The 288,358-nt window shown below is 34.0% G+C and overlaps 10 protein-coding genes and 1 long non-coding RNA gene across 26 annotated transcripts in view; 6 read left to right on the plus strand and 5 right to left on the minus strand.

The window, feature by feature from the left end:
- The window catches only part of LOC111056164, a 15,537-nt gene extending 1,314 nt beyond the window's left edge, over positions 1 to 14,223 (plus strand). Inside the window, exon 2 of the mRNA XM_022343497.2 lies at positions 10,697 to 14,223. Coding sequence (XP_022199189.1) covers positions 10,697 to 10,854 — 158 coding nt within the window. The 3' untranslated portion in view covers positions 10,855 to 14,223. The remainder of the gene's footprint in view (positions 1 to 10,696) is intronic.
- A 21,520-nt stretch (positions 14,224 to 35,743) lies between these two features.
- LOC111056170 (eukaryotic initiation factor 4A-I) lies at positions 35,744 to 51,804 on the minus strand. Of its 3 annotated transcripts, none has more exons than XM_039424037.1 (11): positions 51,408 to 51,804; positions 49,902 to 50,013; positions 47,710 to 47,857; positions 47,060 to 47,169; positions 45,646 to 45,811; positions 42,002 to 42,111; positions 41,564 to 41,672; positions 40,784 to 40,956; positions 38,233 to 38,402; positions 37,381 to 37,540; positions 36,150 to 36,606 (listed from the first exon to the last, which is right to left on the minus strand). In XM_039424037.1, the coding sequence occupies exons 1-10, from the start codon at positions 51,431 to 51,433 to the stop codon at positions 37,396 to 37,398; spliced, it is 1,269 nt and encodes a 422-aa protein (XP_039279971.1). In that variant the 5' UTR covers positions 51,434 to 51,804; the 3' UTR covers positions 36,150 to 36,606; positions 37,381 to 37,395. The 3 variants fall into 3 exon arrangements, with proteins under 3 accessions (XP_039279972.1, XP_039279971.1, XP_039279973.1); XM_039424039.1 differs by lacking the exon at positions 51,408 to 51,804 and adding an exon at positions 50,843 to 51,244 and having other exon boundaries at positions 36,351 to 36,606; XM_039424038.1 differs by having other exon boundaries at positions 35,744 to 37,540; positions 51,408 to 51,762.
- Positions 51,805 to 55,972: 4,168 nt separating this feature from the next.
- Positions 55,973 to 124,022, plus strand: LOC111056165 (activating signal cointegrator 1 complex subunit 1). Of its 8 annotated transcripts, XR_005570804.1 has the most exons (11): positions 55,973 to 56,117; positions 58,697 to 58,857; positions 63,642 to 63,805; positions 65,024 to 65,187; positions 73,898 to 74,028; positions 74,629 to 74,908; positions 78,238 to 78,362; positions 112,486 to 112,775; positions 113,192 to 113,260; positions 113,597 to 113,692; positions 123,851 to 124,022. XR_005570804.1 is itself a non-coding variant. In XM_039424045.1 (6 exons), the coding sequence occupies exons 1-6, from the start codon at positions 56,105 to 56,107 to the stop codon at positions 74,773 to 74,775; spliced, it is 780 nt and encodes a 259-aa protein (XP_039279979.1). In that variant the 5' UTR covers positions 55,973 to 56,104; the 3' UTR covers positions 74,776 to 75,274. The 8 variants fall into 8 exon arrangements, 2 of the variants coding, with proteins under 2 accessions (XP_039279979.1, XP_039279978.1); XR_005570805.1 differs by lacking the exon at positions 113,597 to 113,692; XR_005570807.1 differs by lacking the exons at positions 113,597 to 113,692; positions 123,851 to 124,022 and adding an exon at positions 105,630 to 105,808 and having other exon boundaries at positions 113,192 to 113,243.
- Positions 75,715 to 78,874, minus strand: LOC120350492 (putative gustatory receptor 28b). Its single transcript, XM_039424048.1, has 4 exons — positions 78,747 to 78,874; positions 77,731 to 77,799; positions 76,671 to 76,760; positions 75,715 to 75,981 (listed from the first exon to the last, which is right to left on the minus strand). The coding sequence occupies exons 1-4, from the start codon at positions 78,777 to 78,779 to the stop codon at positions 75,841 to 75,843; spliced, it is 333 nt and encodes a 110-aa protein (XP_039279982.1). The 5' UTR covers positions 78,780 to 78,874; the 3' UTR covers positions 75,715 to 75,840.
- LOC111056171 (putative gustatory receptor 28b) lies at positions 80,994 to 85,100 on the minus strand. The gene is made up of 4 exons (XM_039424047.1): positions 84,952 to 85,100; positions 83,679 to 83,747; positions 83,226 to 83,315; positions 80,994 to 81,129 (listed from the first exon to the last, which is right to left on the minus strand). Exons 1-4 carry the CDS (start codon positions 85,072 to 85,074, stop codon positions 81,061 to 81,063), a joined length of 351 nt encoding a protein of 116 aa, XP_039279981.1. The 5' UTR covers positions 85,075 to 85,100; the 3' UTR covers positions 80,994 to 81,060.
- LOC120350491 (putative gustatory receptor 28b) lies at positions 101,815 to 125,004 on the minus strand. Its single transcript, XM_039424046.1, has 7 exons — positions 124,928 to 125,004; positions 121,417 to 121,532; positions 105,616 to 105,914; positions 104,625 to 104,693; positions 102,679 to 102,768; positions 102,263 to 102,371; positions 101,815 to 101,905 (listed from the first exon to the last, which is right to left on the minus strand). The coding sequence occupies exons 2-6, from the start codon at positions 121,505 to 121,507 to the stop codon at positions 102,300 to 102,302; spliced, it is 621 nt and encodes a 206-aa protein (XP_039279980.1). The 5' UTR covers positions 121,508 to 121,532; positions 124,928 to 125,004; the 3' UTR covers positions 101,815 to 101,905; positions 102,263 to 102,299.
- Positions 125,005 to 126,275: 1,271 nt separating this feature from the next.
- On the plus strand, positions 126,276 to 154,933 carry LOC111053806 (gustatory receptor for sugar taste 43a). 4 transcript variants are annotated; one of them, XM_039424041.1, is made up of 5 exons: positions 126,276 to 126,423; positions 137,985 to 138,274; positions 138,772 to 138,840; positions 148,933 to 149,022; positions 149,885 to 150,126. In XM_039424041.1, exons 1-5 carry the CDS (start codon positions 126,279 to 126,281, stop codon positions 149,966 to 149,968), a joined length of 678 nt encoding a protein of 225 aa, XP_039279975.1. In that variant the 5' UTR covers positions 126,276 to 126,278; the 3' UTR covers positions 149,969 to 150,126. The 4 variants fall into 4 exon arrangements, with proteins under 4 accessions (XP_039279975.1, XP_039279976.1, XP_039279977.1 ...); XM_039424043.1 differs by lacking the exon at positions 126,276 to 126,423 and adding an exon at positions 131,378 to 131,530; XM_039424042.1 differs by lacking the exon at positions 138,772 to 138,840.
- Positions 154,934 to 158,087: 3,154 nt separating this feature from the next.
- On the plus strand, positions 158,088 to 209,589 carry LOC111053803 (long-chain-fatty-acid--CoA ligase 4). 4 transcript variants are annotated; one of them, XM_039424050.1, is made up of 14 exons: positions 158,130 to 158,392; positions 173,091 to 173,115; positions 185,962 to 186,116; positions 187,608 to 187,823; positions 189,075 to 189,252; positions 190,016 to 190,267; positions 191,475 to 191,681; positions 193,367 to 193,503; positions 194,320 to 194,459; positions 197,160 to 197,332; positions 204,743 to 204,868; positions 205,231 to 205,368; positions 206,067 to 206,345; positions 207,245 to 209,589. In XM_039424050.1, the coding sequence occupies exons 3-14, from the start codon at positions 185,970 to 185,972 to the stop codon at positions 207,400 to 207,402; spliced, it is 2,151 nt and encodes a 716-aa protein (XP_039279984.1). In that variant the 5' UTR covers positions 158,130 to 158,392; positions 173,091 to 173,115; positions 185,962 to 185,969; the 3' UTR covers positions 207,403 to 209,589. The 4 variants fall into 4 exon arrangements, with proteins under 4 accessions (XP_039279986.1, XP_039279984.1, XP_039279983.1 ...); XM_039424052.1 differs by lacking the exon at positions 173,091 to 173,115 and having other exon boundaries at positions 158,088 to 158,392; XM_039424049.1 differs by lacking the exons at positions 158,130 to 158,392; positions 173,091 to 173,115 and adding an exon at positions 179,643 to 179,828.
- A 10,486-nt stretch (positions 209,590 to 220,075) lies between these two features.
- On the plus strand, positions 220,076 to 226,907 carry LOC111053805 (Krueppel-like factor 10). Its single transcript, XM_022340731.2, has 4 exons — positions 220,076 to 220,330; positions 221,693 to 221,872; positions 222,236 to 223,163; positions 224,492 to 226,907. Exons 1-4 carry the CDS (start codon positions 220,091 to 220,093, stop codon positions 224,725 to 224,727), a joined length of 1,584 nt encoding a protein of 527 aa, XP_022196423.1. The 5' UTR covers positions 220,076 to 220,090; the 3' UTR covers positions 224,728 to 226,907.
- A 16,245-nt stretch (positions 226,908 to 243,152) lies between these two features.
- On the minus strand, positions 243,153 to 265,235 carry LOC120350493. Its single transcript, XM_039424053.1, has 3 exons — positions 265,183 to 265,235; positions 258,574 to 258,764; positions 243,153 to 246,509 (listed from the first exon to the last, which is right to left on the minus strand). The coding sequence occupies exons 2-3, from the start codon at positions 258,732 to 258,734 to the stop codon at positions 246,356 to 246,358; spliced, it is 315 nt and encodes a 104-aa protein (XP_039279987.1). The 5' UTR covers positions 258,735 to 258,764; positions 265,183 to 265,235; the 3' UTR covers positions 243,153 to 246,355.
- A 9,194-nt stretch (positions 265,236 to 274,429) lies between these two features.
- On the plus strand, positions 274,430 to 283,870 carry LOC111058050. The gene is made up of 2 exons (XR_002606530.2): positions 274,430 to 274,636; positions 283,723 to 283,870. It is a non-coding gene; the product is annotated as an uncharacterized LOC111058050 (long non-coding RNA).
- The last annotated feature ends 4,488 nt before the right edge of the window (positions 283,871 to 288,358 follow it).

Raw genomic sequence — 288,358 nt, forward strand, 5'->3', positions numbered from 1 at the left:
AAGGTCTCTTAATTTTTTCACATTTTACTTCGGCTAGTTTCGGCTTAGGGAAACCCAAATGCGCTGCTGCACCATTTCCATTAAATCCACATCAATAATTTGTAGATCATTGAACAATTTCTAGTAATCACAGAAACAAGCACAGTACAATTGCTTGGCACGGAACCTTACTAAATTTGAGAGTTTATCCTTGAACTAGTTAATTGTAATGATTTTCTCGATGTATCTTAACTGTTAACTGAATTATTTTGGATGAATAGGTCTTTCGGTTGTAGGCCTACTATGGTGGTGGCTATTGTTAGATGCAAGTTGTAAGCTATTTAGGCAATGCCGGTGAGAATGAGTGTAATGATGGCAGTTGCTCAGGCATGCAGAGATCGCGGAAGAGTATTGCAAGCAATACTATTATTAGAGAAAGCCAAAATCAAACGCGTTGATATAGCTTACAAATATATAAGAATAAGTTATCTAATTAACAATATTGTCAGTATGGATGGCCTACATTGTGTGTCTGGAGAACTGACACTGCCCAAGAAAACGTAAACATGTTTTCGCTCTGAGCTCCTAGTGTAGTACGGTATCCTATGAAGAAACATTCTGAATGGAAATTTCACGCTATCTACTGCGTTTCAAATAAAAACAACGTAATAACGTGCACCTGATACAAATCAAGGACATTCGATTAATTCATGAAAACAGTCTCGGTCGAGTTGAAATTCAATTATGGACCATGAAGAAATCACTTTAACATAGTACATTATGATCTAATAAAAAGATTTATCGAGAGAGAACTGCTAGAGACAAACTCTTTTTTTCAAAGCTTTGCGTGTCTGTGTGCGTGAAACTTACTCGTTTTTTTTTCACTGTTATATTCTTTGGAAACAAGAATATAGATCTTTTCTTCAGTAAATCATAAATGTCCGTCCATCATACCATTATACAATATAAGTTTTTAGTTCTTTTTATTGTATGTGGACATTCTTTATATTATATAGAGCTTGAAAAGCAAAATAACATTTGAATTGATATATTCTTCCCATTAATTATCCGATGTTTTATAGTTGAAATGCTTCTTCCTGCTGGTGGCAGATTTCCAATTCTCCTTACCGCAAAAATGTGAATATCGTTACGATTTTCCTTATGTTGTTGAATTGAGTGTTGATAGTCGTACTCCATACGTACTCCAGATTTTGGCGGATTCTTCTTATTTTTTTTATATTTATTAATTTACAATGCAAATGACACTAATGCAAGAACATTGAAAGATAAAATAATAAGGTAGTCCGTGTGCTATTTTTCTTCCATATTTATAGGTGATAAAGTTCAAGATAAGGTTAGAATTTCACGAGTACAATTTTTATATAATTTTGGTCCAAAATAAACATTAAAACTATAAATTTTTAATTTAGATGGCTTAAATTGATAAATTAATCAGAAATATTTTACTCAATTACCACTTTTAACGAATAATATTGAGTTATTTAAGAAAATTTGGAACTTTTCAAGAAACACAAACTTGTAAACACTAAAGCTCAGCTGACACTGTATAATTTATATAATCTTATAATATTTATGTAACCGTCTATATTATTGAAATATAACTCCTTTCATTTCAAACATTCAAACTACTTCTTTTTCCAGTAGGCTAGCTTTTTTCTTATTGATTCTATAATAATCCCACTAACTTTCTAACGCCGTTTATTCTGTACCCTCTAGATCTAGACTACTCAAATTTGTATCGTTTTTGTCACTTGTATTGTGTAATTGAGGAAACGTTTTGATTCTAAGATTCTAATTAAAATCATTCGATTTCATTCAGTTTTCTTTTTTGAATTGAGCGATATTCTATTCTTTTGAAATTTCTCCTAAATACTTGCACAGAATATCGTTTCAGATTCTGCATAAACTGTCAGCCTATCAATTTCCAGTTTAATAATTTATTATTTGTTAATCAAGCTGTTACTTCAATTTTATTATTTGAAGCAGACCATATCAACCAGCATTGTTTGAAATCATCGTATGGATCCATGGAATTGCTATCTTTACAATATTTTATAAGTTGACTATTATAGGTAAACATATCTAGTCCTTGGCCATTAAACTAACAATTTTTGTTATTAGACGTAGCCTTGTAAATATCTGATAGTAATTTTCCAATCTTCTTTTTTTTATTGCAGACGATAAAGAAGATGATTATTGTAAATAACAACAGTTATCAATTTTGAAAACCTCAAACATTATTGTTTCTTTGTAGAAGAAGAAATCGTTGCATTTTATCTTTTAATTGCATGCAATGCTTGAAAGCAATTATTATTATCTCAGGTAATAACAGTAGTGAAGGATAGAGCAGTCAGTTTATGGAAGTCAATAACATTTTCATAGACCTACCTGCGACAATAGGTAGGCCTCTATACCTTATCTGTCATACTAGTGCAGATAACAGTGTTCTAATTATCCTCTAACAAAATTGTTTCAAGAATCAGTAAGTTATCTTTTTGAGATATGCTTCAGAAAAATAGCAAAGACTCCTTCTTATCTATTGTTGATGGATAATAAACTTAAATTTTCATACTTTGTCTCTCAACTTAGTTTTTAACCTTGGTAAAGAAGCAGCCATCAACCAAATCTAAACATTATCACTAAAAAAAATACTGCATTCATAATACTATCTCACTTAGCCTCATCTTATTATTTAAAAAAATATAAGCTCATCTATTGAAATATTGAAACCCAGATTTTAAACGTTGCCAGTTTTAATCTTCTAGAAGGCTTGAGAAGACTGAAAATATTTATTTGTTTACGACTTAACGTTTCCTCTCATTTGAGATAGCTGCTCTCCTAAAAGGCTAAACCCCTTTCTTGTAATAAACAACAAATTGAATTGCGCATGAAGAGAGAACCGGTCCTTGGCCGAACTCAAACTCGCTTTCATTGCTTATATCTATATACGTAGCATGGCATAAAACACACAACTTTCTTCATCATACCATCATCAATTTAAGCATCTTATACATAGATCTTACCTATGTAATTGCTAAAAATATTATTTTTAAATCATATTCATTATAGAATTTGTATTAACCGGAGGATTATTTAAAAAAATAAAAATTATATTCTAATATATTACATAAATGTTGAAATATCTGTAATAAAGAGCAAATGCAATAGGTTTAATAATAATTTATTCCTAAGAGTTTAATCAATAGAAAACTAACTAACGTCCAGATTAACGTAACCCCGCTTCGGCCATTTTTTATTGAACTAAATTTAGGAACGAATTAAAGTTTTGGGCTAAAGTATGTTTCTTCTTTCCGTTATTGTAATTGTCATTCAAAGAATAAATAAATAAATGACTATTGGATATAGTGAATGATTTCAGTAGGTAATGAATTCATTAAATTTTATACATTCTGAGATTTTATATGTGTCCTAGAAGCCGGGTCTTCGAATCATAAAATTAATTTTAATGAATGTAAAATTAAGTTATACTAGGATGAAATAAGTTATCACTTCCAGAAATGTAATGAGAGAGAGATATAGCCTATAAATATGAAATGTATTGTGAAATGGAAATGTTTCATATACCTTGCCTATTCTCTGCATGGAGGGGTTGTGAATCTTTTGAATTTGATGGGTATGAAGAACACAAGATTTCTAAAATTTAGATTCCTTTTTTACATCATATTAATACTTATTCAACAACTATTTGAAACTCGTGGTTTTAACAAATTTGCTATATTTGGCTTGTTGATCATATCCAATTATGGTTAATTTTATAAATTTATAAAGGTACACGTTTCCTATTGATTATGCTCAAACTCAATATATAATTATTACATCTATTGTACTCTTTATTTTACGTGAACTCATGTCAATGGATATAAAAATCTCTTTTTTAATTTCCTTCTAAACCTCTGGTCACCCCACCTCAGCCACACACCTTTTATTTATCTGTTCACGTATTTATCCACTAAGATGGAACACGATAAACTAGCGTAAAAAGTGTTGAAATGTAAGCTGCAATTTGAGAATTCAAAGAAAAAAACAGCGATGAAACAGAAATTTGGGGAGACGAGGATTTTTAGTGATTTTATTTTCTCGTAGAGAATATAATGCAATGATTCGACCATAAGACAAGGTGGTGTCCCTTGTCATTTGTCAGAAAAAGGGGAATCCAAGCGGGCAAGAAGCCGAGAATCCATTACACTAACTTCAAACTGTCTGTCAGCATTGGTTGAATGGGAAGCATTCGAATAATTTAAAAGGAATTCTGACAGTTTGAAGTGAATGTGAGTATAGCACAGCTAGTGCTCACAGAAGAACGGAAAGACGAAAAACGTGAGGCAAGGTCGACGACCGGCTATCCTACCCTATCCTATCCTATCCTGCCTGCTGCCTGCCTGCCACGATCACTGATCACTAGGAAGTGGACTGACTGACGGCTAAACAACACTGCCATCCGTCTCACACAGTCGTTATACGAGACTAGCTTATAACAACGATCCGCATCTCTCAGCAGTCAGCTTCTATTGTTTATTGTTATACTTTTAAAATAGACGCTACCAAAAAATCAAACTTTCAATTGACAGGAAATCGCTTAAAAAATGTTCATTTTCCAATTCTATTTTTTTCTGAGGATAAGACTTGTGCGTGGGTAGTGGAAAGGACGATGATGAGAGACGATTATCATAATTATTTATTATTAAAATTGCAAATGGCTTTATTGGATTGCCCAGTCTTCCATTAGTCTTCCAAATAAACTTGATAAAATATCTTCAATGGTGATCTGTGCATGTTGAAATATATTTTTTCTGATTTGGATGGGTTTATAGGAGAAGTTGATAAATTTATTTATTTTGTTTACGGTAAACTGTGCGTCATTACTTTATTTACTATGCGTCGGCAACGACAATATTAGCCTTCTTGAACTGATTAATTTTATCAGTTTATTGTTCTATAATAATCAGTTCAATAATGGAATTATCAGCTTTATGCTGTTTAACGTTGACTGTTTACACTTCCAATTTGAACAAAAAGTGATGATTATCATAAAATTCTATGAATTGACAATAATTAGAAATCTTGTATTGTCAATGAAATAGTATTTCAATAATGAATCTATAGGCCTACTGTTTTGTGTAATAAAATGATGAGTCAATGACCAATCCCCCAAATAACTGGAAGTTGAAACTAAGCAAAACTGACGCTGTCGTATTTTGAAAATGTCCATTTTTATGTATTTTGTTATTGTTATGTTATTGAACCTAATAACCTTGTTGATTATTCATGCTTAAGGCTAGAGTTTCCTTTTCTATCTGTAAACCGATAATATTCAGTGTTTTCCACCAAATTACACTTGAACTGTAGTGAGATTTACTTAAAGCTGTCTGAATGAGAAGCTTGGAACCATATCAATGGTTGAATGGAAAGCATCAAGCATGTTATTCTTCAGGAACACTAAAGTTTGAAATGAATATCAAACTATATTGGAATTTTCCTGAGATTATGTTATCATAATTATAATATAAATACAAGAGTTATGACAATATCATCATCGTGATAAAATCTATGCTTGAACTAAAATTTTGTTATCATCATTGATTTGTAATCATTTGAGCTCTCTCTCATTATTGATTACCTTATTAAATCTTAAATACTTGATGTATGGTTATATGAATGCAATACGTACAATAGTATTAGTGCCTATTCATTATAATTAATAAAATGTTATATAAATAAATAGAAGATTATAATGAATAAAATTGAAAGAAACCGACAAGGAAATTAACTCTAACAAGGAAAATGTGCTTGTGTATGTTTTTTTGAAATTGATAAGTCAATTTTAAATAATTATTCTATTGGCATTATAAGCAGTATCTTACATTGAACCCCTTTATAAATTTAATGACCATTAAGTTGATTTTCTATTGAAATGCAAGATTAAAAATCGCCCTTTGGTCTGGAATTAGATAGCAAATAGATAACACTGTAAATCAATAATTTTAAAATAATGTCAATGAGTGATTAAAAACTAGAACTGCAAATTGTTGTCAGCTCGCCAAAACTCTAATCACATATTTGAGTCATAAAAACATCCATGAAGTAATGTCATGTATTATTTATAAATACACAGCAATAGATCGGGCAAGCCTATATTATTGCGGTTCAGTAAGAAAAAAGTGTTTCTTATCATACAGCCAAACATTACAAACAGAGAACAAAACAATTTTTGTTTCTATTTCAATTCTTATCAATGAACATTCGATAAAGGTGTACACAGTAGTCTTATTTTGAATTACATTGTACAATTCAATATTCTTTTTATATCTCGCACAAGTACAATAGCAAAGTATGTCTCGTTATTTGAATTGGAGCATGCTCCTATGTGCTTAGCTGCTTGGGGTTTTCTTCACTTGCTTAGCTTATCCACGAAGCCCTGACCGCATTATTTCTGCTGCGCTGTAGGACCACCTCTCCCCCACCATGTCGTCCTAGGCCTACGTGACTGTCGACACGCCAAGCCATGCATTTCCCCCCCCCCCAGTCCCTCACCTGTATTCGACCCTCTCTGTATTCATCCTCCCTCTGTCTCACTCTTAGTTGTAAAACTAATTTAGGATACCACGCTGTCTCCAGGAAACTTTCCAGAGCTAAATTTGTCTGTGGCGAGATTCACTTTAAAACTGTCAGCATTCCTTATGGAAATAACACCAACGCTTCCCATTCAACCAACGCTGACAGTGAATATCACTTTACCGCTCCAGTCATGTTACGATTCAAGAACAGGCTTTTGCTGTGATATCATTATGTCCTATTTCAATTGAGTTAATCACTACCTCACTGATGAACATATTATTGGATTCGGTCTGAATACAAAACATGCTTGATATCTCTATATAAGACCATTCTACTCTCATTCACTAAGCTTCTCAAAAGCATGGGTAAATTTATTTTCAATAAAAAGTAGACTACAATATAATGCAATACCTAGTGCAAAATTCAATACAATATTTTATTGTGTAAAATTCTTATACAGTTGGCTTTGCTCTATCGATCTTTAACTACATTATATGTAGTTTAAACACGCTTAGGGCCGTTTGCACAGTATAGATTGCTAAACTCGATTAAGTTAATCCAGTTTAAGTTAATCTAAAAGTTTAAACTTGAATCGGTTTTCTCAGTGCATTTAATAATTCAGTTTAAGTTAAACCAGTTTAGCGTTAAGTTGGTAATAGAATGTCATCGTTTATAATATAAAAGTCATCGTTTATAATAGGAAATTTGTTATTTGTTTACAAAACATCAGTAAATTTATGTTATGTAGCTACTATTTTTTCGTTCAAAATCCACAGAGCTGTAATCTGTACAGTAATAAAAGTGAAAAGCGATCAAGAAATTCTTCAAAAAATGATGAAATGCTATATTACTATCAGAAACAAACTTATATTTAGTTGGCACCAAAAAATATATTCTAGAATGTAAGATAAAAACCTTATTTGGTTATGAAAATCTACTTAAATCTACTATACGGTCTTCCTTGTTTATTAGAAATCTCTCAAAAGCAAAATATCTCAGTTATGTGTTATTAAAAACATGTTTTCTAATCAAAGACCACTGATAAAAACTGTCTTATTTTCTATCAAGTGGTTTATTTAATCAAATACTAAATTGGCACTTGCTTTACTCAAGCAAAACCGTTAAAAAAATTCGGTATCATCCCAGAAATTTAAATGATTCGTTTTTCGCCCAATTTTTCTCAGTTCCAAAATTTCCTCGCAGTCATCTTTATCAATCGCATTAAAAACTTCTATCAATTCCTCTATTATAATATTTTTACATTCAAATAATGATTCATTATAACCCAAATAATTATTATCGTTTACAGAAGCATTAAAAACAACCGTCGAAAAATGATTTACTATTAGCTGTTTCCCCATCAAATCTTACAGATGTCGAGTTAATCCAAATTATTTGGTTTAAACCTCCTATTTTGGAGGTTTAAACTTTCCCAGAGTTTAAACTAATAGGTACTGCGCAAACGGAATTTTAGTTTAAACCAAAAAAAAATCCAGATTTCGTTTAAACTTTATTTAGCTTAAACTTACACTGTGCAAACGGCCCTTACACATTCACAGATAACCTATACATTTTTTCGTACGGTATTTTGTCAATTATTAATGAGTATGGTTATCGTGGAATTGTTATGTATTTAATAGAATAACATGAAATATAACCTATATAATAATATAGCATTATTATTATTTAATTATTATTAAATAAACCTATATCTTCTACGGAATAGATTTTTTGCAGTCAACAGTATATTATTAAGATAGTTTATCGCTATAATTCTAAGGGCCGTTTTCCGAGCTCGGGATTTAGCTAAGTTCTAGACTTGAAACAACTGGAGTCAGAAAATTAGCTTTCCAAAACGGGGCGTAGTGACAGTTTTTATAACAGTAGTCGCAGTTTTTATTTTCTCATTTCTATAATTAGAAACGTTTTTCCTTGACGAAATTAAAATATATTTCTAAATAATTCAGAATAGCTGAAACTTTACACTATTTTCTCTTTATTTTATTTTGTGTTTAATTTTCTAGTTTTTTGAAATTTAATTCAAACGTAACTTTGACAACGAATGCGACTACGCCCCGTTCGAAAAGCTAATTTTCTTACTCCAGCTGTTTAAAGTCTAAAACTTAGCCAAATCCCGAGCTCGGAAACCGGCCCTTAGAGATAGATGATAATTATTTTATTTTATTGTATGAGGTCAATTGACTGACTCACTCAAATTATCAATATTTTCAAGCAATTGGAGCAAAAAATTTTCTTCAAAGATAATTGGCAACTCGTTAATAGGATAAAAACTTTATCAGGGAAAAGAAATTGTTAAGTATTAGCAAACTGTATCTTTTTGTAATTTAAAGTGGAATATATGATAAAATAAGCTCTCTCAATAAGTTGAGGGAATCTTTTCCCTGAACCCAGTTATAAAAAGCACGGTTCGCCTCAATGTTTGAGCGGTATTGGGCTTTTATGATGCCTCTTCACTTCCATTACAGCACTCAACTCAACCCAATGCTTCAGTGCACTTCATGTTACTTTTGACAATATGTTATTTGGTGCTAAATTGTTTGAGTAAAATAGAATAGCATCTTCATGAGTCTTTTTTCAATCTCTCATTAATGTACCTGACAAGCTAAATTTATTACGGTGTTGAAGTGTCCAAATCAGCTTAGAAGGAACCGCATTTTCATAATCGAAAATCGAATGCCTTTGTACAGAAAAAATAGTTTTTTTCGTTCATATCAGATTCAACAAATCTGATATTTTTATATTGTATTTCTTGTGATATTTTTTGTTATTGTATATAGCTAACATTGCTAGGAGAATAAATATGAATTTAATGCATTGCTCTACTGATTTCTGAACTTCACTTGGTGATAAATTAAAAAGTTTCAATTTCATTTACTCATTCATCGCTTCTGGTTGATAGTTGAGCTCTGGGTCGCCTATAAAATCATGTTTTTTTGTTAACAAAAGATGACGTTAGTTTTGACTTTTACAGAACACATCCTGTTTTATTTATTATATTATTTTATATAGGGACTTCTAGCATTTTTAAAAATTGGTATCACCAAAAATTGTAGAACATAATTTATTATTTCCATGTTTGTTATAAGAAAATTATATAAGGAATAGATAGGAAATATGAATGATTGTAGCAATTTATCCCAATGATTTGTAGTGATGAAAGCATGCTTTCTTAGTGCAATTCATAGGTAAATTGATTCGCCCTCAAAAGGACCCAATGTTGGAGAACATATTATCATTCGTTCACTCAGCACATCAGCAGTTGGAATGATATCGCCTAGCCTATCTGATTGCTCAGTTCAGATGAGTGACTTGCTCTCGGTAATTCTCTTTGTATAGAATCACTGATTATGGTCACTTTTGCAAATTGACAATAATTTTTAGATTCAAAACAACTTCTTGGTAAGAAGTAAATGACTTGTCATGTGGAGAACATCATCCTCAAAAAACATTATTACCATTTTCATTAAACATATACGCTACAATAAATAAAAAATAAACTTAATACGTCTCTTAAAATATTGAATCAACAACATTGAGAATCAAAAGATGATGATACGGTACCGAAATTTTGAATATGATTTGGAAATTATTCTACCCTCCTACTTTGTGCAAAACAATGTGTTTTTCTTTTTTTTCTTGTAATTTGTAATGAATTTCATGTATATTGAGTATAAACATTTGTTAAATTTCCAGCCTATTTATTCGTGATATGTTCATATTAAACCAACTATTGCTTGACATATATTTCAGTTCATGGATAATTATTTGTTCAGGAACAGAATTGATTTCGAGCTAGAACTTTTTTTTCATTCCATTATAGTAATGCTTGTGATTCAATGGGTGGATGGGAAAAACTAGAATCTAGTGACTAGCAGCTAGTCATTGGTTCTAGCTACAGTAACTATATATAACCATTGGTTGTTATATGGTTACTGTAGCTCTAGCTATACAGGTAAGATTATACAGATAACTCGAATCCTAGCATTTGCTTGAAAATTACTTTGAACTAGCAATTTCTGGCTTTTATTCAATCGACCTAATGGATAGAAATTATAGTGATTTGATAAATAATGAAAATGATATATTTTTCATTTTGCAGTGAAGAGCCGAACATCAGAGCATGGCAAGGACGGCTGTCCTATCTGCAAGGAGCAGCGCAAGAGGCGCTCTCTGCAGACGTACATCAGAAGCAAGTCGCACAGAGACAGCAGCAGTTGTCGTCTGAGGGAGGAGGATGAGGAGGTGGATGCGCGCTAGCATGTCTCCTCATTCCTCGCTGGGCGTCCGTCGGCCTTAGAACACATGCGCGGCCTGTGCTTGTGGTGAGCACATGCCTTCAACCCACCCCAGAAACAGAACAGCCAAATGGATTGCTTCTGGAAGCAGCACAACACAACAGGCACTCACTTTTGCCTAAAATGTAAGCTGGGATCAACTATTTGGATTACATCGAAAGATAAAAGTATTTAAATTTTTGATGGTCAAATAAAATCGGTTTCATGAAAAATAATTTTGGAAGGAACAAATGAGTTTATCTTCTCATAAATTGACTGATAACTAGTCAAATTGAAGTGCATAGAAACTGTCTTCATCAGATTATAGCCTGAAATTAACAAAAATTAGCAGTTTATTCTTTATATATTGCTCACTTAAACAACAAGAAGTTTCGGTGGTAACACCAGGATTGCCTTCTCATCATTTAATTAATCAAATGTTGAGTTTTTCAAAAAGACGGCTATAGTTCGAGCTCAGCTCTGGATATAATGCTATCTAATAAAAGCCAGGGCTAATCTCGTCGCTATTTACCTATAGTCGTCGAATAGAATAGTCGATGAAATTAAAATTGATGAATAATGTTCCAATTAATTGCTCGTTGGAAGGTGAAAGCAATTAGCCAGGTATTCACCTGCCTTGTGGTGATAAGCATCACAATAAAATCCAAAGAACGTAACAAAGCAGTGTTTTTTGTGCAATCCTGTTTTTCACTATAGAACTAAAACCAAATCAGTTTCATTTCTTGAATGAGTTTAGTTGATCTTCAAGTTTCTTTTACTGTATCAATATCAGCAAAAAGATCACTGCACTTTCTTAGCAATCAAAGAGTAGTCAATTTCAATATTTCAGTCAGTGTCATAAATTTCAATATCTATAATTTGAGCTAAAATTACTTATTTAAACTAATCTGTTAGTTGTTAGTTGAAGTAAACTACTGGTACTGCGTATAAAATGTGAAAGAAAAATTTAGGACAAATGTTGCCAATGTGTTATTTTCAAGATTCACAACACATATAATTATGAAATAAAACAAATAAGCCATTGTCGTTGTATGTTGATCTGCTGGAATATGAGTCTTTGTAGTTTAGAATGACATACTTTAGAATTATTTCAATGGAAGATTTTAGATGAAAAATATCAGCTTATTTTCAAATTTCGCATTTTTAGAAAATTAAAAAAATGAGTATTATAAATATAACAATTCAAATGTTTACGAAGAAGTTGTGCTTGTAAAAATATATAAGATTTTTTAATTTTGATTATTTTAAATTGTGTATGTATTATTAATTACCAATTGGTCTTCAGTTGGTAAAAGCCGATGGAATCGCCTGGATTTGTAAGAAAAGTATTTATGTAGAAGTTTTAAGGCTACTAAGATGATAAAAGGTTTTGGATATTGAATAATATTTTTTAATGGTGATTTATTATAGGTTTACTTGTTCTTTAATATTATTTACTTATTTTTGAATACTATTCACTTTATGAAGATATTTTATTCTAATGTATCCTTCATAGTTTGTTTGAGTGCAGTAGTTATTAGGTTGATAAGAGTAGTCTTTATATACCCTGTTCCTAGGTTGATGAGTCTTGTCTAAAATCTTTGTGCAATTTGAAAAGAAAATATTATTGATCTATTCAAACTATATGAATTGAATAGTGAATAGACCTATTATCATATTTTGTTGATTTCTATTTTTCCGAGCTCCATCTATGTACTAAATGATCAAATTTTTAATTTGTTGTGTGTTTCATACTGGAAAAATTGCATATAGTCGCATGTATAGTCGAAGTCGAACGGTTTCCTCCTTCCCTGCCCTGGCAGGTTGAAGATTCTCTCATTGTGACGTGAATAGGAATGAAAAGACATTTTAGGAAACTAAATTCTTTCAAGAAATTATATAAACTTCTTTTAAACACAACAAAATACCTCACAAGATTACATAATTCTTTTAAAATACTAATTTGTATAGTAGCATAGAGAAAAGATAGCATAATAATTACTTATTCTTTACTACTATTTTACTTTATGAAGATTTTTCTATTCTCAAAACAAGGATAGCATAATGCTATATTTGTCTATATGGTAATGGCGATAATAATATTTGCTCCTATCATGCTTGGAAAGCAAACTGTAAGTAGAATTTTGTGTATCCTCTATCGCACCATTTCAACTTCTCAAATAAAATGCATATCTGTAATTATAGTGATGTCCACTTTATAATACGTGTATTTGATTAACATTATTATTGCTATCCTTGTCTATCATTCAACATAGCGAATAGAGCTAACCTTTTCGTGCTCCAATACGTTGCCAAATCGTTTTCAACAATTTAGAAATATAATTAATCAGCAAAATTAATTTAATCTCAATTATGAAAATTTATTAATCATTTAAGAATATTTTTGTTTGACAAATAAAATATAATTAATTATTTCTATCAAGAATGATCAGTTTAATTACATCAGATTTATAGTTATCAGCTATCTTCTATAGAAGGTAGTTGCGAGGCAAGAGAATCGGCAACGCTGTTCCTCAACTGACATTATAACGTGAACCTCACTATAAGACAAAGAGCCAGGATTGATTGATTGGTTCACTATTATTTATACACTAGCTCTCTTATAGCCTATCCTTCTGCACTACCCCATTCATATTTTTAATTATTTCTGAATTTATTTTGGTGTTCTGAAAAGAGAGTATTGGAACAATTTAATTCGCATTTTTATAATTATCATTAGTAATCAAGACCCAGTACAATTTTTCTTCGGGCTATAAGCCTATAAACGAATTCACACAATGGTAAAGTGAAACTGTAGTATTTCAACATCTTGGCTGTATGTAGTTTGTAAATTATCATTAGGAAAGTTATTGATTGCTATCTACGGTTAAATTCATAAATAAAGTTTTATTTATCAATTATATACTTTCAAAAATAGGCTACATATTACACATCTATCAAACTCTTTACTATTCTTGAACTTGAACATATATCATAATATATGTAATAAAATCCCTTTTCTTTATTTCTTTCTATAAACCTTTGTTTACTAATCATTCGTGAAACTTAAATACGGTAACTCATATCATGAATGTTGTCTAATATTATTTATTTCACATCATCTTGCTGTATTAATAATTCAATTCAGTTTTGTAAATTGGTAGGCAAAATATTTATTAGAGATTGCTTCAATATAAACTGTATATTTGATTGTATTCTTATCAATCAAATTGCTGAATCGCTGAGTCACTAAACATATTTTTTGGGAGGGCTCTATTATAGTCTTCTACATATATACAGTATAACATGCAAATACAGCTACAATTCTTCAAAAAAAAAAAAAAAAAATATATATATATATATATGTTGATAGGAAATAAATAATAAAGCTTTCACAATTTGAATTCAATAAGAATAACGTATTAGCAATATTAAAAAAACACTTTTAAAATAATTATTTATAGACCAATGAATGCTCAAAAACGGGTATAGAGGGAAATGTTTGGAAGACAATTTTTGACCCAGCAGTTCTGTTTAGGGTAGTAAGGAGGTAAACATATCAAAAGTCCCCACCCCTAACCTCTGTGCTAAGGGGGTGGGGGTGATTTAAAGGTGCCATTTTTTGGGTTTTCGCATAAAACTCAAAAACTATGTATCTTAAGGAGTTGACTGTCATATAACAAATTAAAGCTTAGATTATTTCCTACAATATTCATCCTACAACTTTTTTTATATATCCTCTAGTTTTCGAGATATCTGCTCTTGAAGGTGTGACATTTTTGAAAAAAAACACGTTTGCCACCAATTTTTTTCTATTTTTGCTCTCATAACTTTTTAAAAATCGATGGGAAAAATCCATATTGATTATGAGCTTTTAGAGCATTGAATTCTCTTCAATTTGATGTATAATTTTACACTTTCACGAATTTCCCTACACCTTTTGCAGCAGCTTTAGTGATGAGTGTGAAATCTCCATTATTGCAACAATAGACCAATTATTGACAAAAAAACTTGGAGGGAACGTTTTAAACAAAATTTTTGACTTTTGATGAATATTGTAGGAACTAATCTAAGCTTTAATTTGTTATATGACAGTCAACTCCTTAAGATACATAGTTTTTGAGTTTTATGCGAAAACCAAAAAAATGGTACCTTTAAACCACCCCCACCCCCTTAGCACAGAGGTTAGGGGTGGGGACTTTTGATATGTTTACCTCCTTACTACCCTAAACAGAACTGCTGGGTCAAAAATTGTCTTCTCAACTTTTACCTCTATAACCTTTCCTTGACTGGACTATTATTAAAAAACGTGTAGCTTAAACATGCAATTCCTTAGCGAAGACTCGAGACGCGTGGTTAGAGCCGCCGCGGCTAGAGCAAATAACCTATAAATTCATTAGACTCCATTATTCAAATCAAATCTTTATTATTGTCATGAACAAAAATTGATTGCATGGACAAAAGTCAATTGAACATATACATATAGTACATATACAAAAGAAAATATACATAAATTCACACAGCCGCATAATCTGAAAACAGACCAGAGTTAAAGCAATTGAGAACAATAATATTATGGATAGGCATTGCAGTTCAACATTTATTCAACCGAGTAAAATGCTCTCTCCTTCAACCATTTCGTTACTATAGACTTAAATCTTCTACTTTTCATCTAACTTCAGATGATAGAACATTGAACATTTTTACACCTAAATAGTTGTACATTCTCTGCGTCCTAGCAGCCTGACCCGACTCGAACCTATCCGACCACCAGATCTCGTAATATATTCATGAATTTCCCTTCTTAAATACTAAGGTTATCTTTCACAAACATCAAACATTCCAAAATGAAAATACAAGGAAGAGTCAGCACACCACTAGCTGAAAACACAGGATTACAAGATTCCCTCATGCCCAAATTAAAAACTGTGCGTAGTGCTCTTTTCTGACAAAGAAAAACATCTTTCGCACCACAAGAATTACCCCATAACAAAGTTCCATATTGCAGATGGGAGTGAAAAAAGCATAATATACAGTATGAGCAAAATTAGAACTTGTACAATATTTTAACTCTTCAATAAAAATAGCACTCTACTTAGTCTGCTACAGAGAGAATCAGTATGGCTAGACCAAGTTAAATATGAATCGTAGAAGCAATATAGAAGCCAACACTTCGAATTATTCATCTGTCGACATAATGTTCATGCAACACAGGAATCCAATGAGTCATCGAATCTGAAGTATTTATAGGTTAATGTGCTCTAGACGTGCGTCTCGAGTCGTCGCTAAGGAATCGCCTCTTAAGATTGTATTTTTTAAAGGAAATAAATGTATATATTATTATTATTATACACACTTGCACTCAGATTGCAATCAGACCATATTAAGAAGGCCAATGAGAATCTTCAAGTTGTGTCTGTGTCTTCAACACTCACAGACACTGTTCAAACAAATTTTATGAGTATGATTATTAAGAAGAGTAGCTTGTTGCCATATCTATCACTGCGGGCAAATATTGAAGGAAAGAAATTATTTCTCAAATTCCTGGGCATATTATAGTAAATAAGTGGCAATGAGAGTAAATATGAGATAGAAATTGAAGCTCACTCACAAAGACATGATGTTGAAAATATCTTATTATATCAAAATTAGGAATCTTAATGCCTTTCCATATAGAACTTGATAGTTTGGCTTCATTTTCCAACTTTCAAATGAAGAGCCAGCTGGAATGGTGATTTCTTGTGGAGTGGAGTTGAGGGTTGCCGTGACCATAGACGACTACTTGTCGACTTTGAAACTCCTGAGAGGTCAAAATACGTTTGACAATTGAAAAAACAATTTCAATTATTTCTGAGAAACTTTCTCACTTTCACCACCCACTTGTCTTTCAAAACAAAAAAGTTTCCAGCAATGTCGAAAATTTCATGTTTTCTGCTCGAAATGTCTCGACATTGACGAACATAATTATTAATTAAAAAATATCTATGGGTCGGATAAAAATGATCCAGACACCAATAGAAAGGAGACAGTCTCCTCGTTGATTTGATATAAAATTATTACGCATTACAACGCTACATGATTTTGAGAGAAGTGATATTCAAAACAAAAACAAATCTTTGCAATGTTTCCAATTCTATCATAAAAATTAAATTTCCTTTTAATCGTTGAACCCTGAAACCTTTTGACCACTACTAGGATATCGGGGATGATATTATACATCCGATTATGACGTTGAATTGGAAATTTGAGAAAGTTGCAATTTTACATGATTTGGCAACCCTGTAATTTCTTCCAATGGAGGGCCAAGTCTCAACTTGTTTTACACAAATTATAGTCCTGACTGTAAACGACAACTTGACACCTTTCACCCTCGTGACAGGGTGTCCCCCCGACTAGTTGTCACCTCCTCAGAAAGGAGACAAGTAGACGGGTATGGCTCACGTCTACTTGTCCCCTAAAAACCGGTCTTAAAAGGGGACAAGTAGTCAGGGTGTCAAGTAGTCGGGGTGGCACCTTGTCACATACCCTCTATACTTGCATATTTAGCACTTACATGAGCTATAAAAACAAAGTAAGGCCACAAAGGCAAATCAGCTGATGAAAAATCTTTAAAATATGTGAGCATTTGCTGTTGGAATATAATAATTCATGTAAAACAATATTTTGTATTATTTCTATTGTAATGTCAAAATTATTTATGTGTTTGAACAACTATGCTGGCAGCACTGTCATGGTGATTAAAACGCAGTTGGTATGTAAAATCGTTTTCTTTGTGAGTTTCCCTTGTCAACTCTTTATTCTTTAAAAGTAAAACTAAAACTTTATCAGATTATGGGCCCAGATAATGGCCAAAAACGTAAAAACAAGTAAAAAGTTTATTCTTAAAACAAGTAAAACATGAAAAGTGATTATTGGTTTTTCTCTTAAAATTATAGTAAAAGCAGAGAAAACTCCTATAATTACTCCAGTAATTCTGTGGTAAAAGGTAACCTCAAAATGGTGACGATGGACGGGGAAAATTATGTGCATAAGCTGAAGGATGCAGATTCATTCACTATGTAGAAATTTGAAATTAAAATATTACTTAAAGCTAAAGATCTGATGGATGTGGTAGATGGAACTGAAACTTCAGAACAACAGGGTGAAAGTGCTGATAAGATTAAGATGTTCAAAAACAAAGATGCAAAAGCTCAACATTACATCTTGATGACGCTGAAAAATACATAATATATCGTGCAATAGTGCCAAGGAAATGTATGACACATTGAAAAATTTATTTAAACATGACACAACTCAACAAAAATGTGCTCTTCTTCAAGACTTTTATACATGCAAGTTCTCTACAGATAAAGACATGATGGGTAACCTAACATACATTCAAAACATTGCATACAAATTGAACAGACTTGACCAGAAAATCGATGAAACAATGGTGATTACTAAAATACTGAGTGTACTCCCAGAACAGTGTATAAACATTTTTCAAGTGCGTGGGATTCTACACTAAACACGGAAAAGACTTTGGATAATCTAAAGGCTAGACTTCTCCAAGAAGAAATGAAATGGTCAGGTGAGAGCGAATCTCTGGCGTTTAAAACAGTAAGACAAGAACGAGGTAAGATCAAGGCTTCTACTTCCAATAGTAGAACAACAAAATGTTACTCCTGTAATGAATATGGACACATTTGTAATAACTGCCCAAATAACAGGTCTAAACAAAAATTATGTACTTGTTGCAAAAAGTCAAATCATTATGAAAAGGATTGTATTTTGAAAAACAATAGGTCTAGTGATAACAAAGTCATGTAAAATCTGTAAAAAAACTAATCACAATGAAAAAGACTGTTACTTTTGTAATAAGGCTTAAAGTAAAACATCTTTTCTAACTCAAGTAAATAGTTCAATAAGTCATAGCCTAAAAGCAAGTGAGGGTCAGGATGTCTCCAATAAAGTATTATTTATCATAGATTGTGGTTGTACACCAAACCACATGACTAATGATGTCAGTATTTTAGATAATGTAAAAACATGTAAACAAACGATATCTGTTGCCAAGAAAGATCAAAGTATGGTAGCATTAGCTTCAGGAGTTGTAAACTCAGAACAGTGTATACCATACTTGAAAATGTTACATATGTCCCAGATCTCACTAATAATTTAATGTCAGTAAATGCAATTACCGAAAATGGTGGAAAAGTTTTGTTTACTAAAAGTAAAGCCCAAATCATGAAAAACGAAATTGTTATTTTGGAAGGGAATAAAAATAAGTAAGGTTTATATGAAGTTCAATTAAAAGAAGAATTAAAAATAATGTAACTATTGCAGAATATGCCAGTAAAATAGGTAATCATGACAAGGCTATAGTGAATCATATTTCTAAGAAGATTGACAAAGATTCTGAATCCAGTTTCTCAAATCATTCAGAAGCAATGAATTGGCATAGGAAATTAGGTCATATTAGTTTCAAGAATCTTGAAAAATTATCCAAAATTTCAGTAGGAATTCCATCAAATGTATTGAATATTTGTGAAGAGGAATTTTGTAATATTTGTCCAAAAGCCAAACAAGTAAGAAAACCTTTCAATTCTATAAGAAATAGAGCATCAAATTTTTGCAAGTAATTCATTCAGATTTATGTGGTCCTATTGATCCACAAACTCATGATGGTAAAAATTATTTTTTGACATGGGTTGATGATTTCAGTCATTTTTGTAAAGTCTATTTGTTAAGATCTAAGAATGAAACTGCTACCTACTTATTTGAAAGAATATGTATATGAAGCTGAAGCTCATTTCAATGTCAAAGATGTTAAAATCAGGTGTGATAATGGTGGGGAATATGTATCTAATTGCTTGAAAAATTGGTCTAAATCACGGGGAATTGTGCTAGATTATACTATACCCTATTCACCCCAACTAAATGGAACTGCTGAAGGAATGAACAGAACATTAATGGAAAAAGCAAGAGCATTAATTTTTTATTCAAATTTACCCACAAGTATGTGGGGAGAGGCTGTATTAACATCTGCCTATCTTATAAATCGTAGTCCAACTGTTAGTATTGATACAACACCTGCTGAAAAATGGTATGGTAGAAAACCGGATTTGAGTAAATTAAACATATTTGGTTCTAAAGTACATTCAAAAGTATTAGGTCCACTTAAAAAACTTTACAGCTGTAGCAAAGAGGAAATTTTTGTAGGATATGCTCCAAATGGTTATAGATTATGGGATCCAGTAAAAAGAAAGATTTTTATCTCGAGAGATGTTTTGTTTAATGAAAAAGAAGAAATGTTCTATTCAAATGAAACTGTAAAAGACCAAAATGAAATGCTTGTAAAATGTAGACAAAATAGAAATGATTTAGAAAATCAGAGAGAACAAGAAAATGTACAAGAAGCAGAGATGATGAATGAAAGAGAACAAGAAGCAGAGATGATGAATGGAAGAGAACAAGAAGTAGAGATGATGAATGAAAGAGAACAAGAAGCAGAGATCAGGAATGAGATGAATGAAAGAGAACAAGAAGCAGAGATGGTGAATGAGGATCAATTAGAAGAAGTGAATCAACATTATAGTTTGAGACCAAGAAATAATATAAGACTACCTGCTAGATACAATAATGGACAAGTAATGTTAACATTTATGGAATGCATGGAGAGTGAGGACAGAGAAAAATGGAAGGAAGCAATAAATAAAGAGAAAGTATCTTTGGAAAAGAATAATACTTAAGAATAATACAGGAAAGGAAATTTTAACAAGTAGGTGGGTATTCAAAGTAAAAGATAATGGGATATACAAGGCTAGGTTAGTTGTTAGAGGATGTCAACAGAAAGAAGGTTAAATCGATTTTAAAGATACTTTTAGTCCTGTTGTAGACAATGCATCATTAAGAATTTTGTTTTCAATTGCAGCGCAGGATAATTTGAAAATCCAAACATTTGATGTAAAAACTGCTTTTTTGTATGGGGAATTAGATGATGAAATTTTCATGAGAATTCCAGAAGGATTTGGTGATGAAGGAAAGGTATGTAGATTGAAGAAAGCCCTTTATGGATTAAAACAAGCCCCTTCTCAATGGAATAAAAAACTAACATCTTTTCTAAAGCAAGAAGGTTTACATCAACTAAAATCTGATCAATGCATTTTCAAAGACAGTTCAAATGAACTTTATTTAGCCATAAATGTAGATGATGGAATTTTGATGAGCAAGGATGAAACTAAAATGAATAATCTATTGGAAAAATTAATGAAAAATTTTGAAATGACAGCAAATGAGAATCCAGCTAGTTATTTAGGTTTGGAAATAAGACAAAACAAAGAAGGCATTTTTGTAACACAGACAAGCTATTCTAAGAAAGTTCTTGAAAATTTTAGTATGACTGGCAGTAAATATCAAAATACACCCATAGTAAAAAATGACCAAATTGAAAAGCTTAGATAGATTTTCCCTATAGAGAGGTGGTAGGTAGTTTGCTATACTTAACTAACAAAACAAGACCTGACATGTCTTTTGCAGTCAACTATGGAAGCCGGTACTTAGATAACCCTAGTGCTAAAGATGTACAAAATGTTGAGAGAACCCTAAGATATCTAAATGGATCAAAAGATGTTGGTTTATTTTTTCCCAGTTGTAAGTCAAATGTATTGAAAGTTGAAGCATATTGTGATTCAGATTATGCTGGTGATCTAAATGATAGAAAAAGCACAAGTGGGTATGTTATATTGTTGGGAGGAGCACCAATTATTTGGAGCTCTAGAAAGCAACCAATTATTGCCTTATCCACAGCAGAAGCTGAGTATATTTCTGCTGCAGAGTGTTGTAAAGAATTAAAATATTTGAAGACTATTAATTCTTTCAGAATTGACTAACAAAACTATAAATACAGTATGGTACTTAATGTGGACAATCAAAGTGCTATCAAGCTAATTAATTCAGGTCAAATGAACAGGAAAAGTAAAATGTCAGGTACCATTTTGTAAGCGAACAATTTCATAATGGCATGTTTGAAATAAAATATTGTTGTTCAGAAAAACAGCTAGCTGACATATTTACTAAACCATTATTGAGTAACAAATTTTCGAAGTTTAAAGATATGTTGGTGACTATGTAAAACAAGTAATACAAGTGATGACTTTCTAACAAGTAATTCTGATTAAAATCTTTATTATCATTTGAGAAATAACATTTTAGATGTAAACTAATTTTTTGTTAAAACATTTTGACATCAAGGAGGAGTGTTGGAATATAATAATTCATGTAAAACTATATTTTGTATTATTTCTATTGTAATGTCAAAATTATTTATGTGTTTGAACAACTATGGTGGCAGCACTGTCATGGTGAATAAAACGCAGTTGGTATGTAAAATCGTTTTCTTTGTGAGTTTCCCTCGTCAACTCTTTATTCTTTAAAAGTAAAACTAAAACTTTATCATTTGCTCCAGAGTTCAGGAGCATTAGGTAAGAGTATAAGGTAAAGCTTATTCATATAAAAATGAGCAAATGCTTATGCTTCTACCTAATGCTCATGAGCATATGCTCTGATTTTATTCATATGGGCCATTAATTCGGCTCATAATATTACATTCAGCCACCATGCAGTGAGTTGCCAGAGATCAGCCATTTTTGGCCCAAAGTAAAGCAAACTGGGGCACCAGTGAGAACAAAAGGGCTGGTGTCTTAATATTATTATGGTATTAGAGCAAATACCCCGTGACTTATTGGAGATACACTGGTGGACTAATGTAGGTCTATCACACTAAGATAAATAGTTGACACCAGAGTATAACGTGAGATGAGTAAGTATAAATAACAAGGATGCATAGGCTGCTCTGTCTATTTGTAAAAAACAAAAAACCAGGAGTCTTCTTGTGATGTGCTAGGAATAGCAAGCCTGTTGAGTCTGTATATTTATTGACCTCGAATTGGTCCAATCATCAAAATTTTCTGAAATAACTGTATGCAGCTCGGTTGAAATGGAGAAATTCCAGTTTAATCTCAGTTCGTTTAAACTCTTAATGAAACACATTATGATAAATTCAATCACATCTACAAGTAAACGTCGTTTAGCATTTAACCTACATATGCCGCATATGACCCTTATTCAACTTACCATCAGAACGAATTACTGGCTGGTCGTCAAACACCAAATTTTGGCCAGCTGGGATCTTCAAGATCATAAGTGAGACCACAGGCTGTGTCCCTTGTCTATTAGGTGCAATAGGAACTATAATATTATAATACCCCATGGCTCACTCCGTATTAGGCTCGCCGCAAAGTAGACCCACGCTAATACACAAAAAGCAACCCATGCCGTGGGATGTTTTGTAAACCATTGCTATAGAATTATTCATAATCAATCAGCTGACAAGTGGATTATTCATTGCATGTATTATTATAATCACACAGATGTCTGGAGATGCCAAGCAATGGTTTACAAAACATCCCATGGCGTGGGTTGCTTTATTTGTGGATTAGCGTGGGTCTACTTTGACACCGTCACAGAGAAGAAGAAATAATTTTTATTTATAGAATACATAAAAAGAAGAAAGAAGGCACAGCAAAATAAAGGATTCCTTCTACTTTGTGACAACGGTGACCAAGTGGGTCACATGGCTTTAGCTCTTATTTATCATCTATTACACAAGGACAGCATGAATGAGTAAAATGTTTATCTTTTCTTTTTTCTTTCTATATAAGAGAGAGAAGGGTTGTGTTTGTTTGCATCAAAACATGTCAACTTGTGGATTGCATACCGGAAAAACGGGAATGATTTAGATTTCCAAATTTTGCACATAGATTCTAAAAATATCAATCTCGTGCACCTGGAAGCCAAATTTCAATTTTCCTTCTAGATTTTTCAGAATTAATGTCCAAATTTCATTAATGGTACATGAAATTTCATAAAAAATCATGATATCACATGATCAAAATTGAAAAAGGAACATCTGTTTCTGTTATTGCTTTCTACCTGATACCACTTAACCTCAATAATATTGTTTTGATAATTGATGAATATTTTCAATAATGATGATATTTTTATTATAAATATAATAATAGTATTGTTTTGGTAATTGATAAATATTTTCATTTTAACAAACTCTGTATAATAGTATGGTGAATGTGAAACAGCTGCATCAAAGAAATTATCACAAAAACATCTGTTTAGAAAAAAACATAGTTTTGAAACTTCGTTTTCCTGATGCAATAATGTTTAGGCCTACACATGGCATGGATTATTAATTTTTCAGCTATAGTGAGGTCCACTTTATAATGACAGTATTTGATCAACTTTGGTTTTGCTATCCTTGTCTATCATTCGACAAAGCCGGTGGTACTATCCTTTTCTAGGTCCTCAACGATGCCAATTATGTTTTTGACAATGTAGAAATATAATTAATAATTAATTATTAATGCAGACAATCGGCATCGCTATTCTTCTATCTTTATCCACTTCCATTATAACGTGGACCTCACTATATAGAACAGTTTTTTGAGACAAAGTGCTAAATAAACATCTACAGTTTCATCAATGCTGTATCAGCAATATGAAAACGCATGCAGTTAATATGTCTTTGAATAAAGGTGTTGATATTTACATAAAGAAATTATTCTCTTCCATTTTTATTTAATTAAAATTCCAAAATTATTCGAGCCCTGATAGAATGAATGACTGACTCACTGTACATAGTCAGTCAAAAATTTTAATATTTGAATGAGGGGTATTTTGGCAAGCTGAGCAGAAAAAATAAGGTCATATGCTGCCCCTTTTCGTTATATCTTCAAATGAAAAATGAGTTTTGTGGGTTGTCAAAACTCCCTCTGAAAGGGAAACTGCTCAACTTATTCTAATTTTTAGTAAAATAACAATGATCATCCATTCATCTATCATCTTAAAGTAAATAAGAACTGGATTATACACGTATACAGGTGTAAAGTGTAGGAAAATTTTGTTTGATTCATCATCACGTGGTCATGGTTATAGACCTATTATAAATTCTTCAAGATTTGTGACAGAATCCAAAGTCAGGCCAGTGGACTGTGAATGATAGTTGGTATTAATACCTACAAATAAATCTCTGAATTCTGTGCAATAATGATTTTAAAAAGAATAATAGCAAATGACAATGAGATATAGATAATGCTCTATATATTGAAATAGTTGAATGTCTCGATTGACACTAGTACAAATAACCTTAGAGTAATCGACATTAATACCAATAAGTAATTCCAGGAATGAGAATATCTTGGTTGACATTAATACAAGTAAGTTCAAGAATGAAAATGTCTTGGTTGACATTAAAATAAGCAAGTTCCAAAATCAATGTCATACATATTGAAATAGTCGACAGTGTCCTTAAAATAACGCTTGTGAGCTAAGGGTAGCTGTCAAATACAATGAAATAATTGTCAATGTTGAGTCCATTAATATAGGCGACATAGGCCTTCAATGATTTGAATGTCAAGTTAGACATCAATAGAACAATTAATATTCCTCGGTGGCCTTAAAATATCACTTGCAAGCCAAGGGTAGCTGTCAAATATAATGAAATAATTATTAATGTTGAATGCATTAATATAGGCGACATAGGCCTTCAATGATTTGAATGTCAAGTTAGACATCAATAGAACAATTCAGATATGAAAATATGCTTGTAAGCCAAGGGTAGCTATCAAATACAATGAAAGAATTATTAATGTTGAATGGATTAATATAGGCGACATAGGCCTTTAATGATTTGAATGTCAAGTTAGACATCAATACAACAATTCAGATATGAAAATACACTTGTAAGCCAAGGGTAGCTATCAAATACAATGAAATAATTATTAATGTTGAATACATTAATATAGGCGACATAGGCCTTCAATGATTTGAATTTCAAGTTAGAGATCAATAGAACAATTAATAGGCGTCGGTGGCCTTAAAATATCACTTGCAAGCCAAGGGTAGCTGTCAAATATAATGAAATAATTATTAATGTTGAATGCATTAGTATAGGCGACATAGGCCTTCAATGAAAACACTTGTAAGCCAAGGGTAGCTGTCAAAATTGAATGTCTCGGTCAACATTAATACACTTGTAAGCTAGCTATCAAATAATATCTAAGCTAGCTAGGGTAGCTATCAAATACAATGAATACATATTATAACCTTGAAATAACAAAGGACAGTGCTCTCAATGAGACATACACTGTAACATATTGAATTCATGTACATAGGCTCGATTGCCGAAAGTATGGACAATTAAATGTTTTTAATTGCCGTAAAAGCTGAATAATAGCTACAAAAATAATATGAATACACATTGAAATGTTTGAATTAGAAATAGAGAACAACGTGGTTCAGTTTTGACACGCTTATTAGTATTTTCATGAACAATTATGCAATACATGAGTGAAAAATGAAAATTGAATAAAACGATTTACATAACCTGAATTAAATTTTTGAGGAAGAGATGCAGCCAGGCAGATAGGCAAGGAATCCACGGTACCCCAAGGAACAGGACGTTCAGCAAGCGCCGATATGATGGCCACGTGATGACAAGAATGGAAGCATCAAACACAGAAGACAATTCCCCCAATGGGAATGTGAGCAGGAACATGTAGAATTCCAAACAAATAATCCGAATTTCAAGTTGTGGAATTTTCAGAACGATTTCCAAATGGTAGAGATGATGAAATTGAAGGTCTGAGTCTCAAGTGGTGAAGCCAGTTGTTAGAAGAGTGGCGATAGACGCCAACACGAGATTGTGAAATCTTGACAAATTATCAGCATAAATATATGAAGAAATTGATAAATAATTGCATCACAGTTGATGAATACATTTGAAGAATTAATTTGAAGGAATAATTCACATTTAAAATATTCAGTAAACCAGATGAATTTGGATGAAGAAAAGTAGACCAGGAGCAAATGTGCACTCACTGACTAGACGTGATCAAAAGACGAGAAAGCAAGCTAAGGCTCGACTAACAAAGGACAAGCCGGAAATGCTCGATACGTGAGCAAAACGTTCGCAAACGTTTGATGAAAAAGTAGCAAATATCTAGAAAGTAAGATGCATAAAAGACGAAATAAAATTCCAAAAATTGAATAATAAAAATATTAAAATTGAAACGACAAATAATACGACGAATAATATTAGAAAACAATCTTGAGTATGACAGTGACGTGTAACCGTGACTGTGACGTCACTGGACAGTGCAAATGGACAAAATAACGTCTACGTAGTAACGGAACGAGTATCGAAGTGGACTGTTCCAATAAATGCTTTGTCAGATTTTACATAAACTGGGCCCCTTGTGTCATACAAGGGTATGGCACAATAAGAAAAGGTAAAAAATATGTCAAATCTGGCAAAGCAATTGGAACTGAAAACTGGGCCCCATGTGAGAACCAGGGGAAAAAACAATGAAACCTGAAAATACGGAATGAACCATAAGAAAAAGGGAATCAACTAGAATCCTCATCAATGGGAAGAGGTGCTAAACTCGAAATAGCTCTCTTAAAAGTGCCGGAGGGAGTGAGAACAGTGACAACTCAAACCTTGTCATCCTTACCGGGATGAACTTCAGTAATGCGCGCCAATTTCCAAGTGGACTGTGCAGAACCAGGATATCCTTCAAGATGACAACCGTACCGACCTTCAAATTTTCACAATTGTTTAACCATTTGCCTTTTTTCTGAAGAGTGGTTAAATATTCACGAGACCACCTATCCCAAAACTCCTGGATAGAAACAGCAAGTTGATACCAACGTGAACGATGATCAATGTGTTTGGTGTTAGGCGGTAAGAAGGGTAATGACGTAAGTGGACATCCAATCAAAAAATGACCTGGAGACAAGTAAGCAAGATCATGCGGATCTTCCGACAAGGGGTCAAGAGGGTGCTAATTCAAGATGGCTTTGACCTGAGCAGCAAGAGTACAGATTTCTTCAAAGTTAAATACCTTGTTGAATGTAACTACACGGAATATGTGTTTGAAGTTTTTTACAGCATTCTCCCAGAGTCCACCAAAGTGCGGAGCCCGAGGGGGAATGAAGTGCCATTGGATGTTGAGTACAGACAAAGTGTCATGAGTACCTATCTGATTTGAGACGATCAGAAGACAAAAATTCGTGGAGCTCACGTAGCTCATTGTTGGCACCAATGAAAGTTGTGGCGTTGTCTGAAAAAATGGAATGTGGAATGCCGCGACAAGCAGAAATCCAAATCAGAGCAGCAATAAATGCCTTGGAAGTAAGTTCCAAGACAGTTTCAATATGAACGACACGAGTTACCATACACACAAAAAGCGACAAGTATGCTTTAGAAAAAGTACAAGATTTGGGGCCACCTACACGAATGGAAATAGGACCGGCATAATCCAAACCACAATTGTAAAAGGGAAAATTAGCCTGAATGCGGGCCGCTGGTAAACTACCCATGATTTGCTCAGAACGAAGAGCAGAAAAGCGAAAACACATTATGCAATGCCGCAATACACTTTTGATGGTGCGACGGGTGGAGGGAAACCAAAATCGTTGTCTTACACTGGCCATGGTGGCCTGCACACCAGCATGACTTAGACGACGATGATGAGCAACAATCAATGCACAAGTGAATTTGTGATTGCTAGGCAACAATATTTGATGTTTATAGTCAAAGGAAGCATTTGCATTCTGCAAACGTCCACCAACTCTGAGCAGTGAATCGAGTGAATGAATGGTGACAAGGCTTTAATAGAGCTATTAGGCAATAGCTCCTGATTTTGATGCAATGCCTTAAGTTCAGCAGAGAAAGCTTCTTCTTGAATGGATTTGAAAATACAATTTTCAGCTTCTAATATTTCAGAGACAGCTAATTGACCAAAGCGCGGAGCGACTGAATTTTGTTTCCTACAATTATGAATGAACCGTAGAACATATGCCGTTGTACAAACTATTTTGTGATAAGTGGAGCAACTATTAATTATGCCTGAGACAATATCATTATGAGAAGAAGTAGTAGCTAATACCTGAACAGATTGAGAAATAGCAACATTGCTAGAGAAAGAATCCCAAGAACTATTCGGCATGGATAGCCATGAAGGACCATTCCACCACAGACTACTAGAGGCCAGCTGATTGGGTGTACAACCTCGAGATATCAAATCAGCAGGATTGTTACTAGTATGACCATGATTCCAATGAAAGTTAAAAGTTGAATTCTGAATTTCTGAAATGCGTACCGCTACAAAAATATTTGAACGATCAGGAGGGGCTCTTAACCAGTCACAGACTGTTTTCGAGTCAGTCCACAAATACACGTTAGAGAAAGTAAGATTTTAAGCCTTTAAAACCTTATTCACAAGACGTGAAAGTAGCAGAGCTGCCTGTAGCTCTAATCTAGGAACAGAAAGAACTGGATTCAAAGAGGCAATGCGGGACTTGGAAGTGAACAACCTAGCTTGACTGCTACCGAGAGAGGTGCTTCTGACGTAAATACAGGCGCCGTAAGCAGTGAGACTAGCATCGGCGAAGCCATGCAATTCAAATGAGGCATCAGAGTCCTTTGATAACACACAACGCGGAAGTGATATGAAATTCAGCATGGAAATAATAATCACATGTCCACTTTTCCATTGGAAGAAGTCAAGATTGATACAAAATGATGGACTAAATTTTGAAGCGACAGAAAAGTAGTTTTTAAATAGGATCCCAATTGAACTCACTGTCAAAAATCAACTTAAAGTTCAGTCAAAGAAAGGTTATAGAGGGAAATGTTTGGAAGACAATTTTTGACACTGCAGTTCTGTTTAGGGTAGTAAGGAGGTAAACATATCAAAAGTCCCCACCCCTACCACAGTATACATACAGTATGAAAACTTGGCTAGTACCCTGACGCTAAAATCCGCCATCTTGTTAGGAAGCGCCGCATTGTAATATAGTGAGGTCCACATTATAATGGCAGTGTACGATTGACAATACTGTTGCTGTCCTTCTCTATCATACAACAAAACAGATAGCACTATCTCTCTCTCGCTTTGCAATGTTGTCTTTTGACAGTGACTGTACAAAACTCAACAAACCATATTCTCAGCCGCCATTTTTTTCTTCATTCTATCAAAATACTTGAGTACACAAGTCATATAATTGATTTAAAATGTATTTTTGAAACAATGAGATAATTTTTAAACATTACCTTATGAGAAACACAAATTAAAATACCTGAAATAACATTTTAAAGGTTGATAACTAACCATCCTGGACTTCATTCATGTTAGCCAACCCATATAGGTTAGACCTACTCCTACCGGTATAAATAATAGTCTATTGAAAAGTTATTTCAGAATTAATCAATTGAAATTACTTATTTTTAAATAGGATTCCTATTTTTCTATTATTTTCAAAGGAAATTGGAATAGAATACCTACCAAATAACTCAATAACTGTTGTTTTGAAATTCAGATTGTTGTATCACAGCTTTTTAAATTAGCCGCCGTTTCAGGTTTGTATAAAAATAAAAATCTGATCCTAGTCATGAAAGCAAATTTTCAAATCAAATTATGAAAAAATATTTTTTCTTTTTTTTTTGTGTAGTTGAGAAGTTGATATTGTGGTAATTATTCATATTGAATGAAAAAGACTAAGAAATTGTCAAAAAACCACTGATTTATTGATAATTAGAAAGACTGGTTTCGGTTATTACACCATTGTCAATCTCTGATAAACGTGTTTAATAATCTCTGATAATTAGAAAGACCGGTTTCGGTTATTACACCATTGTCAATCTCTGATAAACACGTTTATCAGAAATTGACAATGGTGTAATAACCGAAACCGGTCTTTCTAATTATCAATAAATCAGTAGTTTTTTGACAATTTCTTAGTCTATTTCATTCAATATGTTTTCTTGATCAATTTATGAAAAAATATTAAATTGATATTGTGGTAATTATTCATATTGAATGTAAAAGACTAAGAAATTGTCAAAAAACCACTGATTTATTGATAATTAGAAAGACCGGTTTCGGTTATTACACCATTGTCAATCTCTGATAAACATGTTTATCAGTCTTTCTAATTATCAATAAATCAGTGGTTTTTTGACAATTTCTTAGTCTTTTTCATTCAATATTTTTTCTTGATCAATTTATGAAAAAATATTTTTTCTTTTTTTTGTGTAGTTGAGAAGTTGATATTGTGGTAATTATTCATATTGAATGAAAAAGACTAAGAAATTGTCAAAAAACCACTGATTTATTGATAATTAGAAAGACTGGTTTCGGTTATTACACCATTGTCAATCTCTGATAAACGTGTTTAATAATCTCTGATAATTAGAAAGACCGGTTTCGGTTATTACACCATTGTCAATCTTTGATAAACACGTTTATCAGAAATTGACAATGGTGTAATAACCGAAACCGGTCTTTCTAATTATCAATAAATCAGTAGTTTTTTGACAATTTCTTAGTCTATTTCATTCAATATGTTTTCTTGATCAATTTTGAAAAAAATATTAAATTGATATTGTGGTAATTATTCATATTGAATGTAAAAGACTAAGAAATTGTCAAAAAACCACTGATTTATTGATAATTAGAAAGACCGGTTTCGGTTATTACACCATTGTCAATCTCTGATAAACGTGTTTATCGGTCTTTCTAATTATCAATAAATCAGTGGTTTTTTGACAATTTCTTAGTCTTTTTCATTCAATATTTTTTCTTGATCAATTTATGAAAAAATATTTTTTCTTTTTTTTGTGTAGTTGAGAAGTTGATATTGTGGTAATCATTCAATATTTTTTCTTGATCAATTTGACATTAAATTGATTATTTTATCAAGGAAATGATAATTATTATTGGATTAAATTCAATAGGATGAATTGAGTAACCGCTGTGTACAGTCAGTGGCAAAATAGAGAGACTTGGCAACGTTTTTCTCCTATTTTTCTTCACTGCCATTATAACGTGGACCTCACTATAGTATTGATGGTAGATCAATAATTGATCTCATTCACTGCCACGAGGCAATCAGAAGACCAGGATTGGAACTTCCCAAGGTCACGTGACGTGTCTAGTATTTGCGTCATGTAAAAAGCATTGGTTAGATAGGCGTTTGATAACAAGTTTTCATTCTGTACCTATTCTGTGACTGTAGCTCCAGTTCACGGTCCAGTAAACATTTGCGCATTCGCGGCTACCGCTATTTACATGTGCATTGTGGTGTTGATGGTTTTTGGTCACATGGTTTGATAACCTATCGTTTCATGAAGTTTACCTCCTTCCAGGATTTGAAAAAATATAGTGATGAAAAATAAAAAAATGAAAGGATGAGCTTGTATATTATGAATTGAAGTATAAATGTACTTATGGTGGTGTAATGAAAAGTAAGTCCAAGTGACATCGACCAAAAAAAGTAAGTTTAAGGGAAAAGATATGCGAAAAGCCTTTAATGAATTATAGACCTAAGCTATTTATAGACTAAACTCCCGATTTTTTTTGTTGTGTTGGAGGGGGGCGTAGGGGGTTCTGTACCCGAAATCCCGAAAGATAGATTAGGAAACAACTTCAGATAAGTGATACTTTCAGTTTCAGTTGGTGTTCAATTTTCAGGTGCTCTAATATAATTATGTTCTATTCAGATACTGTATGCTACACCATACATCCGCATATATATGCACTAAGCTCACCTTTTCTAAATACAGCATTGTAATGCGTATATGGATATATAATATTATTATGGGCATTAAAATGCTGCATTTAGACAAGGTAAGCTCCGGTAATGATTGCTGTGACCATTGATATTATATTCTCTATATCAATGGCTGTGACAAACGAAGTTTGTTGGCACATGCGCAAACGAAGTCATAACTTTACCGGAACGCGAACTGGAGCTACGGTTACCGTAACTGTAGCCACTGCGTTCTAAGTAACCTATCATTTAGAGATGGGAAGTTCGGATCACTTTACTGATTCGGGTCAGTCGTTCACGCACTGCCCGCGACCCGTTCAAAAAGACCCGTTCAATTGAACGGTTTATTTTCTATAGCTCTCCTATAAACAAGCAAAAAAAAAAAAAAAAAAAAAAAGGTGGTCCACCACAGTTGATGTGTAAAGACAATAAAAACATGGGGTTTACCCCAGTTGATGAACGGGTCAAATGAACGGGTTTTTCTAATAAATGTGATCCGGATCACTCGTTCACCTAAATGACCCGTTCAATTCGAACGGGTCATGACCGAACGACACATCTCTACTATCATTTCAATGTTTCAATCATGAAGTTTACATCCTTCCAGGATTTGAAAATAGTGAAAAAGAAAAGAAAGTTGAAAGGATGAGCTTGTATATTATGAATTGAAGTACAAATTAATGTACTCATGGTGGTGTAATGAAAAGTAAGTCCAAGTGACATCAACCGAAAAAAAGTAAGTTTAAGGAAAAAGTATAAAGAAAATAAAAATCTCAGTACGGTACCCTTTTTTTAAAATATTTTGATTTTTAATTAATTCATATCACTTGAAAATGGCATAAATGACCGAAACATGTTGTGATAAAATATTTTAAAAAAGGGTACTGAGATTTTTATTTTCTTTATATTTATATTACAAGTAGCCCTATACAGGAAAGAGATAAATTAAGGAAAAATCTATGCAAAGAGCAATTAAACTAATCATTATAGACCTAAGCTATTTATTATCTAAACTCCCGTTTTTTTTTATTGGAGGGGGGTGTAGGGTGGTTTCTGTACCCGAAACCCCAAAAGATAGATTAGGGAACAACTTCAGAAGTGATACTTTCAGTTTCAGTTGGTGTTCAATTTCCAGCTGATTTAATAATATAATAAATTATGCTCTATTCAGATATGCTACACCATACATCCGCATATACGCACTAAGCTTACCTTGTCTAAATACAGCATTTTATTGTGTATATGGATATATACATATAGGCATTACAATGCTGTATTTAGACAAGGCACAAAGTAGAAGATTACTTCTTCTCTGTGGACAAGGTAAGCTCCGGTAATGAGGGGTACGTGACTAGGTGCCACCCCGACTACTCGCCCCCTTTTAAAACCGGGTTTTAGGGGACAAGTGGACGTGAGCCATACCCGTCTAGTTGTCTCCTTTCTGAGGAGTTGACAACTAGTCGGGGGGACACCCTGTCGTGAGGGTGCGAGGTGTCAAGTTGTCGTTTACGGTCGTGACTAGTTGACACCTCCGGTCCAGTAGGTGTCAAGTAGTCGGGGTGACAACTTGACGGAATTGGTATATTTTTACGAGGGTACAAGTAGTTGTAAGGAACTATAAAGACTATAGGGTATTTATAGTTTCCTAAGTAGTTGTCTATGGTCATGACCACGATACTTGTTGATAACATGCCACACTGCAAAGTTGAAGTGGTTCACACTGTTAGACACAATCAGAAACCAAGGTCACGTGACGTGTTAAGTATTTGCGTCATGGAAAATCATTGGTTAGGCGTTTGATTACAAGTTTCCATTCTACTGTACCTATTCTGTGCCCCTACCCGCTGTGCTGAGGGGGTGGGGGTGGTTCAAAGGTACCTTTTTTTGGTTTCTCGCATGTAATTCGACAACTACGTATCTTACGGACATTGTGATATACAAAATTTCCTACAATATTCATCTCACAAATTTTTCTATATCTTCTCTAGTTTTCGAGATATCTGCTCTTGAAGGTGTGACATTTTTGAAAAAACACGTTTGCCTCCAATTTTTTTTTCAACAATTTTTGACTTTGCAGCTTTGTTAAGATTAGTTAGGAGAACATGTCAAAAGTTCCCATTCTCAAATTATGGCTAAGGGGATGAGGGTGGTTTAAAGGTTGCATTTTTCAGTGTTTTGCTCCCACGCACATATCTTGAGAACAATACGTTCAACCGAAATAGCTAACTATTCAAAAATGAAGCTTGATGAATTCTTTACACTTTTTGTTCAGTTGAATTTTGTGATATTCCCAACAGTTCCCGAGATATTCGCTCTTGAAGGTGTGTAGTTGTTAAAATGACAGGTTTTTATGCAACGTTTTTCTCTTTCAGGGCTTATAACTCTCCAACAATGCATCGTAAAAATTGATGCTTATCGTGAGTTTGTAGAACATTGAATTCTCTTTGAAATTATGTATTATTTCACTATTCCAAGTTTTCGTTTCATTGTTATAGCAGCTTCAATGTAGGGGGTGAAATTTTCATTGCTGCAACAAGTGCCAATATAAGCAGCATAACTTATAATTACTTTAATAACTTAATGTAATGAATTGACATTCACTCAAACTTGCATGAGTGCGTTCTTTTTGAAACAGCCGTTAGTTTCGGCTTACGGTAAGTCAAAGCTTCTATTATTGTTTGGGATTGTATCAGAAACAAAGAAATCTTACAGTATTTTTTATTTATTCTAATATACATTAATGATTAATAATATGCATCAAGATTAGATTAAATGCTACAGAACAGAAAATTCAACAAACTTTTCAAATAGGGTTTCTGCCCAAATTTTACCAATCTCACTCTGCTGTTCGTTATCGTTAATGAATAAATGAAAAATGAAGTAATCTCAAAATTTATAATTTTCCAGCACCTTATTGATAAATTACTATGATCAATTATTACAAGAATAAATTATTCTAAAACAATTTTTTAAATTTAGTGATCGACTCTCATTATCATTATTGGATTATCATCAAAACGATTCTCAGCAAGATAAGAGAATTGAAAAGTTTCATTGTGAAATGAAGGATGTACTCAATGGCTGGTGATAGTACTTAGAATAACCAGATCGTTTGGAGCATGAGACAATGATAATAAGAGTCAAAAATAAGCAATAAAATGCAGCGGAATCTAAACAATCCATCCATGGGGTAATCAAAATGTTAGATCATTTATAGCAAACCTTTTTTTCAAGTAACGATTAAACATTGATTGTGAATCCGTTGGGACAATTCAAATATTGGATTAGAAATTCAATACATTTTTAATCTAAACTGAAACCTTACACTCTTGGATGAGGATGAGTTCAATAAGAACAGCAGAGGAGTAATGGAGGATATTGAAAAATCTGTTCAATGTGCATTTCCCACCTCAAAAAGTCAGCAGTGAATTCATCAAAGCACTGGACTGGCCTGAAGGGTATGTGTACACAACGAGCGGTCAGCGGTCTTAGGATGATATGGATCCTCTAAAGACCGCTGGAACTCAGAACGCCTGACCGTTCTGTGTGTGCACACAACCCATGGGTAATATTTTACTGAAAGCAGAATAAAAATAATCACTTTTGCAAATATTCATGTTCAGGAGAAAATTATATTTGATTGCATGCATACAATTGTAAGTATGATTTTTCGCTTTTTAATTTCAAGTTTAAATGAACGCGATAGAAATGTAATAATGGATACTAGCAGAAATTTGTGACTTGATTAGAAACTATCAGTTGACTAATTGTAGAATTTATAGCGGGGACTGTTATAAATTATGTAGAAATGAACAGAATTCATCATTATTTTTATTTTTGATAAAAAATAAAATAAATTACAAGAGTATAAAAAGTGATCAAAATAGAAAAAAAGTCAAGGTAAATTTTGGTTGTTCAAATAAAAATATAACTGATACTTTAATTGCCTATTAATAGGACAGGGAGTGTAAGGTGTCAAAGGAGTATAGCAATAATCATGTGATGAGCTTGAGTATGGAAGTTTCTTTATTCCAAAACAATCTTCCCCATGAATGGACTGGAAATATTCCTGGAATACAAAAACAAGATAATCAAGTTAGCTAGCAAAAAGATCTCAAATTAACTTATATATTACTTAAATTATTGCAACTAATCGACAAACAACTTAGTTCTTTCCTTTTACATCTTTTGTGATTGAAAAACCCCCTCCACTCACCTACACAACATTTATTTAAATAATGGAATACAAAAGGCGGGGAACATATGCCGCAAAAATGCTTCACTGACAACATAAAAGTAGTAATTTGTTTTAGAAAAGAGCAGTTAACACGAGAACAGCAATAATTTTTTAGTGCTTCGCTTCTTACAAATCTATCAGAATTCCTGTCTGACATATAATACGGCTTGCTGTGCCAAAACCAGTAGTAGCTGGCCATGCTAATATCAAAAACACAAATATAAATTCACAACAGTAAAGAAGCACTTTGAATGCAACACACAAAATAACCAATTACTAGAAAGTGTGCAATAGCAGTATTCCAACAGATGATAAATGATACAATATGATTATTAACTACAGATTAACACCAAATCCGATCGAGCCTAAAAACTAATGTAATAGTCCTTTGAGAGAGGACCGTTGGGTATGGAACCCGAAGGTCCTCAAGACCCCACGGGTCTTGACCTTCTTTCTGTCCAAGTATTAGCGTAAATCTTTTTAAAACGATAAACTGAACATATTTCTGTTCTTTGATGAATGTCAAAAACTCGTGTTTAACGTGGGTAGGAGCAGAGCATCAATAGAACAGAACACTTCACTGCTAGCGGCGGCCACAATACTCACACCAGGTCGCAGCAATTAGATGAGGTCGGCCACGTTCGTAGGCATCTCGGCAATGCTCGTATTATAAAATGTTTCAATGTCGTGCAGAGCGCGCTGGTCATCATTCGTCACAAAGTTGATCGCCACTCCCTTACGACCGAATCTGCCTCCTCTTCCAATCCTGTACAACAAAGTAGCACTCGTTAATTCTTCAATTAATAGTACGATTCCATCAAAATATGGTCAGCCTTCACCAGTCGCAATCAATACAGTTCCAAATTAAAAAACAAATATAGTGTTCCTGTGTAATTGATCCAATTTTTTTCTGCTGATAAAAATAATCCAATTCAAAAAGAATGTGGAAAATCTACCAAGTAGGATTCTTATTACGTAACTCGAGTAGAAAAAATATTGACTCACGACTACTTTGATTATTGTTTACATCTTGGTGAGAATGCTTTTTGGTTAAGACGTCAGTAACACATAACTCAATAATGTAGTATTTACTTTATCAAACTTTTCTAGTATATAATTTTCCAAGTGCAATTAACTACTATGTTTCATCAAGCATATACGAGAAGGCTTTCACGTTGATACCATCATTACCAAAATTTTGTAATATTGCACTAGTCAGATATTTAAACACAAATTTAATTCAATGACAGTGTGATTGTCAAATTGCTGAGAACCCAGCTTCCGTAACACAAAATGTCTAATTCTAAGTGTGTTACAATTAAGTTTCAATAGCATGAATTCATTTCACCAATCCAATGTTTTATTACAAATAAGTTTGAAAAGAAAATAGGCCTACAAAGATGACAAGATAGTTTTGCCTCTGGCAGTTAAGTCATGATGTATTGATAATGCACAAACCTATGAATATAATTTTCTCGGTTTGATGGCAGATCGTAGTTGATGACTAACGAAACCTGCTGGACATCAATACCGCGAGCAAGCAAGTCAGTGGTGATCAGCACTCGGCTCGAACCAGTACGGAACTGACGCATAATCAGGTCTCTTTCTTTTTGATCCATATCACCATGCTGAAATTAAATTATTAACCACATTAATACCAGTGACACTTGATCTTCAATGTATAAATTGATAATGCATCTATTTCTACCTAGAAATAATTACAAATAAAAATTCAATCAACAATTTTTGGCATGGCATTTACATAATATTTTATAGATAAATCAAATAAAATCATTTTATAAACATTCCAGGATAATATTGAAGTAATTGTAGAAGTATTGTGCTCGTACGGACTTTTGCACCACGAACACGCACATTTCGCTTCATCAGCTCAATTGAAATGCTCGTGTTCGTGGGGCGTAAGTCTGTACAAAGCTTATAGTCCAATCACAATTTTATCGTTACTTTTTGCTGGAAAAAGCTCTGAACACACAAACTTTTTATGGAGAATTCTACAGCTTAATACAGAAAGTTGTTGACCTTCTAGCCCCGGAGATTTTTACAAAGTGGCCAAAAACTTCCAGGACTAGGAAACCAAATTTTTGTATTTAGACTGGCCAATACTCCAGAATAATTGCACGAAATATTTAGCATGTTCGGAATCAATTCCCAAACAGCCCTTTTTCGCCAACTCGTGACTGGACTATTACGACATTCAGTAGGATTGAATATCAATCACGAATGGAATAATAGTATCACTAAATTGGATACCAGCTCATATGTGTTGAAAGAAGACTGCACTGATCATAAAACTGACATACCAGAAGCATACCGATGCGAATATATTGCGAAGTTTTGTTGCGGTGCGAATACAATTCGAAGAACTTGCCGTGCGGAAATTTAATACTATTGCAGTGTATGTGCTGGCGCAAACCAATGGCTTGTGAATAGTTCGCAACTTTTGCTACATGCAGCATTTGCAGCGCTTTTTCGCGTTGCGAATTTTGTGGCGAGTTCTGGAACTACACTAGTTTCGTCTGCCTTGTAAACAGTAAGACATTGCACGACACCAAGTAGGAAAATAGCGAACACAGAACAATAATTGATGGAGATTATTTATACCTACCCATCCAATATTGTATGATCTTGTCATGCAGATTATAAAAATATAAGGATAGCTGTCTATTCTTCCTCAATTGTGGTGCAATTAATATGGTATTCTCCAAATTGAAGTCTCTTTTTGTCTTTATTAATGGCATGCACCCACATTTTTTGGCGTTTCATTTTTTTCAGAGTCTGCCGCCACAGCAAGTATTAGTAGGGCTTCTTCTTCATTTAATGAATCATGATGAACTTCAGTAAAATAAGATGAAGTAGTCTACAGTAGTAACGTACTACTTTGTCAGTTAACAAACTTCGTTTGGAAACCGCAGTCTGAATTCTTGAAAATTCTGCAACGAGTTTGTACGCATCGGTGTGCGCATAACTAGATTGCGAATTGTATCCAACATCAAAAACTTTGTGTAAAAACTGTAAGGTGACTAAAATGGCTTAATCGCAGATGATGCACACATAAGCTTTATTTGGGCAAGGGTGATCGATAAGTTGATAAAACGTCCATAACAAAGGTACTGCAAAGCGTAGCAGACTGAATTTGCAAAACCCAGACCACTAAATCACGCAGACTGGCGTGAGCAAACTCACTTTTTTAACAAACACTTCTTAACAAGCAATCACTGAATGCTTTTTTATCAATTATTATGTATATTAATTCATTTCAATTTATATTATACTAGTGGGTAGTCCGTGCTCAGCAAGGGTATGTTTAAAGCACGAATAGATTGAATTTAGTTTTATGCTGATATTGAACATATCAACAACTATGATAATTTGCAATAGAAAAACGAATTAATTGGGATTTTATCTTACGTAAGCTTTGTATCACAAATTGTATAAATTTGTTTTTATTATTAAAATCATCTAGTATTCGATTAACAAAAATGAAAATATGCTTATAATCCTTAGTAAATTAAGAATTTTTATTCAAAATTTCTTGTAGTTGAGATGCGATGATGCATTTCGTATCCCGTAGATGTATAAGCCAATTGCATCCTTTATAGTAAGTAGACTGTATAGATGTAGAAGAAGATACACAGATAGAGCAAGAATAAGATGATAGATGAACCCGTTAACAACAAATACACTATTTTATCCATGACCACTGACTCGCAAGCTAAGTTTAAAAAACTGGAAACTTGAATTGAAAATATGATGAACTAAAAATTTGACGTACTAGAATCTGAAAGAACTGAAAAGAGACCTATAACCATCCTTGATAAATTAAGAATCTACAGGCAAAATTTCAAGTTTATCAGTTCAGTAGTTCAGACGTGATGATGCGACATTCATGTATTCCTTATCCCGTACGTGTATAAGCCGATTCTTTCCTTCATTGTAGATTACAATTTTTTTTTATAATAATGATCGTCTATTCATCATAGTAACTTACCATAGCAGAAACAGTGAAATCACGGTTATGCATCTCCTCTGTGAGCATGTCGACCTTACGACGCGTATTGCAGAAGATCACAGCTTGAGTAATACTCAGAGTGTCATACAAGTCTACCAGAGTATCAAGTTTCCATGATTCCTTTTCCACATTGATGTAGAATTGTTTGATACCTGTAAAGCACATCCAAGATTTTTTTCATTTTATTTACTAACAATATTATTTTCTTGAATTTTTTAAAACAACTTATCGCAGGAAATAAAATTGCATTATAAACATATTATTCAATATAAAAAATACACTTTCAAAAAGCTCAAGAGAAATAATTACATTAAACATTGATGTATTGAATTGAATAGCTGTCTTCCTTTAGATCCTAGGATGGCGAACTTAGGCCGCAGCCGGACCTCTCTTACACTTAACCCTCAATGCCTCAATCTGATGTCTTAAATAGGTGGGGATTATAGAAATTCAATTGCTAAGCTATGAGAAAATTACGGACTGAAGTACACGTCTCTGCCCGATGTCCGTTTTATGTGAATTGAGTCTCTTATGAAAGAACATTTAAAAGTGAGCAACAATTGCAAAGGTGACATCCAATTTGTGCTCTTGAATTGATCATCTACATCAATAGTAAGTTATATATATGATTTGCGAATTAATTTTTATTGGCAATACTACAGCTATCTAGTCTAAGAACTAATTGGCTAATTATTTCTATCCTAATATACTACTGGAGTCTGCACTAAAATCTCGATTTCACCTCGAATCAATACATACCATCTAATGTCAATTCTTCTCTCTTGACAAGAATTCTCACAGGTTGACGCATGAAGAGTGTGCTCACTTCCAACACATCAGGAGGCATTGTAGCTGATAGGAGAATGATCTGAAAAAAATCGATCAATTTTTAAATATGAAAATGCTTGGCATTGATCATGAATCATACCTATACAAAGTAGATACGTTTTGGTTCATAGTTTATCCGTAAATCAATCATTTCCATGCATTTAGGTAGTTGAAGAATGAGCTATAGTTAGCGGTTCAAGAAATTAATAAGTGGTTTATTGATAGGAATAATAAGAAGTGGTTTATTGAAATGAATAATAAGAAAGTATAGCATTTTATAAGAAACACCTGATAAGAAAGTAAAGCAATTATTTGTCTCTTATGAAAACGCCTATGAATAATAAACATTGAAAATAGCTGAATACTAACCTGAACATCACTGGTGAGTGTCTTGAATACATCGTGAATCTGTTCCTTGAAGCCACGAGAAAGCATTTCATCGGCTTCATCGAGGACGAAAATTTTGATGCCGTTGGTTCCTGAAAAAAGAAAAAATGAGCCGTAAGTAACACACTAATTTTAAATAAAACCGACAATGAAATATTCTAGTAGTTCTCATTGAAAATATGGTATAAAGATGTATTTGAAAAATCAGTTTTAGATGTAGCTGAAGAATATTATCAGCTGTGGTCGGCCGTAGTGAATATGTTGAAAGTTCTAGGCTCGACAAAACTCTGGACATTTTCCAAGATCAAGTTATCAATATTTTAGAATACTGCAATATTAGAATACTAGCTTAGTATTCTTATAAATAATTTTTTGGTCTTTCTAACAGTCCATCGAAATTCAATATCAGAATTATATAGAGTATTCCACTGGATATTTATATGAACGTAACCCTATAAAAATTTTACTGGACTAAATTTAGAAACGCAATTTTAGGGCTAGCGCCAGTTTTTCCATTCTGTTATTGGAATAAGTTACTGTAGGTAGCTAAATAAATTGATCTAAAAGCAATGTTCCTACGTATTTACAACACGGGTTCGTCAGTGCTCAATGGACAATATTAATGGATGATTAAAATATTATTCAATAACAGCCGTCTAGAGTGATGAAATCACCGTTATTTTTATAAATATCGTTATTTATAAATCAAATCAGGCATTATTTTTGAAAAAATAATGAAACGTTACCGCAGTGGTTCTCAAACTTTTTACTTCAAGCCCCCCCCCATATAATAGCTGTAAGCCGGACCACCTACATGTATAAACATCTACTATACATGTACATACATACTATATATGTATGTATATACCTACATATTATACACTCAATATTTATTTAGTTGCGTTTTGTACATTCTATACAATCATAACCCAATGTTGCAATAATTTTAATCATAATAAAACAACAAATTCTATTCAAACAGTAAATTATAATTTATTCAGGTACTACAGCGACTATAGTACATAGTTGTTATTTTTGTTTCTCATAGAAATTAACAATACAAAGAGCGTCAGTGTGAAGGATGAGCTTGTTTTTTTTCGCAGAGTTTGTTGAAACGAGGTGTCAGCTCCGATAACGCTACTCCAAGTTCCTGGGTCACATCCAGTCTTGGTCTATATTCACTTTTCATGGCAGCTAGAGCAGAAAACCCAGTTCTACACGGATAAATTGTAGCAAATGGAGTCTATATCTTCAATGCCTTTTTACTCAAAATTGGGTGTTCCTTTTACACACCAATCCAGAAGGATGTAAGAGAATATTCTTCAAACTTCATTTTAAGCGCAGTCACCTTGGAGATCAATGAGGTTTTCTCCTTCTATAATGTTGAGGGAGCACTTATTGATTGAGAATTTGACAAAACGGTTGATATAAATACCGGGTGATTACAAATGAAATAGACAACTTCAATAGCCTGTACAAAATTAAACTGGTGTATTTCAACATAGTAAGTGGTATAGGTTTGTAGGGAATTTCTTAAAGTTAATGTTGGTAGAACTGTTGCTGGCTATTGTTGGCTGCTCCGTGTTACAACAGCCAGTTTAGTTTAGCAATATGGCCGCTACTCAAGTGGAGAAAGCTTATTGTGTTCTTGAATTAGCCAAAACAAACTCTGTTACTGTTGTGCAGCGTCATTTCAGAACGGTAAACCACCACCAACAAGGCAATCAATTTATGACTGGTATGAACGTTTTGAAAGCAGTGGATGTGTGTGTAAGAAGAAGAGTACTGGAAGACCTTCTGTTGATAGTGTTCGTGATGTTTTTGGACGAAGTCCAGGAAAATCGACTAGATCAGCGAGTTTAGAATTGCAAATTCCTCAACCTACTGTGTGGAAAATTCTGCGGAAACGTTTGAAAATGACACCTTATAAATTGCAGTTAGTACAAAGTTTAAATAACAATGATAAAGTTGTACGTAAAAATTTTTGTCAAGAGATGCAACATTGTCTTGAAAATGACGACACATTGTTTAATCGCCTAATTTTCAGTGATGAATGCACTTTTCACATTACTGGAAAAGTTAACAGACATAATGTACGAGTATGGGGAACAGAAAACCCAAGAGAGACTGTACAGCATACACGCGATTCTCCTAAAGTGAACGTGTTTTGCGCTTTATCTTGTGAAAAGGTTTACGGGCCTTTCTTCTTCCAAGAACCATCAGTAACCGGAAGAATTTATCTGGACATGTTAACCGAATGGTTAATGCCTCAACTCCATGAAGATAGTTGTAACTTCATTTTTGTACAAGATGGAGCTCCGCCTCACTGGTACTCAGACGTCAGAGGGTATCTGGATGAACATCTTCCTAGACGATGGATCGGCCGTGCAAGTGAGGAAAACGTTGTGTTTCAGCCGTGGCCACCTCGTAGTCCGGACCTAACGCCCTGCGACTTTTTCTTGTGGGGCTATGTAAAAGACAGAGTTTTCTTACCACCGCTTCCTGTTGATATCGATGATCTTAAACAACGAATCACAAATGCTCTTGCTACAGTTAACCGTGAGATGCTTAGTCGTGTGTGGTCAGAATTTGACTACCGTGTTGATATCTGTCGTGTTGCGAATGGTGCACACATTGAACATCTGTAAATTTTCAATAAAAACTTCAAGAATTCTTCTATGTAATCATGTAAGTAATGATCTAAACTTTTAAATAATAAATTCTCTACAAGCTATTCAAACTGTCTATTTCATTTGTAATCACCCGGTATTTTATGAGTAAAAATTACTCACATGTAATTTTGAAAATAGAAAGATTGCTTATGGGTGTTCCTTTTGCACACCAATCCAGAAGGATGTAAGAGAATATTCTTCAAACTTCATTTTAAGCGCAAAGTCACCTTGGAGATCAATGAGGTTTTCTTTTTCTATCATGTTGAGGGAGCACTTATTGATTGAGAATTTTAATTTGACAAAACGGTTGATATAAATATTTTATGAGTAAAAATTACTCACATGTAATTTTGAAAATAGAAAGATTGCTTATCGTGATTATTTTAGAAGTAAATTAAAAACATTTTCCAACTAAGCTTTGCCCCCCTTCAGAGCATTCATCGCGCCCCCCTTGGGGGTCGCGCCCCACACTTTGAGAACCACTGCGTTACCGTCTTGACCTAATGCTAGTCAACGAGACTAGCATCTAGCATTGTGTAAGCGCGGAATTACTAATTACGGCACTGTTCTTGCAAGTGCTCAAGAGAATGTCTAAAGGTGCGTACAGATATACGCGCCGCGAGCATGAGCAATTCACTTTTAATCAGCTGACTATATATGTATTTTTACAGAAACAGTATAAGATATTGCTTGGCATCAGCTGATTAAAAGTGAATTGCTCATGTTTGCGGCGCGTAAATCTGTACGCACCTTTAGGCGTCGTAATTAAGGTAACAAAGCAGATCCATGATTCTCCTCATGAACTCATCAAAGCAAGAGATGGTGTAGGATGAACACTGAATATTTCAAGTAATAAAGCAAATTCTGTAAACCACAGAAGTGATAGGCTTTTGCCTCAATTCTGGTCCTAAAACATTCTATAATTATGTAGGATAATGAGAAAGTGTGACTTACTAAGAGCTCGTCGGTTGATCATGTCATACACTCGACCAGGAGTGCCGACAACAACGTGAACACCGCTCTCCAACTTCCGCATGTCTTCCCTGACATTAGTTCCTCCAATGCATGCATGACACATAGCATTCATGAAATCTCCCAGGGCAATAACGACCTTCTGAATCTGAAATTAGTAAGCAAAGAATCACAATTAATCCACTTTATTGATGTTCTGCGACAAATCAATCAATCAAACATTTGGATTGTCTGGAAAGCAATAGTCAAGTCCCTACATTGCAAAATGATAGGAGATTGACAGGAGTTATTAGTATTACACAGTTACTTTTCCACGATAATCGGGAGAAAATAGATTATTCTTTTGTCTGTATGTATGTTACGCATTTACGGCCAAAAGCATCCATAGAATTCGATGTGATTTGGCAGGAATATTCCTTTTTCAATCTTCAATTCTTTTTTCAGAATATTAGATTTCTTCATATCTACTTTGATCAAACCCAAATCAAATCTAACTAGCCTAATTCCTAAAAGCCCAGATATAGTGCACCGGAGCTGAAAGTCGTGGAGGTTGTGATCATTTTCAATTGATCCACTATGCTTGTAGAATGACACACAAAGCAAAGACCGAACAGGGTGCCGTCGTCCCATGCGATATTGTTTGGCTAGGTATGTATACCTAAGGTATACTCCTTGAGGTATACTCAAGGATGATTACCGAAAAAAGCTTACGTGTTGTCGAACTTTGTTAGGTTGGTAGTAAATTGAAGACATGAGTGGACTAACAAATTCAAGAAATTGAAAAATCTCCAAAACCAATTCAACAGTCTGAACACACATCAACGTTCATACAAATTGCAACATGGGAAGGGATTGGAAATGAGTAATAAAGCGTACTACCTAACAGTGTATGCGTTATTTGGTATTTGAAAAATCAAGTAGGCTACTAGTTTTAGATTAATTATTGCCAAACTGAAATTGGTGAACTAGTATCATAACTCATAATGAACAAAAACCTTTATGCTAACTGCATCCAGCAATTTCTTATCATAACTCATTATCTCATCTTTTTTATCTTTCAATAATTTCAATTCTTTGATCATTAGTAAGCAGCAGTTATGCTAACTGCATCCAGCAATTTCTTATCATAACTCATTATCTCATCTTTTTTATCTTTCAATAATTTCAATTCTTTGATCATTAGTAAGCAGCAGAGAATTACACTAATAGTAATGTTAGGTTAGTTAGTCACTGGCCAGTTATGTTAGGTAGTAATGTTGTGGCCTAATAATGTTAGGTTAGTTAGTCACTGGCCAGTTGGAGCAATGCAGCACAAGACACCTTTAGAATTTATTGAGTCAAGTAGAATTGTATAGATGGATTGAATTGGCTGATTCAAGATTCAAGTGATAATTACCTGCTGGGCAAGTTCTCGAGTGGGAGCCAAGATGAGAGCTTGACATTCGCGCACATTAGTGTCAATCTGCTGAAGAATCGAGATAGAAAATGTAGCAGTTTTACCAGTTCCTGAAAAACAATGATATATAAATATTTCAAAGAAAATACTTCCAAAAAAATCAGCCTACAATTTTCCAAGTGCGGTTACTTATTAATATCTAGTTCAATTATTTTTCCCAATTGAGTAAACAATACGGTATGAAATAATTTTATTTTCAGCGAAATACACAATTCATTGATCAAAACATGAAACTCCAACTGAGAAAATGTAATAAGAAAACAAGAAATGTCGAGTAAATTTGGTAACCTCTCAGTTAATGCTGATATGAGCACGGTATTTTTCTTACTGGGAATTGAGTTTTGTAAATCAGTCTGTTGCAAGACCTCGCTGAGAGCACAAAGGTTGTTGTAGCTTCATCTAACAATGTTTATAATTTTGTGAAGATTTATTTTTTCAACTCGGTTGGTTATTCCATTTCAAGAATAATAATCGTAACAAAATAAAATTAGCAGCCTGGATAATTTACAATGAGTGTTGAGTTTTTTAAATATTAAGAAGTTTTCATGTTCATTCCGGAATAATAGAAATTGAAATGCATTACCAATTACCTGATTGGGCCTGAGCTATAACATCGTGTCTTTCCACACAGGGAATAATGGCTCGTTGCTGAATAGCTGAAGGCTTCTCAAAACCGTAAGCGTAGATTCCTCTCAGAAGGTCTTCTTTCAAATTCATCGCATCGAAGTTTTCAACAACCTGGAATAATGATTTTAAATTTGTATATTAAATATATTAAAATTTTCTTGTCAATTAATATTCATCAATGTAGACCTATAAACGTCATTGAATCAAGCAATATATTAACTTTTATTGCGAAAAAAATAGCTCAATTCTTTATAAATTTGCCCGCCAACGATTAGAGTTTAAAAAGTTATCAGTCTAAAAGCCTAGTTTACACACCGCCAATTGGCGAGACAGTTGTCATCATGTGGTTGCGGATTGTCGGAGGCCAGGCCAGTTAAACGAGAAGATGTTTATACGCGGCCAACTATTGGCACGTCAGTTGAAAGTTAAACATGGCCGAGTTCTCGTCATCTGTTGTGACTGAACTGGCAAAACCAAGCCAGCGCTACTGGCCTATACCGTTAATACGGCGCCAATTGTAGCGACAACTAAAATTCCGAGTGGTGGGGGGGCTCGCTGGGTCCAATTGACTGTCCATAGTCAACTCCCAGAGACAGTTGAATTTTGGGCCAATTCAAGTGTTTATTCGAAGACAATAATTTCATGCCAGTCAGTTGCCTTATGACAATTGTGACAATGAATGGTGTGCTCCAGTCTCAGCAGCATTGTCTACATACTGAGAAGGCTGATGTCTGAACTACCAATTTCGGTGGTCAGACAGGCCTATTTTGCTTCTTTTCAATCGAGTTATGGTTTGAAATTGTGGGGTCATACACCTAGCACTTCTAAAGTGCTGTTAATTCAGAAGAGAGCGGTCCGGGTTATTTCTGGGGCGGGCTATCTCGATTACTGTAAGCCCCTTCTTTCTAAAAATGGCATTCTACCAGTCTTTAATGAATTCATCTACCAATGTTTGAAAAATATACATCAGATACAGGATAGGTTAGCAAAAAACAATGACATTCACAGTCACTTCATAAGAAACAATGAGAGTGAAGAGTATACAGTGAGAGTATATTTATTCCAAAATGCAGACTTGAAAAGTCTAAGTCGAGCTACCCTGTGATAGGCTAGAAACTCCACAACTTGCTACCAGCTCAAGTTAGATCCTTACCAATTAAACGTTTTCTCCAAGTACTTAGATCCTGGTTGATTGTGAATCCATTTTATCAAGTGGAGGAATTCATTACTGCTGATCACAAGACCCTACTCAATTTAATGTTATTTTCAGTCTATTAATACCCACTAAATTATCTGATCTATTTGTAAATTTGCTTTAACTGATCTGTTTAATTTATTATTGTTTATTGTATTTGTTGTACCTGTGCAACTGTATGTTTCTTCAATGTGAATTGTGACTTGGCTATATGTAACTTCTATGTTTAACTGGCCTAATAAAAGCTTGAAAATTTGAATTGTCTAACCAATTGGCATCGTATAAACTAGGCTTAATAGTACAGGATCATCTACAGTCAATATTTTCAGAACTTTTGATGTGTGGTGCACGGTGCGTACGTCGGACCATTTTTTTAATGTGACTTTAGAACAACCAAAATAATAGAGAATTGGAAGGGATTTCTATGAAAACGGTGAAAAAACAAATTCTACGTTTGGAAACTATTTCCAAAGACCGAGCAATGTGAGTTCTAGACTTCATTTAACATTACGAACTTAAACATTAATAAAAAATCCCTTTTAAAACATCAAGTATCGTCATTGATTTTAAAATTTGAGTATTGAGCTATTGAGTTGAAAAAACCTGTAAGTTGGAAAAATAACTTAAATAATTCATTATTCTTGTTACAAAAATAATGACACTGTTGTAATAACATTGTAGGTAAGGTAATATTTGTGATATTTTGACTTTAATGAAGGTGATGACACAGTTCAAAATAAGTTTAGTTTTCTTAACGCTACAATTTTATTTCAAAACAAACCTACAGACTATTAGTTTTAAATTTAGATTGATAAAAAAATGTATTTCATGCCACTAAGTATACAATTCATTAATTGAATCCATCTATACAATAATTGAGATGTTCAAGTCTTCGACTACGTTATAATCTTCGACTATAATCTCTATCATAAAATGTGTACATGAAGAGAGAAAACTTACAGTGTCCCAGTTGGACTCGATGACACCGCCAGGGTCCATTCCGGTGGGGCCATCATGATGCACTGGCTCATCATTGCTGGGCACCTTATCTTTAGGGTCCCAATCATCATTTCTGCAATTAAAAATACAATATTAGCTTTACTTATTATGCACAGCAATGATTTCAGAACTGCAGCCGACAAAACTTGGTAGTTACCCTTCCCTGACCCATTCAAATGTAAGTTACGTTACAGGAAGGATGCAATTGATGTTTAAAAGTGTTAAAAGATGAGAAAAATACAAAATTATACTCAATGTTACTTAGTCTTGTTTTATAACATCTAAGAGAAATTTTAATGCTAAGAATCTGTAGTTTTTATCATAAAAACGCTCTAAAAAACATAATATGCTTTAAGGTGCAATTCTTCAACAGTGTCTACATAACCTACAAATGATGATTCATTTTTATGAATTATAAAAGGAACATAGAAACAAACACTTCGTCCATAACGTTCATGAAACATAAAAAGTCCAATGAGTCTTCTAATCTGATGACCAGCCGCGACTACGCGTCTCTAAAGGCCGCTAAGGAATTGCACATGTAAACAGTTTTCTTTTTATAAATTAGCCTATATGTAAACATAATTGTTGTGTCATGGAAATAGCGCCCAGCTATTAGGTTAGATTTCTATTCAAGAATTCAAAGCACAACTTAATATGATTTGTAAAAGTTGAATAGCAAAATAGCTATGTGTACATTGTAAATATAAAAGTTACATAAGCTTCTGAAATGATTATCAACATTCTAACCACAGTTGCTCCAAAAAATGATTATCCAGTATTACTCAATTGCTTCTAAAAACGTTCAAACAATAATTGTATAATGCATCAAGTAATATACAAGCTATAATAGTACAAGCACCAACCAGAGCTAAAAAATAATTACATAAAAATGGATTTACATCATAGGCGGCATGGTAATAATTGGCCATTGCTTTTAGGATGCAAGAGAAAGCTGCAGGTTGTTAGGTTAACTGATTTGGTTTTGTTTTGATTTCGTTCTAGCAAGAAAAAATGTGGAAAGATTGCAAAAAACTTTTCAAAGTATGAAGAATAAATAAAATTTGCTATCCACAATGAACATCTCAACACGAGACCTTGATGAAACCCTTGAATTCAGAAAATTACAAAACAAAACTTTGGCTATAGCGTTAGTTAGGATTCATATTGAACAATATTTTTTGAGCAATAAAGAACAAAAAACTTGAACAAAAATGAAATGTTCTAAAAAGGAATATTATTGTAAGCTGTTCACAATAATTATGAAACAACCCAATGATTCACACACCACGCCATGTTGGCAAACTCCTGAAAGGCTACACACGAGACTGGAATTGCATATTTACAAGGTATATAAAACGAAATCACTGAATTTAACATGGAAGTAGCAAGCAAAAACATTAAACTCTATTTTGAAGCATCATTTACACACAAAAAACTAATAAAATAATTGATATTTAGTATTACCTTGTATCTGTTGAATTCATCGACATATTCCACTGGGTATTTGCGGAAGAAAGGACAAGAATAAAATGAAATGCTATGTGTATCACTCCGCGACTAATCAAGTGTCTGATGATGTTTATTATATTTTAACAAATTGAACCAAAATTATTTGAAATCGAGTGTTTGGATGAACAAAAAAATATTGTCGATCGCGGTTGCGTTTTGTATATAATATTTTTTGAGTAATTTATAAACCGCTAAAGTATCTACTTTCTTTGAAGCGGAAGGCTAGAATTTTGGTACGAGGACTCTAGGCTTACTTAATCAGCCACGTGCTTTTCATAAATTTAATTATTTATAATAACTAGAGAAAAGTACTTTAGTCATAGAGCTATAAAATATGAAACATGTGATCATCAATGATTGATGCCAATGCATTAATAATGCTAAAATATCATGAAGATTCCTCCAGCATATTCTGTCTCGATGAAACAAAAGTAAATTGATCGGTTCTACATAGTGAGTATTGACCGTTCATCAATATCTTTGAAAGCAACCCGTGCGGTCCACGTTATAATGACAGTATATGATCAACTTTGGTTTTGCTATCCTAGTTTATCATTTGACAAAATTGATGGTACTATCCTTTTCTAGGTCCACAACGATGCCAATTATGTTTTTGACAGTGTAGAAATATGATTAATTAATGCAGAAAATCGGTATTGCTATTCCTCTATCATCATCCACTGCCATTATAACGTGGACCTCACGTGAGGTCCACGTTATAATGGCAGTGGATAAAGATAGAAGAAAAGCGATGCCGATTCTTTGCATTGATTAATTATATTTTTACACTGTCAAAAACATAATTGTCATTGTTGTGTACCTAGAAAAGGATAGTATCACCGGCTTTGTCGAATGATAGACAAGGATAGCAAAACCAAAGTTGATCAAATACTGTCATTCCAACAAAGGGGTCACAGAGGGGACATTGAAGCTCATCAAGTCTTATCTGACGGATCCCAGCCAGGCAGTTCAGGTGAATGAAGGGTTATCAGGATAAAAAATTATTCTTCATGGGGTTCCCCAAGGATCCATATTGGGCCCCCTACTTTTCATTATCATGATGAATGATCTTCCATCAGTGTTGGGTAACAGGTTGGTTGCATATGCAGATGACACCACATTGTATGATGTGAATAAATCAGTGGTCAATCTGAATGTAGAGATGGGTCAGTCTTTGAGTGCCATCTCAGCTTGGTTCGAGTCCAACTCTCTCAAAATAAATGAGGAAAAGACTCAACAGATAATATTTGGCTTGAGAAATGTCACAGATCAGGCAAGGAGTGTTGGATTTCTGGGTTTTCATCTGGATTCAAAATTGACATGGAACCCTCATATCAACTATACATGTGTACAAAGCTGTCCAGAGTCCTATTTGAGAGATTTTTGAGTAGTTATTTGTAAGTATCATCATTGATTTAAAACACTCCCAAATTATTCTCATTCATCATCATCATCATTATTGGCACTACAGCCCATGTAGAAATCTCTATGTTATGTGCTCTAAGTTATGTGAGAGCCTTACAACCACAGCCTTACAGCCTTCACAACCACATCCTTCCACCCCTCTCGACATTCTGCTGTTCTTCTCCATCTTCTTACACCCAGTCTTCGCAAATCCTCTTCCACATTGTCAACCCACCGCTTTCTTGGTCTTCCTTGTAATCTTCTTCCTCCGGGTTTGCCTTCCAGAACCATTCTTGGCACCCTCCCATCCGGCATTCTGCACACATGACCAGCCCATCTCAGCCTCATACTTTTCACAACAGATAAAATACTGGTCTCCTCGAACAATCTTTCTAGTTCCTCGTTTGTTCTTATCCTCCATATTTCATTTTCCTTGATTGCTCCAAAAATTCTTCTTAAAATCCTTCTTTCCCATCTCTGGATCTATTATAGTTATTTGAGAGATTTTTGAGTAGTTATTTGTAAGTATCATCATTGATTTAAAACACTCCCAAATTATTCTCATTGCCTACATTAAAAGGTGGCAGACATGGACTATCAAGTTTTCAAACTACTTGGCGCGTATCTTTAAAATGTCTTTACATAGTAGTTTGTTGTAGCACAGAGAAAAGTTCCAAAATCCATCAATCCAAATTATTTTTACATTTTCCCATAAAACTCGTGTCACTTGATTTTCTATAGAAGTGTGGAAATTTATTTCATGAATAAACTCCTATATGGATGTGTTGTCCAACGTTCAGAGAAATTATAATTCAGAGGACAAGTATAAACTATATCCATAGATTCATATCATTTCACATCTTTTCCTAAAAATAAAATTATCACGCATCTGAAACAAACTTCTAAAAATCATAATCTTATTCTCACTACTTTAAAATCCATGGTTTTTTGGGCGCTAAACGTTTATTGGTCGCCAATGCCTTTTTTGAAGAACGAAGCTTCGAACAAGGGATTCATAGAGCTACATATTTTGGAAGCAAATTATTCCACCTGGAGCGCTGAGAGCTGCCTACGTCACGGATTATATAGCTATATCTTAGACCAGTTATAGAATAGACAAGCTGGGAAGTCTAGCCTCTGAAGCCAACATCTACTGCCAAAATCACCCATCTTGACGTCACAACAGTGACGTCACGCATCGTATGGAAAACTCAGATTGTGTCTATTTCAGATTTATAGTGTTTTTAGGTTATTTCTAGCTACGGGCAAAAACAATATCGGTTAAGTTATAATGTTTTATGTGATATCGGCTTCAAAGTTATAATGTGTTTTGAAAATAATAAGGTAGGCCTACGGTAGCCTACAATAGTTATTTGTGCAACTAGTGCGCAAAGTGACAGTTTGCTGCACCAAAAGAAATGTTTAATAATTTGCTCGTTGTGCTTTGTTGCACCTCTGCTCACTATAGCAGCCCAGTCACTGTTACCAACTTCATTTTGATTTTGCTGCACTGTTGCTCCATATAACCTACTAAGTATTTTGTGTTGCCATGTTGAAAATCTGGAGTGCAGAAAAATTTTTCCTGCACTAGAGCGGAAAAGTGATTCTTTGTGTTCTGTAATCAGTGCAGCAATGGCCACTTTTCAATGTAACTGTAGGAAAAACTAATTTATTGTTATGCTGCAATGAGTTCACTTACATCATAACCAAGGATAATATTACAGTTACAACTTACAATATTTATGTGTATAAATTTCAACTTATGCATGAAAAGATATTCAACTTTTTTCCTAAAAATTTCAGTGCAATTATATGCTGTGCAGGAGATTTTCATAAATAATAATTACATAAATAAATAATAACAATCTGCTATGGAGAACAAGCTTTGTTTAACGACAATGCATTGTTTAACAACAATGTAATTATTTCTATAAAAACTCTGACACCAGACCTGAGCCAGCCAGGTCACTCAATATTATTAATATTATTTTTATTTCTATACGATGCGTGACATCACTGTTGTGACTTCAAGGTGGGTGGATTTGGCAGTAGATGTTGGCTTCATCGACATTCAGTATGAATCAAAGACCTTAAAGAGATATAGACCCACAATGCCCATGCCTTCCCAATGATAGCTCTTACTTGAAATTGAAGGCCGCCATTGGGGTATTTTAGCATGAGATATATGTGTAATACTATAGATCGCTAAGGCATTGGTGGCATTGGTAATTTGGTATATAATAATCTTATGGGTTGCCCCCTCAATGGCGGATTTCAATTCCAAGTACGACACTAGCGCTGCATGTGAGTCTATGCATCTTTAAGGTCTTTGGTATGAATATACAATGAGCTGTGTCTATTCTATAACTGGTCTAAGAGCTATAATATGGTTTGTCTACAACGTCGACAGAGTGGTAAATGGTTTGTTTACAACGTCAATCGAGCGCTTAGACCAGTTATAGATTAGACATGGCCCATTGTATATTCATACTGAAAGTCGATGAAGCCAAAATTTTCTGCCAAATCCACCCATCCTGACTTCAGCGACTAGACTTCCCAGCGTGTCTATTCTATTCCGAGCAGTGAACTTTATGCTAACAAATAATTTGTTAGTATAGAGTTCACTGATTCCGAGTGGTTGTCTCCCAACTCCCAACTTGGTGCTTTTATTCTTAGACCAGTTATAAAATAGACACGTCTCATTGTATATTCATACTGAAAGTCAATGAAGCAAACATCTACTGCCAAATCCACCCATCTTGACGTCACAACAGTGACGTCACGCATCGTAAAAAAATTATAGAAAACTTTTTGAGTTTGTTGTGAAAGGCCCGGTTGCACAAAACCCGGTTAAATTTTAACCGTGATTAATTTCACGAGAAACAATCAGAGAAGGCTTTTTTGAGAAGACGGCTTCTCTGATTGGCTCTCATGGAATTAATCACAGTTAAAATTTAACCGTCTTTTGTGCAGCCGGCACTAAGTGTTTGTGGTGTTTAACTTACATTGTTGTTATTCAATGCATTGAGTTAGCTTGGTTATGACGTCAAGATGGGTGGATTTGGCAGTAGATTTTGGCTTCAGAGGCTAGACTACCCAACGTGTCTATTCTATAACTGGTCTAAGCTTTTATTACATAAAAAATTGTTGGTTAGGTTTTAGGTTAAATCTACTACACAAAAAACAGGAATATAAAATTATTTTCAAATAAAAAAAAAATATTGTAAAATTGTGATCATCTATCTACAATGAATAAAATACGTAAGTTATAAATTTTAAGCTAAATTTCTTTTATGAATCTCTATCATTACATTTTTTTACTACTGTAATAATTAGTACCGGTACCTAATTACTGTAACTTAGGTACAAAAATAACGCCTTATTTTATTATTGACAAAATTTTGAACTGGGAATTAGTCAAAGTAGCATATCTAAATGACATTAAACTTATACCAAAAGACTATTAGATTATGCCATTAAGCCTTGGAGGAAGCTCGAACAGAAGTAGATGATCTCCTATGATTCCTGCCCAAATGTTTACTGAAAACTGATGTTGTGGAAGATTGGGATTGATGGCATGAGGATTTTCAGCTGCCCAAATATGTTAGTTGTGGACGTTAACGATAGCTGTTCTTGTAAAGTGTGCCTCGTCGGTAAATAAACCGGTTGTTAAAAAGTTTGGGTAAACAAGTTTTACTAAAAATCATCGGCAAATACCAGCACAGGGAATACAGTCTCGTGGCAATAGAGTATGAACTTTCTGGAGGTGGTATGGATGTAATTGTTGCTCTTTTAGTATTCTTCAAATAATAGATTGATTGACATTAAACTGCACTGGCAATTCTCTTGTGTTCTTCTCGGAATGTTCATAAATTTCATTAAGAACTTGTTCTTCTAACTCAACAGTCTTAGTAGATCGGGGTCTGCCTGCATAAATGTGAACTTTGGATATCAAAGAATCTGTCTCAGACAGACGTTGATGAATAGTGGCAAAAAACCTTGAACTTGGACATACTCGGTTAGGAAAGTTCTCTTGATACAAACATCTTGCTTCAGTACTATTACAGTAGTGTCCCATTCCATACATTGAATGCATGTCAGCTAATTCGGAGTATAAATAATGTCTAAAATTACCTGCCATTTTTTAAAAAGTTAACACTTAACACAAAAGCAAAGTGAAATGGTTACAAATAACTGGTTAATAGGTTAAACAAAAAACACAGCGCGGCTACAGTAGACCTAACTTACTGTTTGTTTTTTTTTTGTTCAACAGTGAGCTAAAATATTTCTGAAAATAATTTTCAGCTGATAATTTCTTTTAAATATTTTTTTATTTAAAACAAAATAAATCAGCTGTTTTGGAACAGCAGTTCTTAAAATCAATGTTCTATTTGCAATCAGCTACAACCTATGAGTTATTAGTTCTCTCCTCATAAAACAGCAAATTTTGTGGTGTAATGTACTACATAAGAATACATTTTATCCAACTTTTACTCTAATTTAGTTTACACAGCTTACATCATTTTTTTCAGAATTAAATTCTCTACAATTTTATTGCAAAAAATTATTTGTTTACTGGTCATTAAAGAAAGTTATTGGGCATCAAACGTAGAAGTCTGTGTTTTTCTACTTAGATTTTTTGCATATTTCAACTTTTTTCTCAAAAACTACTCACAGTACAGATTCCAGACTAGTTTTACTCAATTTTTCAGATATTTTTCCATATGAATCCAGCATAAGTTTTTCAAAAACTATTCCCCAAACAATTCAGCATCGGTGTACTTCACCAGAGGAACTGAATTCCGGGCGAAATCTTTCACCCTGTATAGCTCGCTAATGAAGCGTTTATGGATATATGTTTATAGGAACTTTTTTCTCATTTTTACCTCTACCATCACGTATTAAATTATTTTACCATAATTATGAATCACCCTGTATATAGAAGTTTTTTCTGATTAAACTAATCAAATATATGTTAGGCCTACTGTACATGATAATAATTAAGAAGACAGTTTTCTATCATATCCACATTTATAAATTTCCCTAATATCAATAGTTTCTATTCAAATTGTTTATATTTTATAACAAACCAATTATTCAATTGTTAAAAAATTAAAATAAAGTTGATTCACAAGTTTTTCAAGAGTCGGCGAAGTTAAGATCGGGTTACTCAGGTTGTCTATTATTTGAAAGTTCTGATTAATAAAATTAAGCTATTTAGCTGTTTTCAACGTTTTATGAGCCATGGAAGAGTGCAAAATCATTTTTATTTTTCACTTCAAGTACCCCGTTGATAAGAATAAGTGGCAGATGTATAATTAGAAAATATCATATAACTCATCTTCAACTGATTATTGACATGATTCAAACGTTCAATTTCCTTTATTGAACTAAACTGAATAGTGGTTGAAACTGATATTGTTTTATTATTAAAATCAGATAGGTAGGTCTACAGTCATATGTTTGCTCTTACCAGTCTTTTATAGTGCCGACTTATCAATATCATTTGACTGAAAATATGAAATTAAATTACTAAAATAAATTTAACGTTAAATATTGTAATCCAGTGAGGTTTCATTAGGCTATAGGTTCTTCTTGAATTTTTAATAGCAATTTAAAGTGTTTAATGTAATTACAATAGAATCGCAGTTGCAAAGGTATTGAAAGGGTTGGTAATTATATAGATTTTATTGGTATTGCAGCTCAAGTGTTGGTAATTCTGTAATCTTTTTACACTATAAATTATACAGTTTCTCTGTCAAAATTCACAATACTATTTCAGGACTACTGATCACTCAGTTTTGTGGAAAATAATCTTAATTTAACTATTTCATTTTTAGGAATTATCAATTCATCTCGGAAGACTGTGTCAAAGGTTTTAAATCGTTTCAAAATGAGCCGTATTAATAAGGATAACCATTTCAAAAAGCAACAGCCCACTCATTTCATTTCAATTCCATTTTGTTTGGGAGAAGTAAGAGAGAGATATCTTAATTTCAAGGTAAGATACTATTTACAAAAAAATCTTTGTCTAGTTTTAAGACGGTTATAGAACTTTGGTTTATGGCTTCTAGAAATTTACTCAGAAATTTGACTATAGGGAAATTATATCGGTACACATATCATTTCAAAATTATTGTCCAGAAAATAATATTCTTCTTCCTTTAGCACTACAGTCCTATGTGGACCTTGGCTTCCATGACAATTCCTTTCCATCTGTCTCTATCACCAGCAACTCTCTTCCATCCCCTAATTCCCAACACTCGCAGATCTCTCTCCACATCTCCCACCTTCTCCTTGGTCTCTCTCTTCTTCTTGTGCCTTCAATTCTTGTCTCCAATATGGCCTTTGGCAACCTTTCTCTAATCATCCTCTAAACATGTCCAAGCCAGCGTATCCGTTGCGACTTGATGAATCGTACAATATCTTCCCTTCCAAGCATATTATTTATCTCTTCATTACTTCGAATGACCCAACCTTCAGCTGTTCTTATGGGTCCCCATATTCTTCTGATAATTTTTCGTTCGAAGACTCTGAGAGCTTTTACGTCATTCATGAGAAGTGTCCATGCTTCGCATCCGTATGTAGCGATAGGCCGGATAAGAGTTCTATAGAGTTTCAGTTTAATGCTACGGGAGACCAGTCTTGAGCAGAAGATGTGCTTGTAACGGAAGTAAGTTCTATTTGCACTCATTATTCTATCGCGATTTTACTACTCACATCGTTTTTGTTAATAGCTGAGCCCAGATATTTAAACTCAGTTACTCCCTCAAAAATCTGGTGTGGCGCACTCACACAACTTTCCTTGCCGTTATGAAAATTGATCACCTGACGCTAGTGTTCATCTCAAGTCTACTATTCAAAGATTTGAGCCAGCTGGTGACAGGGCAATAACGCTGGAGACACACATGAGGTCTGCTATCTCTTCATAGTGAAGAGTAAATCATAGTGAATGATTTAATAGAATCAACAATACTTTGCAATTGAATAATCACATTTTCTCGAATTTAAAGCTTATTTTCAATTTTAGGTGAAAATGTTACTGAACATTAATTGTAGAGATTTTCATGCTCAATCTACTCCACTTGATTTTTTTTGTTTCAATTGTATCTGAAGCATGATAATTGGGAATCTATCTGCATTGATGGGGCGGAGCTCCTGAAATTTTTACAGATATGGGACTTATGGCAGTTGATAGAGCTTATCGATTACTATTTTAGGTATGAATTTGATCAAAATCGTTGGAGCCGTTTCCGAGAAAATCACGAAAAACCCTGTTTTTGACAACATTTTCGACATTTTAGCCGCCATCTTGAATTGCATTTGATCGGAATTGTTCGTGTCGGATCCGTATAGTGGAAGGACCTTAAGTTCCAAATTTCAAGTCATTCCGTTAATTGGGAGATGAAATATCGTGTACACTGACGCACATACACTCATACACACACACACACACACACACACACACACACACACACACACACACACACACACACACACACACACACACACACACACACACACACACACACACACACACACACACACACACACTTACAGACCAATACCCAAAAACCAGTTTTTTGAACTCAGGGGACCTTGAAACGTATAGAAATTTAGAAATTGGGGTACCTTAATTTTTTTCGGAAAGCAATACTTTCCTTACCTATGGGCAAGGAAAGTAAAAATATAGTTTACACAATGGAAGCTCCGGGTAGTTCTTCTTCCCTCACTAGCAGAGACTTTGAGATATTTTGTCTTGGACTGGTTAATTTTCATGCCCATCTTCTGGGTCTCTTCATCCAATGATAACAAGGTTTTCTGAACTACTCTTGTATTCCTTGCCATTATCAACAAGTCATCAGCATTGGCTCCAATCTGCTTCATTTTATAAGCTATGTTGCCCTGAGGTTGTAACTTTTGAACTGAGCAGTGCAGCGCCAAATTGAAGAGGAACGTTGAGAGAGGGTCACCCTGCTTAACTCCTGAATGAACCTCAAATCCCTCGCTACAACAATTTCCTATAAGAACTTTTGCTTTACAGCTTGCAAGTGTTATATTCACCAACCGGATTAATTTCCCTAGAATACCCAACTACCGCAGAGCAAAAGCTAATTGGCCTCTATCAAGGCTGTCAAATGTCCTCTGGAAATCCAGGAACAGCATGTGTAGGTCCATTCCATGCTCATAACATTTTTCAAGGCTCTGTCTCACTGCAAAGATCTGATCCACCCTTCCTCTGTCTGTCCTAAAACCGCTTTGGTATTCACCAATGATTCCATCTGCATATGGACCTATTCTGTTTGAAGGATACATGAGAATATCTTATACACTACACAAAACAATGTTATTCCTCGGTAGTTCTCACACATGCTTTTGTCCCCTTCTTTAAATGTAGGGCATATAAGACCAATGCTCCATTCCTGTGGTATTTCCTCATTTCCCCATACTTCTCCAATCAGCTGATGAAGCAGTTCTTCCAACATCTTTCCTCCATTTTTATGAGTTCTGCGGTAATTTGATCTTCTCCAGGCGCTTTGCTGTTTTGCAGTTTCCTAATTGCTTCACTCACTTCATGCCTTGAGGGTTTTGCAACTTGAGGCTCCACAAACATGATCTGCTCCTCCCTAGGGCCTATCTCCTCTGGTTCAATATTCAATGTTTCTTCGAAGTGTTCTTTCCAGCGATTCATTGGCCCATATGAATAAAACCAGAGCAAATGCTCATGAGCAAGAGCATGGAGCATAAGGTTTTCCTCATGAGCATTAGGTAGAAGCATAAGCATTTGCTCATTTTTATATGAATAAGCTTTACCTTATACTCTTACCTTATGCTCCTGAACTCTGGAGCAAATAATGCTCACGTATTTTAAAGGGCTTTCATCAGCTGATTCGCCTTTGTGGCCTTACTTTGTTTTTATAGCTCACGTAAGCGCTAAATATGCAAGTAGGGAGACACCGCTTGTGCTTGCGTCGTCAGCTCTGTTTTCTATATATGAATTAATTTTTAGGTTAGTTGAGTTTAGAATTTTGAAATATTAGCGTGAAATAATGGTGATATGATGGTGAAATGATGAAATCATGGTTGAATCTAAAAAGTTTTATAGTTCTCAACTATTGGTTGTGATCGTATCTGGTATAGTTTCTTCTTCCTCATACGAATTAGTTGAGCCATTTTACTATGAGCAAAAGGTGATAAGCTGCTCTAGACTAGACCTACCTTTTTAGAAGCATTTGCTTCAAATGTTGAGCAAATGCTCTAGTTTATTCATACAATTTTGAGTATAAGCTTTTACTTTTGAGCAAATGCTCAAACTATTTTTTTGATAAGCATGAGCAAAAGGTTTTGCTCACGTTTATTCATAGAAAATGAAACAAATGCTCCATATTTTAGAAGTATAAGCAAATGCTCAACTTTATTTATATTGCCCATTATTTCTGCCTGAATTGTAAGAGTCACACCCTCTTTATTTTTACAAATGTTCAGGCCTGATGAAATCCTTTTCCTAGATTTTTTACCCGCATGTATAGACCTCTTGTATCAGACCTTTCATGTAGTTGCTGTATTTCTTCAACCTTTCCTTAATGGCTTCCCTCTTCTTATGCCTGCAAATCTTACTGGCCTGCTTTCTACTAGCCTTACATTGATCTCGTGACCTTCTTGTTTCTCTCTGTAACATTTTCTGCCTGTCCATGTTTTTGACTCTTATCGCCTCCTCACACTCATCATCAAACCATTCCTCATTCCGAATTCGCCCTCTCTCCCCTAACACCTCCTCTGCTGTCGATACAATGGTCTGTCTGACGCGTGTCCAAAGTTCCTCTATGTTAGGTCTCTCACCCCTTTCTTCCAGAGTATCCTCAAGTTTTCTTCTGAAATCTGCTGCCTTCTGGGGGTTTTTAAAAGTTTAACATTCTACTTTCTTCTTTTCTCAGCATTATTGCTTTGTACCTTAGAAAGTCTTTCTCTTACAACGGTCTTGACCAGGAAATGGTCAGTATCGCAATTAGGGCCTCTCTCTCATAATATCTATGATTGAGGATGCATGCCTTTTAGACACCAGAACATGGTCTATCTGATTTACCTGGTCAGTGCCTGGCACTCTCCATGTTCCTTTGTGAACCCTCTTGTGGTCAAAGCATGTGCTTTTTATGAACATGTCTGACATGCAAGCAAATTTAGCTAAGAACTTACCATTGTCATTAGTTTCATCATTAATTGTAAACCCAACCAGCAACATGCATCAGAAAATTCTCTTTGCCAGAAAATAATATTATCCAGGATATTTCAGAAAAAGTTCCTTAATTTCTTCAAATTATTCTAATAACTTTAATTTATCTATTTCTCTATTGCAAGTAGATAAAGGCCGATCAAACAACTCATTTTTTTCATTATTTTATTCTATTTATTCAAACCAAATTCTCTAATTGTGTCAAATTGGAAGATTTATTTCCAATGAACTTCAATGTTGAAGATTTATTTTTAATCAACTTGAAGGTTCATTCCATTGCTGACTTAGCAATAAAGTGGCAATACCAAAATGATGAGTACCCTGTTCACTGTTAATCCTTCACATCATTGTCTATTATGGTGATGAAGTATTTTTTTGAAACCATCAAAATACCTTCTAAATTACCACTATTTTTACTTAGATGATTTAAGCTACTTCAACAAATCAAATCTCATAAACACACCCGCCTCATTATAATGATGCAAGCATTTTCTACTAACAGGTAGCCTACTTTTAGGACTTCGAGTAATGCGTAAGAGTTTCTTCTTTTTCAGAAAGAAATTCTTGAAAAATATCCAGACCAGCCTGACGTCGATGAAGTACTTTTCCAAAATCCTAACAAGCTCCATATGACATTGGGAGTGATGAATCTCTCAAACAAGACAGAACAAGCTAATGCAATAGAGATTCTAAAACAATGCAAAGCTGATGTCATTGAGTAAGTAATATTCTTCTAATTATATAGGAATTTCTTCAATATAAACATATAACAATTTGAACCCTGGAAATTATACTAATCAGAATAGGTGAATACAAATTAGGAATAGCATATCCAAGCATTTTTAAATCCAAGTTTAAAACAATAAATTCTCTTTAATATACGAATTCAATATTAGTATTCTTCCTGCAATGAAGCAAGTATTCTTATGCCATTAAGCAAGAAAGAATTATTCATTCATAGTATCAAGCTAACAAAAGTCATATTTATAAAAGAAGAAAAAGGCAATTACCCAAAACTTGTACTTCTCAATTTTTCTCAAGCTACTTTATTGACTAGTGTATTTTATTTGTTGGTTATAGGATTTATTCAATATTATTCTTAAATTTTTAAGACTGCTTTTGGAGAAAAATAAAAATGTTACATGACTTCTATAGTTCGCTTGAAGTTTTCTAGCACGAAAATTTGACATAATCACTTAATATTGGATTCTCAAAAGTGTATAAATTTGATATGACCTATAATCACATTGTGATTTTGAATCATATAATAAAAATATTGACCTTCTTGCTGTAAAGATTATATTTGTGTGGCATATAAAAAGTAAGTCTCTCGTTGTTGGTTATCCATCTTGTTTTCACTAATATTATTACTATCGTATTTTGATAACTTTAAAGTGAAAAAACACTCACATTCTTTTGGTGTGGCGACCGTTTCGTGCTGGTGTTGCACATTCTCAAGCCAAACAGAAAACAGAGTTTGTTTTCCTATGACAGAGAAAACTCTGTTTCCTGTTTGGCTTGAGAATGTGCAACACCAGCACGAAACGGTCGCCACACCAAAAGAATGTGAGTGTTTTTTCACTTTGAAGTTGTCAAAATACAATAGTAGTAAGTTTTTACTGTTTGAAGAGAAGTTGAATATTTTTATATATAGCCTAGTATTTTAGTATTACAGTTGGGTTATTATATTTATCACGGCAGTAGACAATGTAAAGATAAAAGTTAGACCTTCCCCAAATAAAACTAGAGTTTTCATTCTCAAAATAAAGTTGAGATGGACCTTTGGATAGAATCTTTTAAGCATGTTATAATACTGTTTTATTATTAGGACAAGTTGAATTTGAATAATGTCGATTTTGTCCTCCATGTGAAAAACAATCGTTATCTGTAACATAATTTGAATAATATGTTTTCTGTTGTTCGATTGGGAATTCAGCCGCATTATGGTGAGCCAGTCATTTAAAATGAGAATTTGCGGAGTGGGAGTGCTGAACAATGATCCAATGAAAGCTCGTGTCGTTTACGGCAAAGTGCATGATAGTGAGCAGCAATCGTGGCAGTTACTCTGTGACAACATAGTCGATTATTTCACCAAAGAAGGTGGGTCTGTCAATTTGTATGTATTTCGATTCCAAATTGATGAATTAATTCATTCTCAAGTTGCGAACAATCACATCATCAGATTATTTATTCAATATGACTGTTCAAATGTAAATTGGAAAAAATGAGTTTGTTCGAACCCAATTTAGAATACAGCTTAAATGTCTCATTGAGGCTATTTGATTTTAAAGACTTTCCTGAAGACTATTGTTACTTACAAATTTAGATTTATAATTAAATGTACGGTTTGATTTTCTATGTAATGATATTTATTCAGACAAATTATTAACTAGTAAATTTTATAGTACTGTACCGTAAAATGTTTTCAACTAGAGAATTTATCCACTCACCACGTGCTAACGCTTGTAAGACCTCACAATATTAAGTATAATTCCATCAGAATTTTTTTAATTTCGTGCTATACTTACTTCCAATGTGTTCTGTATAGTAATATGTGTACTGTACCGTATAGTATCAGTTAAAATTCATCTGATGGATGAACGGTAACTGATATATTAGTACAGTCAATATACAGACATAAAATGGGGGTGTGCTTACAATTTATATTGTAGTTTTGATTTTCTAATATGTTATTTGAATACATGAGAGAACTCCGGAACCAATTTTTTCATGCAAAATGTCCTTGTTCTAGATACAGAGTGGCTCAAAAACCTCGTATTTTTTGTTCATTTTCCAGTTTTCAGCTATTCTTGCCAAATCCAGCAATCGGACAGAAAAATTTGCTCTCGTCTTTTTTTTAGATTAGCTTCTTTTTCTTGTTTGGCTTTACAACCCAGTACGGGTCACAGCTTCGCTCAATCTTTCAATGCATCTCCTAGCATCTCTCAATGCAGCACGTTTCCATACCCTGCACTCCAATCTTTGCCGCATCCTGGTCAACCACATCCATTCATTTTGTCCTGGGTCACCCCTCTTCCTCCGTCCATATATTTTCCATTCATCGCCATCTTGGGTGGGTATGTGTCATTTGCTGGTATCAGGTGTCCTGCCCATCTTAATGTGCGCACTCTCATCGCCGTGACTATATCAGCTTGTTGATACAACTGGTACAGCTCTTCATTGTGTCGACCGCGCCACATTCCTGATAAAATTCTATTCTATTCTACTCTATTCTATTCCTGCTTCTTGAACATCTCTAAAGATCCTTCTTAGGACCTTACTTCCAAAGATACCCAACATTTTCTCTTCTTCCATTTTTCGACTGAATTTGACTTATAATGCATGATTTTGAACCGCCTTGATGAGCCGAGAAGAATGAAGTGTAGTACGATGAGATCCGAGCATTGTGTCAAAAGCTATAAGTGTTTGAAATTTTGATCCTTGTGGTGTCCTTATGAGCGCCTCTCCACTAGGAAATACTGAAATGAAGTGCATCTAACGGGTGGTTTACATAGACCATGAACTTATATATCATTGTGCGAAATGTCAATGTAAGGACAATGTAGTTGGTGATGATGATTGAAGCTGAAAATTAGATGTTTTCACAATAAAAGGAGCATTGTTGTCAGATGTGCCTGGAAATCTATATGAGTAGGGCGCTCTACCTGGTCTCAGATTGTTGAGCACAAAATTATGCTGGTAACAATTGGAAGATATTGTTGATCAAAACTAAAACTCATCAAAATTGATTTTTCCTTATGTAACTCATATTTGAAAAATCATAACTCAGTACTCATCATAGATAGAGAATTCCGAATGATCTTATTTTATTCAGAATTTTATAATCTGAAAAAAGGCGAGAGTAAATTTTTCTGTCCGATTACTGGATTTTGGCGAAAATAGCTGAAAACTGGAAAATTAACCGTAAATAGGATGTTTTTGGGCCACTCTGTATTTTGCTCAAGGAGATTTTGTCATAAAAAAATGTGTTCTGGACTTCTCTCAGGTATCAAAATAATCTATTAGAAAATCATAACTACAATATAAATTGCATGCACCAATGTAGCCTATATAGTGACTGGACTATATTCAGTCGTAATTAGACCTCAGAGTGCAGATCGTAGCGAATAATTAGTGTAGAGTAGTATTAGTAGTGAAAGTGGAACAAGTGGTGTCAACACCAACAACCAGCAGTCTACTCAGCAGTTTTTCACAGTGAAAACTACGCAACGTTTTTTTTTCTGAGTGAAAAGTGTTTCACCAAATTTTTCGTTTGAACATTGCTCTCTTTAAATTTAGGTTCTGTTTCTTTAAAAAACAATTATCAAACTATCAATAAATTATGGTGTTTTGGATCTATCAGCCTTAAGATGATCATTCGCCAATAAAACTACCACCATCCGCGCAGCTAGAATACGAGGAAGAGGAGGAAAAGGATGAAATGAATATGCCTCCCGAATTGCCACCGAAAAGTAAAAACGATAGCGGAATACGTTTCTAGGTACGTTCTCTTAAAAATATACAAGAGAAATTTCTAAAATGGGGGAGTGAAATTATCGTGAAAAAAAAGTATCCAGAGAGGACTGTGATTCGTTTTTAAATGTGTGCAATGAACTTAACATCAGTATCGAAAGAATAGACGTTAAGCAAAATATACAAGAAAACAACGCGGAAATGTTTGGAAAAATTCACACTCTGGAGCAGAGTGTGAATAAACTAGCAAGTGAAGCCACAACAAGCCGATCTCATTTGCTGAGGCCGTGCAACTGCCAAAGAAGAGGACCGCACCTTCTACATTATCGAATGCCGCCTCCACTGCTGCAGCCAGGGAGTCTCCGCCCCGGACCAAGAAGCTGACGCCCAAGGAGAATGTGATCATCCTGAAGCCAGCAAAAATAAATGGAACGGAAAAGGAACAAAGCGGAAAAATTCGAGAAACAATAAAGAAGAACATCACCCGGGAACAAAATTTGAACATTAAAAAAGCCGTTGATGTCCGTGGTGGGGGTGTGCTGTTAGTGCTTCACCCAAGGGCCAATAAAGAAAATGTTTTGGGTGATAAAGTCCTGCAACATCCAGACATAAAGGTAAGCGAGCCACAATCCAAATTGCCAAGAATAATTCTGTATCACATCGCTGCAGATATAACTGCTGCTGAATTGGCAAACGATATGTTTGAGAGAAATCTCGAGTCATCGTTATTGAGTAGGGAAAATTTCTTGAAAAACTTCAGGCCGATTTTTAAAATAGGACCGAAAAACAAAAACACCGTGCACTGGGTAGTGGAGTGCACTGGTGAATTAAGAAAAGAATTTATTAACAAATCGCGGATTGGTATTGATTGGAGGGTGTGCCGAGTTGGAGACTATGTTGCCTGCCGTCTCTCGTTGCTTCAAGTGCCAAAAAAATGGACATATCAGTAAGCATTGCACTCAAGCACAAAACACCTGTGCTCACTGTTCCACTACAGGACATGATGTTAAAGAGTTGCCCTAATAGAGACAAAAAGCCCTCATGTTTAAATTGCCGCAATGATAAAAAAGCTTTCGAAGCTGTCACAAAGTAGGTGACAGAGAGTGCCCTTCCTATCAAAAAGCGCTACAACAAATAATTGATAGAACTGATTATGGAATCTGAAAGAAAAATATTTAATATACTGAGGATAAATAAAAATAATAGTGATAGTAAAATCAAGCAATCAACCCAACACAAAATGATTACTTTAAATTCCATCCTTAACAAAATTGATAGTTTCTACGTAACAACTAATACTGATAAAAGTAAGATAAGTCTGGTTTATAATTTTGGTGAGAGGGTTGATGTTATGATATCTTACAAAATTAGGAAATAGTATTAAAACATCCAAAGGTCTCTGTCTGCTTAGAAATAAAAAATATTTCTCTCTTGAAGAATGGAATCACCTGAATGTGTTGGATTCTAATTGTATAAGAGTTTTGTTTTCTGATAAAAATTCCTATTTTCATATTAAATGATGGTGAAAATGGGGTACTTATTGATCTTTTGAATAGAATAAATGATTGGAGTAAATTCAATTACCCTTTGATTATAGGAATTGATTCTTCTAACAATCTGGGTGAAACTTATTTTGATATTCCTGCCACTGAACTCTTGAGTACTGTCATAGGAGCTAGAGATTTGAAGTTTATTTTTCTATTATCGAGGTTATTGTGAAATTAATTTTCTTAATATACCTAAGCTATCTGATAGTCCGGGAGTTGAGTACCCTGTGGGATTCTTTGAAGGTAATAATAAACGTGAAGCTTTCATAAACTCTATGATTGAATTACGGACCTTACTTCAAAACACTGATAACGAAAATGCTAAAATATATAAAAATATTCTTCTTAGGGTCACGCATAGAAACATGTCAATATCAGGTGATGAACTAATAAGCGTCCTGAATAACAATATGAACATCTATGATAATAATTTGAAAAGATTCCTATTCAAAAGAAACTCTAAATACTGAATGGGATATTGCTTGGAGCAGGGTGGAAGTTACGTAGAATTTCAAGAGGATACTTTAAAATTCTCTACTAAAGAACGATATGTTTTAGTCACACGTAATACTACATTTATGCTGAATAGCGAATTAATAAAAACTATAAATAGAATAACTCTTCATGAGTGTAAACTTCCTAAAATAAAATGGTATGACGGTGTTCCCGGCTGTGGTAAATCTTACTTTATAGTCTCGCATCATGAGCCTGGCAAGGATTTAGTACTCACTCAAACACGGGCAGGTATTAAAGCAATCCGTGAAACTGTCATTGAAAGGTATGGTCAAAAACATTGTAATCGTCTTAAGCTTGATTACAGGACAGTTGGCTCATATATAATAAATCATAATCAGAATAAAACATACGATAGAGTTTTTATTGATGAAGCTCTACTTATGCATGCGGGTTACATCGGTTTTATTGCTAACTTAAGTAAGGCCTCAGAAATAATTGTAGTTGGTGACGCAAACCAAATACCCTATATTGAGAGAAGTAATTATGCCACAAGATGGCATAAAATTTCAGAATTCTGCGAACCTTTTACAAAACAAACGGTAACTCGTAGATGTCCTATCGATGTTTGTTTTGTCCTTTCCACTGTCTCTGAAAATATTACGACGCTTAATGAAAGAGCTATCTCAATTCTGCCTTACAGAAATGGGGAATACCATCTGATACAACCCGACACTTTGATATTAACATTCATCCAAGAGGAGAAACTTATGGTGGGTGATACTATAGAGTGGAGAGAGGATGTTACACTTCACACAATCCATGAAGCACAAGGGCTAACTCATACAAATGTTATTCTAATCAGAATTAAGTACAAGGAGAATGAAATCTATAACAGCATGCCCCATGCGATTGTTGCTTTGTCTAGACACACTGAAACTTTCAGGTATTTAACAACCAGTCTAGTAGATGATGCTGTAGACAAACTAATTAAGAAACTTAAATTCATAGATAGTGAGGGGCTTGTTAAATGGAACAAGGAAAAAAGAAGTGGGCCTGATGATATAAGTTTTGAGTGACACTGAAGAAGTTCTGAATATTTTAGAAACAGAAAATGAAACAGATGTAATCGACGATTATTTGAACTATCACTTTCACGAGGACAGAAATAAAGATGCTGAGTGTTTCAATATTATGTCTATGAATATACGTAGTTTGAATGCTAATTTCGATCAGTTTATTTGCTGCTTCAATGAATTGAAAACTGATTTTCACATTATAATATTAACGGAGACCTGGTTGACTGCAGATATGCCGTTCATTTTCAACATTCCTGGATATACGGCAATAAATAAGTACACTAAACAGAATAAATGTGATGGATTATGCATGTACATAAAAGATTGTATAAGATTCAATGAAGTTTCACTCGATATTACTGATGCCAATGTAGTTAGTGCTGACTTAAGAATTGATGATTTTATTGTGAAGGTGATTGGGGTTTATAGATCACCAAATAATCAAAATATTGATCATTTTCTTAATAGTCTGAGTAATGAAATCAGTAAAATTCCTAATGGAATAAATGTATGTGTGGCGGGAGACATGAATATAAATACACATTCAACTAGTGTTCCTGTTCAAGGTGATCTGCATATTTTCAATAGTAATGGCTATAAGTCTTACATAACTGGTGATACCAGAGTAACAGCCACAACAAATTCTTGCATTGACCACATTTTTTATAAAAATTCAGGCAACCATTCTATGTCCATTAAAGGAGCTATATTTAGGACAACCATAACTGACCACTACGCGGTTGTACTGAACTTGGTGAAGGTTCCTATCAATAAGGATAATAGAAACGTATTGATAAACACATTAACTAGAACCAACTATCATGCACTATTGGAACGCATAAGGAATGAAGATTGGGAAGAAATCTATACCGTGAATGGAAGCATTGACACTATTATGGATAAATTTGTCGATCGTTTGACCAGTCTCATCAATCAATGCAAGAAGGTAAAAGTGATACCTAACAGAATTCGTCCCCTGAAGCCCTGGATATCTGAAGGCATCATAAGATCAATAATCACGCGGGCCAAAGTGCATTCTAGACTCAGAAGAGATCCTAATAACAATATCTTGAAGAATGAATATATAAGGCTTATCGTAATGGTTTGAATAAGATCATAAATCATGCAAAGGAAGTCTACTATAAAGGGAAAATTGAAAATTGTAATAACAACAGCATGAAGTTGTGGAAGTGCATAAACGAAGTTATAGGTGAGGACAGTATCAAGGACAAGAGTACTGACCTTGATGCTCACTCCCTCAACAATTATTTCACAAATGTGGGTGAATTACAAGCTCAAACTATCAATATCCCTGATAATACTGGTGATCGATTTCCTGCAATACAGATCGATAACACGTTTTTTATGAGAACAACGTGCCCAGTTGAAGTTGAGGCAACTATTAAAAATCTAAAGAACAACTGCAGTCCTGGTATTGATAGTCTAGGTAATATTACGCTGAAGAAAATAGCCAATTTTATATCTCAACCTCTCGCTTTCTTTTTTAATAGATGCTTTGAGGAGGGATATTTTCCCGAGCACCTCAAATCAGCCAAAATAAAACCTCCATTCAAACAATGTGACCCGACTAATCCCTGTAATTAATTATAGACCGATTAGTCTTATCAGCAACCTTGCTAAAATAATGGAGAAACTAATAAAGTCAAGAGTTGTTTCTTTCTTGAATCTTAACAAAATAATCAACAAGAACCAATTCGGTTTCCAAAATGGTAAAAGTACATCTGACGCTCTAATAAAATTCATCAATACTTTATCTGATAAAATAAACTCCAATAAGAAAACTATTGCGGTCTTCCTGGATATACGCAAAGCTTTTGATACAATACCTCATAATACTTTGTTCAATAAACTGGAGTCCTATGGTTTCAGAGGAGTCTCGCTTAAATTGTTCAAAAGCTATCTGAGTAATAGAACCCAGTCCCTAACCATAAATGATCAATCTAGTGTAACTAACTTAACTTCTTATGGTCTTCCTTAAGGTACTGTACTTTCTCCCATCCTATTCATACTCTATGTAAATGACTTTTTAAATTTAAGACTTCTGAACTCACTGTGATATCCTTTGCAGATGATACTGCAGCTATTTTTCACGGTAATTCATGGAATGAAGTTCATACCATAGCTGAAAATAATATGCTCTTAATTAAGAAGTGGTTAGATAAGAATACCTTAAGTTTAAATATTGAAAAAACTAATTACATAACTTTCTCTGCAAATAGAGTATGGTAGCCTAACGAGAATCAAGATTTGAGACTCCATTCTCAGTGCAATTTAAACTTGGGTAATTGTGATTGTCCCACCATTAAAAAAGTCAATAATACTAAGTATTTGGGAATCATAATTGATGAAAACCTTAAATGGGATGTTTATATTAAATACATATGTAGAAAAATTAGATATTTATCTTTTAAATTTTACCAAGTTAACAGAATTCTTAATAAGAACCACCTGAAAATGATGTATCATGCTCTAGTCAAGTCAATTCTGCAGTATGGCATAGTTGTTTGGGGAGGCTGTTTCAACTGTCATATTGCTGAATTATTTGTAGCACAAAAACTGACAATTGAAATTATATTAAGCAAACCGAGGCTCTATCCAACAGATATGGTTTTTAGTGATTTTGAGGTCATGACTATACGTCAATTATACATAAAACCGTAATTGAGTACTTAATAAAATATAGATCTGATTTTCCTCTCACAATAAACTCTACTCTTAATTATTATAATCTAAGGGCCACTGCTAACAAATATGCAACCTATAACACTAATATTGAATGTATAAGGAGGCAGTTAATTTACATAGGTTCTAAAATAATAAACCTCATTCCAAATCACTTTCTCATGGACAATAAGATCAGCGGAAAAATTAAACTGGATATAAAAAACTGGACATACAGTAATTTCTTCTTCCATTTAGATATATGACTCGAGATTTCTGCTCCAGCATTGTTTTTTCATTAGTTTTTTTCATTTTTCAGTGGACTCGCTTACCTTTATTTTGAGTACCTATTCCTCTGTTTTCTCCCTTCCCTTTTTTTCCTCATTACTTCTCTTCTTTTCCTGCCTATTACATGGAAAACCATAGTTGGCTAGGTATCTTCCTCTCTTTTTTTCTCTTCTCCAACACACCCTAATACAAAGCCCATGGTTTTTTATATTTGTATTAACTGTTTCATAATTATTCCATAACTATTACATTCTCATGATGTAATTCATCTTCACGTAATTTTCCTAGGTGTAATGGAAAAAGAATACGACCAAGTGAAGATGCACATCACTCTCATGAACACAGTATTTCGCAGGAAGTCTTCTGTTGAAACAATTCGGAAAAATAGGAAGCCTATCGATGTTTCTTCTATTATCAAGGTATGTGAGCTGCTCTTAGATTTCTCTTTAAAATTTCTTATTTTATGTTCATATTTTGCAAGTGAAATTGGAGAAATGCTCTTCGAAGATATTATTCCACTAGACATTTTTCCAGATATTTAGGGCAGTTGCTCCAGGTTTCAATAGGACTAGGGATAGCTTGAATCTACGTAGGCCTACTCTTCTGCCTTATTAATAGAGAATATTATAAGGTCACAACATTGTATTATATGTTTTCCTCTTGAATATTTGGATGTTTCAGTGTAGAACTATGCTGAAAAACTCTCACACTGATTGAAGAAAGATGGCAATTTTTTTCCAAGTCATAGAACGATACAATCCGACATTGTAGTTCTTGGAATGCTATTCTGAATAAATTAATACATTCCAACCGAATCATGCTCGACTAATTGTATGATAATAGCTTTTTTATTCAGAGTAGGCTACTCAGTTTTTTGTACTTGGTAATAGAATACTTAACTTGTCACAATGTTTTCATGTTTTATAAAATATGTGTTCAGAACCAATGTTCATCAACTCAGCAATAAAGAACTCTCATTCATTATTTTAAAAATATAATCAATATTAATTGATTCGCAGGAATATGAAAACTACGAGTTTGGAGAAACCACCGTTGATGCTATACATTTGTCTAATATGCGTGCCGTATCTAGTAGTGGATATTACAAACCGGAGATTATTCTGGATTTGAGACAGAACGAATCCGAACTCAAGCATATCGAATGATGGAAATCGCTCATTAAATTTGAGAAGAAACTTGTCTTAATCACCGGATCAGAATAAGATTGAATCAATTATTCTGATTGATAACATTTGCAATAGCTTTTTCAATTCGTCACATTGAAAAGTGATCATTCAGGTAAAGATAATGATGTGCATTTTTATTATCTGAATAATCTATTATTTTTATCAAGATTAAATTAGTCTTAAATTGAAGTATGTATTGTGTTGAACGATTGCGTTCCATTCGAAGCCCTATTAATTGAGGTGCTACTGTTTGTACATAAACCAGTTGTTAAGTAATAAATACTCATAATTTGTTTTAGATTGAGATCAGTTCATTTATTTATTCAATTACTAATTACTGAATTATAAGATGTTTTATGATAGAATATTTAGAAAGCTAAATTAGATCTAATTTATTTGAATTCTAGATCTATTTATTTGTTCCTGTTCAAACATGTTTGAGAAATTTTTCTTAATAAATTCAAATAATTACTCTATATTTTTCTGTTTTTTTATTCTGTTGAGATATAAGGTATTCATAATAATTAATACCTTGATTGATTATTATTCTTGTAAGATATCCTTTACCGTGCATGGTAAGTAGCACAAATTCTGATTTAAGAGAATGTAATATAACCCTAATTACTTCAATTTACAGTAGAAAGCTCGCATTCCATAAATTTGAGCTTTTCTTGATTACTCTTTCAAAATATTCAAGCTTACTGAGTAAAATGAGCTTCCTTTTGATATCTCTAAATATTTTCTAAAAAATTGTCTCATTTTTAAGAGAAAAATGGTTTGGAGATATCAAAAATTGATTTGTTCTGAACCAAGCCAACTTTTAACTATCTGGAAGGCATGTATCTCTCATCTTCTATTAAGGGTTTTATTAGATTTAGTTCTTATTTTGCATAGGTTTTAAAATAAAATGCATATGAATACAAATGATCATTTATTAATTTTCATGAGAACAACAACCCTGTAGAATGAAATTTTAGGAATGAAATACTTTCATTTCAGTTGGACAATCAGTAATTGAATTATATATGTCCTATAAAATGAAATTTATTCAATGCTATTATTGGTAATTGGAAATGATGGTGTAATCGACAGGTTCCCTTTGCTGACAGTTTTTGATTCCCCACTATCGTTTGCTATTAGAAACTGTATCATTACCACTAGATACGTTGTAATAGTTGCCGCCACCTGCAAAAATATAGCTGCTTAGTAAGATTAGTAATAGATATATATTTTTCAAATCTGAGTTATTTTCAAACTATATTGTGTAATTTTAATGATCATTTCATCTTATTACCCACGCACAAGTCAATACTTATATTATGTGGGGGTCATTAAATTAAGTTATTGCATTTAAAGTAATGTGACTCTTACTGTTGGATTCCAGTTCTAGATGGGAACTTTTAGTTGAACTAAAACATCACTTTTTTCACAAACTTGAACAAACTACATCACATTTCTTGAAAATTACATTGACATACAGGAAAAATGATGTATTTTTACTACTATTCCAATAAAATACAGTAGCACATTTGATAATTTCCTAGATTAAATATTTCCTATAATATCAATCTTGTATTCGTGTGTTCAACTTTCTGTATCACAAAATTATTCTGAATTGTGAGATTCATTATTTCTTATAAATATTAATGCTTCCCATTTAGCCAATGCTGGCAGGTTAAAGTGAATGTCACTATAGCTGTTTAATCCTTCAGCTGTTTAATCAATATCAAGTTTTACTCACTTAACATTCATATGACATGTCCAATTATAGTGAAGACATGATTGTATCAGGAAAATGTCACAATAATATAAATTAATTAATGAGATTTGATAAATTGATTGTAATGTATTAGAAGAGTGTTGTTTTGTCTTACCACTAATATGAGTGGCCTGTCCAATGTGAACATGCCGCACGCCGAAAACTCAGCTCTGTGATGAAGCAAGCGTGTCATGAACTCTTCTAGCTGCATACAAACAATTACAAGCAATTTTTAATAAGAGATTCACTTCGAACTTTCATCATTGTTTGAATGGGAATCATTGATGTTATTTATAACGAATGCTGATAGTTTAAAGTAAATCTGAATAAGATATAAAATTGGATGATAAACTGAGATGGAACAGCTCAAAGCCTAATCTAATAATAATGATAATTTCATTGTCAGTCATACAAAATATACTACAATAACTACACAAACACAGTAATTTCAGATTGAAAATAATACACATATACAAAGCTCTTTGAGCTAAAATAATCTGTGATAAAAGCCAATAAATATAAAATTTCTATTCCTATAATAGTTGAACAAACCAACTAGATAGATATTCCTTCATAGTTGAAAAATATAATAACATTCAGTTCCAGGAATTATTCTCAAGAGTGACAATCTACGTGTTTATATATACTGTTCTGTGTTCTGAGTACAACATAATGTGTTCATATATTATAAATTACGTATGAATGTTATACAGTACCTAATCAAAACGTCTCGTTTCTCAAAAATAATTTAAAGTATTCGATTTTATTGTACCGTACTTCTTTCTAATTTTATAGTGTCAATGATTTGTTGTTTTCAAGGAGACCATGTCCAATTCCAGTCATTCTCAATTTATTCCTTTTCCTGTTTTATTTTACATCTGTAGATTAATTGTATGGAAAACGTGATATTTCATAAAACATTAATAAGTTGTTTGATGGTATTGAAAACCGGCAGTGTTCCTTCACACTGTAACCTATTGATCAATTTGTGGAATCAAGGTAGACTTGAAATGAATTCAAGTACAAATACAAGGAACTATATGGAACTTAGAATTTACTAATTAGAATCTCTCAAATTTAAGAAATCCATTTAATAAAACCGAAATTATCAGTATAAATACACAATTTCTGTATTCATCGTTTAAAATTAAATTTAATTCAGCAGATTTACTTACCTCTTCTTCCTCTGCCACACATCCATTTCTATTGATGAGGTAGCTAACAATACGTGAAGTTCTCTTTGCCTAGTACCGTATAAAAAACAACTATAAAAAAGATAAGTTCTTCAAGACAAGTTTTTGCATAATAAAAACGACAAAAATTATCCTGTTTCAAGAAAATAAATATATTTAGTTCACCAGTTTATGTACAATGTATTTCTCTATTATTTGACTATAAAGAATTTATTGACTTGCGAACTTCGGTACAACTCTCATTAATAAAACAGCAATACTTGAAAACAGCAAACAGCAATAATTGAACTAACATTGCCACTGAAATATCTTTTTGCGACTTATAGCTTTCATATTTCTTGGAGTCTTACAATCTATCCATCTCTAGAAAAGAAACTGATTGTTCATCTTTCAATTTGAGAATAATAGTGCTATATCAATTTTTTAAACTAAATACTGTATCAAATTGCAATATTTCTCATGATCTAAAAAATGTTTATCTGTTTTTAGTGACAGAGAACCTCGAACAATGGAATATTGAAAATTGTCTCTGGCATGTGATGCAGTGCCCTGGTTACCACAAGGAGCAAGCCAAGGTGTAGGTAGCTTCCAGGATCCCGTAACACCGAGCAACAGTGAGTTTTACCTGATAGCATATTATCAATCCACAGATATTATTCCCCTATCGTATTCTTCATCCACTTTCTAATGTTTCTTTATCTAATCTATGTTGATACACTTGAACTTGCCTCTCATAAATTGTTCAATAATGCTTCCCTCATTGTCTGCACCTTCATTACACTACACGGCCAAGATAAATAGATTTATATGCAAATCTATAAAATCTTTTGTAATGTGGAACAAATTCAATCCAAGATCCGTGAATATTTGGCTCATTGTCAATTTTATCATATTTAGGAAATCCCTTTACAAATATCATTAATATATTTCAATACTAATACTTTTATTGAGCCATATTAATCTATTAATTTTACGCTAGATGCAACATACTCACTTACCTCACTTGAAGCCTTAGCACATGTTAAATTCATCAAGAAAAAGTGTAGAATATTTATAATTATTATGTAAAGTATGAAAAGTAGAGCCAGCAGATGATGAAATCCAGTTATTCTAGGATATATTAGCTCAGAAAATATCAAAAACGTTGTGAATATGATTCGGTTGAATATGAAGAGCATGGCTGTCAAAATTTGATAGCCATAAGTGTCACAAGATATCTTCACTAGAGCGCTAAGTTCCAAATGGATCCTGCTCAACTCTCTGATGGGGGCATTCAAAAGTTGACTCCCTGTAAACAAGTGTTATAAAAACTTATAAACTATTTTTTCCAACAGCAATAATCAAAAACTAGATTCATTAATCGATTCATCAGATTAACTGTCAATTCCAAAACTGAAAAACCCTTTCTAATTCACTGTGATGGAGAAGATAAGCCCACTTGATCTTTTATCACGTGAAAATACACTGTATAATCGGCCTCTAGTTCAAAAAGCTTTATCAAGAACTCTTCTTTATGACAATTGCTGAGTTCCATTAAATTGGCAAATTTTAAAAACAGTGTCGACTATAGTATTATAATTCAGTGATAAAAGCATCACTTACCTGCCAACCTTTTGCTTATGTCAACCTTGTCTCGTATTCTATTCTCCAGAATTAAGTTCAAATGTTCAAAGGAGTAAAATAGAACGTACGATATTTCAGCAAATGAGAAAACGAAACATGAAAGTGTGAGCTCCAGCGCTATCTGTGTATAAGATGATGCTTTTAAAATGAATATCTCAATCTCGCCAATTTTACTGTAATGAGTGTTGACTATAAAATAGCTAACTATGTACACATCAGTAACGGAACTGATTGCTTTCAATAAGATCATTACATTTATTATTGAATCCTGTAAATCAGATTTTATTCTGTATGAGTAGTTCTTGATATTCTCAATAGATTCCATAAGTATGTTATGATTTTTTCGACGTTCGAGTGAGTTTATAACTGAACTTACAACAAATACATCAATCAGAAAGTGCAAAAGATAGGTGATCATAGAAAACATGGCTGATACACCCGATCCCGTCTCATCTCGTTCAATTGTTTCAAAAAATGTTTTGAATGAGACAAACTTTCTAAAGAACATAACAAGTTGTAGCACTAACACACAAATTATGTATCTGGTTCTCTCATAATGCTTTTGATAATAATCTACTTTTGTTGAAACAATTCCAAGTAGTGAACATATTCCATATAAGAAATATTTTGTGATCCACATTTTGCTGTGAGATTTCGGACTATCAGTACTCTAATGATTAACTCAGTGCAGATTATAGTTACGTTGATTCTGTTGAAGCAATATCAAGAATAAAAGTCGTTAATATTTTTGCAGTAAATGAATGCTTTATACCTATACTAAAGAGAGCTCCGGAAATTCTATTGACAAAGTTTCACACATTGACATCTCGCAACCGAATGGATTGAGTATGGAAGGCTGCTTCATTTTGATTTCTTCGGTCGAATCCACATTCTTCACAGAAATATTATTGTTGTGAGAAACAACAGATGATCAATCAAATCAAAACTTACTTTACAATCAAAGTAATGGTTAGTCATCAATCTAGGAAATATCCTTTCCTACCACTCATAGCTTGAAATCCCATAAACAAAATCCATTATTTCTATAATATTGGAATAGTATATTATTTTATCTCTTGTTTATAATATGTTTTTATATTCTGTTTTTACGGAAGTTTTATTATTAATCTATCTAAATTTAAAATTGTTTGTATTATTCTGATTTGTATATTCAGATAGATGATTTAGTGTTTAAATTGAAATGGACATACGGTAACCTACATGATATTTAAGATGAATGGACATTAAGACAATATTAGAAAATTGAATAAGTTTTAAAAAATATCCTGTTTTTTCTTTTCCGACTACTGTATTGTTTGCTCTATCCAATAAATAAATAAGTTTGATATAAAAAAATGATCAAGTAATAGAGAAAGCCTGAGTATTAAATTAAAGTTGTTATTTTGAAGAAAACTATACTGTATTCGACAATAATTTCCAAGAAGCATTTGCTATGAATAAGTTAGAAATTATTGATGAGCATTACTATAAATCATAAACTAAAAATAAACATTTGCTAAATTTTAAAGTTATTTTTCAACTAATTGAACTGATAAAGATGTACCATGAAAATTGAATATCTAAACATTACAATAATATCATTGACATTGAGGCCAACCATTCACATTCCATATAATTGAGTTCAAATGTTATATTTTCATTCCATCACATCTATTCACTCTTTCGACTTCATTTTTCTATTACACTATCTCGAAACTGAATCAAAATCACAAGGTAAATTGCAATTGTTCCAATTACCTGAAAATAGAAAAAAAAACTCCAGTTACTGATATTATTTTATCTCTTGTTTATAATATTTTATATTGTTTTGTTTGATACGTTTGTGAACATTTTTGAGTTTGAGGCCCGGTTTCACTAACGCCTATTAAATTTTAATCATGATTAAATGCTACAAGAACTCTGATCGGCTCTCATAGCATTCAATTACGATTGTAAATGAAAAGGCTTTTGTGCAACCGGGCCTGAGTTTCTCTTTTTCTCTATGCTCACAACAACTGATTAAGCATTATTTTCATTTAAACTAATGGCATTCAGAGAAGATCAGCTCGAGCTCAGCTCAAGGAACATTTTTGAAACTTTGCCGTAAATATTATTGTTTATGTTTAAAAGTCTTTCATATAAATCTCTATTTCGGTTTAGTTAGAGTATTTTATTGGGTGGGGGGGGGTTTATTACAGCTGAAGTGCTATGATGAAACAACGTGCAGGTATACATTCGTATTACCTGATTAAATTCCCATAATGGTATCTCATTCCAATTACATATGAACGCGTCAACAATTTTGATTAATTACCCTATCCTATAATATTAAGCGAGCAATCTCTGTTTATATGGCAGTATGTCACCGGATCTCGAAAACGGCTCTAACGATTCTCACAAAATTTGGAACACAGTAGGTTTATAATATAAAAATTCGATTGCACTAGGTTTCATCCCTGGCCAACTCACTGAAAGACATCCTTGAAAAAACAGCTGAAAATTTCGTCGTCTGTCGATAATGAAGTGAGTGAGCGAGTGCTTGTGTGGGAGTGAGACAAAATTATGCCTCAGCTGAGCTATTGCATTTAATCCGCTGATCTCACGAGAGATATTAGTCGCGTTCAATCACTACCTCCGTAAACAAAGCCGTAGTGCATTCGTGTGACGTCAGCACAGGTAGGGCTCCTAGACCAATAAAAATTCGTTGATTCAGCTGATCTATATCAGCTAGTGTTTTTATTGGTGTAGGAGCCCTACCTGTGCTGACGTCACACGAATGCACTATGGCTTTGTTTACGGAGGTAGTGGTTCAATGCCACTGATCGGTTAGTGAACGATGAGATCGGTGAGTGAACGTGGCGCTGAACGAAGCACTGTTTGGTTTAAAAGTGGTTCAACTGATCGGGAAAAAATTACGTCATATCCGGTTCGTTCACTGATCAGCTCATCGTACTTTTCTACTGATTACTACTTGCTGAACGTAAACAGACATGGCTGAATACGAAGCCGGTTTATAATTGTAATGGACTCCATTATTCTGTGCATTTGGGAGCAGAGAAATGCATGATAAATTCAATAACATTTAAAATTTTATTAAAATTATCCTCCAAAGCATTTAAAACAACTACAATCACTTGATGGTTTTCCATTTTAATGGAAACATTTTGATTATACAATGAAATAGGTTAGGTTTTAGTTTTGTTTACAAAATTTGCTCATATTTAATATGAGCAGCAGATTTATCAGTCAGCAGAGGAAACATCTGTCAGTTATGAGAAACCGTTCAGCGCGACAGATCTGTGATCAGGCTTTCTACTCAGCGTAAAAAAACTCGATGGAATTGATCAGTGGCGTTGAACGCACACACCCGGCAAGAAATTAATCAACATATATGATCGCTATAAATGTATTATAATTTCCTCTTTCGTTTTATATTTTCTATGCTCTTTTACTCCCGGTCGAAGCTCGGTCCCCGATATTTATATTTAACTTATACTTTTTTTGAGGGTGAATTATGAGATGATCAAACGTCCATGCCTATTCGATGGGATTCTGCGGGATTCGAACCCGCGAAAGGGTAGCACTAGCAGACTGAAGGGTGCAACGCCTTAGTCAATTCGGCTATTTGGCTGGCTAAACTACATTCTGTCCTACTTTTACTTCCCTACCCTATACTTCACTACCTACATGACGTGCAGGCCATACTGAAATGAGTTGATTGTAGAATATTTATATCATAGCATGATAATGATGCTCTTTATTATATAGACAAAATACAATTAGTTTTAATGAAATGTAGATGATATTATAATACAGAAAATAGTTTAAACTATAAGAAATCGTTGTTATCTTACCGACAAAATGAGTGAGTTATCAATATTGAATAATCCATAGACAGAAAACTTGGCATCATGATGTAATAATTGTAAGGAAAACGTTCTCAGCTACAAAAGAAACAATATATTTTAATATATTTGAATATTTTACTAAGGTTATTAACAGTAATAATGTGGAATATGCTAATTAAAAAACGACTTGAATAATGCTTCATATTCTCCAACTAATATATTCAAAATATCCATCAATCAATAAAACTATATTGTTAATAAGGTAACAACAATACAAGTCCTGATTGGTCTGTACTAGTTCATTTGTGCGTTGTACGGTACTTAATTAGAAGTGTTTATTATAAATTTGTGTTTCATTAAAAAATAGGGAAGTGGCATGCTAAATTGTCAGAAAATGAAATTAAACTCATTATCTTGTATTGTAATAATGGATACTGTATATATTTTGAAAACACTAACCTGTCTTCTCTTCGTGCTTGTGAGATCTCTATTGAATAAATGGGAAACAATCTTCGATGTCTGGTTTGCCTTAAATTGCAAATAAGAAAATCATAGCTGATTATTTGAATTGCAACTTTACAAAATTAACTTTAGGATATAAATTATTGTACTTACAATCTACAATAAAACTAGATCAAATTTATAAAATTTTGTAATTATCGCTCTGTTTTATCTCTTACACTACCACTCAATCATCAAAACATGCTGATAGAAATGGAAAATGTATTTTCAGTAATAATAATGGCTTTTTCAATATTAAATTCCTCCCTCATTACCCTCACAAGTGCCGTGCTACCAATTTTGTCCAAAAGGTTTGATAGTTTTCACCTATCACCCAAGGAAAGTTATCGGTTCCATTTATACCAATATCTTGAGAAATCATGAATGGATTTAATGCCCATGAGTTAAGAAGACCAGTTCAGAGCAAATCAAATTATAATTTTCACAAAACTTGGGCAATTGAAAACGCAAAAATATTTAACAGAACCATTTGATACTTAAAACAGAAGATTCTTACAAGCTAAATACTTATCTGTTCATATTAAACTCATTTATTTGGCTACAGACTTTCAATATTAAACAAAACATTTAACACAAATTGAGAAAATAATGAAAATATTCAGATATCAATTAAAACATCTTAAACTTCACTTATATAGAAAAATTTTCAAGAGGACGAAACACATCTACTACAAGCCTTCAGCCATTTTTCTTTGAGAGAGACGCCTGAAGGTTTCGGGAGACACTCTAGACACGTCATCAACTGCCAACCTCCCGAATGGAAAAATACAAGTTTACAATTTACATTTATTATACTCAATAGAACTTTATTTTTAATCTGCTTTGAATTTATTTAACCTTTATATTGTTTATAATTATTTGTTAATTCAGAAAGTGAACTTTATTACAGTAAGTTATTCAACATTAGAATAGCTGATAAATTTCAGGCAGATGTTAAGTCCACATATCGATTTCACCGATATTTTACTATCAAGTTTTATTGATATTTGAATATCGAATCGAAGATTCGATTTTTATTGAGAAAAAATGTAATATTACACAATTTAAGCATTTTTGTCGGCATCATAAAAATAATCTCTCTTGATGTAGAGCTTATTGAAGGTAAGCCTTAAAATTTCTACCTTCTCTACTCATAAAACAATGCAATGTATTTTTTCTATGAAAATTTTCAATATTTTTCCAACCTAATGAATAACAAGTGCTCGCATACCTGGTTTGTCATAGAGGCACATGGTAGAATTATCATCAACATTCCCATCAAGTGTGTGGTAATCCAAAACGCTGTAGTAAGAAGCTCCATAGTATTTATGCAATCACATTTCTCATAGCTCATTACTATCAGAATAGTTAGATATGTAGTCATGATACTATGCATGAATAAAGTTGTCACTCCCAAAAAAATCTGTTCTCGAAAAACTTTGTTCGCATTTTGGACAGTTTGGCAAAGAGTTTGGTATTGAGTACTGAGCAGCGTTATTGAAATTGAGTATGCCCTGCTTTCTACAACATATTGTAACAATTGATAGATTAAACACTGTTGCTAGAGATGTTGTAGAATTGTTCTATAATGGAATAAAAACAAAATATGTCGTCTACTCTTCTGATTGAACGAGCGTTAGGGAGTTCTCACTTTTGACTTACTGAAGGTCAAAGTCGTTATCCGTCTGTTTGTATATCCTATTATATTAAACGAGCAATTACTGTATTTTAATATCTGGTTACTTATCTGGTTATTGATATTTATTTATATCTGGCTATTTATGTTCAACGGATCTCGAAAACGGCTCTAACGATTTTCACGAAATTTGGAACATAGTAGGTTTATGATATAAAAATTTGATTGCACTAGGTCTCATCCTTGGGAAAACTCACTGAACGACATTAAAAGGATAATTCATCCTTCGATGAAACAGCTGTGGATAGTAAAAATGTGAGTGAGCGAGTGAATATGTGAAAAATCAAAATATCGAATCCCCGAAATTCATGAGATGACATATAGCCAGCTGTTTAATATAAACACGATCATTTTAGAGAATTGTGTTTTGTTTATCAATAAATAAAAATAACGAACGAAGCTCGGTTCCCCGATATTTCTATAGTAACTTGAGAAAGAACCAGTTAGCCAATCAGCTTCAAATTTCGAACACATATTCTTTGAACCTTTTTACAGGTCAAGTTCGTTGGACAACAAAATTGACTCACTCCTTCGTCCTTTTTTAGGATATAAAAATAACATTGAAAGTGCATAAGAAAAAAATTGTAATGATTTATAGATGGAATTAAATAGAGAATGCATTTATCAAATGCTAATTAATATGTAATTATTATTTCACGAAAATCCTAAATAAATTCTGTAAATCACCCCGAAGACTTCTGCTACTGCAGACATTGACAACAGGGTTAACAGCTAGATGGAAATTCGATGAGAACTACTATCCAAAAATTATTTGCCAGCCCGGGAATCGAACCCGGTACCTCCCAATTGCTAGTCAGGAATGCTTACAGCATTTATTGAGGATTTTCGTTAAATAATAATTATATATTAATTAGCATTTGAATAAATGCATTCTCTATTTAATTCCATCTGGTTAAACCGGTTGGCCGCTATGGCTTCGTATAAAATGAGAGCTGCTATCCAGAGATTGTCAGTTTGGCGTAAGGGTAAGCATTCCTGACTAGCAATTGGGAGGTACCGGGTTCGAAATAATAAATAATAATTCATAAATAATAATTATGTAATGATTTATCATTGGCCGAGCGAAGTAAGGTCTAAGATTCAAGTCGACGGTTTGGCATTTCTCTTAATGTTTAAATGTTTATATGTTGCGAATTTAAGGCGAAACGCGGTAATAGATTTTCATGAAATTTGACAGGTATGTTCATTTTTAAATTGCCCATCGACGTATATACAAGGTTTTTGGAAATTTTGCATTTCAAGGATAATATAAAAGGAAAAAGGAGCCACCTTCATACGCCAATATTAGAGTAAAAATCTGGTGTGGTACACTCACACAACTTTCCTTGCTCATATTTGAAACTGCGATCAGACTTCTGTATATGTGTATATAAAATTGTTTTCAAAGTACTTTTTCTTTGTGTGAATAATTGTGAAATTCGATGATATTTTTAGTCGTCATTTTTTCAAAGTCGTCAAAACAGCTGTTCTACAGAAGAAATATCTCGACTATGTGTTCTTTTTATGAACTGCGCTACCTACCTATCTCATGCACGAGAAGGAGGTTACTAAGTCCATTTCCCAAGGATGGGGTGGACCCCCCATTGGTTTTCCAGAAAGGAGACTCATGCCAGTTGATAGAGCTGATAAATAACTATACAGGGTATGAATTTGAAAAAAATCGGTCAAGTTATTTTTGAGAAAATCGTGAAAAACATGGTTTTTTAGTAATTATCCGCCATTTTTCTCGAGAATATTACGGAGCTCCTGCAATTTTCCCAGCAAAAAACTCATGTCATGTGATAGGGCTTATCAATAGCTATCCATGGTTTAAATTTGAAGAGAATCGTTAAAGCCGTTTTCGAGAAAACCGTGAAAAACATGGTTTTTTAGTCATTATCCGCCATTTTTCTCAAGAATATTACGGAGCTCATGGAATTTTCCCAGAAATGAGACTCATGCCAGTTGATAGTGCTTATGAATATCTATCCATGGTATGAATTTGAAGGAAATCGTTAGAGCCGTTTTCGAGAAAACCGTGAAAAACATGGATTTTTAGTCATTATCCGCCATTTTTCTCAAGAATATTACGGAGCTCCTGAAATTTTCCCAGAAATGAGACTCATGCCAGTTGATAGGCTTATAAATGGCTATCCATGGTATAAATTTGAAGGAAATCGTTAAAGCCGTTTTCGAGAAAACCGTGAAAAACATGGATTTTTAGTCATTATCCGCCATTTTTCTCAAGAATATTACGGAGCTCATGAAATTTTCCCAGAAATGAGACTCATGTCAGTTGATAGGGCTTATAAATAGCTATCCATGTTATAAATTTGAAGAAAATCGTTAGAGCCGTTTTCGAGAAAAACGTTAAAAACATGGTTTTTTAGTAATTATCCGCCATTTTTTCCGCCATATTGGATTGGATTTTATTGAATTTCTTATTGTCGGATCCTCATGGTATAAGGACCTCAAGTTTAAAATTTCAAGTCAATCGGTTAATTAGGAATGGAGTTATCGTGTTCACAGACCTACACACATACACACACATACACACACACACACAGACCAACACCCAAAAATCATTTTTTTGGACTCAGGGGACCTTGAAACGTATAGAAAACATGAAATTAGGGTACCTTAATTTTTTTTGGAAAGCAATACTTTCCTTACCTATGGTAATAGGGCAAGGAAAGTAAAGATCAGACTATAGAATTATTCATCATAAATCAGCTGTCGAGCTGATTACAAATCACATGCCATGACGCATGCAATTCAATAACTCAATATAACTTGATGAAAAATCCGCAGCTGTGTAGACTATAAATTGCATGCCTCATTGAATGCAATTTTTATACACTATAATAGGATGCAAAGAACTTATAACAGCTTGTCTGGGCGCCTAGATGTTTTCTGGTCTTCTCGCGCTAAATTCCGGAAAGCGTTATTATGATAATAATTAAATCTTGTGTAAGCATGATCTGATCGAATAAATAGTTGGTGTATCAGTGTGGATGTGCATATGGTTTGGGACGTCGTTCAGTTATAAATTATATTTATTCTATTGATAAAATTTTTGTCCATTGTTTGTTATTATATTCTTTAATTTTTATAAGTTTTGGAATTTTGAATTCTCAATTTGTTTTATTTTTACTTTTTTCATAAGTATTAGAAATTTTTGTTTTTTTCATTTTTGAATTAGGTTGTATTTTCGTTGCTTGTATTATTTATTATTGCATAATTTCGTGTTATTTTTCTTTTGTATCTGTACAATTTTCATTGTTAAGGAGACATATTTGGGGAAACCCCTTGTCTCCATTGTGAATAAATAAATTAACTATTGATTACGTGCAATAGCGCATGCAATTAATAACTATAATAACATAGTATTGTCTCTCGAACTTTCTCTGCTTTGAACTCAGGCTGTCCTGTTGACAGTATGTCTTGAAGGATATTAGCTTTTGATGTTATCATTTTTGATACACCAACCCCAACAGCCATTAGCCGTTTTCACACCGATATCTCGCCGACACGACATACAGACAGGATTTACTCTGATGGACAGTATAAGATGAGGCTGCGGTTTATAACTGCGCGAGGTCTACTGTTCACAGAACTACTAGTTGTAAGATACGTGATTAAATTTACTTTAAAAAAATCGTTCCCTGGAGACGCACCTAATCTTGTACCAACTTGTTTGTCGAGTACTACTACTAGTTTAGTCAGCTGAAGAATTTATTGTATGCAATTACTACAGTTTGTCCATTCATTCATAACATCAGCTAAGGCTATTTGGGAGCTATCACTCGCGCTGACACATGATTTTAGCTAGTTAATATACAACATAATTCACAGCTTTCAAATCAACAAAATGATACGGGTTCAAATATAAATATGCGCTCTCCGCCATTTATTACTTTCCTTGCCCTATTACCATAGGTAAGGAAAGTATTGCTTTCCGAAAAAAATTAAGGTACCCAAATTTCTATACATTTCAAGGTCCCCTGAGTTCAAAAAAGTGGTTTTTGAGTATTTGTGTGTGTGTGTGTGGTGTGTGTGTGTGTGTGTGTGTGTGTGTGTGTGTGTGTGTGTGTTTTTGTAATCCAGTAAAGTGAGATCCGAAACATGGAAACACACCCACGTGTGCGCGGATCTCGGTGTGTTCTGACCTCTGATTCATCATCAGCGAGCCAATTGGAGTCGACATGTATTTGTAGCATAGCTTGTTGTTTTTGGATCTCATAGGTCTGCTTTTCACGCTCACCAGGTGTATCAAGCTTTCCAAATTTTCCACCACGTCGCGCTACGGTCTAGGTGTGTTTCCATGTTTCGGATCCCACTTTACTGGATTGCAAAGACACACACACACACACATACACACATAAATACCAGAAATAAAGTAAAGTGAGATCCCATTGGATTGCAAACGTACACACCAGTCCTCCACCGACAAAGTGAGATCCATTCGTTCATCATTATTACTTTGCAATAATTTTGGAGTCTCGCGTCGGCTAGAGATGGGAAGTTACTGATTCACTTTACTGATTTGGGTCAATCGGTCTCATTCACTGCCGCGACCCGTTCAAAAAGAACGGGCCGTTGTCCGTCTGTATGTATTGTTGTAAATGTGCTTTCTTAATGAACACTTTATTCATTAAAAGTTTACATTTATGAACAATATAAAAATAGAATACTACATCAATTTCTTCATCATGAAAGCTATAACTTGTTATCTTTTTATAAACAGTTCGTTGCCAAAACAGTCACCTTGGTAATTGTGTTCACATGATTAGTATCCATGTAGAGCTAGCCTACATCAGTATGTTCGACAATAACTCAAGAAATCAAATCATTGATTAACCCTTTGCGCTCTTTGCGAATTTTTATAACTTTGTCCTTCCACTTTTGTATCCAGCGTTACTGTCTAATACAAATTTCCTCTACAACTGACAAAATGGGAATCGTTTGCTACAGCTCTCATATCCAGCATAACTGGCTCACGCTAAAAAGCTCGAACGCTCTGGTATCCAGCATGTTTGGATATTGCTGTTCATCTACTTATTTATTTTTATTTAAATAAGGACCTGATTGGTGGATGACTTCAGCTGTGAGTTTTGTAAAGAATAACTACATAAATCGAAACAATCACTTCTTCCATTGCAAAATGTTGTTATTATGTTTGAAAAAAGCTTTTTTCCAGCTTGGTCATAATATAACCAATGCTTGACATTGATACAAATAAACGTGATTTTTCAATATTAATTATATTATTTTACTAGCAGGAACCCATGCTGTGCAAGGGTCTATTTAAAACTTAACGTACCGTAATGAAATTTTGAAGAATTTAATATAGGCCTATAACCATCCTTGGTTGATTAAGAATCTAATATCGGGGACCGAGCTTCGCTCTGGAGTACAAAAGCATAAAAAATGTATAACGAAAAAAGAAATTATAATAATATTCATATTTCATACAGGAATGTTCATCAAATCACAGTGAATTGATAATTAATCACAGTCAATTTCCAGAGGAATGCAAAAATTTCCCTCACAAAGAGCCGGTTTCACAAAAGCCCATTAATTTTAATCCTGATTAATTTAACGTGAATCAAATCAGAAAAGACCATTTAAAAAAGATGGTTCTACTGGAATTAATCAAGATTGAAAATAACCCGGCTTTTTTGCAACCGGCACTAAGTATCGCAACTCAGCAGCTGAGTCATAATTGACCGAGCGAAGTGAGGTCTAAGATTCAAATCGACGGTTTGGCATTAATGTTTAAATGTTTGAAAGTTTAAATGTTTAATGCCCGGTTTCACCAACCTCGATCAAATATAGCCTAGCCATGGTCAATTAGACCATAGTCACAATTTATCACTCGTTCAAACATACAACTGTTCCACCAACCTCCGGATTGATCAAAACTCCGTCGGTCAAATTTGAACATGGTCAACACTTGTAGCTGTACTTTTCTGAAGTTGGCTAACATGTTTGCTGGCTTGCTATTGGCTACATCTGATTTTTATGGATAGAAATTACTGAGATATTGCAATTTTTCAAATGCTAATGAATTAATAATTATTATTAAATGAAAATCCAAATTAAATTCTGTAATATATTAAATATAGTAACACCCCATGATACTCAATATCAGTTTTGCTTTACCGTCAGGCCGTCAAAAATTCAGATTACTGGACTTTTTTCTGTAATTACTGTACTGATTTATCTTCATATTCATTATTTTGGGGCAGGCCCCCTTCTCATATAAGCCCAATTCTAATGAGATCCATTGAAAGGTTGATCTAAGGATTAAATGATATAGCCCTACTGTGTAATAAAAGAGTAAAGCAAACCTTTTTTAAAATCTTCCTTTATTTTCTATACTATAATAATTTACTAATTAAAAGATTCCAAGGACAAACCTGATGAATAACTTACTACAACTAAATTCAATCGCACTAGAAACTTTGAAATTTTTTATTGCGTCAGAAACATATGCATGGTAACCTACAAATAAGCAAGGAAATTGATCGAACCAGTCTTTTGACCGTGTTCAAATAATTTGATCGCCCGTTCGGCGGCAGTCAAACTTAACCATTGGTTTGACCGTGGTTAAACTTAACTGGTGTTGGTGGAACGAATTATTTCTGATTTGATCAGCTGATAGACTTTAACTATGTTCAAATGCCTTGACCAAGGTTGGTGAAACGGGGCATAAGTGTTTATATGTTGCGCATTTACGGCGAAACGCGGTAATAGATTTCCATGAAATTTGACAGGTATGTTCCTTTTTTAATTGCGCGTCGACGTATATACAAGGTTTTTGGAAATTTTTCATTTCAAGTATAATATAAAAGGAAAAAGGAGCCTCCTTCATACGCCAATATTAGAGTTAAAATCAGACTATAAAATTATTCATCATAAATCAGCTGGCAAGTGATTACACAGATGTGTGGAGAAGCCAGTCTATTGCTGTATCTACATAAGGTCTATAGTTTCAATCAGGTACTTGTGGATGAGAATACTGTGTGAGGTCTACTGTTCACAGAACTACTAGTTTTGATACAGTACCACACACATGAATTCTCTCACTCACTTCCATCATCAACAGACGACGAAATAATTTATTATCAGCTGTTTTTCCAAGGATGAATAATAATTATCCTTTTAATGTCCTTCAGCGAGTTTTTCCAGGGATTTGACCTAGTGCAATCGATTTTTATATTATAAACCTACTATGTTCTGAATTTCGTGGAAATCGTTAGAGCCGTTTTCGAGATCCGGTGAAATACAAACATATAAACAGAAATTGCTCGTTTAATAGTATTGGATTTATGCAAAATTTCAAGTTAATCAGTCCAGTAGTTCAGACGTGATAATGCGTGAAATATAATTTTCCTATCCCGTACGTCTATAAGCCAGTTTTTTACTTTATTATAGATATAGTTAACGACTGCAAGTTTTAGGAATCTGTGGAACAGAATAGTGGTAAAACTATGATAGCGCCAGAGGTGTCTCAAACACAATAGTAGGTACATTAACTTTTTGAGAGTGAATTCAAACAACAGAACTGTAAGTTGTCAACCTTATCATTTTACCTCCATTTAGAGAGGCTTTTGTTTGAGCCGAATATAAAATATAAATAAAGCTTTATTATTATATAGTCAACGCTGAAAAAAAAGGTTTCATCACCAGGAATACTATAATTCCATGAGGGAGCAGTGAGCCATTAATTTGAGTTGAACATAGTTCAATCACTTCCATTATGATTGTTATAAATCAATACGTATGAAATTATTTTGCTACAGAATAAAAAACCTTTGATTGGAGTGTCCCTGACTACTACAATATATGAATAAACATTTGGATCAAATATAAGGAATTACTCACATCTCTCATCAACTCGTATTTTTTATTTACAAAATATTAACGAAAAAATATATATTGAATGAACTCATGTCTAGTACTCGAGTTTGTCTGGCCGTGCTACAAATAAATGTCGGTATATGTTTGACATTTGGTTTTTCTATAATCTTGTCTATGAAGAAAGATTTTAATGTGATTTTTCATGGCATAAAATTTGAATTTGAAAAAAGAATTATCAACAAAAACCTAACCAAAGAAAATCCCTGTGCTCAGTTCTAATCGGAATGAAGCTTCCTAATGATTCATTGTATTCATTTATACAGTACAATAAGTAAATTATCAAAATGATAGGGAGAGGAAAAATAAGGTAACCTTGTGCCATTCCTCTCTTAAATTTAGATAACACATAGTCCGAAATGGGGAACACTTTTTCATATCAGGATAGTTTACGCTACGTCTGGATTTGACGTCATCGTTCAACAAATACTAATCTATCGAGATGTATATTGACTATACTCGATGTATCGATTTGTTCAATTCCATTATTACAATCAACAACCAATATAACTTATGTTTCTGTATGTATAAGCTTACTAGCTATCTATAACAGCGTTAATAATGCCATTCACCAATACTTTACAAGAATTTGAAGACAAATTAAGGGCACACGAAGTGGAAAAACATGCAAATATAATCAGCTTCAATCTAAACTAACTTTTCTGTGTTTGTCAAACCTTACACTTTCATATTTTTTCTCAAAATATGTGAATTATTCTCTTGCATTTAAATTTAAACAAAATAGGCCTAAATGTTCATCGATATCGAGATGTAGTCGACAGTCAAGCTGGGTTTTTGTTTGTGCATAAATGCCGTCGTCGACCACGACAGGGAGAGAATCTCAGATTGGGTAGGTTTCAATTTGCCTACGTAACCAAAAGATTATGATCAATTATGTTTTAATGGGGCAGGTTGATCTTATACTTTTAAATGGCAATATGTTGATATTATAAGAAATGTTTAATCCTTTAATAATAAAGACAAATAATGAAAAGTTATTTGATCAGCTGTTTTGACCCACTTGAAATTTGGACAATATGAATGTCAACAATGCTTGCCGTCGTCGACTGCGGAAATTGATGCATGAACGAAAATGCACCTTTACTAGCTTGGAGCAGAGGCAGAGATGTAAAATTTGAGGTTAACTTTGCTAAATATTTTTGTAGTTGGCACTGGACGTACACTTACACAGTTTTTGTCTTTGAAAGTTCAGGAGTTCTAAATCAGGACTGAAGTACCTTTTCCTCAAGTAAAAAATGGTCAAATGCAATAAAACAATCTGAACAATTAATTATAATAATACCAAGAACAAATCGATACATCAATAATCAATATACATCTCGATAGATTAACGATGAACGATTCGTTGAACGATGATGTCAATTCCAGACGTAGTGTAAACTACCCTGATATGGAAAACTGCTCACCGTCCAAAATAGGTTAAGTCTCGAAGTTCTTCAATTCACAAAATTTTCAGTTCACAAGTATTTCACAAAGTAGATTTCCAAATTTAGATGCTTCAAAACTAAACATAGGAGAAATATTTCACATTAATATAACTAAAATAGGAAATATTCACAAATTAAAAAATATCAGGGACCGAGCTTCGCTCTGGAGTACAAAAGCATAAACAATTTATTACGAAAGAAGAAATCATAATAACATTTATACAGAAATGTTCTATCCAATCACAATAAATTGAGATTAATTCCCAGAGGAATGCAAAACTTTCCCTCACAAAGCCCAGTTGCACAAAAGCCGGTTAAATTTTAATCCTGATTAACTTCACGTGAACCAAATCAGAAAAGACCATTTCAAAAAGATGGATCTACTGGAATTAATCAGGATTGAAAATAATCCAGCTTTTTTTGCAACCGGCATCGAGTACCTGATTGAATGATTACAAAAGTTCAACTGCTGAGTCATAATTTTGACACAGTCCCACACACATGAACTTCACTCACTTCCATCACCAACAGACGACGAAATAATAATTATCCTTTTCATGTCCTTCAGCGAGTTTTCCCAGGGATGAGACCTAGTGCAATCGAATCTTTATATTATAAACCTACTATGTTATGAATTTTGTGAGAATCGTTAGAGCCGTTTTCGAGATCCGGTGAAATACAAACATATAAACATCTAAACTTTAAACATCTAAACATCCAAACATCTAAACATATAAACAGAAGTTGCTCGTTTAATAGTAAAGGATTTTATTTTGAAGGAATACCGAGAAACAAACTTAACAGAACTAAAAGCACAGCTGATCTTGAATCACAAAAAATATTCTAACATATTACAACATATGTTAGAAAATCATGTGTCAATATTATATCATTTTCATTATGGCGTTCCTTACCATGTTCATGAGCTTACTTAATGGGATCCTTTTTCAACCTTTGAAACCCTTAGAGGCAAAATAAGAAAATATCTCAAAATCCGTTCTTAGTACGCTCCTAGCATGTTTGAAGAATATTTGCGCAAAATTTCAAGTCTGTAGGCCAAGTAGTTTGGGCTGTAGTGTGATTATACATTGACATTTTCGAAAAATGCCCTCTCCTGGACCCCCCTGTGCTCCTGGTCGGAATTTTTCTGCATAGATCTAAGTTATTTTCGTAGCTGAACAAAAAAGTTTCTCATGACTTTGCTGTGCAATGAGCTGTTAAAAATTACAACATTTTTGGGGGGTCCCAGCTCCCTCAGGGGGGAATTAAAAAAAATATGTTGTTAGTGAATGTGTTGAGGCAGGTAACCATAAACAAGTTGTGGAAAAATTAAGGGCCGGTTTCCGAGCGCGGCATTAAGTTAAGTACTAGACTCTAAACAGCTGCAGTCAGAAAATTGGTTTTCAAAACGGGGCGTAGTCGCAGTCATTGTAATTGTCACGTTTGAATTAAATTTCGAAAAACTAGAAAATTGAACACAAAATAGAAAAAAGAGAAAATAGTGTAAAGTTTCAGATATTTTGAATTATTTAGGAATGTCTAATTTCGTCAAGGAAAAACGTTTCCAATTATAGAAATGAGAGAATAAAAACTACGACTACTGTTATAAAAGCTGCAACTACCCCGTTTTGGAAATCTAATTTTCGGACTCCAGCTGTATAGTCTAGGACTTAGCTAAATCCCGAGCTCGTCAAGGAAAAACGTTTCCAATTATAGAAATGAGAGAATAAAAACTACGACTACTGTTATAAAAGCTGCAACTACCCCGTTTTGGAAAGCTAATTTTCGGACTCCAGCTGTCTAGTCTAGGACTTAGCTAAATCCCGACCTCGGAAACCGGTCCTAAGTGGTGTGATTTCAGTACACTAAGTGGTGTTGGGACTTAGGAAGAGGATGAGGAGGAAAGAGGAGGAGGAGGAGGAGGAGGAAGAAGAGGAGGAGGAGGAAGAAGAGGAGGAGGAGGAAGAAGAGGAGGAGGAGGAAGAAGAGGATGAGGAGGAAGAAGAGGAGGAGGAGGAGGAGGAAGAAGAGGAGGAGGAGAAGAAGATGAAGAGAAATAAGAAGAAGAAGAAGAAGAAGAAGAGAAGAAGAAGAGAGAAGAAGAAGAAGAGAAGAAGATAGATTGAATATTGATTTACCGATTAAAAATAAAAGCTGAAAGATGTCTTTATTAAGAAAACATAACGGAGTATTCCGTCTTCCATATTGCTCCATAGAGTCCACCCTATCATTTAACAGTTCTACATCCCTTCTTAGCACTCTGTTCTCGCTCTGTAGACTCAGTATAATAGCCTGTTGAGCCAAAATTAACCCCTCCAGCCTGACTAAAGTCTCTGAATTTATCCAAATTGTTCCAGACATGTTTCTAAGGATTTTTCTAACTTTATCTGTCTCTGACTGATGTTATTTTTAAGATCCATGGTTGTCTTAAAATCGTTCATTGGTTCTACAGACTGAGCCCTATTGGCGGATGTTTAAACAGGAGTTGATTCAGCACTATCATTACGTTGACTGCGTAGATGTTTCAAACATTGATCACAAGACCACGAACTTTTTACAAGTAAATCTAATTCTGCTTCTGAAACGTTTTCCCCTTATACATTGCCCATGAAACTTGAAAGTATAACATTCCAGCTTATCTTTAGCCTGCCGATTAACTGTCAGTTTACAAACGTTGCACACTCTCATGTTCAATCTAATTAGAAAACTTGAGAATACGGAGTCAGTGGACTAATTCACAAATTTAAACCTCGGAAACGAGATAGAATATTCATATACTATCAACGGGCACGGCGAGACAACCAACCACAACTATTTCAGTGGAAGATAAGCAGAGCTTCGAGCGAAAAACTTCTGCTTCTGGCAAGCTCTAATCGACAACTGTTCAATTATAAAAGGTTTGTAACCTGAACACCAAATTGATGAAATTTGTATTTTTCAAGTAATAAAAATCATTTATTCACATTGATTCATCTTTCACTACCCCTGAACTCACTTTGAAAACTAAAATTGAAAGATGGTAACAGTATATTACAATAAAAAAATGCATAGCAGTAAATAAAATGTTTGAATAGCAGTATCTGATACTGAATTTCATTTTCCCAAGATTTGTCTGTATTTTATATGAAATGAAGAAAAACATTGACCATTTGGATTATAGTGATTCATGTTTGAATGAATAACTATATTCAATTCATTCACTCACAATGTTATAGGTTATCCACTATCTAAGTCATTGAAGAACCTATAAATGCCAACATCCTAGCCTCATCGTTACTCATTTTAAAATAACAAATAACGCAGGATTATGTAACGCAGATGTGTGTGTGTGTGTGTGTGTGTGTGTGTGTGTGTGTGTGTGTTTGTGTGTGTGTGCGCGTGTGTATGTGCGTCTATGTACACGATATCTCATCTCCCAATTTATTAACGGGATGACTTGAAATTTTGAACTTAAGGTCCTTACACTATAAGGATCCGACACGAACAATTTCGATCAAATGCGATTCAAGTTGGCGGCTAAAATGGCGAAAATGTTGTCAAAAACAGGGTTTTTCGCGATTTTCTCGAAAACGGCTCCAACGATTTTGATCAAATTTATACCTAAAATAGTCATTGATAAGCTCTATCAACTGCCACAAGTCCCATATCTGTAAAAATTTCAGGAGCTCCGCCCCATCAATGCAGATAGATTCCCAATTATCAGGCTTCAGATACAATTTAAACGAAAAAATCCAAGTGGAAAAGATTGAGCATGAAAATCTCTACAATAATTAATGTTCAGTAACATTTTCACCTAAAATTGAAAATAAGCTTGAAATTCGAGAAAATGTGATTATTCAATATTACAACTGATTGCAACTGTGGATTCTATTAAATCATTCACTATGAAGAGATAGCAGACCCAGCGTTATTGTCCTGTCACCAGCTCTCTCAGATCTTTGAATAGTAGACTTGAGATGCGCGTGAACACTAGCGTCAATTTTCATAACGGCAAGGAAAGTTGTGTGAATGCGCCACACCAGATTTTTTTTCTTGGAACTCTGTATCGAGATCATGTATGACCACCCTCTCATTTGAAAAAATTAATTTGGATTCATATATGGCGGTCAAAGTTGTTGAAGCGATAGAGTAATATTTGAAGAATAATTTTTCATTTCAAATAGGACCCCCAATCAAACCTACTGTCAAATTATTCTCGCAAGAGAAATATTTAGCTATTTTCATAATCTTCATCAACTCTTTATAATATTAAAAGTTGCGGGTTTCAAAGATTACAATACAACTGATCTTGAGCGAGTCCTTCAACCCAGGGGGTTACTTAGTTTAATTAATAATAAATATTGACTTCATTAATCATTAAGTTGAATATATTTTGAAATTTAGTCATATTAAAAATGAAAAATAAAGATTATTTTGACAATTTAATTCAAAATTATTGACTAAAATCAATTAATTACATTGGAATGATTGTTCATTCACTAAAATGAATTCACTAGCTCCACGCTGTATCCTCATTCCGGTGCGAATGGCTATGAAATTACAATTACATGTTAAATGTATAAAATATACAATATATGCATGTAATTCTAAATGAATTGTACCAGATAAAATGAATAGATGAATGTTGAGGGATATGACTGATTCACTTTCTATATTGTACTTTTTGATCAAATAAATCATTAACATATGAATTAAGTGTATAATTACAAATGTATGCGTAAAAGCCCTTTGGCGAAGGTGTATTCGCGCTATTGTGCCATTGCAAAAAGTGCCATACTATCATCAGATATGTCTTTCTCAACACTAACAAGTTTTATTTGCAAAACCTATTTTCAAATGATCTCACAAAGACATTGTGTCTTACATAAGATACTGTAGTTCTCACTAGAACTAATTTTAATTTATCGATCTGATTTGTAGCCGGCAATAAAATTTCATGAAAAGGATTGATATTGAAGTTAAGGTATTGGGTAAGCTCTAACACTCTTAATCTTTATTAGCACACATATAATTCCTCAAGGTACCTTTCTTTGCGAATTATTGTTCACTGCAACGGACGATAGTATTGTGTAGTACAATGTGTTCTACAATATAATATATCATATCAGCTATCATTGGATTAAGGCATAACTATTATAACCTAATATGTATTACTCCAACGATTCCACAACCAGCGGCGTATACGAAAAATATGCTATCATTAGTTCATCCGTCATTGATCAATTCCGTCATTCTTACCTGGAAAATCATTTCCTATGTGTCTCTCCCTTCTGCTGTAGATTAGTGACGTATCCAATGTATGAGGGGTAATTGCATCCAGCTTTTCGTTGATTAATCTGAATCTTCTTTTCACAGCCATTGCGATTTCCATCAGTTGAAAACTTATTGAGAATTGGTGGTAATGTTCAGCGAGGCCAACTATCAAAAAGATGGTCATTGTTGGTGTGTTTAAATGCGTGTAATGTGGTAAATGATGAAAAATGTCGAGTAGTGAAATGTAGATAAAGCAGATCAATATTATTGAAGTCAGCTCGCAACTACTTGTATGAGGCTCTTGTTGTAATACTTTATCAATTTTATGCAGAGTTTTCATGATGGCACAAAGTCTCTTACACTTGAAAGGAGCTGTAAAAAAACTGACCATCAGTGTACTGATTATGCAGACTTTATTGAGGAATGTAGCAATTACTATGGTAGGATCGCTTTGAAAGCTATTGTAGTTAGATGTTTCCCAATGCGTACACTTTACTACTATGATGCTGGCGAAAATAAAAACGCTGTATGCCAGGCTGAAAGGTGAAGTTTTAATAGTTGTTTTTCCGCTTTTCGGGTCTTTCAAAAATGTTATCGGAGCGGCACCAATGAGCTTCCAAAATAAGAACAGACTTTTTCTTGTCCACAATACTACCTCCGTTTCTCGCATCAATGATGAATCTTCAAGACACATTTTTCGAATTATTAAATTAATTTTCATTGAAAATTGATTCAAAATTGTCTTCTTTTATTAAAATCTTAGAAGAGCATAGACCAGAAGTCGCTTTTTAATATTGAGAGTAGTTACAAAACACAATGAAAGTCTTCAATTCTGATGACTCAATTCTCAATAGTCTCAGTTTTAATAACGTACGTAATCACCCATTGGAATCCATCTATGTATAGTGTGGATATCCATGTAAGATTTTGATTTTACGACTTGTAATATTGAAAATAAGGGATGGAGTCGAATTGGGTGTTTATCGCAGAAATTTTCAAACTTTTAACGTGAATTTAGTAGAAATGAATTTCATTGTTTTGAATTGAAATTTATTCGCTTTCGTCTGAGCAATATATCATTTTGTTTTGGAAGTAATTGTCTGAAAGTTTTCCAAGAAAGTGTTCAACACCGCGCCTAAATTTAGAATAGATATGAAAACTTGTTTCTGTAGGCTTTAAATGAGTATGCATCACAAATAATTGATAAAACATAACCTATAATTATTCTCAATTTGAGAAACATAATTCTCGTGAATGTTACTTGGACCTCTCCCTAATCGATGGTCAATCATTCTATTGAACATAAATGGTGGTCGGTTGATGAGTAATAATCATAGTTTATTTACCATATATTTTCGATAAAAGGCACTGTATTTAGTATGAGTGATTTTATTTGAATTAAGGTCTAATAAATTTGTTTACTAATATTCAGATTCAGGTAATTATATGGGTGACTGATGTCATTTCAACTGTGCTTAAAACCACCCTTAAACCAACCCCATTAGTTAAAATTGATTGATCAACAAATTGAATTCTATGTATCTCCTTATTTCATGTGTCAGTAATGATATGGTGCTTTTATACATCTATACCTTGCCACTTTTTATCAGTTAAAAACAGCTCTAAAATCATTCAAATTTGATTAATGAGAAAATCCATATTGTAAGAAGAGTTATTTGCGTGATAAAACCATCTTTGGAGAAAACAGTTTATTATCACTTGAGAATCCATGTACAGTATAATCATTTGATAATTTATCATTTCAGTACTAATTGTCCTTATTGCTCTCCAACTACTTTATTAACTTTATCTGAATTTTTGAACTGAATTAGAATAATAAGATATGTTGTTATAGCTCCAATCATCTGAAAAAATAGATTAATTACAAATTAATTATTGAAAATATGAATCTCATTTATAAGTGATGTCGAATTCCCTATTTACATAATACTGTTCCTATTGATTTTTATTGATAGCTTTCTCAATTTATGATTTAATCATAATTAAATCAATTAAGTTCTTGAATTTCAATTCATGCTCACAGATTACATGCTTCACTCTTGATATTAACTGCGCAGTACTCAAACATTGTTAATGGATCATTATTGACGTTTATCATGTATTATTTGTCATAGCATTATATCACGTTTATTTCAATTTCCTAGCTAATGGAAAATCATAGACAAGATCATTTTTAATCCCAAATATTTTTGTGTTTTTACCATATTGATGTATCCTCAGTAGCTGACATCAGTTGAGCTATTCCAACCTTTCTTTCAAATGCGCTCCTGACTTGAAATTCTCAATGAAGTTTTGTGTCGATGAATTTATCTGTAGATAATTTTTCAATTTTAGTTATTTGCTTTATAGGATTATTCTTTAGTTTGTAAATTCATGATTATGAACTGTTTTCCTTCAATTCACAAAAAAGGCTATTCATTTTAATGTGATTAAATTTCTCTTTATTGACCAGTCTTAAAAACTGAATAATAGAATTTGGTGTACTATTTATTATCAGCTCTTTATGAGAATGTAAAAATTGTAAAATGTCTCCTTGTGAATTGTTTTTGAAATGAAGAACAACAAACTACCTTATTAAAAAGTATTAACACAATTATGAATTTGTATAATATCTTACTCCTGTTAGGACAGAGTAGTTCAAAGTAAATATCCCACAAGCTGTGATGTTGACCTCAGTATGGAGAAGTTGAACAGAAAACACTTCTAGCTGAAATAGTAGAATAAATAATTCAGTTTATTTTCTATAACATATAAAATACAATACTAGTGATTCAAAAACATAAAACATGAAATGCTTCCAATTTAAACAATTCTGACAGTTTTGAAAAATGTCACTGATAAATTAATTTAATGTATCAAATTAATTATTAATATCGGGGTACCGAGCTTCGCTCGTTATTTTTATTTATTGATAAACAGAACACAATTCTCTAAAATGATCGTGTTTATATTTTACAGCTTGCTATACGTCAGCTTATGAATTTCGGGGATGCGATATTTTGATTTTCCACAAAATCACTCGCTCACGTTTTACTATCCACAGACGACGAAAGTCTCAACTGTTTCAGCCAAGGATGAATTATCCTTTTAATGTCGTTCAGCGAGTTTTCCCAAGGATGAGACCTAGTGCAATCAAATTTTTATATCATAAACCTACTACTATATTGCAAATTTCATCAAAATCGTTAGAGCCGTTTTCGAGATCCGTTGGACATAAATATATACCTATATAATCATATAACCACATAACCATATAAATTTATATACAGAAATTGCTCGCTTAATAAAATAGGATTTAATGTATGAATATTGGTTTCATTCATTCTACAAATGAGAAAAAAAACGTTTTTCCAAGGACTATCAAATATTTTTTATTCTCAACTAGAGTTGTTCAAAAATATGATGCAGGGTAGGCCTATATCCTACTGAGAGAAATTAAATGTTTAGGCTCCATTGAAAGAATCAAATCAAGCATTGGCTGAGTGGAAACCATTAATAAGCAATTCTCACAGTTTTAAATGAATCTCACAATTGGTGATTACTTTTTGGAAAGTCTACTTGCTAGAGCATGATGTAGATGATTTCATACATAAGCTATGTTCATCTGGTCTGAATTCACAGTTTTCATCATTAATAACAATTTTTCTATTCCAATTCACTTTGAAAACTAAGTAGGCTGTGCACTAACTTTGCTCTTCCAAGCATGAAATAACGGCAGTTATTAAATGAATGTATTACATTTTGATTCCTGTATGATCATCAATAATATAATAAAGGAAAGAATCGTCTCAAACATGTACATGATAGGAAATTCACGAATGATGAATCATCACGACTGAGCTACTGAACTGAACAACTTGCAATTTTACATGAGGATTCTAAATTTACCGAGGATGGTCATTTCCATTGTTCCAATCAATTCTGATTTAATAATTAAAACAAATTTATTAAATTTGTGATTCAAAGTTTCCGCAACTAAAACGTTCAACCAAACAGGGAATACTCCAAGTGACTCCGTAGCTTGGATGATAGCGTGCACGGCTCATGGTTGCTGGTTCGAGACTATCCCAGGACCAGGATATCATATATTTGAATTATATTCTATATCTTGGAATTTTTCATCTCTTATAATGGTTATCCACGTAATTTTGAACAAAATAATAAATAAATATTTAATTTTAAAATATTAAACTTTTTTATGTGTCCTGGAAACAAGGAGATTGTATTATTTTACAACACCAAATTTTTCCCGGTGCAAAGCACGGGTTACATGCTAGTTCTCTATAAACTGATCCAACTGTGTCTATTGGTGAAGTCAAGATTCTAATTGCTATACGTTAGCTAATTGTCTCCTATCAATGATGCTCTATAGTGAGATTCACTTCAAACTGTCACCATTCATCATCAATATAACTACAACTCTTCCCATACAACTAATGCTGACAGTTTGAAAACTAGAACTATAGTGTTGATAAGTAGTGTAGCTTGCTAACTGTACAAGTGTCAAGTTATTGATAATAATTTATATACACGTAGGTATACTTCAGTTGCATGCATGCTTACTTGTTTTTTCGATTGAGAGTTCAATTTTCGACTGAGTAATCTAGATACAATCAAAGCCGTCTTTCCAGCCTGAAACCAAAATAACTCATTCAGACTCACCGTATGATATGTATGATATTTGATAAGAGTATGATATTTTTGAAGTACTGTATGATATTTTTAGAATATGTATGATATTCTTGTATGATATTTTTATGTTTATGATATTGATATGTATGATATCAATATGATATTTTTAGAAGAGTGGAAAAATACAGTTCACATAATCAATTCAAATTTAAGACATGTATAAGGGCCAATCAACTTCCAAAGATACACTACTTGAACTCTTTTTAACGCCATGGCAATATAATTATAATAATTTTATGCAGATAATAGTATAAACCACTACTCACATGGTGATCTTTCGGACGTTATGTAGCTTACATCTCCAATACTCTGAGTATATACCTACAGAAAACGCTTCAACATGAGATTAAACGTGTAATTGAAGGGGTATCATTTATATTGTCTGGTGTTTTTATTGTGCAAGTATTTCAACTTTTTGTTATTTGCGTTAATTATATAAAATTATCAAACAAATTCATATAATATTAACATTATTGCCATTTAAAAGCCAGCATCTAGCCTTTCCTTTTACTCAAAAACATAATATTTAACAGTACCTTTTATAATGTTCTTCTATTTTTATACACTAGACATTTTGAGAACTGGAAGATCTGAGGATGTCCAAATTGAAGAAAGATGCAAAGATAAATTACCAGATGACAAACTTTTTTTTCTGAATCTTTCAAGTGAAATCGAAAAGAATACTGTCATCTCGTCTGATAAAACCCATTAGAGAAGGTTCAAGGCTTCTTTGTATTGAAAATAACACCCTGATTTATAAAACTCCATTTAATTTGAAAAAAGTTTTTATAAGATCTTAATTCAATTTAGGAAATTTAAAATTTCAATTACTCAAAGAAATGTATTAGAATTTCATTCTCACCTCATTGCTCACAGATGCACTTGCCGAAACTAAGAAGTAAACCTTGAAAATATCTTGGATCAATCTGATTAGGTTGTCACTGAAGTAAATCCATTCAACGTATCCAGATCTGTAAGATTTTGTCTCTCCAGTCAAGTCTGATTCCATGCCATATAATAATGACGTGGTTTTCACAAATACCGAAAACATTATTGTAAGTATCTGTCCTCCATAACAACGATTCATAATTCCTAAAGCTTCACACAAGCTCCAATGAAAGCTCCTCAATTGCTGAATTGGTATGTTTGGTCTCTCAATCACTGTAAAAAAGTCATAACATCACTAATAATATTGACAAAATTAATGAAATTTGTTCTTATATCTTATATTTTTGTATCTTACTATTGTAGTTAATATTTGTATCTTACTTTTAATTTGAGTGATTAAAATTCATCTATAAATTAAGTACGAGAATTTCCAAGAGAAGTTTTTCCTTCAAGTCCTTTTTAGTCTTGGACCATAAAATGTCTTTCGAGCTGCTTTCAAAGTAGGAAACACTTCCAGCAACCAGGTTTTTAGTATGTCGGTGAGAACGGTCGAGGACTTCATTGATTAGGGTAAGGCTGTGCAAAGGCTAAAAATAAACTTTCTATTGGTGATCATTTTCAAAGTTTTTCGATAAGTATAATTATTATCAAACTATCAAAATGGAAAAGTTTTCTCAGGAAAATATTTTTTTCCTATCATTACTTTTTGAGATATGAGCGCCTAAAGTTTAAATTTTTGGGACAGAACATTTCAAATTCGGTAAGAGATAAATCCATTATATTTAGAGGATAAATTCTTCATGGTATTGTTGATTGAATAAAACAGTTTTTTCTAAATATCAATTTTTGAGAAAGTTATTCAATTTACCAAAAATAACTAATAATAAATTATAAAATAACTAATAAATATTGATTTGTTTTATTCAATCTACAATACCCTGAAGAATTCATCCCCTGAATCTCATGGATTTATCTTTTACCGGATTTGAAATGTTCTTGTCCCAAAAATTCTTCTCTTTTCCTTAGAAAACTTTTTCATTTTGATTTTTTCGTGCCCCCCCCCGCACTTGTGTAATGGGAGGCGGGTGAGCGTGCATGTGTTATGTCAGAGAAAACTTCTGCTGTATTCTGTGGTTGTGCATTGGTAGACACGGGACGAGTCGACGAGCGTCGCGTCGGCCTCAAGGAAACCGTGCACATTTCAGCGCTCTGAGTGGGCCGTGGATGCTTCGTCAACAATGATCAAATCTTTTATTATTATTAGCATTAATTTTTTCGATACATCATTGGAGGCCTGAGCAAAAAATGTATAAAAATTGGTGACTTTTGACTAATTAATCAAACAGAAAAGAAGTATGGCGAAGGGTTATGCTAGCCAATAGATGCTATTACGCGCTATCAACTCTGATGAAAAAATGTACTCTTAGTAGAAAGACCAAGCTGCTGCTATACAGAACAATCATCATGCCTGTCTTACTGTATGGTAGTGAAACATGGGCAACTACGGTGGCGGATGAAAGAATGCTGGGCGTCTTTGAAAGAAAGATCCTGAGAAGAGTGTTTGGAGGCATACAGGAAGCAGGAGTCTGGCGTAGGAGGCATAATGACGAGCTTTATAGGCTGTACCAGTATGCAGGATGGATAGACGTAGTGGATAAGGATGCAGCAGTAATTGGGGTGCGACGATGGAAAAGTGCAGCGGTGGACAGAGATGCTTGGAGGCGGAAATTGAGGGAGGCTGTGACCCGCGCTGGGTTTTAATGCCAAATAAGAAGAAGAAGAAGAATCAAACAGAGCTGCAGGGTCAAAAATTGTGTTACAGAAGTTACCCATTACACCTTTTATTAAGTATTCGTTGCTTGCATTGTTGTGAAATTATAAATTTAATTTGAGACTTGAGACATTTTCTTTCTATTTTATTCCAACGATCAATAATAAACTACATGTGAGTTTTTAAAATGCATGTTTGAAATAGGCTTACACTCAGTGATCATGCAATGTGTTCTTCAAAGTCTCTCACCCAATTTGAATTCGAACCTCAATGGATGTATTTATTCAAAAAAGACAAATGCACTTTTAAAACGCGTTTGAGGTGTTTATTTCTTCAACAATTTTCCGGGGGGGGGATTCCCGTTTTATTGTGGGTAGGGTGGTATTTCATACCACCAGAGCCGGGTAGGCTTGTTGGACTGCACCCCTACAAAAATTCATATGGGTGCCCTTGATCATATTGAAAACCATCCAACAAGTTGGTAAATCTCAGTTCCAGTTTGAGAGTTGATATATTCTCTACAACTTATCCAAAAGTGATGCAGTTAATATGAGGCTTATGTAACCAAGGATAATATTTAAAAAAAAAACTCCACTTACAATGTGCGAAGTCCATAGCGTAGTAATGATTCAGTCTAAAATTGCGTTTGGTGTAATGCATATATTCCAACAGCTTCAAGTTTATTATATTGAAACTAGTTTCCAATAACAAAATAATCTCTGCGAATGACACAATGAACGCTATTTGAAGAAAGTTCTCATACGAGTTTATAACCCAAGTGGTCCAAAGAGGCACATTTCCAACACGATAGCAAAGAACAATTTCCAAGCAAATTCCAATCCAGTACAAAACAAATACAATACAGTACCGATATCATATTTTCGAGTCATGTCTGTATTTGTGTGTCAAACATATCTGCACCTTGTAGATGTTCTCCATGAATGAGACGTATTCTCTGCATCTTTCTAGAAACCCACATGAAGAAATCAAATAGAAAACAACACTTGCAATATGCTGTGAGTAAGCGGTTATAATGCTTAGCATTTCTATTCCACCATATTTACTAAAATACATGGAGAACTGAATAAGTTGAAAGTACTCAGCTATTGATGTCAAGAAAATAGCAAATCCTGAGCGGATAAAGTGCCAGATTTTCTGATTTTTATCATTGAAGGGTTTCCCGATCAAACTATTATAAGTTTCAATCGTGGTAATACCAGATGCGAAACAGACATTGTGATATATTCTTTGCATTAATTCCATCACGAACTGTGAAGTCCGTTAAATTTAAAAATCTCAAAATGGTTATTGCAGAATGTTCTTGAGATGTGATGATCCGCTATCTATAACTGTAGAAGCAGTGAACTGAGTACAATATTGACTTTCTTCCATGCCGGTATTTTTTGCAATTATTCTAATCTTGAAATCTCGAAATTTCACCTTTAGAGATAAGTGATTGAAAAAATAAGCAATCTTTACTATCTAGTGAAGCAAATGTAGGCTGGACTGTTTTAAGGAAAACATTCCATCATTATTCAACCTGTTTGTTTCACAAATACCTTTATAGAGTTTTCGAAACAAATTAAATTTCGTGAATTGCTTCAGAAATTTTCAATCTGCATTAGTCCAATCCACATGATATGAAAACAAATACTTGATACCACAACGAAATGATAATAATTTTTCTTGTTATATCAATTCACGGTACAAAAGTTTTAGTTGATGAACCCACAGTGTTAATAATATATCAGACATTGAAAAGCAAAAACGATTCGATATGTCCTTGAGGATTATGTTATTTCTTATCATAAAACTCTGGAAAGGTAATTAACTCTAATGATAGTACATAAGTTCAATAATTCAGTGATTTATAATATCCTAAATTTTATGAGTTTATGAATTGTCAATATTCTATCTAATGAATTCTCAAAACAATAAGATCTAAATTACTTTGTGTGAATGTACGATATTAAATGGGAAAACAATATTTTCTATCGGAACCGAATACATATAAGTGTATTTTGAAAAACTGAACTTGAGATACATGCTGCAAATTAACATTGAATAAAATGTAACAATATTACATTAGTTGAGCTATATTAGTGGGACTGAAATGTGATTGATGAATTTGTTGGTCTGAACAGAGCTCACTCTTCGCGCTCACCTACTGTACAAATAATCGTGAATAGCACATATGTTTAATCCATAAATTTCAAAGGATGTCATTGATTTTCGAGCTGGTTATAAGACAAATATCTTTTATTATGAGTCAAACAGATAATACAAACATCAAAAAATAAACTAACTATATTTTCAAGAAATAAGACATTCCCAATGAGACATTCTACTAACATGGCACATTTTGGAACGATTGTTTTTTCCAATCAATCTAATCTAAAGTTCTATTGTCAAGACGATTCTCTTTTGTATTCTAAATAAATAATTGAATAAAAAAACCAATCCTAGTAATGTCTAATTTTTTTTGTAGATCAACATGATTTGGTAATTTACAATGAAGATTGCTGGGTTTATTTAGAGTTTTCCATATATGATGAAAGTTTTGAACTCTCAGAAGCAATCTGACTTCCACAGTATTGTGGATAAATATTGGCATTTGGATAAAAATTCTAAGTAAATTTATGATACCGTATGTCCAATATGACTTGATGAATGAATCGGGAAATCATGTTCAATCTACTTCAATAGCTGAGCCGATTTTCCCCTATTTATATTGGTGTACAAATAATATTTATTTTCCTTTTCTGTGAAATGGAATGATACCTACACAACGTGCTGATTGGTAGATATTGACGAAGATTGGCATTTCCATTGATTTTTGTAGTAACTTACAATCCCATAGCAATGAAGTACTTGAATTTCGTCTCTGATCAGGTTTGCTGAGACATTTAGCGAAAGTTCCAACTATTCCAACTTTTTCTTGTAGAAGTTCTATCAATTGATTGAATTTTGAAATAATTTAAATCTTTAATTAATATAGATAGTTGATTTTTGTATGAAATTGAATAACTTTTATCCATTATTGTTAATCTTAACCTTAAATAATCAATAATTATTATAAACAATCATATATTTTATTCAGTATTAAATTTTGAAATTTTCAGAAATATTTTTTTCTATTGAGTACTGTATGATCAGCTCTCTCTACAGAACAAACATTAACTGAAATATTTATCCTTTTGGAAAACAGCTACCGTATTGAAACTATTGAAAACTTACATCTTCATGTCAGTATTGTCAGTCATTGCACCAATAATTTATTATCTATGCAGTTTGAGTGGTGTGATTACAAGGCGCGATGACGATGTTCTTGGGGAGAAAGAGCCAAGCCTCTGTTACCAAGTGACCAGATTTTTTTTCTGCTTAACTTTCAATTTACTTATTTTAATTATTACTGAATTCATAGTTTACCTAAACTTCTACATATCTTTTAGAGAAAATACCACTGATGTAAAAAATGTGAATATGATGTATTTTATGAGCGATGCATTTTTACATAATTCAAAAATAGTATTCATCGTAATTTCATCGCTGACATCTTTTTGGCGATGGCGAGAATACTACAGTCTAATTAACAAACTCGCAGTCATCAGATCAAGTTTGATGTTCACAACTAAGTACAGAGGCAAAGTTTTCTTTTTCCTAATGTATGTATTTGTATTATTAACGTTTTTCTGTAGTAGAATGAGAGTGGGGTACTTGAGTACAATAATAACAAATTGTTTAGTAATACCCAACATAATTATACAAATAACTTTGATCCAATTCATTTACACCTTCTACGAAATAAACATGATCCTCATGAATGCTCTAATGAAGATTAATATGAACCTTGAAGAAATTCATGCTAAAATCAAGAATGACAACTTGAATGATATCAATCTCCTTGTAGGTGAGTCAAGTTAGCTAATGAGTAATGCGATATAACAACGAATTTTATTTGTATATGAAAACTCAAATCTTCTATGTGGAATCAATCACCAATTCCCACTACGAATCGGGCTCATGCCTAGGGTTGTCCAATTTTTTTCAAAGTTTTTTCTTTGTTATTATGTATTATGTTCGTTTGTCAAATGAATGAATTCAATGATTGAAAAATTTATCATTTTTTTCATTTATGAAAACATGTAGATAAATTACAAGAAAATCACAATATAAAATTTACTAAGGGTATACATGAAGTAATATCAAATTATAGAAGGTGACTTGCATGCTCAACTGTATTAGAACACATTTATCTAAGGATAACTAAATTATTAATACAAAAATAAAGCTTGTTAAAACATATTACTCTACAGTACCTAACAAATTTTTAATTATTTCTTAGGCAAACAATTACAAAGAAAGAAGGTTAAAATAATTGGAGAAAATGAACAAATAAAAATAGAATCATTATTATCTAAGCCCTCGAGGATCAGTGAACACCAACTCAACAGACAAGCGACACACAAAAACCGGACAGTCACACTCGCAGAAGTCGTCTACAATCTCTACGGAAGCGACTGTAACCAAATAACAAGACAACATGCACCGAGAAGGAATTGAAAATGAATGATGCTCTCTCTATATGTGGGAGAATTCTGATGAATTGAAGTGTGCTAAAATTAGGTATGTGCTACAATTTAAAACTAGAACGGTGAAGCACTGCAGAAATATCAAATCAAAAACATTGAACTCATTCTACTATTGAATACATTGAACGATAACATTAGCATACGGTACTAAAATCATGTCTCAATTTCAATTATTAAATTTTAACACACTCCAAAGGATACTCTAGAACGTTACGAATAACTTGAATGCCTAGAACAGATAGCAGAGAGTTCGTATGATGTTGAAATGCGAGCATGTTCTTATTATGAATCCAAGCTGCTGATATTATCTTGGATACTTCATTAGTAAGGTATTTACCAATACCAATTTAGTTCAAATACAGTGCAAAATCAAACTTATGTATCTTTTTGAAAATATATTCATCATTGAAAGATAGCACAACATTTTGATTTGGAATGATAATTCAAATAATAATAATAATATTGCCTTATCTTGTTTCAGATGGACAGTGTGATCTACAACTAGTTGACTCTCTGAGGAACTTGAGTGAAGAGCTTCGATCAGCAATGGAGTTGACCAACCACATTTTTGGACTACAAATACTAGCCGCTACCTTCGACTTATTCCTTAACATTGTCATCACTCCCTATTTCTTATACATAGATATAAAAACAACTTCGAGCTCTGGTCATGTATTTATGATGACGAAAGAGGGAAAAGTATTTTGGACCATAGCAAATATATTGAAGCTTGTTTTCTTGTTTCTTCCATGCGCTTCTACCACTGATGAGGTAAGCACGGATCACATCATAATCAAAAGTAATTATTTTATTTAGATTTATTTATCGTGTATCAATTTGATGATACGTGGTATATTATTTTTGAATTGCCCTCTCCCCGAGCGAGTAGAACTTATTAGCATCTAGTAGAAATAACTTGGCATCTTATAAAAATATTTATGATTGCCAATTTTATATGGACATTCAATTCTTTCCAACTAAACTAGATCAAGATTCAAAATTATCTTTACATTTAGATTGGTAATCTGAAATTCGTTGATTCAATAAGTTCACATATCCACTCTCAATAATTTTCACTTTCATCGATTAATATTATTTTACAGCTATTCATGGATTATTCATGAGCTATTCAATTTTGTTATCAATACTTGTCTTTAGAAAGATTGATGAATTATAATTTATTTCAGGCTAATAAAACATCATTCATCGTTTGCAGGCTGCTAAATGAGGATCTGCAGCCAGGCATGAAGAAAGAGGTAAATTGCGCTTTCATTAGTATTTTTAGATACCACATTACTGGAAATAATATTTGTTATGATTGAAATAATTTTATATTTGTTAAGGTTGAGGAGCAATATCCTCTCATAACCGTGTCTGAGAGGCTGGGCATGGAAGGTATCTCCCATTAAAACTGTTAAGATTATACCTCTTCAACCAAATCTCCTTCTTTCGTGGTGTCAAAGCTAAAAAGCTATAATTTTATTATTCTCATCAACAACTGCAATGTCGTTTCCATTTTGTAAACATTTTAGAAATGTACGACGTGCGTCAATATTTAGTTGATGCTTTCTGATACAGTATATTTGTTACAGCTGAAAACCTTCTTGTTGCAATTACTGTCATCTCATAAGATAATGGGCTTCTCTGCTAGTGGAATGTTTGAATTGAATCTGTCATCTATCATTTCCGTAAGTTTATTACAGAATTTTATCGAATAGTTTCCTTTTCCCTGTAAAATTATTTGTCATTTATTTTCTAGTAGCAGGTAACCCGTGCTCCGCAAGGATCTAATTGAAAACTTGACGAACTGAAAACTTAACGTAATGAAAACTTGAAGAATTGAAAATAGGCCTATAACCATCCTCGGTAAATTAAAAATCTACATGCAACATTCCAAGTTGATCAGTCTAGTATTCATACGTGATCATGCGTCATCCGTGAATTTCCCATCCCGGACGTGTATAAGCCAGTTCTTTCCTTTATTATAATAGTAGATTTTTGATTTTCGTACAGTAGATAGATGATTTATTAGAATCTATGAATTTGAATAACGTTTGAACGGATTGAGATATCGATGTGCGGTTTTCACCATTAATTTTGTCTTGGAATTCTGTTTCAAAATCATGTATCATATGACCACCTTCCAATTTAAAAAATAAAGTTGTATTCAAAATGGCGGTTCCAAGATGGCGGATAAAAATTTTGATGTGCGAAAGTAGTTATTTCCATTCGAATAGGATCCCCAATCAGACCTATCGTCAATTTTCCATTTGAAAGAAATATTCATCTGTTCTCATGCTTTTCACGAACTCTGTATATAGTGTAGATATGGAAGAAGAGGATATACAGTAATATAATATGTAGTAGAAGAAATAGAAGATAGGGAACATAACCATTGAATTGATAGGGACCATAACCATTTAATCACAACGAGTAGTAAACATCGTTGTTTAGAGCTGCGGAACATAATAACAATTGTGTTGTGATTATTGCAAAAGTGAGTTATAGCTGATAGACTAGTGAATCCATCCGTTACGTTACGTATGAGATCACCGGTCAGGGCGCCATATGGATTAATTCCGGAATTCGAGGAAGTGGGAGAAGAGCAGGAGCAATCATCATCTTCAGGACAGGTCCAGGAGTCCCCTACAATGGAGAAACCAGCAGAGCAATCTACATCAAAGGTAATCAGCAATGAATTTTCAAAGGATTATGAACTTTTAAAGCAGATAAAGCACGAACTTAATCTATGGGCGGAAGCGGAATTGAAAAAAGAAAAGTTCTGAGGGCTGATTTCGACAGATTTATTTCAATAACTAATGAATTGTCGGAAACAATCGTCAAACTAGAAACAAGGTCAGTGACAATTTCACAGCTAGCGGCAGGGCTCGGAAACACTAATAAGGGTATTCAGGAGTCCCTTAAAAATATAAATAAGGCGGTAGACACTATGAAACAAAGTGAAAGTAGGCCTATGTTAAGCTATGCTGATATGGTGCAGTTGCCAGGAAAATTGAAGGACAATAAAGTTGCAGGGAACAATGTTAGGAAACTACAACCACAGGAGCATATAGTTATGTTGCAGCCAGTCAAACCAGTCCTGAACGAAGTGGAAAACAGTAGAATTATTAAAAATGTATTGCGGGAGAATATCAAAAACAAAGACGATATTAGAGTTAAAAAGACCGTGAATGTTAGAGGAGGTGGCCTCATGATTTTTCTGAATTCGGAAGAGGACAAGAAGAAAATCATTGAAAATGAGGCGTTGAAGACTGGAAATATGAAAAATTTGAAAATAGTTGAACCACAGAATAGGAAGCCACGTTTAATAATTTACGATGTCCCTAGTGATTTAAGCAAAGAGGAACTAGCCGAGAGTATTTTCAACAAAAACTTTGCTATCTCTGAACTAGGAAAAGAATCATTTTTAAACGGATGTAAGCCTCTCTACAAGGTTGGACCAAAGAACAAGGAAGTAGTTCATTGGATCATTGAATGTGAGCCCGAGATAAGAAGAATTCTAATAAATAGGAAACGAGTCTTTGTCGACATGACTTCTTGCAGGTTAAATGACTTTATTTCGGTTCAACTTTTTTTTCGGTTCTTTGGTCACGTTTCAAAGTATTGCAAAAAAGAGAGTGAAGTCTGCGGTCACTGTGCTGAAGATCATAGTACTAAAGATTGTCCAAATACCGCCAAGGAAGCAATATGTAGCAATTGTAAGAAGAACAAAAAGCCATCAAATCATAAAGTTCACGATCCACAATGTCCTAGCCACCAGAAATCATTGCAGCAATTGATTGAAAAGACTAATTATGGGATTGTTTAAAAATATATATTGTTCTCAAAAAATAATAAATCAGACTGGAAATATTGTGATGGATATTAATGAAATTTTAGGTAATTTGAATTATACATATAGAGTTCAACAAAGATCAAAAAGTAGGACATCACTCGTATTTAATTTTGGAGGTTACACTGACCTGAATATTTCCTTCACCAGCGTAAAAAACGGAAAAGTAAATATTTCCAAGGGCATTGCTACCGTAGTAAATAGGAAATGTATGAGCATTGATTACTTCAATAGTCTAACTACTATATTTTCACAAACAAAGCAAATTGATGCGTCGGTGAAACTCGACGAGACATTGAAAATACTCAATTTGTTTTTATTGACAGATAATAGTAACTTGCTTTCCAATCTAGAAATATTACTATCTATGATCGATGAATGGGCTTCAGATAAACAAGCTCTGACAGTTGGAATTGATTTTTTTGGAACCATGGCTGATGTATCTTGTATTGATCTCTTAAGTACTGTCTTGGCAACAAAACACATTAAATATGTGTTTTACTACAAGGGTATAAATAATCTTACATTTTTAAATATTCCAGAAGAGAAAAACAATGAGAAACCATGTCCAACGGGATACTTACCTGAAAAACCACCCAAATATGAATTTATAAATAGTATGCTGGAGCTCAGAAATCTTCTGAGTCAACATGATCAGATAAATTCTATTATTTACTATGAAATTCTGACTAACATTACAAAAAAAAACTTATTGAGCTCTTATTCGTACCTAATAGAGATAAAGCGTAAAGAGATGAATATTTATGATAATAATCTAAGAACATTTCTATGGCCAACTAGGAAAAGTTATAGAATGGGCTTCTGCTTGGATAACGAAGGAACCTACGTGGAATTCAACGAGAGTAATAAAAGATTCTTAACAAAAGAAAAATACATTCTTGTTAGTAGAGATACACAACTCATGTTAAACGGTGAGCTGTATCAGAAAATATCATCAATTGACATTTCTGCTTCAAGTCTTCCTAATATTACGTGGATAGATGGTGTGCCAGGGTGTGGAAAGACGTTTGAAATACTGAACCAGCATAAACCAGGAATAGATTTAGTTCTCAGTCAAACAAGAGCAGGAATCAAAGACATCAGAGAGGCTGTCATTCATAAGTACGGTAAGGATTACTGTAGAAAGATAATAAGATCAGATTACAGAACCGTTTCATCTTTCATTATAAATGGAGTGGGCAAGAAATATCATCGTGTCTTTATAGATGAGGCTGTACTGATGCATGCTGGCTACATTGGTTTCATTGCGAAATTATCAGGATGCTCCGAAGTTTTCCTACTTGGTGATTCTAAACAGATTCCTTACATCGAAAGGAGTGGACTGAAAGTTAGATGGTCTCATCCTTCAGTTTTTTGTGAGTCCACACGGAAAGTGACTTTAACTAGAAGATGTCCGATCGATGTATGCTGCGCACTATCCAAATTCTATGGTAAAATTGAAACAACTAGTGAACTCTTCGCTCAATTAGGAAGACCATCTTTAACGGCGGTCTTCCACAGAAACACTTGTATTAACATACACGCAGAATGAGAAAAAAATTATTCAAGAGTTACTAGGTGACAGGATTGATAAAACAATAAAAATTCACACGATACACGAAGCACAAGGTCTTACTTATAGAAATGTTATTCTAGTGAGGACAAATTCAAAGGATCTAGAGATCTATAACAGTGAAAGTCATGTGATTGTAGCACTCAGTAGGCACACTCATAGTTTCAACTATCTAACAACAGCGGAGAATGATCTCATATCATTGCTTATAAAAAACACATTAAGCTTTGATGATAAATATATAATGAGATGGCAGAGGAAAATAGAGGAGAACACGCATGGAGGGGTGCGTATGAATAAGCATGATGATGAGTAATAATAACGTGCTGGATGTGGCAAATGAACTTGATTCCGTGGATGAGATAGAGGACAGTGTGATTGAGGATAAACAACAACTCCACGTTGCTCTTCAACACTCTAATATAACTGTATTTTCTCTCAATATCAGAAGTATTAGGAAGAACTTCGATGACCTGATGATTCAACTACAGGATATGTCCCATGATTTCGATATAATAATACTAACAGAATGCTGGATCAAAAGAGATTATACACAGAAGCAACTGAAGGACTACAATATTTTTCACTCTTTGAATAATCGTACTCAAAATGATGGAGTAATTGTATATGCAAAGGAAAATCTCAATGTACAATCGGTAGAACTAAATATCAGACAGGCCAACGTTCTTCATCTACGACTTCAAACATCAAAGGAGAGATATAATATATTAGCAGTGTACAGATCACCTTCCTACGCCAGCATAACAGAGTTTTTAGAGGACTTTGAAACAGTGCTTGGTAGACTGAGAGGTCAACTTATTATTTGCGCAGGAGACTTCAACATTAATACGCTACAGCCACATCAGCATTATCAACTTGATGATTATTACGACTTATTGAGTGAACACGGTTTGAAGAACTGCATTAAAAAGGCTACCAGAGTAACAGCGGGAACGTCTTCTTGTTTGGATCATATGTTGACCAACTGTAAAAGTAAAATCCATCCAATCGTGTATCACTCGAGTATCACAGACCACTTCATTACAATTCTTGGACTGGAAGAACATCAGTTAGACAGAACAAATGGGGATGAACAGAGCTCAACTAACTGTCAACTCTCAACTAACTGTAAATCTGTCAACTTGAACGGCTTGAGGAGAGGACTGCGAGTGGAACAATGGACGGAGGTTTTTGAGTCAAATAACACAGACTCAGCTTACGAAAAGTTCCTAGAAATTCTACAAAAACATATGGAGAGCAATACACATCATTACAGACAAAAGAAGAGGATCAAGAGCATAAAACCATGGATAACACGAGGACTTATCTCAGCTATAAGAACAAGGGATTCTCTAAATAGAAGAAGGAAGCTGGACCCAGAGAACGGAGAACTCGCTAACTACTACCGAAGATACAGAAATACACTGACGTCACTCATCCAAACTACAAAAGAAAATTATTTCAAGATGCAACTAAATGAAGCAAACAATGATGTAAGGAAGACATGGAAAATAATCAAGGATGCTACAGATTCAGATCAGAAAAAGGATATACAACTGAATGCTTTGAAAATTAATGGTGACATAGTCACACTGAAAGATAATCCTAGAGAACTATTGAGTCATGTAAATAATTTCTTTGTTAATATTGGAGAGAGTATGGCTAACAAAATATCTGAGAGTCTGAATAAAAATATTAACGAAATTATAGCAGATAATGTACCAGAATTGCATGTACAGAGTAATATGTTTCTTTTCCCCATAGATGAAAAGGAAATAATAAACACAATTGATTCTTTACACATCAATAGTGCACCAGGCCTAGATGGATTAGATAACAGGACCTTGAAAGGAATAAAAGATTTAATTTCTAAGCCTTTAACTCATATTTTTAATCTGAGCTTGTTATATGGTACTTTTCCAAGAGCAATGAAGCAAATCTGTGTCAGACCTATACATAAAGCAGGCGATAAACTAATTATTAGTAATTAACTAGTTAAATCAAGATTAATAAGCTTTTTAGAAATTAATAATATTCTTTCTCCTAACCAATTTGGCTTCCGCAAAGGTATAAGTACAGAATTAGCTGTACTAGAATTATCAAAATTTGTAACTAGCAATTTAGAGGAAAAGAATAAATGTCTAGCAGTATTTTTAGATTTAGCAAAGGCCTTCGACTCTGTTTCCCATGACTTATTAATAAAAAAGCTTGAGGCAATAGGTATAAGAGGAGTGCCACTTGAATGGTTCAGATCCTACCTCAGCAATCGACAGCAAAAAACAAAGGTTGAGAACCATGTGAGTGCAGAGGGTTCCATGAAGTTTGGAATACCTCAAGGAACAGTTTTAGGACCAATTTTGTATTCGATCTTTGCAAATGAGTTGTGCTCCATTCAAATTCAAGGTAGAGTTATAGCCTTTGCTGACGATACAGCACTCCTTTTTCAAGGAAAAAACTGGGTAGAAGTGTTCCAAACAGCAGAGATAGAACTCACAAAAATCACTAGTTGGTTAAGAAATAACTTATTGTCATTGAATTCAGAAAAAACAAAATTTTTAGCTTTTTCTTTAACAAATAGCACAAAACCACACATGACAACAATGAAGCTCCATAATTGTGATAGAAATTGTAACAATAATTGTAATTGCCCACTAATAGAACGCTCTGACAATATAAAGTATTTAGGAATAATAGTAGATGATTCATTGAAATGGAACAAACACATAACATATACAACTGCCAAAATAAGGAAGCTTATATACAAATTCTATCAATTAAGGCGTATCATAGACAAAGAAATGTTAAAAACTGTATACTTAACATTAGTTGAATCTCTTTTAAGGTACGGTCTGTTAGTTTGGGGTGCAGCTAACTTCAGTTTTATAGATCCATTATTTAAAACTCAAAAACGCATTTTGAAAATAATGGGAAACAGGGAAATCCAGTTTTCAACTGTAGAATTATTTATAGAAAATAGAGTACTCAGCGTTAGGCAATTGTATATATTGTTGTTATTAGGGTATATGAAAAAACATCAAAATAGGAACCATATCATAAATCATAGCCATAATACTAGAATAAGAGAACGTTACAATCAAGAAGTACCAAGAATGAATACAGCGTTTGGGCAAAGATCACTAGGATATTTAGGGCCTACAATATCTAATAGAATACCATTAGAAATCAAAGGAGAGGAAAATTTCAATAGGTTCAAAAGAAAAATTAGACATTGGTTATTCAGTATTGGGATACAAAGTAGTGAGGAACTAATAGTAAGTAGGATTTAGATTTAAGCAGTATTCTTTTTAAATAAGGTAATTTATATGTAGAAAATAGTACCTCGGTTTAGTATCTTTGTACTAGGTGATGCTTAGGGTAATAGATATAGTTTTAGATTTTTGGAATTTTTGTATTATCTGTTGTAGCATAAAATAGTATTAATTTGATGATAACCTCGACACATATATTATATAGTGAGGTATCATTTTTGTAAACACTGAATATTGTTATATTATTGAAAATATATGAAAAAAAAAATATGTAATGTATGAATTTATGAATTCACTATTTTATCTATGACCATTCTCAAGAAAAGTAGCCTATAACAAACTGGAAGCATGACGAATTGAAAACTTGACATAATGAAATCATGAAGAATTGAAAATAGGCCTTCAACCAACCTCGGTAAATTGAGAATCTATATATGCAAAATTTCAAGTTGATCAGTCTAGTAGTTCAGACATGATGATGCGTCATTCATGAATTTCCTATCCCTAATGTTATCCTATAACATTATGTTATAATGTTATGGAAAAACATTATGTTATAATGTTATGGAAAAACTTGTTATTTTATGCAAAATTTCAAGTTGATCAGTCTAGTAGTTCAGACATGATGATGCGTCATTCATGAATTTCCCATCCCTAATGTTATTTTATAACATTATGTTATAGATAAAATCAGTACACTTGCTTTTTATTTCTTACTATCTGGCCCGGCGAACCTCGTACCGCCAAATAGTTTAATGCATCTCATGACAAGCTTTGGATGCACACCTGAGGAGGCGCGATGCGGCATTTTATTTATATAGATAATTTTCCAACTGCAAAATAAATAATTTACTAAAAATCAATTAGTTCTAAACACCGAAGACAGCACAATTATCCAAAACAAAGCAATGTCTTTAGAGCATGTAAGTCTATAATAATAATATTTTATTCTCAACAAAAGTATAACAAAAACAATGTAATACAGTTGAAAAACGTCACAGATTAATAACATAATAACATAAAATATCAATCTTAAAATAAAACTCTAATAACACTTAACAATTCATTAAATTTGCAAAATTTAGATAATATTTTTTTTCACTCTAACAAGAATTCGTCAATCTCATAGAAAGCCTTCTCACTGAGAAAAGAATATAGTTTTGTTTTGAATTGTTTTTCTTCAACAATACTTCTCAAATCAGCCGGAAGTCTCGCAAAAAACTTTTATCCCCTATAAGTAGGTGTTTTCTCAAATACACTCAGCCTATGTCTCTCAACTGAAATGTTATTCCTTCCTCTAGTGTTATAGCCATGAATATCTGAGTTAACTTGGAATGAATTCAACCTATCCTTCACATGTAATATTGATTTGAAAATGTACAATGATGGAACAGTTAAAATACTTAGGCTACTGAACGACTCCCGACATGTCTGTGGAAATTTGAGCCCCTCCAGGTATCTTATTGTGGACTTTTGCAAAACAAAAATTCTTTGAATGTTTTGCTTCGAGGTACTCCCCCATAATTCAATGCCATAAGCAATGTGGGATTCAATCAGTGCAACGATGACGATTGCTCCAGTCTCCTCAGATCGTTGTACTTATGATAGTGCTCATCCTTGCATTCATAGTACTGTACTATGTGCTATGTGCGTGTTGGTGTGTGTGTTGTGTGAGTGTGCTGTGTTTGTGTGTGTATGTGTGAGTGCTTGTGCCCCTCTGTGTGTATGTGATGGTATGAGTGCCCTGTTTATTATTGTTTCATTTTTTTCTCTATAAACAATCACATAATTTCAATATGTCTTTTAAACTGTAATTCTTCTTTTAATAATTATTTTCTACTATAAGATGTTTTATTTTGTTTATAGTCGGCTAAAAATTCAGAACTCCTTTCTTTCATTTCAATATTTAATTTATAATTCAACTCACGACTCACGAACAAACCTTTAGGTTCATGTTAGCGTGGTTTCTATTATTTTATTTTTTAACTTTGTGTACATGTGTTTTTTACATTTGTATGCTACATTGTATTTTTTCGGAAACAATAAAATTCAATTCAATTCAATAGTAGACACTATTTGCTGTTGTTTTAGGCACCCGTTTAACAATATTTCTAAATGCAAAAAGTGACCTACTCAATTTCAATGATAGCTTGTTCACATGATCCCCCCAATTAAGCTTGGAATCCATCGACAAACCTAACATGTTCACAACAGTACAACTTTCAATGTTCGTTTCACCAAGTGTTATGGTGGGGTGAAAAGGACGATACTTATAATCAAAGCTGATGACATGACTTTTGTTTGAATTTATAGTGAGGTCTGAATCATTAAAAAACTGCACAACCTCATTTGCCATGTTATTTGCCTCAATCTCCAAGTCTATGAGATCTGATCTCTTAAATAGCAAGGTACAATCATCGGCATAGAGAGTAATTTTATCAGTGACAGGAACATTAAATTGAATATCATTTATATATAATATGAAGAGTAATGGAGCCTTGTGGTACGCCTCGTGTCAATGGTAACTTGGCTGAGTTTACTAACCCATTAGGAGTATATATACATGTGTACTGGAACCTGTTGCTCATGTATGATGCTATCAATCTATTCGCCACGCCTCTAATTCCGAGCTTTGATAACTTTCATAAAAGAATATCGATATTGACACTATTAAAGGCTCTTGACAGGTCCAATAGGAGCGCAGTTACATAATCACCAGCATCAGCAGGTCTTTAACCTGAGGCCGCACTGCTGGATGGTTACACACAGAACAGTCATTTTGCTTTTAGTCGGGGCGTTTAGAATAAAATACATGAATGGGCGGCTATGGAGCAGCACACACACTTGTCTACTATCTACTGATGGCTGTTGTATGAAGCAATTATTATAATAGATGATTTTTATTTCTGTGTGTGGCCAGCTCACAAATCTCCCATAAGGATTACATGTAAACTTTGAAGGACCGTAGGAAAGAGTCCTGAAGTCGGATCATAAATTTGATAGGCCATAAACCTGATACTGAACATAACTAACACAACTAAAAAAATCATCAAATTCGGTGCACACAAAAAAGGTTATTGTCAAAATTTGAGGCTCGATTTTTATTTATATAGATAAGAATAATTTATTTAGTTTTATTTTATTTTGTCAGGTTGCTGGAGCTGTAACTACATACCTGGTTGTTCTAATTCAATTTCAAAGTGCTTGAATGACCGAGTGCTCTCTAGTCTCTACGATGGTTGCTGCTTCAACCAACTAAATTTAAAATCAGCCACGAGAGAGTAGCCAGGAAAACAGTCAGCAATATAGTCTCATTTTTGATGGTGATTTCAAAACTATAATAATTATAATATATTGATTTGTTAGATAATCATTTTGCAGAAATGAAAGTGCTTCTTTATTGACTGGTTGAGATTTAAGACATTATTGATTGATTACCGTTCTCGTGATCTCTGATCCCAGAGATACGGTTCTAGACCGTCTTTGAATTACTTGGTTAATGGATTAATATAAAAATCATTGTTATTTATTTAGTCTCAGTTTCATTATTGGTAAAAAATTCAACATCATTATCTTTCTGTTATGGAGAAACAACTTATATTCATACAATGTTGGTATCTTTGTCATTCAACTTTCTCTATTTTGAAAACAAACTGTAGCGGGAAAAACTGTTAAAAATATCACTAGTAATTTATCTTATTGCAATATCTTCATCATAGACACTTTATTTTAGTAAATTAAAACACTTCGAGTAATTCTTCTTTTTCATTCCTATAATTTATTTATTTTTCTATAAAGAAACTGGTGTTTAGAGATTTGAAGCTGCCACTACTCTGTTTATCTAATATGAAAACTGTCATGATTAGAATGTTTATTTGTTAGTTCATGTCAAAAATATTTTTCAATTGAAATGAAAGTATGTCATATGAAAAGTTGATAGGCAACAATTATTTTGATGGCCGTAATTACATTTTTCCAGTAGCTTCACCATGAAACACAAATTTCTGAAAGCTCAGTACTTTGAAAGAGTAAGTTAATCGCTTACAAAATTGTCAATATTGATGCCTTTCGTCCTTTTAATGATTTTTATGAAGAAAAAGCTTACCAGATTATCAATACTTTGCTCCAATTATGTTTATATGGCCAACATAATATGTTTACTTAGCTTGTTGACTTTGTAGAGTAAGAGTAATATAATTAGTAGTTAGTAAACCAAATATTTACTTACAGGGCTTGGTTTTCTTCAATAGACAGGCTATATATTGAGCTCAAATATTATCAAACATCTTATCGATTTCTTCGAACAACTTCACAGTTTGTTATTGTTAATTGGTGAGCTTATATCAAGGGCGACATGGGTGTTAAAATGAATTAATGTCGGAAAAGAATTGAGAAGCTGTGGATCGAAATCATAGATTTATTGGTGGTGGACTTCTACTTTATGTGATTACATTTTTTACCATTAACATTTATGTTTTTATAATTTCGATTTTGATAATATAACTGATATTGAATGATACAACTAATATTAAGATTTCAAAAGTTCTAAAACCATATTTAAGATTTAAAAAATATGTACCGTAGCAAAATTTTTCCAATTGAGTACCTTACCCAACTATTAAATAATAAAATTTATTGATTGGTTTACTAAAAATCAATTATTTTGAAAATTCATTAGTGTGTAGGCCTAGGTCAAGATAAAAATGACTAATCACAAAGCTAGGAACCGTGAATTGTCATTGAGAAATATTTGAACCAATGTTTTACACTGGCATAAATAACAATCAGAGTGAAAAATAAATTTAAATTAGAAATCTAAGTTCCCTTTTAAAATTTCAATTTTGACTTGAATGGCATTATATAGCCGAAACATGTCGTGATTGAACAATTTTGAAAGGGTACTTAGATTTCTAATTTCTATTTATATTTAAGAGTAGCCCTAAAGAAAAAAAGAGTTAAAAATGTATAGACAAGTAGCTGTTAGGCAAATTACTTTCAAAAATTATCCCCAGCAATTCTCTCGATCGAAGAAGAAGAAGAAAAGGGTCTTCTCTGAGGGTGAAGATGTACACTGGACTGCGAAAGTTATGTATATATTTTGGAGAATCATCGGTGTCTCATCTATAACGACACAGAAATCTGCTGGAGGCAGAACTACTAGTGAAATCTCCAAATTAGGCTTGATATACAGTGGATCAGTTTTCCTTATCTATTTGAGCCTGAGCTGTCTAAGTATCAAAGTGAATTGTATGGAGTTCAAGAAATCGGACTTGGCAGGCTCTGTAGCGCTGGTTTTTGACGTGGTTTCCCTAGCTTTTATAGGGGTGATGGTGTTTCTCAGTGCGCCCAACAAATGTAAAAATATAAGTTTCATTGTCTCTAAAATGATCTACATAGATCAGATGTTGCAAACCAGAATCAGGGAAAACCGAGCATCAAGAATAGCATTTGCATGGATTATCTACCTCACAATACTTATAGCTTGTGACAGAATGGTATCAATTATCAATGATAACAGATATTTCCTTTTTCCTCTATTCGTTTCCTACTACCACATATCGTCTGTTGGACTGCAGTTCATGGAAATGTCCATGTGTATCAAAGAGAGGTTCAAAACGTTGAACAGAGAATTGGAATCGATTGTGAGAAGGGTGAACTCTAAGTCACGCATTCCAAGTACTTTTCTGGTGGGTCTTCCGACTGTGGAAACGAGTCGCATCTCAGGTGAGAAATACAGAGTATCTTAATCTGCGTACACATACTCGTGCTTCCAACCCGCACCGAGCACGCTCCTCCCTCGTACCGCCCACGTACCACCATCGCACAGCAATCGCTCCGCCTCCGCTCTCTACTCGCACCGATCATGAACGTTACGGAAGATCTTCTCGCGTTCCCCGGTCGAACCATTGTTGCTCGCCGGTCGATCATCAATCGCTCTGCTGGAGTGACGTTCGATCTTGGAGCGGAACGAAAGTCTGTACGCACCTTTACGCTATGTTTTTTATATATACTGATATTCACTTTAAACTCTCAGAATTTCTTATAAATTGATAACATCAACCAATGCTGGTAGTTTGAAGTGAATCTCACTTTATGATTTAGTATTCTATATTCCACTATCACCTCAATCACTTCGGTGATTTACACTTTTAGCCGATCCAAGAAATAATTGTACGAATCTTCTTATGATTTAAACAGTTTATTCTAACATTTTAAGATCATTCTATGATCTTAACAGTTTTTCTACAGTTTCCACTAATTTATCAACATGCCAACAAAATTAATTTGAAACGAAATAGATTACAGTCAATTTTGTTCTGCATGCCACGTGACAGTGAATCTTTGGTAACAGTATATAAGAAGAATACAGTTAGATCGCAGTTCCTTATCAAAAATATAACATCGCTTTTATCAAGTAGCAAATACTCATTTTAGTGACAGAGCTCATTTCCACTCTGATTTAATCTTTTCCTCTTGATATTATTTCAATTAGCTTTAATGACCGGCACACACATAACCGCACCAAGCCCGCGCCGCGGTACGGCTGAGTGTCGGACGTACTACGGCGAGTGAGAAAGCAAATGCTTTCAAACGTGTAGGGACACATACTACCGCACCGCGTCAACACCGTCACCGTGTTTATTGCCCGAGCCGTACCCGCGTCGTCACCGTCTAGTTCAGTTTACTTTTTGACGATGACGGTGCGGCCTCGTTTAAGGCCAGCAGTCTTTCCTATATTCTGCAATGTTAACATATGTACCTTTTTTCTCAGAAACCATTCTAGCTGCAGACACCAATTTTGGTACACTGTTTCATATCGGGGCACCGAGCTTCGCTCGTTATTTTTATTTATTGATAAACATAACTATAGCCTACTATAGATAAAGTAAGCCATGACAGAACACAATTCTCTAAAATGATCGTATTTATATTTTACAGCTGGCTATAAGTCAGCTTATGAATTTCGGGGATGCGATATTTTGATTTTCCACAGAATAACTCGCTCACTTTTTACTATCCACAGACGACGAAAGTCTCAACTGTTTCAGCCAAGGATGAATTATCCTTTTAGGGCCGGTTTCCGAGCTCGGGATTTAGCTAAGTCCTAGACTTTAAACAGCTGGAGTCAGAATTTTGGCTTTCCAAAACGGGGCGTAGTCGCAGTTTTTATAACAGTAGTAGCAGTTTTTATTTTCTCATTTCTATAATTGGAAACGTTTTTGCTGGACGAAATTGAACATTCCTAAATAATTCAAAATAGTTGAAACTTTACACTATTTTCTCTTTATTTTATTTTGTGACCAATTTTCTAGTTTATCAAAATTTAATTCAAACATGACTATAACAATGACTACGACTCCGCCCCGTTTCGGAAAGCCAATTTTATGACTCCAGCTGTTTAAAGTCTAGAACTAAGCTAAATCCCGAGCTCGGAAACCGGCCCTATATGTCGTTCAGCGAGTTTTCCAGACTAGAATGAGACCTAGAATGAGTTTAGAATGAGACCTAGTGCAATAGAATTTTTATATCATAAACCTACTATGTTCCAAATTTCGTGAAAATCGTTTGAGCCGTTTCCGAGATCCATTGAACATAAATAACCAGAATCGATATAAAAATATAAACAGATATACAGAAATTGCTCGCTTAATATAATAGGATAATATCGGGGACCGAGCTTTGCTCTGGAGTACAAAAGCATAAAAAATGTATTACGAAAGAAGGAATTATAATAAAATTCATAGTTCATACAGAAATGTTCTATCTAATCACAGTAAATTGAGATTAATTCCCAGACGAATGCAAAAATTTCCCTCACAAAGGCCCGGTTGCGCAAAAGTCAGTTAAATTTTAATCCTGATTAATTTCACGTGAACCAGATCAGAGAAGACCATTTCAAAAAGATGGATCTACTGGAATTAATCAGGATTGAAAATAGCCCGGCTTTTTTTGCAACCGGCACTAAGTACCTGATTGAATTATTACAAAAGTTCAACAGCTGAGTCATAATTTTGACACAGTCCACCACACATGAACTCGCTCACTCACTTCCAACACCAACAGACGACGAAATAATTATTATCAGCTGTTTTTTTTTTTCAAGGATGGATAATAATTATCCTTTTAATGTCCTTCAGCGAGTTTTCCCAGGGATAAGACCTAGTGCAATCGAATCTTTATATTATAATTCTACTATGTTCTGAATTTTGTGAGAATCGTTAGAGCCGTTTTCGAAATCCGGCGAATACAAACATATAAACATCCATACATCTAAACATATAAACAGAAGTTGCTCGTTTAATTTGATTGACAGTTGGAGTAAGGAAAATAAGTTAGCTATTAATGATAACAAACCACTACTCTAAGTTTCAGTCTAGCCAACAGCCCAAACATTGAATCTACCCAGTTCCTCGGAGTTTTTTTGCAATCTAATCTTAAATGGAATACCCATATAGGAAATATATATAATAGAGTACTAAGAGGGCTTTTTATGTTGAGAAGGTTGGCTGGAAGTGTGACAATAGAGGTCTTGAAAACAGTTTACTTTGCGATTATACACATTTACCTAGCCTATGGTATAATTTTGTGGGGAAATAGTCCTTTGGCTGGTAAACTTTTCCTGCTACAGAAGAGAGCCATTAGAATATTAACCAATGAAGAGCCACGTAGTCATTGTAGACCATTGTTTATTGAGAATAAAATTCTGACTCTTCCTTCTATGTATTGTCACGGCATATTTTCCAATAAAAATAGAAACAGCCTACATCAAAAGAATTTTTGAAAGTAGGCGCCAATCTCTGAGTTCATTATCTCCTATTTCTGATAACAAAAAATATTTCTGTGGTAGAAAAACGACTAGACTATAATTTATGTTTAGAGAATTGATAAATTTATATTGTGCGGTATAAGGTTTAAAGATTTAGGAAATTGAAAAGATTAAGATATTTGTTAGAAATGGCTACAAACCAAGAATCTCCTTCAGTCATTGATCTGGATGAATCAAGTATGCAAGATAGAAATTTAGGCAGTATATCTTCCTCAAACTTTTGTCTGGAAAATCTAAATCAAATGTCTTCAACCCAGATCGAATCTCCTAAACTTGATTTAGATAGAATTCAAGAGCCTGATATTTTTTCAGAACCTAATTCTGATGCTGAACCAGAAGTAGTCAAAGTACCTGATGATTCTGAATCTGAAAATATTTTTAAAATAGAAAAAAATAAATATAATTTCCCTCAAGTTGAGAATAACTCTCCCACTACTATGGCTGCTATGTACAATCTGATACAGACCATGAGTAAGAGAATGGATGCACTTACAACGGGTATTAATCAAGTTGTTTCTAGGGTTGAAACTGTTTCCAAAGAAACTAAACAACAAATAAATACTGTCGGTTCTCAAGTAAGTGTAGAATTTAATAATAAATTAAACCAAACAACCACATAGATTTCAACTCGAGTTGATGAGTTAGGAAAATGTTTTGAGGAAGAAGTAAAAGAAGGTTTCAAAAATATGAGTCTGGAATTAGAAAATAAGCATATAAAGTTTTCGTCCAACAACAGACCAAAGAGTGGAAATCATTTCATTCAAGTCTCACAACAGAATGGAAAGAGCATCAGGCCCAAATTCAAAATAAATTTGAGAGCATTGATTCTATTGTAGTAGAGAAAGTAGATTCTTTAGCGGCAAATATTAATCAAAAAGTCGATACTTTACAGGAGAAACAAGAGGGTACTGTAACGACTCTAGAGAGGTTAGGAAATAAACAGGCTAACCTAATAGGTAAATTAGAACTTGTTTCACAGAAAAATGAACAGTGTACAGTCAGATTGCAAGAAACTAATGATAAATTAGAAGCACATATGACTGGTACAACTACTGAGTCTATTAAGAGATTGAACCTAAGAGTAGATAAAATGAATATTACTAGTTCTGGTAACCTAGAACAGCGTAGGCTTAGCCAAATAACACCCACCTTAGGTGTGTTTGACCCCCAGAATAAATCCTTGAATGCCATTGAATTTATTCGCCAAATACAAACTGTACAAGAGCTAAATGGTATGTCTTGGTTTGAATGGAAATCACAACTTTGTTCTCTTCTAAAATCAGATGCATTACTTTCTTTTCTATCAGAAAAAGATGAATTCCAGTCGTTGGACGAATTTCTGGCTATCTTCAAACAGAGATACTGGTCAACCGAATTACAACAAGAATGTTTATTTGACATTCTTAATAGTAAATTTCAACCAAAAAACCACATAACCTTCCCAGCTTATGCTGCTAGCTTAAGATACAAAAATACTTTTTTGGACGAACCATTATCCTAGTCTAGCCTAATCTCTATTATTTTGAAAGGATTACCTGAACAAATTCAATTAATAATTGCCACTGAAAATTCACAGAATTTCAAGGAATTAGAAAGATCAAAAGAATTTTGAAAGTAGGCGCCAATCTCTGAGTTCATTATTTCCTATTTCTGATAACAGAGAGCACTCCTTCCATACAGCTGATAGATTGATCAGCCAAAAACAAAAATATTCTACAGATGATAATATTTTCCAAATTATTAAAAAATTAAAGTAATTCGAAATAAAATATCAAAATCCATTCACCACCTATCCTGTTTCCTTCCTTAATTTGGCAATTGAGTGTGACGTCACATCTCGGAAGTGCGGTGAAGAAAATCTTATCATTTGTCGGGTGTGTGTCGGGTCGTGCCATATGATGATGTGCTGAGAACTGAACGTGCTTCATATGTGAAGGAGAGATAACACATATATGTTGCTGTCGTATCATGTTGACCGGTTCAATGAGGACTATATTTATATTGGTGAGTTGTTCAATAACATATATATATTGTGCCGTGCTACCAATTTATCCTAAATAGGTTGGATAGCATTTCTCACCTATTAACCTAAAGGAAGTTATCAGCTCCAAAATGGTAGATTCTTGATAAATTATGAATGGATCTATTGCTTATGAATAAGAAATCCAGTTTTCAGAGCAAATCAAATTATAATCTTCATAAGAATTTTGGCAATATACAACACAAATCCACAAAACAATGCCTTACACACTTAAACATCTAGCATCATTACAAGCTAAAATACTTATCCATTTATATAATTGAAAACAATGGCTATAGGCTTGTAGACACACAAATCAAATTATACGGTACAACTTAGAACACCATAAAACTGTTCAAATCTCAAATTAAAAGATTATAAACCCAACAGTATGTCCTGGAATGTCTGTGTTATGTCAAAAAGAACATGGATAAATTTAGCCTCAACTCTGATAGGCATACATACAATACAAGAGGAGCAAGTAATATAGGTGTCGAATGGTGCTCTTCAGTGCATCATTGAGAAGTTTCAGGGCCCAATCTCTCAGATTTTATAATGCCCTTCCGTCATTGGTAAGAGACCTAGATGCCACCAATATAAAAATAGAGTTAGGAAAGGCCTAATAAGAGGTGGACTTTACAAGGTACCTGAATTTTATAAAATTTCACAGTCTATGTAAATCTGTACTATTGTGTATGATTTAGGCTGTGTAAACTTAGTTTGTAATCTTGTTTAATAAGTAAATTTTAGATTTAATTGTATTTTAGCTGTGTAGACTTTTGTATTGTTAATTATTTTGTATACTTGTGACGATGACCAATGTCTATTGTAAACCAAATGGTAATAAATATATTATTATTATATTACCTATAGGATTATGGAGACTTTAACAAGTTTATATCACCTTATATCACTTTATAAAAAAGTTATGATTTTTTAAAGAAGATCCTTATAAAAAGTGAATAATTTTACTCAAAATTGACCATAAAATGTGAATCAATTAGTATATTACAATAATCTCTGGTTAAAATTCTCATCAAAATCATATTGATTTCTGTGAAATTTCATCACTGTGACATGGATGGTTTTTCAAAAATAAGTTAAACCAAAATTAAAAGTAGAACCAAATAAGTTAAGCCAAAGGTATAATAGACATAATATAATAAATTATAAAATAAACAACAAAAAGTATAAAAGAAAGAACCCGTGACTGTGTCTTGAATTTAAAATTTAAAACTACTTACGTTTAGATACATAAGGCGGAAGATAACAATTTTATTGCTGATATATATTTCCGATACATGACTGATTGTGGTATTGTTATGCACCGAAATATATACCAGCACCATGATTCTCATCTTCTGTGTCTACAGGCAATTAGTTTAAAATTGAAATAGTTATTTGTATATCAAGAGTGAAAAGTATGACTTTTTCTCCCTGAGGGAAAAAGTTTGAAGCCTGAGGCGAAGCCGAGGGCAACAATTTTCCTGAGAGAGAAAAAGTATTTTTCGCTCTTGATGTACACAACATTTTTCCTCCATCTACATTTTTTTATATAAACTGCAAATAAAATCATTTTAAAAACTTACGTATTTGTGACAATGTTTCCTAACAACATAACCTAAAATCTAAAACTTAAAAACCAGTTGGCTGATTGGCACTGCCGATTGCGCTATCTATCAGCAAAAGTTGTAACAATTATATCAGCTGAGCAGCTACCAAAAATGACTGACTCCAGATCACGCGTTTCAGATTTGAATTGCAGATCAAAAATATTGTTGGCTGGTATTTTGAATAGAATAAAATATTTTAAAATTGTTTAAATTTTATTGTCTACAAAATAAGAATATAATAGTCTATCATACAAACATATATTTCATGAGTTGTTCAAATTTCTTGTTGTGGTATTGAATTCAGTTGACTCAATGACAGACACCTCTATTATGCTTCTCATCTGAGCTTAGACCTTCTAACCTATTACATGTGAGTTTTGAATTAGAGATGCTTCCTATGTTATTTAAATGGAGTCACTTTTACTCCCTAGGGAGTTTTCAGTTTTTACTACCGAGAGCGAAAAAGTGACACTTTAGTATTATGTTTCAGGGAGTAAAGTAAGTACTTTAGACAGTAGCTGGAGGAAAAATTTAAATAGGATGTAACAAGCTTTAATAGTGTTATATTATTAAGAATAGTTTTACACATTCAGAAATCAGACCACAGTAGCACTACAGAACTGATACACTGATGCCGCTCGGCTGTCGCACGGATATGTGTGCTCTCCTACCACCATCACCTTGTTGCGGGCTTAGCTCGTCCGCACGTCGGCGCGGGCTCGGTGCGGTTATATGTATCCTTGCCTTTATTCAACTGAGAAAAAATCAACATTAAATCAAAACATTAGTTATTCAGCAAGGTTTTTCAGTGAGTCTCAGTATTAGTGGGGTTTAACACCAAAACTGGGCCGGGCCGAGTGGAGCGGAATCCGCGTGAGCGTTAACTATGCAGGATTTAGTCGGGAGCATTCAAATCAACGCCGAGCCGAGCCGAGCGGATTTGTGCAGTCGGCTTGACTCCCAACTTGAGCGTTTTCTGCCTTCTTTCAGTTTAGTTCGATCTTCCCACGTAGTGAGTTGCGCAGTATTTTGTATTTTTAACTTGAAAAATATCTTAAAAAGCGAATCGGCAATCGGCTTCAGTGCGCAGGGGTGCCCACAAGGGGGGGGCATGGCGCAATTTGCGCCATCAACATTTTTTGGGGGGGACATGATTTTTTGTATATTTTATGTCAACATTTTGAATTTTGATTAAAAAATCAAGGTATTAAATAGAGATATCCTAATGTAGTTAATTTTTCCCACCTTTACAATGTTATATTTTGCTAAGTGTAACTCAATATAAAGCATAAGCACAATTGATAATATTTTGTATGCAGGAATTTTAGTAATTTTAAGCCTATGAGTTTGAAGGTAAATCTTTGACAAGAATAAATTATAACTTCATTATGGTCCACTATTATTCTGATTTCCTTTGCTTCATTTCAATTTTTAATGGTCCTGTGTTCGAGTTTCCTTGCTGTTGCAAGAAATATGCGATATTTTTCTCATTTTCACAGTCTGGACAGTTTTTCGATATAAACAGTAATGCAAGATCAATTTAGGGCAACTCAGCTTCTAGAGCATAAAATTTTCTCTCATTTAAGACCAATCGCAAGTTTCGATCATGCATTGTACTCATTTTGAGACTCTTTAATAACAGTAAAATCGCAAGAAAAATGAGAAAATAAAGATCATCATTCAATTGGCTGTAACTTTTGAACGGTATTGAAAACAGAAGTATATTTCATGGGAGTGAAAAGAGGAGAAAATTCATCACAACCTCGACCACTTTTTGGATTTTGCATCTGAAGTGTTCCACAAGATACGCAACGTTGCATATGCCAGACTGTGAGATGGGGAAAATATCACAAATTCTCGCACATTCAAAGTTGCGTATCTTGTGGAACACTTCAGATATAAAATCCAAAAAGTAGTCCTGCGCGACCACTCAATTCATTGGAAATTTATTATCTTTAATATCATATAGAGAATGCTTTTTCTCGAAAATTCAAGGTTCTCGAGATTAAATGGAAAACTTAAAAAAATCCAAAATTTTGGGGTGAAGTCGCCTTCTGGTGTGTCAGCAAATTTCAGATTAGAATTCAGCGCCCCAAAATAATATAGAACCATCGAAAAAAAATATTCGGGGCTGTTTCCTGAAAAACGACCATTTGACTGGACTATAAGTTGTTATCCTATTATAATAGCGAGCAATTTATGTATATCTGTTTATATTTTTTTATTTATATATCTGGTTATCTGGCTATCTGGTTATTTATGTTCAACGGATCTCGGAAACGGCTCTAACGATTTTCACGAAATTCGGAATATAGTAGGTTTATGATATCAAAATTCGATTGCGCTAGGTCTCATCCCTGAGAAAACTCCCTGAAGGACATGAAAAGGATAATTCATCCTTGGAAAAACAGATGATTTCCTCTGTGAATAAATCACAGACGAAATATATTTTTCGTAGTGAATAAATCAAAATTCGGGTAAGTAACAGTTTTGGGTTGTGCCTGTTAGTACTTCCCAATCATTTTAAAGAAATGATTATCAATGAAATAAATCTGTTTATCAATGAATAAATAACGAGCAAAGCTCGGTGCCCCGATATTTGGTATTAATAGATAGAATTTACAAAATGTACTTGTTCAGATGATATCTTATTCCAAAAAACCAAACCATTTAAAGATACATTTTGTTGGACTTGTGTTATTTACTCCTGTAATGTTAAAAAGTAAATACTACCAACAACACAACATCAGTGACAATCTATTCCAATTCATCGTATCACCATAAATATCGGGGCACCAAGCTCCGCTCTAGAGTACCTACAAAAGCATATAAAAATTATTACGAAAGAAGAAATTATAATAAATATTCATAGTTCATACAGAAAGGTCTATCTAATCACAGTGGATTGAGATTAATTCGCAGAGGAATGCGAAAATTTCTCTCACAAAAGCATGTTAAATTTTAATCCTGATTCATGTCACGTGAACCAAATCACAGAAGACCATCTCAAAAAGATAGCTTATCTGCTTGGTTCTACTGGAATTAATCAGGATTAAAATTTAACCGGCTTTTGTACAACTGTCACTAAGTACCTGATTGAATTATGTACAAAAGTTCAACTGCTGAGTCATAATTTTGTCTCAGTCCCACACACATGCACTCGCTCACTCACTTCCATCATCAACAGACGCCGAAATTATCAGCTGTTTTTCCAAGGATGAATAAATTCTTTTAATGTCCTTCAGCGAGTTCCCCAGGGATGAGACCTGGTGTAATCGAATTTTCATATTATAAACCTACTATGTTCTGAATATCGTGAGAATCGTTAGAGCCGTTTTCGAGATCCGGTGAAATACAAACATATAAACATCTAACAATTTAAACATCAAAACATCTAAACAGAAATTGCTCGTTTAATATAGTATAGGATTTAGAATACCTAAACTTGCCGACATTATATATTGTATGAATAAAATCGATCCAATTTGTATGAATGTTACCAATATTGCTATGCAATATTCTTTTGCAATAAAGAATTATCAATGATATTATTATTCAACTTTTTATAAGTAACCTTAACATTAAAAAGCAAAGCCTCCCTTACTTATCTTTTAATATCCTATTAAAATATGTGTCATGTAGTTTTCCTGATGTAATGAAGTTCTTTCTAGTCCTCCCGAACAAGAACGGGTGCACTGCTAGTCTCAAAAAAATATCAAAAAAAATACTTTATTTCTATTTTAAAGAGATGAGAGACGATGCTATAGAATATTTTTACAATATTATGAAAACAGAATGAATTCCTCACAAGACCAAAGGTAAATAATGTCCTTTGGAAGATTAGAATGTAGAGGTGCGTACAGATATACGCGCCGCGAACATGAGCAATTCACTTTCAATCAGCTGATTATATCTGTATTTTCACAGAAACGGTAAAATACAGATATAAAAAGCTTGGCATCAGCTGATTAAAAGTGAATTGCTCATGTTCGCGGCGCGTATATCTGTAAGCACCTTAAGATGTGAATTTTATTGTCATACACTGACTAATGTTAAAAACTAAAGAGTTGGGAGTTGGGGTACTTTGGGGGGGGGTCATTACACATGGATTGGGGGGGCATTACACTTGAATTGGGGGGGGGGGGCATGCGCCATTGGCCTTGGGGGGGCTGGGCACCCCTGTCAGTGCGAACGCAGGCAGATTCCGCTCGGCTCGGCATCGCATCGATCCGCACGGCTCAGCTCGGCTCGGCCCGGCTCAGCTTTGGTGTGATTATAATAATTATGATTTTTAAAGTAATCAAAGTTTAGTGTATTGTAATAAATATAGTGTATTATATGAACACTTTCTCTTCGAAATCATAATAGATTATAGCATTCCTTTGTTTAATTTGAGTGCCACAGCCGTTATGAAGTAAGAGATCAATTTAGAAATAAATATTCTGAAAATAATGTTGTAACACACCTGAAAAATGACAGTTCTATCCATTTTTTAACATACTGCCATTATACTTCATCAAATTTATCTCATCTCATTACTGAACTGGCACTTTTATAAAAATGTCTCAACTTCCCCTCATATTCTTTCCATGGCATTCATCGTGATCTTCTCATTCATACTTCCTTTTTTATCATCTCCTTTTCCCACTTCATGATTATCCTCATCTTCACTTATCTCATAATTAATTGTATTTTTTCTCAAAGTTAGTTTTAGTAACTTTTGTTTAGAATGTAGTTTAGTATTTGAGTTTTATTATTGTTAAGGAAGAAAATTTTGGGTTTTACCTGTTGTTTGAGCTCTGAAATGGTGAATTTCGCATTACAGATGTGAGTGACCAGCAAGCGACAATTGCAATGATGAGTGACATTCATTGGTTGCTGTGCGATATGGTTGAAAAGGCAAATGACCTGTTTGGTGCCCAGGTTCTTGCTTTGATGATCTGCATTTTCATCCACAACATTGTGACTCCGTACTTTTTCTTCTTGAACCTGATGTATCCCAAAGACTCTAGCATCATGAGCACGTTGCAACTAGTCTCTCAGTTCTTCTGGATCATAACACATGTGTTGGAGCTGTTAGTCATCGTATTGCCGTGTGCAGCCACTTCAAGTGAGGTACGCTATAATAGATTCCAAATTTAAAAATTTGGTAATTTATCATTGATGTTTGAAAGTTGAGATTCCGCGCTAACAAGTTTGCTCATTTTCATGTATTTATTGCATCTACGGTTGAAAAATGAGAAAAATTCGTGCTATTAGTGGTGAGCAGAATTGGGAATATAGCTTAAAGCTTCAAATATGAACTTTCCTAGATTTTGTAGTAGCAAAAATTAATAAATCATTCACAAGTACCATTATACGATTACAAAGAGTATTTAATTTTACCTGCAAAAAATATTGTACAAATAAGAAATTGTCAACCACTATTCATTATAAACTATTTATAATCACCTCCAAACAAAATTATATTCATTTTCGGTAGCATGGAATAAATTCATTAAATCAGTAAAATTTATTTCAATAAGTTATTGAAATCAGATTTTTAGTTTTGTGGCCATTATGATACAGAAGTTGAATTTCATGCTAAATTATTTACTTTTGTGATGTTTCAGGCAAATAACACATCAAAAATTGTTTGTAAACTACTGAACAGAAATTTTACACAAGGAACTAGACAACAGGTACCTAGTGAGCTATATTCATCTATATTTTTCATGTATATATTTTATTGTTGATTATTAATTACTGATAAGAACTGTTTTGGCCTGATTGACCGGGAGTCATAATGTGTACGGTCAGCAAGAATGAGCTTCAAGAGGTATTCCCCAACATCCACTCATAAAACCTTATGCGCAATCTGTCAAAGGGCATAACCACATAAAATGATGCAATCATCGGTAACTTAATCACAAATACCAACACACCCGCCCAGCAGACTCACAGAGGAGGCCATCATCACAAGAATTACATCCCTCCCACCTTGGATCTCTCTAAATATGATGGATCTCTCGTCCGCCATGGCAACCCTTTGATTCGATTCAGGTCTCCATCCTGATTTAGTTATCCAGGCGCACCCAGCTTAGATTTTCAAGGTGTTATTTTGGAGAATTTACTTCAGAGCTGGGACGAATCAATTGCGCCCAGAGAGTTTGGCATTTGACCTCCCAAAAATGAAGAAAACCCGACGAGACATATTTATGTTGAACATTATAAACTCTATATGTACGTTTTATCATAGAGAAACATAAGTAGAGCGTAAGTGGATATCCCATATGGTATAGGGAATTTATGTCGCAACTTTTACTGTTATCTCAAGCCGATTACTGTCAATTTTTACTGTTTTGTTGGGGTGAGAGTGTATGAACGGCACAATTTGAGAGACTACCAGCGTCACACAGCTGCATGGGAAAGAACTACGTGAACTATCGGCTTGGGATAACAGCAAAAGTTGCGACATAAACGCCCTATACCATGGGATATCTACTTATGCTATCGTTTCTCTATGGTTTTATTCATTAGTTTGTCCATTTTTTGTTATTTGTGTACTTATTACTGAACTGGGCCTGAAAAAAAGCATAAGCATATAATATACAGGGTGTTTCAGAAGTAGTGTCGAGAATTTTAGGGTATTGTACCTGGATGCTAGGAGACTACAAATGTCATATTTGAAGTGTCCAAAACTCAGCGGTTTTCCTTATAGCTGCCATTTTGTTTTTTTCACTTAAAATTTTTATCTCAAGAACGAAATGTTGTATTGATCTGAAATTTGGCATGAATATTTATGCTATAAAGACTCAACTATAAAAAATTAAAAAAAAATTTTTCGTTGAAATTTTTCAAAATGGCGGCCATTTTAAATTTTTGATGGCGAATATCTCGAAAACCGTCCATTTTACAGAAAATTTACAAGAGACAAGAAAGTTAGCAAATTTTTTCACGATTCCAATGATACCTAATTATTAGATTGGTCGAAGAATAACAGAGAAATTAATTTTTTTCGTACTGCATGCATGACCACTTTTCACCATTTAAAGATCAATATTAATTTTTTTTATAATTTCATGAAAACCGTTCTTATTACAGAAATATAATAATAATAATAATAATAATATAATAATAATAATAATTTATTTATTCTCAATAAGCTCAATACAAGAAAATGTAAAATACATGCATATAAAAAAACAAATAAACAAGTTTATAATATACATAACTGCATAGTAACGAATCAAACCAAATTTAATATTACTTATTGAGAAAAATACAATCCAGCACGTAAGATGCAACTTACGGACCGCTGGAGGGAGTCTAACACACTATTTTACTAAAGCAATAGAATGGACTGAAAAAAAAGAAAAAAGAGAGATAAAAAAAACATTTATGGGCTGTAATCAAAATAGGATATTAGTATTTAATTATTAAAGAGATGATGCTAATTAGAGAAAGCAAAAGAAAATCATTAAAAATAGAGATTCAAATTGTGTGAAAAGATTAATTTATTGATTTATGTTGCAAAAAAAAACGGTAAGAAGAGCAGGGAAAATACAAAAAAAAAAATAAAGAGGAGAAAAAATAAAAAGAAAAGCAAGATAACAGAATGCAAAGTTAACAGAATGGAAAGAAAAATAGACGGATTAAACAATAATTATGAACAAAAACTCTAGAGCTTCGGGAGTGAGTGACAAAAGCCAAATTTTAATTAATCTCTTAATCTTATTTCCACAATTACATGCAGCAATGGCATTCTTGACCTCAAGCGGCAAAGCATTATAAAATCTAGGTGCCAGGAAAATGAACGTTTTACGAAAAAGAGTGCAATTGGGTTTAGGACATCTGACTTGGGAAGCCGCAGTCCGCCTGGTCTGTCGAAGTGCGGTAACAGGCTGACAGTAATCAATTGTCACACCTCTATTTCCACTTATATTGAAGAACAATGACAAAACCTTGAATACATATAGGAACCTAACAGGCAAAATTCTAAGATGACAGAACAGTGGAAATGTATGATCATCAAACCTACTGCCCGTTATCAATCTTATAAAAGCTTTTTGAAGTTTAATAATTGGATCCTGGTTAGCGTAATAGGAGCTTCCCCAACATGTGATTCCATATTCAATTTTGGAATGTACAAATGAAAAATAAAGTTCCTTCATTACATTAAAATCGCACAAATATTTATGCGATGGAAAATCATCAAATAGAACCTTAAAGACTTCTTTAGAGTTTCAATTTGTTGCCTCCAATTCAGATTTTCATCCAGTGAAAGACCCAAATATTTGATAGTCTTTGCTGGACTGATACTGGGACAGTCACAGCTAGAATAGGAACAAACCGGAGAGTGAAAGCGCAGTGGAGCAGGCAAGTCAGCACTTCCAGAGAGACTGAACATCATATAATAGTTTTGGCTACATTAATTTTAAGTTTGTTACATGTAAACCATAGAGATATTTTGTTCAAGTCAGACTGCATTTTCTGATGTAAATCTTGAAGGTTATTACTTTTATATGAAAGAGCAGTGTCGTCCGCAAAAGCAGTTATCCGTCCATTCAATTCACCATTATACAAATCATTTACAAAAATTAAGAAGAGAATAGGGCCAAGAACCGAACCTTGCGGCACACCACAAGTTATGGGTAATACTTCACTTGCAACGTTTCTGATCCTTACATACTGTTTCCTACCCTGTAGGAAGGACTTAAACCAATCTAGTGGAATTCCCCTTACACCAGCACTCTCCAGCTTGCGGAACAGCAGACTATGATTAACTGTATCGAATGCTTTACTAATATCCAGGAAGATTCCCGCTGTTTTGCCACTACAGCCACTGTTTAATCCTGAATAGACATATTCCAAAAGATGCTGTAAGGCAATTTCTGTACAAAGATTTTCCCTGAAACCGAACTGGCAGGCCGAAAAAAAGTTGCAGCTATTGAGGAATGAAAGTAATCTAGTTTTTATAATTTTTTCAAATAGTTTTGACATGACTGGTAATAATGAGATGGGTCTGTAGTTTTCTTTACTGAGTTTATTTCCTTTTTTGAAGATGGGAACAACAGTAGCCGACTTCAGTATTTCAGGAAAACAACCAGATACCAACGACAAGTTAAACAAATATAAAAGAACTGAAGAAATAGAAGAAAAGTTATCTTTAAGGATTCTAGCAGTCACAACATCGTCACCCGAACTTTTACGAGTAGAAAGAGAGTCAACAAATGTTTTGAGTTCAACAAGTGTAACAGGGCTGAAAAAAATAGATTTATGGCTAGTTTTAATTCTGAAGGACTCTGAAGATTGTGCCTGAATATGGGTGGGTAAAGCAGGAAAAGAATCAGAAAGATTCTTAGGCATTTCAATAAAGTATTTATTCATTACGTCAGAAACTAGGCGGTTGTCATCAATTAAAATACCATTCTCCTGCAACACAATATCCGTATCTTTATTATTGTCTTTTACTGGCAAAAGTGTTTTTATTGTTTTCCATTTTTCTCGGGGGTTATGTTTTTGAATGAATAACTGTGAAGAGTAAAATAGAAGTTTGGCCTCTTTCACCCATACTTTTATTTTATCTTTCATATTTACGAATTTTCTTTTGAGGATCAAATTGTTTGGATCATTTTTATGCATCTTATGCAATTTGTCTCTTACATAAATGGCATTGGACAAACCAGGAGTCATCCAGGGCTTTAACATTTTTATGTTCTGTTTGTATTTAATATTTTTTTGTGATTCTACAATACAGTTATTTAAGATTTGATAAAAAATATCAAATGCTTTGTTAGTTTCGGGTTCTTCAAAGACAGGTTCCCAATTTTCATATTTTAATAAGGTACTCAAACGCTTGTGGTCCAATTTTTTAAATTCAGACTGCTGAATCCTTCTCTTTTCCATAAATTTGATATAAATGGGGGAAAAATAAATGAATCTTTTGAACAAATGAAAATCAATTTGGCAAAAGCAGCTCCACCAGAACATAATATGAATAGAAGAAAACAGTTTAAACTAACATGATTGATAATAAACAACGATAGACCGCTACAAAAATCTGTTATCAATTCGACTGGGATAGCCATCACAATCATAACGGAGCTTGATAAAGCTCTGAACTGAGTGATAAAATTTGTGTCACCAGTACTATGCTTTCCAATGCTGAAAATGTTATCATTACACAAAAATTGAGATAAACCAACTAGAGCACATCGCTTGACCCAATGTGCACAATTGGATTCATAACCTCTACGATATACTATTATCAAATAATATAAGTAATATAAAACGTTTGACCAACTAGGGAAATCAATTTTATATAGGAGAGAAAACAAACAATGAAAAATTAAACATTCCTTATTTCTACCCGAATAGCGAAAGCGAAATTTTTGCAATAAACGAAAGTCATTGATATTTTCCTCTAGTATTGAAACATTAAGAAAAAACAATTTACAGTCTATCGAGATCACTCAACGACGATATTTTCACAATCGGTTTACCCTGCTCCTTCCTCATTAGTATCTTCCCGTTCTGCACCCACAGATAAGCGTAGTCATATTTCTTCTTAGCCTCCCTGGCAGCCGCAAAAATTCTTCTCCGCGCCGGACTTAGACTCTCGTTGATGTAGACTACTGCCTGCTGCTGGAATCCAAGGTCCTGCGTCGATAAATTACGCTTAACCTTTCTCCTCGCCACCACCGAGAACTTGTCCTCTCTCCTGACAAATTTCACAATAATACCAGCAGGCCGATTGTCTCCCTTAGGTTTTCCCAGTCGATGGCAGACGTCAATTTTTTCTCTTGTTATATTAACATCAAGAGCATTACACACTCTCTTTACAGTTTCATACACATCCTCGTTTTTCGTCTCTGGTACTCCATAGATTTCAAGTGTATTGGAGCGTGTGTACTGTTCAGCATCTTCGAGCCGTGTCTCCAAGTCACAACTTTCCTCTTAAGGCTTGCATTCTCTTTTTTCAAGTCCTCAATTAATCTAAGCACTCATTTATTTTCAAAGTTTGATTAGTAATTGTATTAGTCTGGTCGTCAATCTTACTGTTTGCAAACTCGAAAAACGTTTTATAAAAAACTTGTCAAACGTTTTATATTACTTATATTATTTGATAATAGTATATCGTAGAGGTTATGAATCCAATGTGCACATTGGATTCATAACCTCTACGATATACTATTATCAAATAATATAAGTAATATAAAACGTTTGACCAACTAGAGAAATCAATTTTATATAGGAGAGAAAACAAACAATGAAAAATTAAACATTCCTTATTTCTACCCGAATAGCGAAAGCGAAATTTTTGCAATAAACGAAAGTCATTGATATTTTCCTCTAGTATTGAAACATTAAGAAAAAACAATTTACAGTCTATCGAGATCACTCAACGACGATATTTTCACAATCGGTTTACCCTGCTCCTTCCTCATTAGTATCTTCCCGTTCTGCACCCACAGATAAGCGTAGTCATATTTCTTCTTAGCCTCCCTGGCAGCCGCAAAAATTCTTCTCCGCGCCGGACTTAGACTCTCGTTGATGTAGACTACTGCCTGCTGCTGGAATCCAAGGTCCTGCGTCGATAAATTACGCTTAACCTTTCTCCTCGCCACCACCGAGAACTTGTCCTCTCTCCTGACAAATTTCACAATAATACCAGCAGGCCGATTGTCTCCCTTAGGTTTTCCCAGTCGATGGCAGACGTCAATTTTTTCTCTTGTTATATTAACATCAAGAGCATTACACACTCTCTTTACAGTTTCATACACATCCTCGTTTTTCGTCTCTGGTACTCCATAGATTTCAAGTGTATTGGAGCGTGTGTACTGTTCAGCATCTTCGAGCCGTGTCTCCAAGTCACAAACTTTCCTCTTAAGGCTTGCATTCTCTTTTTTCAAGTCCTCAATTAATCTAAGGCACTCATTTATTTTCAAAGTTTGATTAGTAATTGTATTAGTCTGGTCGTCAATCTTACTGTTTGCAAACTCGAAAAACGTTTTATAAAAAACTTGTCAAACGTTTTATATTACTTATATTATTTGATAATAGTATATCGTAGAGGTTATGAATCCAATTGTGCACATTGGGTCAAGCGATGTGCTCTAGTTGGTTTATCTCAATTTTTGTGTAATGATAACATTTTCAGCATTGGAAAGCATAGTACTGGTGACACAAATTTTATCACTCAGTTCAGAGCTTTATCAAGCTCCGTTATGATTGTGATGGCTATCCCAGTCGAATTGATAACAGATTTTTGTAGCGGTCTATCGTTGTTTATTATCAATCATGTTAGTTTAAACTGTTTTCTTCTATTCATATTATGTTCTGGTGGAGCTGCTTTTGCCGAATTGATTTTCATTTGTTCAAAAGATTCATTTATTTTTCCCCCATTTATATCAAATTTATGGAAAAGAGTGCAATTGTTGATTGATGCTAGTTAATTTAAACTTCAAAGTTAGCGAATGAATAATTCTGAAACGACTCTTTTAAGCTCAATTGATGAAGTGAATGAGTTTTTTTATTCGGATTCTGGTATTTTGTTCTTCCATCAAAACATCCGAAGCCTAAATACTAATTTTGATAACTTCCTTTCATACATTAATAATTTAATAACCAAGCCACATATAATAATTTTAAGTGAAGCCTGGTTGCAGGATATGAATGAATTAAATTTATATAATATTGTCGGATATGAAAGCTTTGCTGCTGCTGGTTCTGTGACGAGGGCGGGCGGTGTTGTGATCTTTGTTCATTCTTCTATTACTGCCACTAAAAAGGATTGTTGCATTGCTGACTGTGACTCACTGTTACTTTTTTGTAAATACAAGAATTATTTATTTAATGTGTTAGGTTTGTACAGATTTCACCTAGGTGAACGGCATACATTTATTGCCAGTTTTGATAGATTCTTGGCTACCACCAGGAGCTCAGATTTATATTGTCTAGGGGATGTTAACCTAAATGTTAGTGTTTCGGATGTTTATAGTGATTCGTATCTAAATTGTCTCAATGGAAATGGTATGCAGCAGTTAATAGATATAGGGACGAGGGTAGTGGGGTCATCTTCAACCTGTATTGACCACTTATCATATCGTTCAAATCTTTTTGTCATTGACAAAGTTGCTGTCATTGAAACCCTAATCACGGATCACCGGGCGGTGGCTTGTATTTTGCCTATAGTTATTGAAAAGAGAAGGATTCAGCAGTCTGAATTTAAAAAATTGGACCACAAGCGTTTGAGTACCTTATTAAAATATGAAAATTGGGAACCTGTCTTTGAAGAACCCGAAACTAACAAAGCATTTGATATTTTTTATCAAATCTTAAATAACTGTATTGTAGAATCACAAAAAAATATTAAATACAAACAGAACATAAAAATGTTAAAGCCCTGGATGACTCCTGGTTTGTCCAATGCCATTTATGTAAGAGACAAATTGCATAAGATGCATAAAAATGATCCAAACAATTTGATCCTCAAAAGAAAATTCGTAAATATGAAAGATAAGATAAAAGTATGGGTGAAAGAGGCCAAACTTCTATTTTACTCTTCACAGTTATTCATTCAAAAACATAACCCCCGAGAAAAATGGAAAACAATAAAAACACTTTTGCCAGTAAAAGACAATAATAAAGATACGGATATTGTGTTGCAGGAGAATGGTATTTTAATTGATGACAACCGCCTAGTTTCTGACGTAATGAATAAATACTTTATTGAAATGCCTAAGAATCTTTCTGATTCTTTTCCTGCTTTACCCACCCATATTCAGGCACAATCTTCAGAGTCCTTCAGAATTAAAACTAGCCATAAATCTATTTTTTTCAGCCCTGTTACACTTGTTGAACTCAAAACATTTGTTGACTCTCTTTCTACTCGTAAAAGTTCGGGTGACGATGTTGTGACTGCTAGAATCCTTAAAGATAACTTTTCTTCTATTTCTTCAGTTCTTTTATATTTGTTTAACTTGTCGTTGGTATCTGGTTGTTTTCCTGAAATACTGAAGTCGGCTACTGTTGTTCCCATCTTCAAAAAAGGAAATAAACTCAGTAAAGAAAACTACAGACCCATCTCATTATTACCAGTCATGTCAAAACTATTTGAAAAAATTATAAAAACTAGATTACTTTCATTCCTCAATAGCTGCAACTTTTTTTCGGCTTGCCAGTTCGGTTTCAGGGAAAATCTTTGTACAGAAATTGCCTTACAGCATCTTTTGGAATATGTCTATTCAGGATTAAACAGTGGCTGTAGTGGCAAAACAGCGGGAATCTTCCTGGATATTAGTAAAGCATTCGATACAGTTAATCATAGTCTGCTGTTCCGCAAGCTGGAGAGTGCTGGTGTAAGGGGAATTCCACTAGATTGGTTTAAGTCCTTCCTACAGGGTAGGAAACAGTATGTAAGGATCAGAAACGTTGCAAGTGAAGTATTACCCATAACTTGTGGTGTGCCGCAAGGTTCGGTTCTTGGCCCTATTCTCTTCTTAATTTTTGTAAATGATTTGTATAATGGTGAATTGAATGGACGGATAACTGCTTTTGCGGACGACACTGCTCTTTCATATAAAAGTAATAACCTTCAAGATTTACATCAGAAAATGCAGTCTGACTTGAACAAAATATCTCTATGGTTTACATGTAACAAACTTAAAATTAATGTAGCCAAAACTAATTATATGATGTTCAGTCTCTCTGGAAGTGCTGACTTGCCTGCTCCACTGCGCTTTCACTCTCCGGTTTGTTCCTATTCTAGCTGTGACTGTCCCAGTATCAGTTCAGCAAAGACTATCAAATATTTGGGTCTTTCACTGGATGAAAATCTGAATTGGAGGCAACAAATTGAAACTCTAAAGAAGTCTTTAAGGTTCTATTTGATGATTTTCCATCGCATCAAATATTTGTGCGATTTTAATGTAATGAAGGAACTTTATTTTTCATTTGTACATTCCAAAATTGAATATGGAATCACATGTTGGGGAAGCTCCTATTACGCTAACCAGGATCCAATTATTAAACTTCAAAAAGCTTTTATAAGATTGATAACGGGCAGTAGGTTTGATGATCATACATTTCCACTGTTCTGTCATCTTAGAATTTTGCCTGTTAGGTTCCTATATGTATTCAAGGTTTTGTCATTGTTCTTCAATATAAGTGGAAATAGAGGTGTGACAATTGATTACTGTCAGCCTGTTACCGCACTTCGACAGACCAGGCGGACTGCGGCTTCCCAAGTCAGATGTCCTAAACCCAATTGCACTCTTTTTCGTAAAACGTTCATTTTCCTGGCACCTAGATTTTATAATGCTTTGCCGCTTGAGGTGAAGAATGCCATTGCTGCATGTAATTGTGGAAATAAGATTAAGAGATTAATTAAAATTTGGCTTTTGTCACTCACTCCCGAAGCTCTAGAGTTTTTGTTCATAATTATTGTTTAATCCGTCTATTTTTCTTTCCATTCTGTTAACTTTGCATTCTGTTATCTTGCTTTTCTTTTTATTTTTTCTCCTCTTTATTTTTTTTTTTGTATTTTCCCTGCTCTTCTTACCGTTTTTTTGCAACATAAATCAATAAATTAATCTTTTCACACAATTTGAATCTCTATTTTTAATGATTTTCTTTTGCTTTCTCTAATTAGCATCATCTCTTTAATAATTAAATACTAATATCCTATTTTGATTACAGCCCATAAATGTTTTTTTTATCTCTGGATCAAGTTTTTCAGGTAGAACTGCCTTTAGGATTATTCAAATTGGAAATGTATATTTTTGTTGCAGTTGGAAACTTTTGCACTACAACTGACCCATCATAGGGCCGAGTACTCAGCCTACGGCATGTTCAAACTTGATCTACCAGTAATAACTTCAGTGAGTATGAAAAGTAGGTCTGTAAGGTCTAGCCATGCTAGGAATGAAATGAACTTTGTTCTTATTGCTTCAATGACAAAACTATTATGATTGAAGTTTCTTTCACAGAATGTGATGGTAAGAGCTGAGATACCGTACCGTTTAATAGGCTTTTTGAATACCATTTTTTCACTGATTACCCTCAGCATTTTATAGAGAAGTGGTAGTATTCTTCTGAATTTTTTATTCGTTAACTTATACCCGTCTTTAAAAAGATCTCTCAATCCATTTGTATTAATAAGAGCGGTTGAAAATAGCTGAAGAGTAGACTTAGATAGCTTATTTGTTTCTTCGACCACGCTAATAAATCAGTATTTCTAAATGGCCAAACAGTTTCTTCTGATATTAAAAATATTCTGAAAACTTAGTTATAATATTATGGAGCTTTCCATCAACGATAGGCGTAGTACTTGGATGAGTCGTAGTACTCATAGTGATAGGATAGGATGAGTCATAGTACTTGATGAAAAATGAGTTATATTCAATTTTTCAATAGATTCTTCCATTCGTCCATCTCGGCAATTGACTTGTCATGAGAAAGATGAATAAAACATTGAGCATCCTTTAATTGTAATTCATTAAAATTTCATTTGATAGAACCGTTAATCATCCATAATATATTTTTCTAAATTCATAGGTTATATCACAAAAGTTAACACAAAAGCTTTCCTCTCTCTTTAGATCAAAATATAATTATATAATCACATAAGGTTCACCCACAAAAGCTTCATCAGGTCATAAACCATTTTTTTTAATAATGAATTACTTTTTCAATGTATTATTTCAATTTCTTATATTGAAATGATTAATGTCCTTGTTTCAGATTGCTGGCGCTGTTACAACTTATCTTGTTATTCTCATTCAATTTCAAGGCACTGATTTGGATGTTACCGTTGTTCAAACATAAAAACTGAATAATGTTACATTTTTGAAATGTATAGGCTACAATGTCTTCTCTCAAGCAAAGAAGTACAGAGTATCTGTGTTTATTTGTTAGAAATATCGGGCTATTTTAATGTTTTGTGATATTATATCATTATAATATAATCAAAAAGCTAATCTTTTTCTCGTGGACCATCTATTTCAGCGTCCATCATACACATAAATTATTTTAATAAATCAATCAATTTTTATTCACAACGCACAAAAAATACAATTTGGGAAAAACAATAATATACAATGTAATAGTTACAATGAATATTGAAAAAATAATAAAAACAATACAAATTACTAACGAATCACGTGGTGTGCTGGAAAATTGCTATTTGATTTTTTTATTAAAAAAAATTATGTAGTCGGACACACCATATGAGGAACCATGGAAGTTTTTCCTAATAAACTTCGTTTTTCTGAACTTGAAGATTATATTATTGAAGTTGAAAACTTGTAGTATTGGAGTAGAAAACTATTGGAACTGTTAGGCAAATTAATGGTGTCAAGGGATAGCTCTATACTTAATAAGTCACTTGTGACTTTCGAGAGACGGGTCTCAGATATTATTACATAGAATAGGTTAAACGGTTAAACCTTTTATCTAAAAGTTGATCATAAACTCTTCCAATAAAAGAATTTGACACTTGAGGTCTCAAAATATCATCGTTGGCAGACTGATAATGTGACTCTCAAATTTCTAATGTAACCACAGATTTATGAGTGAAATTCCATCCCAATTTTCTGATATTGCTCAAAAAGTGTGAGGAGAATTTTTTTAGATAAAATTGAATTGTTTCAAAAAATTCTTCTCTTCGAATATCAAACACTTCTCCCAGAATCAATGAAAGTACCTTTCTTTCAATTGCTTTTCAAATAATGTATTCTTAATTCAACTTGTAGTTTTCTTTCAATATTTTTGTCATTGTCAAGTAAATTCGACCAGTAAACATACAATTTCTTATATACTAGGTACGTTTAGTGGGATTTGAATGAATGTGAGTATTTTTGATTCTATAACTACTGGTATCGGTAGAATATCGTATAAGTACTTTTTGTATCCATGCCGGTATTCAATGGGTATGGAGTACTTGGTCAGTTTATATCATGATATCAGTATCGTATCAGTTTAGGTGTCTGGTATAGTGAAAATGTTATCCCATCTGAGATGGAATGGGACTATCGGTCGGGATGAGTGGGAATTGTACCATTAGAACTTATGGCAATATCATCTCCACTTTATCGTAGGCCTACCTTACCCTGACACTGATATGCGGAATCCACCTTGAATCAGCCTTTACCTTGGCCTAAATGAGTACATAGCACATAGACTATACAGACGGTACAGTTGAAGTTTAATTCCCATGAGTTGAAGTATTAGTCAATGTGAGACATAAAACAGGATAAATTGTCTGCAAGAGACAGTGGTTTTATCTCGGGTCGCACATTAATAACGATGCTCCTATATTTCGTACACACTCCGTGAGGCCCGGGCGCATCTGCTACCGTAGGTACGCGAGTCAGCACCACTGTGTAGTCGGTAGGCAAGTTTCATAAGTGGAGTTTAGCCTCACTTTAGCATGAAGTGCAGTGGAACCACAAACCACTGTTAGAACGACTAGCATCTGGGCGTGGAAACTGCTGCAGCTGCTGCAGTGAGTGGGCCGAAGCCCGGGGGAGGGGGGTTTCAACATTCTATGCGATGCTACTTCCAGAGACAGAGGCGAACCCATGAATAGCACAGTCTGGTTAATTTCACGTGCCTCCTACTTCCAGAGACAGAGGCGAACCTATTAATAGCACAGTCTAGTTAATTTCACGTGCCTCCTACTTCCAGAGACAGAAGCGAACCCATGAATAGCACAGTCTGGTTAATTTCACGTGCCTCATACTTCCAGAGACTTCCCGAAATTATGCCAGAGATAACACTGTGCCCAGTTACTTCCAAAGACGGAGGATCGGGCTACGCCCGGCCCCTGATCCCATAGACTTAACCTTTACCTGACCGTACAGTATTTAGGGTGCGCGCATAGGGAAGCGGTCGAAGCCGGGATAAAGGTATCTCCGTTAATACATTCCATGTTATGGTGGGGCGCCCGCATGGTGAAGAGGACGAGGGAGAGAGGTTCACCTCTTCCATAACAAGAAATGTATTTCCTGTTGTATTATGTAGATGGCAGTGGCCACTGAAAAGAATTGGAAGGTTTTAAGGTTATGTTTAAAAAGATGTAATGTTGATTATGTTGTAATGTATGGAGTTTCAATAAATGAAATAGAAGAGAGGCAATGACTTTTATTTTAAAACATGGCGACGAGGAAAATAATTTGACAAAGTGCAAAACAGTTAATTTTGACGTCGGTAACCGTCCGTAAGGCTTTTTTGGTTAGAATGGAGGTGCGTATACCGGCACCGCTCACATTGGAGGGTGACGTGGTTTCAAACTGGAAAAGATTTAAACAAAATTTCGAAATTTATTTACTTGCTAGTGGAAAGAGTGCGGAAAAGGAACCAGTGAAAGTTGCAGTTTTTCTAAATATAATCGGCGATGAGGGCCTGGACATATACAACAACTTCAAAATCAGTGATGACGAAAAACAAAAATTGGTTTCTGTGCTGAAAGAATTTGAGAATCATTTAGTTCCTAAACGGAATGAAATTTATGAACGTTTTCTGTTTTATAAACGAATACAAGGGAAAACTGAACCTATTCACATATTCATTGAAGATCTAAAAAAACTTGTCAAGACTTGCAATTTTGGGGATCAAAGTGAGAAAATGATCAGAGACAGAATAGTGTTGGGGGTGCATAGAAGTGAAGTGCAAGAAAAACTTTCAAATATTCCGGACTTGACTTTGGATAAGGCAGCTGAAATCTGTAAGACTTTTGAGGTGACGAAACAACAAGTAAAAAACATTCAAGGACATCAGGATATAGAATCTATTTCACATCACCAGAGGCAAAAATTTTCCACCAGAGTGAAGGACTCTTCAACTAAAGAAGGACAACATCATTACTCTTCAACTAAAGAAGGACAAAATCATCACTCTTCATCTAAAGAAGGACAAACTTATTTCTCAAGATGTGGAGGTATCCACGTTAATAAACAGTGTCCTGCTATAGGTAAGACATGCTACAAATGCGGTAAGCCTAACCATTTTTCTAACAAATGTTTTAAAAAACGGGTTCAAGCTATAGAAGAAAACTTGTTTGTTGATAGTCTGGCAGTACTTGAGCACGGTGACTTTGATGGCGAATTTTGTAGGGTTGATTCAATATCTAACAACAATAAAACATGGTTCCAACAAATATCTGTTGGAAATGAAAATATAACGTTTAAGCTAGACACTGGGAGTGAGGTAAATGTGTTGCCAACAAGTTGTATTAGTTCAGATAATCTTGCTAAGGGTGTGCCGACCAGTATAACTTTATAGAATCTTATGGGGGGTTTAATGTTAAACCTATTGGCTGCATGAAATTGCAATGTACTGTGAAAAATATGAGTAGGATTTAAAATTTTGTAGTGGTAGATATTGATGCTAAACCTATATTGGGTTTGCATGCTTGTTTAGAGCTTGAATTGATAATCAGAAAAGTCTGTCAAATCACAACTAAAAACTTGGAACAAGAAAATTTTGTGACAAATAATATTTATGTTTTTACTGGGGTTGGAGAGTTTCAAGAGGAATTAGTCATAAAATTAAAGGATAATAGTGTACCTGTGGCAGCACCACCACGTAGAGTCCCGCTTGCGCTTCGCGATAGACTTAAAAGCAAATTGAATAGTCTTGAACTTTCCAAAATCATAGAAAAAGTTGAAGAACCAGAAGCAGGGTGGGTGAGTAATTTAGTTATTGTTGAGAAACCGGATGGTAGTTTAAGATTGTGTTTAGATCCTAATGAGTTGAATAAATGCATAAAGATGCAAAATTATTTAATTCCTACTTTATCAGAGGTGACTGCAAAGTTGTCAGGAAAAAGATTTTTCAGTGTCTTTGATCTTGCTGATGGATTTTATCACGTTAAACTATCCCCTGTGTCTGCAAAATTATGTACATTTACTACTCCATTTGGTACTTTATATAAATTTTTACGTTTGCCTTTTGGCATAAATGTAGCACCTGAATATTTTCAGAAAATCAACACAAAAAATTTAGGGGACATACCGGGTGTTGTAGTTTATTTTGACGATATTTTGATAGCAGCAGATACAGAAGAAGAGCATGATCAAGTAGTACTTAAGGTTATCAATAGGGCACGGCAATTGAATATAAAGTTTAATAAGTCCAAGACTCAGTACAAGTTGAAGACAGTAAAATTTCTTGGTCACATTTTTAGTGGGCAAGGTATGAGCCCTGACCCAGCTAGAATTGAAGCAGTTCTGAAGCCAGAGCCTCCCGCGAATAAAGAGGGATTGCAAAGAATCCTGGGTAGGCTATAGTTAATTACTGTCGTAGTTTTATTCCAAATTTGTCTACTCTCTCTGCCAACCTTAGACAGTTGCTCAAGAATGGAGTTGAATTCCTATGGCTACCTTGCCATACAACTGAGTTGAATAACATCAAAAATGCATTAACAACTGCACCTGTTTTGGCTAACTTTAGTGAGAGATTGGATATTACCATTCAGTGTTATGCTTCTAAAGATGCTTTGGGCAGCTGTCTCTTGCAAAATGGACGATTAGTATGTTTTGCATCTCGTAGGTTAACTGACTGTAAAAAAACTACTCTCAAACAGAGAAGGAATTGCTAAGTATTGTCACTGCTTGTAAAAAGTATCATGATTCTATTTATGGAAGAACTAAAATACAAATTATTACTGACCATAAGCCTCTTCTACCAATTTTGAATATGAAGAATATTAAGTAGCATTGGATCTGTGAGGCTTCAAAGAATGAAATTAAAACTGTTGAAATATAATTTAGATGTATCATACATGCCAGGAAAACAATTGCTTGTTGCAGACACTTTGTCACGAGCATACTTGAATGATCCTGTACAGGAGGATGAAACTATGCTTGAAGTTGTTCATGGAATTACACTGTGTATTTGTATAAATGATTTGGATTCAAAACATTTCAGATCAGCGACAAATAATGATCCTATCTTATCTATTGTAGAGAAAAATGTTTGTGAGGGTTGGCCAGTCAGTAACAGACAGCTGAATGCCAATGTTAATTTTTTTCATAAGATTAGGAATGAACTTAGTGTGATAGATGACTTATTATTCAACAGTAGGTTAGTTGTACCAACAAAATTGCAAACAAAAATTCTTCAACTATTGCATGAGAGTCATGGGTGTAACAAAAACTATTGCTCTGGCACGTCAAAGTTATTATTGGCCTAATATGGCGAATGATATTGAGAATTTTGTATTGAAATGTAAGATATGTGAGAAATACAGACCTGCTAATGTTAAAGAGCCTATGATGCTAAGAGATATTCCTGATAATCCTTTCAGTATAGTAGCTGCTGACATTTGTGAATTTAATAATTTATCTTATTTAGTACTAAGTGATTATTTCTCCAAGTGGTTAGAGGTAAAACAAATTAAATATAAATCTGCTTCTGCTATTATTTCTGTTTTAAAGAAAATTTTCTCTACTCACGGAATTCCGAACCAGTTTGTTTCAGATAATATGCCATTTTTATCGACTGAATTTAAATGTTTTGCTAGTGATTGGGGTTTTGTTGTTAAAACATCTAGTCCATACTATCCCAAATCAAATGGGAGGGCTGAAGCCGGAGTAAAGATAGCTAAAAATCTTTTGAGGAAGAATGCTGATATTAATTTAGCATTGCTTGCATACAGAAACACACCTATTGAGGGTATTGGCTTGTCACCTGCACAAACATTAATGAGTAGGAGGGTAAAAACAAAATTGCCCGCTTTGTATAAAGATTTGCATGTTACTGATGTTAAGTACAATTCAATTCAAAACATATTGAAGGACAAACAACAAACAATGAAACACTATTATGACAGAACTTCTAGAGTAAGAAATGATTTTAGGCCAGGGGATAATGCAATTTTCAGGAGTGGTGGAAGTAGTTGGAAACCTGGTAGAGTGATTAGTAAGGCTAATGATTTCAGGTCATATAAATTAGAAGATGGTGATGGTAATGTTTATAGGCGAAATTCATAGGTATCATATCAGAAATTCCGGTAATGAACCACAGCATAGCATCAAAGGTGTTATTGGTGAAGATAATGAGATGTGTAGAGTGTAGAGGAAGAGGGGGTAGAAAGGAACTATGAAGTAAATGAACCAATAGTAAGAGGAAATAATAATGTAAGAGGTCATAATAATGTAAGAGGTCATAATAATGTAAGAGAACGTAGGAGACCAAGACGGTTTGATCAGTATGATGTGCAGTATGCTACATAATTATGTATTTATATTGTATTATATTCATATAGCAAGTCAATTTTTATTTTATTCTAATGGCAGTGGCCACTGAAAAGAATTGGAAGGTTTTAAGGTTATGTTTAAAAAGATGTAATGTTGATTATGTTGTAATGTATGGAGTTTCAATAAATGAAATAGAAGAAAGGCAATGACTTTTATTTTAAAACATTTCCGTTGAATATATTTGTTTTACAGTAAGGTACCGGTAGGTACCTCATCTGAATTACTGAATCTATCCCACTTCAACCTCTTCACTATGATCTTTTTGAAATTGCTGTGACCTCAGGGCTGGGAAAACTAGATGTAGTTTAATTATTTAATTGACGTGTCATACACTGTTAAGTTATGCTCAAATTATACAGTTTCATAATTATGGCAAAATAATAATAATAATATGAGCGGACCCTCAAGGGAGGTCGTTATAGGTGTGTGAAGACCTTTACTGATTTATTTTTTTCATTTTAACAGAATATTTTATCAGTGAATTTATAAATTTAGAAGTAAATAGTAAAATCATCGCTGTTTTGTTCTTCAGTATTATTCAGTTGAACTATTTTTTGTTGAGTGGGCCATTCACTATTCAATTTCTCATCCAACAATGATGGAACGGTAAGACCACAAGTCCTTATAGTCAAAGTCCAACATCCGCCCTCATGTTCCAACTCGACACTGAATAGGCGGCTCTGATTTTGGGAAGTTAGATGAATCGGTTTTCAGATTCCCCGACTCGTCTAAATCATCCGGCAACATGCTACCCAAGATCAACGACAACGACCTCATTCTAATGTCAAATCCAACATTGAATATTGGACCTCAAGTTGTACAAAAAATCGGATAGTGAATGGCCCGCTTTTCAAAAAACTGAAAGTGCTTGATTTGAATTTCGCTCCTATCAGTCAGCTGTCTCAATTTTAATCTACAAGGCATACGCCTTTTTCTATGATAGTGCCATTTATAATTTATATTTTTTGATTTTGCATCTGAACAAATAAATTGACATTGGACATTTTTTAAAATTCATAATTGACATCTATCATAGTTTATTCTAGAAATATATTTTTAAATCTCATTTGCTTTCTTTCCACAATCAACGATTTTAAATGGATATATTGGGTTAAAGAATCGTTATCAATGAAGATTAAATTTTTACTAGTGTTTCAATACCGTGTAAATATTCTATCATCAATTATTTCAAGTTGATTATTATATATTTTTGAACTTAGCAGCCCAGCAGCTGACTATTATTAATTGAAGTACCAACTTATTTAATAGGCTACTATTTGGATTCGTTTTCCACTTAGACCAGTTATAGAATAGACACGGCCTATTTTATATTCATACTGAAAGTCGATGAAGCCAACATCTACTGCCATATCTCCAAATCGTGACGTCAGCATCAGATAGAAAACTTTTCTGTAGAGTTTGTTTATATTGTTTTCCGTAGCAGATTGTGCCTATTTCTGCGGGAGCGCAGCTGGAGCTCAACATTTCAATGAATAATAATTTACATCCTTCTGAAATGGACACAATCTGAAAGTTTTCTATCCGATGATGACGTCACGATTTGGAGTTATGGCAGTAGATTTTGGCTTCAGAGGCTAGACTTCTTAGCGTGTCTATTCTATAACTGGTCTAAGGTTTTCCATTGATCGTTGACGTCACAGGAGATCACGCCACCTTTTCGGATCAGAATACGGCCTTCTGATTGGACCATTGGACCAACTCCTACTCCCCTATTTTTTTGGAGGGGATTTCACACAATGTGGAAACGGTCGTGTTCTGCTGATAGAGGCCAGAGGCGAGTTCAGTGTTTGTTGTATCCTGCGCTGCAAATTTAAATGTGTCAAGTGATCCAATTTAGTCCTTTGTGAAAAATAATCTATTGAAATTTCTTTAATACATCAGTATCAAATCGTTGTAAATTATTATTGCTCAACTGACGTTACCAAACTTCAAAACTTCAGTGTTACCTTCATTCAGGTTATCCTTTTATGTAAGTTCAATTTTATAATATATCATTTAAAATCCATTACATTTACGTTTATTTATTTTTTGCATCTTGATGTACATCAGGAATGATAAATCAAAATTTATAATAATATTGGATTTAGTAATTTTTTAAACAATATTTATTGATCAATTTTTCATTTATCACAGCAACTGCCTACCTGTTAGTATCGTCTGCTAAGTTATTCCAAAATATAATTTTATAAATATTTTTCATGCTATTGTCTAAAAACACGTGATTTTATGTTTTTTAAATTGATCCAGCTACAGTTAATTGAAAAATTGTTTATATCTTTTAAATTTACTCAATTTTTTAAATTATAAATGGTCTGTTTAAGAATATTGTTTATTTTAACCTCTACTCCAGCTCTTTCGCTAATTTCTGTTATCCTCCCGGATAGTTTAATTAGTTTGTTTAATAGTTTCAAATAAACTTAGTTTGATTAGAAACTTTCCATCCATTTACTAAACTCTAGGATTGAACAAAAAGTATAGTAATGCGGCGCTTTTGTTTTTGATATAATATTGATAGATAACTTGATTGATCATTAACTAGAAAACACCTTTCAGCACAAATAAAAACAAACGTGGTCTCCGTATAATTCACAATAAATTATCATGTTATCTTTTCTGATTTTAGTCAGATAATTTAGAGATTAACTGGATTTTACTATTATCAAACTTGAATGCAGGAAAAAAGCGGTTTGTTGTCCCAGAATTTGCCTTTTTGAGTAAACAGTTCCAAACATGAACAGTTCCACTATAATAATGAAGTACAGGCTGTCTAGCTCGTGTAAAAACCAGCTATAAAAGAAATTCTAAGTTGATATACTTTATAGTAGTTAATCAAATGTCTCAAAGAAGGTGTTTTACATACAGAGTGGTCCAAAAATGTCGCACTACTAACCTGTTAAAGAGATATTGAACTACAATACCAAGTAAGGCCCAATTTACATAGAACGGACGTCTGGCAAAACCTAAGAAAGTGACCGGCCTCGTCACGTATCTTTGCCTTATCTCGTGGCGTAGAAGAACGGGCACACCACTTGTTTAGAATGAACAAAAACAAATTGATTGTAATAGAATTTTATTGAAATTTCACTGTCTCGCCCGTCTGGTGTGCATTGCATATGCCACGTCCATGTCATGCCCGCGCCCTCTGTCCAACTTCAGTTCAGTGTCGATTGGGCCTTGTATTCCGATATCTTGTCAACTGGTAGTGTGGCATGAGCAGTCCACATGCTAACTGTAGCTTCTGTCAGTGCGTTATAAAGGTATTCACTGTCATAGAGTGTAGCTTATACATTTTTTGGAAACCTTTTGTATACTATATCTCATGAAGGCGAGGTAAGAGGTAGAGGTACGGTAGTCATCATATCCATGGAAACATACATTTTTATGTTGCAGTTGGCTAGGACTTATCAACTCGTTCTATCGTTCCAGTAGTCATGGCATGGGTTCGACACAAGTAGCTACATTGTAGGCCTATGTTACGGTATTAGTTTACATATTATAATTCCCTATTGACGATGGACATTTTTTCACCAAAGATCAGATACATTGTTCATAGTCATGATCACCTCTGCCAATAATAAAGAATAGTGAGAGAGCTTGTTTCCTTTGACTACTTGAAGACTGCTCCTTGGACTGACAGCATAAGATAGAAGTGAAAATAGTAGCATTGCTTTTTATAGGATAACATGTGTCAGATTGAAGTAGGCTTATTTAATGCTCAACAAACTCCAATCTGCTCTACAAATGCAGAATTTGCTTTGTTCTTTTAGTGAGGTAAGAATCCCACATTAGGTACCCGATGGCTCAAAATGTATTCACATTGGCGCAAATATAGTTGATATACCTAAAAAATATGGATGCATAACTTACATTTATTCCATAGGTCGTTACGGTCGTTAAGTCGAACGCTCGTAACTTATGAAAGGATATAGGCCTAGCTGGTTTGACTTGACACTCAATTCTATGGTTTAATCACACTTTCCGTTGGTATGGAGTAAACGGTAGTAATTTACCCAAAAATAGTACAATACTCATCTAGTGACACCAATAGAAAATCTTGTGCAGATGCAAAGCTCAAAATGTCATTTTTGAAGGTGTGAAATAATTGTTCATGATGTTATTTCATTTTGTGGAAATTGAGCTGGTTTTTTGAGGTATTATGTTTTTTACTATTTGTGCAATATCTATGTAGTACTTTTAGTTATTAGCTGTTTTACCTATCAACTGGAGATCTATTAATAATACAAGGGTAGCCTCTCGGTTATCTCCCCTTGCCATCATGTATTTTTTTAATTTTATAATGCCCAATATCAGTCGGCCATAACGCCATATTGAATAATGCCACATAAGATCAACGTAATATTTTGTAACACAGAGGGCCGTTACAAAACTTCATGTTCTAACTTATATATGCCATTGAAAAGAGAATTTAAATCTTCAGAGTAATTGCTTTTTACTTTTTCAAATTTGAAATAATCCAATTGATATAGCAAAAATATACCCAATAATTTGTTTGTTCCCCTATAAATGAATGTTTATTTATGTCACCTTTAATGTCTAACCTCTTTCCAGCCGTGCTCTGGTAATTATTTCCAAGCTGCTACTATATTATAGTCTGTGTAAAACAAGTTGAGACTTGGCCCTCCATCCGAACAAATTACAGGGTTGCCAAAATCGTGTAATATTGCAACTTTCTCAAATTTCCAATTCAACGTCAGATTTGGATGTATAATATCATCCCCGATATCCTAGTAGTGCTAAAAAAGTTTCAGGGTTGAAGGATTAAAAGGAAATTTAACTTTTATGATAAAATTGGAAACATCGTGAAGATTTGTTTTTCTTTTGAATATCACTTCTCTCAGAATCATGTAGCGTCGTAATGAGTATCAATTTTATATCAAATGAACGGGGAGACTGTCTCCTTTCTATTGGTGTGTGGATCATTTTTATCCGACCCATAGTTATTTTTCAATTGATAATTATGTTCGTCAATGTCGAGACATTTCGAGCAGAAAACATGAAATTTTCGACATGCTAGAAACTTTTTTGTTTCAAAAGATAAGTAGGTGGTGAAAGCGAGAAAGTTTGTCAGAAATAATTGAAATTATTGACCGAGCGAAGTGAGGTCCAAGATTCAAGTCAACGGTTTGGCATTTCTCTTAATGTTTAAATGTTTATATGTATCGCATTTACGGCGAAACGCGGTAATAGATTTTCATGAAATTTGACAGGTATGTTCCTTTTTTAATTGCGCGTCGACGTATATACAAGGTTTTTGGAAATTTTGCATTTCAAGGATGATATAAAAGGTAAAAGGAGCCTCCTTCATACGCCAATATTAGAGTAAAAATCAGACTATAGAATTATTCATCATAAATCAGCTGACAAGTGATTACACAGATGTGTGGAGAAGCCAGTCTATTACTGTATTATTTGTATAAGGTCTATAGTTTCAATCAAAGACATTGAAGAGCTATGCATCTTTAAGCTGGGTTCACACCAAAGTTATTAACAAAATGGTTACAACTTAATCCTTATAGATTCTATTACATTGAACGGAAGTTGACAAACACATATGTTCATCATGTGTATGATAAGTTATGTTCAATCTAATATAATCTAAAAGGATCGAGTTATTGACATTTTTTAAATAAATTATTTGGTCTAATCGCAGCTTTAAGGTCTTTGGTTTCAATATTTTGTTTTGCAGTCATGGTATTATTATGCGTGCCCATCAGTATCAATATACTCACATTCGAAAAAACTAATTTAATAGGTGAATAAAAATAAACAAATGAACTAAATAATGCTGAAGAAATTATAATATTTTTGATTCTAAAAAATTAATTTTCATCAGATAGAAAGATCATCACGGAACTGGATGAATTATATCATATGAAATACAAATTCAAACGTGAACTGAGATTGTTAACATTTAAAACAGTTGACATCTGGTACTTGTGGATGAGAATACTGAGTGAGGTCTACTGTTCACAGAACTACTAGTAATAGTGAGAATGACATCATCGCCTTGAATAATCCAAGCAGTGTTTCATTACAGCCTTTCTGGAGGCAATCAGCTGCTTGCGTTTGAAATAATTCAGTCAAATAATCTTGTAAATTGCCAGCCTTTAGCATACAATTTGGTACACAATGCATACCATGCAGCCACTCTTCTAACTTTAAAACCAAAATACGATCTTCCGACTACTTTTGACAATTGAAAAAACAATTTCAATTATTTCTGAGAAACTTTCTCGCTTTCACCACCCACTTGACTTCCGAAACAAAAAAGTTTCCAGCATGTCGAAAATTTCATGTTTTCTGCTCGAAATGTCTCGACATTGACAAACATAATTATTAATTAAAAAATATCTATGGGTAGGATAAAAATGATCCAGACACCAATAGAAAGGAGACAGTCTCCCCGTTGATTTGATATAAAATTATTACGCATTACGACGCTACATGATTCTGAGAGAAGTGATATTCAAAAGAAAAACAAATCTTCGCGATGTTTCCAATTTTTGACCGAGCGAAGTGAGGTCTAAGATTCAAGTCGACGGTTTGGCATTTCTCTTAATGTTTAAATGTTTATATGTTGCGCATTTAAGGCGATACGCGGTAATAGGTTTTCATGAAATTTGACAGGTATGTTCCTTTCTAAATTGCGCGTCGATGTATATACAAAGTTTTTGGAAATTTTGCATTTCAAGGATAATAAAAAGGAAAAAGGAGCCTCCTTCATACGTCAATATTAGAGTGAAAATCAGACTATGGAATTATTCATCATAAATCAGCTGTCGAGTTGACTATAAATTGCATGCGTCATTGCAATTCAATATCTCAATGTAACTTGGTAAAAAATTAGCAGCTGTGTAGACTATAAATTGCATGCCTCATTGAATGCAATTTTTATGCACTATTAAATAGGATGCAACGAACTTATGAAGCTGCGTACACATATTCGTGCTTCCAACCCGCACCGAGCACGCTCCTCCCTCGTACCCCCCTCGTACCACCATCGAACCACAGTCGGACCGCCCACGCACTCATCATGAACGTTACGAAAGATGTTAGATCTTCTCGCGTTCCCCGGTCAAACCCCGGTTGCTCCCCGGTCGATCATCAATCGCTCTGCTGGAGTGACGTTCGGTTGCGGAGCAGAGCGAGAGTCTGTACGCACCTTTACAGTTCGTCTGGGCGCCTAGATGTCTTCTGGGTTTCTCGCGCTAAATTCCGGTTAGCGTTATAAGATAATTAAATCTTGTGTAAGCATGATCTGATCAAATAAATAGTTAGTGTATGTGCTTATAGTGTGGATGTGCTTATGGTTTGGGACGTCATTATAACTGCACGAGGTCTACTGTTCACAGAACTACTAGTATCATAAAAGTTAAATTTCCTTTTAATCCTTCAACCCGGAAACTTTTTTAGAGCACTACTAGGATATCGGGGATGATAATTATACATCCAATTCTGACGTTGAATTGGAAATTTGAGAATGTTGCAATTTTAAACGATTTGGCAACCCTGTAATTTCTTCGGATGGAGTCTCAACTTGTTTTACACAAACTATAGGTCTATATTCTCATACTGAAAACAAATGAGAGAATTTAGATTTTTTGTGATTTTTGCATTCACATTTATGTTATTAATCAAAGAATCAATGAAAGACATTTGATTTCAATAATTCATTATTTTATTCTTATTTTTATAACTTTCTGTTATCTAGTTCTATTAACTAGAAATGGATGAAATGTGAAAACCTTCTATCATTAATTTTCAGCATCAATGCATCTCTCCTGATACACAAATCCAGACCCCACGTTTGCAAACCATTAGTTCTTTTTCTATTCTATAATCATGTCTCTCATTTGCTATTGTAGATCTCTTTATCCATCTGAATTCTTTTTCTTGTGCTTATCAATGCATTGTTTGTGAATTCGCGTGGGGATAACGAATGACTTCTGTCATGAGATCTGTCACAGCTAACGAGTAGGTACTGTGTTCTATAAGCTTTTCTTGCATTATTCATCAGCATCGAATGTCAAGTAACAGTTTGTCACGTCAAAAGAACGTGATTTTGCAAATTACATGAAGGCAGAATAGAGGAGTGAAGAGGTCATCATCATTGCTGACTGATATTAATAATTGAAACAAAAGAAATATGGATTGAAATCCGATGAGGATTATTCTCGTTTTCAAAACCGAGATAGTTTTCATTCATTAAACGTATCTAAAAGTTCATTAGATACAACCAGGAATGTGGTTTGAAATCCTAATCCTAATTTTTTTCTTTTCCGCATCCTTTCAAATAAATAATCATTCTGATTTGACTTTCAACTACGATACCGCTTTCATTATAAGTGAAACTTGTATCATGTTTAATTCATGCAAAAATGATGCTCTTATAAATGCATGAAATTATGCTCCTCAATCTCATTTTTCTTTCTATGACAATAAAATTTGTGATACCTAATTTTCCCATTACATGTAGGATGTAGCTGTTTCTCTTGAATAAATGTACACTAAAAAAGTTGAAACATCAGTTCACAACTCAGTTGATAGCCCAGTGCGCTTTTTTACATTGAAATCGTGACTTATCTACATTTAGCTCGTGCCATTCCCCCACAACAACAGAGGTTATCAGTGCTAACAGCAATTAACTGTTTGCTAATTCAATTATTTCACAGTCTGTTGAACAAGAGCAATTTTGTAATTTGTCAAAAATTTTATTTGTCTGTCAAATTTAACTTTTGCTGATTTTGAAATGATTTCACTCTCATTATAATTAGCATTATAGTTTTGATTAATCTTGATGAATGTTGATTTCTTAATAACGGAATTTAAGTTTTGCTAAGAAATTTAGCAAAATTATGTGTGAATATAAAGTTGATACTCCCCTTGTTATTAAGTATAGTACATCAGTTTAGATTCATTACAGTTTAGATTCAAGCTTTAGCCGCTTGTCTAATTTCGGATTTATTCTCAAAAGCCTTGAACGTTTTGTATGTCATATTTGAATTCTGAAGGAGCTATCTCATTGGTTTGAGTTTCTTTTTGATTTGACGTCAGTAAGTTGGGAAAAACATTTTCAACTCTCAAAAAAAAGTATCTTCAGATCAACATCACTACGTCATATTCCCTCTTTTAACTACCATATTTTAATGGTACTTACAAAATTTTCGACCGTTTGCTCTGTTCTCATGATAATATTCAGAGATGGCAAAGAGTAAAATTAATTATGTACAACTGTTTCATTGTTTGGAGTTTGAAAATAATAATTATTATATTACCACAGTTTTACAGTACATATTGAGAAAACAGCTTATACTTCACGAGATTAATATTTTGTGCCTTGGGGTGATTTATAATCATTGAATGTACTTTTCGACCTCTAGTAATGAACATCACTAACTAATAAAACATATCTATTTAGACCTGTCCCAATAGCGTATTATAGTCTATTAGTGTATACTTCACTTTACTGTACCACCATTCGAAGTTATTGACTTGAAATCAATTCGTTACCAAACTTGTATGTAGGCCTACCATTTTCAATGGTGGTCAGTGTAAAAATGAAAATTAGAAGAACATATCAATATGACTAAATTATATCCTCCCCAATTTATCAGTCATAGATTCAGGTTTATCGAGTAATAATTATGAAAATAATATATAATATATGAGCATAATATTATTATTATTATTATTATTATTATTATTTGGGAACTCCAATAGCTTAGTTGGGTAGGAATTATCAACCTTTGATGAACTGCACCCAAATTTCCAACTAGCGCAACATTTTTCTAATAATAATAATGTTTTATTAACTCAAGAGCTTTTACAAACATAGAGTTTCGTCATACAGTAATTTGGAGTCAATACAATAATAAGTTTCATTCCATAGTCTATTCAATATAATGAGAGTATCTCATTACTCATTCGCAAATAAACACTAATAGACATCATTCAGCAATAAAATATTTGGAATGGTATATGGTCATATACTTTATAATGATGTGAAGAAAATTTTCAGTTGTTGAAGAGAACTCTTGGGATACTGTAAGATATAGGAAAATTCCCATTATCGATATTTTATCTTGTAGTTATAGGAGTAGTATCGGTATTCGTGCAGCACATCTGATGCAATTGAGCATTGTTTGCATGGTGCACAATTTTTCGTAGATGGATGGTTGAGAGTGAGTTGAGAATAGAAGAGTGTACCGACCTTGACGTCGGATATCACTGCTGCAGTGTGGAGTCTGTTTTCAATGAATTAAACTTAAGAGTCACTCGGTCACAGTCACTGCTCATTGTCATGTCAACACTTGGATTCGGCCAGTCCAATGCAATGAGGGGGTCAATAAGTGACCAATGTTGTTCATTATTTACTGGCACTACTGTAAGTGACCACAGTTGATATTTAGAATATATTAATTTCAGAGATAACTCTAAATCCCTACAAATACTTCTATCTCAAGTTTGGGATTTTATCGCATCACAAAACTGTTACTAATTTTACAAAAAGTTTAACAATCATTCGTGACTAAGATTCATTTTACTATTTCAAATTTTGACATTTTTAATTTTAATTCTGTAGAAGTTTCAAAAAAATCCATAATTTTCACATTCACAGTAGACTGGGTTTTTAATGTATTTTTTAATAGTCCCACATTAACAGGTAGGAATTATATATAAATGAATGAAATTTATTGGTTCTAGAACCTTAGCTCATAGAAAATAGGTTTTATATTTAAAAGTATTATAATTAACAATGATAAAGTAATAACAAACAAATATTCAAAATAGATGAACAAATAACAATATAGAGACAATGAATCTTATATAATAAATAGTATCTGATAGTAACTGTTTGGATATTTTAAGACATGCAATATAATAGATAATAAATATTGTAAATAATTTCCCCGTAAATACCTTAGCCTGTTGATTTTAAAATATAGTTACAAAATTATATAGCGTTCGCTATAAATGTGTAAATGTCCCTTATTTTATCCATGTAAACATTTGGAAGGAGACCCATTACCTTATCATCATGTTTAACAATATTATGTTCGTACATTCATAAGAATTTTTACCTCAAATCAGAATACATAGGATACTTGAATGTGAGCTGGTGTTGACTCCTCTTGAAAGACAGAAAAAATATAAATATACAGTTGCCACTCAGCTGAGTTATGCATCTTATCTATACTTATAAAATTCTTATCTCACTGACTCACTCACTGACTTACTCACTGATCACGATTTCTGGAAAACTACTGGATGGATTGCAACAAAACTTGGAATATAGCTTCCTTATAAGTCCTAGGTGCTCACTAAGAAATGTTTCGGCGATATTTCAACTCTAAGGGTGGTTTTTAAGGGTTTAAAGTTCGTCTTTTAGCATGTATATTCTTCTTCTTTCAATCTCTTAATTATAATTGAAATGTCCATATCATAATTATGTTACTATAGAACTATAATCTAGAGAGAGTACCTCTCCGAAACAGTCTTGTTCACTGGCAAATTAAAAATTTTGTCTGTAATATTAAGTTGAGTTGACTTTATTAGGTTGGCACCAAGTTGAAGAAGTAATTAAAATGCATTTATCGAGAACAAATTGAGCTTCAATCAGAGATAATGTAAGAGCCTGGGAGTAAAGATAATTTTAATTTTTCATAAAACAAACTTTTATGATGAGTATCAATTGATCCTATTCTATAAAGACTAATTTTGTTTGTATATCCGACAGGTCGCGAAAACTGCTTAAACAATTTCGATGAAATTTTAATAACTCAATATGATATATAGAGGGTATTTTTAAAACTTCAGAAGTGTCCGTTGTGGAATATGTTTGCAAAGAATGAGGAAATTCGGCCAAAATTTAACTTGGGTGAACGAAAGGGGTTATTTATTAAAGCGGCCAAATAGCTGTTGTTGCTTTTCCTAATGTAAAAATATATTCCATAGAAGTAAGGCGCTTTTCTCATGAATCAATTATTCCCAAACATTGATTGTTTTACCAAAGAAAATAGAAGGTAGCTTTCGATAAAAATATTGGAGAACATGCATATTCGTTGATATTCACTGCAGTATTCCTCATTAATAGCATCAATGCTCCCCATTCAAACAATGCTGACACATTGATGTGAATCTTACTATAATTTGGTTACTTTAGATCAAAATCAAGATGATAATGTTGATTGCTACTGTTCAATTTCATGTTTGACATTTTTGCTTTTTATGCCAGCTGTTATCCTATAATATTAAACAAGCAGTTTATGTTTAGATGTTTATATATCTGTATGTGACCGGATCTCGAAGACGGCTCTAACGATTCTCACGAAATTTGGAACAAAGTAGGTTTATGATATGAAAATTCCATTGAACTAGGTCTCATCCCTGGGATAACTCGCTGAAGGACATTAAAAGGATAAATACGTCCTTGTAAAAACAGCTGGAAATTTTGTCGTCTGTCAATTCCGTAGTGAAAGTGAGTGAGCGAGTGCATGTGTGGGTTATTCCTCAGCTGATCTCACGAGAAAAATAATCCAGCAAGAAAAACTTATTTTTGTTTATTTCTCTTTTTTTAGAAAACATGTTTACTTCGGAAAGTCCAAAATAGTAGGTAAATAGATGCGCTGTTAGTGTAGAATAGTACATATAGTATATTAACAAATATTGTAGCAAAAATAGTAATCATTCTAAATCGAATTCATAGTATATCTATTTGTAATTGATGATGTGTTTGATTTTTGAAGTGTGAATAAATTGTTATTTTGATGAGTGATAGTAGCTTAACCTAGATTTTGATTTGGACTATAGTATACATTTGAAAAGGGACAGTTTTGGGCATAAGCCTGTTGTGCCTCCTCATATAACTGTAAAAATAATTGTATGACTGAAAAATTTATTAAATAAATATAAACTATAAATTCAATCTTTCGTTAGAAATTTTCTATGCATTTACACTCCAGAATGAAGCTCGGTCCCCCGATATTATTTTATTATGTGAAATAAGGTATCATTGAATGAAATCATAAGCATTGAAGTCAGTTATACCAAGAAAGCAATTTATTTCTGTTTGAATATGTGTGTTTGTGGATATGTATGTATGTCGGATGTCAGACGGATCTCAAAAAGGCTCTAACGATTTTGATTAAATCAGGAATATAGTGGGTTTGCGACAAAAACATTATTTTGGAATAGGTCTCAACTCTGGGAAAATTCGCTGAAGTTCCTTGAGAAGGATTATTGTTCCCTCAAGTAGCAGCTGATCAGAAAAAAGTTTTCCATAGTCTGTTGAAAACGTAAGAGAGTGTGAGCAAATGGGAAAGATTAATTATAATAGCTGTAGTTGAGTTACCAAATTTGGCGACCTATTTTAGAACATTGCAGTATTCATGAAATATCTGGAAGAATAGGTTCAGAAAGTGACCGGATGAAAGCAACATAAATTTAAAATCCATCTCTCCAAACATATGGTAGTTGAATGTAATGTATGTTCATTGTGAGGTGATAGAAATGCGACTAATTTCTTCAGCTTCTGTTGTATTGGTTCCTCTGTTGCTCTATGTTTGTACTCAGCCATAGCCTTGAGAGAGCCAGTTGAACTGTCTGTTAATTCCTAATCTGGACTAAATACCACAAGAGCCAATCAGAAAAAGCCTTCTATTAAAAAAACTCCTGCTCTGTTTAATTGTCATGTAATTTGATCATGATTGAAATTGAACAGGCTTTTGTGCTACTGGGCCTGATATTTTCATGCTTCAAAATCAGCTGAAAACTAAATCGAAAAAAAACCTAATATTCCATCAGCTACTCCTATTTCCTTTCATGATGTCATTTCATGACACAAGACAAACCTATAGATATTGATAGATCACAAGTAAATACTAAAGTTGTCAATTTTGATAGAAATTAAATTGAGTTACATATTTATTTACATCCAAATTTTCATTACTAAGCTTTTGGTTTCAAGCGAAGATCAAAGAAAGAAAACATAGAACGGTAGTCAATAATCAAAGTTATTGAATAACCTCTTTTCAGTTTTATGCAATCTAACATTAGAATGATCCCACTTTAATATGTATGATAGTAGGCTAAAGTTTAGGAAATGAGAAATCAGCCACAATAAGTGTTACTCTAACTATTATGAATAGACTCTTATGTATATGAATGGACTTTCATGGAAGAAAGAAGCAGTGGATTGGCTGCTTCCACACTTTTGGATAAGTGAAACGAAAAGTAAGTGATAGGCTATGCCAAAAATTCCAGAAAAAGCAAGAGATCCATGGATACCAGAGTCAACAAATTCAAATGAACTTAATTTGGAATTTAGTTTCAATTGCATCAAACAAAAGCAAATATAACCTGATCACTGCTAATTTGATAACTGTCAACGGGAAATATTAATTGCCAATGAATAAAGTCAAGGTCGACTCTTGAGCCCCGCCCAATATTCTACAAAATTCGCTGCAATTAGTCTACTATTCTACAGAGCACTTCCAACACATCACTTAATTATTCAAAAGATTTGACTCAATAATTTTCATGAAAAGTTGTGGCCTAATCTCAAAAACAATTTTTGTAGAATATTTAGATTATAAATATTTCACAAAAATAATCTTATCTATCAATTCCCGTAGCGAAGCACGGGTGCCGTGCTAGTAAATTTTATATAAAACAAATCTTTCTCTATAAACATGGCAGAACCTACAGTAACTATATTACTGTAGCTGAACCTAGGAACCTGGTCAGTTATTGACGATCTTAAATGATTATAATGAGCTGGAGGAGCTGAGAATCGAAATACAATTATTTTTGAATAAATTTCTTTTGAATATGTATGAATGTTTACTAGGTTTTAGTGCTTCAGTTGTAGAAAGATTCTACGAAATACAAACATCCAATTAACTAGAGAAAAAATTAATTGTGTGTTTGGATAGGGCTGATAAAACGCAATTAATAGATTCGTAAACGACAACTTTGTTGTAATATTCAGCTAGCCAATTATCAGCTTATGACGTATAGAATGCATTTCATCTTATTAGCTGATTATAGTATGTCGTGTATTTTGCCTTTACTTTATTGATTTGAGATATCTTCGGAATAAATAATTCAAAGATTTTGGTTGAGTCTAAAACGTTCACATACAGTTATTTCTCACTAGTATACTGACTTTCACCTCATTCACTAAATTATTCAAAATTTACTGGGGGATACTTGAATCATCGATCGCTGGACGTCGGCAAGCTTCAGTTGTGAATTTTTACTGGAATTTTACTGGAATTGTCAAGTGGAGTCTTGATGAAAGAAGTGTAGTATCTTCTACTGGTAAAGAAGTGCTAGTAGGGTGACTGTCATTCTGTGATTCAAATCAATTTATCTTCATCCGACCATTGCCAACCTTAGCGTTGCTACTTGCCAGAGGCGGCCCCATCTGATACAATTTTAACAGACCTTGTTGTGAAACAAAAAGTGTAGCTCAAATTCTCTTTTTTTAAATGTGAACTGTTCAACAAGAACAAAAAAATTATTGCATTTTATAATGTTAAAATCTTGGCGGTTAAAGGAGAATGAAATAAGTCTCATCTCTTGAAAACAAACGTTGTTGGAAATAGAAATTTGATCTTCAATTTCTCAATTGGAAGTTCGAACATGGTCTGATAATTGATCTTCACACTCAAGAAAGCCGTCTTTCCATTTTTAGATAGAGTTTGGTTTTAATCTGAAACTTAGCTGAGCCTCCTCGTGTTAGGATAGGAAACGAGACCAAGATTATAGTGTGAAGGCCACTTCAGTCTGTGACCTTGCTTTGGTTCTGCAATTCACCTGAAATTAATACCCTTCAAGTAACTGATAGGTACTGAGATTCATTGGTGTTGAATATCGTATTGCTCAAGCCGAGTTTCTCATTTTCCATCATGTTGTATGTTATTGATATCTTGTCAATAGTCTGATAGAGAAACTTTTGTAGAATTTTCTGTAAAAAATTATGATTATTATTGTTGTTATCATTACTCATTTATGTTTATTCGTGGCGTGATTCAATTCAATTCTTCATCAATCCATGACCAGCTTGTACTGATTTCTTCATAGACTGGTGAAGTCTATTGATTATCTCCAGTTTGGGAATAGGAGAGTTGCTGTGTGATTTGGTCAGTCTTGAGTATGGTTATTGATGTCATCTCGCCTCCTGGCGTTTTATGATCATGAAATTGGCTTGTTGCTTGCAGCGTATGCATCAGACCCTGAATCAGAGTTGTGATGTTAAGTGATGAATTGCGGAATAGTTTTTGTTTTATTCGACTACATAGGCCTACTGTACTTGAATGAATTCTCAGCGTGTTGATCAATTTATGCATATAAATATACCGTATTCAATATTTCAAGGTCTGTCTCACCTTGTTTGCTTTTCTCGTTTTGTAAAAATGTCATCATAAACACTTGAATATTCCTCTTTTAAAGACACATTCCAATGATTCGTAATACTGAAATTTTGCGTAAAAATCCACCAAAAACTGTTACTCAATTCATCACCTTCCTTCCTTCTATTCCTTAATAGAAACACAATTCCTGACACATCACTTTTGTGGAATTACTGTGATTGAAGATATATGTAATTTCTCTATAATGATCTTTTTCTTTTTGTTTTACAGGGGTTTGGCGCCTCACACTAAATAGGTGAGTACTGTACATAATGTACATTATAAAAATGTAAGAAATGTGTAAATTCGATAACAATGCTGGCTAATTTTTGCTAACTTTAGATTATAATTAATTCTTGTAGAGCCTTTTTTTATCAGTTCAAGTTTTAAATTGTTTACTAGTTTCTCCCATAACCTATCCACTACGTACTTGAAATCGTTAAATACAGTAGATATATTATAGGATGTTGAACCATCATAAATAGTTTTTATTGATATTTTCTATCTGTCAGTTATTTCACTTTATTTCATTTTAAGAGATTTTTAGCAATAAAGAACATTTTAAGCGAGCTTCTATACTTGAACGAAATGATTTCATGTTCATTCTGGTTATGAGTGTTGAATTATCTTGTATAAAAATACAGTAGAATATAAACAATTTCAGTTTTATGCTCCTCGTTCACTAAACCAGAAGAAGTGTATTGATTGCACAAGATGCTTGACAGAATGAAGTGCGTCCCAGTTCCTATTATTTGTTCGGCAAATGAACCTGTGTAATCAACTACAATATATTGACCTGATTAATAACAGTCAATATACAGTCTGCTGACGCGTCTTCTGCTCCGATCGATAGACTGACTTTGTTTGGCCCCGTCTGTGTCTGGGCTTGCCACTTGCCACTTGTATTTTTCATGTGAACCAATTCTCGTAGAATATTTCCCGAGTATTTCAGCAAAACAGTCAAGTTGGGCGTTATAGAATCGATGAGGAAAATGTAGAGATGGCGTGTAATATTATGTTTACTATAGTGGGATTCACTCTAAACTTTCAGCGTTGGCTAAATGGGAGGTATTGATGTTACTAACGCAATGGAAATGTTGATAGTTGAAAGTGAATCTCACTTCACCTGAGTCACATGATTTAGTAAGTGACGTCGATTGTTGTGTCGTCAATACTCACTCCTCTGACAAACAACAAATACGAACTAACGTGACTCATGCTAAAAGGCCACGTGGCTCTATAATGCAGGAGCATGCTTTGTCAAGCATGACTACGGTGATGTAGGGTAATGGCCTGACTAGCGATTAGAGCCCTATTATCGGTGCAACATTTGTAAAATCGCTGAATATGTTATCAAATGTACTTACCGTGTGTTCATGTGTAACAGTTCAAATGCTGACCATTTCTGGAATACGGTCAAACTTACAAAATTGTTTCTAAATTTTCTTCCAAAATTAGAAATATTTTGAAATGCGTCCAGTTTCAAATTTTGTTTTCTTTATTTTCTACATGACTTCTGATCTGTTAAACAAATAATTTATTGATTTTCAATTACAATTTTTGTAGTGTTGTACATGATAATTAAATTATTAATATTTTCTTATCTCTCGACGTATAATTTGCTATATTTTACAGTTGTTCCACTCAATTCAGACTTAACAAATAACATATTTAAATATTTTATTGTCAATATTGTTGAATATGTCAATACCTGTCAATTGCCAAATCTTTTATTAGGTACTAAAATTTTCAATTGTTTTCCCTCTTGATCTTTGAGTTATTTCACATATTAATTCTCAGACTTCCATTCAATTTGATTTATTTCTCAACAAGACAATTTACTTTAAAGCTAAAAAATCATACATTGCTCGAATATTTGAGCGAATAGAATTTTCTTTCTTGTAGGTATACAATATCATTGATTTTATATAATTATTACAATGTATATTTCAAAGTCCTTTGTCCATTCACTTGAAAAGTGACGTTCGAGCACTTATATCAAGTTTTATTAGTGTCCCATTCACTTGAACCTCGCTTAAAATTTTAGCAAAACAGTTTGATAAAAACAGTTGTCTTGCCTATTCTTTGTTTCACAATCTTGCGGTTTTAGGGAAAGACTGTATTTATTAACTGTATCAGTTGTTGATCAAACCGCGGAAAATCCTTTTGTTTCTAACGACCTTTATTGAGTATAATTTAACCATAGCCACATCAAACAGGTGGCTATATGGCTATAGAGGTGGCTATGATGTAACTGATTCGAACTGACTAAAGAACTAATTTGAAGCTGAATGGAAATTGTTCTATCCAGGAAGACAGGCCTTCCGGAAATTCATTCAGCTCTAGAGCACGAATTTAGCAACGCCCACAAGTTACTATTCATTTGTGCAACTCAGATCTCTTTGAAATTGCTCTTTTTAAGTACATATCCTCTTTATCTCTTTTCTGTATAGGGCTACTTGTAATATAAATATAAAGAAAAATAAAAATCTCAGTACCCTTTTTGAAATATTTTATCACAACATGTTTCGGACATTTACTTGAAAAGTGACGTCATTCAAATGTCCGAAACATGTTGTGATAAAATATTTCAAAAAGGGTACTGAGATTTTTATTTCTCTTTATACATAATCTCTTGTATTGTAGGTAGGCATCCTGATTTCGCAAATTTATTTCGATACTATAGCTATCTTTTAATGGCTTTTATTGCAATTCTTTGAAAAAGTAATTACTTCAACAAACAAATCAGAGGTCTTCAAAATCAACTTAACGTATGTACTAACGCATACACCTACTAAACTATCATCAATGTGTATTACTGTATTAGACGAAGCCGGAATGATCACTCGTCATGTGGGCCAAGACTAAAATTCTATCATAGCATTCCTTCAATCTTCCATTTGCTATTTTCAATATTTTAATCTTTGATTTGTGTCTTTGTGTAGGCCGTAGCAGATGTATCATCAGTTTGATGTCTACCTTATACAATATGGTTATACCTTATACCTTATTCAAAGCATAGCAAACTCATTTTTTGGCGAATTGCTGTCTGTCTTATTCTTGCAAGTCCTTGCCTGGTTATCAGTTCGATTTTCGTTGTGCAGAATTTTATTTTAATTTTATTGTGGTCTGGCCTTAAATGCAAACCTTTACCAAGATTACTTATCGTAAGTTTGCTTTGTTATGAGTTTCGACTAATTGAACTCCCATACATAAAACAATTTCTACCATAAAAGGATCTTGTTTTGTCAATTAGTTGAAGCTTTTTCGAATAACAATTTGCAAGCTGTCATTGAACGAGAACATTAACATTTTTCGAACTAAATACTTATAACTTGGTAACGAAAATTATCAGTTTTAATTCATTGTCTTCTAATAACTTAAGGTAGCCTAGTGAATATAATTTGTAGGTATTCTAATATTATTCTGTAGCCTAGTTAATATTGTTTTGGATATCAATACACAGTAGAATGCATATCAAAATTCACTTCTATCGTTGGTAGATATTTATACATAGAAGCGTTTACGCTTTAATCAGAGCTCAACATTTTTGGATTCAGTTAAATGTTTAGTTCATTGTTTATCTGTATTGCCACAACAGATTGAATTAGTTTTGGCATGTGCTACAGTTTTACCGCTATTAATTTGTCAATTTTAATTGAAATGTGGAATGTAAAAAAGTTAATGTCAATTTTTAACAGACCGAATAGTCTAAATATTCTTTTAGAATCTCTGTGGTTGATAACAGGGTCCATCAATAAATATTATTCAATTGAATAATACTCTTTGATTTTAATTTCCGAAGCTGGTCAGGCAGGATGTAATCGATCTTCGTGGAACAAGGACGAGTTACTGATGCATGTTGGCTTGCTGGCTACTGCCTCTTTACTTTACCGTCCAGATATTCGTTGTCCTAGAAAGTAGAAAGCACAAAGCACACTAATCCATTTAGCAGGATATCCACTCCCCGTTTATCCGTCTCATTCCCTGCTTTGTATAGTCAACAGAATGTATTCGGGCTCAGAGAAAATGCACCCCCTTATGAATGGAGCTAATTGAATTTGACTGGCTCGATCTGAGGTCGATTGTATCTCCAAGTGGTCTACTAAGGGAATGAGTGGGCTTATCTAGAGCTAGCGACATCATTGTACAAGTACCACATTGCTTGTTCTAAGTAGCTGCTGATTAAAACTAAATAGGGTACTCCTAGAGACCCATCAGATCTTAATCTCGTTTGGTAGCAAAACAGGGGTAGGCCTACTTCAATCATATTCCACGATTACATGACCATTTAATAGGAAAATAGAGAGTTGTTCTCTACTTGAAAAAACGTTTACTAAAGAAATACATCACTTATAGTTGTTCATAGTACATCTTTACTAAATACTAACAGAGAAACCTTTTATATAATAATTTGTTGATCCAGTTTTGTCTTGAAGTTTGAAATGAATAATACCGTACGCTAACATGATGAAATAAATCCAATCTTCATAACCTGATAAATAATAACTTTCATACCTCCAAAACTAGGTATCTGAAGTATCAATCGAACCTTATTATTTATTTCATGATTTATCATGTAAGACCAATAGTGACGTATGGGGCCGAAGCTTGGACATTAACTAGAAGAGAAGAATGTCTGATTCAGAGATTCGTAAGAAAGATTTTAAGAAGAGTTTTTGGAGCAATCAAGAAAATGAAATATGTAGAATAAGAACAAACGAGGAACTAGGAAGATTGTTCGAGGATACCAGTATTTTATCTGTTGTGATAAGTATGAGGTTGAGATGGGCTATTAATGTGCACGGAATGTCGGAAAGGAGGGTGCCAAAAATGGTGCTGGAAGGCAAACCCGGAGGAAGAAGACTTTAAGGAAGACCAAGAAAGTGGTGAGGTAACGATGTAGTGGAGGATTTGCGAAGACTGGTTGTAAGAAAATGAAGAAGAACAGCAGAATGTCGAGAGGGATGGAAGGATGTGGTTGTGAAGGCTACCACATTATTATGGCATTAATAATAATAATAATAATAATAATAATTATTATTATTATTATTCATTATAATTAACTGATGGCTACTTTATTTTTTATTAAACATACTCAATTTAGTATGTTAGTCTCAATTTAAAGATAATTTCTAATTTTAATGATAAATAACTTATTATTCCTCAATCGTGGAAGAATTCAGGTCTTTATTGTTGTAAGAAAGTTGATTATTTATACGATTTTGTTGACTTCTTCTAATCGTGCATTGTTGATCAATTATTTTTACATTTTAACCAATTTTACTGAAAATGGTAGTTTTTGACCCATGACTTCCGTAGATAAAATGTTCTAGGGTTTAAATTAGACAGTCTGTTGTTTGGAACAGTCACCTTTGCCTGAGATAACCCTTACTGGACTTTCATTTTGGTTTTGGAAATTTTTTCTTAGTTATAATTAATTACATCAATCAATCCAGAATATTGATACAAAGTTCATTTGAAATAGCCTTTTGAGCTGTTCAAGATCGAAGAGCAAATGATGTTGCACTCTGTTGATGAATGATGTGCTTTAATGTAAATCTTTTTCAGTTACCACAATGTTGATTCTTTGGTTGGCCACTGATGGTAGAACATGATGTTTATCATGCACACACACATTAATCATGCATATTTTGTCATCAGCTTATAACATAAAATAAACAACCAATAACAATAAATAAACCACTTGATGATTACAAATTATACTGATAGAAAAATAATTTGATCTCAAATAGAGCAACGAAGAAAAAATAAACAAAGAAAAATCGGAGATACAAGAACCTAACCTCAAAATTTTTGCTAGAAGTCTTTCATTGTGATGACAGCTGTGATGACAAAACAATGTATGTCGACTGTGTGCATGTTCTACCGTTAGTGGCCAGCCTTAGGATAATGATAATATTAACAAATCGTTAATATTGATTCTCTCAATTTTATTACACTTCACAGTATTTTGTTTTTATTGAAACGATTTCTACTTCAATTGAGCAGGTAGCAATAAGTAAGTGTGTTAAGCTTTTCACGATCCAAATAAATTATATAATTTAGTATTGAAAACGTCAGAATTTGTAGAATGAGAAGCATTGATATTTTAATAGAGAATGATGATAGTTTGAAGTGAATCTCGCCTGATATATGACTTGTTTGATCTTCTTGTATAATATGTAGGCTACATGCTTCTTATTGCTGTTTTTGTTGGCTGAGAATTATGCATACATAAATTATGCTCTAGGGTTGTCCGTCCGTAGGTAAAGGAAAAATGATAAAATATGAGAGATTGATGAACCTCCAAGTTTAGGTACATTTCTGAACTACCGATAAGTGATTGCTCAATCGTTTTATTTTCATTTAATACGTTACTTCTCATACTAACTGCGGTTTTGTGTACTAGTATTTTCCTCTATGTGTCAAATTGTTATCCTATGAGATCATAATGAATTATTGGAGAAGAGTTGTCATTGTAGATGAATCATTGCAGCAGTGAGTTATGTGGGCTGATTGTTGTCCTTTCTGTTGTAGCTGTAATGAGATTTTATTCTATTGAACTGTCAGCATTGGTTACATGAGAGCATTGATGTTATTAATAAGGAATGCTGCCAGCTGAGGGTTACAATGTGACAGTGCTCTTTGGACTCGTCAATGAATCTTTTTCTCATCATTTTTACCGCGTGCTCACGCGACCCTTGCTACTATGGTATTTTGGGTGGGGGGGGGGAGGCAATAGTCTGTGCCAGCCATAAAAAACGACTCTCGTGCCATAGAATGGACTCGGCTTATCAGAACACTCGTAACTCATAGTTCAAAACTATGACAAGTTGATTGTAAGTGCATCGATCATTTATTTCATTAGCAGAGCTCCGTCAGGGCAGTACAGATACCACCGGATGTTGTAGTCCCCCTACTCCCTACTTCACGGCAACATGTTTCAACTTCTTTCTATTTTGTTTGGTAAGAATTGTTACATATTTTCTCATTCATTTTATTATATATTCAAGTGTCCTCCCACATACCAGACTATAGAGAGAACAAATTAGAAAACAATATTTTTATAATTGTTTTCATAGGATGTATTTTTTGTGTGAATAAAGGATTTGATTCCTCTTCCTATTTCATAGAATTGATTATTGGGTCTAGATATGTTTGATAAATCTTCTATTGATTTTCTTTCTCATTCTGATTAACCTTTAATTTTTTATTGTAGAACTTCAAGCATAGTCAAATAATATGTAAAAATTCTTAGTCTGAACTCTGATTGTCTTTTGAAATATTTGAATCGATACTCAGCAGTTTCCCAATGTTTCATACATCATCACAAATAGTTGAATTCTTATTCAAAGTGTCAGTAATATACAGAAGAATTGAAATCTTCAAATTCATGGAGATTTCTATTCAAATTTCAATAAATTCATTTTCTGAATTTTTTAGACGTTTAAAAGCTCGTGTTTGTTAAGTGGTAATGAACGTAATAGTTAAATAAAGTTTATTGTAGGATTCCGTTGATGGATAGACGCGAATATTTATTCATCTGGTCGATTAATTAATTTTCCCAATGTTTTAGATGGATGTCATCAATGTAATAGATGTCATAGAATGATATTAAAATTAATTTAGTAATTTTCTTCTAATAGTCTTTGTTTATGAAATAATATTGGATAGGCATATTTCCAATCTAATATCGCAGTTGCGTTGAGGCAGCCATAATAAAACAGGAATGAAGAAACAAAATTTACATGAACTTTCACCCTAGACAAGTATTTTTAATTTAGCACACATTATCATTTTCATAGTATTCACTGAGTCAGCAGTGTCAAGGTGAATTACTTTCTGAAGATCTGTTCCTCTCAATATTTATAAACATTGCTGCTACAACAAGGTTGTTGAACCGCTACATAACCTATTTATGCTAATCAATGTAAATGTGAAATCTTTAAAACCGTGGTTTTATTAATATTAATTTATTGAAACCCTTGATTTTGTGTTGGCGACGTTACAGTGTTATTAAATGAATGAATGATAGTAGTTCTCATTTATTCCTGATGTGAAATTTTTCAATAGTCATAGAGCTGTGGTCCGTTGGACACCCTGAGATATTGGGGTGTAGACATGGTGTAGAGAACATTCTGTAATTATTATCGAATCGAAATTTATTGTAGCAAGAAGGTGAATAATGATTGCTGTTAAACTGTCACCATCAGTTAGGCCTACTGTTTAAAAAATAGACCATATCAAGTCGCTTCTAAAATCGATTCATATTTGGTTAATTTGAAATTGTACCTTCCTTTCTATTAAACATTTCCTTTTTCATAAATGCTGTTGACCATTTGTAAGCAGTATTCCATGTCGGTTCTAAAAAATTGACTACCTATTCGTTTTGATGTAATTTCCTTTTAAGATAGGAATTTTAAATCATCACAAAATGTGAAAAATCATTATCAATGTATAAACTCAAAAATATAATATTTGAACTGTTTGACAATTATCTGTCAAAATAATTAAGTGTATCTGTAATTATTATTGAATCAATGAGATTATTGATTTTGTCGATTCCAAATTTCGTCGGCTCGATGAAAGTTGATGGGGAAGAAAGTTGATGAGTATCTAATAACTTTTCAGATTGTCTCGCAAATAGAGAGACGTCCGAAAATAGAGTGGTCGGGTCGGACAGAAATGTTTATTTCGGTGAGACGTTGCCTGGATTTATTTTACGCCAGTTCGGTGGGTGTGTGACGGGTGTGAGGAGAGGTCGGCCAATGGCGTGGCTGGGTCCTTGGTTTTGCGACCGGCCTCTCATCAAAAACTCGCTTTCCTACGTCAATCTGTTTATCTTTTAGCAGTGCTTTTTTCGAAAAATAACACAACCGGTTGGTTGAGGTAGATTGAGAAAGCGTGCCACACATTAATCCAATCTCCCAATCACTTGAAACTGTCAGCATTCTTTGTATATAGCATCAATGCTTCCCATTCATCCAATGCTGACATCGATGAGTGTGTATTTTGAACGAGTTGGATACATGGTCTCTAGGCCTACTTGGTAGTTGTTGTTTCATTATGTTGATGTTGCCAAGTGTTGGGCTGCATTTAGCTACTACCGCAGGAGTTCAAATGCCAATTGCTCGATTCTCGATATATCCGGTCATTGGTCGATTGACAATTCCGATGACTTTCAAATATTATTGAATTGCTTGCCAACATCTCAGATAATGTTGCTGCTCAACTACAAGCCTACGAGCTACGAGTATGTTGGATAAATTTATCCTCGCAACGTTTGTGGTGCGATAACTTAATGATTATCATTAGGTGTACTATATTTGTTTTGTTTTTACTTTGGCAATCATTGATCAACAATATTTCGATTCAAGGTTGCTAACCAGGAGACTCCGATTTCCAGTGACTGCGCACAATTTTTATTAACACTAAACATATTGTTATGGCGAAGTTAATATCGTAAAAATTTGATTGAATTTTTTTGATCATGATCTTATGATTTATCATTGTTATGGATAAATTTGAATATTCAGAATGTTAGTAACTCTGCAAAAAATGTGATTCATGTGTCAAGCTAGTTTATTATTCATATTCATTTTAATGCTTGTATTTAGTGACACCCCTAATGATTGAAATGAAATTCATTTATAATTTTTTTAAGGTTTCTTCATCAAGTTGGAGTTGTACATTTAGTAACAAAATGTACTTCTATCTTTAATTCCAATATCTAGTAAATTTATATTTTGTCGAACTATTCTGTAAATTTTTAAGATTGTTCCCTACAAAAAATATTGTAATGCTGTATTTGAAAGAATTTTCTATTCTAATAGTATAATAAACTAACGAAACTTTTTGGCTCAACTTTCAAGATTTGATTTGCCATAAACATTGTATTGAAGCATCAGGATTACTCTCAATCCTTTATTAACACAATTGCAAATAATGTATTATTAACACAGAAATAAAGAATTGTGTAAAACTCCAATATTGAGCAATACAAGAAATAAATGTTGATCACTTGAAGGCTACATCATAAGGAAAAAGAATATTCATTATTTTTTATTGATCAATGATAAAAATACATGATCATAGATTGATTCAGAATGGAAAACCACTCTTAACCCTTACTATTACATTCCCAAATTAAATAAATAATTAACGAATGAATGAATTGAATAATTGATTTATGAATTCAGCTAATATTATTTCAGATACTAGAAATCCAATGAATTGATTCAAAGAAGAAAAACATTCATGGTGAATTGTTCTTTGAATTATGACGTATAACTGAGAAATTGTATTACTTTGAGAGATGCATTGGCAAAACTAGTAGAATGAAATTATTATGTCTTTGAACAGTATTCATTAATTGATGTAGTAAACAATATTGTTATCACTGGAAATGGAGCGATTGTTCACCCACAAACAGGTACAATCAGAGAGGAGTTTTATCTGCCGATAAGCAATCATGTCGATAAGGGTGTTTGGTGCGGAGTTGTGTGGCTAGTCTAGCTTAGTTGGTGCCTTCATCCTTTTCTCCCTGGTCCTGCTTTTCAGCTCCTCGATTCTGTGCTACTAAAATCTTTCAGCCCGTGAATTTCGAACATTTCAGGTAATAGTGAGTAGAAATAGTGATATTTGATCATTAACAACCCCAGATTTTACAATTTTTTTCGTTTGCCATAAAATTAATTGATTTTGTTGCAAATTGAGGGTTCTCGCTTTAATATAATCGTGCAAGGTCATGTATGAAAGTAGCTCAACTGCACCTCATGACAATATAATGCTTGATTATAGTGATTGCTCGGCTATATTCTCTTGTGCATTGTAATTTTTATAAGAAAATTTACTATCTAAAGATTTTTATTGGCCCTGTTACAAGAACTTGGGGATTTGGGTTAAAACGTGACTTGTGTAACTTGATGGCGCTTTTCTCCAAACTTATCCAACTAATCAATACTTTATAGCCCCACGGAGAAATGGTAACTTCCATTCAGAACAATTGAATGAACAAAATCAATGTTATATAACTGTTCCAATTTCTATTCAACTCAATTACCGGCTCAGCGGCAGTCGGTTTTAATTGACTACATGTTTTCCCCGGTTCGTGTTCAGGAACTTACCTACGTGCAATTGATGTCTCTTCAAAATTGAAAACTATTAGGGCCTACCTTCATTCATCGTTATTTGTACTTTTTTACGGATTAAATCTTCTTACATATTTTAGTTCTTCTCTCATCTCAATCTCGAAATTATCATTTGTTTTTTGTATGGATGAAAAACAATGATTCTATTCAAAACAAGTAGTGTATTATCTGATCATTCATTGAGTTGTTGGTATCTGAAAGGATATCTCCATCTAAAAAGCTCTGTATTCACTGTATTGCATATTAAAATCATCAGATAATCAAATTTACCCGATTAAATCATATTATTATCAACGAGATTATTATGTGGAGCAAATATGTGGAGCAAAGAACTTCAATACATGATCAAAAATGTCGTGAGAAGTCTGATATTGTCAAGTGCCATCATGTCTCAACTCTATCCCAGTCGAGAGATCTTTGTTCTCTTGTTCAAATATCGCCTGATTTCAAGTAGGCTATTTCAGCTCTTGATTTCAATGCGTTGTTCACCATGTCTTCTATAAAACTCAATATTCTATTATCAGATAATAAAAATATTTATTTAATTATTGACAAAAAATAATATATTCCATAAATCGAATCTGAAAATATTTTTTTGTCAAGCGCCATCATGTCTCAACTCTACCCCAGTCGAGAGATCTTTGTTCTCTTGTTGCCTTTGATTAGGCTGCAGAAGGCAATTATCCGTGTTATTTGCGGTGAGGGTGGGCGGGTCCACTCATTCCCACTTTTTAAAGCAAGATCCATCCTGCCGTTGAGATATCTGTATGTCTTCAAGGTTCTGGCACTATTTTATAAGAAAAGTGGTAACCATGGACCTGATGTAGGCCTACCCTATTACACTAGGAATGCTGAGAGGGGGTTCATAACATTGCCTCGTTCTCATTGTACTTTGTTTCAGAAGAGCTTCGTTTTTTTGGGCCCGAAATTTTTCAACTGTCTTCCCACTGAAGTCAAAAATGTAGCTAGTATTGCTTCTTTTAAATCTAGATTAAGGTTGTGGTTGATGAATCGTTCACTGGGAGAGATTGAGGATCTTTTTGGAATTTTAATCTGAACTTTATTCACTCGTTCTTCTTTTTTTTTTATACACCATTGGAAGGTGTAAGCTATGATTTAACAAAATCAGCTCCATGTTGTATGAGTGTGTGTGTGTGGTTTTAATTATTTATTATATTTACTATTTGGTATCATTCATATTCATTATCATTATTATTTTATTCCCATTATTTTCAGTTTATAATATCTCATGTGTGTACGCTAAGCGAATTCCCTATTTTATTTTCAATTGTGAGATATGCTCCTGTTTGCAGACAAAGTTCACTCTTTAGCAAACAGTATTGTATTCATTGACTGTACACTAAGCATTTTTGTTGAATTCAATATTTGATTATTGTTATTCTGTAATGTACTTGTCATAGAATAAAGATTTATTTAATATCGCCTGATTTCAATTAGGCTATTTCAGTTCTTGATTTCGATGCGTTGCTCACCATGTCTTCTATAAAACTCAATATTCTATTATCAGATAATAAAAATATTTATTTAATTATTGACAAAAAATAATATATTCTATAAATCGAATCTGAAAATATTTTTTCTCTATACTAAAATTGAATGCTTACTTCCGGTATTACAAAGTCGATCTTAAGTAATGGTGATTGTGATTACCTCAATTTATGCTAATTTTAGAAATCTTTTTTCTCTATACTAAACTTGAATGCTTACTACTGGTATTACGACGTCTGCCTTAAATGGTGATAGTGATTACCTCAATTTATGGTCATTGTTGTACATTAAATAATAATCTCGTTAGTTTATTTTCCATTCTGTACAAAATTTGTTACATTCTGTACATTTTATTTTATATTTTGTTCATTTTATTTCATATTTTCATCATTTAATTTTATGTTTTGTTTATTTTAAAATATATTTTGTTTTGTTTGCAGGTTGTGTGATGGACGCCGCGAGCAACAGTGTGTGGATTGAGAGCGCGCTCGGAGCGATCAAAGCGTTTGCGTTCGTGTGTGACATCATCACCTACCCGGTGTACCTGCTGCTGCAGCGACCATGGCAGAAGCGACAAATGTCACGCAGAGTGAAGGTAATACACATTCTTTCAATCAACATTAATCATAAGTTACTACTTTTTAGTTTCACATCACAGATGTGAAGGATCATCACAGATCGTTATGCTTGAAGACTAAATTTGAAATAATTTAGTCACTGTACTGTTGTACGTACTGTATACAGTCGGGTCTCTGTGAGAAGGGATAAAATTTCGTGGAGTCAGGCTTGCTGAAAGTTTATTGTTTGCTGACAGCTTATTGTTTTTGTATTTCAAATACAAAAATATTACAGAAAATGTTTATTGTGCAAGACGAGTTCCTAGTAGACTTCCACCAGACAATAATAAATAGTTATCAAAGTCATCAAAATATCCGATTACTCATCAATAAATTATTAATCACGTTTACAAAGTCCATGTCATTGAACAATTATTGCTCTCTGTTTGTAAAGCATACTGTCAATTTACAGCAATACAGTCTGATCTTTGTACATTTGATTTTTCTGAATATCGCTTGAAAATTTTTACTCAGGAAAGAATTGAAAATGTCGAGCCAGCTGTCCATACTCTATGATGGAAAGTGGAAAATTTAGATTATCGATCAATTGTATTAAATATTCAAAACAATTCTTTTAGAAATATACTCCTGGTAACTCATAGATTATTGATTCTATCATGTTTACTTCGGTTTAGCATAAGCAGATCACCTCTTCTAAACATGTCCTAGAAATATTTCCATTGCTTATTTTCCCGGCTTGAAGGAGAACAGCAATAATCCTTATATCAAACAGCTTTTTCAAACCTTATGTCACTGTAGACTACTGGACCAATTCACACGCCTTAGTAACAAGAGAATTCTTGGGTGGTGATTTAAAAGAACATCTTTATCTGCGAAATAAAGTAAGGGCCTTATTCCACAGTCGTATATTTATGATCATAAATAAATAGTCTCATGGATATGGTCTTAGTCATAGATATTTAGCCTTTTTTATCTCAATATGGTTTTAAATCTTTGATAAAAATTGTCCAAATATCTATGCGACTATATATGATCATACATATAATTAGTGTTATGCGGCGCCAAGGAACTGATTATTAAGGTGGCAGCAAATTTTAAGAAGAAAGTAACGACCTTTCGTCAGAAAACGTGTTTTAATAGGTGTGAATTCAGTCTACTATTTTTATCTCAGATCCAATCTAAAATACTGAATTTTTAATTGCTTTCATATACAGCTCCAACATTGTTTTATTGAGTAGTCATTATTTCTTTCTACAGAAAAATGGGGTGGAAAATATAAAAGATTCATCTAACATTTTATTTTTTTCATTTGCCAAATTAGAATCTTATCAAAATTAGAGCCATTCCAGTTCATAGGATAGGTTACCCAGAATTCATCCTTGTAAGTGTAAAGTCTCTGTAGTGTTTTTCAATTAGTATCTGGGTATTTCTGCAATTTTAAGTATTGCGTTTATTGTAAAAAATGCATTTTTGTGGAATAAATAGTATTTGAATTTGCTGTTTTCCAGGCAAAGCCAGTAAATATTGACGGCAAGTCGATAACGTTCCGCAGTGTGCAAGGTCCGCAGACAGTTCACAGCAAGATGCTGGCCAATGGCATCGACACCATGGAGAAGATGCTCTTATACGTGGTCGAGCAATTCAAGAAGAAGCGGTGTCTTGGAACCCGCGAAATTCTCGCTGAAGAAGACGAGATCCAGCCCAACGGAAGGGTGTTCAAGAAGGTACACACACTACTAGCTGTTGCTGTTACGTAACATTTTCATGAATAAATAAAAATAACCAAAAATAACTGCTGGGCTATTTATTTGTTTACAAGTTGCGAAATTGAGTTCGGCAAAAAATCGACAGCTCCAAATAATGGAATTCCAGCCCAAACAGCTTGAATCCTTCAAGGCTAGATACTCGAAGGTTGACTGTACTTGATGTTGTTTTTATTATGTTGCGTGACCTAAAAGTAGATTGAACAGAAAATATACGAGTTGGCCACAACTCCAGTCCATCTTTCGATTCTTTTTAGCTACATCCGGTTACGAATTTGGCAAATTAGTTTAGCCTGATTTCTAGGTCACTCTGACTATTGTTATCAAACAATGCTATCAATGAAATATGAATGTGAGGGCAATGTAGTTGGTGATGATGGTTGAAACTGAAAATCAGGTGTTTTTCACAATACAAGGAGCATTGTTGTCAGGTGTACCTGGAAATTTATATGAGATAGAGCGCTCTACCCGATCTCAGATTGTAGAGCACAAAAATACGCCCAGAGGGATTTTGAATTATACATCCAAATGGTAACAATCGGAAGATATTGTTGATCAAAAACTAAAATTCATCAAAATTGATTTTTTTCTTCAAATTTCACTCATTTTTGAAAAATCATAACTCAGTACCCATTGGCGATAGAGAGTTCTGAATGATCTCATTTTATTCAGAATTTTATAATCTAAAAAAAAGACGAGAGCACATTTTTCTGTTCGATCACGAGATATGGTAGAAATAGCTGAAAACTGGAAAATGAGCCGAAAATACGAGGTTTTTGGGCCACCCTGTATCTAGCACAAGGAAATGTTGCATGAAGAAATTGGTTCTGGACTTCTCTTATGTACCCAAATAATAGATTAAAAAAATCAGAACTACAATATAAATTACAAGCACACACCCTTTTTTATGTCTATATTGACTGGACTATAATTGAATAATTGTAGAAAACTTTTGAATTGTAGAAAAATAAACCAAAACAGTGATTTTTGACAATTTCAAGCCGTTTTAATTTAATATACTGAACGTTATTATTCAGGTTCAACTTACAATCAATTTTACTTTTATATCTCTCAAAGTTTTTTTGCCTTTCATTAACATTACTCGATTTGGCATTTTCACCATTTAATCAAAACACATACTTGATTCACTATATGGAACACGCTTATTATTTTCCCAATTTATTAATTTTAAATGATTTGGTTTTTTTACAGTACGTTCTTGGTGAATACAAATGGAAAACATATGAGGAAGTGAATATGCTAGCAAGTCATTTTGGAAAAGGTTTGAGGGAATTGGGTCACCAGCCAAAGCAGAATATTGTCATATTTGCCGAGACCAGAGCCGAATGGATGGTTGCTGCTCATGGCTGCTTCAAACAAAATATCCCAGGTTAGTTATTGTCTTTATGAAGTTTAAAATTCAAACCAATTTTATTTCAATAATCTAGCTCAGTGGATGAAGTGGAAGAAAGTTGATAATGAGAAAAAGTGAAAATGAAAATAACATTGGATATACTTGAAATAAAAACATATTTTGCCACTTATACTGAGTACATGTGAAAATCTACTCGTATATTGTGCGTTGGTTTATATTTAGCCTATATAAAAACAGTTCTTTCCAGTTTCAATAAGGTTAATTGACTAGCATAAATATCATTGAGAATAACATTTGCAATAAAAATTACATTTTTATGTAACAAATATCGGTTTGATAAGATTAAAATTGAAAAAGACCAGATAGATACAGGCATATGTATTGAGATAGAGTAGATGTAGGCCTTTGCTGAATGTGCTCAACCATGATAGATCTCTGTAGGTTTCAAAAAATATTTAGCCTAGAGCAATTCAAAATTATTCTATCCTTTTTTTTAAATACTACGCAATTATTTCCACTACTAGAACGTTTATATAATGATAGGATTTTCAGCTATGACGTTTCAGGCACATAGACAATTGAACCAGATATTATAAAAAATAAACAGTTGAATTAAACATTCAAACAATTATTCAAACTCAACAATAATATGAAGGATCTAGTTTCATTTATTTATACTTTAGCTTTTCCAATTTTTCATATGAAATAACGTCATTTTTTGTAGACTTTTCATATATCAACATGTTCTGACATTATCAAGTATTCATTTCTATTCCAGTTGTCACTATTTACGCAACACTCGGTGAAGATGCAATTGCTCACGGAATCAACGAAACTGAAGTGAATATTGTTATTACCACTTACGATTTATTGCCGAAATTCAAAAATATACTGAAAGACACTCCCAAAGTTCAGACTCTCATCTACATGGAAGATCAGTTGAAAAAACCAGACCTTGATGGTTTCAAGAAGGGCACAGAGATCATTACTTTCTCTTCAGTCATAGAAAAAGGAAAAACTTCGAAAATCAGTAAGTACTTCTTATATTTCCTGTAATTTGAAAATTCTTTCTAATTATAGTGTATTTTAGTTAGCCGCATGTTGTTTTTTTTGCAAAATGTTAATTAGGCAGATTCAACTATGATTAGTTGAAAAGTATAAAGATTGAAAGCAACAAGCATTTAAATAATCAATCCAATATTTAGTATAATATATCATTATTATTCAACTTTCAATTTTATCGCTTGATTTACAACATACTACCATAGAGAAACAATAGCATAAGTAGATATCCCATGGTATAGGCTGTTTATGTCGCAACTTTTACTGTTATCTCAAGCCGATAGTCCACGTAGTTCTTCCCCATGAAGCTTTGTGACGCTGGTAGTCTCTCATATTGTGCCGTTCATACACTCTTACCCGGTAAAAACCGTAAAAATCGACAATAATCCTCAGTAATCAGCTTGAGATAACAGTAAAAGTTGCGACATAAACGCCCTATACCATGGGATATCTACTTACGCTATCGTTTCTCTATGTTACTACTGAATCGTTATTTACTACTGAATCTTAGTAGATGGGACTTAATGAAAAGTAGTGTGTGAAGCAACAATTTTTGTATCATTATGCTATAAATCTAGCAAGTTGCAATAAAATAGTTTATACACAAGACTAAATAGTATAGAAATTCTTGGCTATAAGCAAACAATACAATAATCATGATTTTTTCTTTTCCTTACTGTGGTATAGTTGATTACATTTTAAAGTCACTTCAGAAGTATATCACATACGTCTTAATGTGTAACAAATGCAATGAAACTAGACAATATTAATTGAAGAATGTGTTAATATTTACTCAATAGGAACAACAATAGCACTTTCTCAGAACAGCACAAGAACACTGATTTGTATTGCTTGTTAATATCTTTATTTATTGGTGATATTTTAATATATTATCATCTCAATAACCTATGAGTACATGATAGAAAAAATGTTGTATTTTATACTTGGATGGTCTTATTCACACAGAGCATTAAGTTGCATTTCACTCAATCTACAATATTTAATATGATTGTAATGAGCTTTGAAACTCAGGTTTTTTGTGAATTAAACTGTTCAAGTAAAAAATACAAATTTTGTTTTTATTACATTGATTATTTCATTAATATCAATTATTATTATCGTTCATTAATCTATTAGTAAATAGTGTTATAATTTTGCTGTAACTTGAATTGCAGGCGAAAACAGTTCGCCGACCAAGAACGATACGGCTATAATAATGTACACAAGCGGCTCGACCGGAGTGCCAAAGGGGGTGATTCTCACCCACCAGAATATGACTGCTACAATGGGCTCCTTCTCAGACAGTGTCCAAATAGGAGAGGACAACGAAGACGTTTTTCTTGGATTCCTTCCACTGGCTCACGTATTCGAGTTATTAGCAGGTAACAAACTAAACTATTTGACCGATATCTCGTTTAAATTTATTCCGCTTCATAAAAAGTGTATACGCCTAGCTGCGCTTCAATGGAAAAGTTTGTTTTCCATTAATTGTAAAATATGAATAATTTATAATAAAGTATAAAGACCGAACTACAATATAATAAAAATCTAATAAAGAAAGTCCCATATGAAACATACACGTTTTATTCAAGTCTAGATTTACTTGAAGATAATATGTTTGCATTATAACAATCTGTTACATTCCTTGTTTGAAACGACAGTTCCGTTTTAACTTTGATGGTTGAAGCCCTAAAGATGAATTCCAAGTTTATAGATAACTTGGAAAACAAAACATATATATGACAAATACTGTTTGTCAGCTTTTGAATTGTTTTTATTGATTAAAAATGATGATGAATAAGTTAGTTTTATGCCAGTCAACTTATGAATAGAAATAGAGCTCTAAAGCCTAGTTTATACGAGGCCAATTTGCGAGACAATCGTCCGAGGACAATTGTCATTACCAATTGTCGAAGGCCAGTCCAGCTGAGCGAGAAGATGTTTCTACGGGGCAAACTATTGCCACGAGAGTCGAAAATTGTAAGGCGAAAACATGGCCGGATGCTCGTCCGCGTCGTCTGTTGTGTCATTTGGTCATTTCAATATTAAAAGTACCATAAACGATTTCATTTTAGTTTTCACTTCAGCAGCACCGTTGGCTATTGCAGCGAGTGCAGTTTGCGCGCATTCTTATCTTTATACAATTCGTTTCTGCTCTGATCCCATATACATCTTATAAAGCTCAAGAAATTTAATATTCATTTCGTCCCTCCATTTAGGTGTCATTTTCGTTGGAACTTTAAAAGACGTCTAACCTAACCTAGAATACGTCTCACACAATGAATTTTTTTGACTGAACTGGCCAAAAACAAGACAGCGCACTGGCCTACACCATCCATATGTCGTCAAATGACGCGACAATTGAGATTCCGAGTGATGGGGGGGGGGGCTCGCTGGGCCCAGCCTGTTGTCCTCAGTCTACTCCCGGAGATAGTTGAATTTCGGGACAGTTGGCAAGACAATTGGCCTGAAGTGTTTATACGAAGACAATAATTTCATGCCAGTCAGTTAGCCTTATGACAATTGTCTCGCCAATTGGCATCGTATAAACTAGGCTTTAACAAACAGAAGCTCTAATGAATATTCAATAACGATTAATCTTCTAATTTTTTTCGTATTTCTGAACACTTCTTTCTATTTTTGTTCATCACAGACGTATTGAAAAATCATCAAAAGTTTGAGTTTTGATTAACATTCAACATATTTTTACAATTGAAAGATAGAATATTTTTAAAGTTTCTGAAAAAATTGATTTGACAATAGTAATGAGTTAGGTGTTGTTTACCAATATTTAAAATTATTATTCATAAATCTCTATTTGGTACTTTCAATGCTAATTTCATTCCATAAGATAAGTCTTTGCAGCACTAAACCGATTGAAATGCTCGAGATTTATACTTTCTATTCCCTTATTTGTGTCTCATTGAATTTCACCCGATTTCTACTTATTCTACAGTTTCATTGATGATTTTTTTGTTCAATAATGTATGATTTACAAATTGATGAAGAAATTTGAATTACATGAGTTTGTTAATGTTATAGATTGTCATGCTGATTACTTTTACAGAATCGGTGTGCTTGCTGTGTGGCGTTTCGATTGGATATTCAACTCCTCTAACAATGATTGATTCGTCGAGCAAAATCAAGCGCGGCACAAAGGGTGATGCTTCTGTCTTGCACCCTACCTGCCTCACTGCCGTTCCTGTAAGTAGTATTTTTGAATAATTCAATAATTTAATCATTCTAAATTATTAAATTCATCAGTTTGGCAAATTTTAGTTGAAAAAACTATAATGTTACTCGTCTCTCTTTTTCCTGAACAAGTTCTCGTACTGCTGCATATTGAAGAATCATGAAGTTTACCAAATGTTTATCAACATGTAGATGATTAACATGTCAAATTAACAATAAAATACCTAGATTGTTGACAGGAGTTTGAAGAAAAGGAGATATTATTTGGAGATATATTTGCTTGATTATACATTTTAAACGAATAGAAGGGAAAAACAAAATTTATTTGATCAAATTCTTACTCAAAGTCACTTAGAGATTATTTCTTGTGATTGGTTTCATCATTTTTTGAAGTTCCTCTAGAGAACTATTCACAAGCCGGTATTCATTTATTTGAATTTAATATTTTTTTATTTGAAAATCTATTATTACATATATATTTATATACTTGAATATATCACGTATAGATATCACAGTATCAAAAGAAAATAACATATATTTTTTATTGTTGTTCTATAACATCAAATTTAGCAAGTTTTGAATTCATTTTCATAGTTCTCATTGTAATATAGAAATAATGTTAATTTAATTTATACATTAATTAGTTATTAATAAGTTTTCATTAATATAGAATAGATTTATATAATCTTCAACAAACTATTGTAAGCTAGTGTAATTTATTATAAAATTCTTCAACAATGAATCTATTAAACATTTTCACCATACCTGATTCGAAAATATTCATTAGTTATAGAGTAATGATTATTCAATCTTTTATTTTATTTTCAGCTAATTTTAGATAGGATCTACAAAGGAGTATACGACAAGGTTTCAAAAGGCTCACCTTTCCAGAAAGCACTATTTGAGTTTGCTTTCAATTACAAGAAAAAGTGGCTGAAGAGAGGATTTTCCACACCTTTTGTCGACAGGTATGTTTCCCGACGAAAATCTTGTACTAATAGTATCTCTTCCTGTGTGGGAAACTCTAAGCTTATGAATAATGTTAGAATAGAATAGAAAAATCTTTAGACGTCAAATTTTCTGTAGTAACATGAAAGTAGTAAGTACAAAATAACAGTCAATAAGATATATAATCACTTCTGTAACTCCTGCAACGAATACAGAGATAAGCCCACTAAATATGGGTTGATAGAATTGGCTAACTAGTCCAGGCAATGAATGCTCAAAAAAGGGTATAGAGGGAAAAGTTTGGTAGACAATTTTTGACCCCGCAGTTCTGTTTAGGGTAGTGAGGAAGTAAACATATCAAAAGTCCCAACCCCTACCCTCTGTGCTAAGGGGGTGGGGTGGTTCAAAGGTACAATTTTTTGGTTTCTCGCATATAACTCGAAAACTATGCATTTTACAGACATGTCCTATAAGGAATTGAAGCTTACATAATTTCCTACAATATTGATCTCACATCTTTTTCTATATCTCTTCCACTTTTCGAAATATCCGCTCTAAAAGATGTGACATTTTTGAAAAACACATTTTCTTTCAATTTTTTGCTATTTTTGCTCTTATAACTTTTTGAATATCGATGGGAAAAATCCATGCTGATCATGAGGTTATAGAGCATCAAATTCTCTTCAATTCGATGTATAATTTCACAAGTTTATGCACATCCCCACGACTGTTGCAGCAGCTTCAGTGTTGAGTGTGATATCTTCAGTTATGCAAAAATATACCAATTGAAAAGGAATTTGGAGAGAATGTTTTGAACACAATTTTTGACTTTGCAGCTTTGTTGGGACCAGTTTGTGAACATATCAAAAGTCCCCATCCCTACCCCTTGTGCTAAAGGGGTAGTTAAAAAGTTGAATTTCACCCCCCGCATTGAATCTGCTATAACAATAGTAGGAAAACATTAAGTAGTGATATAATACATCAAATTGAAGAGAAAACAAAGCTCTACAAATCTACGGTGAGCATTCATTTTTACGATGCATTGTTAAGGAGTTGTAGGCCCTGAAACATCAAAAAATAGGATTAAAAGCTGTTATTTTAACAATTTTACACTTTTAAGAGCGTATATCTCGAAAACTGTTGGAGATATCACAAATCACCACAGAAAAAATATTGTAGGAAATTTATCAAGCTTCATTTCTGAATAGTTAGTCATGTCAGTTGAACGCATTTTTCTCAAGATATGAGCGTGTAAGCAAAACATTGAAAAATTCAACTTTTTAACTACCCTCATCCGTTTAGCACAAGGGCAAAAATAGCAAAAAATTGAAGGAAAATGTGTTTTTTTCAAAAATTTCACATCTTTTAGAGCGGATATTTCGAAAAGTGAAAGAGATATAGAAAAAGTTGTGAGATCAATATTGTAGGAAATTATGTAAGCTTTAATTCCTTATAGGATAGTCATGTCTGTAAAATGCATAGTTTTCGAGTTATATGCGAGAAACCAAAAAATGGTACCTTTGAACCACCCCCAATCCCTTAGCACAGTGGGTAGGGGTGGGGACTTTTGATATGTTTACCTCCCCACTACCCTAAACAGAACTGCGGGGTCAAAAATTGTCTTCCAAATTTTTCCCTCTATAACACTCCGTTGACTGGGCTAAACTCGGAACTCGCTGACTCATTGTTAAACTGCCGTATGAATCAAAACTGCTCTGATCGGTGTAGTATTGATTCATATGGCAGTTTAACATGGAGTCAGCGAGTTCCGAGTTAGTCAATTCTATGAACCCCTAAATATGCCTTCAAATATTTTCCGAATGTTTTATACTTGATGAACAAGAACCTCCCCAGGTTTACTTTGAAGTGAACCCACACAACACGTTTTTGATCAACTACACTACGTTTATCTGAACATGGAAATACGTTGTGACTCGCCTGCAGCTGCGTGCACCAGCAAGTGGACGCGTTTAGTGTGAGTGTTCGTATGGCTTTTCCCAGATTTTGTTTCTCATCTGCGAGCTTTGTCATTCATGACCAAGCGTGCACATACGTTTACCAATGTGATCATAAGGATCCTTATACAGTTTACTTGCATTTATTATAATGTGTTACATTTGAACCACTAGTTGGTCCAATTCAATTTAAATTTACATTGTGCAAACGACTCGTTATCCACGTTATAATGGCTGTATTCTATTAACATTGGTATTGCTATCCGTGTCTTATCATTCGACAAAGCAGATAGTGCTATCCTTTTGTAGCTCCGCACATCGTTGCCAGATCGTTTTTAACAATGTAGAAATTAGTTTATATAATAACAAAATATTTTATCTCAATTAGCTTATTATTTATTCAATCAATCATTCAGAATATTGAACATTAATTTTATTATCATTCAACATAATAACAGTTATAGACAACGTCAAATCAGCTAGTCATACATAATCATCTATTATATCTAATCACAGAAAAATATTCTCCCTTGACGAATAGAATATAATTGATTATTTTAAAGGAGAATGAACAGTTGATATACATAAGATATACCGGTATCAGCTATCCTCTATAGAGGGCAGTTTGAAGGCAGAGAATCGGCAGCGCTGTTCTCCTATCTCCACTGCCATTATAACGTGGATCTCACTATAACTACTACTCAACTCATTGACAGGTTTGATTAGGTCTGACTGCAGTTGTTAACGAGTTGTTGCTTTGAACAGGGTGATCTTCTCAAAGACGAAACAGCTGATGGGCGGCCGGCTGAGGCTGATTCTGACGGGTGGAGCGCCTCTGTCGCCCGACACCCACGAGCTCATCAAGATCTGTCTGTGCGACACCGTCATCCAGGGCTACGGCCTCACTGAGACCTGCTCCTGTGCCACTGTCATGGACTGTGAGTCTTCCTCTCCAACCACCTCCCCCACCCCACAAAAAAAATAATTGCTATAGTCTGTGTAAAATAAGTTGAGACTTGACCCTCCAACCACAGGGTTGCCAAATCATGTAAAATTGCAACTTTCTCAAATTTCCAATTCAACGTCAGAATTGGATGTAGAATATCATTCCCGATATCCAAGTAGTTCTAAAAAAGTATCAGGGTTGAAGGATTAAAAAAAATTTAACTTTTATGATAAAATTGGAAACATTGCGAAGATGTGTTTCTCTTTTGAATATCACGTCTCTCAGAATCCATAGGCGTCGTAATGGTAATAATTTTATATCAAATTAACGGGGAGAATGTCTCCTTTCTATTGGTGTCTGGATAATTTTTATCCGACCTATAGTTATTTTTTAATTAATTAATATGATCATAAATGTCAAGACATTTCGAGCAGAAAACATGAAATTTTTTGTTTCAAAAGTTAAGTAGGTGGTGAAAGCGTGAAAGTTTCTCAGAAATAATTGAAATTATTTTTCCAAATGTCTAACGTACTCGGAAGAACGTATTTTGGCCTCTCAGGAGTTTCAAAGTCAAGGATTGCGGCTGAATGGTGTGCCACGATATGCTATCAATTGCTGGGATCAACACAAACAAAATACAGAAGGATTGAAAAATTCAGCAACTGCAAGCCACATGATTAAAAATAGTAAAAATGACAACCTCGCCTCGAATAATCGAAGAAGTGTTTCATTACAGCCTTTCTAGAGGCAATCAGCTGCTTGCGTTTGAAATAATTTAGTCAAATATATTGTAATTGCCAGCCTTTAGCATACAATTTGGTACACAATGCATACCATGCAGCCACTCTCCTAACTTTAAAATTTCTTGGAGACCAAAATACGTTCTTCCGAGTACGTTTGACAGTTGACAAAAATAATTTCAATTATTTCTGAGAAACTTTTTCGCTTTCACCACCCGTATCTTTCGAAACAAAAACGTTTCTAGCATGTCGAAAATTTCATGTTTTCTGCTCGAAATGTCTCGACATTGGTGAACATAATCATTAATCAAAAAATACTATATGTCGGATAAAAACGAACCAGACACCAATAGAAAGGAGACATTCTCCCCGTTAATTTGGTATACAATTATTACGACGCTATATGATTCTTAGAGAAGTGATATTCAAAAGAAAAACAAATCTTCGCAATGTTTCCAATATCATCATAAAAGTTAAATTTTCTTTTAATCCTTCAACCCTGAAACTTTTTTAGCACTACTAGGATATCAGGGATGATATTCTTCATCAAATTCTGACGTTGAATTGGAAATTTGAGAAAGTTGCAATTTTACACGATTTGGCAACCCTGTAATTTCTTCGGTTGGAGGGCCAAGTCTCAACTTATTATACACAGACTTAAAAACTTATCATTTGACTATACGCTAGTTTTATGACTATTTGATACAATATTTATTTGTACTTGTTTTTGATGGCGTATCTCTATTCTATTATTCTGTGCGTCTATGCTAATACATGCCTAAGGCCCGGTTTCTAGGACACTTATTAAATCGAATGGACCATCAAACCTTTTTTTTCAAATCTATAGGTTTAATGGTCCTTTAATTTAATCAGTATCCTAGAAATTGTGACTTCAGGTTCGTTTTCGATTATGCGACCACATCCGACGATCGACGAACTCTTGGTTATTATGGTAGTGTTATTAGAACGCATTATCAGAATGAAAATTTTAACAATGCTTAAACGATAAGAATCAATGGTATTCTTCCTCGGTCGTCAGCCACGGTCGTATAAACTAAAACCTACCTTGAGCATGATAGCCTATTCAATTAATAGTCAGTAAAAATCTGGTGTGGTACACTCACACAACTTTCCTTGCTCATTAAACTATAAGCCTTATTATCAAACGAGAATAATTTAGGGGAATAACATAATGACGATTGACGGCAATATATTTGCAACTACGATCAGACTATTGTATATGTGTATATACAATTGTTTTCAGAGTACTTTTTCCTTTATGTAAATTGTGAAATTCAATAATTTTTTTCGAAATTCGTCAAAACAGCTGTTCTACAGATGAAATATATTGACTATGACTGTGTTCTTTTTATAAACTGCTCTACCTACCCACGGTATATGGAAGAAGAACAAGTAAAAACCGTGTACCTACCTACCTCATGCACGAGAAGGGGAAACAATTCTTAGCCATTTGAAGCAACCATCTTTATTCACGTAGATAACAAACTAAACTCAGTAAACAACTTATTATATTATCAAACAGTTATCATGTGATTAAGTAACATCACATGATATACAAACATCTTCCCCTTTGCTACCTCAAACATTTCCTTTTTCAACCTTTCCTTTGATTTCATCGTCTTCTTAAAACCTCTCATTTCTTCTTAATATTCTTCCACTATTGGACTTCACCACATAGGACCGTGGGGCATCAGCTTCATTAATAACTACTCCAGGCTCCCATAATTTTGTTCTCCAATCTTGGAATAAATGGGCTGATTTTCTTTGAAATAAGAAACATGTTTCCGTGACTGCTTATCGTATGTTTCTTTCTGTTGAAATTTATGGTTCTTCATTTGCACTGCTATTTCTTCTCGAGGAAGTTGATGAAGTTTTAAACTATCTTGAGGATTAGGGAACTTTGTTCTTATCATTCGACCAAACATTAACTGAGCAGGAGAATAATTGAGACCCGCAACACAACTATTCCGATAGTTAAGCAAACTCAAGTTTAAATCGGTTTTGCTTTCAGCACACTTTCTTATCATAGTCTTTGCTATGTTCACCCCCTTTTCAGCTAAGCCGTTAGACTGAGAATAACGAGGACTTATTGTAATAATTTTAAAATCCCACTCCTTTGCGAACTGTATCATTTCTTGGGAGCCAAACGGATTATTATCAGCTATTATAATCTGCGGAATTCCAAACCTGCCAAATAACTGGGATAAAATAGATTTAACAGCCGAACTTGTCTTACTGTTCATTTTTGTTATTTCAAGCCACCTTGAATAATAATCCACAACTATGAGATAAGCTATTCCTTTTACTTCAGCTATATCCACTCTAATTTTTAAAAATGGAAAATCGGGTATTTCATGAGAAAGCATTGGACTTCTTACATTGGACCTTCTATATTTTTGGCAATGCGTGCAAGATTCAGCCAGATTTTTATGTTTGCTCTTATTCCTGGCCAATAATAATATTTTGAGGCAATGCTGTTCATTTTTGTTTCTCCTAAGTGCGTTTCATGGAGCCTATTCAAGATAAAATCTCTCAAATTCTTGGGTATAATAATTCTTGAATTATAATACAATAAACCCTTGCTAAATTGTATTTCATTTCTTATTTTGAAAAAATGCCTTAGTTCTCCTCCATCAACTATGTTATTAAGCCAGCCATTTTCACAATAATCTATAATTTTCCGAAGAACATCATCATTCTGTGTTTCTGTTACAAATTTATTCAAGCGTTTCTCTGAAAATTCAACTTCGCCATTCTCAGTAACACAATGAACCATATCCGCCATGCTCAAATCAACTTTTTCTTTAAATTTGTCTTGAATCTTCATTGGTATACGTCTCGCTGAACTGGCATTTGGCATTGCGTCCTTTTTTAATCGAATTTTGCACTTGTCGGGGAAACAACCAAGGCCAGTAAACACATCAGAATACGTTTCATCCTTCACATTGTTGTTTCTACTTTGCTTCTGAACTTCATCAATTCGTTTCACCAGATTCAACTGAATACAAGCTTCAAGGCCTAGAATCGGTACTGTACTCTCTTTGACCACAACAAAGTTTATCAAATCAAATCTTTTTTCTGATTCCACTTGAGCAGTGAACTGACCCAGAGGTGAAATTTTAAATCCTCCGTATGCTTCTAATCGAACACTACTCTTTTTCAACCTACTCAATAACACACTGTCTTTCACAATTTCATATGGCAATATATTCACTTCTGCTCCTGTATCTAATTTGAAGTTTACTGGTTTATGTTCAATTAATAATGTTTTGAACCAAGCCTTTTCATTGACAGTGTTAACTAGATATACTGAATCAATAAACTCGTGAGCTTCTTCTATTGCTGTTGGATTTTCCACAACATTATGTAATGGTTGAGGTAGCCTTTGCTCACTCACTCTGAAATCATTTCTCCTAGCTTTATTCAGGCACATTTTGCTAAAATGATTCATCTTACCACATTTATTACAGCTTTTACCAGACGCTGGGCAGCTCCTACCTTCTACATGCTGCATTCCGCAATAGCCGCATACAATCTTCTGATATGAGTTTGTTATCCTTTTATCATACTTGGAAACTGGGTGCACTTCCTTTCGAGACTTTTCTTCATTTATTGACTTCTCATGTTTTTCACCTATTTCAACACTGCGACAATAATCAATTATTTTTTCCAACGAGGCGTTGTCTCGCAACACACGTTGTTGCATTTCTTTCGACCTTAACCCCAATGCAATCATAGCTTTCAATAACTTATCCTCTTGTTCCCCAAATTCGCATCTTGTCACTAGCCCCTTCAAAGTTGCATAGAATGAATTAAATGATTGACCTTACGCTAGTTTTATGACTATTTGATACAATATTTATTTGTACTTGTTTTTGATGGCGTATCTCTATTCTATTATTCTGTGCGTCTATGCTAATACATGCCTAAGGCCCGGTTTCTAGGACACTTATTAAATCGAATGGACCATCAAACCTTTTTTTTCAAATCTATAGGTTTAATGGTCCTTTAATTTAATCAGTATCCTAGAAATTGTGACTTCAGGTTCGTTTTCGATTATGCGACCACATCCGACGATCGACGAACTCTTGGTTATTATGGTAGTGTTATTAGAACGCATTATCAGAATGAAAATTTTAACAATGCTTAAACGATAAGAATCAATGGTATTCTTCCTCGGTCGTCAGCCACGGTCGTATAAACTAAAACCTACCTTGAGCATGATAGCCTATTCAATTAATAGTCAGTAAAAATCTGGTGTGGTACACTCACACAACTTTCCTTGCTCATTAAACTATAAGCCTCATTATCAAACGAGAATAATTTAGGGGAATAACATAATGACGATTGACGGCAATATATTTGCAACTACGATCAGACTATTGTATATCTGTATATACAATAATTGTTTTCAGAGTACTTTTTCCTTTATGTAAATTGTGAAATTCAATAATTTTTTTCGAAATTCGTCAAAACAGCTGTTCTACAGATGAAATATATTGACTATGACTGTGTTCTTTTTATAAACTGCTCTACCTACCCACGGTATATGGAAGAAGAACAAGTAAAAACCGTGTACCTACCTACCTCATGCACGAGAAGGAGGTTACATTTCTCAAGGATTGGGTGGACCCCCCATTAGTACCCCACGAAAAAGACTCATGTCAGTTCATGGAGCTAATGAATAACTATACAGGGTATGGATTTAAAAAGAATCGTTAGAGCCGTTTTTGAGAAAGTCGTGAAAAACATGTTTTTTTAGTAACTGTCATTTTTCTCAAGAATAATACGGAGCTCCTGCAATTTTCTCAGGAATGAGACTCATGTCAGTTGATAGGGCTTATAAATAGCTATCCATGGTATAAATTTGAAGAAAATCGTTAAAGCCGTTTTCGAGAAAACCAAGAATAACATGGCTTTTAAGTCATTATCCGCCATTTTTCTCAAGAATATTACGGAGCTCCTGAAATTTTCCCTGAAATGAGACTAATGCCAGTTGATAGGGCTTATAAATAGCTATCCATGGTATAAATTTGAAGGAAATTGTTGGAGCCGTTTTCGAGAAAACCGTGAAAAATATGGTTTTTTAGTCATTATCCGCCATTTTTCTCAAGAATATTACGGAGCTCCTGAAATTTTCTCTGAAATGAGACTAATGCCAGTTGATAGGGCTTATAAATAGCTATCCATGGTATAAATTTGAAGAAAATCGTTAGAGCCATTTTCGAGAAAAACGTGAAAAACATGGTTTTTTAGTAATTATCCGCCATTTTTTCCGCCATCTTGAATTGAATTTTATTGAATTTCTTATTGTCGGGTCCTCATGGTATAAGGACCTTAAGTTTAAAATTTCAAGTCAATCGGTTAATTAGGAATGGAGTTATCGTGTTCACAGACATACACACACACATACACACACACAGACCAATACCCAGAAATCATGTTTTTGGACTCAGGGGACCTTGAAACGTATAGAAAACTTGGAAACTTATAGAAATTGGGGTACCTCAATTTTTTTTGGAAAGCAATATTTTCCTTACCTATGGTAGTAGGGCAAGGAAAGTAAAAAATACACTGATGTCTAAGGAGAAAGCAAATGAGTTAAATTCTTGTAGACCTCTATTTAAAAAACGTGCCCTCTTCTTGTGTTGTCCATCATCTGGAGAGATTATTATTAATAAATGTAGCATCTTAGTATGTATATTAAAGTTGTAGGCCTAGCTGCACAAAAGCTGGTTAAATTTTAATCTTGATTAATTTCACGAGAACCAATCAGAGAAGGTTTTTCGAAAAGAAAGCTTCTCTGATTGGTTCTCGTCAAATTAATCACGATTGAAATTTAACCAGCTTTTGTGCAACCGGCACCTCATGTTTGTGATAACGAGTGGTTTAAACCGATATTCAAATATTTTCATGACGAAACCGTGCCAGATTATCATAATATAGTGAGTCGTAAGTCATGATATTTGAACATTGAAAGAATATATCAGTAGGAAAAGCTTCGACATATTCTAAAATAGAATTATGATTTATTCAAATTTTGAAAAACTTGAAAAAAAATATATTTAGCATCAGCAGATGAAGCTTTTTATAGTGTACAAAAGTTCCTTTGAGACGAAAAATAATTATGTAAAGTTCATTATTAGCCACTAACCTGACTTGTCTCATACTCAATAACTCAAGTCTTCAGGACGTAGGCCTAATCTTAAAAATATACTACTGTACCACTCACATCTCTCAACTATCTGCATATCACATTCAAAAGTTGAAAGTTGTTGAATCATTGTAGAAAGGAAAGGGAGCGGTTGAAAGGGAGTGTTTGCGCTATTAAGCTATCGCATAGATAATTTAGAAATCATGCGCCTGCTACTCCCGTTGAAAGGGTAGCCACTTGAGCCAACTTCTCTGGATATAATTTATGAGTTGAAAAAAATCGCTTCCCGGTGGTTCAGAACCCACCTAAAATTGTAGGTCCACTCATCTCTCATCATCATCCGCCTTATATTACTCATTCAAAAGCCTAAGGCTCATATTACCTCAAACGAAAATATGTCATCACATACAGAAATTGAACTCGTTTCTCTTTTGAATTTATATTATTATCATTTCAATTTTTCTAACTCGATTGTTCTCTATTTAAGTGCATGACAGGTCGAACGGTCGAGCCGGAAATCCAGCTACAGTATGTGATATTCGTCTTATTGATTGGGATGAGGGCAACTACAGGGTTTCAGACAAACCTTTCCCTCGAGGAGAAATTTGCATTGGTGAGTGTCTTCTAGTATCAATTTATTATTTCCCCCCAAGTCAATTTACATCATTTGTCTTTGCCACTCAGTTTTATAGATAACGATGAACAAAATTAAAATTGCAGTTCGATGCGTACAAAACTTTCAAAATTCCAGTTTTGCTATTCATCTTCAGGTTTCTATTATATTTAGGTCCATCATTATTGAAATCATCAAATAATAAATTGATCCATATGATATTTCAGTAAATTCACTAATGCTAATGAAGTTTAGTGAAATTTTCCATTTCATAATGTAATAAAATTGCATACAATATTGCATTGATATTGTAATTGCATAATAGTTTTTCGATCACACTAATCTATTTTTATGTTCTGCAGGCGGCAAAAATATTTCACCTGGCTACTATAAGAATGCGGAAAAAACTAAAGAGGATTTCTTCGAAGATGATGGAAAGAGATGGTTCAGAACTGGAGACATCGGGGAATGCCATGCGGATGGTGTATTCAAAATTATAGGTAAGTAAAATATTGCTTCCATCACCATTACCTATGAGACCTGAGATAATATATTCAATACCTTCAATTCCTCATGATGCATTTAATTGGAAAACGTATTTTCCCATTTTTCTCAGCCAGCCATGTCATAGCCATTGAGCCTCTATTCTTAATTTCATGATTGTGATTTTTATTTTAATCAAAATGATTATTTTGATTTTTACTGTTCAACTTCAAGTATACAATTAATCATGTTATCTATTATTTCTATCATTCCATCTACTTTTTCTAATTTGATTTATTTTATCTGAAATATTAATCTTCCAAGTTATAAGACTGTCCAAAATTTTTCTCATATTCAATGCTAGTGGTATTTTCACAAAATGCATGCTTTATCTGGATTACCTTTTTGAAAGCAGCTCTTTTCATAGTCTGAGAAATATAACTTTACAGGAATACCTAGAATTCTGAAACTTGAAATTCTTGATTACCTATGTCTTGGGGGTATATTGTTTATTGCCATTAAATTGTGTTAATCTGTCTTATTGTTACATCTTGCTTATATTAATTGATGAATTCAAATTGTATGATTGACATGACATGTATACAAAGATGGTGTGTTTGATCGTTAGGTGGCGATGATATTTGGTGCAATGTAATGTGATTTCTATTTCTATTAATATTAAAATAATTAGAATACGATTTATCCCTATTCACAGACAGGAAGAAGGATCTGGTGAAACTGCAGGCAGGTGAATACGTGTCACTGGGCAAGGTGGAATCCGAACTGAAGACGTGTCCGGTGGTGGAGAATATCTGCGTGTACGGAGACTCGAACAAGGACTACACAGTAGCACTAGTTGTGCCCAATCCAGCTCAGCTGCAAGATTTGGCCACCAAACTCGGTCGCGACCAAAACATCAGCTTCGAAAAACTGTGTGAGGACCCAGCCATGGAACAGAGTGTCCTGCAACAGCTGCAGATTCATGGAAAGAAATGTAAGTGGAGCGAATCGCTTCACCATTTTTATTACATCAATAAGTATGGTTTTATTTTAATATTTACATGCACCCCGTGTTTCATGAATCGAGACAATTTTGGATACATGTAGTTGATTACTTTTGTCCTTTGATTTGTGATTCACTTTGTGAAAGTGGAAGTCAAAGCACATGATACGCCTCTCAAAGCAAATGAAGTTAATAAAATCATATAAAACCAAATAGATTCAAATCAATGAAACCATTGGATTGGTATCCAACTACCATTGGTTGCAACTACCATCTATGGCTCCACTCTGACTATGATTATCGAATAGCAAACTTATATACATGTTTGTTACAAGACAAAGCTTTTGATCCAAATCAACCTTGATATTCTTGTGATAGTCATTCAATTTAAAATTATCTGGGATTAAGATTGCAATTGATCTATTTATTTTGGGAATTATTTGAAAAGTTGAGTACAGTTACTATATAAAGACTATTAACTATATTACTATAGAGATAGTAACTGTAGTTTCTTGTTATTTTATTTGATTAAACAAGTGTTTGTGATATTTGGTGACAAGGATTTGATGACAAAGGAATTTAAATTTTCTGAGTGAAGGTAATATGGTAGAAATTCATATTGATTGAAGAGAATTGGGGTTTTACAATATCTCATTCATATTAGAATACAAAACAACTTCATTTCCACAATTTTTCATTATAGTACAAATGAAGAACTCTATTCTGATTGGTCAATGATGTTTTAACTTCAGTATAATGAGCTTACATGGCAATAGTTTTTGGTGAAGCATTTCGAAAAGACCGTTCTCTCGGGATTGATTGTGGAGTTGTAATATATAACATTGCCATTAGTATATGCCTAATTAATGTAAATGCATAATTTGCTGCAGGCAAACTGGAGAAGTTCGAAGTGCCAGCGGCGGTGAAGCTGTGCACAGAGGTGTGGTCCCCGGACATGGGTCTAGTGACGGCCGCCTTCAAGCTGAAGCGCAAGGACATCCAGGAGAGATACCAGAAGGACATCAACCGCATGTACGGCGTCAGCTGAGAGGCGTGGTCCACTCCGCGAGGAAAGCGCCGCCCCTTCTGGCCTCCCATCTGAAGGACCCTTCCTCCCTTGTAGGTAACCTCTACCTATGACTGAAAAGCGATCACCTGCCCCGTCATGCGTATATAAATTGTTAGCAAACAATATGAGTCTGAAAATTATGTGTTGATAATATAATATGTATAGTTGCTTGCAATGTTTGAAAATATTCTCCATTTCCCTACACAACCTAAAAATCGGCGAGTGTTTTTGTTTTGGATAACACAATGTTTTAGTTTAGATGAAAACTATATCGCAACAAATCAAAATTCGCTTAATCGGTGGTATGGTTGGTGCTTGAATTTACTGTTTTCTACTTATCAACGAGAGATGTTGATCTCCTTATTACTTCTAATTATCTATTCAACATACGTAAACTGTAAATATATTTATCCAAAGTGAAAACAAAAACAATGAAAATCAAGCTACAATTGCGGTTATGTTTGCCATAAATTGAAGGTAGCATTGGTGGATAGTATGAAGTTTAAAACTTCGTTATTATTGGTATTGTACGATTTCAAATCGTTATTGTTCTTAGCTTTTTTGTGTAATCCTATATATTATGTTTTAATTAGTAATGAGAACACTTCTATTTGAATAATTCATCTATTTATTTTGTAATATATATAATTTTAATATTTGAGTATTTTTAAGGAATAATTTATAACCATACTATTATGTTATCGTTTTTTTAACGTCTTTGTAAATAAAACATATATTGTGATCATACTTTCATAATATTTGGTGTATTCATTGCAAGTCAGTTGATATTATCTCCAAAGTAATGCTATTTGAATAAATACTTTTGAAAAAAAAATACTGAATATTACGTGAATTTCAAATTATGTGAATGTCAAATTATCTGCCAAAAATTATTGTTTTAGTTCATTGAAAAAGCATATTTAGATCCTTTTGTGGGATATTGTGAGTTCATGTTCACAAAGTATGCTGCTTATCTATTGAATATATATCCCATTAGATGTTATTTGAATCTTGATAGTGAAATTGTTTCGTCTAATCTTTAGGAGGTGCCATATTATAATATTTTAGGCACAGAATACTATTAGTACAGTAGTTTCAAAATATGTTTATTATTTCAAACATCACAATTTATCTTGTCCAGATAATAGTGTGTAAGTATGTGTGTATAGTAGTTTAGTTACCTCCATCTGAATCGAAATTTATTTATAAAGTAATGTACACTGATTTTTCATCTCAAGAATTTTTTAAGACGCGAATAGTGTGTATATATAATGAATCATGTAGGAAATTTCCGATGAGATTTTTTAGTGCATGGGATGGGATATATTTTTATACTTGTTAAGATGTTGATTTATTGAAGTAGTAAATTTGCAATGTGATAATGGGTAATGCGATCGAATATGATAATTTCTTTAGTTTTTATAATTAAATCAATAAGTTCTGCACACAATTTGACCATTGTCAATGGTTTGTAATTTCAGTACTGTAATGTGTAATTTTTATAAACAATGCTTTATCAACAATTTTAATTTCAAGTTATTTCAGTTTTTAATGTAGTTATAGCAGTGAATGGATGAATGCTCTATAAAATCTGAAATGAAATTGAAACTAAATGCGAATAAAATTGATTGGAAATAAATAGCCTGTTGAAAGTTTCAAGTTCATCACCCACAACTGTAAATCAACCAACAACATATCACGTTATCTATTATTTTTCCAAAACATCAGGAAAAGGTTTCTTGGGTTTCATAATAATTGCCAGTTAAAACAAACTAGAGGTGATGGTGGCAATATTGATAGGTTATTTCAAATGAAGTATTCTAAGATAATGAGGAGAAAAAGATTGTTTATGATTATTGAAATTAAAATTATTTTTAATAGATAATAATAATAATGGCTCTGTAAGTGTAGGAATTAATTTATTAATGGAGGCTGATAATAAGTAAATGATAATTTCCAGTTGTTGCTGAGTCTTTGACAGATAGCCTATAATAATAGTATTGCTGTATTTTTACTTTATGCTCGTTCGCGTTATTTGTTTGAAAAAAATGTAATTTCTCATCAACATTGTTATGTCCAGATTATTAAAGAGATCTCTGTTCTTTTACATGTAAATTTTCTGTAGAAGCTGTTGCAGTATTTTTGTGCAATATACTTGTAATCAAACAAAAATTCGTGTTTGTTCAATTCCCTATCCCTTTTGGATATCTTAATGTTCTAGACCCGCTTGCTCAAAAGCCTATGAACTCTTTCCCACTGTCGTTTTTTGTTTAGAGTGGGTTACGAACTCCCTCACTCTATACAGAATTTTGCCCGGCGCCAATAAATCACTTTGGATTGATAAAATAAACTGTACTATGATTTCACTCACTGTGTGGATACTTATACTTCACTCACTGAACTGATAATAGTATAGAAGGAAAAGATAAAAAGAGATAGATCAGGGTCGTGTGTAAGGAAATGTATGAAGTGAAAGGCAAAACAAAGGTTAATTATGCATTTATTAATAAACTTTAAATTGAAATGAATTTATAAAAATTGATTAAAATATAGTAATAATTTAAAATATACAGGATAATTGAATTTTTGAAAGTACTACAGTTCAAGTTTAATTTTATACAGTAGAATTTAACAAACAGTTCCTATTTATTTAGTTATTTGAAGAGTAAAATCTAAATATTGAACACCTCTAGTTAAAAATACGATTTCAGTCAAAAATAAAAGAATTAATAAATTTCAAAGAATGATTGTGATTAGGGGAGCCTTGCTTTAATAAACTATTATTTGTGCTTGGAAGAAAATTTCAACTGTAAGCTTCAAGAAGTCAATTAAAACTGTATCTACCAATTTGTATTTAGAAAAACTCAATAATTAATTTGGCTGTTTACTTTGATGCTATGTAATTTGATATACTTATTTGGGCTTTTTAGGGTGAGGTGGTGTGAATTTGAAATAAGGAAAATTGATAATTCTAAATACAAACTTACCTGGTTCAGTCAATTTCCTATAGGATAATTGAAGTCTGAAACCAAAGAATCACTCCTACACTGAACACTGTCCAAAATCCAAGAGACTAAGAGCAACTAAACTTGCAAGACATGGTCTGCCTGCTTATATACTAGACCACGATTTTCCACCCTTCATTACCCTTCGCCCTCATCGCCCTCTAGCTCCGCCTACACTCAAACTCTTCAGCCCAATATTCAGCTTACAAACTGAATTCAAATATCGATTTGAATTTACTATAATGTTTATTATGATATATCATTTTAAACTATGGCTCCCCTTCATTATTAAAACAAATGATATCATATTATTTTACCAATATTTTAAACTCTGAAGTTTGTATACTGACAATTGAATACATACTCATCGAATTTGATTAATACAGTGATCAATCTTATAAATCTAATATGTAAAATACTTCAATAATATATACATTAAATGAAACATAAACATACAATTCTATTTACAAATTTGTCCTTAGCCTAAAAATCTGGATTCAACTAACTTACTTAACTTATAATAATGTTTAAATAATAAATAATTTGTACATCATACTATTTATTGAATAATTTATAAATATGTAGCCTAACCTACTTCATGACCTAAATTATATAGACATCTATTCATATCATGTTTATTCAAATAATTGCTTCAATAATATTCATATATACATTATTCACCAGAGGTGTAATTTTCATAGTGTAACATTGTGTGAATACTGATACTGGCAGTGTCTTGATCTAGAACGTCTAGTTAGGACACTCGTTTTATTTTTCTCTATTTCAAACACAATACAGTTCACTCAATTTTTCGGTTGGATTTACGACCCAACTGAGTCAGAATTCACAGTCACTATTTTTTAGGTTATTTCTTATTTTTAGGTTCCCTATACCTATAGTGAAATTCACTTCAAACTGTTAAAATGGTTTATAAGGAAGTCTGACAGTATAAAGTAAATCACACTATGCTGGTGTTGTATTGAGAATTTGTTTGAAATTGGAAGGGTAGAAAATCATGGCTATCAATATTTCAATTTTGAAAAATGAAGAAATAGCGTACAGATTGAAGATAGCACAAAGATCATACAGAGTTTGCGAAAATTATGGAAACAGCTTCTTTCGCAAGGATAACTTGACAGTAGGTTTAATTGGGCATCCTATTCGAATTGAAAAACTCCCACTTTTCTGTCGCTTCGAAATTTAGGTCATATTGGAGCGGCCATTTTGAATCTAACTTCAGTTTTTTAATGAGGTGATATAATATTTCTTTACAGAATTTAAAGAGGAAATTAATTGCGAGAACCACACATTGATATTATAGAAAAGCTTCAAAGATATTCTCATTGAAAGATAGTAGTAATAAATCATAGAATAATGAAGTCTTTGTAAAAGAAATATTGAGCTCTTTTCATAATATTATTCACCAACTCTGTGGAAGAATATTCGTTCTTAATGTGCTTGGGAATAATAATTTATTAAAAATAAATTTCTTTTGAAAGATTCTATTCCTAACGAATTCATGAAATTGAATTCATAGAGATGCTTCATATTTTTGTAAGAATAAATACTACTTTAAAATAAAATCTACCTACTTTATTATTTTGTTAAAGGTAAATCGTCAATGGTTTTCAATCAATCCATAAATCCATTCATTAATTAATCGTATTGATGTAATTTGTATTGACAATCAGAATTTACAAAATAGAATGGAATTTTGTTGTCACTTTTATATTTCTGAAAAAGATTCTTCAAATCAAAACAGAATTACTTTAATCTCATGTATATCACTTAATTTTATTCATGTTACAACTCTATAATAAAAACTCTACAGAATTTTATTTTGTCTAATATTAATTCTTGAAGGTCTGAAACACCATAGAAAAAAATAAATTGTTTCACATCTTAAGAAATTAATTTCAGACTAGAAATCTGTCGATTTTTTATTATTTTCTCCAGTCTAAAGTTGTGTGGAAAAATGGATATACTTTCCACCAATGAAATTACTGCACACATTTCAAATAATACATAACACTTCATTTCAGTACAATTTGTCATATACTTCACTATTGAAAATTCTATATACAAAGTGACACTGTTTCTATATTCGAGAGACTTTCAGAAATTAGGAAACCAAATCCATTGTTTTATTTTGATATCCATGTAATAAAATCATCCAGCGATTATTTTATCTACTTGAGAAAATGGAATTGGAAGGTTAAAGAAGTTGATCTTAGAAGCTTTGTTTATTCGAAATTATTGAATACAAATTTATTTTTATTCGCAGTTTGCGTCAATGCTGTAGCTATGTACACTCTGACGTTGGCCGATCACGACTGTTGAGTGTGATCGTGATATTCCTCAATTTATCGGAAAGGAAACAATCGTTGAATTGAGTTGGAGCACATTAATAATTGGAAGCATTTCACTTTTGATAAATCGGTGTACTGGATTTTGAAACTGATAATATACTGTTACTATTGCATTTTTGCCAACATACACCCTTTTGGTGTTTATTTTTTCAATATTGATTCAACTTATTCCTTGCTTACCCGAATCACATTAGTACGGTAGTGGTCCTAATCAAAATCTAGATTTTTATATTTTTTCTACAATTTATTATGTTTTCAAGTTCCTAATTGGTATAGGTAGAAGAAATCATTCAACTAAGAATGTAGAAATAACATCTTTTCCCATTGGCATTCTGCCAATAAAATGGTTCAACTATCTGGCTTACAATAATAAATCCTGCGTGTTTTTACCCAAACTAAAACTGATTATTCAGATTTGCTTCGGCAGCTACTCAATTTTCAACCACGCCAACCATGTTTCATATCAATAAATCAAAGTACAGGTACAGCATCTGAATTTTGCAATGTTGGTGCAGGTGTTGTCCCCATCCCAGGCCCACCCCCGGGGAATATTGCGGGTCACGTCTGATTCATTGTGGCCCCTAGCACCCAATGACGTCACAACTGGAGTTCCGTTGTCAGGACGCCGTGTATCGATCAGACCGACCTTGCGCACGGTGGCAATTCTAACCCTGACCCAGTTTCCCACGCTGCTGCGGCCAACCCCCGGGCCCGAACCCCCCCCCCCTCACCACCTCACACCCACCGCTCTCACAACCTTCCGCCCGGGCCAACTAGACTCGTCCCCCCCTACCCCCAACCCGTCTTCGTTTGCATCCCAAACGGTTTTTGCTGCCATTTTTAGGAAAACACTCTCATTCGGTTTCAAACCTGAACTCTCATCATCAAACCCAACTTCCTATTTATAATATTATTATGTTTTTCTTCCTATAATTGTTCTTTTTCCACAAGAATTCACCTGTTTCTCCTCTTCCAATATCATTTTAATGATAAGCGATTTTGCACAAATGGATCAATAAATAAATAGATAATTTTCAATCTCTGCTGTAAATTGACATCCATTCATAAAAATTTGTCCGTTGCCTCAAAATTTCATGTAATGTATTCTATGGAACACAATAAAAGTTATCAAGTAACCTATTTTATTTTATCTAAACACAAATAGGGCACTTGATAACTTTTAATACGTTTCAAAAATTTCAGTAGCCCTGAAAAGAAAAGGGAGAATTTAAAAAAATGTATTCTATTATGATCTACAGCCGATCTTTTTCACTATTATTTATAACAAATATTTTTCCTATTGTTATAATCGACAAATTCAGGCTAACTCGCTCCAAAATTTATTCTGTAAGTTTCGTATTGTGTGCTGATTCTAAATTCTCAATTGGTTGATAAGTTATATTAACTTACAGTATTTATTATTTTACCTAAGTATTTATTATTCCATCAGTTTTACACATATAAGAATGTGTGATTGATTCTTAATTTTTCTTTAATTTGTTGTGTACCAGTATATTAAGAATAAAAAATTAATTCAAGCGCTTTTTTTCAACAAGCGGTTCAATACAATCGGTAATGTAACTACTACACTTTTGTTGCGGGTTGCACAAAAGCCGGTTAAATTTTAACCCTGATTAATTCCTCGAGAACCAATCAGAGAAGCCGTCTTTTCAAAAAAGCCTTCTTTGATTGATTCTCGTTAAATTAATCACGGTTAAAATTTAAACGGCTTTTGTTCAACCGGGCCTTGGGCAAATACTAGAATATTATGTACAGTACTTGGGCCCATATACCTATAATGTCTAGCAATCACAGAGGCGGCTCAGATTTGGCTAGAAATAATTTGGTCAATTCATTTTTCATTGTATACTCTTACAAAGAGAAACATGTTTTGTTTGTCCCTTCCTCAGAAGGTACTCCTTACTTGCTCTCTCTCTCTCTCTCTGACCAAGTACGGGGACACCAAGAGAGTGCACACCATCGAGAGGATGGCTGATCTGCACAAGATAAAGGTGAGCCACTAAACAATATTCCAAACTATAGTCGTCTGAGCTGATCTATGATGCACCTTATTATAATAAATACAAACTGTTATATTGATCGTCATTGTATGACAGATGATGTAGTGTATTATGATGAATAAACTTAAGCCAGTAGGCCTACTCACTCCAGTCATCTACTACTCTCTTTATTTTAAGTAAGACTAGAACTAAATAACATTCCCAGTAGCTGAAAATAAAAATGAACCGTTTCTTTCTTTGTCTATTTTAATCAACATGTTGGTATTTTTTTCAGTATCTAGTATTGTTCGTAAGACCCTCATTTATTTTCAATAAGATAGTCTCTTGAGAACGGATCTTTCCTGAAAGTTGGAAGGCTGCTCTAGTTCGTCCTTTGGATAAGGTTCCATCTCCCAATAGAGTTGAAGACCTTAGACCTATCAGTATTTTATCCGTACTATCAAAAGCACTAGAAAGACTTGTACATGCACAAAAGTTACTGAGTTCCTTGAACAGAAAAAGAAGCTTCATAACTTTCAGTCCGATTTTCGTAAATCTCATTCAACAGAAACTGCTCTTCTCCGTGTCACTGATGATATTAGGTTGGCAATAAATCAAAGAAAATGTATAATCTTGACTCTTTTTTACTTTTCTAAAGCATTTGATACTGTTGATCACAAAGTTCTTCTAAAAAAATAGCTATTCTTGGTTTCAGTCATCAATCTATAGTTTGGTTCAATTCATATCTTACAGATAGGAAACAATGTGTCTTTCTTGGCGAGAACAGGTCGAATTGGTTAACAATTGGTTCCACATGGTGTTCCTCAAGGTTCAATTCTAGGCCCTCTTCTGTTTACTCTGTATGCAAATGATCTTCCCTCTTCTATAAAATTTTCTAGTTTTCATACATATGCAGATGACCTTCAAATTTATGCAAGTTGTCCTATAACGAAAGTTAATGAAACCGTGCAAAAAATGAATCATGACATAAGTTCGATAGTGGAATGGACATGGACAAGGCGAAACGGCCTCAGACTCAACTCAACCAAAACACAACCCATAATTATTGGTTACTCACGTTTAGTAAACAATATCGACTTCAACTCGATACATAAAATAACTGTTGATGGTAATTTGATCCCCTACTGCAGCTCAGTGAAAATCCTAGGCATCATTATGTATAAAACCCTCGACTGGTCAGAACAAGTCAATAAAACCTGTAGAAAGGTTTTCTCAGCAATGCATTCAATGAAAAAAATACAAGATATCCTTTCTAGAAGTATACGATTATTACTGGTCCAATCTCTGATTTTTCCACATTTCACGTACTGCAACTCTGTCCTCAATGACATGCAAGTTACACTCAATGATAAAATGCAGCGCTGTCAAAATTAATGTCTACGCTTTGTTTACTCTCTTGAGCGCCATGAACATATCACCCCAGCACACATTGCTAGCTCTACCCTCAAGCTTCCCGATCAGAAACGTTTCAGAATAATCAAACTTGTTAGAGATACTTTGAAATATGGCAATCCCAACTATTTCAAAAATGATTTAAAATTTGTTTCCGATGGTAGGAGGATAGATGCTTTCCATACTAGAACTGGTGCAAATACTCTCAGGATACCTAATCATCGAACTACTATCTATTCCAAATCGTTCCTTGTCAGTGCTTGTCATGAATGGAATAAACTTCCCAACTCTATTAGATGCATTGAGAGCCGAGCGGGCTTTATCCTGTCTTTGAAAAAGTATCTTATAGAGAAAATGACTGAGTCTGTCCAACCCTAGAGCACTGCATGACAAATATTCTAATCTCCTTTCCTTTCCTTTCTTCATTCCATTCATTCATCCATTTTCCGCATCCCATCTCCATTCTACAAAATACATATTCAGCTTCCCATCTCAAGATTTTCTGTTCTTTAGAATTGTATATAAATATTGTCAATATTACTCAATTAATTTCTGAAATTTTAATTAAATCCCACCCTATAACATTTGTTTCATTTATCCAATTTCAATTATTAATGCAATATTGTATTCACTATTACTCATTCTAATTTCATTCATTCATTCATCCCACAATTCTAAGATTCAAATCAACTAGTTTGCAACTTATTAAGTAGAGTTTCTTATTTGAACATTACTTCGAGTTATAATTATTCCCAACAGCTCTAATCCATCACAACCCGGTCGTCTGTTAATGAGTAGGATATTTTATATCCTTCTAAGAGAATCGACAATTATTTGTTGAAACACCGCCGATTTATGAAGTTACACCACATTATTATATATTATCGTTATTCTAATTGCATTCAATCTTTATTCTCATTGATTAATTATTTATACTTTGTGAAATTCGTTGAATAACTAGCATTGCCGTCATTTAATGTACGGTAAATTAGTGAATAAGCCAGTAAATATTGTACCATACATAAATAAAGAAGTCTAATCTAATCTAATCTCTCTCTCTTTCTACATGGTATAAGTTGTTGTTGTGAATAGGTATCAATAGCAAACAGTCACTGCTTTGACCTATTTTAAAATCGTTTCAAAGATAATGAATTTGTTTTCGACTGCAACCAAGTTCCTATTAAGTTTCAGTAGTGCTGCTCTTATATCAGTCTTATTATTGAAATCCCTACTGAAATCTTAGCGTGGGATCACAATATTTTCCCTGCAATGCACATAGTTTTACATTTTGTTTCATTAATGTGGCTTTGAATTCAAGGTTTTGTCATTGGGTTATAAATGGAGTGTTTTTATCTGTAGTGATATTTTTTGTCATTTGAAACCCTTTTCTCTGATTTCTCTATTCTAGAAACCCAACTAATTATTCATAAATAGCCTGTTGAAACATTCTCACTCGTATATTGGTTCCGATGGAATAAATTCAAGAATACTTTTAATTACAATTTTGCAAGCTATATAAGGTCTGGATTTTCAATCATGATAAGACTTCGACAGCCTTCAACCCGTTAAAAGTGTCTTACCACCCACCCTGTCACCTTTTGAAAGTTCATAAGTAGCCTATAGCCTACACCCTCTCCTTTGCATACTCAGTCTATCTTTGAAACGCTTATAATACAGGTACTGAACTGTAGGCTAATGTTTTTTTTTGTTTTTTTTTATCATACACACCAAGTTATCAAATAGGCATAACTCTTGAAGCTGTCATGTTAATGCTGTTAATGCACGCAGCACAGCTTTTTTGTTGTGTCCTTATGCTACCCTAGTCTAAATAGAGAAGTAAACAATATACAGTACAAATGTTTATCTCAGCCTGAGTTGGTAATTGTAGGATTTACACCAAACTGTTGATTGAATGGGATGCTGTTATTTACAAGGAATGTAGACAGGTCAAAGTGAATCTCACTGGTTGATGGTCGGCTTTGTCCTTTCATAGTGAATTACAGTAGCTTTTGTTTGTAAATATATTTATTTGTTTATAAATGCATCTTTGTTGAGTGTTTGCGGCTGCTCACACTGAAGGTCTGAGCTTATCCCAAGGAAGCTCTTGGTTGATAGCTGATACGATGTATGGGAATAATTTTGTTGCAGTATTGACTCTTTATTACATGTATATTAAAGCTACAAATGAATACAAAATCACAGCCAATACAGCTTATTCGCTCGAAAACCCAACCTCAAAATCAGTTGGAGAAAACACTGGAGGCTATGGGAAAACCTCTAAATCACGAACATTTTACCCCCCTTGGCGCCCCTAGAGCCTACCAATTTTTTTCGACACATTTAAATTATCCTCGCACAGAAAATGCTATAGAAGCTATTTTGTTCAGCTCCCAGAGATAAGTCTATATCCACGATTGAATTTCGACCAAATTCAAATGGCGATCCAGAAAAAAGTTTTCATAAAAAATTTGAAGTTTTCCCAAATGTGAAAAATTCTCAGCCTGAGTTCGCTGTGAAAACTGCAAATCTGTTGCATACTGTACTGGCCTACGGGAATTAATGATAATATAATTGGGCTATCAATATTAGGCATCTAATTTGAGCTTTTATCTGTTGTGGTCGAAAAAGAGAATTTCATCCGACGACTGAATGATCACCAAACTGTGACTTCTTGTGAACAAGGTAGGTTAAGCATATCCAACTGGGAGATTCAATTGAAACTGTGTTTTCTTTTCATGAAGTATGGGAAAATAAGCAGATACGAGTGTGTATGTTCCAATTATTTTGGAATGATTTAAAACCTCAGAATGTTTGAAATACTATACCATACCCACAGTCATAAAGGAAGTAAATAGCCTACTATAGTAAAGGAAGTATTACTTCCTTTATTATAATAAAGTATTACTTATTTTATCTGTGCTACAGTCAAGAGTTTTCGTAGGCTGCTCGTAATGGGAGAGACAATTTCTTAATTCCTTTAGAATCGAAACAATAGCTTTTTCATCTTCAAACCGTCATGGAAATGTGTCTCAGTTCAATTTAATCAATAATAATTGAATAATTCGAATCAATAAGATACGTTTCGTGGAAGGTTCATTGCAAACGATGTTTCCTGCCTATAACAGAGCTAAGGAAAGAACACAGTTCTCTTATTCTTTTTTTCTGTGGCTAGAGTAATTCACTTTTAACAGTCAACATTTATAATGAAAATAAAATGAATGCTTCACATCGAACCAATGCTGACAGTTCGAAGAAAACCTTCGCGTGAGAGGAAAGAGCAGTGCAGATCTTATACCTCATTTGCATCAATGCTCCATATGCAACCAATGCTGACGGTTTGAAGTGAATCTCACCGCATGAGGAGAGAGCTGAACAGAACTTATGACAAACAATGCTGACAGTTGTAGCCTAACTGATAGAGAAAGAGAGAGGGTGTGAGAAAGAGAGAGAGAGTGAGCGAGGGAGAGAGACCAGAACAATTTAGCATGTTTTATAAATACTTACAACACTGGTCCACATTCAACCAATGCTGACATTTTGAAGTGAACGTTCACCTGGTGAGAGTCACTTAAACCAGTCAGCATTCCTCATGAGTAACATCATTGCTTCACATCCCAACAATGTTGACAGTTTGTAGTGAATGTTTGAGTGTGATTAGGTTGCGTTGGTGAAATGTGAAGCATTGGTGTAAGTCGTGAGCAATGGTGTCACTTTGAAGTGAACTAGGCTGTTAGAGGAGAGAGAGCAGAGCAGAGGTGTGGCACGGCCATCGATCGGTGGATGACGAAGAGCGGTGTGACGTCAGGCGTCGTTTACGTAGCCGCGATGATGATCAGCCGGTGATCACGTGAACGGCGCCGGTCGATCACGCGGACAACGCATGGCCCAAGACTGCTGTCATTGGCCAGACCAGGAGGCGAGCCCCTCGCGGCCCAGCCAAAGCCAAACAGAACACACTTGCATTGCATCCAGTGCCCAGCGCGCACCGCTACTCCTGTCATGTTCGAGCATTCAGTTTCACCAGGCCACTGATCAGCTGCTCCAATCCCGAAATCTTCCTTCAGGACTCCACCGTCACCCTGGAACACCTACTCACCTTCCACCAAACATTTCTTCTAAGGTAAGCTCGCTTCACCTAATATTTGGAAATTTCTCGATCACTTTCTAATTTGCTTTTTCTGTGGATTTTGTCGAATGCGCAAACTCGAACCAGCTCGCCTGGAATGAATGAATTTGGACTCGGCCGCTCTGGACAAGAATTCCTTTGTTATGGTCAAGGTGTAATAGAATTGTTGAACAAGCAAAATCAATATTTTGCACTTATATTTTCAATTGGTTTGCATCCAGTCATACGATTTTTTTTGCATGGGTAGCTCTTTCCAATAATTATTTTTAAATCATATCCTTTATTATCTTGATTTACCTGATAATCTTTATCCTTGATTATCTATTTTTGCAATCGTATTATTTTACTTTGTATTAGTCTGTTTTAGAATTTCCAATCAAAGCCGAGAGATTATAGGTAACTTGGTGTTTTTATTGTTGAATTCAGTCTTTAAAAATATAATTTTCCTTCTACTTAAACTCTTATTAAAAATTGTAATACCGTACACCACAATTTCAAGAAAAAAAAACTTGCACGAAACGAAAAAGATATAATGACCTTTTTTATTTTCCAAATTTGTTCATTTACACGAATAAATTTTTAGATGATATAACTAACCGATTGATAAGGCTTTATGACATCAGTAGTTATCATCAATAATTCATCATTTACGCCTACAACTGCGTGACTTTTGCTATCTCTTTTCAAAAATGTCTCAGGACTCTTCTTCTTGAGATGTTAAGATCAGTAGCTGATGCTGAATCAATAAATTGTTTTTATTATCAAACAATATTAAGTCAATTTTCCAAGTCTTACTTAATGGCACTACATAAATCATTTTTCCAAAAACGTAAAATGTTTTGAATGATTATATATGATTTTTGTCGTAATAATTGTATAGATTTTAGATAAGCTATGGGCTATTTCATCAATTTCGAAGTATTGATCCAAATTTAAACATTGATTGAAACTACTATAACATAATGTTTTTTCACTGTCTTTGGAAACTAGAAACTAGTTTCAATGATGTTTTCAGACATTTCTTAATATTTATTCAACACCTATCTGAAATGTTTTTGGTTGGATATGGTGAGCGTTTATGTTATTTAAGCTATAAAAAATGCTGGCCTTTTGGATTTAATATGAAGAATGTAGTATTTAAGTAATGTAATGTACATTTTACATTTGATTACACTTTTAAAATTTATAATTATTATATTTTACGATTGCAGAAGAATAAATCAGCGCACAGCTATAACAGAGAAAACTTATACATTGTTTAAGATTGTTTTATTATATGGTTGTAGGCTATGCTGAACGTCATATAGATGTGAATCTCACTATTAATAGTAGTGTGTAATTTTTGTTGATTTGCAGATGAATAAGTCGGTGGACATGGAAGCAGTGAGTCGCCTGCTGGTGGGGAGTGAGCGCAAGAGGCATGCCAACGAGATCCTGCCAGGTCTACCTACACCACAGCCGTCCGACTCGGAAAGCGACGAATCGGACCTCCCGCTACGCAAGAGGATATGCCGCTACAACTGCCAACTAGCCAAGGTACAACACTTATTTGTTATCATCTACACATGCTTTCAACGCACAATTATTAATTGTTGATAATAACTATTGTTCTAACACCTGTTAATTTTTTGAATTATTCAGTATTTATGCTTAAAGTCATCTTCTGAAGTTAGATAAAGAACTGCACTAAAGAAAAATAGAATACAAATAGAACCAATTAGGCCTACGAATGAAAAAGTTACGAATACAACTAAAAAGGGTAAACTATATATTAGCTTGAGTTTTTTTATTAGTATACTACAATAACCTTATAACAATACATCATGAATAATAATATTTATAGTAGTAATTCCCATATATAAGAATTTGTATTTATATTCATGTTTTTCTCAATTTCAGAACTTCTTGTTGAGGACCCCTCCAAGAACCCCAAGCCCGGTAGAGCCTAGTAGGTTAGACACACAAACTATTACTTCGGTACCTGTATCTGTGATCATGAAAGTTGATAAAGATGGAAAGTGCTCGGCAGGGCTGTACTCATCTGAAAATAGTTGTAAAGACATCATAACCCAAAAACAAAATACTAGTGAGAATTTAATGAACAGTTCAAACGCACAAGAAAATCTGGTTAATGCTGAGGCGAATAATAATTGTTGCAGTACGGAGGTAAACTCTAAATCTCGATTTGTTCCTTCACAAAGTTTCAAAAGTTTGAAGTTTAAGATGAACACAAGGAAGGAGCAGGTCTTCATATATAATAAGGATACCCACAGAGAATCATCGGCCGATGCATCAAGCCCCCCCTCTCCCCTCTCCCTACCACCCTCCCCACCAATCTCAACGAGTACTTCCTCCTCAAATCCTCCGTCACCTCCTGCGATACACACTAGAAAAGAAATCAGTGCAGTTGATAGAAATACACCGTCTAGTCCCGCTAGGACGTCTCCACAGAAAAGTGTAGTGGCAATAGCGCCCAAGCCTCAGCTGTTTGCGACACTGACCGGCACGACGCTGATTCCCGTCACGTCAGACGGGATTCCGTCGTTCGTCGGACCGTTCTTCCCGTTGGACGCCGGTGACGGAACGGCGAACCTCGTTCCACATCTAGTCCTGTCTTCGCCAACCGCCGACGACTGCGACCGACGTCAGTCGTATGTGCTGCTGACCACAGCCGCCCCCGCCGCCGCTCCCAGCCCCGCCGCACCCGTCGATGACAAGAGTGACGTTAGCGACGCCCGTCGGCGCATCTTCGAGTGCACCTTTCACGGCTGCTCCAAAAACTACTTCAAGTCGTCTCACTTGAAAGCCCACATGCGCACGCATACAGGTAGGCTTAACTAACACACCACTGTCCTTGTGCATATTATTTATCATTAGACAGCAATTCGTCTACAAATTCAATCAATCCAGATAAATAAATAAGGTTGACATGACACCTATTCATCTCAACTGTAGATAAAAAATTTCAGTTTTCTCGGTATTGGAGATTAACATTTATTTATTCATTTTCACTCGCATATTGTCGACAGTATTATTTCAACCTTAATTTTCGAAGAATATTCTCAAAGAGAAAATTTTTATTGCATAAAAATACTCTAATATACTGGTTGGAAATCTTCATGCAGTCTGATTCCAAGGAATAAAAAAAATTTGCACATAGAAACTGATATCATATTGTAGTACAATAATTGAATAATGATATTGGCTTTTATCAAGAGTTGATAGTTGACATTTTTATTTTTTGTCATATCTGTTTATAAAATATTTTTTAAATATGATCATTTAAATTTTTCAATCCTAATTCAAATGATGTTCAACTGCATAATAATTCAAGTAATGTAGAATATGACATCGATTTGTTTGATAAAACTCTCTTGATGTCTTAAACAAGCTCGTTTGGCTCTTGAACGATAAACATAACAATATTCAAGTGTAGGCTACCATTCAAGTTCACACTGTTATACTGAAGTGTAAAGATTACCGTATCGATTGAAAAAGCTGTTGATTGTCACTTGAGAGCACAACTCGGTACTCAAACTAAGCCGCTATCCTGCAATATTTTAAAAGAAAAATCGTATATTATATGCTATTAACAAAAATCTACAAAATGATCAACGTTAGTAGACATCTGTCTACTAACTTTGCAGAATGATAATATAACGCATTGATATGAAATGACTTGTAATTATATTGCGAATTCTTAGTATACATGGAAATTTAAGTTATTAGAATAAAAAATTATGGAAAAAATGGTGAAGCATTATATGCCCACATTCGAATACAAATTAATGTATTATCCATAGAGAGGTTATTCATAGAGAGATTATAGAAAGCAATTTTCATGAGATGAAACAGATGTCAGTTTTTTACTTATTTTGAGACAGATCCAGGCAGTACTTTATTACATACTTTAATTTAAACCATTTTATTATCTAGGTGTAGCTTCTCATCGTCTCGCTTGTTCTGATATATTGTAAGATTCACATATTCACGTCAAGCTGTCAGTTTAGATTGAATCGAATGCACTTACTTTGTTTATTGGGAATTCAGATAGTTTGAAGTGAATTTCACTACAGGGAGCAACAATATTTTCACTGGATTTTTATTAAGCATGAAACTGTTGATGATTATCAAGTTTTGTTGTGTTGTGAACAGGTGAAAAGCCGTTCGTGTGTCAGTGGGCAGAGTGCGGTCGTCGGTTCTCACGTTCGGACGAACTGTCGCGTCACAAGCGAACGCACACCGGCGAAAAAAAGTTCGCTTGCGCCAGCTGTGGGCGAAGATTCATGCGCAGCGATCATCTCGCCAAACACGCCAAGCGCCATGCCAAAGAATCACTCACAAACACCCCAACCAAAGGCCTCGTTATCCCGTTCAAGTGTACCTCATAGACTAGCAACTGAAAGTAGCCCCCCCTCCTTTCGTTATCCCGTTCAAGCTACTTACTGTACGGTACTTCCTCATAGACTATCCTCGATATCCTCCTCATGAACTACCTCCTCATGAACTATCAGAGTAAGTTATGTAAGATGTAGTTTACTATGTAAAGTAACCCCTTCCGTTATCCCGTCATCCTCATGGACTATGGGTAGGCTACTGTAAAGTAGATCCACTCGTTATCACGTTCAAGAGTTCCTCCTCACAGACTAACAAGTGGTATCTACTGAAAGTACATCCTCAATATCCCGTTCAAAAGTAGGCTACCTTCTCACAGACTATGAAGTGATATCTAGAGTAAACTAAATCCATCTATAATGTAGTTGACAAACGATCATTAACTACAAGTTAAATTTAGTGTAAAATACATCCAATAGTGTTTATTCATCGATGAAAAAAATCAGTGTAAACTACATGAATTTGTCAATATTTTATTGTTCATCCAGGATAATCATGGAATGAACACTTGTGTATTAAAATGTTACCTTTTGTTGTACGCTACCTACCTACTAGGCTACTTGTACAACCATTTTTGTACTTGACTGTATATTTATTGTTTTTTAGTAATTTATATTAAGTTTTTAGTGTAGGCCCAAGTGCCGTGTATCACCTTCAAATCAGATAATTGGAAAATTAATATTATCATATTGAATAATTGTGTGTTATAGCTTGAATTCTTCTCAGTTTTAATTTCAGAAATGTGAGCGGAATATTATTTCATACTCAGTGCTCAGCTCATAAGAGAACCAAAAAGGGAATTATTCCTCTATGATTATGTGTCAATGTGCAAGGAATCCTAGTTATGAATGATCAACATAGCTTGATAAAGTATGTAGGCCTACGGTATTATAAATTATACGCTAGAAACATGTTGATGTATCATCAGAAAATTGTAATGTATCATTTTTTGTAAAACTTCAATGATTCTCTTCGAGTAGAATCTTATACCTACCACTTCTTCGAGACCAAAAATAATGTAAATATTAAATTAAGAATTCCCTTTTTTATGCAATAAATTTATTTTTTTGGTAATCATACATCAAATAGATTTCTATCATAAATTTCACTTGATAAAAATATTCCACAAACTTCCTTCATCAATTTTCAAGTACTGTACGGTACCTACAATAATCCTAAAGCTGCGTACACATAAACGCACTTCCAACCCGCACCGAGCACGCTCCGCCTTCATACCGCCCTCGTTCCTCCATCGTACCACAGTCGCTCCGCCCGCGCACCCATCATGAGCTCTGCTCCGCAACCGAACGTCACTCCAGTAGAGCGATTGATGATCGACCGGGGAGCAACAGTGGTTCGACCGGGGAACGCGAGAAGATCTAACATCTTCCATAACGTTCATGATGGGTGCGTGGGCGGAGCTACTGTGGTTCGATGGAGGAACGAGGGCGGTACGAGGGCAGAGCGTGCTCGGTGCGGGTTGGAAGCGCGTATATGTGTACGCAGCTTTAACTTCGAGTGCCATTTATAGGATTAGATCCATGAATATCTTCAACAAAGCATGTGTTACGCTCAAGTCTCTATCTCCGCTCAAAATGCTATGCAGGGAAGATCTGGATCAAATGTGATGCTTGGTCCAAATAATGATCAAAATATTAGTGCTGTTAATAAAGCCCTATCGCATACAGACACTGAGGAAAGAATAATATTGTACTTTCAAAATATTGATTTGTCAGTAATTTGTAAAATACACGGTTTGAACAATATGAATATTGGTGAACCTAAACTCATGTAATGTTGATTATTTCCTATTGTAATTTTAAAAGATCAATATATTGTATTCTTTTTGAATGGAGTAAATATTTTGCTTATTTATTACTATTTTCGTCAGACATCAAATCAAACAATAATATGTAATATATATTTAGATAAGGTTTTGAAACTGATAAGACTGCTCTGTTAACTAGTTAACAATAACATTTATTTAAATCATCGCCTCGATGGAGATGAAATTATATAATTTTAGCTATATTTATGTAAAAAATCCAAATATGGGATTTGTGTGAAATACGTTGAATGGGTTTATATCATTGTTGTATTATGAAAAATCTACATTAATTGTACCTACTTGTTCTTGCATTCAACTAATATTAATTAAAAGTCAATAATTCTGAAACATGAGTGTATTTTTTGTATGTTCTCATACCTCTAACTCATTGAAAATACTGATAATGCTGTAACGTTGTGCTAAGTGTATTTAGTCCAGTCACTATTATACATTGGTGCTTGCAATTTATATTGTAGTTCTGATTTTTTAATTGACCGAACGAAGTGAGGTCTAAGTTTCAAGTCGACGGTTTGGCATTTCTCTTTATGTTTATATTTTTGTTTATATTTATGTTCCGCATTTACGGTAAAACGCAGCAATAGATTTTCATGAAATTTGACATGTATGTTCCTTTTTGAATTTCGCCAACAGACCATAAAATTATTCATCATAAATCAGCTGACGAGTGGATTATTAATTGCATGCAATTAATATCTCAATGTAACTTGGTAAAAATCAGCTGCTGTGTGGACTATTATTAATTGCATGCCTAATTGAATTCAATTTTTATGCACTATTGAATTAACTATTGTTTGCAAGCAATAACGCATGCAATTAATAACTAAACTAACATAGTATTGTCTATCGACCTTTCTCTGCTTTGAACTCGGGCTGACCTGTTGCCAGTATGTCTTGAAGGAGATTAGCTTTTGATGTTAGCATTTTTGATACACCAACCCCAACAACCATTAGCCGTTTTCACACCGATATCTCGCCGAAATGACATACAGACAGGATTTACTCAAATGGACAGTATAAGAGGAGGCTGTCGTTTATAACTGCGCGAGGTCTACTGTTCACATAACTACTAATGTATTATTTGGATATACATGAGAGAAGTCCAGAATCATTTTTTTTCATGCAAAATTTCCTTGTGCTAGATACAGAGTGGCCCAAAACCCTCGTATTTCCGAGGTTTACTTTCCAATTGATGGAAAGCATAAAATGGTGAAATAATACATCAAATTGAAGAGAATTGAATGCTCTACAACCCAACGTGAAGTACTTATTTTTTCGATGCATTGTTCTTGAGTAATAAGCCCTGAAAATGCAAAAAGTTGGAGGAAAAAAAGAACTGTCATTTCAAAGATTTTACACTTTTAAATGAGAAGATCTCGAAAACTAAAGAAGATATCGCAAAACTCTACTGAACAAAACTTGTAGGAAATTCATCTAGTTTCATTTTTGTTATGATAGTCATGAAGCTGAAATGCATTGCTCCCAAGATAAATGCGTGTAACCCATAAATGAAAAAACAAGAGGTAGGGATGAGGACTTTTGATAACCTTCTAACTAGTCCAAACAAAGCTGCGACTGTAATAAAAATTGCAAATATTCTTAATGATACAGTAGTATATACGAGCATAATAACTATACAGTATAATGAAGCATAATCACCTCATAAAGACTTGTTCATATTGGAAAGTTAATAAGTAAAATGATCTTGAATGCCTATAAGATCTTAAAATGGTTGATCTTAGAATCCTTGATCTTAAAATGCCTAAGATCTTATGATTATGAAAGTGAAATTGATTTTTTTTTAAAGTGAATTTATTAATGAATTCCATTTTATACAAACTTACTTAAAATTTTCTATTTTCAATTTATAAGAATTTCACAATAAAAGGTTCAACTCCACAATGTACTAAACAATTCTCACACGTATAAAGGATGAGATGGACTTTGATGTTGGTTTTGGGAACGCCAACGTTTTTATGACTCTGAAGGTCATCAAAGGTTTGCTAACATTTATTGAATGTGTAAGTGACATAGTGAACTATAATGTTACTCACATTTTCTGATTCAAGGAACCCCACACATCCTTTCAAAACAATTTTTTAGTCACCAACGACAATCATCTTTGGCATTTCCCGCACATTAAATGAGTCGTTATTCATTTGCTATATTTATAAAGGCTCCACTAGAACGTAATTTCCCACTTCCATTTGAAAAAAATTTCTCCTTAGCAGAAGCCAAGCATACTTAAAAGCATTTCTTATTTTTTATCATCATGTATCAAATCATTCAAATCTCCTATCATTTCAGGCCTTTTTAGAGAAACTGATAAAAATACTTTTTCGAAATTCTAATGCTTTTTGTGACATTCATTTCTGTCAATGAGTGTAGAATTTTGGGTGCTTGAACACTGACTGGTGTTTCACATTTTATCAACTTTATATCTGTGAAAAACTCACTCTCTATTGACTGCTGGATACAGCCTCTAAATAGTAGGCTGTCACAATATGCAACTGCAAAAAGTTGCAACAAACTATGTATCCAACAACATCAATGCTAACGGGATTCAATTTGTCAGCATTCCCACTTCTCAACACTCCAATTGGCTTTTGAAAGATTGATAGTCAGCCCCGGATATTATTTCAGAAAAAAAGTATATTCTTTTGAAATTAAACCACCCCAGTTTTCAGTCTTCTGCGATTCAAAAATTACTAAACATTACTCAAGTCGAGAGGATTGACTTCTTCCTCCTCTATTTTCATTTTGGGAATAGGCTTCTCTTTACAATCTTGTCCATCCGAGAAGTTGCCGTTTTCATTGCTCCTTATGTTGAAGCTACCTATGTTCAAAAATAAGCTCATCAGCTCTTAGAGTTTTATGCTTGGAAATGTCACATTTCAATATTTTGACATTAGTTTCTACAGAAGCTGAGGTAGCTATTATTTCCTCAAATCTAAACTTAGGTATCATTACACCACTCAAAGTTGGCAATAGGCAACAATAACTTATATTTAGAATGATCTAAAAGAATTGGAAGATACGGTTGGTTCCCCCTATTACCAACAATGGCTTCACTCTCAACATGATTTTTTATATCTGTTAGAATCCTTCCAAACACATTCTCACTTCTTTTTTTGTGGACAGTTTGAAAATACTCCTCTAACTCTTCTTCTCTGTCATCAGCAATCTCCTGCTGTGGATTGCTGGTTAGGCCCCAAATCTTTCTACCAAACACTTCTTGCTGGTTTCACAAGGAGTATCATTTCCAAACTCATCTACTCCTTCACTTTCACACATCGCCACTGTTAGAATGTGCATGATGGAAGCTTCGACCTCTTCTAGGCTTTTCATTTGCACTATTAGCGCAAGACTTCTCATGTAAAATTGTTTAGTGTTTTTCAAACAATTTTGAAAATATTTTAATGTACCAATCATTTCAATAAAATGTGCTACATCATTCCTCATGTAACATTCAGGTACATTTGAATGCCTCACAGACAATAAAACATTTGCATATTGCTCCAAATATACTGCAAGGGTTGCAAGCTTGCAAGTGACATGAAAGTTTGTACACATGCATACATCAAAGCAAGAGACATGTCAGTTACGACAGTTAATGTGATATTATTATTATATAATATGTGGTGTTTGTACACCACTTCTCATGAGTTTTACTAGCCAATGTCGGAGGGTCACAGTGTCCTGCCTCTCAGAAAGCAGAGAGCATATGGGATATTTTTTTTAATTTCTTATAGCAAAGCTATATAAGTAAATATGCCCTGATTTGACTCCAAGATTTCTCTTCAATTTATTGTTTCACAACTCCACCTGTATCATCAATCGCCACTGACACGATTTTATTTTTCTTGAAAAATTCTTTGTGAAAGTTGTGCAATCTGCACTACTGTGGTACCTCACTTTGAATTTGTCGTAACTAACATTGCTTATGATATTTGTGAAATGCGACTCTTGCATTGTTCTTGCTATGGAAGTTATCAGATCATCATCGACTCCAAGTGCTATATAGCCGCCTGACACTTCGCGGTTTGTAGTTGATTTAAGTTAGGGGGATGGGCTGGCTTCACATATCCCCATATTCATAATACCATAACTTTTTTTGTTGGAATGCAAGGGAAGCTACATGTGAACAAATAATAATAATAATAATAGAATTTTATTGTCATTCAACATAATAACAGTTATAGACAACGTCAAAACAGCTACAGTAGTCAATAATTATAGTCACAGTCAACATAAAACTTAGTCATAATATGCAGACCTAACTTAATCAACACAATAATATCATAACTTTAAATACGAGGTTTAGTTTTCCCTAATTATGTGTATTTAGTCTATTTCACAGAATAGGATTTATAAATTCTGAAAATTCATTTACTGAATAAAATGGGTTTTTAATTAGCCAACTATATAACGTATTCTTGAACACTTGGAATGGAGCGTCTATTAAATCATGTGGCAATTTATTTAAAATTTTCACTCCAATAACCTCATAGCTTTTCTGTGATTTACTCAGTCTACAGGAAGGTGTCGATACCAAAGGCATCAACAGAAAGGTGTCGATACCAAAGGCATCGCTATGCCTGTTTCTCCTAGTGTTATGTGATGGTTTATTATGGTCAATAATCTTGATTCAACAAAAATAATGGTTTGCAGTGAGCCAATCTGTCAGAGTTTGTAATAATTCTGATAACTTTTTTGTAATCAGAAGATCCTGCACATGTGCGCTATTTCCCCAGAATAGAAGCCCATATGAAATAATACTCTGGAAAAATGCAAAATATACAGACCTCACAAATGACTCAGGAACATGGTTCATCAAGTTTGTTAACAAGTATACCGCTGTAGACAGTTTAACACTGACATATCTGATATGTGGCACCCGTGTCAATTTGCCATCAATAAAAATACCCAAAAACTTTATTCTACCAGTATCCAAATTGCTCTCTACACGTGAATTTCTCTAACTGAAAAGATTTTCCTGGGTCTTACTCTCATTTAGCAAAAAACCATAAGTTCTCAACCAAATTGAAACTTGAGATAACGTGTTCTCAGCTACAGCTTGAAGGTCATTAAAGTTTGTGCAAGCATTGAGAAATGTTGCAACATCCACATACAGTATGGATTGGGCACTGTATCCACACAGAGTGGCAAAACATTGATCATTAAAATAAACAATAAAGGCCTTAAAACTGACCCCTGTGGCACACCACACTTTATTTCTTTTATCTGTGATTTTTTTTTGCCAATGCACACTATTTGTCTACGGTTGCTAAGGAATGACTCGAAAATGTTCCCAGCCTTTCTTTCAATTATCCCATAATAAACCAGCTTACTCAGAAGCACATCATGATCCACGCATATTGCTATATTTATTGCTATATATTATTGCTATATATTTGCTATATTTATAAAGGCTCCACTAGAACGTAATTTCCCACTTCCATTTGAAAAAAATTTCTCCTTAGCAGAAGCCAAGCATACTTAAAAGCATTTCTTATTTTTTATCATCATGTATCAAATCATTCAAATCTCCTATCATTTCAGGCCTTTTTAGAGAAACTGATAAAAATACTTTTTCGAAATTCTAATGCTTTTTGTGACATTCATTTCTGTGAATGAGTGTAGAATTTTGGGTGCTTGAACACTGACTGGTGTTTCACATTTTATCAACTTTATATCTGTGAAAAACTCACTCTCTATTGACTGCTGGATACAGCCTCTAAATAGTAGGCTGTCACAATATGCAACTGCAAAAAGTTGCAACAAACTATGTATCCAACAACATCAATGCTAACGGGATTCAATGTGTCAGCATTCCCACTTCTCAACACTCCAATTGGCTTTTGAAAGATTGATAGTCAGCCCCGGATATTATTTCAGAAAAAAAGAATATTCTTTTGAAATTAAACCACCCCAGTTTTCAGTCTTCTGCGATTCAAAAATTACTAAACATTACTCAAGTCGAGAGGATTGACTTCTTCCTCCTCTATTTTCATTTTGGGAATAGGCTTCTCTTTACAATCTTGTCCATCCGAGAAGTTGCCGTTTTCATTGCTCCTTATGTTGAAGCTATGTTCAAAAATAAGCTCATCAGCTCTTAGAGTTTTATGCTTGAAAATGTCACATTTCAATATTTTGACATTAGTTTCTACAGAAGCTGAGGTAGCTATTATTTCCTCAAATCTAAACTTAGGTATCATTACACCACTCAAAGTTGGCAATAGGCAACAATAACTTATATTTAGAATGATCTAAAAGAATTGGAAGATACGGTTGGTTCCCCCTATTACCAACAATGGCTTCACTCTCAACATGATTTTTTATATCTGTTAGAATCCTTCCAAACACATTCTCACTTCTTTTTTTGTGGACAGTTTGAAAATACTCCTCTAACTCTTCTTCTCTGTCATCAGCAATCTCCTGCTGTGGATTGCTGGTTAGGCCCCAAATCTTTCTACCAAACACTTCTTGCTGGTTTCACAAGGAGTATCATTTCCAAACTCATCTACTCCTTCACTTTCACACATCGCCACTGTTAGAATGTGCATGATGGAAGCTTCGACCTCTTCTAGGCTTTTCATTTGCACTATTAGCGCAAGACTTCTCATGTAAAATTGTTTAGTGTTTTTCAAACAATTTTGAAAATATTTTAATGTACCAATCATTTCAATAAAATGTGCTACATCATTCCTCATGTAACATTCAGGTACATTTGAATGCCTCACAGACAATAAAACATTTGCATATTGCTCCAAATATACTGCAAGGGTTGCAAGCTTGCAAGTGACATGAAAGTTTGTACACATGCATACATCAAAGCAAGAGACATGTCAGTTACGACAGTTAATGTGATATTATTATTATATAATATGTGGTGTTTGTACACCACTTCTCATGAGTTGTACTAGCCAATGTCGGAGGGTCACAGTGTCATGCCTCTCAGAAAGCAGAGAGCATATGGGATATTTTTTTTTAATTTCTTATAGCAAAGCTATATAAGTAAATATTCCCTGATTTGACTCCAAGATTTCTCTTCAATTTATTGTTTCATAACTCCACCTGTATCATCAATCGCCACTGACACGATTTTATTTTTCTTGAAAAATTCTTTGTGAAAGTGCAATGTGCACTACTGTGGTACCTCACTTTGAATTTGTCGTAACTAACATTGCTTATGATATTTGTGAAATGCGACTCTTGCATTGTTCTTGCTATGGAAGTTATCAGATCATCATCGACTCCAAGTGCTATATAGCCGCCTGACACTTCGCGGTTTCACAGAGAAGAGGACAGAGAACTCATCTAATGTTGCGTTTAATGGGTGACCAGCAGTGTGGAGTGGGTGTGGAGGGGGGTAAAATGGGTGACTAACAGTTAGTTCTTCAACTCGCTACGAGAGATCAGTACCATCGACAGGCCTTCCCCGCTAATTCAGAAATCCCCCTCCAACAGTTGTAGTACTCTGTCACCTACTCCCCTTGCTCCACTATTGTCATTCCACATCCACATTCAACAAAATAAAAACAAGTCACGATTGGCAATTATCCAATATTACTAGTAGATGATCGGCTTGCTCTGCTCTGCTCTGCTGTCTTTTCAATTTTATGAAGCGCATACACGCACACATGCACACACCATACAGTGAATCACACACTAGTACAGTAACTTCTCAGAGAGGAGAAAGGAAAATATATTTTCTGTGTGATACTACAGTACTCCATAATTTCCCTCTCAGTATTATCTCATGCTGCTGATATCAACATAAAAGCTGTTGTTCCTTTTCCAATATAATTCATAATAAGTTTGGAATTATTTTATTTCTATGAATGCATAAATAATAAATAAATGAGTCAATTCTATTACACATTGGCAAATAATCTGATAATGAGATCCTTCCAGATTAATTTTTATCAATGATTAAATTGAGGCTCCATCAATTATTGTTATACTTTTTTCAATTCAAAGTGAAACTTCAAATCAAATAATTTATTATTAAATCACCATACCATCTATTCATATGATTAGTCCATTAATAAAAATTAAAGTCAAATAAAATTATTCTTTATATCTTCTGGATTAATTGTAACTTACTGGAAACTGGGTATACAGAAAAAAATATTTCATGCTTTTTTCTATTTGACTACTTTCTGGACAGCCATATTTATTTCTGAGTACAAAATTCATAAACTCAAATAATGAATAGATCACGAAGAAAACAGAAACCTCCATAATTTATTTCCTTTCAATAATATATTTTATAGAAAAGAAATATAAAGTAATAAATTTGTTAACAATGTGTGACATAATATATCCCAGAATGACAATTCAATTTAATTCAATGGAATTGATGAATGCAAATTATATAAAAATCTGCATAATAAATGATTTACACATTCTATGAAACTTATTTAGTAATAGGCTATATCAAATTATAAATAGTCTATTATTATTGCAATTACTATAACCCACTATTAGCTATTACTATATGAAAAATTACTAATAACTACTGATACTATTCTAGCATATTATGATAATATACGGTTAAAAGAATTTATCTTTTTCCTATCTGTATGAACTTGTGACCCCCGTGGTTCAGAGAACTCGCTCAAGAACTGTTTTGCATTGTAATCTTTGAAACCCTCAACTTTTGATTATACAGAGTTTATGAAAATTACTAAAGCTGCTAAATATTTCTCTTACAATAATAATTTGACAGCAGTTTCCATTGGGAATGTTATTTGAAATGAAAAATTACTTTAAAAATATTACTCTGTCGCTTCAACATCTTTGACACTCAAAGATTTTTTTAAATGTTTGATACATGATTTCGATACATAGTTCCAAGAGAAAATAAATAGCCAAAACCGCAAATTGATAATTATATCAACCCATATCATTTTGTTGATACAAAAGTTGTAAAGTATAATGAACCAGCTAAAATCATATTATGTCAGTGTGTGTGATTGCTCCCAAGTCAACGTTAGTAGACAGTCTACTAACTTTGCTCCCAAATAACCTCAGATGATGTTAGGAATGAATGAATGGAAAAACTGTAGTAATTGCATGCAAAGAATTCTTCAGCTGACCAAATGATAGATCATAACAATTTTTTTCTAATACACTTTCAATGTTATTTTTATATCCTGAAAAAGGACAAAAGAGTGAGTCAATTTGTTGTCCAACAAACTTGACCTGTAAAAGGGTTCGGAGAATATGTGTTCATAATTTGAGAAGATTGATCAATTCTTTCTAAAGTTATTGTAGAACATACAAACAGACGGACAACGACTTTGTCCTTCAGTAAGTCAAAAGTTAAAACTCACGCTAGTTCATAATTATTCTATACAAAACCACTATAAATGAACAAAATATATTTACCAAGCTTAATTTATCATGAATACCAATAGAATAATGAGCCCAAAGTTAAACAATAATATTCAACATTCCATAATAACATCTATATTCACAACCAGAATAGAAAATACTTCGAAATTCATCAGTCCTTTAATGTTACGAAAAGCAATACTATGAAAATGAAAATACAGTCGAACCTCTGTATAACGAAGTCGATTATCCCGAGAAAAAATTCGCTGCTGGGAGGTATTCGTTATTGAGAGGTTCTGTCAAGAAAACTGCCACGATCCTATGGATCTTATAATATCCTACCACCCTATCTTCTTCCTACCTGAATTGCCATTATTTTTAGTCTATTGACCTTTCTGCTGAAACTAAAGAATTCCTTGGGAATGACCGTCTGCTTCCTATACACACTACACTTTGTATGTTGAAGTCAAGAAAAAACTTTGTTGTTGAGAGGTCCGAAATTCGTTAAATAGAGGTAAATAAGCAGCAAAAACTCTAAAATGTCATGGGACCAGGTAAAAATTCGTCGTTTAGAGGATTTCGTTAGGTGGAGGTTTGTTATAGAGAGGTTCGACTGTTTATTAGTTTGTTCAACATCCTACAGTTTATAATAGACAGGCCCTTATTGACAATTACTTGTGAATAGCTCCTCGAATAACAATGTTTTGAAATACTATTGTTCACGTAGGCTTCAGTAACACCTTTCTGCAAGAAGGGCGTTGGCAGTTGTGCGTGTGTCAAACTGGTTGGAATCTACAATCTACAAATTGACACCCTGGCTCACTAGAGCAACTGTTCAAAGGTAGTTTACAAAGAGTAGCTGTCATGAAAGGCAATTCATTCATTTTAAACAAAGACAGCTCATTATTTGACATTGCAGTTGAGAGCGTATTGGAATATCAACATACAATATGATAAACAATATAAAACTAAATTTCGTATTAGGTGGATAAAAAAATTCTTTTAGACTCAGTATGAGAAGCAGAAGGTGATATAATTGAAAAAAATAAAATATCCCTAATTCCATGTGCTAAAAATTTTTGTTGGAGAAGATGGAGATGAAGCCCTACCAGACTGTTCTAGGGTCCCAACTTTGTCCAGGTATTCTATTGTCTAGGCCTACTAGGGGTGGATGCGTTTGTAATCGTGTTATCATGGTTCACTGCAGTTATCCTACAAACTTGTCCTGCACACTCGCACAAGCGCCAATTACAGAGCGGAGGTGCTCAATTAATTAAATTATTAATTAATTAATTAATTCACACCTAATTTACTAATATTATTAATCAATTAATTAAATTGAGGTGACATGGTCAATCACTTTATTATACAATTTTCGTTTGGAAAACTATTTATAAACCTTGAAGATAACAGTAAATCTTTTAATTAACATTGTATCATAAAATCAGGAAACAGGTATTCTACTTTATATGGTTATGAAATGTTTCATAACTATTAGTTCGGAGAACAGTAGAACTCGCTACACTCACTAACATTTATACTCATACACGTCTGCCTATTCACACACAAACACACATACAAATTGGATTTAGAGTATGATGATATATGCAATAGGATCGGTGGAGAACGCTGAGAAATAGAAGTTCTCTACACTTTTGAGCTTAGAAGCACGATTGGAAAGATAAAAAATCTTACAAATAGACGAACGCTGATTGACTTGAAACATAGAATTCGCTTCGCTCATTCAATAAACATACCTCAATCTGGTCTCCAACCCATTCCAGCATATTGCAATTCCAAACAAAAACCTAACCCCCTAAGCTACCCAACTCTAATTTTTCAACACAAAAATCTGTAACATCAACATAAATGAGCATAACGCCCACACAGCCGCACACAATCATGAATGTTCTATTCTATCTGGTACAATTTGTAAGGTGAAAAAACATACTGTAATACCACAATAAATATGAAGTATTGAATCACTTATTTGAAATATGAAAATATAAAGATAAAACTAAGTGAAAAACATCAGTGAACAACAATATTTACAAAAAATATGCACATACTCTATCACTACGCTTGGCCCTTGATGGAAAAGCTTCCTTCTGACTTGAACGGTCTTTGGCCAAACCAAAAACCTATAAACCCTATAACCCCATTTTTTAGGGTTTGTATGCATAAGAGAAGTCCAGAACCAATTTTCGCATGCAAAATTTCCTTGTACAGAGTGTCCCAAATACCTAATATGTCTGGTTCATTCTCCAGTTCTGAGCTATTACAATCAAATCCAGTCATTGGACAAAAAAAATCCTCTCTCTCCTTTTTTACTGTATATAAAATTCAGAATAAAATGGAATCATTCAGACCTCTATAACTTCAATCAGTTCTGTCCTACAGTTTGTCCAAAACAAGTAGAATTTCATGGAAAATCAATTTTGATAAATCCTATAGTATTCAATCAACAATATCTTCCGATTGTCACAATTCAAAAATGTGTAATTCAACATCCTACTAGGCGTAATTTTGTGCTCTACAATCTGAGAACAGGTAGAACGCTCTATCTCAAAGATTTTCAGGACACCTCAAGGATTGAAATTTCATTCATAACTTTTGATACAATGTTCGGATCTTCCCGTACGCTCTTTCTTTTCGGCTTGTCAAGGTAGTTGGAAATCATATATCATGAGTCAAGTTCCTAAGAGAAATGGGAAATTTTTTGTTGAGTGTACACTGTACTTCAACCCATATTCCATACACAGAATAACGACAATTTATTTATTCAATGCTGCATATCTTATAAAATAATACAGATATAAAATCAAAATCTAGTCAAGGATGTGAGGAATTTCCTCCTCTTCTCACTCCAATCAACAATACTTTCGATTTCAATACCATTAGAAAGTTACAACCGATTGAAAAAGTGACGATTGAAGTTTTACCATTTTTTTGCAATTCCACTGTTAATCAGGCCCGGCCCCAGGGGTGGGCGGACCGGGCGGCCGCACAGGGCGGCAGATTTTTGGGGGCGGCAAATTTTAAGGAACGGAAAATTTTTAAATGCAAATAAAAATAAATTCAATGTGAATAGTAAAATTTTATAAGAAGCTTTTCCAAACTCAAGCTAATGAAGACATATATCTAAGATCAACAATTTCCCAGGAACATCTGAGTGGTCTAGCGAACATTAATAGCTCAGTCTCTAGATCTTGAAGAACTGGAGAAGGAATTTTTCCATGCAAAGGTCAGACGAGTTCTACTTAATTGAACAAGTGTGTTGAACAAACTCGTGTTGTAGCAATTGTAGTTTTGATTACTTGGCAAGTTAAATAGGCCCAATACTCTGTTGCAGTCTCTTGATTTGGAACTACCGTCTTAATTATGTTTTCTTATTGTGTACCGTATCTGTTCCGAACATAAAAACAGTTTAATCAGATATTTTGTGTTACTGTTCTAGTCCAGTTAATCAAAGACTATAGAATGAAAAGTTTGGAACACAATTTTCAACTCCACAGCTCTTTTAAGGATAGTAAGAGGATTAACATATCAAAAGTCCTCACCCCTACATCATGTGCTAAAGGATTGAAAGGTGGATTGAAAGTACCATTTTTTCATTTTTCTCATATATCTCTGAAACTATGCATCTTATGAACATTTGTACACTGTACAAAATTGAAGCTCACAAAATTACCAACAAGTTTTGTTCTCTACATTTTCTTCATATATCTCATAGTTTCTGAGATATCCGCTCTTGAAGGTGAGACATTTTTTGAAAAAACACTTCTGCCTCCAATTTTTTCATATTTTCGGCCTTATAATTTTTGAACGATTGATGAGAAAAATCCGTGCTGATTATAAGCTGACGGAGCATTTAATTATCTTCAATTTGATGTATATTTTCACTATTTTACGCATTTCCCTACAACTGTTGCAGCAGTTTTAGTGTTGAGAGTGAAATTTTCTGTTCAGCAACAATAGATCAGTTGACAATGAAATTTGAAGGGAATGTTTGGAACTCAATTTTAGACTTTGCAGCTCTGTTGACACTAGTTTGGAGGTGAGCATATCAAAAATCCCAACCCATACATCATGTGCTAAAGGGATGAGGGTGGTTTGAAAGTTGCATTTTCCACTTTTACTTACATGCACTTCCATGCATTTTCCACTTTCACTTATATCTTGGAAAGAATGAGTTCTATTGACATAATCATCCACATAAAACGAAGTTCAATGAATTTCCTACAAGTTTTGTTTTGTAGAGGTTTTCAATAAATATGATACTAACTTTTCGAGATATATATGTTCTAAAGTGATTCTTTCTCAAAAACCCAGTTTTTCTTCCATTTTTCGCTCTTTCAAGTCTTTTAACTTCTCAACGATTGATGAAAAAAGAATGTGCTAATTACGAGATTTTAGAGCATCAAATTATCTTCCATTTCATGTATAATTCGACTATTCCAAGCATTCCTATACGACTGTTGCAGTAGTTTTAGTTTTGAATGTCTTGTTTGGTAGGAAGTTTAGAAACTCCCCCTGTGTTCAGTTCCGCAGACGTTCCAATACGTCTGGTACCAATAAGTCCCAGGTACTCAATATGGATGTTCATACTGAAGCACACTCCAATTTATGATCACAGAATAGTGTGATATTCGAAAAAAGTCACTTGTTGCAAATCTTGATATTTGACTCTCAAACCTAAAACTGCTGGAACAGTCATAATAAATTATTGGAATGCGTGATATAGTCGAATTATACATGAAATGAATGATAATTTAATGCTCTACAATCTCGTAGTAAGCATATTCTTTTTCCATCAATTGTTGGAACGTTATAAGAATTGAAAAAACGAAAAATGGAAAAAACTGGGTTTTTGAAAATGCATCACTTTAGAACATATATATCTCAAAAAGTATCAGATTTATCGAAATCCTCTACCAAACAAAACTTCCACCCTCAACACTAAAACTGCTGCAACAGTCGTAGGTAAATGCGTAAAATAGTGAGAATATACATCAAATTGAAGATAATTTGATGCTCCGTCAGCTTATAATCAGCACGGATTTTTTTCATCAATCATTCAAAAATTATATGGCCGAAAAGATGAAAAAATTGGAGGTAGAAGTGTTTTTTCAAAAAATGTCTCACCTTCAAGAGCGGATATCTCAGAAACTATAAGAGATATGAAAAAGTGTAGAGAACAAAACTTGTTGGTAATTTTGTGAGCTTCAATTTTGTACAGTGTACAAATGTTCATAAGATGCATAGTTTCCGAGATATATAAGAAAAATTAAAAAATGGTACTTTCAAACCACCCCCACACACCTTTGGCACATGGGGTAAGGGTGAGGACTTTTGATATGTTAATCCTCTTACTATCCTTAAAAGAGCTGTAGAGTTGAAAATTGTGTTCCAAAATGTTCCCTCCATACCTTTATTCAAGCATTCGTTGCCTGCACTTATTCCTCAATATTTATATTTATCAAATATTTGTTTAAATGTCATTTTTAACTTGAAAAGCTGATAACCTTCGGGCAAATTTTTAAGTAAACAATTATAAGACGGGATACCTGGTGGTGGGGGGGCGGCGTTTGCCGATTTCGCCCAGGGCGGCAAAGTCCCTAGGGCCGTGCCTGCTGTTAATCAAGAGTCTCTTAAAACGAGGATCATACATCATAGAAACTCATGATTGGTTCTAAATTTTATTCTATAGGAGCTCAGTTACCATAAATATTTATCTTCAACTACTGTTTTCCATCTTAGAAATACCGAGATCGTGAATATGAGGAGAATATCTTCAATCTCTTGATATTTTCAAGTGATTGAATCGTACCGTGCGTCCAAGTGAACTATGAATAAAAATGATAAAATCAACAGCATTTTTTGCGTTTCAAGTTTATCAACATGGTCGGAATTGATTAGCAGATTCAGCCACAAAGTTTCTTCTAAAAGGTCATGAAGATTATTTCTAAATCGATTTACGATTTTAGTTTTGCTCTTTATTGCTCTACTTATAATTTTGTATTATATCAAGGAAAGGAAATCGACAAAAATACACATACATAATAACAGGGGTAGGTAAATCTTTTTAAAGAGTATCAATCAATTTCCTCCTTATAATATACAATGAAACTGGATGTTATTTTACTGAATGCTAAGAAGATAGTGGCTCTTATAAGTTCATAATGAGAGAAATTCATTGAATTTTCAAATTACTCCCTCTTCCCCAATCTCCCGCTAGACGGCTAGCCTAACAGCATTTAGCTCATATGCAAAATTAGAACTTGGGTACAGTCCATGAAAAAGGTTGACAACCATTGGCTATTCAATGAAAACAAAAAGCAACTGAAATAATATTATTAAGGTTAACAATCTTTGGCTATTCAATGAAAAAAAAGTAACTGAAACAATATTATTGTTAATGAGCAGTTTTGACATCATTTATTAAAATCATTTTAGAACAATAATAGAAAAATATAATGCTGCATTACACAGCACCTCAAGAACATGTCATTATTAAAATTATTCCATGCTCTTTCTCAATGTTTAAGTTCAAAATCGCAATATTGTTGATTAAATTAGATTGATTTAAATTTTTTCAATTATTGAATTGAAGTACATAATGTAATAAAGTTACAAAATCTGGCCACTCATTCACTTATTGTTTTCTAGTTCTTGTTGATTAGAAATAAAAATTAATCCTCTTTGTCACTGGAGAAGCAGCATTCATGCGATCTGGAGAGTTGAGAGTAGCAAGTGATTAGAATAAGAAAAATGAATGTCTAGTCTATGTACTATTAGCAAAACAATGACATACATGCATCAAGCCACAAATGCTGTCAGCAGTTGTTTTGCTGGGGGGAGAGAGTGGTGTGAACTGGTTTGTTGGAGAGGGAAGTGTAGGATGCCAATGACTCTCCACTACGTCCCCCTGCTACAGTACTAACTCAGCTCAGACAGAAATCGTCATTTGCGTATACAAGCGCTTTCTACCGGTATAAGTGATACTACACATAAGGCGAAACAATAGTCGGTAAGAATGTTCCCTCTGATCTCTTCTCTGTGGCGGTTTGTAGTTGATTTAAGTTAGGGGGATGGGCTGGCTTCACATATCCCCATATTCATAATACCATAACTTTTTTTGTTGGAATGCAAGGGAAGCTACATGTGAACAAATAATAATAATAATAATAGAATTTTATTGTCATTCAACATAATAACAGTTATAGACAACGTCAAAACAGCTAGTCAATTATAGTCACAGTCAACATAAAACTTAGTCATAACATGCAGACCTAACTTAATCAACACAGTAATATCATAACTTTTAAATACGAGGTTTAGTTTTCCTTATTTATGTGTATTTAGTCTATTTCACAGAATAGGATTTATAAATTCTGAAAATTCATTTACTGAATAAAATGGGTTTTTAATTAGCCAACTATATAACGTATTCTTGAACACTTGGAATGGAGCGTCTATTAAATCATGTGGCAATTTATTTAAAATTTTCACTCCAATAACCTCATAGCTTTTCTGTGATTTACTCAGTCTACAGGAAGGTGTCGATACCAAAGGCTTTAACAGAAAGGTGTTGATACTAGCATCGCTATGCCTGTTTCTCCTAGTGTTATGTGAGTATTTCTTCTTAGGTTATGTTTAGATATGTTGTTTTTGTATATATGAGAACAGTAAATATGTAAAGGTTTATTATGGTCAATAATCTTGTTTCAACAAAAATAATGGTTTGCAGTGAGCCAATCTGTCAGAGTTTGTAATAGTTCTGATAACTTTTTTTGAATCAGAAGATCCTGCACATGTGCGCTATTTCCCCAGAATAGAAGCCCATATGAAATAGTACTCTGGAAAAATGCAAAATATACAGACCTCACAAATGACTCAGGAACATGGTTCATCAAGTTTGTTAACAAGTATACCGCTGTAGACAGTTTAACACTGACATATCTGATATGTGGCTCCCGTGTCAATTTGCCATCAATAAAAATACCCAAAAACTTTATTCTACCAGTATCCAAATTGCTCTCTACACGTGAGTTTCTCTAACTGAAAAGATTTTCCTGAGTCTTACTCTTATTTAGCAAAAAACCATAAGTTCTCAACCAAATTGAAACTTGAGATAACGTGCTCTCAGCTACAGCTTGAAGGTCATTAAAGTTTGTGCAAGCATTGAGAAATGTTGCAACATCCACATACAGTATGGATTGGGTACTGTATCCACACAGAGTGGCAAAACATTGATCATTAAAATAAACAATAAAGGCCTTAAAACTGACCCCTGTGGCACACCACACTTTATTTCTTTTATCTGTGATTTTTTTTGCCAATGCACACTATTTGTCTACGGTTGCTAAGGAATGACTCGAAAATGTTCCCAGCCTTTCTTTCAATTATCCCATAATAAACCAGCTTACTCAGAAGCACATCATGATCCACGCAATCGAATGCTCGACTGAGGTCACATAGAGTGGCCTGAGTATAATTTCTCTCTTCAAAAGCCCTAAGGACCTGCTTTATTAGGTCATCAATTGCATAGATAGATTTACCCTTTCTGAACCCAAACTGTGCATCCGAGAGTATATTATGTTCTTCTAAGTAATCACAGACTTAACCATGGATGGATAATAGATTCCAAGACTTTCGATAAAATTGGAATGAGGGATATTGCACGGTAACTAAATGCACATTTTTTCTCTCCCTTCTTATAGATAGGAACTACTCTAGACAATTTTAGCACTCTTGGAAAAACACCTTCAATCAGACACCTGTTTATGCAATAAGTAAGAGGAGAAGCTAAACAATCAATAATATTTTTAAGCATATTACTAGAGAGACCATAAATATCCAAACTGTCTGAAGATTTAAATTTTTAACTGCATTCGAAAATGTTTCTTGGGTAACTTCCTTGAAGATGAGATTTTTCTTTCGAGGTTGATTGCTACCATACACAATTAGAAGCTCCATTGCCGTCTCACGAGACCTTATAATACTTGTAATATTACATTTTTTCAATAAAAATCGAATCTTCGATTCGATATTCAAATATCAATAAAATTTGATAGTCAATATCGGTGTAATCGATATGTGGACTTAACATCTGCCTGAAATTTTATCAGCTGTTCTAATGTTGGATAACTTACTGTACGGTAATAAAGTTCTCTTTCTGAATTAACAAATAATTATAAACAATATAAAGGTTAAATAAATTCAAAACAGATTAAAAGTAAAGTTTTTTTGAGAATAATAAATGTAAATTGTAAACTTGTAATTTCCCATTCCTGGGGTTAGCAATGATGACGTGCCTAGGGCGTCTCCCGAAACCTTCAAGCTCTCTCAAGAAAAATGTCTGGTGGCTTGTAGTGGTTGTGTATTATCCTCTTGAATTTTTTCTATATAAGTGAAGTTTGAGATGTTTTAATTGATATCTGAATATTTTCATCATTTTCTCAATTTGTGTTAAATGTTTTGCTTGATGTTGAAAGCCTGTAGCCAGATAAATGAAATTAACATGTACAGATGAGTATTTAGCTTGTAAGAAGACTATGTTTTATGTATCTAATGGTTCTGATAATTATTTTTGCGTTTTCAATTGCCCAAGTTTTGTGAAAATTATAATTTGATTTGCTCTAAATTGGAGTTCTTATTCATAGGCATTAAACCCATTCATGATTTCTCAAGATATTGGTAAATGGAACCAATAACTTTCTTTAGGTGATAGGTGAAAACTCTCAAACCTTTTCAAACCTACTCTTCCAATTAAACAGAATATTTTCCATAAATTATAACTAAGAAAATCACCCAATATTGGTGAAGACGACAATGATGAAATTTCACGTTAAAAGTGATTGTCATTGTCAAGGTTAACCCATTGGCACTGACTGTTTGTGACATACATTACTCCCATTTAAAATTCACTTTGACATTTTTATAAAAATACACCAATTTTCACAAACATCATTTCACCAATAGGCTAATGGGTGTATCTTTCTCCATGAAAATTTGTAGAAATATATTGTTGTATTTTTATTATTTGATTCTAACATTTATAATGGATTGATTTTTTAAATTGGTTCATGAGATTTGTTTCTTAAATTTAACAGTCTACTTTGTCAAAAATCTGTATTGAGATAAATTTTATTGAATCAGATTAATTCAATTTTTTCCAGTAATATTGACAATAATAGTAATTGTATAATGTATTCATGTTCTATGGATACCTTAAGGTACCATCAACAGTAATGTACCTGATCTGGTGGAGGCATAATGGGCTCTGCTGTCACTACTTCAGCCGGTTGGCCCACCTGGGCTGCTCCTCTGAACGATCTATATAAATACTTACTGTATACTGTTTGTATATATAGATCTTTGGCCTATCTAATGCAGCCAGCTAGACATTTCTCTTGTAAGATGAGAGACTCGGCTCAGCAACTCGGCAACACTAAATTGCTGTTGCCTGAGATGACGAGTCGCCTCAAAAATGACAGCATTCTGGCATCGCAGCGGCCGCACGTGTTGTATGCCACCCACCATGCGGCTATAATCGAGCTACTGGGACATCTCTGTCTCTGAGATGATCTGGAAAACCAACAATCATCATTAACTTCATCCTTATTTCAGCTTCCTAACATATCAAAAAGTATAACGTTAAATTTGTCACATTATTTCATGGCAAGGTAGTTGGTTCCCTCTTTCACCTGACTAGCTAACAAAATCTCATAATTTTTCTCAGTCCTCTACTACATGCACACCATTATTACTTCATAACATTATACTAACAAGCATTATTCGAAACAATCAACGAACAAGAAGAGTAATCAATGAATGTTTGACACCGCAATAGGCCTACAGGAAATTTCCAAATTAACATTCCTTGGAAAATCGTACGGGTTGTTAATTCTGATAAAGTTTTAGTTTTACTTTTAAAGGATAAAAAGTTGATGAGGCTAAACTCACAAAGAAAACGATTTTACATACTGACTGCGTTTTTAATCACCATGACAGTGCTGCCACCATAGTTGTTCAAACACATAAATAATTTTGACATTACAATAGAAATAATACAAAATATAGTTTTACATGAATTATTATATTCCAACACTCCTCCTTAATGTCAAAATGTTTTAACAAAAAATCAGTTTACATCTAAAATGTTATTTCTTAAATGATAATAAAGATTTTAATCAGAATTACTTGTTATAAAGTCATCACTTGTATTACTTGTTTTACATAGTCACCAACATATCTTTAAACTTCGAAAATTTGTTACTCCATAATGGTTTAGTAAATATGTCAGCTAGCTGTTTTTCTGAACAACAATATTTTATTTCAAACATGCCATTATGTAATTGTTCGCTTACAAAATGGTACCTGACATCAATGTGTTTACTTTTCCTGTTCATTTGACCTGATTTAATTAGCTTGATAGCACTTTGATTGTCCACATTAAGTACTGTATTTATAGTTTTGTTAGTCATTTCTGAAAGAATAGTCTTCAAATATTTTAATTCTTTACAACACTCTGCAGCAGAAATATACTCAGCTTCTGCTGTGGATAAGGCAATAATTGGTTGCTTTCTAGAGCTCCAAATAATTGGTGCTCCTCCCAACAATATAACATACCCACTTGTGCTTTTTTCATCATTTAGATCACCAGCATAATCTGAATCACAATATGCTTCAACTTTCAATACATTTGACTTACAACTGGGAAAAAATAAACCAACATCTTTTGATCCATTTAGATATCTTAGGGCTCTCTTAACATTTTGTACATCTTTAGCACTAGGGTTATCTAAGTACCGGCTTTCATAGTTGACTGCAAAAGACATGTCAGGTCTTGTTTTGTTAGTTAAGTAGGTATAGCAAACTACCTACCGCCTCTCTATAGGGAAAATCTATTCTAAGCTTTTCAATTTGGTCATTTTTTACTATGGGTGAATTTGATATTTACTGCCAGTCATACTAACATTTTCAAGAACTTTCTTAGAATAGCTTGTCTGTGTTACAAAAATGCCTTCTTTTTTTGTCTTATTTCCAAACCTAAATAAATAGCTGGATTCTCATTTACTGTCATTTCAAAATTTTTCATTAATTTATCCAATAGATTATTCATTTTAGTTTCATCCTTGCTCATCAAAATTCCATCATCTACATGTATGGCTAAATAAAGTTCATTTGAACTGTCTTTGAAAATGCATTGATCAGATTTTAGTTGATGTAAACCTTCTTGCTTTAGAAAAGATGTTAGTTTTTTATTTCATTGAGAAGGGGCTTGTTTTAATCCATAAAGGGCTTTCTTCAATCTACATACCTTTCCTTCTTCATCATCTCTGCTTCTTGTACATTTTCTTGTTCTCTCTGATTTTCAAAATCATTTCTATTTTGTCTACATTTTACAAGCATTTCATTTTGGTCTTTTACAGTTTCATTTGAATAGAACATTTCTTCTTTTTCATTAAACAAAACATCTCTCGAGATAAAAATCTTTCTTTTTACTGGATCCCATAATCTATAACCATTTGGGGCATATCCTACAAAAATTGCCTCTTTGCTATGTTTAATTTACTCAAATCCGGTTTTCTACCATACCATTTTTCAGCAGGTGTTGTATCAATACTAACAGTTGGACTACGATTTATAAGATAGGCAGATGTTAATACAGCCTCTCCCCACATACTTTTGGGTAAATTTGAATAAAAAACTAATGCTCTTGCTTCTTCCATTAATGTTCTGCTCATTCGTTCAGCAGTTCCATTTAGTTGGGGTGAATAGGGTTGTATGGGCCAGCCATTCGAATCAACCGCACTCACCCACGGCCATCTAGCATGCCACTGCCATCAGCCGCTCTGAGATCGCCTAGTTCAATATGTAGATGGCACTGTTCTCTCTCTGGCTTTCCATTTTTGCTCCACAGTCCCCACTACTTGTAACTGCCTTTTGAGGAAGCTTGCTGTTCTGACGCTACAGGGTTGTTTCTCTTTTTAAAGAAGTTATAAATGTATTACCCCTTTGCTTGTTTGAATTTAAACTACTACCGCGATTAGTTAGGAAAAGTTATTGTGAGAGTACTCCACTAAATATCTAGATTTGGATCTTCTTTGTGTAACCTCTTTGCTGCAACATGGGCCCATGTATTCATCATCGCCAGTGCAAGTGAGTCCTGATTATCTGAACATGCTAACGCCTACCAGAACGAGAAGAATGCTCTTACAGTCCACTGTGAACCCGCCATACCCGAACGAGACGCTTTTAAAGGTAACAATTTTATTTTCTGAGCTACTAAGTCATGTGTTTAGAAGCCCACCTCATTGGCTCTAACATGAAACCTGGTCCTCTGGGCCTGATATTGGAGGAAAAGCGACCTACGGACAGTGAATACACTCATTTAAATTTATTCTGAGATTTTCTTTGTGAGTTTTCTTGGAAAATCGTAAATTTTCGATTCGGACGCTTTCGACCGCCATCTTGTATCGAAATCTGAAAACATCAATTAGTGACTTATGATAGCGACTATCGAACTGTTAACTATCGAACTTTTACACCTGGTTCAATATAACCTAAAAAGTTTTGGTTTTGAACTTCAGTGCCTAACAGTCAGCTACAAACTTTTACCGCTAACTGTGTGTTTTCTTACCGCTAAACATAGTGAATTACCTATCTTTTATTAATTGTAAATATTGAACTACAAACTTTTGACTTTGAACATTGATCTTGAGCTATTTCTTGTTAAATATGAACTTTTTCGGCCATTAACTTAAACTTTTCTGACTGCTAATCTGAACTTTTTCGATTGTAAATTTCAATCTAGTAACCTATTTTTCTATTTCTGTATGATTATCCATAACAGCCATGGCGACAAATTTTCCATTATTGAATAAGCTAAGAAGGTTACACCAATCGATATCTTCTCTAGCTGATAAGTACAATGAACAAGTACCTATGACTTGTAGTGAATTTTATTTTGGTCTGGATAAAAAATTTGATAAATTAATGAGTGAATATGAGGAAACGGATAAAGAGTCACTATCTGAGGAAGTAATCTTGGAGTTTGCTGAACTGCAAATCCAATTCCAAACCAGATTTGATAGTATCAAGCTGGTTGATACCGTTCCTAAACCTGCTGTTACCGCTAATGAACTGTCAATTAATAATTTTGTGAAACCTCAGTTGCAGATACCTACATTTTCAGGCGAACCTCATGAATGGAATGCTTTCAAAAATGTTTTTGATGCTGCTGTTCACACCAGTTAAGACTATTCCAGTGAGGCCAAATACCATCTTCTAACTTCATATTTTAGTGGTGATGCTTTGACCTTGGTTCAAAATTACCCCAACACTGCTGAATGTTACAAAGCTGCCTATGACAGCTTGCACAAACGATACAACAATATCCGGTATCAAGCATATAGTTTATATAATAAATTCGATACCTTTGTTCCTTCTACTACTCTGGCTGAAACTTTGAAAAAAATTTCTATTGAGCTCAGCTCAGCCAAACGATCGTTATTTAACATGAACCTGAACCAAGCTGATTTTTTGATTACCATGATGTGTATTTGCAAATTACCGCTTTCTGTCCACACCAAATTTGAAGAATCCATACCAAATGATCAAGTTCCCACTTTTGACCGTTTATTGAGTTTTGTGGCTAGTCAAGAAAAATCTCTGGAAGTGACCGCACTAACCCGCAAATATGACCAAGTAATTAGCGCCAGCATTGAATATGTAGATCCCGTTTCTGTTAAAGCTGAACCTAGCACAAGTAATTATCAACAGAGAAAGCAGCCCTTCTCTTCAACTAAAACTAGGTATCCAATCAGTGGTGGCATTTGTGTTCTTTGTTCAGAAGGACATCAATTGTATAGATGCAACATTTTCAAAAGAGAATCAGTATCCAAACGCAATCAAATTGTGAAGCAACACAAAAGGTGCTTTGTTTGCCTAGGGTCTCACCTGAAAGCAAATTGCAACTCAATGATTTGCTGCAAGAATTGCCACTCTAATAACCATCATACGCTTCTGTGCAATAATGCTAATAATCCTCAATCATTACTCATTACAGAACAACGCTCTGAACACCGGTTTGTTGAGCCACAGCAAGCACCAAATCAATATGGACGCCCGCATACCGGTACTAGCCAAAACGCCGTGCACCATGCACCTTCTCCTGGTTTCAGCCCGCTACCTGTGCCGACTTTTGCCGCTGCCCCACCGCAACCGCCAGTAAGCTCTTATCATGTACATTCTAGCAACGCACCAAACCTGGCTATCAGCTCTAATCTGCCTCCTAGTTTGCCACCAGTCAACAGTTGTGCATCTCCGCCCGTAAGTTCAAGCCCTGCCTTCAGTGCACAATATGTAACAAACAGTTCTGTATCTTCTATACCACACACTTTTAGTGGCTGTGCTCAGGTGAATGCCATACATGCTTCCGCTTTACTTGGAACCGCTGTCGTTACAGTCTTGAACCAATACAATCAACCCTCCTTGTTGCGTGCTGTGTTGGACTCTGGTTCCATGCGCTCCATTATCACCACCCGAGCCGCCACCGCAATGGGTTTAGTTGTTGTGCCCGCTCAAATCCAACTGAATGGAATCTCTGAAAAAAGGACATCTGTCAAAGGCATTGTGCAGTTAAGAATATTGTCCAAACCTCAATTTCATATTGCTCTTTCTACCGAAGCTCTTGTATTAGATCAAATTGCTGGTAATCTTCCTGTCTTTCCGCTTCACCCCACACTAAAGAATTCGTTTGTGCATCTGGACCTTGCTGATCCTTATTTTGATGAGCCTGCTGAAATCGACCTACTGATTGGTGCCGATTTATACTCCAACATCTTTATATCCGCAGAAAATTCCATTATTCCTGGTAACCCTGCCGCCTTTGCCACAATCTTTGGTTATGTTTTAAGTGGTAGATTGAATATTGAGGACTCACCCGCACCGCTCAACAAAATGCAGCTCATTTACACTATGTTTGCACAGGAAGCACAGCTCAACACTGTCATGAACAAATTTTGGGAAACCGAAGAGGCCATCCCCATTCGAAAAGAGTCATCGCCCAAAGATGAGTTGTGTGAGAAACTGTACCAATCCACTACTTATCGCACCTCTGAAGGAAGGTATGTTGTGGCACTGCCTTTCAAACCTGGCACTCCCACTCTGGGCAATAACCGCAGCAAGGCATACCGCAATCAGTTAGGACTACTGAAAAAATTGAGTCAATCTGATGAACTTGAAACCAAATACTCTGACTTCATGCATGAGTATCATGACCTAGGCCACTTGAAAATCGCTGATTCCGCTGTAGATTACATCATCCCACATCATGCAATATTCAAGGAAAACGATAACACTAAAAAAATTCGAGTTGTTTTCAAGGCATCTAGCAAAGATGCCAATGGGCTCTCACTTAATGATGTGTTGCTGCCTAGACCCAAACTTCAAACAAACATAGTCCAAGTATTAACCCACTTTCGTTCATACCACTTTGTCATCCTTGCAGACTGCAAACAGATGTACAGACAAATCTTGCTGAGGCCTGAAGACCGCCAGCATCAACATATACCGTATTTTGGAAACCCATCCACCAAGAAAAAATTCAAGAATTTGAACTGTTAACAGTGACTTATGGAGTATCTTCTAGCGCATATCTTGCTCAGCGTACTCTGCAACAATTAGTGGAGGACGGAGGTGAAGCTTTCCCACTCGCCAGTCAAGTACTGAAGTCTCAAGCGTATGTCGATGACATACTTGGCGGAAGCAATGACCTGAATACCACACATTCACTTATCAAAGAACTCAATGAGCTATTGTCACTCGCCTCCTTTGAATTGAGGAAATGGAATTCCAACACACCTGAGTTGATTGAGTATATGTCGCCCGAATATTTGAGCAATCAGGAATGCCTGTTTGATGATACTGCAACCGCCAAAGTCCTTGGCATTGTGTATAGTCCACTTGCCAATGATTTCCGATATTTCATCTCTGCCTTTTCTGAAAAAAGCACAAAAAGAACAATACTCACTTTCATTGCACGAATTTATGACCCACTGGGATGGCTATCACCGCTTATTCTATTGTTTAAGTTATTCATTCACACTCTGTGGTCTGAATGCCTTGGATGGGATGATGAAATTCCTGCACCACTATTAACTCATTGGAAATCCTTGGTTACCACTATCAACCAATTACACCAGATTCGCATACCAAGATTGTTAGCTTGTTCCCATTCCTCAATTAGACTGTTGGGATTTGCCGATGCTTCAGAGAAAGGATATGCCGCCTGCTTGTACCTTCATGAAGAAGTTGAAAACCGCTTTATTGATTGTCGTCTTATTGCCACCAAGAGTCATGTTGCACCCCTCAAAACCCTGACAATCCCTCGATTGGAATTGAAAGGCTGTCTCTTGTTAGCACAACTTGTATATGTCATTTTATCAACTCTATCAGCATACAACCTGCTGGAAATTCGTCTCTACACTGATTCCAGAACTGCCTTGGACTGGATCAATACGCCTACTTACAAACTGCAGATTTTTGTTGCTAATCGTGTACAGCAAATCACTCAATTAGTGAAACCCAAACTATTCAATCATGTGTCCTCACTTAACAACTGTGCTGATATTGCTTCTTGTGGACTACTGCCAACTGAACTCGTTTCCTGTCATACTTGGTGGCATGCTTCTGCCGCATTTCAATGCCTCTCTGTTGATTTTCCTGTGTCTAATCACATTGTCAGTGAAACAATACCTGAGATGAAGTCAAACCTGCTGTATATTCTTGCAACTACCCAAGATGAACCGCTAGCAAACCCGCTATACGCCGCTTGTGAACGTGTATCCAAATTTGGAAAATTATGCCGAATTTTTGTGTATATACTACACTTCATTAACAGAATCAAGATCGCCCACTGTGACTATAGTAACAAATTAATTCAAAAATTTTGTGATTGTGAACCGCACCCTGCTGCTATTGATGTTGTTGCCTCTGAAATGGAGATTGCTAGAAGGCTCATTATACAAGTTGTGCAAAAGGTCAAATTTCAGAAGGAAATAAATGAGTTAAACTCGGAAAAATGCCCCAAACATTTATTGACTCTGCAGGCTTATATTGATCATGAGAATTTGATCCGCCTATCTGGTCGTCTGGAGAATGCACCTATTTCCAGTGAAACTAAAAATCCGTTATTGTTACCAAAAAATGAACATGTTTCTACACTCATTATTAGACAACAGCATCTCATGAGCTGTCATGCTGGTCCTCGCACCACCCAATCTGCAGTATGCCAACAATATTGGATATTATCAGCTCGTAATCAGGTATGTCGTGTCATACACCAATGCATCATCTGCAACCAATTTCGCCGCTCAAATTTGCAACAACGCATGGCCCCACTACCTGCCGAATGGTTCACCATCAACAAACCATTCAATGTGACTGGCTTGGACTTTGCTGGACCTTTTGTCTGCAAGACATCTCTGCTAAAACGTGCGCAAACTACAAAAAGATATTTGTGCATATTTGTGTGTTTTGCCACAAAAGCTACTCATCTTGAATTTCTGTCTTCTATGTTGGTCAACCACTTTATCGCGGCACTACAACGATTCATTGCCTGATGAGGTACGCCTCATACGCTATGTTCTGACAATGCCAAAACTTTTGTATCCGCCACTAGAAAAATGCATGAATTGGCCAAGCTTTTGGAATCACTACCCTCTGATGTCACTTGTTTTCTGTCCAACTATGGCATAAATTGGAAACTCATCCTTATGCACCCCACCATGGAGGCTTGTGGGAAGCTGCCGTCAAATCCGCTAAAACGCTGTTGTATCGCTGTATTGGAGACAAGGCTCTCACATATGAAGAATTTGACACAATTTTCACCTGCATAGAAAGCATTTTGAACAGCCGACTGCTAACTGAACTGTCTTCACAGCCCGCAGAAGCCACTTCTGTTCTAACACCTGGCCATTTCCTAGTAGGTGGACCCCTGACCGCACCACCACAACCAATAGAGACTAAAGAAATACTATCAACTCGCCATTGGAGATATTGTAACAAAATGATGCAATACTTCTGGAGCCAATGGTCAAAAGAATATCTATGCACACTAATGAACCGCACAAAATGGAAGGTTAATGAAAGAAACTTACAGATTGACGATTTGGTTGTAGTCAAATCAATCAACACCTCGCCGCTAAGCTGGCCGCAAGGTAGAATTGTAGCGCTGCACCCTGGCAAAGATGGACTTGTCAGAATAGTGACAATCAAATGCGCCTCTGGTAATATTGTCAGAGACCCAAATAAAATTCACATTTAGAACAATCTAACAATGTTATTGTAAATAGTTTGGTTTTACCCGCATAACCTGTGACTGTCCGCGTCGCTTCATTGTCGCCGCCTTGTGTTATCTACTTTGCCACAACATCCTGATGACCGCAACGCTGTTTGCTGCTTTGCTCCACTTAGCTGTTTTGATGACCGTACCTCTGTTGACGCTCATCTCCACTTCTATGACCGCACCGCAGTTCATGTCTATGCGCATTCCGCAACTTGTGCTGTGCCCCGCCCCGCTTGTCTTCATGTCACGCTCCCGTGTTCACACCACATTGCTCTGGACTTCTCGGCTCACTGTATTCAAGACCGCAGACCCATCGCCATCTAGTTATTGCCGCCCGCCCTGCCTCAATGTACAGTGTTTGTTGCTGCTTCACCCAATTTAAAAACTGTTCGTTTTTGGGGGGGGGTATGTATGGGCCATCCATTTGAATCAACCGTGCTCACCCACGGCCATCTAGCATGCCACTGCCATCAGCTGCTCTGAGATCGCCCAGTTCAATATGTAGATGGCACTGTTCTCTCTCTGGCTCTCTCTCCACTTTTGCTCCCCAGTCCCCACTACTTGTAACCACCTTTTGAGGAAGCTTGCTGTTCTGACGCTACATGGTTGTTTCTCTTTTTAAAGAAGTTATTAATGTATTACCCCTTCGCTTGTTTGAATTTAAACTACTACCGCGACTAGTTAGGAAAAGTTATTGTGAGAGTACTCCGCTAAATATCTAGATTTGGATCTTCTTTGTGTAACCTCTTCGCTGCGACATGGGCCCATGTATTCATCATCACCAATGCAAGTGAGTCCTGATTATCTGAACGTGCTACCACCTACCAGAACGAGAAGAACGCTCTTACAGTCCACTGTGAACCCGCCATACCTGAACAAGACGCTTTTAAAGGTAACAATTTTTTTTTCTGAGCTACTAAGTCATGTGTTTAGAAGCCCACCTTATTGTCTCTAACAAGGGTATAGTATAATCTAGCACAATTCCCCGTGATTTACACCAATTTTTCAAGCAATTAGATATATATTCCCCACCATTATCACACCTGATTTTAGCAACTTTGAGATTGAAATGAGCTTCAGCTTCATATACATATTCTTTCAAATAAGTAGCAGTTTCATTCTTAGATCTTAACAAATAGACTTTACAAAAATGACTGAAATCATCAACACATGTAAAAAATAATTTTTACCATCATGAGTTTGTGGATCAATAGGACCACATAAATCTGAATGAATTACTTGCAAATAATTTGATGCTCTATTTCTTATGGAATTGAAAGGTTTTCTTACTTGTTTGGCTTTTGGACAAATATTACAAAATTCCTCTTCACAAATATTTAATACATTTGATGGAATTCCTACTGAAATTTTGGATAATTTTTCAAGATTCTTGAAATTAATATGACCTAATTTCCTATGCCAATTCATTGCTTCTGAATGATTTGAGAAACTGGATTCAGAATCTTTGTCAATCTTCTTAGAAATATGATTCACTATAGCCTTGTCATGATTACCTATTTTACTGGCATATTCTGCAATAGTTACATTATTTTTAATTTCTTCTTTTAATTGAACTTCATATAAATCTTGCTTATTTTTATTCCCTTCCAAAATAACAATTTCGTTTTTCATGATTTGGACTTCACTTTTAGTAAACAAAACTTTTCCACCATTTTCGGTAATTGCATTTACTGACATTAAATTATTAGTGAGATCTGGGACATATGTAACATTTTTAAGTATACACTGTTCTGAGTTTACAACTCCTGAAGCTAATGCTATTATACTTTGATCTTTCTTGGCAACAGATATCGTTTGTTTACATGTTTTAACATTATCTAAAATACTGACATCATTAGTCATGTGGTTTGGTGTACAACCTATGATGAATACTTTATTGGAGACATCCTGAGCCTCAGTTGCTTTTAGGCTATAACTTATTGAACTATTTACTTGAGTTAGAAAAGATGTTTTACTTTGAGCCTTATTATGAAAGTAACAGTCTTTTTCATTGTGATTAGTTTTTTTACAGATTTTACATGACTTGTTATCACTAGACCTATTGTTTTTCAAAAAACAATCCTTTTCATAATGATTTGACTTTTTGCAATAAGTACAAAATTTTTGTTTAGACCTGTTATTTGGGCAGTTATTACGAATGTGTCCATATTCATTACAGGAGTAGCATTTTGTTGTCTTACTATTGGAAGTAGAAGCCTTGATCTTACCTCGTTCTTGTCTTACTGTTTTAAACGCCAGAGATTCGCTCTCACCTGACCATTTATTTGATTTCTTCTTGGAGAAGTCTAGCCTTTAGATTATCCAAAGTCTTTTCCGTGTTTACTGTAGAATCCCACGCACTTGAAAAATGTTTATACTGTTCTGGGAGTACACTCAGTATTTTAGTAATCACCATTGTTTCATCGATTTTCTGGTCAAGTCTGTTCAATTTGTATGTGATGTTTTGAATGTATCTTAGGTTACCCATCATGTCTTTATCTGTAGAGAACTTGCATGTATAAAAGTCTTGAAGAAGAGCACATTTTTCTTGAGTTGTGTCACGTTTAAATAAAGTTTTCAATGTGTCATACATTTCCTTGGCACTATTACACGATATAATATGTATTTTTACATCATTGTACAGCGTCATCAAGATGTAATGTTGAGCTTTTGAATCTTTGTTCTTGAAAATCTTAATCTTATCAGCACTTTTACCCTGTTGTTCTGAAGTTTCAGTTCCATCTACCACATCCATCAGATCTTTAGCTTCAAGTAATATTTAAATTTCCAATTCCCACATAGTGAATGAATCTGCATCCTTCAGCTTATGCACATAGTTCTCACTGTCCATCATCGCCATTTTGAGGTTACCTTTTACTTTTATTTTAAGAGAAAAACCAATAATCACTTTTCATGTTTTACTTGTTTTAAGATTAAACTTTTTTACTTGTTTTTACGTTTTTGGCCATTATCTGGGCCCATAACCTGATAAAGTTTTAGTTTTACTTTTAAAGAATAAATAGTTGACAAGGGAAAACTCACAAAGAAAACGATTTTACATACTGAATGTGTTTTTAATCACCATGACAGTGCTGCCACCATAGTTGTTCAAACACATAAATAATTTTGACATTACAATAGAAATAATACAAAATATAGTTTTACATGAATTATTATATTCCAACAAATTCATTGTAATGGCTGATAAAGAGAAAACAATGTAGCTTACATTGTACATTGACTATGATATATCATAATAATATTGAATCATTATAAACGTTTGCCATTAAGACTTACTCAAGAATATCTTGTAACTCCTCTTCAAGATTTTGTTGCTGTGCATATAATTTGACAACACCTACGCCGGCAGTAATTTTATCTGCAGGCAGAAGTGACAGGGCCATCAGCATATGGCCTGCCTTTGAGGCCTCTACGATTTGCTGCATCACTGCAGTCATCTGCAGTTGTAGCAGCTTTCGGTATATCGCCTGTGAACAGTGGTGTACATTGGAAGCAAATGCAATACAATTGTATTTCCTATATTTAAAAAGGGTAATGTCAAGGATCCAGCATGTTTTAGGCCAATATCGATTTTACCTTTTTTCTCAAAGATATTTGAGTGGGTAGTGTATATTCAATTGATGGAATACCTGGAAAAAAATAATTTAATAGACAAGGAGCAGCATGGCTTCCAATCGGGGAAATCCATGGTAACAGCCGAAGTGGATTTCATCGATTCTATCATCAGTGCTATAGACAGGGGAGATAAAACTATAGGTCCATTCTTAGATATGAGCCTTGCTTTCAACAGTGTGAGGCATGATATGTTGATAGACTCATTAAACGCCTTGAGAGTGAACAGAAAGGAGCGTAGTTGGTTCTCCTCCTATTTGAAAGATAGGCTGCAATTTGTAGAGATTGAACATATAGATGAAACTGAAACGCAAAAACCAATATTGCTCCAACATTAGACATTTGAATTATGGTGTGCCTCAAGGGACAATATTGGGCCTGCTGTTATTCATCTGTTACATAAAGGGGTTGCCTTGGAGTTTTCCAAGAGCAAGCAACTTTGTGTCTCTATGCAGATGACGCTAATGTCATCTTCTCAGGTAATACATTGCAAAGTGCAGAAGAGACATCCGCAACTGACCTTTCTCTTATGAATAAATTTCTCAATGACAGGAACCTTCTTCTAAATGGGGGGAAGTCAGTTGTAATTTCATTTTCGACAAATCAGAGAAAAAATGAAATTTGCCCAAATGTCCTTATTAATAATGAAATGTTGGAATTAGTAAACGGTACAAGATTCCTGGGTTTAGAAATCGACAGTAATTTATCCTGGAATAGTCATGTTTGTCAGGTAGTCAAAAAAATCTCCCCTGGGCTGTATGCTTTAATAATTTAAGACAAATATTATGTATAATAATTTAAGACAAATGTCAAATAAATGCAGTCTTCCAACTATGAAAACGCTTTATCACTCACTAATACACTCCCATCTGGCCTATGTTTTATGCATCTACGGAGCCACGACCAAGAGCAATCTTGATAGAATTCTCATTCAACAGAAAAAAGCACTAAGAATAATGATGAATCTAAAAAAGAATGGACTCTGTAAAACTGGTTTTTTCGCAGCTTGGCATTCTTTCAGTTTATGGGCAATAAGTATTTGATGTTATTATGTATGTCAGGAATTACCCTGTAGAAGAACTACGGAATGAGACTCATTGCTACAATACTAGATTTGGGAGGATAACGGAAAGACATAGGTTAGAATTTTTCAAGAAAAAGATGCACTACATGGAAAGGAAATACTTCACAATGCTGCCTTTAGAATTACAGGTAATAGAGAACATAAAAAATTAAGTATAAAACTCAAGGAGTTTTTAATATCATTGTGTCTGTACTCCCTGCAGGAGTTTGCAGATTGCACTGGAGGTTTAAGATTTGGTCTGTACTGAGAGGTGATGCACTGTCAGTCATTTCTGTAGTCCCATTGACAAGTGATCATTATGCTGAGGCATGGAAAATATTATTGAATCGCTACAATGACTCTTACAAGCTGACTGATGCATACTTGCAAGCAATTTTTGATATGCCAGCAGTTAATAAGCAACCAGACTCGCTACGAAAATTTATCACTTTTTTAGCTGAGTATATTGCCGCACTAAAACCAATTGGTCATTCAGTTAACGACTGGTTGATTCCATTATTATTTGTCTTACATTAAAAACTGACTGAAGAATTATGAGAGAAGTGGCAGAGACTGCTAAGAAATGGAACAGTATCCGATTTGAAAAACTTCCAAATATTTTTGAATGATGAAGCTGTTATTTTGGAGCTACCAAATACACTGATTTATTGGGTTCATCTACATCGTCAGAAGCCTCCTCAGGTAAGCAGTTTGGGAAATTGAAACCCACTATGGGAAATTACAAAGCTTCAGCTACGATTGTTAACCATCTGATAGATTAAAACGTGTAATAGAATGGAAACTATGTATATGCTGTTTATTGGCAGAGCACTTTATTAGAGATTGTAGAAGAAGGAAGCCGTGCAGTCACTGTAATTCGCGTCATCATTCGCTCCTCCATTTAGAGCCGAGACAGCCGCCTGTTGAAAACACCAACACATTGGCCGGTAATAAACAAATGAGCAGGGTAGACGTGCACAATGCCGCTGATCAAAGCCATCAAACATTTGTTACTGACTCAGCTACGAAAGTTTTCTCGAATGTAAAGAGTTCCATAGTATTGTTATCAACTGTTAGAACAGAAGTTCGAGATAATCAAGGCAATTATCATATGGTCAAAGTATTATTGGGTAGTGCAAGCACCGAGTCATTTATTACAAGGTGATGCAAGAAAAAACTGGGTTTAGTGGTGCAGGAAACACATAGTTTGCCAATCTATGGATTATCTGATACTAAATTGGAAGTAGCAGATGAAATCACTAACTGTGAATTTGAAACACCGAACTCCCCTCCATTAAAAGTTACCGTGTTGGTAGTCAACAAGATAGCAGCTACAAATCAGATAAGAAATGCATACTGGGCACATATTGAAGGACTGGATCTAGCAGATCCTGAGTTTTTCTTTTCAGAGGAGGTTGATATTCTATTGGGTGCTGAATACTTCCCCTTCATTCTGACTGGAAGAAGGGTGATTGGTCCAGCGGATGCATCATCTGCCCTAGAAACTGTATGGGGCTACTGCCTGATGGGTAAGGTATCAGAGGAGAGTTCTACTATCTCAAATAATCTGTGCACGTATTCCAATTCTAATTTAAAAGAGTTGTTGGAGCGATTTTGGGCTGTAGAAGAGCCACCTATGACAAAAAAATTATTGGAAAGTGAAATGGCCTGTGAAGAGATATACAAAACAACTGTTTGTCGTTTGAATACTGGTAGATACATTGTAGAATTACCATTCAAGGAAACACCAGAATTATTAAATGAGAGTCGAGAATTAGCCTTGAAAATATTTATACTATTGGAACATAGGTTACCAAAAAATCCTGTATTGAGACAGTTGTATAATGAGTTTATGGAGGATTATTTGAAACAAAAGCACCTGGTGCTAGCACCCAAACCAGTCAACCAAACAGAAAATACAATTCTTACATTCCTCATCATTGTATTTGTCGTATAACAGAGGATGAAAATATCAGTAAATTTTGGGTAGTCTTTGATGCCTCAATGAAAACTGAAAATGGTCCTTCATTGAATGAGATTCTCCACATTGGGGCCCAGCTTACAATTAGATATTTCAAGTCTATTATTGAGATTTCGATCTCAGGAGGTGGCAATAATTGTTTGTGATATTAGACAAATGTATAGAAATATCTCGTTGAATATGAAACATCATGACTTCCAACGGATTTTTTGGCGAGCTGATGATAGAGAAGAAATGAAAGAGTATACTCTAACAACTGTTTCGTATGGTGTATCATCATCTCCATTTCTTGCTATTTGTACCTTGCATCAGTTGATTGAAGATGAAGGACAAAGGTTCCCTGCAGCCTCTGAAGCTTTACGGTTTTCTATTTACATGGATGATATAGTCACATCAGTCCCATCAGTGGAAGCAGCCAAGCAACTGCAGTCCGAGCTTACTGAATTGTTAAGCAAAGGGCAATTTGAATTGCAAAAGTGGGCCAGCAATCATCCTGCCATTCTATCAAATCTCCCTCCTGAGCATTATGCTATTGAAGCAAAATATTTCACTTTGGAGTCTGATAAAACCACTAAAATTCTTGGCTTCCAGTGGAATCCAATTGGTGACAACCTCTTCTACAGGGTAAAGGTTCCATCCAAGCTAGCTACAAAATGAAACATTTTATCAACTTTAGCATCCTTGCAGGTAGTGAATGGGAGTTTATTTGCAACCAATTACCCCTGTTGGAAAAACTGAATATTCCTTGTTGCTTGAACTTTGAGCTTTGTGAAAATATACAGCTGCATGGTTTTTCTGACAGCTCAGAACGCGGCTTTGCTGGAGTGGTTTATTTGTGAGCCTCATTGAAGGATGGTAGCATAGAAGTGCTCTCAAAAATTATAATCATAGATTATATTGCAGCTTGGACTGATTCAACCAAGGCACTGAGTTGGATTCGGTCTTCACCTCATCGTTGGGCTACATTTGTGGCAAATCATGTAAGTCAACCTGTCTACAGAGCAATTCAGATATATGCCAACCGAATGTAATCCTGCTGATTGTGCTAGTCGTGGACTATTGCCAAATGAATTGGTTGGTAATTCTCTGTGGTGGAATGGTCCTGATTGGTTAGCCAAACCACTGGAGTGCAGGCCACACGAACTCCACGGTAATGATGATGAAAATTCCAAACAGATTGAATTGGAAGCAAGAAAAATTACACTAGCAACACAGAGTGAAGAGCCCTCCCATGAGCTTCTTATAAATTATATTATAAATTCTTCTTATAAATTTTATTGAAGAGAGTGACAGCATGGATTAAATGGTTCATTCACAATTGTTGTAATAAAGCTAGAAAACATACAGGTCCATTGAGCACCAAAGAGTTGAACGAAGCAATGCTCTCTATAATTGCATTAGTACAAGAAGAATCATTTCCTGATGCTATAGCTGCTATACAATCAAACGAAAAGTCTTGAACAGTTGAACCCTTTTATGGATTCAACTGGGTTACTAAGAGTGGGGGAAAGACTGAGAAATTCAAGCCCATCTGATAGAAATAAATACCCATATTGTTGCTCCCAAAAACTCATCACATGACAAATTTAATTATAGATCAGTACCATAAACTGTATTTACATCCTGGCCCAGCTAATTTGCAAGCAGTCATTCAAAGACAATTTTGGATCTTGTGAGCAAGGGACATAATTTGTAAGAGAACAATTAAATGCATGGAATGCTTTCGTACAAAACCAACTGGGCAACAACCACTCATGGGAGACCTCCTGTCTGCCAGGCTGCAAGGAGTCAAGGCATTCCTAAATACAGGGGTTGATTATGGTGGACCTTTTGATATAACACTAGGGTGACTGAGGAAGGCTAGAATATATACGGCATACATTTGTTTATTTATTTGCCTTTCAACTCGGGCTGTACATCTAGAATTAGTCTCAGAATTATCAACAGATGCTTTTCTAGCTGCTATGAAACGATTCCTAGCAAGAAGAGACACTGTTCACACTATGTATAGTGATTGTGGTACCAATTTCGTGGGAGCAAGCCGAAAACTGTCACAATGGTATGAGCTCACAAAAGCATCAAGGTTCAATGAGGAGATGGCTAGAGAGCTGGGTAATCGAGGAATCAAGTGGGTATTTAATCCTCCAGCAGCTCCACATTGGGGAGGAATCTGGGAAGCAGGCATAAAATCTACTAAGAGATTGCTCAAGGCTGAAGTGGGTAATCAAATTCTAACGTATGAGGAATTCAGTACTGTATTAACCCAAATTGAGTGTATATTGAATTCAAGACCATTGACCCCTGTTAGTTCAGACCCAAGAGATTTAAGTGTGTTAACTCCCAAAGGTTTGGCCAGAGCCAGAGGAATCAATTGAACTGGTGAACTTAAGAAATCGATGAAGTTTACTCAAAAGAATTGTATCTTCATTCTGGAAACGTTGGCAATTGGAGTATGTATCTAGCTTGCAAACCTGAACAAAATGGTACAAAAAACAAAGTAATGTTAACATTGGAGGTATGGTTCTCTTAAAGGAAAGTAACCTACCCCCTCTACACTGGAGGCTTGGCCAAATAACGAAGATATTCCCTGGACAGCATGGAGTTGTGAGAGTGGTGGAGGTACAGACTGCAAAGGGAAGTCTAACTAGGGCTGTCAATAGGGTATGTCTCCTCCCTATTGATAAAAATTAGGCCTTATTGAAGGGAACTTCAATAAGTTTAGTGGTTAGTTTTTTTTTTGTTTCTCGTTTTACATGTGAGAAAGGTTCCCAAGTTGCTTTGTATCTTGTTTTTATCTATAGTGGTTGTATATAGTCATTATTTCTCGTCCCATCCTCTCCTTCCCATGGGCCTCCTACTCCTTTTGTATAAGTCTCCTCAATGGCCCCTGAGAAGTGAAGATATTTACCTTTTTTCCTAGTTTCCCTAGTAGGGTTCATTATAGGTAGTTTTTGTTTTTTTTTTTTTGTTATTGGAAATTCTTCCAAGGTGGGCGGAATGTTCGGACATTATATCAATGTTCCCCTTTGTTGTCTGGCGTTGTGTGGTGGAGGGGGCAATTGAAGGGTGATGCACATAGCATAATTGCGCCAGTTGCCATTTGCCAGCCAATCAAACAGGTCACTTCTCAAAATGTCGATTTTTTGCAAAGTGACCTATTGATTTATTGTGATTTATTACAAGTGTTGTCTCATCTCGTAAAAATTCTCAGTAAAATAAAATCACTCACCTCTGATGAAATCCCAACTCCACCTGGTACCCTACCTTGCAAACGCCCCCGCTGTAAAACCTGTCCTATCACTGATTCTTCCATCTCCTATACCAGTCCTATCACCAACTACACCCACCAAATCCATCAATCCAGTAATTGCATCTCCAAAAATTGCATCTACCTCCTTTCCTGCAACTTCTGTCCTACCTTCTACATAGGTGAAACCACCACTGCCCTAAACCTCCAGATCAACAATCACAGGGCTTCCTTTAAAAATAATACTTCCCTACCCATCCCTACCCATGGCTCTGAGCACAACAAGAACTTTGACCAATGCTTCAAAGTCAAAGTCCATGCCACCCTCCATAGGGAGGGTGCCCTCCCACAGCCCCCTCCATAGATGTCAAGATGAAAGAATTGACTTTTATTTGGGTGCTTGGAGCTGCTTCCAGTCCTGGTCTTAACAGACAGCAATAGTTCCATAACTATCAACTCTACACCAACTATCCAATTAAATTGAAATAAATTCCATCATAAATATAAGAAATTTCACAGCTATCAAATTAATAATAAATTTCCAATAAAAATAAAAATAAATTTAATTCCAATTCAAATCTATAATTCAATTTTCTAATTTCATTCTACTTCATTTTGGATTTCTAATTTTAAATCTCCTCTTTTCTATCAATTCATAATCTACACTTTCCTTATCCATAACCCACTCAAATTTGAAATCTCCCGCTTGAAATAACCCATCATGGCCCACCAACTAATCCCATGATGCTCCTTCAATCAGTGCGCCTCTGTTCATCTTTTCTCTATGGTCTACACAACATCTCTACCATGTCTCTGTGGTCACGACCTTTAGAATGTTCCAATTTGCACTACGCTTCTCCTAACTTAGCTTTTTCTAATCCAAACTTCTCCTAAACCAAGCTTTCCCCAGACCCAGCTTCCCCTAACCCAAGTTTTTCCTAACCTATGCTTTTCCTAACCTTAGCTTTTTCCTAATCTAAGCTTTTCCCAACCTAAGCTTATTCCTAACCTAAGCTTTTCCTAAGTTGATCTCTTTCTAATGCAAGTTTTCCTAACCAAGCTTTCCCTGACATAAGCTTTTCTCAGACCCAGCTCCCTCTAACCTAAGCTTTCCCCAAACTTTGCTTTTTCCCAACCTGAGCTTTTCCTAAACTCATCTTTTCTCAACCTAAGCTTTTTTCCTAATATAAGCTTTTCCTAAACTAAGATCTCCTTAACTTAAGCTTTTCCTGACCCTAGCTTCTCCTAACCTAAGATTTTTCTAACCTCCTTACCTCATATTTTCCTGGATCAAAGCTCCTCCTAACCTAAGCTTTTTCTAACCTAACTTCTCCCTAGGAAGCAAAAAATGGAGTTGCAATATTTTTATTTGCCCAAATATCTGAACAATTTTGAGTTTAGGCTATCAAGTTACTGGACATTTTTCCTTTAGAATTTATCATTCTACTAAATCCAATAGTTTAAAATACCTATTAATCATCATGAAAACAAGTTAACCTTTTTTAAAGCAAAAAATTTGCACTTCTCTGCACATTTTTTGCAATATCTCAAAAACTACTGAAGCTACAAACCTGAAATTAGATTCATTGAATTCCTCGTCAGATTTTACATAAGATTGCACTAGTGCCGTCCACGTTATAATGGCAGTGGATAAAGATAAAAGAATAGCGATGCTGATTCTCTGCATTAATTAATTATATTTCTACACTGTCAAAAACATACTTGGCATCGTTGTGGACCTGGAAAAGGATAGTACCACCGGCTTTGTCGAATGATAGACAAGGATAGCAAACCAAAGTTGATCAAATACTGTCATTATAATGTGGACCTTACTATAGTTTAAAACATATTGTAGTCATAAAAAAATGATAAATAATAAAAATTTATATGTCCACATACTACTTCATATATCAGAGAAGAGGCAAACGGGGGATGGTATGCAACCAATGCTGCTTTCTCATCTGCAATATTCTGACATTTTCTTACCTACCATGACTGTACAATGATGATAAAGGGCCTGTTGCTTGAATAGTTTGTATGCTCTCCCCAGTTCAGGTTCTGGTCATTTATCACCCCAAGAATTATTATTTTTGAATGGACATAACCTATTTTGATGATAATTTCCTTTTTTCATGATTTAAATAGGTTACTTGTACTTTTCAATAATTACTCTGAAATTATTTGAAAGCAATATAATGTTTTTTTGTAAAGTCTACTTCATTGATTGCTGAATTTGTAATCTACAAAGTATGTGATATATATATATACCGGTATATATATATTCCTGGTTGATTCCTGGTTGACCGGTATATATATATTATATATCACATACTTTGTAGATTACAAATTCAGCAATCAATGAAGTAGACTACAAAAAAACATTATATTGCTTTCAAATAATTTCAGAGTAATTATTAAAAAGTACAAGTTGAACAAAATAAAAATTGATATAGAAATTTTGAACTTTCTGCCATGTTTTTTCAGCTAATCTTTGGAAATCGACAACAATGTTATACATGGTTGATCTCATCTTGACCTCCTCTATTGATCTATGTAGGTCTCAATGCTAGATTCCGCAGCCAATATACTAAAGTGCCCCCGCAGTTTGTACTCCATCAATATATCAATGTATATCATGTCAAATATATATCATGTATATATATAATGTATATCATGTATGTCAAATACATCAATGTATCCCTGTTGCAAGCGAAGTTATACATTGTTACAGTTTATCGGTCACCAGCTGGTTGCCTTCAAAATTTTTTCAACTCACTTGAGGGACTTGTCATTCAGTTAGCTAACTTAAATCCAGGTTTTAACATAATTGTTGGCGGTGACTTCAACATTGACGTGTTGAAGGCTGACCACAGGACAAGGGAGTTTGTTAACCTACTTAGATCTCTGGACCTCTATGTGGCTAACTGGCAGCCCACTAGATTGGATGCTTGCCTCGATAATGTGATTACAAATCTGAACATTGGCAATAACATTAGTTGTTTAATTGTAAATCCTCTCCTCAGTGACCACCTGGCACTCGGCTGCAATGTGGAATTGCCAACTTCCACCTCCCTGCCTCTATACCTGCAGGGTGTGATCGATTCACTTGGGTGCGACCCATCACACAGGGTGGACGCGAGCATTTTCTGCATTATCTGACTCTGATTGACTGGAGCTTTCTGAAGGATCATCCTGATGCGCAGCCCAATTTCAACAGCGTTTTTTGATAGACTCCTGACTGGCTTCAATAACTGCTTTCCACTAAAACGTTTCCTCTCTGGAAGGCCTGGTAAACGTGGTGCACTGTGGATTACGGACGACCTTCTTGACGTTCTTGACCTGGTTCTTATGGTATATGAGCGGTTTCGGGCTGATCGACTTCTGTCCTCTAAACGGACCTACATGGGACTTAGGAGATCATACCAGCGGGCTGCTCATGCGGCCAGGATGCGCTACAACTCTGAGCTGATTGACCGGGCACCCAATAGGTACAAAGCTGCCTGGGGTATCATCAGGGCCACTGCAGGTGTGCCAGCTCCTGGTGCTGTTCTGGTATCTGTGGATGATCTTCACGATGCATGGACCAGCTCTATTTGCGGTATCTGCGAGGGGATCCAAGCTGCTCTCCGATCTGCTCTCGGCTTCGGCCCCCCGCTCTTTGGCTATTGACCTGGCGCCATATTACTTGTGAGGATGTCACTCGAGTTGTGAACTGTTTGAGCAACTCGGTTAGTAGAGACATTTATGGTATGACCAGTGCTACTATTAAGGATGTATTAGCTCTTACTGTTTCTCCCCTGACTGCTTGTATTAATCTGTGTTTCCAGCAGTCTGTATTTCCTTCTCGGCTTAAAATTTCTAAGACAGTGCCTGTCTTTAAGAAGGGTGATAGGCATGATCCTACTAACTATAGGCCTATCTCCATCCTGCCTATTATATTGAAGATATTTGAAATCCTTATTGCTGAGCAACTCCTTGCTTATTGTGACCAGTGCAGCCTGTTTGCGACCACCCAGTTTGGTTCCAGGAGAAATAGATCCACCACTGATGCAGTAGATTTCCTGCTTTCCAAAATATTTGATTGCTTTGAGGCACGTGGACCTGCTGGGCTCACATTGTGTGATCTCAGCAAGGCCTTTGATACAATGGATCATGCTATTCTCGTGGACAAGCTTAGGCATTATGGTGTGGGACTGTCTCCTCTCAAACTGATTCAGGCCTACCTGGGGGGTCGCAGACAGGCGGTGCTGGCTAATGGAGTTCTCTCTGAGATCAGGGATTGTGTTGACTGTGGAGTGCCTCAGGGCTCTGTCCTGGGGCCTCTGTTGTTTCTTATTTCAGTTAACGATATAGCTCAGGTGGATGGCAGGTGTGTTGTCTGTTATGCGGATGACACCACCTTCTTCAATGCTGGTCGTGAGATGGGAGGACTGAGGGCAGCTATGGTGGAGACTGGGGCATTTGCGTCGGACTGGTTCTCTGCCAATCGTTTCCTCCTCAATGAAGACAAAACTAAGTCTATTGTGTTCATTCTCAGAAATGGGAATGAATACAATTTTGCCCCCATCAAACTGTTAGGGTTTACCCTTGACAGGAAGCTCTCATGGGGCGAGCACATTGAGACAGTTTGCACCAGGTTGAGCAGATTGGTTTTCCTGCTGACAGGTCTCAAATACAGTGTGCCACCTCATTATCTTAAAATGTGCTATTTTAGCTTTTTTCAGAGCATGATTTTATATGGCCTCCCCCTCTGGGGTGGAGCCACAGATGTCGCCCAAGTCCTTCATCTCCAGAAGAGGGCCCTGAGGATTATTTGTGGGGCTGGTAGATTAGCCCACTGTTGCCCACTCTTTTCAAAGAGAGGATCCTCACCGTCTTCTCCCTCTATGTTCTCCATACCCTTTGCAGAACACATGCAAACGTGGGGTTGCTCATGACCCGACAGAGCTTCCACCCATATGAGACTAGGGGTAGACTCAGGCTGGATTTACCCTACCAGAGGCTGAGCAGAACTCGGACTGGTCTGGCTCATATGTCTATCAGCCTCTATAATAGGCTGCCTCTGTTGGCCAGGGATCTGCCTGCTGTGCGGTTTCGAGGGGCTCTGAGGAGCCTGCTGATGGATCACTCTCTGTACTCACTCCGTAAGTTCTTTATATTGGAGAGCAGTGTGGTGAGTGCCTATTTTCTTATTTAATTTCTGCCTCCAGGCAGTTGTTTTTCTTTTACTTTTTTGACATGTCCCAGTGGGCTTCACTTTAGTGATTCCTTTATGGACCTATTTAAATAAATACTAAATACTTCCATAGGCCTAGTGATCGACATAATTGTAACAATATAGAGACCAAACAGATATTGACCTTCCAAAACATTGGCTCCAGAATTTCAAGCACACCACTACTTATGCTGGCTCACACTATTTCAAAATCCTGCCCAAGGACCTCAAGTCAATGATACACTATCCATACTTCCTTAAGGAGCTGAAACAGTACAGAGACCATATTATACTGTGGCAGAATTTTTAGACAAAAATACATTCCAACATCGGAGAACTTGATCAAGTCCACCTGAAAATTATGGCGATTCCCCGATCCAAGGACCGTGGCAAAGACACCAGAAGTAAGAATTAAGTAACAAAGTAAGTAAGAATCTATAGTTCATTATAATGAATCTATTATAGTAGGATTTTTTTACCATTTTTCAAGTTGAGGTTATGTGTAACCACATGTTGTCTTAAAACTTTCTTTGTTTTGTTGCCCTTCAAAGTTCAAGAATTTAATAATAAATGAATTGCCGAGAGACATAATTGATACTAAATGAAGGGTAATAATATTATTAGAAATTGACTTATATACGGTATAATTCTTTTTGCAAAACCATAAACTCTTTAATGTGGCTAAATACTTACTTATTTGTTGACTGCCTTCAATCTGAGATGATATCAATTCAAGTGTTTATAATATTTTTATCACACAATTATGACCAATTTTTTAAATATTGAGTAACACCTATCCAATAAACAACAACAAACAAAAATTGAATTTTTATCAACTTTGCACTTTTCAGCGCGTTACCAACACTTAAAACTTGCTTGACCACGAAAATATACAGAATGGAAACTCGAATATAGTAAGGTCCACGTTATAATGACAGTATTTGATCAACTTTGGCTTTGCTATCCTTGTCTATCATTCGACATAACCGGTGGTACTATCCTTTTCTAGGTCCACACCGATGCCAATTATGTTTTTGACAGTGTAGAAATATAATTAATTAATGCAAAGAATCGGCATCGCTATTCTTCTATCTTTATAAACTGCCATCATAACGTGGACATCACTATAGTACCCTGGCAACAGTATGTATACAGTATGGAAACTTGGCTATAGTGAGGTCCACTTTATAATACACTTATACACACTTATACACTTTATCTTCACCAAGACCAGCGGAGCCGGATAGGTTGTGTCAACATAATAAGAATATAACTTTTCTTGAAGTTAGTCATGAGTATAAACTTGAGTTATCAAGATGGCATGGTCACTTCAAAGAACTCATGTAACCCATATAAAGGGTTTTCCTTAAGCCAACACTTGAGCTTGGCCTTGAAGGCCCTGAGTACTCAAGGCTGTTAACCATCTAGGCAGCTTGTTAAAGATTTTTAGTGCCACAGTAGGAAATGAGTCTCTTGTCCTACTTAGTCGGGAATAAGAAATGTCAATCATGCAACCATTCCGAGTGTTATGACTATGTAAGTCTCTCCTCAAGTTGTACTTGTCAAAATTTATCTTGACATGAAGGGCACTTAAATAAATATAATAACTAAATATAGTCATTATTCCAGTAGACTTGAAGAGCGGTCTGCAGTGTTCAAGGTAACCACTGGAGGTGATGATGCGGACAGCTCTCTTCTGCATTATTAAAACTTTTTGGCAATCAGATGCATGACCCCATAGCTGCAGCCCATAGCCCAGGATGCTGTGGAAGAGGGCATAGTAGACAACAATCAGGTAGGGTCTGCTCACCAGCTGTGTCAGCTTCCGTAGTAGATAGGTCACTCTTGCCAGCCTCTTACACAGTCCCTCAATGTGACAATTCCATTTGAGTTTAGGATCGATGATAAATCCAAGGAGGGACACACTGTGATGATCATGGCTATGTTGTGCCAATGAACAGAGCAGCCTCTGTGTCTTGCCAAGATTCAATTGGAGCTTATTTGTTTCCAGCCACATCCTAGCTTCTCCAAACACGACTTCTGCCACCTGTAGAGCCTGAGTTGGATTCCGACCAGAAGAGATTATAGTGGTGTCATCTGCAAATTTTAGAGCCCTCCCTTCTAGGTTCAAGTCATTTATGGCAATCAAAAACAGCAAGGGACCCAAAACAGAGCCCTGTGGAACACCATGTCTGATGGGCAGTGCCTGGGACTTAGCTCCTCCCAGAGAAACGACCTGCCATCTGTTTTCAAGATAAGATTTTGCAGTCTGGAGAACAGCACCTCTAACACCATAGTGCTCCATCTTACCAAGAACAATCTCATGTGACACACAGTCAAAGGCCTTGCTCAGGTCACACATGATCAGAGACACAGCATTTCTTTCCTCAAAGCCCCTCTGAACCTGCTCAACTAATTCGGTCACAGCAGTCAATGTAGACTTGTTCCTTCTAAAACCATGCTGCAGATCGGAGAACAGCCTGTTGGACTCAAAGAATACTACAATTTGTTCCTTCATCACAGTCTCAAAGACCTTGGCAAATACTGGTACTATTGAAATAGGCCTGAAGCTATCAATTAGTGTGGGATCACCTTTCTTGTAGACAGGAACTGTGTGAGCCATCTTCAACAACTGAGGAAAACTCCAGCATGAAGACATTCATTGATAGCACAAGATAATGGGGCTGCAATGACATCAATGATGGACTTCAACACTATGATTGTCATGCCATAAATATCCTGGCTTTGAGAATTTCGGAAACCATTGACCATTTTAACAATGTGACTAGGGGAAACGTCATACCACTGCAATAATCTGGCCTCACTTCTGTCCAAGTTCTCCATTGGGTTCATATTAGTGGTTGGTATAGATGCAACAATATGGTCAATGTTTTGCAAGAGCACACTATTAAACTCATCAGGACTAGCAGAGCAAGTGACTTTAGCTGACCTCTATTCCTATTTACAAGATTCCAAGCTGCTTTGCATGGATTGGGTGCATTCTCAATTTCTTGGCTTTGTCAATCTTGCATTTATAATCTGACTTTGCCCTGGAATAGGCTTGATAAATCTTATCCTTCACTTGAGGGCAGTTTGACAATGCATAGTTGTCTTTAAGAGTCAGTACCAGTTCTTTGAGTCTAGATAGTTCAGGGGTAAACCATATTTTTGACTTTGGCCTGTTGCAAGATCTTCTCTGCTGCTTGGTATATCCCTTCAAAATCTTTAGAGGAAAGAAAATGTTGAAGATGTAATCTATCTTTTTGAAAAAAGCATCAAAAGTCTCCTCAGGAACTTTATCTAGAAGCTCACTCATCCAGTCCACTTCAGATACTGCCTCTCTGAAGCTAGGGAGAGAGCTTTCAATTATTTTCCTTACCCCTCTGGTATAATGGCAGTGGATAGGAGAATAGCGATGCCGATTCTCTTCATTAATTAATTATAATTCTACACTGTCAAAAACATAATTGGCATCGTTGTGGACCTAGAAAAGGATATTACCACCGGCTTTGTCGAATGATAGACAAGGATAGCAAAACCAAAGTTGAACAAATACTGTCATTATAACGTGGACCTCACTAAAGTACCCTGACGCAAAAATCCGCCATCTTGTTAGGAAGCGCCGCATTGTAACAATTAAATCAATAGTATTTGCGCCTTGTAAAAAGCATTGGTTGGATAGGCGTTTGATTGACAGTTTCCATTCTGTACCTATTCTGTGGTTAGGTCTTGTGCTTGTGGCACAGAATATATACAGAATGGAAACTTCTAATCAAATGCCTATCTTACCAATGCTTTTTACATGACCCCAATACTAAACACGTCACGTGACCTTGGGAAGTTCCAATCCTGGTCTTCTGATTGGTTCGTGGCAGTGAACGAGATCAATTGATCCGGATCATTAAAGTGATCCGAACCTACCATCAATACTATTACAATGCGGCGCTTCCTAACAAGATGGCGGATTTTGGCGTCAGGTTATAGCCAAGTTTCCGTACTGTATGTATACTGTGCTTGTGCCTTGTGGTCTTCGTTTCTGAATTGTGACGCATTTATATAAAGCAAACTATTGATATTTTTGAAGTACCCTATTTATTTTCAACATGTATCGACGATCTATTGGTGATATGGCAGATTCGGGTAAAGAAAAGAAGGAAGCTACCGAGTCAGTTGTTTTCAATGTGGGATTGTTTTTTGTGACTTGCTTCCTGATAAGAGTTGGTTAGTTACCATTTCAATACATAACCTATAACGTTTCTTTCAAAATTTCAACTTGATGTGCCGGTTTTTTAATAACATGATTATGTTAAAATTCCATATTTTATTCTGAATTCAAATTATAATAACAATTTATCCTGTTAATCAGCATCTAATTGCTTTAAACCAGTAGGCTGTCTGTCATGCATTAATTTATAGGTTATAATTAGCGTTGTCGTTTTCGCACTAGTCCCATTACACACACGATCATCAATCTTTTTTTCTAATTTTATAAAGAAGCCAACTATACCTTACTAATGTAGAAACATCAAGTTTTTTTTATTCGAGCAGATGTTGAACATGATTGACTTTTGGATTAAACATGAATATTGTAGATACAATAATTCACTTCCTACAAATGGTAAAATAAGATAAAAACAGTTGTAAAACAATGTATAGAAAAAACTAAATTGAAAAGTATACCGGTAATTCAAGAAAAGTTTAAAAAATTGACATTAATTAGATTTTTACTTTACTTTTTAGACTATGAAAACTTTATTAGATTCAATTATTCATTAGATTTAAATCGTAAAAGCAGCATATTAGCAAACACTTCCTGTTCATCTATTTCCCATTGATTATGGGCTTTAGCAGTGCGGCTCGAGTCGTTGCTTAGAAAATGCTCCTATGCACCTTTAGCCCCAGTTGGAATGTGTGTTCATCTTCAAAGAAAAAAGTGTTTTTACTCATATTCTACAGAGCACTTCCAACACATCAATTAAATTATTCGAATGATTTGACTCAATAATTTACGTGCCAAGTTGTGGCATAATCTCAAAAACGATTATAACAATTTTGGTAGGATTTAGATTAGGCCTATAAATGTTTCACTAAAGAAATTTATCTTTTAATTCCCGTAGCGAATCACGGGTGCCCTGCTAGTCTATAATATTTTAAAGGAAAGAATCGTCTTACACTAATCAGGATAGGAAGTACCTGTATGAATGACGCATCATCATGTCTGAACTATTGAACTGATTAGGCTGGAATTTTTTCATAAAGATTTTGAATTTATCTAGGATGGACATAGGCTTATTTTCATTGCTATTAAATAACTTTAATTTACAAATTTATTTAATTTGTGATTCAAAGTTTACGTAACTATAAAAGCTCAACTAAACAGGGCTTTCTCCAAATGACTCCATAACTTAGTTGGTAGCGAGCGTGGTTCATGAATCAAATGTTGCGGAGGGGGCACTTTAGTTTATGGGCTGCGGAATCTAGCATTAAAACCTACATAGATCGATAGAGGAGGTCAAGACGAGTTGGAACGGTTGGAATAGCATTTAACACCTATCAACCTAAGGATAGTTGTCGGCTCCAATAAAATAGATTCTTGATAAACTGTGAATGGATCTATTGCCTATGAATGAGAAATCCAGTTTTCAGAGCAAATTAACTTATAATCTTCAGATGAAATTACACAAATACACAAAGAAACATATGTCTTAAGCCTAATTATTTCAGAGTTATTACGAACTAAAATACTTATCTAGTTTACAGTTGAAACACAGTGGCTATTGGCTTGACTACACTAATAGCTAATTATGAACAAAACAGAACGTAAAAATTTATATAAAACTCAATTTAAAACATTAATAAACGAAAATGATTTAGAGCAAAACTCCACGACAACACTTGTAGCCAGCCATTTTTCTAGAGAAGAAGGAACAGGAAAAAGCACAAGTTGCAAGTCACGAAGCCAACGCCTCGTTCAATATCGATTTTTACAGACACGTCACCAAAAATTATAACTTATAAGTTTAGAATTCACATTCTACATCTGTTCTCAATAAAACTTTATTTTGAAAATGTTATTTTAAATTTATATATATATTCTATTTAAATAAACGATTTATCCAGTAATTTGTTAACCCTGCCTCGGTGACACCATGGAACAATGCAACAAACATTCACGATAATAAATTCTCCGTCAAAAAATTTGTCCGTCTATTGATAACTCTGACATTTACTATAAAGTTCCATAGATCTCGAATTGAAGATTCGATTCAAATGTGAGAAGAAAAATGTAATATTACAAATACCCCCCTCTTGACATAAAAAAATTTTACTGTTTGAAAAATTTAAAGAAAAAAAAATTTACATTGACCCTAATGAAAATTGTTGAAATTTAAATTTGAGAACAGTAACAATTTTTTCTAGAAAAACAATACATGTCACCCTATAATTGAAAATTATTATAAAAATTCATCAATAGCGTTTGTTATATGTTTCCAAACAATATTTCAAAATATAGAATATCAATATTACTTTTGATTTAGCTTTATAATTTAAAGAAAAATATCTCAACAGAAAGTTTAATATGTAAAGAATAGTTTTTTTTTTTTTTTTTTTTGAAAATTGCACATAAATTTAATAGATAGAAAAATTCAATTTTTATTGCATAAAAAAAAAATTTAGTATGTTGAATAAAAAAAAATTATTATTATTATTATTATTTTTTTTTTTAAATGAATTGATGAATTGTTACATTTAATTTTCACATAAAATTTCAATAAATCAAAAAATGTTCATTTCTTTCACTATTGACGCGGTTGATTTTATTGATGCACATTTTGGAAAACAGTCCGTTAAGGCACTCAGTATGATTTTCAGTTAAGTGTGACTCCAATGTGATGACGTTAAGTGTTGGGCTGATCTGGATGCATGTAGTGTTGGGCTGATACTTGTAGTCGACTGATGCATATCAAACTCAATACAGGTGACATCTCAGTTAGCATTGCCTCATGCTTGTAGTAGACGGCTGCATTCCAAATTCAATACAGAGTCACATAAATTTTGTATCATATTTGTAATTATACAATGTACATTTCAGGCTTGAAATGACAATGTAATTCGTTTTTTGGAAAAGAGATAGACGCTGCATACAGGATTAATTTAGGTGAGGATTAATTTAGGTAAGGTTTGGTTTTTTGATATTTTCAGCTTTCAAGGTTTAGAGTTCTGCATACAGGAATAATTTAGGAGAGGATTTTTGAATCAATTCTTTCATGATACTGTGACTGTTATTCTGAATTCAAAGTTGTGAATGTGAACATGGATGGCAATTACCTCCAGGTAATGCAGTAGTGTTGAAGTTTGAGATACAAAGTCAGCAATAAGCATTGGCATTGCTATTGGAGTATGCTTTGGTGTCGGCTTTGGCATCGGCGTTGATATTGGCATTGGCGCAGGCATTGGCATTAGCATTGGCGCAGGCATTGACATCAGCACAGGCATCGGCGTTGATTTTGGTGTTGGCATCAGCATTGGCGCAGGCATTGGCGTAGCTATTGGCATTGGCGTTGATTTTGGTGTTGGCATCAGCGTTGGCGTCAGCACAGGCATCGGCGTAGTTATTGGCGTTGACATTGGCGTAGTTATGTCACACTAGTTCGAAAATCACCCAAATGTTCTTAACATAAATGTTCTTAATTTCGAGATTCTCATGATAACTATTTCAATGTAAATGTCTGTGCTGTACCTGTTATCTTAAAATGCTTATAAACTAAAAGAAAAACTTGATTAGGCTATCAATACAATCTAATACACATGAAAATTATTTTTAAATATTTATGAAATTGAAATTTGTTAACATCTTATTATACAGTCAGCAATACATAAATTGTGAAATATGGACATATCAATGATAAATTTAAAAAAAAAAATCATTCATTTTCATCTATTCACTGTTCAAATATAAAAATTTTAATCCAATCTTCAAAATAGAAATAGAATTTCATAACACCCTGTATCATTATCAAAATTGTAAAAAAAAACATCAGATTATCACAACAAAAAATTAATTTCAATACATATTTCAATAATTTCAGACAATTGGTCTTCTATTCACAATCATTTCATAATATAATCTGCATTTCATTATCATTTAATATAACATTTCATTTATAGCATGTTCATTTCACATTTATGATTTATCATTCAGGGTTTCAAAATTATTTAGTTTTAATTTTGTGTTCAAAAAATTGTATAAAAAGCAAATTATTTAATATTGTTAATCATCGTTTGTTGGATACTATAGTTTATTTCGACTTTTCAATGTTCTAAACACAAACTACATTTCATGACAAAACTTTACTATCAATCATTAAACAAGAAACCATTCAAAACATCAATAATATTTTGCTTCAAAGGCAAACAATATTCATAAGTAATCTGCATCTATGGCAATCAACATAAGTAATCAACACAAAAAATATTATCTCATTACTGCCTCTCTAAGTCATAACCTCTGTTATTCCTTCTTTAGGCAATAATGGGTTTCCATCTCAAAAAACAATCACATACCAGCAAAATTCTAATCAACAAACCCCACTAAAAATTCTACATACACTCCAGCATCCATTTCAAACGATAATCAATCATATCAAAATTTATAGAACAAACAGTTTTGAAATTAAAAAAAATATCAATTACAAAACACTTATTTCAATAATAATATAACAAAACGTTTTAAATTGAACCAATTATTTTTTTAAAATAATTTAAAATTTAAAGACTGTATAATAAGTACAAACATTTCAAGATTATAATACAAAGATGATCAAGATGAATACTGGGTAAATAAGTTCCCTAAAAAAAAATACAAAAAAGAGAAATAGAAAACTGGGTAAATAAATTCCCTAAAACAATACACAAAATTGATACACTTCACATAAGTGATACATGATGAAAAATTATATCACAAGCAAACAATTATTTACACAACAATGGATAGATTTTGGAAAAGTTAAGTTTTATCAACAATTTAAAGATTAGGAAAATAAGCTACTATTTCAACTTCTAATATTATTTCAGAAAAAATACAAATTTAAATGACTATGGACAAGATTGGTTAAGATATGCTTCATAGAAGAAATTTACTGAATATTACACAAAGACAGGAAAGAATCGAAAATTGAAAAGATTAAGGGCCAAGAAAATAGGCTACAGGAAAGAAAAAAGGCACAATTATGGACTCTTACCATACACTGTGTAGCGATTATGCTATTCTGAATCCCGGCATAACACAGGATCCCTAATCATTGTGTGTTGGGGAATACCCTTTCATCATGTGATTCACTGTCATCATCTTGTAAGTAAGCAACTTGAAACAACCTTTGAATACTAATACATCAATGGAAACTTTGCGTTTTGTTTTCTTCAATAGCATGATTTTATTCATGGGTTCATTTGTTTCAACAAAGCCGTTTTGCCTACAAAAGTTAGTCATGTTCACTTGAGAATTCATAGCATACACCTTTTCAATTCTCAGTTGAAAGTTGAACTCATCAACTTGACTCAAAGCAAGATTCATTTTGCTTACATTGTTCCTAACCTCTACAGAAACCTGTCTCATGTAAACATTCACTTTACTTATAGTTTTCCTAACCTTCAATGTAGCAATATTACTTTCATGATAGTTGACTTTCAGTGAAGACAACTCCCTACCTACTTCTTTATTCAATTCTACTATCTCACTAGGGTTAACTTTTCCAACAACAGTAACTAGGCCTACATTGTGAGAAACTTGAATGAGCTGATCTTGTATCTTAACACTACTATTATCATGCTTCAATTTGTTTTCATCTTCATGATTATCACTCAATTTTTCATGTGCATCTTTCAATAGAAGGTTTATACTAACCTGCTCTAGTCTAATGCTAGTACATTCTTGCTTCATATCATCAAACCTAGCATTTTGATTTTTAAACATTTGGTCTAACTTAGCATTTTGCTTATCAAATTTAGCATTTTGCTCATCAAATCTAGCATTTAACTCATCAAATCTAGCATCTAGCTTATCAAACCTTTGTGTTAAGAATGCTATAAGATTCAGATCATTTTTAATGTTTGCCATTTTGTAATATGCACTGATTCATTAAAACTTGATCTCTCTTGAACCGACTTCCCACTCAGCAACAAACCATTCATAACCTATCAAGATATCTATCCACTAATAATTTCTATAACCAGGGATTTCATGGTGTACCATTTGGGACATATTTATTTTGTAATTCTGTCCCACCACAGGGGTAACATTTGTCGTGCTACCAATTTTTCCTTAAACGGTTGGAATAGCATTTAACACCTATCAACCTAAGGATAGTTGTCGGCTCCAATAAAATAGATTCTTGATAAACTGTGAATGGATCTATTGCCTATGAATGAGAAATCCAGTTTTCAGAGCAAATTAACTTATAATCTTCAGATGAAATTACACAAATACACAAAGAAACATATGTCTTAAGCCTAATTATTTCAGAGTTATTACGAACTAAAATACTTATCTAGTTTACAGTTGAAACACAGTGGCTATTGGCTTGACTACACTAATAGCTAATTATGAACAAAACAGAACGTAAAAATTTATATAAAACTCAATTTAAAACATTAATAAACGAAAATGATTTAGAGCAAAACTCAACGACAACACTTGTAGCCAGCCATTTTTCTAGAGAAGAAGGAACAGGAAAAAGCACAAGTTGCAAGTCACGAAGCCAACGCCTCGTTCAATATCGATTTTTACAGACACGTCACCAAAAAATTATAACTTATAAGTTTAGAATTCACATTCTACATCTGTTCTCAATAAAACTTTATTTTGAAAATGTTATTTTAAATTTATATATATATTCTATTTAAATAAACGATTTATCCAGTAATTTGTTAACCCTGCCTCGGTGACACCATGGAACAATGCAACAAACATTCACGATAATAAATTCTCCATCAAAAAATTTGTCCGTCTATTGATAACTCTGACATTTACTATAAAGTTCCATAGATCTCGAATTGAAGATTCGATTCAAATGTGAGAAGAAAAATGTAATATTACAATGTATAACATTGTTGTCGATTTCCAAGGATTAGCTGAACAAACATGGTGGAAAGTGGAAATTGTTATATCAATTTTTATTTTTTATGGTTACAATATGTTTTAAAATGGTACAATCTTATGTAAAATTTAATGCGGAATCCAATGATTTCAGGTTTGTAACTTCAGTAGTTTTTGAGATATTGCAAAAAATGTGCAGAAAAGTGAATTTTTTTGCTTTAAAAGAGGTTAACTTGTTTTCATTGTGATTAATAGGTATTTTAAACTATTGTATCTAGTATAATCATGAATTCTAAAGAAAAAATGTTTAGTCACTTGATAGCCTCAACTCAAAATTGTTGGAGATATTTGGGGAAAATGAAAAAAAATTGAACACTCCTTACTTTTTAATTTTTTTACTATTCCAGTGACTACTAAATTAGCTAAATCTCATTTAGATTTTTGCAGGGAATCCATTGAAATAGATTTGAGGTTAAAGCCTTCATAAATTATCAAGATATTTCGAAAAAATGCAAGCAAATGTAGTATTTTAGGCTTTAGAAGAGTTGAATATGTTTGCATAGGCATAGTACAGAAAAGTATTGAGGATCACATTTTATTCAGCTTCCAATGCGATTCAAAAGTTTTAAAAGATTGAAAAAATAAACAAACCAGACATAGTTAAATCAAAATAAGCTTCACCTAACCTAAGCTTCCCCTAACATAAGCTTTCCTAACCAAATTTTTTTCAAACTTAAGCTTTACTCAACCTAATTTTTCCCTAACCTAAGCTCTAACTATCCTAAGCTTTCCCTAACCTGAGTTTTTTCTGGCCTAAGCTTTTGCTAACCTAATCTCTCCCAACCTAAGCTTTTCCTAATCTAAGCTTTTCCTAATCTAAGCATTTCCTAATCTAAGCTTTTCCTAATCTACGCTTTTCCTAACCTGAGCTTTCCCTAACCTAGGTTTTTCCTAACCTGAACTCTAATAACCAAAGATTTCCAAACCCAAGCTTCCCCTCACCTGAACTTTTCCTAACCTAAGTTTTCCCAATCAAATTTTCTCCAAACTTAAGCTTTACTCAACCTAAGCTTTCCCTAACCTAAGCTCTACCTATCCCAAGCTTTTCCTAACAAAAGTTTTTCCTAACTTAAGCTTTCCTAATCCAAGCTCAACCCTACCTAAGCTTTCCCCCAACCTAAGTTTTTTTTAGCCTAAGCTTTTCCTAACCTTATCTCTCCCAACCTAAGCTTTTCCCAATCTAAGCTTCTCAAACCTAAACTTTTCTAACCTAAGTTTTTCCTGATCTAAGCTTATCCTAACCTGAAGTTTTCCTAACCTAAGTTTTCCTAACCAAAGCCTCCCCTAACCCAAGCTTTTCCTAATTTTAGCATTTCCTAAACAAAGCTTTCCCTAACCTAAGATTTCCCTAATCTAAGCTTTTCCTAACCTAAGATTTCTGTAACCTAAGCTTTTTCCTAATCTAAGCTTTTCCTAACTTAAGCTTTCCTTAATCTAAGCTTCTCCTAACATTAGCTTTCCCTAGGTAGCAAAAAATGAAGTTGCAATATTTTTATTTGACCAAATATCTTGAACAATTTTGAGTTTAAGCTATCAAGTGATTTAACATTTTTTCTTTAGAATTTATCATTCGACTAAATCAAATAGTTTAAAATACCTATCAATCACCATGAAAACAGGTTAACCTTTTATAAAGCAAAAATTTGCACTTTTCTGCACATTTTTTTGCAATATCTCAATAACTACGTTTTAACTACTAAGTTACGAACCTGAAACCGGTTCCAGTGGATTCCTCGTCAAATTTTACATGAAATTGCAATATTCTAAAACGTATTGTAGTCATATAAAAATCGATATAAAAATTTCAGCTTTCCACCATGTTTGTTCAGCTAATCCTTGGAAATCGACAACAATGTGGTTGAACTCGTCTTGACCTCCTCTATCGATCTATGTAGGTCTCAATGCTAGATTCCGCGACCCATATACTAAAATAAAGTGCAGGCGTTGCAGATTCCAGACATATCACTGTTTTCTTTTTTTTGCTGAAAATTTTCAACACCTATAAAGATTATCCACATACTTTTGAACAAAATAATTTTAATTACTATATTTTTTATGTTTCCTGGACGTAAGGAATTTGTATTTTTAGCACAAGTTACATGCTATTATGAAATAAATACGATTTAATTGAACAAATTTCTCTTTTTTTCAGCTCGTTATTCTCTCGACTACGTTCCAGCAAAATCATAGAAACGATGCCATTGTTACCAGCATTTTTCATTTTGTTAGTTCAATTACCACTGTACATAATATTTCTTAAAAATGAATAATAAATAAATATTATGAGTTATTAAGTTGAATTTGTCATGTATTGCTTCTCTCATTGACACCAAATAGCCTAATCATTATACTTTGCAGTCTGCACACAGGGACAGAAGTAGTTTCCACTAGCTGCTGCAGTGGAACTCAAATGTAGCCTACATGATAGGCCGATTTCCAATTCGGCGCTCCCGCAGCAGCTAGTGCAAACTCAAATCAAATTTCATTTGCCAAAAGTTTCAATACATATAGAGAGAATGCAAAAATGCACAAATATACGAATATTTAATATCAGAATATTTAATATATAATCAAACCGATATTCATTTCGTAAGTAGATGTTACCTTCAATATAATATAAACTAGGTACTGTACTATTTTCCCTGTGTGCAGGCTGCTTAAGCAACAGTTACATATCAGAACATATAGTTCATTGAGATTCAAGATTCTGTACTTTAATTAGGTATCGATTTAATGTGAGTGAAAATATTTAGGAGTAATTATCATCTTAAAATGCGTTTTTTAGGCAAAATATGATATAAACTTAATCAAAGATATACAATTCATATAATATTGCAATGGGATCAATGTCCACATTACGTTATAACGGCAGTGAAGAAAGATGGAACAGCGTTGCCGATTTACTGCCTCGTCACTGCCTTCTATAGAATATAGCTGATACCGGTAATTGATTTGTTTTTGTTTATGGAATACTAACTGTTCATTCTTATTAAAAATGATCAATTTATTTATAATGAAATTATAACGTTGTTATAGTTTGGTCACTGTGCATCTTTGTAAATATTTAAAAAAACACTTGTTGTGATGAGATGAGGTATGCATTACACTCCTGAGGAGGAGCTTCATTAGCCTGACACCATGGGTGCTTGCTTTCTAGACCTAGCGCCGCAGTGCAAGCTGGTTATTCTCACAGCTTGGCTGAGTTGTCATTTGAGATGCCTGTCTGAACGGGAAGTGTTTCGGCCGCATTGCAGGATGACTGTTAATGGTTGCCGGATGATCAGCAGCTAGGGTATTTCTTTATTTTTCAAGATAGAGGAATTCTGATTGCAGATTCGTTCTCAGAGACATCAAGTTTAGTCATAAGGTTCAAAATGTCAGAAAACAATTTAAAAAATCAATTTAAAATTCATCATGGAAAAAGTCAATTTAAGGTCTTGCGGTTGTGTTTTTGGAAACGTTTTGATGGTGGCGTTTTAAAAGTTTATAGATTTGAATACTGTTTATATATTCAGAAGATAAATTGATGAAATTTCGAGGACACATTTTCACGAAATCGATTTTTCAATTACCAATTTCAGAAAATATTATTCCAGTTGAAAAAAAATACTTTGGTCAGTTTATTGGTTCAAAATCAGGTATATTTTATTACCTAGTGCATACATCACATTTATTAGGTACCTAATAGCAAACATCAGACAATTGTTTTTTATTTCGGGTATTGAATCAAGCAGTACCATTAAACCTGATAGACTTACCAAACTTGAAAAAGTACCGTAAAACGGGGTGAATAGGGACAAAAACTGGGAAAATTGAAATTTATTTAATAACTTCTTTCTTATTGATTTTGAAAAGCTTAATTTAAGTTTTATAGCTCTACCTAATTTATTCTGATGGAGGGAATTTTTCTGTACACATTAATATAAAAATCATCTATTCAACTTGATTTCTATGCTGTCGGCCGCTGTGCTTCTTGTTGCTTCTTTGAACAGATAGAAAATAGAAATGTAACCTGAAAAGTTTTGTCTGGACATTGAACTGTTCGTAGTCACAAGCTTGAAGTATTTTTCTATGAATTCTACTGATTCTGATAAGTAATAACACATTTAATATGTAAGCTTTAACTGGAATTTAATTTATTCTAGATTTTTTTTTTAATCTTGACCATTTGGATGTTGAGGTGGGGTGAATAGGGACACTGCCTAAAACTGGTGTTTGCTGGTTTTATTGAAGTTTAAAGACTTATCTTGAAGTAGTCAACGTTGTTGAGGAGGAGAAGGAAATTGAAAAAGGAAATTGGGTGCGAGTTAAATTCGAATATGACACAGGGGTGAAAGTATTTATTGGGAAGGTTAAAGAAAAAGTTTCAGGTGATAAGTTCATGGGATCATTCCTTCGACAAAACTTCAAATGTATTTTCTTAGTTTATTTTAAAAAATATTTTATTCTATTTTTAATAAGGTGCTTTGTGTCCCTATCCACCCCATAAAGGTCTGAAAAAACTAGCATGCTATACACACTTGCGTCCCCATTGACCCACCATAGGGGTGAATATAGGGACAGCAATAAAAAAAATAATAATGAAAAAGAGGGTGGATGCAACAAAAAAGTTTAATCCAAGAGATACATTATGAAAAATGCTTGCATATCAAGCATGGCTTCATATTACACTCACCTTTGTATGATTGACAATCGGATTATTTGTAGCTTATTCAGAATTACATTCTATATTAACTCACTGAGCTTATTGAATATGATTCTATATTCTTTGATCTCTTATATAAATGATCTCTTATATGGAGTGATCCGTGGTCTAGTGGATAGAGTGCTTGCGTAGCAGCATAGAGATCCCGGGTTCAAAACCTCTCACAACCAAAAGTTTTTTAACCAGATCACTCCCGTGTTATCGGATGGGCACGTTAAACTGTCGGTCCCGGCTGAAGTATGACCCATTGGCGCATTGACGGCTCAAATTATATATTCAGGCGGTGGAACCTTCCCGCAAGGGACTCCCCACCAACAAAGCCATACGAATTTAATTTTTTTTTCTTATATAAATGGGATACTTTAGATTCATTTCCCGCTCTCCAAAAAAAAAAAAAATTTTGAGTGAGTGCAGTTTACATGTACGGAATGAATTCATGTTCAATGCTAGGTCTATAATGTGGGTACATGAGTATTACAGAGATAGAGAGTGTGATGGTGAATACTTTACTGTCTAAAAAAAATGGAGAGTTATCCTGTTAATTTTTCAACTATACAAGGATGAGCATAGAATCATTTGATATTTTGCTTCAAAAAATTAAACCTGTAGTGGAAAGAATCTAAATTAACTTCAGCTATTTCTGCCGAGCAGAAATAAAGTGATTATAGTTATACTCACTGGGCTATACCTAAAAGGTAATTATAATATACAGGATGATTCATAATTATGGTAAAATAATTTAAAACGTGATAGTAGAGGTAAAAGAAAGTAAAAAAGTTCCTATAAACATATATCCATAAACGCTTATTCATTAGCAAGCTATACAGAGTGAAAGATTTCGCCCGGAATTCAGTTCCTCTGGTGAAATACACCGATGCTGAATTGTTTGGGGACTAGTTTTTGAAAAACTTATGGTGGATTCATATGGAAAAATGTCTGAAAAATTGAATAAAACTAGTCCGGAAGCTGTAGTGTGAGTAGTTTTTGAGAAAAAAGTTGAAATATGCAAAACATCTAAGTAGAAAAACACAGACTTCTAAGTTTGATGCCCAATAACTTTCTTTAATGACCAGTAAACGAATAATTTTTTGCAATAAAAATTGTAGAGAATTTAATTCTGGAAAGAATCATGTAAGCTGTGTAAACTAAATTTAAATAAAAGTTAAATAAAATGTATTCTTATGTAGTTCATTACACCACAAAAATTTGCTGTCTTATGAGAGAACGAATAACTCATAGGTTGTAGCTGATTGCAAATAAAACATGCATTCAAATAACAGCTGATTCATTTTGTTCTAAATAAGAAAATATTTGAAAGAAATTATCAGCTAAAAATTATTTTCAGAAATATTTTAGCTAACTGATGAACAAAACAACAAACTGTAAGATAGGCTTACTGTAGCCGCGCTGTGTATTTTGTTTAATCTATTTACCAGTTATTTGTAACCATTTCACTTTGCTTTTGTGTTAAGTGTAGGATTTTTGAAAAATGGCAGGTAATTTCAGACATTATTCATACTCCGAATCAGCTGACATGCATTTAATGTATGGGTTGGGACACTGTAATACTGTAGTACTGAAGCAAGACGTTTGTATCAAGAGAACTTTCCTAACTGATGCCGTACTACCAATTTCTCCTAAATAGGTTGGATAGCATTTTTCACCTATTAACCTAAGGAAAGTTATCGGCTCCAAAGTGGTAGATTCTTGATAAACTATGAATGGATCTATCGCCTATGAATGAGAAATCCAATTTTCAGAGCAAACCAACTTATAATCTTCAAAAGAATTTTGGCAATATACAACACAAATCTAAAAAAAATAATACCTTACACACTTAAACATCCTAGCATCATTACAAGCTAAAATACTTATCCAGTTTATATAGTTGAAAACAATGGCTATAGGCTTGTAAACACACGAAACAATTATAGACAAAATTAGAACACTATAAACTGTTCAAAACTCAATTTAAAACATTAAAATTTTCAATTAAACAGAAAAATATTCAGAGAGCACAAAACACTTTTCAGTAGCCAGCCACCATTTTTTAGAGAAGAAGGAAAAGCACAAAGTACAGAGC

This window comes from Nilaparvata lugens, chromosome 3 (assembly GCF_014356525.2).
Source record: "Nilaparvata lugens isolate BPH chromosome 3, ASM1435652v1, whole genome shotgun sequence".
Lineage (NCBI taxonomy): Eukaryota > Metazoa > Arthropoda > Insecta > Hemiptera > Delphacidae > Nilaparvata > Nilaparvata lugens.

Coding starts and splice junctions, on each gene's coding strand:
- LOC111056170 (XM_039424038.1), bottom strand. CDS start 51,433: ATGTCGATGAATTCAACAGATACAAG. Junction 45,812..47,059: donor CTCGAGAACTTGCCCAGCAG/GTAATTATCACT, acceptor TACTAATTTCAG/ATTCAGAAGGTCGTTATTGC. Junction 42,112..45,645: donor GATCAACCGACGAGCTCTTA/GTAAGTCACACT, acceptor TTCTTTTTTCAG/GAACCAACGGCATCAAAATT.
- LOC120350492 (XM_039424048.1), bottom strand. CDS start 78,779: ATGAATTTAACATGTGCTAAGGCTTCAAGTGAG. Junction 77,800..78,746: donor GTGCTAAGGCTTCAAGTGAG/GTAAGTGAGTAT, acceptor ATACGGTACTAG/GCAAAGAGAACTTCACGTAT. Junction 76,761..77,730: donor GTGTGGCAGAGGAAGAAGAG/GTAAGTAAATCT, acceptor GTTTGTATGCAG/CTAGAAGAGTTCATGACACG.
- LOC111056171 (XM_039424047.1), bottom strand. CDS start 85,074: ATGAGCTATGAGAAATGTGATTGCATAAATACTATGGAGCTTCTTACT. Junction 83,316..83,678: donor CAAGCACGAAGAGAAGACAG/GTTAGTGTTTTC, acceptor TTTCTTTTGTAG/CTGAGAACGTTTTCCTTACA. Junction 81,130..83,225: donor ATAACTCACTCATTTTGTCG/GTAAGATAACAA, acceptor TTCTATTTTCAG/GTAATTGGAACAATTGCAAT.
- LOC111056165 (XM_039424044.1), top strand. CDS start 110,656: ATGTCAGTATTGTCAGTCATTGCACCAATAATTTATTATCTATGCAGT. Junction 111,323..112,485: donor TGATATCAATCTCCTTGTAG/GTGAGTCAAGTT, acceptor ATCTTGTTTCAG/ATGGACAGTGTGATCTACAA.
- LOC120350491 (XM_039424046.1), bottom strand. CDS start 121,507: ATGCCGCATCGCGCCTCCTCAGGTGTGCATCCAAAGCTTGTCATGAGA. Junction 102,769..104,624: donor ACTCTCAATCGAAAAAACAA/GTAAGCATGCAT, acceptor CTACTATTTCAG/CTAGAAGTGTTTTCTGTTCA. Junction 102,372..102,678: donor ACTACTCTGTCCTAACAGGA/GTAAGATATTAT, acceptor AATTATCTACAG/ATAAATTCATCGACACAAAA.
- LOC111053806 (XM_039424040.1), top strand. CDS start 152,381: ATGGAGGTGCGTATACCGGCACCGCTCACATTGGAGGGTGACGTGGTT.
- LOC111053803 (XM_039424049.1), top strand. CDS start 179,801: ATGTTTCAACTTCTTTCTATTTTGTTTG. Junction 189,253..190,015: donor CTTCAAACAAAATATCCCAG/GTTAGTTATTGT, acceptor TTTCTATTCCAG/TTGTCACTATTTACGCAACA. Junction 190,268..191,474: donor AGGAAAAACTTCGAAAATCA/GTAAGTACTTCT, acceptor CTTGAATTGCAG/GCGAAAACAGTTCGCCGACC.
- LOC111053805 (XM_022340731.2), top strand. CDS start 220,091: ATGGCCCAAGACTGCTGTCATTGGCCAGACCAGGAGGCGAGCCCCTCG. Junction 221,873..222,235: donor ACAACTGCCAACTAGCCAAG/GTACAACACTTA, acceptor TCTCAATTTCAG/AACTTCTTGTTGAGGACCCC. Junction 223,164..224,491: donor CCACATGCGCACGCATACAG/GTAGGCTTAACT, acceptor TGTTGTGAACAG/GTGAAAAGCCGTTCGTGTGT.
- LOC120350493 (XM_039424053.1), bottom strand. CDS start 258,734: ATGACTGCAGTGATGCAGCAAATCGTAGAGGCCTCAAAGGCAGGCCAT. Junction 246,510..258,573: donor GAGTTACAAGATATTCTTGA/GTAAGTCTTAAT, acceptor TTGGTTTTCCAG/ATCATCTCAGAGACAGAGAT.